General features: G+C 54.7%; 5 protein-coding genes and 1 long non-coding RNA gene across 29 annotated transcripts; 2 read left to right on the forward strand and 4 right to left on the reverse strand.

The window, feature by feature from the left end:
* Positions 1-9,850: 9,850 nt before the first annotated feature.
* CYP4F22 (cytochrome P450 family 4 subfamily F member 22) lies at positions 9,851-39,144 on the reverse strand. 5 transcript variants are annotated; one of them, XM_089774706.1, is made up of 13 exons: positions 38,880-39,143; positions 35,327-35,549; positions 30,825-30,969; positions 29,045-29,098; positions 28,567-28,694; positions 18,252-18,373; positions 14,288-14,555; positions 13,724-13,790; positions 13,194-13,323; positions 12,266-12,399; positions 12,076-12,140; positions 11,565-11,647; positions 9,851-11,219 (listed from the first exon to the last, which is right to left on the reverse strand). In XM_089774706.1, exons 1-13 carry the CDS (start codon positions 39,110-39,112, stop codon positions 10,991-10,993), a joined length of 1,881 nt encoding a protein of 626 aa, XP_089630832.1. In that variant the 5' UTR covers positions 39,113-39,143; the 3' UTR covers positions 9,851-10,990. The 5 variants fall into 5 exon arrangements, with proteins under 5 accessions (XP_089630832.1, XP_089630833.1, XP_089630834.1 ...); XM_089774707.1 differs by having other exon boundaries at positions 38,875-39,009; XM_089774708.1 differs by lacking the exon at positions 38,880-39,143 and adding an exon at positions 38,239-38,717.
* LOC149520920 (uncharacterized) lies at positions 39,132-119,031 on the forward strand. The gene is made up of 2 exons (XR_016348163.1): positions 39,132-39,271; positions 118,309-119,031. It is a non-coding gene; the product is annotated as an uncharacterized LOC149520920 (long non-coding RNA).
* On the reverse strand, positions 50,595-90,646 carry RASAL3 (RAS protein activator like 3). Of its 3 annotated transcripts, none has more exons than XM_075902126.2 (19): positions 90,122-90,646; positions 87,294-87,732; positions 78,483-78,601; positions 77,433-77,517; positions 72,163-72,260; positions 71,663-71,751; positions 70,756-70,888; positions 70,145-70,243; positions 69,271-69,816; positions 68,621-68,765; positions 67,543-67,687; positions 64,423-64,659; positions 62,333-62,534; positions 57,201-57,304; positions 55,532-55,856; positions 54,736-54,858; positions 54,171-54,370; positions 53,647-53,722; positions 50,595-52,993 (listed from the first exon to the last, which is right to left on the reverse strand). In XM_075902126.2, exons 2-19 carry the CDS (start codon positions 87,730-87,732, stop codon positions 52,856-52,858), a joined length of 3,303 nt encoding a protein of 1,100 aa, XP_075758241.1. In that variant the 5' UTR covers positions 90,122-90,646; the 3' UTR covers positions 50,595-52,855. The 3 variants fall into 3 exon arrangements, with proteins under 3 accessions (XP_075758241.1, XP_075758240.1, XP_075758242.1); XM_075902125.2 differs by having other exon boundaries at positions 50,596-52,993; positions 90,013-90,646; XM_075902127.2 differs by lacking the exons at positions 77,433-77,517; positions 78,483-78,601; positions 87,294-87,732; positions 90,122-90,646 and adding an exon at positions 76,953-77,414 and having other exon boundaries at positions 50,596-52,993.
* PGLYRP2 (peptidoglycan recognition protein 2) lies at positions 111,126-127,534 on the reverse strand. The gene is made up of 6 exons (XM_006112784.5): positions 127,299-127,534; positions 123,473-123,600; positions 115,762-116,676; positions 113,883-114,093; positions 111,867-112,161; positions 111,126-111,343 (listed from the first exon to the last, which is right to left on the reverse strand). The coding sequence occupies exons 1-6, from the start codon at positions 127,412-127,414 to the stop codon at positions 111,341-111,343; spliced, it is 1,668 nt and encodes a 555-aa protein (XP_006112846.4). The 5' UTR covers positions 127,415-127,534; the 3' UTR covers positions 111,126-111,340.
* Positions 127,535-137,248: 9,714 nt separating this feature from the next.
* Positions 137,249-163,279, forward strand: LOC102462791 (uncharacterized). 5 transcript variants are annotated; one of them, XM_089774703.1, is made up of 5 exons: positions 137,302-137,335; positions 144,823-145,265; positions 146,941-147,153; positions 160,775-160,927; positions 161,442-163,279. In XM_089774703.1, exons 4-5 carry the CDS (start codon positions 160,819-160,821, stop codon positions 162,839-162,841), a joined length of 1,509 nt encoding a protein of 502 aa, XP_089630829.1. In that variant the 5' UTR covers positions 137,302-137,335; positions 144,823-145,265; positions 146,941-147,153; positions 160,775-160,818; the 3' UTR covers positions 162,842-163,279. The 5 variants fall into 5 exon arrangements, with proteins under 5 accessions (XP_006112841.3, XP_089630829.1, XP_006112844.3 ...); XM_006112782.5 differs by lacking the exon at positions 144,823-145,265 and adding an exon at positions 142,460-142,992 and having other exon boundaries at positions 137,317-137,335; XM_006112779.5 differs by lacking the exon at positions 144,823-145,265 and having other exon boundaries at positions 137,249-137,335.
* Positions 163,280-166,446: 3,167 nt separating this feature from the next.
* On the reverse strand, positions 166,447-228,995 carry PNPLA6 (patatin like domain 6, lysophospholipase). Of its 14 annotated transcripts, none has more exons than XM_075902098.2 (37): positions 228,515-228,982; positions 217,177-217,258; positions 216,343-216,411; positions 211,164-211,251; positions 210,582-210,664; positions 209,861-209,958; positions 209,367-209,507; positions 207,511-207,670; positions 206,828-206,908; positions 206,200-206,328; positions 206,035-206,115; positions 205,033-205,183; positions 204,634-204,717; positions 203,650-203,756; positions 203,003-203,194; positions 202,514-202,591; positions 199,581-199,786; positions 199,066-199,197; positions 198,364-198,487; positions 197,444-197,557; positions 191,955-192,030; positions 191,414-191,554; positions 191,266-191,329; positions 189,912-190,080; positions 181,421-181,603; positions 180,922-181,040; positions 180,462-180,618; positions 179,630-179,746; positions 179,363-179,432; positions 174,845-174,964; positions 174,206-174,322; positions 170,571-170,719; positions 169,700-169,852; positions 169,140-169,256; positions 168,637-168,733; positions 168,395-168,495; positions 166,447-167,663 (listed from the first exon to the last, which is right to left on the reverse strand). In XM_075902098.2, exons 2-37 carry the CDS (start codon positions 217,213-217,215, stop codon positions 167,601-167,603), a joined length of 4,170 nt encoding a protein of 1,389 aa, XP_075758213.2. In that variant the 5' UTR covers positions 217,216-217,258; positions 228,515-228,982; the 3' UTR covers positions 166,447-167,600. The 14 variants fall into 14 exon arrangements, with proteins under 14 accessions (XP_075758213.2, XP_075758214.2, XP_075758212.2 ...); XM_075902099.2 differs by having other exon boundaries at positions 174,845-174,961; positions 228,502-228,982; XM_075902097.2 differs by having other exon boundaries at positions 228,502-228,982.
* Positions 228,996-233,976: the final 4,981 nt, after the last annotated feature.

The following is a 233,976-nucleotide window of genomic DNA, read 5'->3' on the forward strand; positions in this document are numbered from 1 at the left end:
TTTTTCCAGCGGTAAATTACCCTTACTGTTAAAAATTTACACTTTATTTTCAATTTGAATTTCAACTTCCAGCCATTGGATCATGTTATCTCTTTCTCTGTGGCTGTGTCTAGACTGGCAAGTTTTTCTGCAAAATCATTTGATTTTGCGGAAAAACTTGCCAGCTGTCTACACTGGCCGCTTGAATTCCCGGAAAAGCACTGACAATCTCCTGTAAAATCATCAGTGCTTTTCTGGAAATACTATGCTGCTCCCGTTCAGGCAAAAGTCTTTTTCCGAAAGACTTTTGTGCAAAAGGGCCAGTGTAGACAGCAAAGTAGTGTTTTCCGCAAAAAAGCCCCGATCATGAAAATGGCGATTGGGGCTTTTTTGCGGAAAACCGTGTCTAGATTGGTCACGGACGCTTTTCTGCAAAAAGTGCTTTTGTGGAAAAGCATCCTGCCAATCTAGACGTGATTTTTCGGAAAATGCTTTTCACGGAAAACTTTTCCGTGAAAAGCATTTTCGGAAAATCATGCCAGTGTAGACGTAGCCTGCTAGTTTAAAAAGTTCTTACCCATTTAGGTACTTAAATCCTCCCTTTACCTCTTCTTTGTTAAACTAAATAAATTGAGGTCTATTACCCTAAGGCATGTTTTCTAATCCTTTACTTCATTCTTGTGGCTCCTCTCCAATCTGTCTCCAATTTATCAACATCCTTGAATCTTAGACACCAGAACTGGAGACAGGATTCCAGCAATGGTCACACCAGTACCAACTGTCTAGTCCTACTTGAGATTCTTCTGTTTGTGCATCACAGGATTGTATAAGCTCATTTAGCCACTGGGTCACATTGGGAGCTCATGTTCACCGGATTATCCACCACAACACCCAAACTTCTCTCAGGGTCCCTTCTTCCCAAGACAGAACCCCCCCCCCCCCCCGCCCATCTTGTAAGAATAGCTTATGTTCTTTATTCTTAATTTACATTTAAGTTTAGCCATATTAAAACTCATAGTTTGCTTATGCCCAGTTTATCAAGTGATCTGTATCATATTGAATCAGTGACCTGTCCTCTTCCTTATTTGCTACTCCCTAAATTTTTATGTCATCTGCAAATTTTATCAGTGATGATTATATGTTTTCTTCTAGGTAATTGATAAAAAATTTAAATACCATAAGACAAAGAACCAATCCCCATATGACCCTACCAGTAATGCACCCAATTGATAATTTCTAATTTACAATTACATGTTGAGACCAATCCATTAATCAATTTTAATCAATTTAATGTGTGCCATGTTAATTTTATATTCTTGTATTTTAATCCAAATGTGTGACACCAAATCTTCTGTAAGGCATTTGACTAAGTATAATTTATCAACACTATTACTTTTATCAACCAAACTTGTAATCTCATCAAAAAGTTATAAAATCAGGTTGGCAGGATCTATTTTTCATAAATCCATACTAAGTTGTATCAGTTACTATGGATGTCAACGTGTAGTCGACTATATGATTAACTGATTAGCCTAGACTTATCAGTTAATCTTCTCAACTACACGCATTTCCCCCCCCTTGCTGCCACTATCAGGGGGGGCGGGGGGGAGCAGGAGCTGGTGCTGGGGTGGAGCCAGCTTAAAAGGCAGCAGTGAGGGTTGGGTGGGGGAATCACAGCAAAGTAGCCTCTGTCCATGGCAGGCCAAGCACCCTGAAGACAAAGGCTGCTCTACAACAGTAGCCTCTGTTCACGGGGGATCCTAGATCCCAAGCATTTTTAAAAACTGATACAGCATTAGCTTTTTTCCTGTTTTCTGGAATTTCTCCAACATTGTAAAACATTCAAAATTAATGTTAATGGGCCAGTGAGCTTATTAGACAAATCTTTTAAAACTCTTGGATGCCAGTTCTCTGGACCTGCTGATTTTAAAAATGTCTGATATGAGATTCTGTTTAACATCCTCTGGCAATAGTAGTGGAATGGAAAGAATGTGATTTTCACCACAGGATGAAATTATGTCATCTGTTTTTCCCCAACTACTGAACAGAAATATTTATTGAATACTATTTTCTTTTTTCCATTATTACTGAGAGTACTAACATTTTCACCTAGTAATGCACAAATAGCATTGTTAGATATTTTCTCTCTATAGGAAAGCTGGCTGTGTTTTCAAGAAGCCTTATTGAAGGCACAGGAACAAACAATCCCAATGTGCAGTAAGAAAAGCAAATATGGTAGGCAACCAAGGTGGCTTACCAGAGAAATCCATGGTAAGCTTAAAACACACAAAGGAAGTTTACAAGAAGTGGAAACTTGGACAGGTGACTAGGGAGGAGTATAAATATATTGCTCCAGAATGCAGGGGAGCAAGGAAGGCAAAAGTGCAATTGAAATTGCAGCTAGCAAAGGGAGGTGAAGGTAACAAGAAAGGTTTCTACAGGCATGTTAGCAAAAAGAGGGTTATCAGTGAAGGTGTGGGACCCTTACTGGATGAGGGCGGTAACCCTCTGACAGATGATGTGGGAAAAGTTGATGTACTCAATGCTTTTCTTGCCTGTCTTCACAGACAAGGTCATCTCCCAGACTACTGCACTAGGCAGCACAGTATGGGAAGGATAATATCTAGGTTGGATATTAGGAAAAACTATTTCACTAAAAGGGTGGTGAAGTACTGAAATGGGTTACCTAGGGAAGTGGTGGAATCTCCATCCCTAGAGGTTTTTAAGTCCTGGCTTGACAAAGCCCTGCCTGGGTTGATTTAGTTAGGGTTACTCCTGCTTTGGGCAGGGGGCTGGACTTGACCTCCTGAGGTCTCTTCCAGACCTAGGATTCTATGATACTAAGGAGGTGGGCAGCCCTCAGTGGAGAAAGAACAGGTTAAGAACCATTTAGAAAAGCTAGATATACATAAAACCATGGTTCCAGATTTAATACATCCAAGGGTCCTGAGGGAGTTGGCAAATATCATTGTAGAGCTTTTGGCCATTATCTTTGAAAAATCGTGGAGATCAGGAGAGATCCCAGATGATTGGGAAAAGATAAATGCAGTGCCCATCTTTAAAAAGGGAAGAAGGGCAATCCAAGAAACTATAGACCAGTGAGCCTCACCTCAGTCCCCAGAAAAATCATAGAGGGTATCCTCAAGGAATCCATTATGAGGCTCTTGGAACTGGGGAAAGTGATCAGGAATAGTCAACATAGATTCTCTAAGGGCAAGTCATGCCTGACCACCTTGATTAGCTTCTATGACAAGGTAACTGGCTCTAGTCAGTGGATATATATTAGGGATGTGAACGGGTAACTGGCTAACTGGTTATCCAGTAAGCATCACCTTTACTGCTCAGCACTAGCCAGTTGGGGCAGAAGTAGCCAGTGCAAGGACCTTTGGCACTTTGGACATTCAGTGTATATCTGCACACACTGTTATTTCAGAATAACTGATGTTATCCCAAAATAACATAGTCTACATCTATACTACAAGCAGTTATTCTGACAATGTCAAAATAATGTCAAGCTGGAGGACTTCTAACTCTGACTTCTGTAATTCTCATTTTACAAGGAGTAAGGGAAGTCAGAGGAAGAGTGCTCTTCCTTGGATTTCCTGCTGTGTAGACAGCACCAAACACCAAAATAAGCTATTTCAACTTAAGCTACATAATTAATGTAGCTGAAGTTGCATAACTTATTTCAGCTTTAGCCCTGCTGTGTAGACTTACCCTCAGAGAGCATCCTACAGTTGTGACTAGACTTTCTCTGCCTCGCTCAGACTGGCTGTTTGTTCCTACTCCCCTTGTCTCTCCATCTCAAGCATTACTCCATACCTACATCTACTCCCCTGTCCTGTCCATCTCACCCCCCCCCTTACCTTTCCATTTAGCTGATTCACTTCTAACAGACTCTAAATAAGACCCTGCTGCCCTCAATCAATCAATCATGGAAGTACCAGGACACCTGCTGCCATCCTGTTAGTAATCCTGCAGGTAGGGGGTGTTCTGCCTCTTCCCCACCCTGCAGCTGCCAGTGTCTGTTTAGTTTGGCATGGCCCATCTGCCAGTCTGGGTTTGTACAGGATGTAATCAGCCTGTTTAATAAATACAGATTTAGATCTGATTTCTGATTCTTTATCCTTCAGGAAGCAGCCTACCCCACAATCACTGAAGGGTGAACATTCAATCTGAAATGCATGCACAAAGCCTGTGGCTGCTCCCATTATATATTCACTAGCCCTTGGGGCTGGAATCTCTCCAGTCCTGACCTACCTCAATATTCCAATTTATCCCATCCTCTTGGTCTCATAATCATCTCATTCCTCCCACTTCATTTTTCTTATCCCCACAGCTGCCTTGTCTGCTCCCAGGTTCTTTTCTTTGGCACCATTTTCTGATAGCCCCAGTCTGATGCTCTGCCCCACCCTCACAATCCTTTCTCCCCACATATCAGATCAAGCCCTTATCCTGACCCTAGAATCACCTGCTCTCATCACCGCTGATGGCAGTCTGGCTTCCATCCCACTGGTAATGTCCGTGTTCACTAGGAGTGTCCTCTTCACTTCCTGCAAAGGATGTAGGGAAATGGTGGCTATCTTAGATGAGGACAGTCTCACTACAGTGGGAGGTGGTGGCCATTTTGAAAAGAAACAGAGCAAAGTTTTGGAAGCTAGCCCCAGATCCTCCTTGGGGAACCCCACATTGCTCCCCAGGGTTCAGCCTACAGCAGGGACCCATCGGCCCCAGACTATCTATGATCATCTGGGGTTCAAAATGCACTCCAGAAACACAGCTGGTTCCTCAGAGGAGACTCCTTGAGTCCCAGGGTGGGAGAGACCCCTGAGCACTACTTGCCTCCCTGCACACCCACCCTGCCCTGTTCACACTCCACTTATTTCCCTCTTCTGAGTCCACCCTTCATCCCCTCTGTACCCTTGTACAGGCCCCTGCCCTCCTAGCACTCAACCCCATCTGTCTCTCTTCCCACCTGCACTCTGAGAGGGGTCCGGAGAAGCTAGGAGAGGGAGGCAGCTCCCTAGCAGAAGTTCTCCCCAGTCCGGCTGCAAGGATGCCCAGAGCTGGGGAGCAGACAGTTCGCTGGCACTAGGAGAGCAACATGGCTACTCAGAGTGGGCGGGAAAAGCATAACAGCCCCTGCTGGCTGAAGGAGCTGGATTTGGGTACGAGCAAGTTTGCAGATGACACTAAGCTAGGGGGAGAAGTAGGTACACTGGAGGGTAGAGATAGGGTCCAGAGTGACCTAGACAAATTGGAGGATGTAGTAAGATGAGGGCCTGTAACCAAAGTCCATGTAGCACAGGCCTGGTTTGAGGCCTAGCTAACAATGAACAAAACTTGGCTAATATAAAGCAAAGCAAAACTGTGAGCAAGAGGTGGCCCCTGCTCACAGAACTTGGCAGGAACAGGGCTGAGAGTGTAAAACAGTAAGTGGTAATAGGCCTGGGGTAGAAGAGTAATTGGTACTGGTTATAAGTTGAAAGGTACATTCCAAAAGGATGGTACCACCAGCTAATTAAGAAATACTTTGGTACCCACACGCTCCACAGCTACCAACCCAGGTTCAGGAAAGGGTCTACAATGACAGCATTATGGATAGAAATGTTCTGATCGAACCACAAGGTACAGGGGGATGGGTAGCGTCTAAGTAGCATCAGAGAGTAGTAACCTGACACGTCAGGAGTGATGTGTAACTTGTTTGTACCTGCATATAAAGTAGTGTCTTGGGGGACAGTCTTTGTCCAGCTGAGGGGGTAGTGGGACCTCCCACTGACTGAGCTGAGTCCATTGCTACAGGCAGGGCGGCCTGTGAGCCTTGGCGAGCTACGCAGCTGCCTAGGGCACCGCTGGCCTGGGCACCCTGGTTACAGGTATATATGCGTAGTGGTTCAGTAGAGTCTGACAACTATTACTGTACTTTGCTTAATAATAAACCGGGCCAGGCACCTTTGATTCTTATCTGGTTTGTAGTCTTTGGGGGCTCTCCTGGAGTCTGCTGTGTTGACTAATTGCACAAGTTAACATGGCACATGGCTCATATCACTGAGCACACACGCACACAGCCTTCTGGTTATCATCATCAATGGAGCAGGAGACCTGTCAGGACACCACAACAGTAAATCCTGACCTACTACATTGGTGACCCTACTACAATTTTCAGTTTGAGTAAACATCCTGCATGAAGAGGGACACTGTTGAATGTTGTATATACCAAGAAACTGCCAGGAGAAGGAGCCATGGAGCTTGCTCTGTTTGGTTCCACAAAGAAAAATGCACCCAAATCTGAAAATAACCTCGCCCCGTTGGGTTGGAGGCCACCTCAAAGGGTAAAGGTGGCAATGACATAGTGTTGGATGCATCATCTCCCTCATTACCCTAATTCAAAGGGAAATCTGTGATGTTGGCAATGGCTTGAGACAGGGGAGGGGTATGTCTTGGTCATTCAGGGGGCTGCAAAGAACATTCCCTTGGCGACGATTGAGAAATACTGAAGTGCTTTTACAGAACTGCAGTAATAGGCAGTCTCCCAGTTACTGCACTAGAGAAAGGTAGCTGTTTCCCACTAGAGTTAATTGCAATTGAAATAAATGCCACCCCCTACCACCACTGATAGACAGTAAGTGACTATTCAACATTTGGCTGGAATGGGGGGTGGTGCACCGTATGCCATACAGAGAAGGAGAACAGAAAGAAAACTACAGAGCTGTCTGCAGTTCAGAGATGGAATTGGTCAAAGGCACAGGAACAAGGCTGGTTGCGTCTGACACAGACGTGCCCACAATCCTATAGGTGAGACTATGACAAAGTAGGAATTTTCTGTAATATTTGTTATGGCACCTCAATTTCCCCTATGAGCTGCAGGGTTATCCTAGGGGGTAAAAAGTGTGGTTTGCTCTTTGCAGAGGCTCAGAGACTCCTGTGTGAATGACTCCTAGCTGTCTGGGGCTTAGCTTGTGCCAATGGAGTTCTTGAGAAGACAATGACAAACCCAGTCCCTGAACTTTGGTACCAGTGATCATGGATGGCCCACTCTTAGCAGAAAGCCAAGCAGCGTTTGCCCAGCTGGAGCACCAAGGACTGGGGAGGTGCCAAGGGGCCATTTAGAGTTGGCTGCTGAGGGATTCTGGGCACACATCTGAACAGGGACAGACGAGTGACAGGGCTTTGGGTTCTGTGCTGACCAGGCTGGACATTGCTGTCACTTCCTTTTCTCTGTGCTAGCCAAGGGTTTCCTGTGCTGTGTTCTAGCCAACAAATAAGCACCCATGTGTGATGGCGCTGGCTGGCTGTCCCTGCGGATGCTGGCAGAGGAGATGCATTGCTCACTGAGGTGGGACAAGTCTCCCTCAGGGCTCTGCCTCTGTTGGAGTTGCTGAGTGGGTGTGAAGCAGGGGGCTGAAGGCCCGGCGGTCCAGCCTGAAGAAGAAGTGAAGCCTTGTGCTTTCTTTGAAGGAAGAGTAAGGCCCGTAGGGGGCTTTCCCAGAGACTTTTCCAAAGCTGGAGCCATCATGCTTTCCTGTGGATTGTGACACAGACCTGTGCCATATGTTCTGAGAGAGAAAGTAGAAAATCAAACAGAGGAACTGCAAAACTGGAAGTTCAAGTTCATTGAATGGGCTGCCACAGTTGTGTGTACCCTAAAGAGTGATGGCAGCCGAGGAATTTGTGGGACTGTAGTATTACCATAAGTCCCAGGCTGAAAATGGACCAACATCCCATTGCTAAACTATAAGATGTAGTTGCAGAACTGACAGCAAGTGGTTTCCCAAAGTAGACGTATCTCAAACCTACCAGCAGGGGGTGCCAGAACCAAATTTTAAAAATCTGGCATTGAAGCCACATAAGCTTCTATTGGGTATGAAAGATGATCTTATCATCCCCCTACAGAGGCAGCTACTGCACCTGCTGTGTGAGTAGTGGTCAGATGGTTTTCCACAAGAACCTGCTGAGCTGCACCTACAAGGACAAGTTCACGGGTTTCCAGATAGGAGGGGAGCATCTGCTTACCTGTAAACATTATGGCTACGTCTACACTGGCATGATTTTCCGAAAATGCTTTTAATGGAAAACTTTTCCATTAAAAGCATTTTCGGAAAAGCGCGTCTAGATTGGCAGGATGCTTTTCCGCAAAAGCACTTTTTGCGGAAAAGCGTCCGTGGCCAATCTAGACGCAGTTTTCCACAAAAAAGCCCCGATCGCCATTTTCGCGATAGGGGCTTTTTTGTGCAAAACAGTACTGTGCTGTTTACACTGGCCCTCTTGCACAAATGATTTGCGCAAGAGGGCTTTTGTCTGAACGGGAGCAGCACAGTATTTCCGCAAGAACACTGATGATCTTACATGAGATCGTCAGTGTTCTTGTGGAAATTCAAGTGGCCAGTGTAGACAGCTGGCAAGTTTTTCCGCAAAATCAAATGATTTCGCGGAAAAACTTGCCAGTGTAGACACAGCCTATATGGCTGAAGGGCAGCGGAGTTCACGGTGATGTCCAGAGTGGCTAAATGGGGCATTGTGGGATACATGCTGGAGTCCAATAACTTGACAAAATCCTACCTAGTGCTCCCTGCATCACTGTTGGCAGCGCATAGACTAAAGTCCCTCACGGAGCTAGAAGTTTTCTGTTGCCAAAAAAAGCCATATGTTGCAACATTTATCGCACTGTAATGTGAATGCACAGAGGTTTTTGTTGCCAAAGGGCATTTTTTGGTAACAAAACAAGCCAGTGTAGACAAGACCTTAATGTTCACAAGTAAATTCCTTGTGAAAAGCAACATTAACAAACATGCAAATACCACCTTTCACAGCACACTCAACCTTGGCAAGCCTGGAGACAAATTAAGACTTGGATGGGGAGTTGGGTAAAGAGACAGTGGGGGCCAGGGTTGATGAGGGTGAACTGGAGGCCTGTACTCATAGCTGCATGACCAGGCACCAGAGCCCGAGAGTCCATGTTCCATCCACATGCAGAATAATTTTTATGTGTACTGAGACATGTGCACGTGCACTAGAAACAAAAACCTGTGGGCACACTGCTAATCAGCTGGGCAGTACTGGAATCTCTCTTGAGCAGCTGCACAAGCACCCTGCTTCTAGGGAGCACTGCTGAGAGCCCAAAGCCTTGCACTTGGGTCCCAGGAGCCAAGCCTGAAGCCCCATGGCTGGTGGATTGAGCATGCTGCCAAAACCCATGGCAGAGGAAGCAGAGCAGCCTGGGACATGAGCCTCTCTCCTCTCACCTGGTGGCCCCAGCCTGAAGCCCATGGCTGGATCCTGGGGTTTGAAGCCCTGCAACCAGGGGATGCAGTGCCCAGCTGATGCTAGGGCCAGAGGAGACAGCAGAGGCTGGAATAGTGGTGGGCCCAGGGCTAGAGCCTGTCACTGCACAGCTGGGGTCAGAGCCTGAAATCCTATGGTTGGATTGTGTGGACAGATCCCAAATGCCTGAGACTGGATCCCAGGGCCAAATCAAGACACCTACAGCAGGGGCCTTGGGCCTGACACAGTCATAGCCTGCCTTGCTCAAACTTAGAAATAGCACGAAACCAACGGTCTCTGTTTCCAGTCCTTCCAGTTCAGGTCCATGCCCAAAGAAGTTGTCTCTTTGAGCCCCAGAGCACCCTGGGGCAGGGAGTGGGTCCTGCAGGGTCTGCACCCAGATCCTCCTAGGCCCAGTCTGGTAGTGGCTCTACCTCCCCAGCACTGGGCCAAGTTCATGCTGCAGGGCAAGAGTTGGCCATGCCCGGGGTCAGGAGGGAGCCAGCCAAGTGCATTATGGGTGTTTCTTGCCTTCTGCTAAAGGCTCAGTCACTGCTGGGCTGTGTGCATATCAGTGCATAAGGGGAATGGCTGTGCTCAGCAAGGCAGATACAACACTACACAAAACTTTTATTGCTCGGTCTCCCTGGGCCACATGCTGCAAACATCTGACTACAAGGAAACAAAGGCTCTTATAGCTTCCCTGCCCCAACTTGTCTAGGTATCTGGAGGTAGCAGGTTGTGATTGCTAAGCAGCTGCCCCACCCCAAAGCCACCCGTACTGGGCCAAAGCAGAGTGAGAAATGGCCTTTGCTAGCTCTCACCCAGGCCATTGGAGGCTCCCCTGGAAGACTGGCTGGAGTACTAAGCCACCTGCCTGCAGGCCTCTTGGCTGGTCATGCCCCAGGCCTGGGGCAAGGTAGGTGGATTGCTGAGTGCAGGAGTGAGGAGGAGGTGCCGGGAAGGGAGATGCCTACCCTTTGGGGATGGTGTTAGAAACAGACCAGACCAGACCCTCAGCTCCAGGCAGCCTCAAAGCAGCAACATCAGGGCATGGGGCAGGGAGGCACTGATTCACTTCAGAGCCCTCAGCATGTGTTCTTGGTTCCTCCACCACTTCACCTCCCGAGTGCATTTACCTTCACTCTTGGGCGCAGAGGGCCGCAAGGGGAGCTGAGGCCCAGAGGCTGAGTGACTTGCCCATTTGTCTGGAAATGAGTAACAGGGGAGGGATCACGTGGGGATTACCTGCTGTGTTCCCTCCCTCTGGGGCATCTGGCACTGACCCCTGTTGGCAGACAGGATACTGGGCTAGATGGACCTTTCGTCTGCCCCAGTATGGCCGTTCTTATGCCCAAGGCCATGCAAGGTCCTGTGGCAGAGCAGGGAATTGAACATGGGTCTCCTAACTCCTAGGATAGTGTCTGAGCTGCTGGGCACCTGGCCAGGGGGCTGCCTGGGCTGTGCATGGGCAGATTTGGGAGCCGGGATGCCAGGGTTCCATTTCTACTGTGATGTGGCTGAGAAAAGGCACTTTTGGCCCTTGCTCTCAGAGGCAGGGGAAAGGCTCTGCAGCTGGTGTCTGAAAGGAGCCTGCAGCACCTTGGGAGCCCCATGCCCAGACCCACAGGGCCCCTGTCGTAAGAGAGAGAAGAAGGCTGATTACCAGGTGTCTGCTAACCCCTGAGGCCACCAGGACCCCCACCTGGTCCTCAGCTTGGCAGGCCCGAGAAGGCTGTATTCCCCACCCCTATGAACTGGGAGCTGCGTGGGCCTTAGGAGCATGGTGCGGGGGACTGGCTCTCATGGCTGGGCCTAGCGGCTCCAGATGCAGCCACAGCCCGTTCTCGCTGCGCAGGATCAGCTCGGGTTTGCGTTGCACGGGCCTGCTCTCATCCAGCCGCACGGCGAAGCGCAGCAGCGTCAGCGCCAGCACCACCTTCATCTCTGCCATAGCAAAGTTCTGCCCGATGCAGTTCCTGCAGGAGAGTAAGGGGTGTCTGTCAGCTGGTGCCCTCACCCAGCCAGGGCCCTGCAGGGGACGAGGCTGGAAACCACGTATCAGGAGAGGCTGGGATGCGGGAGCAGGGACAGACAGCCCAGAACCCACTGCATGTGTGGACAGATGGACACTGTGGAGAGCCTAACCCCCTCTGGAAGATCCTCAGCAATTACAGCTGATGGCACCATTGACCAGAGGCCATCTCCTGGGTATCCCACAATGCTTCACTGCAGCAGCCAGGGTGCCAGCAGGGAGCCACTAAGTGGTAGGCAAAATGGGGCAGTTTGTGCAACCTGGGGATCTGAGCCTGCAGGCAGGTTACCTGGGTCCAGCAGAGAAGGGCATGAAGGCCAGAGGGGGCCGGTTCTGGGAGTTCTCTGGGTCGAAGCGGAGTGGGTTATAAACCTGGAGCAGCAAGCACAGGGCATGGTAAGGGGAGGGTGGGGGCAGGGCTGGGGTCCCTGAGACAAAGTGGGAGCAAAGGTGCCCTCCCTGGGCTGCCCATTGGGGCCATGCACTGGGGATGGTCCTGCTTCCCTCCAGTACTCAGAGCCGGCTGCCCCAGTGTGAGTGGGGGTGCAACCCTCACTCCCCACTAGGTGTCTTCCTCTCTGGGAAGGTCACTGGGAAGAGGAAGCTGCTACACTTATGGCACTTCACCCTCAGTGCCACGCTGGGGCACACTGGATTGGCAGTGACTCCCAGGGGACAGCGCCCCCTACTGAGCCTCCCAGCCCTGCTCCCTGCAGCACAGCGCCCCCTACTGCAATGCTGGAGGTGGTGGTGGGGTGCAGCAAGAGCCAAAGGGGTAGAATAAGTGACCAGAGAGATACCTGGGGCTCCGGCCAGACAGCAGGGTTGTGATGTGTCCCATAGATACTGATGAGACAGATGTTCCCTACCAAAGAGGAAACGGCCTCATTACAGAGAGCAGAGGGGAAGGGAGGGGTTGAGTGCATCGGGAGTTATGGGCCCAGCTGTCGTGCCGTGCCCCTGACTGGGGGCAGGGAAGGAGGCTGGTACCTTTGGGGAGGATGCGTCCGTCGTGCATTTTGATGTCCTCGGTGCAGCGCCGGGACACGGCAGTGACGGGTGGGTGCAGGCGCAGACTCTCCTTGATGCACATGGTGCAGAAGGGCATTTGGGACAGGTCCTCCCTACAGAGAGCAGAGCTCAATGCTGTCCCCAGGGGCCCAGTGCGAGCCCATGAGCCAGCTGCTGCGGCTGGGACAGACTTGTATCTGCATGGAGGTGGCCCTGAGGGGATGTGTGACCCTCCAAGGGCTGGACAGTGGCATGCACACCTGAATGGCAAGGCCCTTGGGCACTAGGGAGCAGCCTAGGCCCATCTTGCAGGGGTATCACTCCAGTTCGTAGGGCTGGCTGACATGGAGGGACCCAGTGCTGGGCGAAGATGGGGGGAATGGAGAGGACAGCAGCTGTGCTAACCCTCATAAGGAGGGTGGGGGTTGTGCTGGGACTAAGGCTACGTCTAGACTGCAGGCTTCTTGCACAAGAAGCTTTTATCGGAAGAGATCTTTCACAAAAACTTCTTGCACAACAGCACGTCCACACTGCAAAAGTGCATCGAAAAAGCGATGGGCTTTTGCGCAAAGAGCGTCCAGACTGCACGGACGCTCTCTCGAAAGTAAGCTCTGATTGCTATGCACAGAATGGCCATTAGGACACCTGTGTTTTTTCCTCTTCCCATCCACACATGCCTTTTTGAGAAAGAGCTCTTGCGCAAAAAGGCTTCTTCCTTGTAGAACGAGGAATACCTCTGCCAGAAAAACCCCTCTGTTCTTTTGATTTTTTTGCACAAAAATGCACTTGAGATGTGGATGCTCTGCAAATTTTTCTGAGAAAACTCTGTAGCATAGACATAGCCTAAAGGGTGCGGGAGGCCACCCTGGAGCTTGTGGTCCTGGGTTAGCCAGAGCAGCCATCTCACCATTCAATCTCCTCCAACTCCTTGTACTGCAGTAAGTCCTTGATCTCCTCTCGGCAGCGCTCCTGGTAACTGGGGTGACGCGCCAGGTTATACAGTACCCAGGAGAGGCCACTGGCTGTGGTGTCATGGCCTGTGGGGACAGGTGAGCGCCAGGTGAGAGCCACTGGGGGCAGAGAGGGACTCCATGCCCAGTTCAGCTCCCCCTGCCAGCACCTCCTCTGGAGCCTTGCTCCACGGGACCCTCTGGAAGCACCAGCTGGGAACTCCAAGCTCCTGGTGCATGGGGGGGGCGAGTGGGGTGACACTGAGCATCTGCCCTCCTCCATTTCTGGGACTGTCTGGCGGTGCTCAGGGGCAAGGGGTTACACCTGTCTCAGCTCCATTTCTTGGAGAGACACGCCCAGGTCACTCAGAGCCAGGAACTGAGCCTGGCTTCTGCCTCACCTTCAGTATCCGTGGAGACCCTTCCCCCAAAAGGCAGCAAGGTCAGCAGGAGAGCCCCCCACCCCCTCCCCAGAGCGATGCCTCACCCTCAAACATGAAGGTGTCTGTCTCGGCTGCAATGTCCTCGTCAGACAGCTCCTGGCCGTCCTCATCCTGAACAGAGCACACGCTGCTGGATGAGTCACCTGGCTCCCCATGGGCACAATCCCCTCCTGCCCCCCAGGGAAGAGCCTGGAGGGACAGGATGTCTCACCCCCAGCTTGGGGGAAAGAGGTAGACCCTGCCCTGCCCACAGCCCCAGGCTGGGCTCACCCCTCCCCTGGCCTGGCTCCACAGAGGTGCCAGCCCCATGTCACCAAGTGCAATTCTTACTACTCCTGAGCTGCTGGGAAGGCAGCTCTGGCTGGGCCACCCCAGAGAGCTGGGCTGGGGGGATGTGTCCTGGTGTGACAGTCAGAACACAACACCTTCCACCTGGTGAGTCCTGAGCCCGCCCCATGGGGCAGGCCACTCCCCTTGACCTGGAACAGGATGTCACTGATGCCCCCCAACGTACTTACAGGCAAGACCCCCCCACTACATTTCCTTGGCCAACAGCAGGACATCAGTGATGGCCCCTATCCCCATGGGGCGGGCCTCCCCTGTGTTACCTTGGCCAGCAGCAGGACGTCAATGAAGTCCACTGTCTTGCCCTGCTTGGATTTGAGCCAGGCCTCCCTGCCCAGGTGGCTCAGGGCCTGGCGGCGCTGCTGCACCACAGCAGCCGTGAAGCGGTGCACGGTATCGCAGGCGCGCCGGAAGCGCCACCCGTCAGGCACCAGGTGGTACAGGAGGTCGCAGTGCAGAAGCAGGCGGTGCTGGCGCCGTACCACCAGGGAGCTGAGCTCCAAGATGGCCGCGATGTAGTCACTGGACGTCCTGCAACACAATAGGCCAGCATATGACCGACAGGCTGGAGTTGGTGGTGGTGGCGGGGGGAACCAGCGGGCTGTTCCTCCTGACAGAGGGATCATGTGCTCTCCCAGTTTGTGGGGAGGGGACTGAGCTCTGCCTGCCGCTGGCTCAGCCAGCATGGGTCCATAAACACCCAGGGCTCCATAAACACAGAGGGGAGGGGCAAAGCATGGTCCAAGTAGCCCCCAGGCATTTTGGCTCTCACCATGGACCCACAGCCAGCCCATGTGCTAGCACACCCCACAGCCAGCCCAGGGCCGTCTGCACCAGCACGCCCCACAGCCAGCCCGGGGCCCGTCTGCACCAGCACGCCCCACAGCCAGCCCGGGGCCCGTCTGCACCAGCACGCCCCACAGCCAGCCCGGGGCCCGTCTGCACCAGCACGCCCCACAGCCAGCCCGGGGCCCGTCTGAACCAGCACGCCCCACAGCCAGCCCGGGGCCCGTCTGCACCAGCACGCCCCACAGCCAGCCCGGGGCCCGTCTGCACCAGCACGCCCCACAGCCAGCCCGGGGCCCGTCTGCACCAGCACGCCCCACAGCCAGCCCGGGGCCCGTCTGCACCAGCACGCCCCACAGCCAGCCCGGGGCCCGTCTGCACCAGCACGCCCCACAGCCAGCCCGGGGCCCGTCTGCACCAGCACGCCCCACAGCCAGCCCGGGGCCCGTCTGCACCAGCACGCCCCACAGCCAGCCCGGGGCCCGTCTGCACCAGCACGCCCCACAGCCAGCCCGGGGCCCGTCTGCACCAGCACGCCCCACAGCCAGCCCGGGGCCCGTCTGCACCAGCACGCCCCACAGCCAGCCCGGGGCCCGTCTGCACCAGCACGCCCCACAGCCAGCCCGGGGCCCGTCTGCACCAGCACGCCCCACAGCCAGCCCGGGGCCCGTCTGCACCAGCACGCCCCACAGCCAGCCCGGGGCCCGTCTGCACCAGCACGCCCCACAGCCAGCCCGGGGCCCGTCTGAACCAGCACGCCCCACAGCCAGCCCGGGGCCCGTCTGAACCAGCACGCCCCACAGCCAGCCCGGGGCCCGTCTGAACCAGCACGCCCCACAGCCAGCCCGGGGCCCGTCTGAACCAGCACGCCCCACAGCCAGCCCGGGGCCCGTCTGCACCAGCACGCCCCACAGCCAGCCCGGGGCCCGTCTGCACCAGCACGCCCCACAGCCAGCCCGGGGCCCGTCTGCACCAGCACGCCCCACAGCCAGCCCGGGGCCCGTCTGCACCAGCACGCCCCACAGCCAGCCCGGGGCCCGTCTGAACCAGCACGCCCCACAGCCAGCCCGGGGCCCGTCTGAACCAGCACGCCCCACAGCCAGCCCGGGGCCCGTCTGCACCAGCACGCCCCACAGCCAGCCCGGGGCCCGTCTGCACCAGCACGCCCCACAGCCAGCCCGGGGCCCGTCTGCACCAGCACGCCCCACAGCCAGCCCGGGGCCCGTCTGAACCAGCACGCCCCACAGCCAGCCCGGGGCCCGTCTGCACCAGCACGCCCCACAGCCAGCGCGGGGCCCGTCTGCACCAGCACGCCCCACAGCCAGCCCGGGGCCCGTCTGCACCAGCACGCCCCACAGCCAGCCCGGGGCCCGTCTGCACCAGCACGCCCCACAGCCAGCCCGGGGCCCGTCTGCACCAGCACGCCCCACAGCCAGCCCGGGGCCCGTCTGCACCAGCACGCCCCACAGCCAGCCCGGGGCCCGTCTGAACCAGCACGCCCCACAGCCAGCCCGGGGCCCGTCTGCACCAGCACGCCCCACAGCCAGCCCGGGGCCCGTCTGCACCAGCACGCCCCACAGCCAGCCCGGGGCCCGTCTGCAGCAGCACGCCCCACAGCCAGCCCGGGGTCCGTCTGAACCAGCACGCCCCACAGCCAGCCCGGGGCCCGTCTGAACCAGCACGCCCCACAGCCAGCCCGGGGCCCGTCTGCACCAGCACGCCCCACAGCCAGCGCGGGGCCCGTCTGCACCAGCACGCCCCACAGCCAGCCCGGGGCCCGTCTGAACCAGCACGCCCCACAGCCAGCCCGGGGCCCGTCTGCACCAGCACGCCCCACAGCCAGCCCGGGGCCCGTCTGCACCAGCACGCCCCACAGCCAGCCCGGGGCCCGTCTGCACCAGCACGCCCCACAGCCAGCCCGGGGCCCGTCTGCACCAGCACGCCCCACAGCCAGCCCGGGGCCCGTCTGCACCAGCACGCCCCACAGCCAGCCCGGGGCCCGTCTGAACCAGCACGCCCCACAGCCAGCCCGGGGCCCGTCTGAACCAGCACGCCCCACAGCCAGCCCGGGGCCCGTCTGAACCAGCACGCCCCACAGCCAGCCCGGGGCCCGTCTGCACCAGCACGCCCCACAGCCAGCCCGGGGCCCGTCTGCACCAGCACGCCCCACAGCCAGCCCGGGGCCCGTCTGCACCAGCACGCCCCACAGCCAGCCCGGGGCCCGTCTGCACCAGCACGCCCCACAGCCAGCCCGGGGCCCGTCTGAACCAGCACGCCCCACAGCCAGCCCGGGGCCCGTCTGAACCAGCACGCCCCACAGCCAGCCCGGGGCCCGTCTGCACCAGCACGCCCCACAGCCAGCCCGGGGCCCGTCTGCACCAGCACGCCCCACAGCCAGCCCGGGGCCCGTCTGCACCAGCACGCCCCACAGCCAGCCCGGGGCCCGTCTGAACCAGCACGCCCCACAGCCAGCCCGGGGCCCGTCTGCACCAGCACGCCCCACAGCCAGCGCGGGGCCCGTCTGCACCAGCACGCCCCACAGCCAGCCCGGGGCCCGTCTGAACCAGCACGCCCCACAGCCAGCCCGGGGCCCGTCTGCACCAGCACGCCCCACAGCCAGCCCGGGGCCCGTCTGCACCAGCACGCCCCACAGCCAGCCCGGGGCCCGTCTGCACCAGCACGCCCCACAGCCAGCCCGGGGCCCGTCTGAACCAGCACGCCCCACAGCCAGCCCGGGGCCCGTCTGCACCAGCACGCCCCACAGCCAGCCCGGGGCCCGTCTGAACCAGCACGCCCCACAGCCAGCCTGGGGCCCGTCTGAACCAGCACGCCCCACAGCCAGCCCGGGGCCCGTCTGAACCAGCACGCCCCACAGCCAGCCAGCAGGGTCCATGGTGGGAACCTAAGTGCAGGGCTAATGTGAACTGGTGCAGTACAACAGGTCCAAGCTGTAGACGAGGGCCCTGCAACACACGTGGTCATTTGGGACAGGAGATTGTGAGGTGACGGGACTGCAGTGAGGAGCTTCCTGCAGTGAGATGCCTGCGGATGCAGGATCATGTAGCAACGGAACCCAGCAGAGTCGTTAGCAGAGATAGAACCAGCAATCGCAAGCACCAGCCTCTGCCATTGAGCCAAAGGGTCTGCCCAGGGCCTGGTGCAGCCGCTGAGGGGATAAGCACTCGGGGGCACTGAACCACCCAAATGCCTCCAGCTCCAGCCTACCTGGCCAGCCCCTCCCCACTTGGTGACCCATGGCTGGGATCTCCAGTTTGGGGACCACCTGTTCTGTGAATCTGGTGAGTGACCTGGGGCAAGCTAGGCAGGGAGGGAACTTGCAGCCTTCTCTGACCTCCCTACATCTATGTGACTCAAATGGGGGGGTTCCCCGTCCTAGGGGGACTGCGGGGCCCCGGCAGGAGCTGCCCCCAGGTCACTCACTCTTGGCAGTTGCTGTTGTAGCTGAAGACACATTTCTGCAAACTGTCCAGGGTCATGAGGCTGACTTGCTCAAACATTTCCAGGGAGGCGAAGCCCAACGCCGCCAGCCGATACCACTTGGTCTGTGGGAGAACAGCATCCATGAGAGCATGCCCAGGCAGTGCTGACGGGACAGCGTCAGAGACAGGCGTGCGATGCAGACTGGAGTAGTGACAGCGTGGCCAGGTGGGTCCTGGTGCAGCATATGTCCTGGTTATGGGCAGATGTATGGCCACGGAGACAGAATGATAGGCAGGCGGGTGTGTGGCAGGGTGCTAGAGCAGCGCGTGCCATTGGGGAGGGCAACGGGGGGGGGGGGGGGGAGGCAGGGTGCTAGAGCAGTGTGTGCCATTGGGGAGGGTAACGGGGGGGAGGCAGGGTGCTAGAGCAGCGCGTGCCATTGGGGAGGGTAACGGGCAGGTGGCAGGGTGCTAGAGAGGCGCGTAGTGCAGCGGAGGGTAACAGGTGGGTGGGAGGCAGGGTGCTAGAGCAGCGCATGCCATTGGGGAGGGTAACAGGCAGGTGGCAGGGTGCTAGAGAGGCGCGTACTGCAGCGGAGGGTAACAGGTGGGTGGGAGGCAGGGTGCTAGAGCAGCGCGTGCCGCAGTGGAAGGTAACGGGTGGGGGGCAGGGTGCTAGAGCAGCACATGCCACAGTGGAAGGTAAGGGGCGGGGAGGCAAGGTGCTAGAGCAGCACATGCCGCAGCGGAGGGTAACGGGCGGATGGGTGCTGGAGCAGCGCGTGCTGTAGGGGAGAGTAAGGGGAGGGAAGCAGGGTGCTAATTAAGCGCGTGCCACGGGGGAGAGTAAAAGGGGTGGCAGGGTGCTAGAGCAGTGTGTGCCGCATTGGAGGGTAACGGGGGGGGGAGGCAGGGTGCTAGAGCAGTGTGTGCCGCATTGGAGGGTAACGGGGGGATGGCAGGGTGCTAGAGCAGCGCGTGCCGCATTGGAGGGTAACGGGGGGGGGAGGCAGGGTGCTAGAGCAGTGTGTGCCGCATTGGAGGGTAACGGGGGGATGGCAGGGTGCTAGAGCAGCGCGTGCCGCATTGGAGGGTAACGGGGGGGGGAGGCAGGGTGCTAGAGCAGTGTGTGCCGCATTGGAGGGTAACGGGGGGGAGGCAGGGTGCTAGAGCAGTGTGTGCCGCGGGGAGGATAAAAGGGGTGGCAGGGTGCTAGAGCAGTGTGTGCCGCATTGGAGGGTAATGGGGGGGGGAGGCAGGGTGCTAGAGCAGCGCGTGCCGCATTGGAGGGTAACGGTGGGGGGGAGGCAGGGTGCTAGAGCAGTGTGTGCCGCATTGGAGGGTAATGGGGGGGGGGGGGAGGCAGGGTGCTAGAGCAGTGCGTGCCGCATTGGAGGGTAACGGTGGGGGGGAGGCAGGGTGCTAGAGCAGTGTGTGCCGCACTGGAGGGTAACGGGGGGGGTGGCAGGGTGCTAGAGCAGTGTGTGCCGCATTGGAGGGTAACGGGGGGGGGAGGCAGGGTGCTAGAGCAGTGTGTGCCGCATTGGAGGGTAACGGGGGGGGAGGCAGGGTGCTAGGGCACTGTGTGCCGCATTGGAGGGTAACGGGGGGGAGGCAGGGTGCTAGAGCAGTGTGTGCCGCATTGGAGGGTAACGGGGGGGGGGAGGCAGGGTGCTAGAGCAGTGCGTGCCGCATTGGAGGGTAACGGTGGGGGGGAGGCAGGGTGCTAGAGCAGTGCGTGCCGCATTGGAGGGTAACGGTGGGGGGGAGGCAGGGTGCTAGAGCAGTGTGTGCCGCATTGGAGGGTAACGGTGGGGGGGAGGCAGGGTGCTAGAGCAGTGTGTGCCGCATTGGAGGGTAACGGTGGGGGGGAGGCAGGGTGCTAGAGCAGTGTGTGCCGCATTGGAGGGTAACGGTGGGGGGGAGGCAGGGTGCTAGAGCAGTGTGTGCCGCATTGGAGGGTAACGGGGGGGGGGAGGCAGGGTGCTAGAGCAGTGCGTGCCGCATTGGAGGGTAACGGTGGGGGGGAGGCAGGGTGCTAGAGCAGTGTGTGCCGCATTGGAGGGTAACGGGGGGGGGAGGCAGGGTGCTAGAGCAGTGTGTGCCGCATTGGAGGGTAACGGTGGGGGGGAGGCAGGGTGCTAGAGCAGTGTGTGCCGCACTGGAGGGTAACGGGGGGGGGGAGGCAGGGTGCTAGAGCAGTGTGTGCCGCATTGGAGGGTAACGGTGGGGGGGAGGCAGGGTGCTAGAGCAGTGTGTGCCGCATTGGAGGGTAACGGGGGGGGGAGGCAGGGTGCTAGAGCAGTGTGTGCCGCATTGGAGGGTAACGGTGGGGGGGAGGCAGGGTGCTAGAGCAGTGTGTGCCGCATTGGAGGGTAACGGGGAGGGGAGGCAGGGTGCTAGAGCAGTGTGTGCCGCATTGGAGGGTAACGGGGGGGGAGGCAGGGTGCTAGAGCAGTGTGTGCCGCATTGGAGGGTAACGGGGGGGGGGGGAGGCAGGGTGCTAGAGCAGTGCGTGCCGCATTGGAGGGTAACGGTGGGGGGGAGGCAGGGTGCTAGAGTAGTGCGTGCCGCATTGGAGGGTAACGGTGGGGGGGAGGCAGGGTGCTAGAGCAGTGCGTGCCGCATTGGAGGGTAACGGTGGGGGGGAGGCAGGGTGCTAGAGTAGTGCGTGCCGCATTGGAGGGTAACGGTGGGGGGGAGGCAGGGTGCTAGAGCAGTGCGTGCCGCATTGGAGGGTAACGGTGGGGGGGAGGCAGGGTGCTAGAGCAGTGTGTGCCGCATTGGAGGGTAACGGGGGGGGGGGGAGGCAGGGTGCTAGAGCAGTGTGTGTCGCATTGGAGGGTAACGGTGGGGGGGAGGCAGGGTGCTAGAGCAGTGTGTGCCGCATTGGAGGGTAACGGTGGGGGGGAGGCAGGGTGCTAGAGCAGTGTGTGCCGCATTGGAGGGTAACGGGGGGGGGGCAGGGTGCTAGAGCAGTGTGTGCCGCATTGGAGGGTAACGGTGGGGGGGAGGCAGGGTGCTAGAGCAGTGTGTGCCGCATTGGAGGGTAACGGTGGGGGGGAGGCAGGGTGCTAGAGCAGTGCGTGCCGCATTGGAGGGTAACGGTGGGGGGGAGGCAGGGTGCTAGAGCAGTGTGTGCCGCATTGGAGGGTAACGGGGGGGAGGCAGGGTGCTAGAGCAGTGTGTGCCGCATTGGAGGGTAACGGTGGGGGGGAGGCAGGGTGCTAGAGCAGTGTGTGCCGCATTGGAGGGTAACGGGGAGGGGAGGCAGGGTGCTAGAGCAGTGTGTGCCGCATTGGAGGGTAACGGTGGGGGGGAGGCAGGGTGCTAGAGCAGTGTGTGCCGCATTGGAGGGTAACGGTGGGGGGGAGGCAGGGTGCTAGAGCAGTGTGTGCCGCATTGGAGGGTAACGGGGGGGGGGAGGCAGGGTGCTAGAGCAGTGTGTGCCGCATTGGAGGGTAACGGTGGGGGGGAGGCAGGGTGCTAGAGCAGTGCGTGCCGCATTGGAGGGTAACGGTGGGGGGGAGGCAGGGTGCTAGAGCAGTGCGTGTCGCATTGGAGGGTAACGGTGGGGGGGGAGGCAGGGTGCTAGAGCAGTGCGTGCCGCATTGGAGGGTAACGGTGGGGGGGAGGCAGGGTGCTAGAGCAGTGCGTGCCGCATTGGAGGGTAACGGTGGGGGGGAGGCAGGGTGCTAGAGCAGTGTGTGCCGCATTGGAGGGTAACGGTGGGGGGGAGGCAGGGTGCTAGAGCAGTGCGTGCCGCATTGGAGGGTAACGGTGGGGGGGAGGCAGGGTGCTAGAGCAGTGTGTGCCGCATTGGAGAGTAACGGTGGGGGGGAGGCAGGGTGCTAGAGCAGTGCGTGCCGCATTGGAGGGTAACGGTGGGGGGGAGGCAGGGTGCTAGAGCAGTGTGTGCCGCATTGGAGGGTAACGGGGGGGGGAGGCAGGGTGCTAGAGCAGTGTGTGTCGCATTGGAGGGTAACGGTGGGGGGGAGGCAGGGTGCTAGAGCAGTGCGTGCCGCATTGGAGAGTAACGGTGGGGGGGAGGCAGGGTGCTAGAGCAGTGTGTGCCGCATTGGAGAGTAACGGTGGGGGGGAGGCAGGGTGCTAGAGCAGTGTGTGCCGCATTGGAGGGTAACGGTGGGGGGGAGGCAGGGTGCTAGAGCAGTGTGTGCCGCATTGGAGGGTAACGGTGGGGGGGAGGCAGGGTGCTAGAGCAGTGCGTGCCGCATTGGAGGGTAACGGTGGGGGGAGGCAGGGTGCTAGAGCAGTGTGTGTCGCATTGGAGGGTAACGGTGGGGGGGAGGCAGGGTGCTAGAGCAGTGTGTGCCGCATTGGAGGGTAACGGGGGGGGAGGCAGGGTGCTAGAGCAGTGTGTGTCGCATTGGAGGGTAACGGTGGGGGGGAGGCAGGGTGCTGGAGCAGTGTGTGCCGCATTGGAGGGTAACGGGGGGGGGGGGGGGGGAGGCAGGGTGCTAGAGCAGTGCGTGCCGCATTGGAGGGTAACGGGGGGGGAGGCAGGGTGCTAGAGCACTGTGTGCCGCATTGGAGGGTAACGGTGGGGGGGAGGTAGGGTGCTAGAGCAGTGTGTGCCGCATTGGAGGGTAACGGGGGGGGGAGGCAGGGTGCTAGAGCAGTGTGTGCCGCATTGGAGGGTAACGGTGGGGGGGAGGCAGGGTGCTAGAGCAGTGTGTGTCGCATTGGAGGGTAACGGGGGGGGGAGGCAGGGTGCTAGAGCAGTGTGTGCCGCATTGGAGGGTAACGGGGGGGGGAGGCAGGGTGCTAGAGCAGTGTGTGTCGCATTGGAGGGTAACGGTGGGGGGGAGGCAGGGTGCTAGAGCAGTGTGTGTCGCATTGGAGGGTAACGGTGGGGGGGAGGCAGGGTGCTAGAGCAGTGCGTGCCGCATTGGAGGGTAACGGTGGGGGGGAGGCAGGGTGCTAGAGCAGTGTGTGCCGCATTGGAGGGTAACGGGGGGGGGAGGCAGGGTGCTAGAGCAGTGTGTGTCGCATTGGAGGGTAACGGGGGGGGGAGGCAGGGTGCTAGAGCAGTGTGTGTCGCATTGGAGGGTAACGGTGGGGGGGAGGCAGGGTGCTAGAGCAGTGCGTGCCGCATTGGAGGGAAACGGGGGGGGGAGGCAGGGTGCTAGAGCAGTGTGTGTCGCATTGGAGGGTAATGGTGGGGGGGGGGAGGCAGGGTGCTAGAGCAGTGTGTGCCGCATTGGAGGGTAACGGGGGGGGGGAGGCAGGGTGCTAGAGCAGTGTGTGCCGCATTGGAGGGTAACGGTGGGGGGGAGGCAGGGTGCTAGAGCAGTGCGTGCCGCATTGGAGGGTAACGGTGGGGGGGAGGCAGGGTGCTAGAGCAGTGTGTGCCGCATTGGAGGGTAACGGTGGGGGGGAGGCAGGGTGCTAGAGCAGTGCGTGCCGCATTGGAGGGTAACGGTGGGGGGGAGGCAGGGTGCTAGAGCAGTGTGTGCCGCATTGGAGGGTAACGGGGGGGGAGGCAGGGTGCTAGAGCAGTGCGTGCCGCGGGGGAGGGTAACGGTGGGGGGGAGGCAGGGTGCTAGAGCAGTGCGTGCCGCATTGGAGGGTAACGGGGGGGAGGCAGGGTGCTAGAGCAGTGTGTGTCGCATTGGAGGGTAACGGTGGGGGGGAGGCAGGGTGCTAGAGCAGTGTGTGCCGCATTGGAGGGTAACGGTGGGGGGGAGGCAGGGTGCTAGAGCAGTGCGTGCCGCATTGGAGGGTAACGGTGGGGGGGGCAGGGTGCTAGAGCAGTGCGTGCCGCATTGGAGGGTAACGGGGGGGGAGGCAGGGTGCTAGAGCACTGTGTGCCGCATTGGAGGGTAACGGTGGGGGGGAGGTAGGGTGCTAGAGCAGTGTGTGCCACATTGGAGGGTAACGGTGGGGGGGAGGCAGGGTGCTAGAGCAGTGTGTGCCGCATTGGAGGGTAACGGGGGGGGGAGGCAGGGTGCTAGAGCAGTGTGTGTCGCATTGGAGGGTAACGGGGGGGGAGGCAGGGTGCTAGAGCAGTGTGTGTCGCATTGGAGGGTAACGGTGGGGGGGAGGCAGGGTGCTAGAGCAGTGTGTGCCGCATTGGAGGGTAACGGGGGGGAGGCAGGGTGCTAGAGCAGCGCGTGCCGCATTGAAGGGTAACGGTGGGGGGGAGGCAGGGTGCTAGAGCAGTGTGTGCCGCATTGGAGGGTAACGGTGGGGGGGAGGCAGGGTGCTAGAGCAGTGCGTGCCGCATTGGAGGGTAACGGGGGGGGAGGCAGGGTGCTAGAGCAGTGTGTGCCGCATTGGAGGGTAACGGTGGGGGGGGAGGCAGGGTGCTAGAGCAGTGCGTGCCGCATTGAAGGGTAACGGTGGGGGGGAGGCAGGGTGCTAGAGCAGTGCGTGCCGCATTGGAGGGTAACGGGGGGGGGAGGCAGGGTGCTAGAGCAGCGCGTGCCGCAGCGGAGGGTAACGGGGGGGGGGGGCAGGGTGCTAGAGCAGCGCGTGCCGCAGCGGAGGGTAACGGGGGGGCAGAGCGCTAGAGCAGCGCGTGCCGCAGCGGAGGGTAACGGGGGGGGCAGAGCGCTAGAGCAGCGCGTGCCGCAGCGGAGGGTAACGGGGGGGGGGGGGTAGGGCGCTAGAGCAGCGCGTGCCGCAGCGGAGGGTAACGGGGGGGCAGGGCGCTAGAGCAGCGCGTGCCGCAGCGGAGGGTAACGGGGGGGCAGAGCGCTAGAGCAGCACGTGCCGCAGCGGAGGGTAACGGGGGGGCAGAGCGCTAGAGCAGCGCGTGCCGCAGCGGAGGGTAACGGGGGGGGCAGAGCGCTAGAGCAGCGCGTGCCGCAGCGGAGAGTAACGGGGGGGGCAGAGCGCTAGAGCAGCGCGTGCCGCAGCGGAGGGTAACGGGGGGGGCAGAGCGCTAGAGCAGCGCGTGCCGCAGCGGAGGGTAACGGGGGGGGCAGAGCGCTAGAGCAGCGCGTGCCGCAGCGGAGGGTAACGGGGGGGGTAGAGCGCTAGAGCAGCGCGTGCCGCAGCGGAGGGTAACGGGGGGCAGAGCGCTAGAGCAGCGCGTGCCGCAGCGGAGGGTAACGGGGGGGCAGAGCGCTAGAGCAGCGCGTGCCGCAGCGGAGGGTAACGGGGGGCAGGGCGCTAGAGCAGCGCGTGCCGCAGCGGAGGGTAACGGGGGGGTAGAGCGCTAGAGCAGCGCGTGCCGCAGCGGAGGGTAACGGGGGGGCAGAGCGCTAGAGCAGCGCGAGCCGCAGCGGAGGGTAACGGGGGCGCAGAGCGCTAGAGCAGCGCGTGCCGCAGCGGAGGGTAACGGGGGGGCAGAGCGCTAGAGCAGCGCGTGCCGCAGCGGAGGGTAACGGGGGGGCAGGGTGCTAGAGCAGTGCGTGCCGCATTGAAGGGTAACGGTGGGGGGGAGGCAGGGTGCTAGAGCAGTGCGTGCCTCATTGAAGGGTAACGGTGGGGGGGAGGCAGGGTGCTAGAGCAGTGCGTGCCTCATTGAAGGGTAACGGTGGGGGGGAGGCAGGGTGCTAGAGCAGTGTGTGCCGCATTGAAGGGTAACGGTGGGGGGGAGGCAGGGTGCTAGAGCAGTGCGTGCCTCATTGAAGGGTAACGGTGGGGGGGAGGCAGGGTGCTAGAGCAGTGCGTGCCTCATTGAAGGGTAACGGTGGGGGGGAGGCAGGGTGCTAGAGCAGTGTGTGCCGCATTGGAGGGTAACGGTGGGGGGGAGGCAGGGTGCTAGAGCAGTGTGTGCCGCATTGGAGGGTAACGGTGGGGGGGAGGCAGGGTGCTAGAGCAGTGTGTGTCGCATTGGAGGGTAACGGTGGGGGGGAGGCAGGGTGCTAGAGCAGTGCGTGCCGCGGGGGAGGGTAACAGGGGTGTGGAAGCAGGGAAAGGAAAAAGGGGATTTGTATGCAGCCATCTTAGGGTTGTTAGCAATAGAGCAAGAGGCAGGCTAACCCTGAGGCCTAACAATGCGAGAGCGAGAATTGTAAGAGATGCTTCGCTCTAAAAGATTAGGCTGGAATGCTGACTCCAGAAGGAATCTTGGGATAAGGGAGCATCTAAGGGAATTGTGTAGGCAGAGAGATAACGGGAAGGTATATACTTGTCTTCTACAGCTTGTACTTTGAAGAACACGGCTACATTTCTATTGCTCAGGAAGAGGGCAGCCTTCCCTTGAAATTGCTCAAAAATAAACTGCCTCTGACTTGTTGCTTACCAAAAGCAGAGTGAGGACCTTGTTTTCTTCCACAGGGGGGAAGCAGGGTGCTAGAGCAGCATGTCTCACAGGGGAGGGTGCTAGAGCAGCACATGCTGCAGGGGAACATAACGGGGGGCAGGGTACCAGAGCAGCGCGTGCCGCAGTGGAGGATAACGGGGGGGCAGGGTGCTAGAGCAGCGCGGGCCACAGCGGAGGGTGATGGGGGGCAGGGTGCTAGAGAAGCGCGTGCTGCAGCGGAGGGTAACGGGGGGGCAGGGTGCTAGAGCAGCGCGTGCCGCAGCGGAGGGTAACGGGGGGCAGAGCGCTAGAGCAGCGCGTGCCGCAGCGGAGGGTAACGGGGGGGCAGAGCGCTAGAGCAGCGCGTGCCGCAGCGGAGGGTAACGGGGGGGCAGAGCGCTAGAGCAGCGCGTGCCGCAGCGGAGGGTAACGGGGGGGGCAGAGCGCTAGAGCAGCGCGTGCCGCAGCGGAGGGTAACGGGGGGGGGGGGTAGAGCGCTAGAGCAGCGCGTGCCGCAGCGGAGGGTAACGGGGGGGCAGGGCGCTAGAGCAGCGCGTGCCGCAGCGGAGGGTAACGGGGGGGCAGAGCGCTAGAGCAGCACGTGCCGCAGCGGAGGGTAACGGGGGGGCAGAGCGCTAGAGCAGCGCGTGCCGCAGCGGAGGGTAACGGGGGGCAGAGCGCTAGAGCAGCGCGTGCCGCAGCGGAGAGTAACGGGGGGGGCAGAGCGCTAGAGCAGCGCGTGCCGCAGCGGAGGATAACGGGGGGGCAGAGCGCTAGAGCAGCGCGTGCCGCAGCGGAGGGTAACGGGGGGGGGCAGAGCGCTAGAGCAGCGCGTGCCGCAGCGGAGGGTAACGGGGGGGTAGAGCGCTAGAGCAGCGCGTGCCGCAGCGGAGGGTAACGGGGGGGCAGAGCGCTAGAGCAGCGCGTGCCGCAGCGGAGGGTAACGGGGGGGCAGAGCGCTAGAGCAGCGCGTGCCGCAGCGGAGGGTAACGGGGGGGCAGAGCGCTAGAGCAGCGCGTGCCGCAGCGGAGGGTAACGGGGGGCAGGGCGCTAGAGCAGCGCGTGCCGCAGCGGAGGGTAACGGGGGGGTAGAGCGCTAGAGCAGCGCGTGCCGCAGCGGAGGGTAACGGGGGGGCAGAGCGCTAGAGCAGCGCGAGCCGCAGCGGAGGGTAACGGGGGCGCAGAGCGCTAGAGCAGCGCGTGCCGCAGCGGAGGGTAACGGGGGGGCAGAGCTCTAGAGCAGCGCGTGCCGCAGCGGAGGGTAACGGGGGGGCAGAGCGCTAGAGCAGCGCGTGCCGCAGCGGAGGGTAACGGGGGGGCAGAGCGCTAGAGCAGCGCGTGCCGCAGCGGAGGGTAACGGGGGGGCAGAGCGCTAGAGCAGCGCGTGCCGCAGCGGAGGGTAACGGGGGGGCAGAGCGCTAGAGCAGCGCGTGCCGCAGCGGAGGGTAACGGGGGGGCAGAGCGCTAGAGCAGCGCGTGCCGCAGCGGAGGGTAACGGGGGGGCAGAGCGCTAGAGCAGCGCGTGCCGCAGCGGAGGGTAACGGGGGGGGGCAGAGCGCTAGAGCAGCGCGTGCCGCAGCGGAGGGTAACGGGGGGGGCAGAGCGCTAGAGCAGCGCGTGCCGCAGCGGAGGGTAACGGGGGGGGGCAGAGCGCTAGAGCAGCGCGTGCCGCAGCGGAGGGTACCGGGGGGGCAGAGCGCTAGAGCAGCGCGTGCCGCAGCGGAGGGTACCGGGGGGGCAGAGCGCTAGAGCAGCGCGTGCCGCAGCGGAGGGTACCGGGGGGGCAGAGCGCTAGAGCAGCGCGTGCCGCAGCGGAGGGTAACGGGGGGGCAGAGCGCTAGAGCAGCGCGTGCCGCAGCGGAGGGTAACGGGGGGGCAGAGCGCTAGAGCAGCGCGTGCCGCAGCGGAGGGTAACGGGGGGGCAGAGCGCTAGAGCAGCGCGTGCCGCAGCGGAGGGTAACGGGGGGGCAGAGCGCTAGAGCAGCGCGTGCCGCAGCGGAGGGTAACGGGGGGGCAGAGCGCTAGAGCAGCGCGTGCCGCAGCGGAGGGTAACGGGGGGGCAGGGCCCCAGGGATGGCTTTGGCACGGCGGGCGCACTCACGTGCATGATGTCAGTGCTCTGGTTGAAGATCTTCACATAGGGCTTGAGGATTTCGAAGTGAAAGGCGGGCGTCAGCATGCGCCGGTGCCGGGCCCATTTCCGACCATTGCTCAGCAGCAAGCCATCCCCTGAGACGACAGGCACTCAGCGCAGAGCCCTGGCTCGGCCCCCGGCACCCAGCCCCCGGCACAGCCCGCTGGGTGTTCAGTGAGAGCCAGCCTCCATGGGGCAGCCATGAGTGTGCACGTGGGCTGGAGTTCAAGTGTGAGTGTGAACACGGAGGGGTGTGCATGTGCTGATTCATGTGTGTTTGTGGGGGCACGTGGGCCTGCGTGTGCATGTGTTTGGTGGGATGTACATGGAGGTACATGTGAAGGTGTGATGCCGTGAACACCCGTGTGCAGATGCCCATGGCTATGTCATGAGTAGCCATGCCCAGAACACAGCCCAGCAGAACAGAGCTCAGAAGGTCACTCACCCAGCCAGGGCTTTAGGAAGCCATAGAACATGTAGTCCTTGGGCGCAACGTCAGCTGTTGGGGAGAGCAGAGAGGGTGTGATCCCAGCGCCAGGCTCAGACACACACGGCGGTGGGGGGCAGAGAGGGTGTGATTCCGGCGCCAGGCTCAGACACACACGGCAGAGGGGGGCAGAGAGGGTGTGATCCCGGTGCCAGGCTCAGACACACACGGCGGAGGGGGGCAGAGAGGGTGTGATCCCGGCGCCGGGCAGAGACACACGGCAGAGGGGGGCAGAGAGGGGGTGACCCCGGCACCGGGCTCAGACACACACGGCAGAGGGGGGCACAGAGGGTGTCATCCCGGTGCCAGGCTCAGACACACACGGCGGAGGGGGGCAGAGAGGGGGTGGCCCCGGCGCCGGGCTCAGACACACAGGGCGGAGGGGGGCAGAGAGGGGGTGATCCCGGCGCCGGGCTCAGACACACACGGTGGAGGGGGGGGGGGCAGAGCGGGGTGACCCCGGCGCCGGGCTCAGACACACACGGCAGAGGGGGGCAGAGAGGGTGTCATCCCGGTGCCAGGCTCAGACACACACGGTGGAGGGGGGCAGAGAGGGGGTGACCCCGGCGCTGGGCTCAGACACACACAGCGGAGGGGGGCAGAGAGGGGGTGACCCTGGCGCTGGGCTCAGACACACACGGCGGAGGGGGGCAGAGAGGGGGTGACCCCGGCGCCGGGCTCAGACACACACGGCGGAGGGGGGCAGAGCGGGGTGACCCCGGCACTAGGCTCAGACACACACGGCGGAGGGGGGCAGAGAGGGGGTGACCCCGGCACTAGGCTCAGACACACACGGTGGACGGGGACAGAGGGGGGTGACCCCGGCGCCGGGCTCAGACACACATGGTGGAGGGGGACCCCGGCGCCGGGCTCAGACACACACGGTGGAGGGGGGCAGAGAGGGGGTGACCCCGGCACTGGGCTCAGACACACGGGGGGGGGGATGCTCAGCCACTGGGCCCCTTGTGGTGTGGGAAAGGGTACAGGAGTCTGTCCAGCAGCTGCCTGCTCCATGGGCTCTTTGCACCCCCCCGTCAAAGGAGGCCCTGGCAGACATGCCAAGCCCTGCTGGGAACCCTGCTCCTCTCCTGTGCAGCGGGCCAAGGCAGAGCCTGCCAGGGCAGCAGGACAGGCCCTGGGAGAAGGGAGAGCCACACAAGTGGGACCAAGCGCTGAGCCATCGGGCCTCTCATTCACAGCCACGGTCACCAACCCTCACTAGTGCCTCCCCCTTGCTCCCAGCACCACGCAGCCTCGCCCGCTCCTTTGGGACCCCTGTGCTCCCAATGGACAGCTGGTGGGCGCGATCAGACCCACTTGTCTATTACCCGGGACCTCAGCAGGGCTGCAATGACCCTCTGTCCCCATGGGCCACTGGCCCAGATGCTGAGGGCCGCTCCTGCTGGGCTTCAGCCAGCAGCCAGGGAGACATGGTGCTGGCTACAGCCTCTACCCTAATGTCTCTGGGACCAGAGGAACTTCCTAGAGACCCTGGGATGGCAGCCCCCTGCCAGGCTAGCACCACAATTAGCAGCTACATACCAGGCCAAGTTCTGCCGGACCTGAGCCCTTCCGGCCAGAAGCCTCCTCCTCTAGGGAGCAGCCCTCTCATGGCAGGGCCTTGTCCCAGGGCCACACCGGAGGCACAAAGGTTCAAGCACCTGGCAATCCAACCCCCCGCTGAGCTCCTGGGCAGACAGACGCACACACATTCCTGGCACTGGGCCACCCTCGCTACCTGACTCCAGCAGCACGGGCTTAATGGCCTCCGGGTGGAAGAGCCGCAGAATGGGACACCAGGGGCCAAACCACCAGAGGCAGGAGTGGCTGTAGTGCCCAACCAGCTCGTCTACGCGCTGCAGCCCCTCCTCCGTGTTCTGAGCCTACGACAAGGAACAGGGGTTAGCCATGGGCCAGCTGCAACTCGCAAGGCCTCTGGTCAGGGCTTCGTGCTGGGCCAACGCAGGAGCAGCACCCCAGGCAGATGCCCTGCTGGCTCTTCTCAAGGTGCTTCCAGCGTCATTCCGCATGGCAGGGGAGAGACAGCCCGCACCTGGCCGTGGGCTGCATGGGGCCACTCGGGGCCCCCAGCTAGAGCGTACTCATGCAGGGCAGAACGGGGGCTTGGTGGGAAGTGTGTGCGCACTAGACATAAGCAGTCACACAGGCCTCCCTGCACAGCTCTCCGGCCCAGGCCTCTCCGCGACCCAGCAGAGCCGAGCAGGACACCACATGCTGCAATGGACACAGTGGACACATCGCTGCCCTGGCCCAGCACAGACAGGTCTGCTTCAAGGAGCAACCCCCCTGCACAGGCCCAGCCGCTGGCTGAGAGCTAAGGCCAGACCTCCCCTGGCGTTCTGCCAAGCCAACCTGGCATGGGGCAGGGAGCTGGACTCTGATCCCATTGCCACATCAGCAACAGGACTACTTACGGAGTTCCACGTTACTGAGCCCAGGCCTAGCCACTGGACAGTGGGCTGCTCAAAGGCCTGGACTGGCGGCAGCGGCTGTGGGCCGTGTAAAGGGCTGGCGGGGGCGGTGGTGCAAGGGGCTGGTGGCGGAAGTGGATGCACAAAGGGCTGGCAGGGGCGGTGGTGCAAGGGGCTGGTGGCGGAGGTGGATGCACAAAGGGCTGGCGGGGGCGGTGGTGCAAGGGGCTGGCGGCGGAGGTGGATGCACAAAGGGCTGGCGGGGGCGGTGGTGCAAGGGGCTGGCGAAGGAGGTGGATGCACAAAGCGCTGGCAGGAGCGGTGGTGCAAGGGGCTAGCGAAGGAGGTGGACGCACAAAGGGCTGGTGGGGGCGGTGGTGCAAGGGGCTGGCGAAGGAGGTGGATGCACAAAGCGCTGGCAGGAGCGGTGGTGCAAGGGGCTAGCGAAGGAGGTGGACGCACAAAGGGCTGGCGGGGGCGGTGGTGCAAGGGGCTGGTGGCGGAGGTGGATGCACAAAGGGCTGGCGGGGGCGGTGGTGCGAGGGGCTGGTGGCGGAGGTGGATGCACAAAGGGCTGGCGGGGGCGGTGGTGCAAGGGGCTGGCGGCGGAGGTGGATGCACAAAGGGCTGGCAGGAGCGGTGGTGCAAGGGGCTGGTGGCGGAGGTGGATGCACAAAGGGCTGGCGGGGGCGGTGGTGCAAGGGGCTGGCGAAGGAGGTGGGTGCACAAAGGGCTGGCGGGGGCGGTGGTGCAAGGGGCTGGCGGCGGAGGTGGATGCACAAAGCGCTGGCAGGAGCGGTGGTGCGAGGGGCTGGTGGCGGAGGTGGATGCACAAAGGGCTGGCGGGGGCGGTGGTGCGAGGGGCTGGCGGCGGAGGTGGATGCACAAAGGCTGGCGGGGGCGGTGGTGCAAGGGGCTGGCGAAGGAGGTGGATGCACAAAGGGCTGGCGGGGGCGGTGGTGCAAGGGGCTGGTGGCGGAGGTGGGTGCACAAAGGGCTGGCGGGGGAGGTGGTGCAAGGGGCTGGCGGCGGAGGTGGATGCACAAAGGGCTGGTGGGGGCGGTGGTGCAAGGGGCTGGCGGCGGAGGTGGTGGTCGCGGAAAGGGCTGATGGTGGCAGGGCCCTTTCCTGTGTTGGTTGCTTTGGCTCTGTACTCTGGGCTCTGGTGAAGCTTCCAGAGTCATTTCTCGAGCACCTTGCAAAGGCTGCATTCAGGGAACGAGCAAACAGGCCCAGCTCAGCTCTGTGCGCCCTTGGCCCTGCGGGGTCAGGCAGCAGCCCCCACGGGCCCCAGAGTAAGGTGTGGGAGGAGCTCAGTGCCAGGCCTCAGAAGGGGCAGGGCCTCAGGAAGTCAGCCCTTCGCACTGCCCAGACGCTTTGAATCTCTGGGCCTTGGGGCAATTGCCCCCTTTGCTCGCTTCCCCGCTCAGGCCTTCCTGGAGCAGGTCTAATGGGTGGCTGAAGCACATTAAAGGGAGCAGAGACGTTGCCTCCGAAAGGGGGCAGGAGAAGTTGGAGCAGGCACCTCAGGCCAGGGCGGAGTCTGGCTTCAGCTCACTGCATGTCTTCTGCTGGCTTGTGTGCGCCCAGGCCCCTGCAGACACAGCCCCAGCAGTGTGCACACCGGGAAGGAGCCTGTGCTGATGGTGCTGGGAGGCAGCTGCGCAGAACCTCCCCCCTCTCCTGCCCCCACTGACTCCTCTCACCCCCCGGGGGGCATGGCACTGAGGGCGCTGGGAAACTTGCCCAGGCAGGAGCTGTGCTCCCTGAGCAGCAGGGAGGGGGCACGGGCAGCCAGGGATACCTGCATTGCTGGTTATCACACCCTGCCACTGGAACGTGTGCGTCTGCCCTCCCAGCTGCTCTTGCAAGGCCACTAATGACCATGCAGTGGGGAGGCAGCTCTGCTTGCTGCCCCCAAGGCATTGAGCCAGGCAGTGCCTTTGGCCCTGTCCCCAGCCCTCCCACTGCCTGGGGAGTTCCTTTGGCCCGGAACCCCGAGCACAGCACTGCTGGAGCTAGGGCCACAGTCCCAGCTACGCACCACTGGCTCTCCAGGTAGGAGACAGGCCCTGTGCCTGGGAGAGGAGCTGCTAAGCTCTGCAGGCTGGATGCGATGGCTCTGGTGGAGTGAGGGCTTACCCAAGGCTCCTTGGCAGCTCAGGGGCATCATCTTCCCACTTCTCAAGGTGGAGCAGTAGCTGTGGGGAGCTTGCAGTCTGCAGCCCCTGGAGGTGCTCTGCTTGCACCTGCCCTCCTCACTCCCCAGGGAGGATTCTGGCTAGGGTAGGGTCAGACTCTGCCCTATGCCCTTATGGCAGCAGACAGCTTCTGGGTGTCCCTGGACCCAGAGAGCAGCAGGGGCTGGCAGGGCTGGACTCCTCCAAAGATTGTCAGCTGCAGCTTTGTGTAGCCCAGGCTCAAGGAAGAGCCCCATGAACTCGCCTCTCTCATGCAACGGCTGCCAGGCAGCCCCAGGGAGCTCTGCAGAGTCTCTGGCTTGTGTAACATGGGCAGTCAAATCAGAGGAGCACTTCAGCCTCTCCTGGTTTGGCTCACTCTGCATACAGCGGAGACCCACTCCAGTAACCAAACCTCAGCCAGCAAGGCCAGAAGAGAGAGCTGGGCATGGGCGGTGCCCATCCCAGCAGAGCACAGCCAAGCTGGCCAGGAAGGATTGGTTTGCTCAGGCAGAGAGCTTGTCACTGGTGTCACAGGGCCTGCACTGAACATATCAAGAGAGGAGTGAAGCAGCAACCAGGAGCAGAGGGAAATCCAGGCTGGGCAGTGCAGCCTCCCAGGAGTAACTGCTGGGAGAGAGCCAGCTCCCCAGGTCTCTGCCAAGCCCCTGGGTGCCAGTCCTACACTGGGGAAGGGCAGGAAATCCTTCATATGCTTGATGTTGCACTGAGGGGAAGGGACGGGCTGGGATCTGTCCCTCAGGATGTTCACAGGGAATTGTGTGTCACTCAGTGGCCTGCCAAGCCGCCAGGGCGGAGTTCCTGCAATGCCCAATCTCACACTATTGGCTAGGCACTTCCTGTAGCCACAGCAAAGGCGACCCAATAGGCTCAGGGGACACTCAGCACCGATGCAGGTAGAGGCACTAGGGGGCAGCTGGCTAGCTGGGCAGACATGGGGCTGGGCCAGGGAGTATGAAAAGGGCCAGTGGGGAGCAGAAACAGCTTCTAGGGATGGTTCCCTTAGCTCCCTGCCACTGGGCAAGTGTCCTGGGTCACCCACCATGGCATATCCCACACTCAGCCTGAGGCCCCGCCTGGAGAATGCAGCAGCTGAGTGCAGGGCCCTGGATGGGGAAGGGGGCCATTCATCCCCCCACTCTGCAGGGGGCCGGAGTCCCAGCTGCCCCCCCCCATTCCTGCCCCACTGGTGCCAGGGTTGGAGCCAGGAGCTGTAGCAAGGGCCCCATCCACAGCAGAGTGGGGAGCAGCAGGGTGGCCAATGCCTCTGCCTCCAGCTCAGGCCCTCCTCGTTGGGCCACCACTGCTGTGAAGCAGGAACTCTGGGGTCAGACCGGGCATGTGCTGAGAACCAGGTGGAGCTGTCCCAGGAATCAGGTCTCCTAACCCTGCTGGGTCCCAGCCCCATTCCCACATGGCTGATGGACGCCATGCAGCATGGCTCCCTCAGTGACCCACCATGCACAAGCTGGAAGCAGGGCACAGGAGATGCTAGCCCCTCCCTCAGGGTAGGCAAGGGTGACTCTTCCCAGCAGGGATCTAGCCATGTCTCAATGACAAGGAGAAGTAAGGGGAAGAGAAGACACCCCAGGTGACAGGGCACCTACCATCCCCAGGTGTCCCAGCAGCCAGTTGCGACGTGGGGGCTCCGGGAAGCAGCGCAGCCGCTGGCAGTTCACATAGTAGCAGTGCCAGGAGCTCCAGAGCCAAAGGAGGGTGCGGAAGAGCAGGGCCACCAGGGTGAGGAGCAGGGCGGAGATGGCGGAGACACGGAAGGGGGTCCCCTGCAAGCTCAGCAGCTCCTGCACCCAGTCTGTGAGCAGCAGCATCCTGTGGGGAGACAGGGCTCCATTATAGGGGGTGGGGGGAAACAGCACCAGGAAACAGAGCAGCTCCATGCCACAGAGGACTTAAGGCAAAGCCTCCCAGTGAGAAGGGGTCTCTCGGTTCACAAACAGCAGCCACCCCCAGCTCTGCTGAGACCAGAGCTCAGCGTGCAGCTGGAAGCAGAGTGCAAGTCAGGGGGTGATGGAGAAGCCAATGAAGAGAAGAGGGGGCAGGGCCACCACGGGGCAGTTTGACCCAGTGTCCCCATTTGAGAAACCCCCAAAGTGAGAGGCCCAGCAACCTGCCAGCAGCAGGGCGAATACGGGTGGGCCTGCTTTTCATGCTTCTGCCTTCCCTCAGTGGAATGACTTTTGGGAAGACAAGGGCCTTAGCTTCAGATTCTGCCCTTGTCTCCCTAAAACCTCTGTGCAGTCCTGAAGGTGGTTATACAATCCAGCAAGTGCAGCTACCGCACTGGGATCCCAGCAGGCTCTGAGCACTGACTGCTCCATGTGCATCTCCCTAAGTTCTCATGGGGGCCAGCGGGTTGGTTAACTAGGCCAGCTGCTGAGCCACAAAGCCATGGCCAGAACTGCTGTGTCAGGTCCTGCTCTCCTCACAAGGAGGCCCCTTGCTCTGCTGCAACTGGCCCCTAGGAGCCACAGGGACTCCATGCCGAGGACATGGAGCCAGAGGTGAGGCAACCTGGCTCACTTTACAGTTACATTATTCCAGCAAAGTTTGCTTAGACTTCTTCTCTGGCCTTTTCAAATGACCACAATTAACAAAGGTCCCCTACTTTTCTGAGATTTTTCCACATCTTGCTGCAACTTAGCCACAATTGTCTAACAATCCTCCCCAAATTGGAGCAGGGCTTTAGCTACGATGGCTCCTCTCCTGTCAGCACTGCCTTCCCCTCCCATGGCCAGCAGCCTCCCCCCAGCTCCTGTCCCCAGCCAATAGCCTTTCCTGCTCTCCCCTCCCATGGCCAGCAGCCCCCCCCCCAGCTCCTGCACACAGCCAACAGCCCTTTCTGCTCTCCCCTCCCATGACCAGCAGCCTCCCCCCCCAGCTCCTGCACACAGCCAACAGCCCTTTCTGCTCTCCCCTCCCATGGCCAGCAGCCTCCCCCCCCAGCTCCTGCACACAGCCAACAGCCCTTTCTGCTCTCCCCTCCCATGACCAGCAGCCCCCCCTCAGCTCCTGCACACAGCCAACAGCCCTTTCTGCTCTCCCCTCCCATGACCAGCAGCCCCCCCTCAGCTCCTGCACACAGCCAACAGCCCTTTCTGCTCTCCCCTCCCATGGCCAGCAGCCCCCCCTCAGCTCCTGCACACAGCCAACAGCCCTTTCTGCTCTCCCCTCCCATGACCAGCAGCCCCCCCTCAGCTCCTGCACACAGCCAATAGCCCTTTCTGCTCTCCCCTCCCATGGCCAGCAGCCCCCCCCCCCCAGCTCCTGCACACAGCCAACAGCCCTTTCTGCTCTCCCCTCCCATGACCAGCAGCCCCCCCTCAGCTCCTGCACACAGCCAACAGCCCTTTCTGCTCTCCCCTCCCATGACCAGCAGCCCCCCCCCTCAGCTCCTGCACACAGCCAACAGCCCTTTCTGCTCTCCCCTCCCATGGCCAGCAGCCCCCCTCAGCTCCTGCACACAGCCAACAGCCCTTTCTGCTCTCCCCTCCCATGGCCAGCAGCCCCCCCTCAGCTCCTGCACACAGCCAACAGCCCTTTCTGCTCTCCCTTCCCATGGCCAGCAGCCCCCCCTCAGCTCCTGCACACAGCCAATAGCCCTTTCTGCTCTCCCCTCCCATGGCCAGCAGCCCCCCCTCAGCTCCTGCACACAGCCAATAGCCCTTTCTGCTCTCCCCTCCCATGGCCAGCAGCCCCCCCTCAGCTCCTGCACACAGCCAACAGCCCTTTCTGCTCTCCCCTCCCATGACCAGCAGCCCCCCCCCCTCAGCTCCTGCACACAGCCAACAGCCCTTTCTGCTCTCCCCTCCCATGGCCAGCAGCCCCCCCCCCCAGCTCCTGTCCCCAGCCAATAGCCTTTCCTGCCCTCCCCTCCCATGGCCAGCAGCCCCCCCCCCCAGCTCCTGCACACAGCCAACAGACCTTTCTGCTCTCCCCTCCCATGGCCAGCAGCCCCCCCCCAGCTCCTGCACACAGCCAACAGACCTTTCTGCTCTCCCCTCCCATGGCCAGCAGCCCCCCCCCCAGCTCCTGCACACAGCCAACAGCCCTTTCTGCTCTCCCCTCCCATGGCCAGCAGCCCCCCCCCCCCAGCTCCTGCACACAGCCAACAGCCCTTTCTGCTCTCCCCTCCCATGGCCAGCAGCCCCCCCCCAGCTCCTGCACACAGCCAACAGCCCTTTCTGCTCTCCCCTCCCATGGCCAGCAGCCCCCCCCCCCAGCTCCTGCACACAGCCAACAGCCCTTTCTGCTCCCCAGAGGCCATGTGTAGGGATGGTCACAGGGGGTCGCATGTCCCATTCCCCCCAGATTTCTCTCAGGGTTTATATCAGCTGGAGACATCAACCCCTCCCAAGCCACAAAGGCTGGGTGGGGCTGGCTGCCCACTTCTGCCCTCCTCACACAGGCCCGGGCTATGCAGTTATGGAGCTTCCCCTGGGTGGGCAGAACTCTTGGAAGCTGAACAAGCTAAGGCCAGTATGCTGCCGAATGCTGGTACCTTCTCCAGCAGTGGCCTCAGCACCTCTTCCTGGCCCACGGCCCCGGCACAGCAGGCTCCTGCCCCCGCCCACCTGTCTCAGGGCCACCACAGGGAGCTAGACTTTGACCCTGCAGACTACATGAAGTTTCCCCACAGTTAGAGCTTCTCCTGGACCCCAAGTCCGGCATGTAGCTGGCTCTAAACTTTTAGTCTCAGCACCCACAGCTCCTGCTTCCACTGCACCCCCACAGCCGGTGCATTTGCTGGGCTCTGGGTGTGACAGCCACTCCCCACCTGCAGCTTATCTCCCCAGTCCAGGCACTGGCTTCCTTCTCTGCTTACAGCCCCCCTGGCCCTCAGCCGCTGCAGCCTTTCCCGGGGTCCTAAAGATGGACAAGCCTCCAGCTGCTGCCCGTGACTGAATAGCATTAGCCATAGGAACACCTGCCCCGAGCCCCTCTTCCTGCCCCCATCGTCAGCTATGGGTCACCTCTACTGCCCTGACCCACCGCTCCCCCACCCAGCTAGCCACCCGCTTTACTCCCCCGCCCCCGATCTAACAGCTCTGCCTGCTGCCCCCAGCCCACCCCCCACGGACACTAGGGCGGGCTCATGCCGCGCAGCGCCAGGGACCGAACCAGCGGCCGCGTTCACCCAACTCGGAGAGAGGCGCTGGCTGCCCGGGCTCGGAGCGGCCTTTCCAGCGGCGGCAGGCGGGACTCCGCTTGGAGAGAGGCCGCAGCTTCCCCTGGGGCCCCCTGTGCCTCTCCGCCGGGCCGCGAGAGCCCGGGGCCTCTGCTATGGCGGGGAGGGGCAGGCTCAGCCTCCGGCGCAGCCAGGGAGCCTGCGCGCAGGGGCGCGGCACAGACCCAGCTGCCCTCCGGGAGCCCATCCAGAGCAGGGTCCAGTTCAGCCAAGCCCTCCCTTTGCAGCGCTGCACGCACAACCTGCCTTCCCGCTGCCGCAGTGTGTCCCACGTGGAGTTAGGGGGTGTAAGCAGACACTCAGCCAGCTCGCTCTCCGTCCAAACAGGCAGGACGTTAACACGCAGGTAACTTTCACCAAATTGATCCCAGTCGCGGTACAGAATACAAAAGCTAGCATGGAAGGCCGTTTTAACTGTGTATCAATAGCGGTGCTTGCTGTGAGTGACCCTGGGACCTCAGTACATAAAAGTGAGAGTCTTTTCAGGGGCCGAAAGGACAATCTTGGAGTTGCTTTTTTGGGGCAGCATCGGGCACAGCCAACTATGGCTTTGCTGCAAAACCAGGCATATTTTTGAGCTCAACCTCAGTTGTGTCTGTGTTTGTTTTGGGAGTGGGTCTAGCACTGACCTTAGGCTATTTCTACAGAATAGCGTTATTTTGGAATAACTGATGTGATTCGGAAATAACAGTCTGCGCCTACACACAAGGGCTGTGTCTAGACTGGCAAGTTTTTCTACAAAATCATCTGATTTTGCGGGAAAACTTGCCAGCTGTCTACACTGGCCGCTTGAATTTCCGGAAAAGCACTGACGATCTCATGTAAGATTGTCAGTGCTTTTCCGGAAAAACTGTGCTGCTCCCGTTCGGGCAAAAGACTTTTGCGCAAAAGGGCCAGTGTAGACAGCACAGTACTGTTTTGGGCAAAATGGCGATCGGGGTTTTTTTGCGGAAAACCACATCTAGCTTGGCCACGGACGCTTTTCCGCAAAAAGTGCTTTTGTGGAAAAGCGTCCGTGCCAATGTAGACGTGCTTTTCCGCAAATGCTTTTAACGGAAAAGTTTTCCATTAAAAGCATTTGCGGAAAATCATGCCAGTCTAGACGTGGCCACAGCGGGGCTGCAGCTTTAACCTATCCATGGGATATAAACACCTGTGAGCTATCATTGGATTTTTTTCTGAGAAATTCAAGCATAATAACTGTTGGGGTAAGATTGGCATTTGGGGTCTATGCAGATGCCTCCCTGGATCGTATTCTTGCACAAGAGGGCTTATCCCTGAGCGGGAACATGAAAGTATTTGCGCAAGAAGCACTGATTTTGTACAGTACAAAGTCAGTGCTCTTGCATAAATTCAAGCAGCCAGTGTAGACAGCTGGCAAGTTTTTGCCAGTCTAGATGCACCCCAGGAGTCTGGCAAATTTCCTGAATACTTAGGTACAGGGATACAGCCAACACTACAACAGATCCCACAGTGGGAGGCTGTGGAGTCCAGTGACCAAGGGAGACAAGGCAACAGAAGAATATGGAAATGTGTTATTTCCAGAGGCAGGAGAACCCAACGGATCAAATTGTTGCCAGGCACTGAGTAAGACAGGTGAAGAGATCAACCTCCAAGAACCAACCAGAGGGAAGGACCTACAGACAGCAGAGAACTGCTGCCAGCTCAAGGGAGGCAGAGCCAGAGACACCCAGGAGAACTGGACGTATAAGACAGACTCTATACTAAGGCATTCTGCAACAGGCAGGAGGATTCCAGCACAGCCTGCTGCCTTTTGTGAGCAAAGACGAAGGACATCACCAGAATAAACATGATTCTGCAGCTGACATCAGTACCAAAGACACTGCCCCAGACACGTTTCCACAGATCTGGGAACTCTCCTGCACAGGGGCAGATGACTGTTTTGCGGGGCCCCGGGCAGCGTAACTCCGCGGGCCCCCCCTCCTTGCCACGGCGCATGCGCAGGGCTTTTTTAAGCGCGGGGCCTGGGGCGGCCGCCCTGTTCGCCCTGCCCTATATCCGTCCCTGCTCCTGCACAGGCTGGAGGCAGTGCTTAAAAGGGGAAGTCTGAGAAAGGGGCAGGAAATGGAAGGGAACATCCATTTGCTGTGAACTCTCGGGAAGGGGCAAGCTTGCAGATACTGACCTAACCAAAGATGGACTGGGGACCTTCGAGGCTCAGAGACTTTTATTTACTCCGCAGAAAGAGGAGATGATAGTAGGAAGCGATCCAGGGAGGCATCTGCATAGACCCCAAATGCCAATCTCATCTGCCTACCACTGAGCCCTGGATCAGAGCCAGGTGGAGAGGATGGGCAATGGCAGAAGTCTATCCCTTGGTGGAGAACCAAGCCAAATGAGAAGCCTGGGATGAAGACAAACCTACACACCCTGTCCTGACCACTAGGTGGCACTGCCAGTGCATGCTCCCCTTCCCATGGTACAAAACGAAGGTTACTCACCTTGTGCAGTAACTGGAGTTCTTTGAGATGGTGTCCCCGTGGGTGCTCCATGTTTGGTCTTGGTGCTGTCCCAGCACCTGGATTGGAGATTTTGCAGCAGTCCCTACTGGGCCGTGCATGCAGAACACGAACCAGTGTGTGCCATGCCAGTCGGAAGCCCCAGGTCTGAAGTAGAGGGGAGGAGGGTGGGTTGTGGAGCATCCACGGGGACACCATCTCGAAGAACTCCAGTTATTGCACAAGGTGAGTAACCTTCATTTCTTCTTCGAGAGGTCCCTGTGGATGCTCCACGCTTGGTGATTAACAAGCAGTTTTGCTCCTTGGTGGATGGGGCTTTGGAATGTTACAGTAGGCAGATGATAGTACTGCTGAGCCCACTGCAGTGTCGCCTGCGTACGAAAGTGCCTAGTGCTTAGCAGAGGTAAGTTGCAATGCCCAAGTGGCTGTCTTGCAAATGTCTGTTAGTGACACATTATGTAGGTACACTGTGGACGCAGATACGGCTCTAGTGGAATGAGCTGTCAAGTGTAACGGTAGCTGTAGACCCATGAGCATGTAAGCAATTTTTATGCAATCTGTTATTCATTTCAACAACCTCTGTTCCAATATGGGGTGTCCCTTCACTTGATTGGCGAAGGCGAGGAATAGGCAAGGTGATTGTCTGAAGGGTCTAGTTCTTTCTAGATAAAAGGACAATGCTTGTCGAACATTGAGGGTGTGCATGGCAGACTCTAAGGAGTTTGCGTGTGGCTTTAGGAAGAACACAGGTAGGTTTACCGTTTCATTGATATGGAAAGATGACGGAACCTTTGGTAGGTATTTTGGATGTGTACGAAGGGTAACCCTATCACCGTGAAATACTGTGAAGGGTGGGTTGGCCATGAAGGGTGGGTTGGCCACGAATGCAGCTATGTCCCAGCCCGGTGGGCCGACGTTACAGCAGTCAGGAATGCAATCTTCAAAGAAAGGTGCGAAAGGGAGCAAGAGGTGAGGGGCTCAAAAGGCAACCTGGTCAAGGCTCGCAGTACTTGCCTGAGATCCCAGGCAGGCACCAGGATATGTAAGATTCCTTTTGCAAGGCTGTAATGGCCGCTAGGTGTACCTTGATGGAACTGAAGGAGAGCGATGATTGTTTTAAGGGGAGTAGATAATCAAGGATGAAGGACAAAGGTGTTGAGGTTGGGTCCTGCCCCTTCGATGTACACCATGTTGAGAATCGCTTCCACTTGTAAGTGTAGGAGGTGTGGGTGGAGTCCTTACAACTGTGGAAGAGGATTACTCGGATCTGTTCTGGGAGGGCTAGTTCTACATGGGAGAGGCATGAAGGAGCCATGCTGTTAGATGTAGCTTGTGTAGATCCAGGTAGGTTTGCTTTGTCTGTCCCAGAGTGATTAGACTGTGTTGGAAAGGGAGATTGATGGGTTTGCGGACCAATATCCTCAGCAGGAAGGGATACCATGGTTGTCTGGGGTAGGTGGGGGCTATCAGGATGACTGTGGAGCCGTCCGTCCTGATCTTCTGAACGACCCTGGCCAGAAATGGTAAGGGGAAGGCATAAGCGAGGTCATGATCCCATTGAATGAGGAAGGCATCCTCGAGAGATCCTGTCCCTATGCCTGCTCTTGAGCAAAACTGAGTGCATTTGGTATTGTGTGGCATTGCAAACAGATCGGCCCCATCTGTGAAAAAGGGAGCGTGCTATCGAGTGGTTGAGTACCCATTTGTGATGTTGGGGGAAGTGCCTGCTGAGAGCATCACCCGTCATGGTAGAAACATCTGGTATGTGGATTGAGGAGAGGTGGATATGGCTCATACAAAAATTCCACAGCTTAATGGCTTCGGTGCAAAGGGGTGGAGAACTGGCCCCTCCCTGTCTGTTGATATAGAAGACACGAGCAATGTTGTCTGAGAGGACACAGATATGCTTGTTGGTGATAGAAGGCAGAAGAAGGTCTGCAAGCATTGTGTACAGCATGCAATTCTAGCAGATTTATGTGTAAAAACATCCCTGGGGTTGACGAGAGGCCTTGGGCAGTCTGATCTCGGAAATGAACACCTCGTCCGGAGAGGGAGGCGTCGGTTGTAATCATGCACGAGGGGGAAAGGCTGAAGGAAGGGGACACCCGTGCAAAGATTGGTTGATTTGGTCCACCAAAGGAGAGATGTTTTGACCTTGTGCGGTATTGTGAGCGAAAATGACATGGGGTGTTTCTGAGGCTTGTATGCTCTGGAAAACCAAACTTGTAGGCAGCGCATGTAAAGTTGATCATGTGGAACTATGAATGTTGTGTTCGCCATGTAGCCAAGAAGTTGCAGGCAATCCTTGGCTGTGGTGCAAGAGGCAAGGTACATCCTTGTGGCTAGAGTCTGAATGGTGAGGAATCTTTCGTGAGGTAGATGGGCCTGAGCAGCTGTATGGTCCTTGCTGATTTCATCTGCGACGATGCCTTGAGAAGGTAGTCGTCGAGATAAGGGGTAGATCTTGGCTTGTTCTTGTCGAGATTCCCATGGAGTGAAGATGTGCTGTGATTACGGCGAGTACCTTGGAGAAAACCGGAGGGGCCGTGGAGAGACGGAAGGCAGTACTCGGTATTGGTAGTGGTCCTGGCCTACCATGAATCTCAGGAATTTTCTATGAGCGGGATGGATCAGAATATCCTGGAGGTTGAGGGCTGAAAACCAATCGCTTCATTGCAATGCTGGGATAATGGTGGATAGAGTGACCATGCGAAAATGTTGCATTTTGATTAATCTGTTCAGTTTGATTAATCTGTTCAGCCTCCAGCCTCCTGATTTCTTTTGAGTTAGAAAATAGCGGGAATAGAAGCCCCTGCCTCTGTGCTCCTGTGGAACCCACTCTATGGCTCCTAGATCTAATAGATCAGTGGTCTCCAACCTTTTTACACCCAAGATCACTTTTTAAATGTCAGAACAAGCTAAGATCTACCGCCTCATCCTTCCCCCAAGATCCCACCCCTTCCTTGAAGCACCTCCCTCTCTATTCTCCTCCTCTCCATCACTTGCTATCCCCAGCCTTTATGCACTCTACACTGCTGCTTTTTTTCCTATTCTTCTGTAGGAAAAGGTTTTTCCAATATCTGGCCTGTCTAGACTGGACCAAATGTCAGAAAAAACCCTTCTTTCGCAAGTCCCCTTATTCCTCGTGGAATGAGGAATGCAAGGGTTACCGAAAGAACATGTTTGCTCTTCCACTAAAAAAAGCGGAAGAACAAACGAAGATGCGGAAGAGTTTTCTGGGATCTCTCTGGAATCCTGGAAAAACTCCTGCAGTCTCTCTGTCCCCTCACTGGGTTGAGACAGGATATGTGGGCTCTGGGGTGGGAATGATGGATTTGGGTGTGGGAAGGGGTGAGTGATGTAAGCTCTGGGAGGACATTTGGATGCAGGAGGAGGTGGAGAAGGGGACACTGGCTCAGGGAGGGGGCTCCAAGCTGGGGAGTGTTGGGGTCATATGGAGGCTTGGAGTACTAAGTAAGCCACAGGCTTGCGGATGTGAGGGAGCAGGAATTTGGGTTGGGATATGTCAGGGACTCAGGGCAGGGGGTTCCAGTGTATGATAGACTCAGATCTAGGGTCTGGAGGAGGGTGCAGGAGTGTTATGATGCTTCAGATAGATGGGGGCTTGGCTCCAATTGGGGGCTTGTTGGCCAGGCTTCATTTTTAAATAAAATACTATATCAAACACAAAACATTTCTGCATTGTCTTTATTTAGAAGGGCAGGGAACCTGTTTTGAATCAGAGTCACTGACCCACAGAAAAGTCGGTTGGAGCCACGCAAGTGAGATGCAATAACTCCTCCAAAACCCCCCAAGACTCACTAATGTGGCCCCAACTGTGCTGGTGGGAACAGGGGACATGGTACTGGGGAAGGGTGCTAGTGGGTGCTGGGGCAGGGGACAGGGTGCTGGAGTGAGGGCAGGGTGCCGGTGGGGGCGGGGGACAGGGTTTTGCAGCAGGTGACAGGGTGCCAGTGTGGACTGGGTTCTGCATCGGGGGATAGGGTGTTGCAGGGGGCAGGGAGTCCCCCGCACCCACCTTCTGCCGGGACTCCTCTGGGGACAATTCCCCCTCCACCCTGCAGAGGAGGGAAAGCCCCAGCGCATGCCTCCTCCGGGGACGACTCCCCCCACAGAGGAGGAAAAGCCCCGGTGTGCACCTCCTCCAGGGACGACTTCCCCCCTCCCCCCGCAGAGGAGGGAAGCCCCTGCGCATGCCTCCTCCAGGGACAACTCCCCCCCGCAGAGGAGGGAAAGCCCCAGCGCGCACCTCCTCTGGGGACTCCTCCTCCCCCGCTCTGCAAGTTCCCAGCACACCACAGACCTTGGGGAGGGGAGCAGCCAGCGCACTTCCAGAACCCCAGAAGTGGTGCGCAGCTGCTGGATTTCTGTCCACCCCGCAGGAAATTGGCGCTACCTCCATTGTCACTGGAGGTAGGTAGTGGTGCTTCTTGGGGGTAGCGGGAAATCAGAGGGGGGGCCCCCGAACGTCTCACGATCAACGGGTTGGTGACCACGGTAATAGATGAAGCATCTCTTGTCATAGCTGGGTGTTGTGAGGGTGGTCCCTGAAGAGGGATGGGGTAGGTGGGCAGATAGGAGGCTTGGAGAGGAATGGGATTTTGTAATTAGACAGGATATGGTCGAGCACCTATCTGTCTGAGGTGATGTAAGCCCGTTGGTGGTAGAATGGGTGAAACCGATTCTGGAAAGTTTGTATCGTCATTCTCGGCATTGAAATTTGTAGGGGGTTTTCTAGGCCCTCGACCAAGTGTTCAAATTTGCTTGTTGGGCGGTGGTGGCTAAGAGGTTGAGCCCAAAAACTGTCTCAGTCTCTGAGGCCGGGTTCTGTTTCTATTAGGATTGTTATCCTGCTGCTGGTTAAGATAGGATGGGTAGTGTGGCCACTGGCATGGTTGAATCCGTATTGTCTCTGCCTGTTGGCCCAATGTGCGGAGAGTGGCATGGGAGTCCTTCATTGTGTTTAGGACCTCATTGGTCTTGGCTGCAAACAGCTTTTCTCGATCAAACAGCAGGTCTTCCACCGTGGATTGGTTCTCACGCAGGAATGTAGCTGAAGAAAACCAGGAAGCTCTATGCATCACAATGGCAGTGGCTGTGGTTCTAGTGGCAGTATCGGCAGTATCTAGTGCCGCCTGGAGGGCAGCTCTAGAAATGGCATGTCCCTCCTAAAGTATTGCAGTGAATCGAGGTCTCTTTGCCTCAGGGATCATCAGCAAACTCCATAAGTTTGTAGTAATTGCGAAAGTTGTATTTTGCTAACAAGGCTAAGTAGTTTGAGATTCTGAACTGTAAAGTTGCAGAAGTATACGTCTTGCGCCTCTTTGTATCCTTGTCTGGTGGAGTGGTGTGAAAGTGATGTTGTTTCGCCCACTGGTGTGCAGCTTCCACCACTAGCGAGTTTGGTGTGGGGTGAGTAAAGAGGAATTGAGAGGTATTGGTGGGTACCTAGTATTTTTTGTCTGCACACATGCACGTAGGTGGGATCGATTCAGGCATTTGCCAAATTGTGTTATCCAGATCCAAAATGGTGGGATTTGTCCAATAACAAAACTTCTTTGGGTTATCTACAAATAATAGACAATCATTTTCTAATACAGGGTTCTGCACCCAGCACTTAGTGTCAAACCTCATTCTGATGGACAAAGAGCAGTTAATCACTGGTCTGAACATTAGCAGTTGCATGATCATGTTCTAGTTGCATTTACTTTGTGCAAAGTTTATTAATAAAAGGAAAGAAACAAAAGATTGAGCGTAAAATTGTTAAAGGAATCAAATCATATACACCAATGGCAAAGTTCTTGGTGCAGGCTAGTAGCAGAGATGAAACGATCTGCTGTTTTATAGGTCTCTGGAATACATCCTTTGCTAGGATGGGTCATCAGTCCTTTCAGCCTCAGTTTGTAGCAAAGATGTTTCAGAAGTGATGAGCTGGAATGAAAACTGGATTGAAGATGGGAATGAAAACAAATGGAAGAACTTTAGGGACTTTTTATACCCTGGCTCATGCAGAGGGGTTCATGCTGCATGAAAGTCTGCCCCAAGATGGAGTTTGTCACATGAGCAAGTCACCTGTCCAGGCATGACTCAGTCCTTTTTAGGCAGCAGCCATGGCTCATGTGCTGGTCTGAACATTTGCAGCAAACTTCCTCGAATGTGGATTGGCACCACCTGAGGTGCACTGGCAGTGAAGTGTTACTATTCACTTGACTAGCATCCATTTCACAGTAGAGTGGCCAAGCCTCCTGGTTATATCTCCCAAAGTGCACATTTGAAATAACGTACATAGCCAATGCTCATAACATCAATTACAAAAATCATACCTACGTATGAATAGTATAAAACGATTCATAAACTTTTCATAGACATCTTACTTGGACCACTTTTAACCAGATTTGATGCAAACATATATACTTGCTCACTTAGGGCCCATGACATCCAGCCCCACTTTAAGGCTCCAGCCAAGAGTCTGGCTTATGGCCAGAGTCCAAGAGCAGCTAATTAGCACCCAGACCCTCCCTAAGCTAGCATCAGGAACAGAGAGCTGCCTGAACACCCCAGCTCCTCCCTCTGCTGAGCCATGGGCTCCCTGTTCCTGCTTCTGCTCCCCTGGGCTTGATTTCCTGCCATCCCAACTTGCTGTCTTGTGGCATCCAATTGGTGGTTCTGATCCCAATTGTGTCTTTTGCTTCTGAGTCACATCTGACTGTGGAAGGGAGTGTAGGACCCTGTTCTTCCCCACACACTGCAATGACAATGGTCTTAACAGAATTTTATCCTTTTCTATTCACACCATTTCTCCAGTTTGTCAAGATCCTTTTGAATTCAAACCTTGTCCTCTACAGCACTTGCAACCCCTTCCCTCTTAGAATCACCCATAAGCATTATGCATGTAGTCTCTGTGCCACTATCTAAATAATTTATGAAGATATTGATTAGAATCTGCCCCAGGACAGGTCCCTTCAGGATTCCACTCAATACACTCTTTCTGCTCATTTGTGAACCATAATGTATATCTGAGTGCGGTTTTCCAATCACTTGTGTTGTTATGCTTGTAAGAAACACAAAGGATTTTTTTCAGGGGAAAAGGCGAAGTGCCACATTTATTGAAAATACAAAATGAAAAGAGCAATATGCACATGGGTCATGGCTGTATCGCTGCACCATGTTTGGCAAAGGCTGTGCATACACGCTGAGGAGTGGCCCTACTACTATGACAAATGCAGCAAGACCTATAGTGGGGACAGTACATATAGAATCTATCAACGCATGGACACTGGGGAGCAGCTGCAAGAGCTTCAGCAACACCAGTGCATTGACCAACACACACCAGAGAGCGGACGTACAGTTGTGCTGACCATGTAAGTGCTTTGCTAGATTGAGCAACCTCACCTGGCACCGGGTCCTGCACTCATATGTCCTCATGCCACCACAAGAACCAGAGGGGCTTTTGGCAGCTGGTGGGACTGATGCAGCACCATCAGGTGCAAACTGTGGAGTGCTCCTGTCCCAGAGAGACTTGCACAGATACAGACAGACATCATCTTTCTATCCAAGTGCAAGAAGATGGACATCGTACCCAAAGGACTGAAAGTGAACAATCCATTAAGATCAACATACTGCACTGACTACAGTGAAAGACTCTGCCTCACACTATCCAAGAAATTAAGAAACCACCTGATAAGTATTTTATACAAGAAACAGAAAACCATCAAGAATGACATTTCTAACTTAGATCATCTCATCTCAAGACAAACATCCACACCGACTGACACCTTGCAAGACTTTTGTTCCACCAGACAAGAAATCTACTATACACACTTCTATTCCCTACAACAAAGAAAAGACAATAAATTTTCTAACCTGCTCCATATCACTGGCTACAACAGCAACTGCCTCAACCCACCGGATAATATTGTTAACCTCTCCAGCTACAAACTCAATCCAGCAGAAAAGTCTGTCTTGTCCCGGGGTCTCTCTTTCTGCCCCACGTCCCCCACAAACTGGATACAATTTTGTGGTGACCTTGAGGCTTTTTTTCGCCGCCTCCGTCTCTGAGAATATTTCCAAACCACCACTGAACATCAATCTGACCTACCAGATCCCCCCTATCAACACCAAAGGAAAAATAATTCTATATGGACTCCCCCTGATGGTCGGAATTACAATCTGGATTTCTATATACACAGCTTCCGCAACAACGCACAGACTGACCTTATTCGCAAACGACAACAAGCGACACACAATCTTAGCCGCGCTGAACACCATGCCATCCAGAGTCTCAAAAACAACCTGGACATTGTAATCAAACCAGCTGACAAAGGGGGTGCTGTGGTCATTATGAATAAGGCCGACTATAACCAGGAGGCAACCAGACAACTCTCGAACACCACATTTTACAAACCTCTCCCCTCTGATCCCACCTTGGAATACCAAAAGAAACTACACTGTCTCCTTAAAAGCCTCCCCACAGCTACTCGGGAACAAATCCACACAGAATCACCTTCTGACCCCCAACCAGGATTGTTCTATCTACTTTCCAAGATCCATAAACCTGGGCACCCCGGACGTCCCATCATCTCTGGTATTGGCACGCTCACTACTGGTCTATCCAGCTATGTAGACACTCTTCTCAAACCCTTCGTAACCAATACCCCCAGCTATCTCCGAGACACTACTGACTTCCTAAGGAAACTACAAAACATCGATAACCTCCCCAATAATACCATCCTTGCCACCATGGCTCTTCCCCTCCCATCAGTACTGGTGGGTCCTACTGCTGGATGGATCCTTGCTCGCCAGCTGCCCACCCACGAGTGGTGAGTGAGCGTGTAGGAGGTCCAATAGCTAATGATGGAGGTGGGAGCTCAAGGCTGGTGATTGGGCAAAGCTGCAGTGTGCAGGGCTGGCCGCTGCCCATGCTGGTTGGTCCGTGCAGTCCTTGCTGTGGGCCAGATCCTGGCCAGCAGGATCCCCCTCCCCCCATTTCCCACCAGCACTGGCTGTTTGCAGTGGTGGCTGGTGAGAGCAGGCAGGCAGTGGCTGGTTATGTCTCACCTCTGCCGCGCACCCATTTACCCTTTACATGCTTCCCTCTCACTGCCCCCTCCCTGCTGTGCCCATTCACCCTCCCAGCTCCACTGCACCACCATATCCCCTCCCTCCCCAGGGGGTGTGTCCCACTCCCAGTGCTGTGCGAAGAACCAGCCGTTGGTCAGATCATTCAGCTCACTAGCATCCATGCTGGCAGGCTCCTTCCTTCCCCCACTGACTCTGGGTGGGCTGGCGCCTAGGGAAAGCTCAAGACCCTATGGCCCAAGGTGCTGATCAGGAGGAGCCAAGCCCTGCATGTGCCAAAGCCCTGCCCAGGGGTGGCCGGGGGAAGCTTCTCCGTCCCTCAGCTAAGCTGTGCAGTGGCAAGGAGAAAGCTATTTCCAGCCTGTTTGTACTCTAACCTTGCAGACTCTTCAGAAGCCCCCCAGGCAAGAGCATAGCATCCTCTTCACACACTGCCCCTGTCCTAGGGGCCTGCCCCAAGGGCGTACAGGGCTGCTCTGTCCCCTAGTCACCCTCTACTACTAAGCCACCTCTCTGGTTGAGTTCGCTGATATTCTAGTAGACAGATTCTCTTAGCCGTAGTGCTTAATGTATCCTTAGGACTTAACCCCTTTCTGCCTGCATTGTAGCCAATGCAGGTGGCTGGGTTACATCAGTGGTCAGCAGCAGCTTAGAGGTTTGATTGTAGAGGTTTTAGCTGCCTTTCAATACTGTGCAGGCAGGAAGAGAGAGGCTGCTTCCAGCCCCAGAGAGGTGGAGGTGGGAGAACAAGGGAAGAGAGAACTTCTCAAATACATGTCAGGTCATCCCTACCCTGCACCCTTCTCTCACCTCCTGTGGCTTGAAGCAGCTCACATCCCTTCTCTCCCACACAGTGCTGAAAGGCTGCTGCTGGCCATGCTGTAGTGTAAACCCTGACAGAAATCTGACCCTGCATGCCCCTCGCACATTGCCTTGAGAAGATGCAGTGCCAGGTACCAAGAGAAATGGGTTCATCCTGGGGGTCCGGTCAGATATAGAGGGTGGAGGGCACTGGGCAGGGTTGGGTTAGTCTGCTCAGTTACACCTCTCTCCCATGGGGATGGGAGTACGGGAGTATATGTGTGTGTGAGACTTCTCCCCATGCAAACATTAAAGATAAGGAGGCAAATAAAAAGACTCCAGCTACACAATATTTTTTTAATAAGGGCTCAGTCAACTTGATATTAATTTGAACATTTGTACTGCACAGTTCTGATTGATTGCCATTGAACACGCTTGAATATGAGTAATTTTACCAGGTGTCTTGTATTCAGCATAGGGAAATATGGTCAGCCTATGGGCAGCGACCCTGGGTGGCTGATGCTATTGAGCAGCCAGAGCCCGAGGGAAGTCTAGGAATATCGGGGCTTCCCTGCTGCATATAGGAGCAGCATGGTATCAGGAGCCTGGGGCGTGGGTTCAGGAGGAAGCACCTTTGGACACAAGGATAAGGAGGGGAACGCCAGATGGGCTGGCAAAGGGGCTGAATGGACCTCTCATAAATCTGAGCCCTCTCTACTACCCAAGAGGAGTGGAGAGCTGCAAGGGATTCATACTAGTGGCCTGCAGATCCCTGTAAGGTGAGAGATCAACATCCCAGGCAGGCTCGGGACCCTCCCAGGCTGGAAAAGGCTCAGGTGTGTGACAAATTTCTAGAGACAAGGTTGAGCTGCAGGGCCCAGGGGCTGGCAGGGGTGGGGTGTTCCATCCTACGCAGGGCCCAGGGGCTGGCAGGGGTGGGGTGTTCCATCCTTCGCAGGGCCCAGGGGCTGGCAGGGGTGGGGTGTTCCATCCTACGCAGGACCCAGGGGCTGGCAGGGGTGGGGTGTTCCATCCTTCGCAGGGCCCAGGGGCTGGCAGGGGTGGGGTGTTCCATCCTTCGCAGGGCCCAGGGGCTGGCAGGGGTGGGGTGTTCCATCCTTCGCAGGGCCCAGGGGCTGGCAGGGGTGGGGTGTTCCATCCTTCGCAGGACCCAGGGGCTGGCAGGGGTGGGGTGTTCCATCCTTCGCAGGGCCCAGGGGCTGGCAGGGGTGGGGTGTTCCATCCTACGCAGGACCCAGGGGCTGGCAGGGGTGGGGTGTTCCATCCTTCGCAGGGCCCAGGGGCTGGCAGGGGTGGGGTGTTCCATCCTACGCAGGACCCAGGGGCTGGCAGGGGTGGGGTGTTCCATCCCATGCAGAGGTGAGGGGCTGGCAAGGGTGGGCTGCTCCATCTCATGCCGGGCCCAGGGGCTGGCAGGGGTTTGGTGTTCTATCCCATGCAGGGCTGAGGAGTGCAGGGGTGGGCTGTTCCATCCCATGCAGGGGCCGGTAGAGTGGAATGTTCCATCCCATGCATGGCCCAAGTGCTGGCTAAACCTCCTGCCAGTCCTCAGCCTGTGGCCCTGGCCTCAGCAGCGAGTTGGGTGGTTTATCCTGGAGTCCCCGGTACTGGCTCATTGCACAGAGTAGCTCAGCGTGTTCCCGTTCCAGGGCTGACAGGCGGCGCTCCTACAGGGACAAAGGGCTCAGTTACCCCAGCCAGCTGACCCTGCTCCCTTAGCCAGGAGCCCAAAGCTGGCAGCACACACCTCACTGCAAGGAGATCTCATGCCAAAGGCAACTAGCACTATCACCCCTCAGAGGAGGTGTAGTGGAGTGTCAGGTGGGTCAGAACAGGGGATCTGGGAGTCAGGGCTCCTGGGTTCTATTCCCAGTACTGAGAAGGGCTGATGTGCAGTGCAAGGACTACTTTACCCCTCTAATTTCTGCCATCCCTGCTCAGGGCTCTAGATATTTTCCCATTCTCTGAGCGTAAGTAGGGATCAGCCCTGAGGGTGGAGGACACTGTCTGGCTCATGGTGGCTATAGAAGGAGCTCAGATCCCAGAGATCCTGCTCCTTCCACGTAGGGCCCCCAGATGTCCCCAGTTTTGTTGGTGGCAGGTGCTGGGGGGTACTCACAGGCAGCCTTGGGCCTTGACTCATTGAGGGGAGGAATATGGACATCACACTCCTGGGGATAGCCCCCACCCACCCACAATGAAAGCAGTAGGGCCGCACAGGCTGGAGCTGGGCCCAGTGAGCCCCAGCATCCTCTCTGTTACTCCCTTATGGATCAATGGGGCTGGAACTGCTGGGCTAGGGCAAGGGACCGGATCTTACCAGATGCTTTGCCCTCTCCTCGCTGGCCTTCAGCTTCTCCTGGTCCTTCCTTCGGCCACCCTCCGCTGCCGCCACCCTGTAGGAGGGAGGGTGTCAATGGAGCCTGCAGTTTGCTCTGTCCCACCGAGAGCCCTGCCCTGTGGCACCTCCCACTGCCTCCTTGCACCTCCCTCTGGGCACTTCCCCCTGCTCCTAGAAAACCTCATCCCACCTCACTCCGCATGCCACGGCCCCTGGTTTGGCCAGATCTCCCTGGGCAGTTGGTTCCAGAGCCCGATGTCAGCACATGCCCAGCCCATACTGGCTGTCATTAGAATCAGCCACGACTCAAGCCTGAGCTGCCCCTGGGGACTCACTTGAAGTCCATGCAGAGAGTGCATTGTGCTCTCCTCGCAGCCTGGCTGCCCCACACAGCACATGCCCTGGGCGCCCCTCCATTGGCTCTCTGCTGAGCCAGCACCCAGCATCACCCTGAGGCTCAGCAGTGCCATGGTGCTGCCTTTCTCCCCTATGGGCTCCCTTACCTGGTGCTGAGGTTTGCCAAATGGGCTTCCAGCTCCTCCAGTTGTCTCCGGAATCTCTCCTCCTGCCCCTGGCTCTTGGCCTGCTCCTCCAGCAGGGCCTGGTTCTGAGTGAGCAGCACTTCTAGCTGGCTCTCAAAGAACCTGTGTTTCTCCTTGGCGTCTGCCAGCTCCTTCTTCAGCTCCTCAATTTGCTTCCCGTGCTAGGGGAGCCCAACACAGGTCAGTTTGTCATGGGACATGCAGCACTCCACAGGCACAGAGAGGGCATGACCCCATCACCCGGATTCCTTACCCAGCTGCACAAATGCTGAGAGCCTAGCACAGGCTGGCAGCAGGAAAGAAGCCTCATGGTTAGAGTAGTGGGGGGTTGAAAGTCAGGACTCCTGGGTTCTGTTTGAGGAGCTCTAGGATCCTGGTTTGGGGGCTGTAGGGCTGGAGAAAGGACTCTCTTGCTGTTCCCTTCCAGGCTAATGTGGTGAGGCTGGGGGAGGGAGACCCTGGCACAGCCCTGTAAGGCCTGCTCCGGAGCCTGTATTGCTTGGGGTTTGTTGATTCAGAATGTTACCTTCTCCAGTGGCCGCATGGCGTACAGCTCAGTATGCACCTTGGCTCCTTCCTCAGCATGGCGCTGCCAGGGCACTGTGGATTTCCGTGGCAGCGAAGCAGATTGGCGGAGATTGTATCGGCCCTAGAACACACAGCACACAGTCCTTCAAGGTGCTGCAGGCTCGCAGAGGCCACAGCTCAGGCTGTCAGAGACATCGGGCCAGATGCCTCCTGGTTCCTATTGGGACAGGCTGGAACAGCTGATCATTCATGCTGGAACCCACCACCACACCACCCAAGGAAAGGTCTCATGGCGTGTGGGGACAATGACAGCTACTGGCCCTGGTGGGGCCTGGCACTGATAGTGCCCCAGGAAGAGCAGCCATTGTGCTCCAGAGAGCAGACTGTTGCTGGTTGGCCACGGTGACAGGGAGCACAAGGGGTGAGTGTGTCCAGCTCCATTCCCCCGCCCTCAATCCCCAGTGCGGCCTCTGTGGGAGTTGCACTGGAAAAGGTCACTTTGGGGGGGTCCCATCTCAGCTGGTGTGAGCAGTCTGCATCGGCTGGAGAAGGAGAGAGCAGACGAGGGACAGGATCCCCTTACCTGGTGGGCTGAATTGTATCTTGGGCTGTGCACTCCCAGGGCTGGGGGCTGCTGGGACCCCCTTACCAGATGTTCTCAGCTGTTCCCAGGGTGGGGGCAGCCTGGATCTTCTTACCAGGTGGGTTCAACCATACCTTGGGCCAGGTGTCAGGACCCCCTTACCAGGTAAGCTTGGCCATCCCTGGGGTGGGGGCAGCCTGGACCTTCTTACCGGTTGGGCTCGGCCATCCCGTGAGCGAGAGGCAGAGTTGGAAGAGCTCCCAGTGTGACTCTCCTCTCCCAGGGACTCAGCCACATGCTCCATGCTGCTCTGTTTCTGAAGCCTACGTCCTGCTTTGCTCTGGGCTGGCACGCTCTGGGTGCGCTGCACCTTCCTGCTCTCCCAGGCCTGGCGAGGGGAGGCAGGCAGCTGCTGAAGGTGCCGCTCATCGTCCTTCCCCCGGCCCTTCTGTATGTTGGTCATAGAGTGGCTCTTGATCAGGGGGCTGTGCTTGCTCAGCTCCCTTGGGGGCAGGAATCCTGGCTTCTCACAGTGGCTGAAACACAATGGTCAGGGCTGAGTGTTGCTGGGGAGAGCTAGGAGCACCAGGGGCCACAGTTTCCTCTGGAACCCACAACTATCCCTTCATTCGGAACCTAGAACCAGAACTAGCCTCTGAATCTTAATCCAAACCAGAACCTTCCAGTGAATCAGAACCTAGAGCTAGAACCATCCCTGACCCAGAACTGGAACTATTCCCAAAAGCCCAAACTGAACCAGAATTGCAATAATCACCTGAACTAAAACCATTAATCGCACCCAACCTGGAGTCATCACCAAGACCATTACCCCAAATCATCCAGAACGATCCTAAGCTAGAGCCATCCACTCTACCTACTCAGAACCATTCGTAGCAAGATGAGGGCCTGAAACATAAGCCCACATATCACAGGCCTGGATATGAGGCCTGAGGCCCAAGACTTTCCTAATATAAATCAAAGAGAAGCTGTGAGCAAGAGGCAGGCCCTGCTCACAGAAACGGGCAAGAACAAGGCTGATATTCCAAAAACACGCATACCTAAGAGGTACTAAGCACAGGCCCTAAGCACATTCTAGCGGGGTCGTAACAGAACACTTAATTAAGAAACACTTTAGTACCAACCTCCTTCTCATAAATAACAAGCATTCCAACCCAAGTTCAGGACTGTGTCTAAACTGACAGCATGATAGATAGTAATTGAACCCCCTTTGTACAAGGTAAGGGGTGGTAACTATGCAACAGGAGGTGGCAACCTGATACGCCAGGAGTGATATGTAACTTGTTTGTACCTGTGTGTAAAAGTGTACCTCAAAGAGGTTTCTTTGTCGAGCTGAGGGGACAATAGTGGAATCCATACTATTGACTGAGCTGAGTCCATTGTCAGGGAAAACACATGCATAGTGGAGCAGTGCCCAGTCTGTCCACTGACACCTATTATATTTTGTTTGTCAATAAACCTGCTGGGCACCTTTGATCCTTTTCTGATTTTGTGGTCTTTGGGGGCTTTCTTGGAGTCTGCTGTGTTGACCAATTGCACATGGTCAAGACAGTGAGCAGAGGGACAAACACAGGAACACACACAGCCAAACAGTTATCAATGAAGAAGCACGAGACTTGTCAGGACACCACACCAGTGAACCCGGACTGCTACTCCATTCCCTGAAACCAAACCATCACGTAAACCCAAACCTCAAACTGAACAGAACTATCCCCTGACTCCACCCTGAACCAGAACCACTCTGCAAGTCACAGGTACACCAAATTCAAACCCAGCCTGTCACTAGCCCTTTGAGCAAATCTTTGGACTGGGGCCATCACCTGAATCTTCAATCCACCCCTGGACCACGGTGCACGGAGTACCTGTCCTCCATGCCAGGCCCAAGTCTGATGGAAACGGGCACTGGTGTCCCCTCTTTGATGGCATTGAGGATAGTTGGCAAGGGTTCTAGCTGCTCCCTTGTTCGCTGCAGGGAAACACAAATGGAAAAGATTAATTGCTGAGGGTTTCTCAACAGCTGTGTCCCCAAGTTTCATGTGAGACAAACTCAGCTTGGTTCCGACAGCTCTGCTAGGGGAGCTTTGCTCAATGCAGCTCTGACCAGCATGGCCAGAAAGTGACACCAAGCTGGGATCAGCCAGGGAGCAATGCCCAGCTGGGACTGGCTCAGCACTACTCTGACTGGCAGAGCCGGGGGTAATGCCCAGCTAGGTTTAGCTTCACTTAGCTTCTATTGCTATAGTTTGGGATTGGAGGCTCTACATGCCCCAGAGAGAGGGAATACAACAGGTAATCAAAACATGACCCCTCTCCTGTCACTCATTTCCAGGCAAAGAGAAGCTAGGGACATGATTCCTACTCATCTTGGCTAATAGCCATTAATGGACCTAACCTCCATGAATTTATCTAGCTCTTTTTTGAACCCTGTTAAAGTCCTAGTCCTCACAACATCCTGTGGCAAGGAGTGCCACAGATTGACTGCGCACTATGTGAAGAAAAACTTCCTTTTGTTTGCTTTAAACCTGCTGCCTATTAATTTTGTGTAGGTCTTATATTATGGGAAAAAGTAAATAACTTTTCCTTATTCACGTTTTCCACACCTTTTCATGATTTTATAGACCTCTATCATATCCCCCCTTAGTTGCCTCTTTTCTAAGCTGAAAAGTCCAAGTCTTTTTAATCTCTCTTCATATGGGACCCGTTCCAACCCCCTAATCATTTTTGTTGCCCTTTTTCTGAACCTTTTCCAATGCCAATATATCTTTTTTGAGATGAGGCAACCACATCTGTAGGCAGTGTTCAAGATGTGGGAATACCATGGTTTTATATAGAGGCAATAAGATATTCTTTGTCTTATTCTCTATCCCTTTTTAAATTATTCCTAACATTCAGTTTGCTTTTTTGACTGCTGCTGCACACACTTGATGCCTATGGAAATGAAAATGATGGTCATGAAGTCTGGGAATGAAAGCCGATCACCAGAAGATGACAGACTTTGGACAGGCTTTTCTCCAGCAGAGGTAACTGATGCTTATCTCCCTGACCGGTCACACATGTGTTGCATCTGTTTGCACACTGAACCAAATGCTAACCAAGAGATTGCAAACTTGAGGCAAGAGGAAAGCCAGAGAAGATGCAATCAGCAGAGGTGCTCTGTTTAGGAATAAGGATAAAGGTACTGTGGCAAGGGCCCCTCTGCCCCAAGCCACCACTGGGTAGGCCTCCTCCCCTTAGCCCCCCCAAGTTAGGGGTTTTGCAGCAGGTCTCAATGGTCCACGGGCTCTCTCCTTAGCTGCCTTTACCTAATGCTGGTCAAAATTGTTCTCTCCAGTTTCTTCCTCTCTGCCTCTCCACCACCTTCCTTTCATCCTTTCCCTCCCCTCCCCAGCCTCCAACTGCTGAGGCTTTTAAAGGCCTTTAGACAGACAGCAAAGTCAGCTGGCCCCAATTAGCCCGTGTCAAAGTCAGACAGGACTCACAGATTTGTCAGACTGCTCTGTTTATTAGCAAAGCTGCTCTGCTAAATGCACCCAGAAAATGTGAGTACCATGCAAGGCTCAAACCCCTTAGATTTATACAGTCAAAAGAAAGCCAACTTAACAAGATTAAAAGGTGGCAAAACTTCACATGTTTAGTATGAGACTAGTCAAGTATCTTCATTTCCACATCAAGCACACAGCAATCTCCTGTCCATATCTCCCTGGTTATCTCAATTACTTTCTGCATAACATGGTTACGTCTAGACTACATCCCTTTTTCGTAAAAGGGATGTAAATTAGACATATCACAATTGCTAATGAAGCGGGGATTTAAATCGCCCCTGCTTCATTAGCATAAAAATGGCTGCCGCTTTTTCTCAGCGCGGAGCTTTGCTGGAAAAAAACGCCAGTCTAAACGCTGATCTTGCGGAAAAATAAAGCCTCTGGGATAAGGAATCTTTCGGAAAAGGCTTTATTTTCCGCAAGTTCAGCGTCTAGACTTGCACTTTTTTCTGGCAAAGCTCCGTGCCGAAAAAAGCGGCAGCCATTTTTATGCTAATGAAGCGGGGGCAATTTAAATCCCCGCTTCGTTAGCAATTGCGATACGTCTAATTTACATCCCTTTTACGAAAAAGGGATGTAGCCAAACGTAGCCCTAATGTTTCCTTTTCCTGTTACCCCAGGTATACCTGGCTAGCACTCTGATCTGCATACCTACAAACAACATTAACATACTTTTCTCCTTTCTGTTCAGAGACAAACAGGATTCCTTCAACTTATTCAATTAGAGCATAATTCATCTTTCTCTTACAATATAATTCTTTCTACTTTCACACCTGAGCCAGCTCCCTCCCAGCTGCATCTAATTGGGCTGCAGTTCTCTGCTTCTCTCACAGGTTTTTCTCTTTTAGGCTGCACTTTTCCCCTCACCTTTTTATTTACGCACACCCAATCCGTGGCCCCACAAAGTCGCGAGACCTCCTCGTCAACCTCCTCCTGGCCTTAGTGAAAGCTGCCATCTATAATAGCAGGAGGAGGAAGTTAGACGAGGGGTTCTCTGTGACTGTGGGGCCTATTTTCGCTCTTCCCTCGTGTCACGAATCCGGGCAGAGTTCCTCTGGGCGGCGTCCACTGGCTCCATCGACAGCTTTGAGGAGCGGTGGGCGCTGTCCAGGGTTCTCTGCTCGGTGTTCCCATCCGGCTCCCTTATTTTAAACCTGTGACCCGCACTCCTTGACCCTGTTGTCATTTTTTGTCCCCCGGATTCAGTTGAACATGGGTTCAGTGTCCCTCCCATAAGGTTGGGGAGGGGCTTTTAGAATGTGGGCGGGCTTTGCCCGCCCACCTTCCCATGATTTCAAATAGGCCCTCTCTGCAGCAGCTCCCTGGCCTGACTCTGTCACAGTACCAAGAAATGTCCTTGATCCTTCACTGAGGTAGCACCATGGTTTGTTTCTTGAAAAAAGGTTGCTGCTAGCCTGGCTGTCAAGCTCTAGTGAGCAATACTTGATTAGCCAGGAAAGCACCTTGCTAGCTACAGGTAGGCTCTAGAATACTAATATTCTGCTAATAAAGTTTGCGGATGACACGAAGTTGGGAGCTATTGCCAATACAGTAAAGGATCGGGATATCCTACAGGAAGATCTGGATGATCTTGTAAATTGGAGTAATAGTAACAGGATGAAATTTAATAGTGAGAAGTGTAAGGTTATACACTTAGGGATTAATAACAAGAATTTTAGTTATAAGCTGGGGACACATCAGTTGGAAGTGATGCAAGAGGAGAAGGATCTCGGAGTCCTGGTTGATCACAGGATGACTATGAGCCGCCAATGTGACATGGCCATGAAAAGGCTAATACGGTCTTGGGATGCATTAGGCGAGGTATTTCCAGTAGAGATAAGGAGGTGTTAGTGCCGTTATACAGGGCATTGGTGAGACCTCATTTGGAATACTGTGTGCAGTTCTGGTCTCCCATGTTTAAGAAGGATGCATTCAAACTGGAACAGGTACAAAGAAGGGCCACTAGGATGATCTGAGGAATGGAAAACCTGTCTTATGAAAGGAGACTCAAGGAGCTTGGCTTGTTCACCTTAACCAAAAGAAGGCGGAGGGGAGACATGATTGTTCTCTTTAAATATATTAGAGGCATAAATACCAGAGAGGGAGAGGAATTATTTAAGCTTAATACCAATGTGGACACAAGAACAAATGGATATAAACTGGCTATCAGGAAGTTTAAACTCGAAATTAGACAAAGGTTTCTAACCATTAGAGGACTGAAGTTTTGGAGCAGCCTTCCAAGGGAAGTAGTGGGGGCAAAAGACCTATCTGGCTTCAAGATTAAGCTAAATGGCTTTATGAAGGGGATGGTTTGATGGGATAACATGATCTTGGCAACTAAGTGACCTTCCACTATCGGTGGTAAATAGGCCAATGGTGGGATGATAGGAGTTACTATAGAGAATTTTTTCCTGGGTGTCTGGCTGGTGAGTCTTTCCCACATGCTCAGGGTTCAGCTGATCGCCATATTTGGGGTCGGGAAGGAATTTTCCTCCAGGGTAGATTGGCTGAGGCCCTGGAGGTTTTTTGCCTTCCTCTGTAGCATGGGGCATGGGTCACTTGCTGGAGGATTCTCTGCATCTTGGGGTCTTCAAACCATCATTTGAGGACTTCAATATCTGAGATAGGTGAGAGGATTATTCCAGGAGTGGGTGGGTGAGATTCTGTGGCCTGTATTGTGCAGAGGATCAGACTAGATGATCATAATAGTCCCTTCTGACCTCAAAGTTTGAGTCTATAATACATGTTATGATTTTATTTGATATGAAGCTATTAGTTTCCTTGCTATTACTCAAATCTCTGCTTTGCTAAGCGCTCCTGTTGTGGATTTCACTCTAGACATATCTGTGTGTTGTGTGGTAAGCAGAGCATGCATCTGAGGTGGAACTAGCAAGCAGGGGTGGACTGTTCTTTTGGAAACAGAAAATCTGCAAATACTGAGGAGTCTATTGGACCAGGGGTTGGACACCTTCAGTGGACTTGGGGGGCTGAGGTGTGCCAATCGCTAACCTGCAGAGACAGCAGGATCTGCAGAGGCCTAGAGGGTAGTGTTTGTGTTAAACAGAGTTGAGAAGCTGAGCCAGGCAGGTACAGATAAAGCTTCCTTATGCTGAGTGCATGGTAGCAAGATGCCACCCAACCCTGGGTACCACTGAAAAGGGTCCAGCTCAGCACAGCTCCCACCAGCACATGCTGGTTCTGGCTCAGTGTGGTTCCAACTGGAACAGCCATGGGGAGATAGTTCCCAACTCAGATCGACCCAGCATGCACATGAGATCCTGCCATCTCAGCTGATGGAGCTGCTGGCTCTTGAGGGTACTAACCAGTTTCAGACATAGACAGTAACATTTGCTGCTAGCTGTGGACTCTGACCTGGATAAGCCCATACTAACTCTGGTCACTAGGGGGCAGATGTGCTCTGTCAATACATTCCCATTCCATGCAGTGAGTACCTGGTCCACGCTGGTGAAAATGTCACAGAGCAGTGAGTGCAGGGTAGAGAGCTCTAGCGCCAGGTCCACATAGCCATCATAGGCCACCAGATGGGCACTGCTGTCAGGATTAGCCACGCTCTGCAGGAATGACTTCATATGACTCCAGTTGTGCTCCAGGAATTCGTTCATGAACCCCATGTATGCCTCCTTCTCACCAAATCTGCAGAAGCCAAAGTGCCATATGAATGTCACGCACATGGGGCAGGCGCCATACACATGGCACAGGCATTACATATACAGCGTAGGCATCATGCACTCGCTGGGACCAGGCAAGTGTCATGTACGTGGCACTGGAGTCACACACACGGCATGGGTGTCACACACAATGTGGGCTGATGGATACAGTGGTGCTGATGGGTATCACACACACACAACATGGGTGTCACACACAGCGCTGGTGTCACACATGACATGGGCATCATGTACATGGTGGGACAAAGCAGGTGTCATGTACATTGCATAGGCAATAAGCACACGAAGTGGGTGTCACACATATACTGGAATCAGGCAGGTGTCATGTACATAGCACTGGGATCAAACATATGGCACAGTAGTGCTGCCGGGAATCACACACATGGCACAAGCTTTACACACACACAGCACAAGCATCACAGACACAGTGGTGCTGTGCAGGTATCACACATGGGCTACGTCTAGACTGGCATGATTTTCCGCAAATGCTTTTAACGGAAAAGTTTTTCCATTAAAAGCATTTGCTGAAAAGAGCGTCTAGATTGGCACGGACGCTTTTCCGCAAAAGCACTTTTTGCAGAAAAGCGTCCATGCCAATCTAGATGCGGTTTTGCGCAAAAAAGCCCCGATCACCATTTTCGCGATCGGGGCTTTTTTGTGCAAAACAATACTGCATTGTCTACACTGGCCCTCTTGCGCAAAAGCATTTGCACAAGAGGGCTTTTGCCCGAATGGGAGCAGCATAGCATTTCCGCAAGAACACTGACAATCTTACATGAGACCATCAGTGTTCTTGCAGAAATTCAAGTGGCCAGTGTAGACAGCTGGCAAGTTGCTTTTGCGGAAAAACTTGCCAGTCTAGACTCAGCCATGCAGTGTGTCCACATGGGCACATGGGGGGGGGCAAGCAAATTCTACACCTCCAGGCATTTGAGCTCTAGGCGTCAGGATCAGGTGAGCAGTCCATCGGTAGGGGAAGGCATGCAGAAGGCGGGGGATTGTCCAGCATTACTGGACATGTCAATGCTGCAGCCTTGGTGCTGCTCTGCCTGATGGAGGAGCCCCAGATTCAGATAATCACATTGCCAGAGTGCTATTGCACATGGCATCAGAGCCACATCTCCCTGTCCTCTGCTCAGGGTCTCTGTCTGGCTGCTGGGTGAATGGTCCACACAAACCACAGAGGAAAGTGACAAGCTGACTCTGCATGGAAAACTGAGCCCACCCCACATGCTGCCAAGCTGACAGGCACTGTTGTGTCTAGCAGCACTTGGGCTCATAGGCTATGAGGTTCCATAGCCAAGGAGCTGCTAGTAGCTGAAGAATGGTCCTGATATTAGGACATTACCCTGGGAGTTGGGAATCTTGGGATCAAGGCCCTGGGCTGACATAGAGTTGTTGTGTATCCAAGTCACTCTGTGTCTGCCCAGTGGGGGTGTGGGAGGAGAAGGCACTGGTGCTCAGGTACCACAATAATGGGAGGAAAAGCATGGGAGGAGTTACACAGAACTGGCCTTCTGGAGTGCACAGGCATTGTGGTGACCTGCTCAGGAAACCAAGGATCCCTACATGGCCTGGGCTAGGTTAGGACACTGGAAAGGTGTTTAATGGCCTTTGGCAGATGGCTGGATGCTGGTACCATGGACCGCAGGGCCAGAGCTCAGCAGCACAACTCCAAAGCCTAAGGAATGGAGATGGGGGCTGGAGGTTCAATGAAGCCTAGGAAGGCACCCCGTGATACAGAAGGGAGCCCCCCTGCGCAGGGGCAGGGCAATGGGCAGAGCCGAGCTGTGATACAGACAGGATCTCCTCCCCAGGGGGACAGGCCTTGGGCAGAGCCGAGCCATGGTACATACGTGGCAAAATTGGCCAGGTTCTGAATGACCTTTGCCACCAGGGTGAGGCTGCGGGAGGTGGCTTCATCTGGGTACTCCTGGGTGAGGCCAAACAGGCTAGGAGACATGACGGCTGGGCACAGGAAACGCAGGAAGAGTGAAGCTGAGATGAGCCGCTGCCCGATGTCCTCCTTGTCCCGCTCCATGCACTCCCCCTGCCACGCGGCAAAGATCTCGCTGAGCTCTGCTGGGAATGCACTGAAGGGACAGATACAGGCAGTGATGGGGAGGGGGAAGGTGCCAGCTAGACACCAGCATCTCTCAGACAATCCCTGGCAGCCAGTGGAACCAGAGCCCCTTGTGGTGCCTCCCTGAGAAGCAGCCTGGGAATGAGGGGTTAACTCAGGGGTGGGCACAGGGGCCTCCGCAGGCCGGATCCCACGCACCAAGTGGGTTGATCAAGCTTGTGGCCACCCTGCTGCTCCCTCGCCCCCAGGCCAGTCGAGACCTGGGGATGGGGGAGAATGTGAAGTTCTGTGTGCCCCTGGCAGGGTGGGGAGGGGGGGGGGAGCCAAAGATTATGTTCGCTCTTCTGCCCCCAGACCCTTCACCAGCAGCTTGGAGGTGTGGCACCGTAAGGGGAGGGAAGGGGAGGTACCTTCCAAACTACGGGGAAAGTCTCCCTGCCCTCCCCCCCCCGTGATGCTGCTGCCCCTTCCTTCCTTCCTTCCCCCCCCTCTCCCCTCCCTTCCCCTCCCTTCCCTTCCCTTCCCTCCTTTCCTTCCTTCCTTCCCCCTCTCCCCTCCCTTCCCTTCCCTTCCCTCCTTTCCTTCCTTCCTTCCTTCCCCCTCTCCCCTCCCTTCCCTTCCCTCCTTTCCTTCCTTCCTTCCTTCCTTCCTTCCCCCTCTCCCCTCCCTTCCCTTCCCTCCTTTCCTTCCTTCCTTCCTTCCCCCTCTCCCCTCCCTTCCCTTCCCTTCCCTTCCCTTCCCTTCCCTTCCCTTCCCTTCCCTCCTTTCCTTCCTTCCTTCCTGGAAGTTTCCTCACATTGCCAGGGGCTCGCAGCACCTAGAGGGAACCATCAGCTGTTCAAAACAGCTGGCAGTTCTCTCTAGGCGCTGGGCTCCCCTAGAAGGGCAGGGGCAAAGACTTCACGTGCTCCCGCACCCAGACCAATCAGGGTCTGTGGGTGGGGGAGCATTCCAAGCCATGCCCCTTCCACTTGAGGCCCCGCAACCACTTCCAAAATTCGTGAAGTGGCCCCCCTTTAAAAATTATTGCCCCTGCACTGCCCCTGGGAAACCAGAGCCAGGCCTTTCTTCAGTGTTCTCCCTTCTCCCATGTTCTTCCTGAGGTCAGGCTGAGCTGCCCATGACTGTTGGCCAAGCTCCCACCCAGATTCAGGGTGATGGGAGCTTAGTGGGTGATACTCTAGACCCTCTCCAGTGCTGTGGCTCCCACACAGCCTGTCCAGCCTTGGAGTGGCCTCAGGATTACAGGCTCCCTGTGAATGGTCAGCTCTGGGAAGCTGATTGGGTTCTTTTGTCTCATCGCCAGCCCAGAGAGCCCACAGGAGCTAAGGAGGGGAAAATCCTTCCCATGGCCCAGCCCAGCCCAGCCACTGGGGTCGGGGAAGGAGAGGTGTTAGTTTAGAGGGAGTTGCAGGGAACCCGGGGTGGAGGCTTGGAACTCCTAAGAACCCTTCAGTGCTAATAAGCAAAGGATTCCTGCAATACATTGCAGAGGAGACAAACAAGGTTTCTTTCTGACACCGTGGCTGTGTCTAGACTGGCCAGTTTTTCTGGAAAATCAGCCGCTTTTCTGGAAAAACTTGCCAGCTGTCTACACTGGCCGCTTGAATTTCCGCAAAAGCACTGACTTCCTACTGTAAGAAATCAGTGCTTTTTGCGGAAATACTATGCTGCTCCCATTTGGGCAAAAGTCCCTTTTGCGCAAAACTTTTGCACAAAAGGGCCAGTGTAGACAACTCAGATTTGTTTTCCGCAAAAAAGCCCCGATCGTGAAAATGGCCATTGGGGCTTTTTTGCGGAAAAGCACGTCTAGATTGGCATGGACGCTGTTCCGCAAAAGGTGCTTTTGCGGAAAAGCGTCCGTGCCAATCTAGACATGCTTTTCCGAAAATGCTTTTAACGGAAAACTTTTCCGTTAAAAGCATTTCTGGAAAATCATGCCAGTCTAGACGTAGCCCGTATGTTTTATTCTACCCTGTCTCTGGTCTGGATGATGCACTGCGCAGCCAACACAACGAAAACCCCATTTACATTTGAAAGTCAACATGAAAAACAGGTTGATGGGGCTATGCAAGAAACAGGAATGTGGGAGCGTCAGCACCTCAGGATCAGCCTAGCTCCGGAGGACAGTGGGGAAAGCTGAGGAGAAGCAACAAGTTAGTTAAGCTGAGCAAATCCCGTGAAGGGGGTGGGGAGTCATGAAACCCTGGATCCTTGTTGTGACTGAAAACCAGTAGCTCTGTCAACGGCTATATTCTTGGGAGAGAATATACTTTATTAAACAGGAAAGGGCACTGTGCATGAGTATGGGTCTGGCATTGTGGTCCATGTTTTGTTTTTTCTGCATACCCCATTCCAATATTCTTACTCACAACTCAGCCGAGTCTTTGAATCTTTGTAAATAAAATCTTGTTTCATCACGAACACATCTCAGTGCTGTGATATCAGGCAGCTGAGCTCAGCCACTGGGTGTGTGCACAGTTCCCCTAGGAAGTCAGCACCTAGTAATGTCTGTGTGCGCCCTGACTGGCTGGTTACTACAGGGCTATGCCCTTCACAGGGAGCAAAGGGGTGGGAGACACTGAATGTTAACCTGCAAATCCAGTAAGACTGGCAAAGTCCTAAGGAGAGGCTTGAGCAGAAGGCTGGTGGTGCAAGAGAGCTGATCCCCACCTACCAGAAGAAACACTCCTTCACACTGGAGGCAAGAATGTATCACAGGGCTGATGAAACACCCTGTGAGAGGACACCGAGCCTCTGCTTACCCCATTTCTTGCCCTCCCCCCAGGCAAGCCCCCCAGGCAAGCATGGCCCCGTCCACACCCCAAGCCAGGACACATGCCGTCTCCCCCACACAAGCCTGCCTCCGCATCGCCCAAGGGCCCATTCTCACTCGCAGGAGTTGGTGATTCTCTGGAAGATCTCCTCGCACGCCTGCCGCAGGTTGTTCTGGTTGTCAGACAGATCATTGGCAGCACACTTGCTGGGATCGACCTCACAGCTGTCCTCTGACTCATACAGCTGGGCAATGGCCTCCCCTACAACACACATGGCAGAGCCCAGACTGACCCAATTTCTGGAGGAGCCAGAGGTGAGGTACCAAGGCTGCGGCCAGGCAGCCCACAACAGACGTAGTACAATTCAGTCAGCCATTTGAAGAAGCCTGAAGAAAGTGCCCCCTTGTGTGTGAGTATATCAGAGTGTGCAGGCATGTGTGTGTGTGCGTGAGTGTACCTGTGTGTGCAAGTGTGTGTGTACATGCATAGCATGTGTGCACATACAGGAATGCGTGTGTGTGAGCATGCTTGTGCACAGGTGTTACGCACATATACATGTGTAAACGTGTGTGAAGAGCTGTGCTGAACTGTACTGCTGCCCTCTGCTGGGCAGCCTCTAAGCCTGGCTAAGAATGGCATTGGCTGTCCCGGCCCTGTCTTGGGTATTATGTGGCCAGACCAGGACTCTCTGGGCCAAAGCTCAGCCTGATGCAAATGCAGATGGGGCCATAGGGGCTGGGGGACCAGGATGGGGACTCTCAGGTGGAAGGGAGAAAACAGTGTTACAAGGAGCTGGCCTTGGGGGCCCAACTCACCCCAAAGCCAGCACCCTTTCTCTGCACCCTTGTGATGTGCATGGCTCGCCTGGGGCAGTCGCCTGCCACGTCAAACTCCCCAGTGCGTAAGCTGGCCTATTATCCCTCCCTGTGTTAGCCGACTGATCTATTGCACCGAGCCCCTTCCCACAGTGTGGTAGATCCCCTCCCAACACAGCCCACTGACCCATTACATGTGCACACACAGGCAGTGCACTGGCTCCCAACCCATTTCCCCCTCAGCCCAGAGGACAAATGACCCATTCTCTTTATCTCACACACACAGATGAGCATTAGCCTATCAGCCCTTAGGTCACCTCCCAGGGACCTTAGCCAACTGTTACCATCCCCCCCAGGGTGTTTGCTAGCTGGCCCATACCCAGTGTGTCCAGCAGGTACTGTCCCCCAACTAGCTTCATGTACTCGTCAATGGCCTTGGTTGCCAGGGTGTTCTCGCGAAAGATCAGTGCCTCTCTGTCGTCAAAGCGGTCCAGCTCCGCCACTCCTAGATCAATGAGAAATGCCTGTGGGGACAGAGGGGGTGGGGTCACGGGGATCCAGACTTTTGGGCCCACCAGGTCCCATCCCAGCAGCACATGCTCAGCCCGGAGGTGCTGCAGCATGGCAGGGCCAGGTTTGGCTGTGGACTGAGGAAGGAGGCACTGCTTATGGCCCTTGGCCTCTCCAGGCACCCAGGGCAGCTGTGGCCAAATACACAGCCAGGGAAGGATTTGAAGGCCCTTCCCCTCCTCAAGCAACTGACTGCCCAACACTTGCCCCATCACAGTGCCACTCTCAGCCCCAGGCAGGGCAGTTATACCCATGGGGTTATACCCAGGTGATGCTGGCAGCAGGGGAGTTCCCCCCAGAGCCCTGCAGAACAGCTCCCTGTCCCCCTGCAGCAGGTCATGCCTGGGCTCCTGCCCCCATGAGCACAGCAAGGTTCTCTGGTCCGGCTCAACCTCCCTGCTTTCCAAGTTCAAGTGTCCTGGGGCCAAGCGTGACCGACCCCTGGTGGCCCAGCCATACCTTGGCTTTGCCAGTGCTCTGCAACACATGCACCAGGGCGCCGGCGAGTTCCTCCTTGTGGCGCACAGCGATGACAGGCTCCAGCCTGGCGCACAGCTCCCGGTAGCGGAAGGTGATGTACTCAGCAAACTCCTTGTAGCTCACGATGGGCAGCACCCGGATCTCCTGGTAGCGCCCACGCAACCGCACAGACGGCATCCGGCTGGTGGCAGCTCCACACAGTGGATACCATTTCTCCAAGGGCTGGCGCGAGGCAGCCAGTTCTCCCAATGGGATGGTCACAGTGCCCAGGGGGCTGCTATCCCGCCGCCGCCCCTCCTCCTCCCGCAGCAGGCTGATGCGCAGCTCCCGCACTGCAGGCAGTGTGGCCAGCTCAAAGAGCTCGCCCCAAAAGAGTGCCCCGCTTACGTTCGCTGGCTTGGCTGTAGTGCGAGCATACAGGGCACCATCCAGGTGCAACTGACAGAAGAAGCGCTTCTTGGGGGGCAGGTCCCGGGCCTCGTATACCCAGAGACTCAGGGTGTTCTCCACACGCTCACAGTTATCCTGGGGGGACAGCAGAACATAAGGAGTGTGAACACACAGGCAAAGGGAGAGCTCCCCTGCTCATACAGAAGGGGAGCATTCGGGGGAAGGGAAGAAGCTGGGGTGCAGTGGGCCAAGCTATGGGGAGGCTTCAGAGGCCATGATATGAAGGATGACTGGCAGAGGGTGAATTCCCTGTGCCAGGTGAGATAGGATACACTCCATCTCCCCAGTGGTGCAACAGTCCATCCCCAGCAGGTGTTTTGAGAAGTGACAGCCTTTCCCTAGCTGGTGGGTCAGGGGAGAGGGGTGTAAGCATTTCCAGCTGGCATTCTGGGGAGCATCTCACCTTGTTGGGCTGCACAGTTCTGCGCAAGTTCTCAATCCACCGGTCCCGCTCAGCCACTGATGTGCAGCCAAAACAGCGGCTCCCCTCAGCATTGATTATCTGTCAGACAGAGGGAGGTCATGAGTGGGGAGAGCATAGCAGGGGGAGACTGGGTGCTGGGTAAATGCCCAAAGCTGCCATGGGGGGGCGGCTGTGCTCCCAACACAGCTATGGGGGGTTCTGTGCTCCCAGCATGGCAGTGGGAGGTGGGCCTGTGCTCCCAGCATGGCCATGGTGGGGCCTGCATTCCCAGCACTATTGGGGAGGCTGTACGCTTTCAGCACAGCCCGAAGGGGGGAAGCTGCATTCCCAGCACTATCATGGGAGGGCTCTGTGCTCCCAGAATGGCACGTGGGGCCCCTGTGATCCCAGCACAGGGCTGGTGCTCGTGGGTTGGGGCTGGTGCGTTGGGGCCTAGTCCTGTGTTGTCCCATGGTCACTTGCATTCAGCCCTCAGTGCCCCAGGCCAGCAATGAGTTCTGGCCCCTAGGGTTCCTGGCACTAGAAGGCAGTATGGGAGCATGGGGTGTGGGCAGAGACCTGCCCCAAGACTTTGCCAGAAGCTCAGTTACCTGGAAACAGAACTTCTCGCCCAGGAGACTGCCGTGCAGCGGGCGGATCACTACATCTTCACCACTCAGATCCAGCTCAGCTGCGCTTGGTGCAGGCAACAGGGAATCGTGGGAGCCATACCGGATCTGCAGCCTAGGGGAGGAAGGAGGCAGTCACGTCCCTCCCAGCCCTCCTATGGGACACCCTACCCCACCTACGCCTGCAGCAAGGAAGATGAGTCCCAAGCCTATCCTGGAGTTGTGATCAGCCCATACCCACACTTGTCCCCTCCCTGCTGGAGACCCAGCTCACTGGTGCCCAGAGCACTGGGGTAGGCTAGGAGCAGGGGGGCGCTGCTGCCATGGATAAATGCTGCACAGGATTCTCTGATGGGGATGGCCTGCCCTAGGTCTGGGAAAAGAAGACACTACAGGATGGGGGCAACTCAGCCCTTGCTCACCAGGAGTTGTTATTCTGCCTTACAGCCATGGCATCTGAGTGCCCCTACTGCCCTCCTTGTGTGAGAGGCAGTAGGAGAGAGGCTGTTCACATGGCAGAATGAGGAGTAATGGTCTCAAGTTGCAATGGGGGATATTAGGAAAAACTATTTCCCTAGGTGGGTGGAGAAGCGCTGGGCTGGGTTCCCTAGGGAGGGGGTGGAATCTCCGTCCCTAGAGGTGTTTAAGTCCCTGCTTGACAAAGCCCTGGCTGGGTTGATTTAGTTGGGGTTGGTCCTGCCTAGAGCAGAGGGTTGGACTCGATGACTCTTGAAGTCTCTTCCAGGCCTAGGATTCTATGATTCTGTGTTTCAATGTTCTCGGACTTTGCTCAAAGGGGGCATGTTCTCCAAACTGCTCAGATCCTAGGGCTCGTCCCACAACGAGCTAAGGCTTCTTGCTCCCATGCCAGAGGCATCAGGGGCTGTACCTGTCTCCATCCATAGGGGGCGCTGTTAGGCAGTCGGATTTGGATGCTGTCCGACCCTTTCGTTCTTTTAGCCTCTTCCATATTAGCCCCTATGATGAGGAATAAACAACAATAACAGGGCTCTTATGTCACTTAGCCAGTGCTGAAACGTAGCCAGCTCGGGGAGGAGAGGCAGGGAGGGAGCAGAGTTACACCAACAGCTCGGGGGAGACTGGAGAAGGACTGTGAGCTCAAGACAGTACTGGGGGGCCAGAGAGGCAGGAGGGAGTGAACCAAGCCAGGTAGGCACCGGAGAGGAGCCTTGGGGGTCTGCATGGCTTCTAGGCTGGAGGTGCCAGTCTCTGTGTGTACACCTACACAGCCCTATGGGTGTGTGTGTATGTGTCCCAGGGAGGAGTGAAAGTGTCTCTAGTATCTGTGTGCCTCTCTTGAGGCATGTCCCTAAGGTGTGACATCTGGGCCCTGTCCCCTCTTATTCCCAGCTGCTGGAATGCTCTTACCTTCACATTACTGAACTGGGAGCCAGTTGACACGTCACTCTCAGTGCCTTTTCCTGGGGTCCGGAGGCTGGGCGAGCTCTTTCCCTCAGAGGAGAGATCTACAAGAATCAGCCAGACTCAGCCCTTTGGGGGGGGGCTCAGCTTAGGGAGGGGACCAGAGAAGGGCTGTGTGTCCAGGACAGTGCAAGGGGCCTGAGAGGTAGGAGGGAGATAATGAAAACAGCTGGGTACCTGGGAAAGGGGACCTGTGCTTGGGCATAGCACTGCATAGGATTCCCCCCAGCTCTGCTGGTGCCCCTCAGTCCCATCCTGCAGCCTATGCTATCCCCACTGTGGACTCTCACATACAGCTTTGCTGGTGCCCCTACTTCTCCATTGTGGCCACTACTGAAATAACCCATCCACAGGTGCCATTTACCCCAACCCTGACCCTTAGGGGGCAACTCAGGGACCAAAACAGCAAGATCAGCTCCCACACTATGGCACTAAGCAGCACAGTATGGGAAGAAGGTGGGCAGCCCTTGGTGGAGAAAGAACAAGTTAAGAACTATTTAGAAAAGCTAGACACACAAATCCATGGGAGCTGGATCTAATGCATCCGAGGGTACTGAGGGAGTTGGCAAATATCATTACAGAGACTTTAGCCATTATCGTTGCAAACTTGTGAAGATTGGGAGAGATCCCAGATGATTGGAAAAAGGCAAATGTAGTGTTCATCTTTAAAAAAGGGAAGAAGAACAATCCAGAGAACTACAGACCTGTCAGCCTCACCTCAGTCCCTGGAATAATCATGGAGGAGAACCTCAAGGAATTCATTTTGAAGCACTCGGAAGAGGGGAATGTGATCAGGAATAGCCAACATGAATTCACCAAGGGCACCTCATGTCTGACCTATCTGATTAGCTTCTATGATGAAGTAACTGGCTCTGTGGACATGGGGAAGTCAGTGGATGTGATATACCTTGACTTTAATAAAGCTTTTGATATGGTCTCCCACAGTATTCTTGCCAGCAAGTTAAGGAAGTATGGATTGCATAAATGGTCTGTAAGGTGGATAGAAAGCTGGCTAGATTGTCATCAACAGCTTGATTTCTGGTTGGCGGTTGGTTTCTAGCAGAGTGTCCCAAGGATTGGTTCTAGGGCCAGTTTTGTTCAATATCTTTATTAATGACCTGGATGAGGGGATGGATTGCACCCTCAGCAAGTTTGCAGATGACACTAAGCTACAGGGAGAGGTAGATACGTTGGAGGGCAGAGATAGGGTCCAGAGTGACCTAGCTAAATGAGAGGATTGGACCTAAAGAAATCTGATTAGATTCAACAAAGACAAATGCAGAGTCCTGCACTTGGGATGGAAGAATCCCAACCACTGTTGCAGGCTGGGGACCACCTGGCTAAGCAGTTCAGCAGAAAAGGACCTGGGGATTACAGTGGTTGAGAAGCGGGAAGAAGGCTAATGGCATATTAAGTTGCATTAGGAGGAGCATTTCCAGCAGATCTAGGTAAGTTACTATTCCCCTTTATTCAATACTGGTGAAGCCACACCTGGGCTACGTCTACACTGGCATGATTTTCCGGAAATGCTTTTAACGGAAAAGTTTTCCGTTAAAAGCATTTTCGGAAAAGTGCGTCTAGATTGGCAGGATGCTTTTCCGCAAAAGCACTTTTTGCAGAAAAGCGTCTGTGTCCAATCTAGACGCGCTTTTCTGCAAAAAAGCCCCAATCGCCATTTTCGCAATCGGGGCTTTTTTGTGGAAAACAAATATCTGCTGTCTACACTGGCCCATTTGCGCAAAAGTTTTTCGGAAAAAGACTTTTGCCTGAACGGAAGCAGCATAGTATTTCTGCAAAAGCACCGACAATCTTACATGTGATCGTCAGTGTTCTTGCGGAAATTCAAGCGGTCAGTGTAGACAGCTGGCAAGTTTTTCCGCAAAAGCAGGTGCTTTTGCGGAATAACTTGCCAGTCTAGACACAGCCCTGGAGTATAGCATCCAATTCTGCCCTCCCCCACCTCCCCACTACAGAAAGGATGTGGACGCATTGGAGAGAGTCCAGCGGAGGGCAACCAAAATGTTTAGGGGGCTGGAGCACATGACCTACAAGGAGAGGCTTATTTAGTCTGCAGAAGAGAAGAGTGAGGGGGGATTTGGTAGCAGCCTTCAACTTCCTGAAGGGAGGTTCCGAAGAGGCTGGAGAAAGGCTGTTCTCAGTGGTGACGGGTGGCAGAACCAGGAGCAATGGTCTCAAGTTACTATGGGAGAGGTCTAGGTTAGATATGAGGAAAAATTATTTCACTAGGATAGTGATGAAGCACTGGAATGGGTTACTTTGGAAGGTGGTGGACTCTTCATCCCTAGAGGTTTTTAAGTCTCGGCTTGACAAAGTCCTGGCTGGGTTGATTTAGTTGGGATTGGTCCTGCCTTGGGCAGGGGCTGGACTTGACCTCCTGAGGTCTCTTCCAGCCCTAGGATTCTATTATTTGATCCCTTGTGTCTTTTTCGGTGAGTGTTCTGGCTCTGAGGAAGCCTCTAGCTCCTGGTCTGCTGGGCACCCTCCCCAGAGTGATCTCTACATCCATCCCCTCTCACGCAGAATTGATTCCCAGGACCCCTGATATACAGGGCAACCCATGTATCCCTGGCGAAGCTGCTCCATTTCCCAGCCATCTGCCCCTTGTTTCCAGCTTGAGATTATCAAGGCCTCACTCCCAGCTCCAGACCTTATCCTGCCTTGGTGTGGTTGGAGAGCCGGGAGCTAGGCTCTACCACCACCACGCAGGGGCTTGTCTCCTATTGGCCGAGATGAGTCGCGCATAGTCAGCACCCTGGGTCTCACTCCAAGACAGATTCCCCAGAACTCCAATTGTTCTTTGCTGAGCCTTCCCATTTATCACCTTCCATTTAGCCAGGAATCAGACCCAGTGTCCAGTGACAGGCTTCTCAGTGCCAGCTCCAAAGCTCAGACCCCTCCCTGCCACTCCTCGATAGCTCTGTCTATACACTGACACTAGCCTGCTCAGCTCCAGGGTGGCACTGGCAACTCCTGATTAGTTGTCACTCCCTAAGTCCCTTCCAGTTGCTGCTTTTCAGCGTGCGGCCCACCTCATCCCAGCAATGGGCCCTGTGTCCCCAGGGGCCATCCAGTTCCTACCATGGGGACATGGTGAGGCTGCTGCCATGAAGCAGACTGGGGAATTCCCTGCTTGTCTGTGTGTTGGGGGGAGTCTCCTAGGCAGAGGAGTCTGGGGGGCATTTTGCCCTTGGGGGGCAGTGATGGGGTTACTGCTCTCCTGTGAGATATAGCCCCCACCAGTCCCAGTTCCTGCCCCACCCGTCACTCGAGCATCTGGGGAGGAAGTGGCAGGAGGGGAGGGGGAGGAGCGCAGAGCCAGCCACAGGGACAGGAAGAGGCTCATCTCAGAGCACCAGCCTCTGAGTGCTCAGAGAGTTTCATCTAGGGCTCAGCCACAAGCTACCCTCTGTAGATGGCCCCACACTCCCACTCTGGGCACCACTGAGCGAGAGCAGGGGCCTTAGGGCAGGGCCGAAGAGGGGATCAAACCCTTGGAATGAGCAGGGTATGTCAGGTGAAGAGGAGCCCAGGAAGGGGGGAAGGCAGGATGTGGGGAAATTAACCATGAGGGACTGGGCAGAGCAAGGAATGGGGGTGCTGACTCTTGGGGGTGGCAGGGTGGGGGCAGAGGCAGGGAGTTAGGTAGGGCAGGGTATGGGGGAGTTAGCCCCCTTGGAAGGGAGGGCAGGGTTTGGGCGAGCTGACCCATTGGTCTGGTAGGTTGGGTAGGGTGTGGGGGGAGCTGATCCTCCTGAGGACTGGTCCGGGCAGGGAGTAGGGGAGCTGCTGGCACCCAGTAGGCATATAGATCCGTGGAGGGAGAAGATGGTACCCAGCCCCTGTCCCTCCTTCTCTGAGCAAGGTGTAGGGATTCTTAAAGGTTCAGTCATCTGAATTCCCAGAACTTGGCAGGACCATAGGGAGAGAAGCCATGTGTCCCATTCTGTCACACAACCCCTTTGGGCAGCTGGGCCATCAGCTGATGGGCGGTGTCACTTTCAGGTGCTAGCCCAGTGCTGTGTGCACTCCCGGGAAGAGGTTCATATAGGCACCAATTTCTGTATTTGGGCTTTGTACCCAGAGTACAGAGGTAGGGAGAGGAGTCTGATGAGACCCAGACATGTCTGGCAAATGCCCAAAGCTCAGCGCCATCACAGACAATGGGGAAACAGGGGGGTCAAGTGACTTTCCAAGGATCCCTCAAAAAGTCTGATCAAGCCAGGGATAAAACCCAGGAGTCCTGTTCCCACTCTCAGACCCTAGCCCCTGGATCATGCTGCCTTCTGGTTATAGTCCAGTCATCACAGCTACAAAACCAATCAAACCAGCCTGCGCTCCCATTCGTAATAACTCCCCCCCGCCCCAGTCCCTCACCTACCAAGTGCCCAGGCACTGCATCCTATTCTGGTCCCTGGAACGCAGCCACATCTGGGGTGAAGCCCAACAGCTGTCCAATTGCTTGCTCCCATGCCAACTCTCCAACAAGCTGCTCTGAGCTCAGGGGAGGGACAAAGGTTCCAATTCCCAAACTGAACTACTGGTGCAGATCCTTTCCCTGCCCCTGCTAAGCTGGCATGCTTCCCTTCAAGCCGAACTCTGACCCAGCAGGAGCAGCTGTGGCTGGCAGGAGATGGCTCCTAAGGGGCAGTTGCCTGGGGGTGGGGGCATCTGGGGTGCCCATAGAGGGCAAGCTGGGTAGGGCTGCTCTGACTCACCTCTCCATGTGGCACAGAGCAGCCAGCGACGCAGCCCCATTGCTCTAGTTGGGAGTCCTGGGCTAGCCCGTCTCCCCCATCAGAACTTAGGCAGCTGGAAGCCAGGCAGAGGTGGGGGAGAAAGAGGAAGGAAGCAGCTTGGCTCTATCTCTAAAGATCAGCAAACACAGCAGCACAGAGGAAGCCTTGAGAGACCTGAGATACCCCTGCTCAGAGCGCTTCCTCCCTAGAGCTGCATCGGTACAGCCCACAGTGGCATGGTTCACACACAGCATGGGCAGGTGGCTACAAGTGGCGCATATGAGTGTGTATATCTGAGAGTGCATGTGCAAGCATATATGTGTGAGCCTACATGTGAGAGACTGTAAATGTGGATATGGCTGTACCCATGTGTGAGTGTGCAAGTGTGCATATGAATGCATGGATATACTCATGTGTACATTGGGGAAAGTGCAGGGCGCTGAGTCAGGGCTCACTTACCGGTATCCCTCCTGCTGCCCAGGAATGGCTGGGCATTGCCCTCCGAAATGGAGCTTCCAGTTCTGTTCCGACTCCGGTATGAAACCTGAGAGTAAGGAGCACAGACTAGAGCTGAGAGGCAGAAAAGGACCTGGGGATTATAATGGATGACAAGCTGGATATGAGTCAACAGTGCGCCCTTGTAGCCAAGAAGGCTAATGGCGTATTAGGGTGCATTAGGAGGAGCATTGGCAGTAGATCTAGAGAAGTGATTATTCCCCTTCATTGAGAACTAGCGAGGCCACATCTGGAGCATTACGTTCAATTTTGGGGCCCCCCACTACAGAAAGGATGTGGACACATTGGAGAGTCCAGAGGAAGGCAACAAACATGATTAGGGGCTGGAGTACATGATTTATGAGGCGATGCTGAGGGATTTGAGCTTATTTAGTCTGTAGAAGAGAAGAGTGAGGGGGAATTTGGTAGCAGCCTTCAACTTCCTGAAGGGAGGTTCCAAAGAGGATGGAGAGAAGCTGTTCTTGGTAGTGACAGATGGCAGAATAAGGAGCAATGGGCTCACGTTGCTGTGGAGGAGGTCTAAGTTGGGTATTAGAAAAAATCTATTTTTCACACATGCACACTTTTGTATGCTCACTCACCTCCTTATCCCCTTCCCCCCAGACTCCTCACCTCCTCGTCCCCTACCCCCAAAGGCCCCTTACCTCCTTGTCACCTCCTTCTCCCACACAAGCCCCCTAACTCCTCATCCCCTATCCCCACCAGCCCCTTATCTTCTCATCCCCTTCTCCCCCAGGCCCCTCACCTCCTCATCCCCTTCCCCTGCAGGCCCCTCACCTCCTCATCCCTTCACCCCCAGGCACCTCAGCTCTTTGTCTCCTTCTCCCAAAGGCCTCTTAGCTGCTCATCCCCATTTCCCCCCACAAACTCCTCATCTCATCTCCACCCCTCTACACCTCACCTCCCAGCCCCCTCAGCTCCTTGCCCCTTTCCCCCACCCAGACCCTTCACCTCCTTTCCTGATCCCTGCTCTACTCTCCCCAGGCTCCTTACTTCCTCATCTCTGGACATAAGCACCAGCTGTCCATCCACCAGGGAAAAGTTGGAGACATCCCAGACAGGGACCTCAGGGGATGGGGCCAATGGGATCCGCTGCGCAGGGCGCACACCATCTGTGGGAAGGGAGAAGCAGATCATCAGAAAGGTGACACCTGCCCTTGGGGCTCAGATCCCCCAACTCCCCTTCACACCTGCCTCTGTCCATCTCTCCTTCCTTTCCATCCCCTCTCTCTGTTCTTATCCTGCCCCACTCTTCCACCTTCTTTCTCCTATTCAGGTTCTTATTAGGGATGTAACAGTGTAATTGATTAATCAATTAGCCAATAAGCAAACACTTATAGGTTAATGCTATAGACTACATGCACCCCGCCCCTCCACCCCGCCAGTAAATTGACCAGCCGGCTCAGCCCCAGTTTGTGCTGAGTCCAGGACCTACCCCTGCTATGGCTCTGCATTTAAAGTGTATTAGGAGCCGGATGTGCAGGCAGCCCCGTTCAATCCTGGCTCACACCAGGTCTGGGAGCTCAGGGCCCCCTGGACAGGGGAGGCAGGCAACCGGTCCATGAGGGGAGCTGGTTTTTAAACTTAATCAACTATTCAATTAATCCATATTTAACACCCTTGGTTCTTATACCATGCCCAACACCATGGGATCTGGGTAATGCTGGAGTCTGGCTCTGGCCTTGACTCCCTGCTGTGCTGGTAACTGCCCTGATGGAAGAGGCTGGCCTGGCTGCGGGTCTATCTACCCCCTTTACACCATGCCACACTCTGGGTCTGCCCTTCTGCCCCGGTGAGTTGTGGGTCTGTGTCCACCCCCTTTGGGCTGCATGTAGGCACTGCCAGTGGTTCTCTCTCTACATACATTAGCCTCACAGATCAGTGCCACAGGACTTGTGGCTAAAGGCAAGCCAGGTAAGGCAGGACAGGTGCTCACTAGTGTGACACTGGGGCAGGTGTTTCCTAGATCCAGGGAGCTGGTGCTTTTCTGGGCACCTCTCCCTGCATTCATGCTCCCAGATGACTGGTCTCCCCTTCTCCCAGCAGCAGCGTCAGGAGCAAGTAGTCTGGGCTGGGCTGGGATGGAATGAAGAGGGCGGGGGCTGGAGGGGCTCCTGCCTGCACTTGTGCATTGCATGCGTGGGCTGCCAGGACATGGAGCCGGTTACACTGAATCAGTGACAGGCGGCTGCTGGTTGTTCAGCACCTGCTGAGCCCAGGAGCTCAGTGCCTGGAATACTCCTGTTTCTACATACATGGTGTGGTGTGCGGCAGAACGAGCCATGCTGCACATTTAAAATACCACTACTGCATGCTCAAATAGAGCCCCTAATGCTGAGTGTGGACCCTCGAGCAGAGTCCAAATCCACTGGGTTGGTACTAGGCCCCCAGCTATGAGCGAGTTTCTTGAAGGAATTCCATCCCTGTGCCAACCCCAAGGGTCCCCAGCCTTCTTCCAGGCTGCCTCCTGAGACGGAATAGCTGGGCTTCAGCCCTCCTCTTTCACCCCAGGAGCTCTGCTCAGCGAATCTAGCTGAGAGAGAAAACTTAAAAAACAACAAATAATTCTGCAGCACCTTAGAGACTAACAAAAAATGTAGATGGTATCATGAGCTTTTGCAGGAACAACCCACTGAGAGAGACTTGTACTCTTCAGGGATTAATGCTCCATAGTTACAGTGTCGCACAGCTTGTCAGAAGAGTCAGCTGTATTAGTCACCTGGAACCCAGCATGGGAAGTCCTTAGGTCAGCACAGAGCATTGATGGGTAAAGCACAGACCATTCTGGTTCGCTCAGATCCCAGCCAAGCCTGTGTCTCTCTCAGTCTGTGTTTACATGGCATTTTTGTCAGTGAAACTTTCATCAGTTGGGGTGAGAAAAAAACACAAATGTTTTCCTGATGAAAGCATCAGTATCTACTGCTGACTAAGCTACCATTGCTTACTGGGGGATGAGGTATTTTGCCAGCTCTCCTGCCAGTAGAAAGCAGCCACATGGGAGACCTCTCAGCAGCACGGTATGCAGTGCAGACATAGCTTTAGACTGACCTCCTAGGTCAGTTCCCAGGTGAAAGCCCCGCTTCTCCCAGATGCCAACATTATCCCCTACTTCACACTTTTCTAGTCCTTTGTTCTCAAGGGGGGCAGTATGGTATGTGCGCCCCTTCCCTGAGAGTCCCTCCAGGAGCCTTTGGAGCAGGCATTGGACACCATGTTGATCTTGCTCAGATTCAACTGGCTCCTCACAACTCTACTTATTTTACCCAGACAGGGAAGTAACAACCCTGTGCTTCGTAGCCTTCCCAGACTGCCATAGATACATGACAAAGTTTTGTGAACAATTATAATTGTAATTATAAATAGGGGGAGGGATAGCTCAGTGGTTTGAGCATTGGCCTGCTAAACCCAGCGTTGTGAGTTTAAGCCTTAAGGGGGCCATTTAGGGACCTGGGATCTGTCAGCAATGGTGCTTGGTCCTGCTGTGAGGGCAGGGGACTGGACTCAAGGTCCCTTCCAGCTCCATGAGATAGGTATATCTCCATATATTAATTAAATCACTGTTGCATGGTCACATGATGCTTCTTGTGCCTGCAGAGCATAGCCCATGAACACACAGGCTGCATCTAGACTGGCATGATTTTCCAGAAATGCTTTTAATGGAAAAGTTTTCCATTAAAAGCATTTTCGGAACAGAGCATCTAGATTGGCACAGACGCTTTTCCACAAAAGCACTTTTTGCAGAAAAGCATCCGTGCCAATCTAGATGCGCTTTTCCACAAAAAAGCCCCAATTGCCATTTTCATGATCGGGGCTTTTTTGCGGAAAACAAATCTGAGCTGTCTACACTGGCCCTTTTGCACAAAAGCTTTACGCAAAAGGGACTTTTGCCCGAACGGGAGCAGAATAGTATTTCCGCAAGGAGCACCGATTTCTTACAGTAGGAAGTCAGTGCTTTTGCGGAAATTCAAGCGGCCAGTGTAGACAGCTGGCAAGTTTTTCCAGAAAAGCAGTTGATTTTCCAGAAAAGCTGGCCAGTCTAGACACAGCCACAGCAAAGCACTGTGAGTAACTATCACACTGCATAAGTGGCAGCACAGTGCTTTGGAAAAACTGCGATGCCTCATGAGGCAGGGCCAGGTTCTCAATCCACAAGCATCTTACTGCATGCTAGCCACTTTTCAACAGCAGTGCACATGCAGGTGTGGAGGAGAGAGAATGTTACAGGGAGGAGGGAGACAGAAAAAGAAAAAGAAAAGCATGTGTGTTTTGGGAAGAGCTCCCTTATCATCAAGGGAATGGGAAGAAAAGCAAGCTGCATCCTGGAACGCATGGCTGCTGACCCCCACTGCCTGATCCCCCTGCTTTCCTGAAATGGTGCCCTTGCATGTGGGGTAGCTCTCTGCACATGAACGCCAGCCTGCCCAAATGGAGCACCAGTGTTGAGCAAGACGGCTTCACCAACAAAGCCACAAGGGCTGTGAGCCCAACATGTTGCGTGCCTTCCTTCACATCAGCATCTCTAGCCCAGCAAGGGGTAGAATTTCCAAACAATCCTGCCTCCAGCAGCCTCCGTGGGGGGGATGGGATGAGGAGATGTGTGTCTTGCTGGAGCAGGCCTCACCCTTGCCTGGCCACAAAGAGGAACAAGGCTTGAGAAATTGCAGTGCAATGCTCAGAGGAGATGCACCTTCCCCATCACACTGACCAGGCCACACCCCTTCTTGGGCTTCTGCCTCAGGCCTTAGGCAGATGGAGTCTCACAACATGCAAAACTGGATGTTGGCCCCAGGACCCCGCCCCCCCCAACAAAGGGCAGTCACCAAGGCCACCCTCCCTGTGAGCTCACAGCTGGCCTCCCCCAGCTGCAGTGAGATGCTGCGGATGCGGGAGGCAGAGAGAACACAACTCTGAGAGGAAGCAGGATCTAACTTCTTGGGCACAGAGCTTACTAGAGGAGCAGACCTGGAGATTTTTGAGCAAGTGCCAACTGCTGTTGTTCTTGCTGTGGTCAGGGAAACCAAACAGTCTATGTGTTAATAAAAAGATCCCACCAAGAATATGCTGACTAGGAGCAACGACTGCTCCCACTAACAGAAACAGCCCTGCAAAGCTATTGGCAAATTGTTCAGGCCACAGGGGAATAGAATGGGTTCATGCCTATCACGATCTACTATACAATGGAGCTATACAGAATGGCCCCGACACAACATGGAACCTGACACCTTGTGCTACAGCCCTGACCTCAGCCCAGCCTATCAGTGAAACCTGACATTGGTGCAGCTGGCTAAGGCGGTAGATCTCCCACCCCTCACTCTATGCCATAGAATCCTAGAACACTAGCACTGGAAGGGTCCTCAAGAGTCATCGAATCCAGTCCCCGGCCCTCACGGCAGGACCAAATACTGTCTAGACCATCCCTGACAGGTGTCTGTCCAACCCACTCTTGAATATCTCCAGGGATGGAGATTCCACAACCCCCTAGGCAATTTATTCTAATGTTTAACCACCGAGACAGGCAGGAAGGTTTTCCTAATGTCCAACCCAAAGGTTTTTTCCTAGTGGCCAAGGTCTGGCCTTCCCATGATGGGGACATGCTAATATCCAGCTCCAGAGCAACAGTTCCTCTCTCCAAAGACCCTGCCCCTCATTTCTGCCCTCCTGAGTCCACATGGGCCCACATGGACCTCATGAGGGCAGATCCCAGGGGCCTAGCTCTGGTGTCCTTGCCAAATCCCCTCTTCAATTGCTGTGGTGTTCCAAAACCAGGATTCACCCCCATGCCTTGTCCGAAGTTGTTGTGAAGTGTGGCGATGTGGTGTTAAACAGCTGCTGCATTTAACCCGAGGAAGCTGCATGCCAGTGGTGAGGGCAGTGAGCTCTCTTAGGGTATGTCTACACTACCCCGCTAGTTCGAACTAGCGGGGTAATGTATGCATACCGAACGTGCAAATGAAGCCCGAGATTTGAATTTCCCGGGCTTTATTTGCATAAGCCGGCCGGCGCCATTTTTAAATGCCGGCTTGTTCGAACCCCGTGCCGCGCGGCTACACGCGGCACGGGGTTCGAACAAGCCGGCATTTAAAAATGGCGCCGGCCGGCTTATGCAAATAAAGCCCGGGAAATTCAAATCTCGGGCTTCATTTGCACGTTCGGTATGCATACATTACTCCGCTAGTTCGAACTAGCGGGGTAGTGTAGACATACCCTAAGTGTGTTTAGCACCTGGGGACATGCTTCGGTGGATGGTGCACTAGAAACACTTGCTAGATGTATCCCGTCTGAGGATGGAGCTGTCTGATACTATGAGGCTCCCCAGAAACTTGCTTCTGATTAAACAGAATTGCATGCCTGCCGTTTTTAGCTGTCTCAGAATTAGTCAGTCGCCAGTGTCTCTTGGTTGTGAAATGACTCACACAAGACACAGATGGCTCCTCGTGGCACCAACCTGTAGATCTGCCATTGCTAGAGTACCAGCAGAGTCCTGAAGTGAAATGCAAGTAGGTCACAGCCCTGTCTGAACTCCCATGAACCCCAGGAGAGCAGTTTTCAAGTCCCTGTCTGAGCCCTGGGCCCCAGCAGAGCATATCCCCAGCCCTGTCTGGTCTTGGGGGCTGGGCATGGGCAGTCTACAGAGGGGGCATGTCCCCTGCCAGGCATGCCAGGAAGGGCAAGAGCTCTCAGGAGTGCTGAGGAGACTTGGGTTGAGGCAGCAGTGAAACAGGCCTTGGAGGGGAACTGCTGCACAGATCACATAGTTATTGTGTTTTGCAAATCTGTTTCATTGGAAACCAGGCCCACCTGCCTCTATGTAGTCCATAGGGACCAGACCTGACTGTCTGTATATAACGCACAGGGACAAGGACCAGGCCTACACACCAGGACTCCACAGGGGCTGTCCGTATACACACTAGAGGGACCAGGACCAGGCTTGCATGCCGATGTGGACTCCATGAGTGCTTGACCTGACTGCCGTATGGACTCCACAGGGACAGGGACCAAGCCTACATGCTGTGATGTTATTGGGTTCTAATAAGAAAATGCAGAGCAGTGTTAAACTCAATGGCTATGTCTACACTACGGGCTTTTTGCACAAGAACACCTGTTCTTGTGCAAAAACTTGCAGAGCGTCTACACTGCACGTGCATTCTTGCACAAGTAAATTTACAGTGCAAGCATCAGAAAACAGGGTTACTTCCGGAAGAGTTATTCCTCTCCCCACAAGGAATAAGCCCTCTTGTGCAAGAGCTCTTCCACAAGAAGGCAGTGTAGACAGGCAACATGAATTTTTTGCGCAAGAAACCCCTATGGCTAAAATGGCCATCAGAGTTTTCTTGCACAAGAGAGCATCCACACTGCCATGGACACTCTTGCGCAAAAGCACATGGCAGTATGGAAGTGCTCTTGTGGAAGATCTTTTGCACAAGAACTCTTGCACAAAACCATTCTGGTTCGCTCAGATCCCCGCCAAGCCTGTGTCTCTCTCAATCTGTGTTTACATGGCATTTTTGTCAGTGAAACTTTCATCAATTGGGTTGAGAAAAAAACCACAAATGTTTTCCTGATGAAAAGCATCAGTATCTACTGCTGACTAAGCTACCATTGCTTACTGGGGGATGAAGAATTTTGCCAGCTCTCCTGCCAGTAGAAGCAGCCACATGGGAGACCTCTCAGCAGCACAGTATGCAGTGTAGACATAGCTTTAGTCTGACCTCCTAGGTCAGTTCCCAGGTGAAAGCCCCGCTTCTCGTAGCCAATGTGTGAGTTTGCCCCAATTCTATATAAGGTGAGCTATGGGAGGTGTCTAATGAAAGCTTATGCTATGCTGACTTGTATAATTTTTGTATGTAAAGATGTGAATATGTGCTCTGGACTTATATTTTATGTTTTCTGTCTGGGCGACCGTGGCAGGCGTTGCCCACCTATTGTGAGGGGTAGTGGCCCAGTGAATGCTGCATGGGCAATGGCTCTTAGGGGTTGCCAATTCATACCTCAGGAGCACACACTGGCCCCTTGCCAGAAAGGACATATCTGGATATTCCATGGCTCCTTGCCCAAAAAGGACATGGTAATAATCTGATCAGATCTATTTGGGGAGACCCATCCTGCCCATCTAGTCTCAAATCCAGCATTGGGTTACCTCTCCTGGGACTTGTACCCAGCTCCAATGCGCACTGCAGCTCCATAGAAGAACTCAAGGCACTTAGTTGTCCCAAGGAAGCTGCCTGTGCATGCCTATGCCCTCTGCTGGGTACTGTCAGAGCTTCAACTCTGTCCCAGCCCTGCTCTCACTAACAGAATCCTCTTTTGCTTAACCCAGAGGGCCCACAGCCTCTCTAGCAAGAGCATCTCCCTGATGCCACCATGCTCTCAGGCCTGCAAGATTAGAGCTCCGCTTGTGGGATCAGGTTTGGGACATAGCTGCTAGTAACAGGGAAGAGGCTTCAGCACAGCTAGAACCAGAATCCTTGCAAAGTGGTAATGGACTGAACACAGACAACAAGATCCCCTGTGTGGAGAGCTGCTAGTCGCTCCCTGGAGCTCATTGGCATGAGTTAAACAAGAGGGGACATGGAACAGTGAAGGAATTATACACCTGGGAGTGATCAACTCATCTCACATGGCCCAGCTGTGCCATGTCTGAGATCCCCAACCCTCATACACCTCACATGGCCCGGCTGTGCCATGTCTGAGATCCCCAACCCTCATACACCTCACATGGCCCGGCTGTGCCATGTCTGAGATCCCCAACCCCCATACACCTCACATGGCCTGGCTGTGCCATGTCTGAGATCCCCAACCCTCATACACCTCACATGGCCTGGCTGTGCCATGTCTGAGATCCCCAACCCTCATACACCTCACATGGCCCGGCTGTGCCATGTCTGAGATCCCCAACCCTCATACACCTCACATGGCCCGGCTGTGCCATGTCTGAGATCCCCAACCCTCATACACCTCACATGGCCCGGCTGTGACACACCTGCGATCCCCTAACTACATGTACCTCACTTAATCCATCTGTGACACACCTTGGATCCCCAACCCTCATACACCTCACACAGCCCAGCTGTGATACACCTTAGATCCCTGACCCACACACCTAAAATGGCACACCTGTGCCCCAGCTGGGCCACGTGAGGTGCATGAGGGTTGGGGATCCCAGCTGTGGAATGTGGGAATTTCACCCTTGCACCTGACTCACATGCATCTCACGTGGCCCAGCTATGCCAGTGATCCCCGACCCACCTGTGTCTTCCATCAACACAATGCACGCAGCCCACCCGTGCTGCAGCCTGGATGACAGATCAACCCAATGCATGCTTCCCAACTGGGCCAAACCAGACAGGATCTCCCCAGGTCGTATGCTGTGTACAGCGTCTGCCAATGGGGATCAGCACAGCCAGTCAAGCCATCATGTTACTAGGCCCTGAGCTAGCATCTTCCTGCCCAAAGCAGGGTCCAGAATGGATCTCAGAGATACACCTTCCCTTCACCCAACAATCTCAATGCTATGAAAACCTGCCCAAGCTGTGAGTGCAGCTACCCATGGACACTACAGTTCTTGGGGGCATTGCAGATGCTGTCAGGCTATGGCAGCACTGAAATCTGGGGGCATTAGTTTCAATGAGCTGTCCCAACTGGATGTTCCAGGTATGGGACCAAGCTGGGTACGGTGCCTGGGGCAGCACTCCAGCCCTGGGGCCAGTCCCTGGGTCCTCAGCCAATCTGGTTCCAATTGTCCCATTGCCTTGCTGGATGCAGCCCAGTGCCAAAGCATTCAGTCCCATGCTAAACCCTCCTTACCTTTGGCTGCCTCCTGAGGGGCCTGCTGTGCCTTGGACCCACTCTCCTGGTTCCTGCGGTGGGACTTGGAGCGCAGATATTTTCGCAGGTTCAGCTTACTGCCTTCTTGGCCCTTGGGCTCCTTGGGCATCTTGGTAGGGGCAGAGAATGCCCTCTGGAACATAGACCTCCGGGCAGTTGCTTTGCTGCCCACGGGGCCTGGGGACTCAGTGCCTGGGCTGGTCCTGGCCATGCGCACCTCAGGGGCATCAGTCTCAGGGTGGCTATGAGCACGCTTCCAGTTGTGCAGTCTGGCCCAGCGGCTGCTGGCAGGAGGCATAGGATGCCGCTCTGTCTCCAGCTCCATCTCCCTCTCTCCGCCTTGAGGGCCTGTCCGCCATTTGTAGGACTTCAGCAGAGATGGAGCCTCAGCTGTGGGGTGTCGTGTCTCCTCCTCCATCTGCAGAGCAAGCATGAATGTGGCATCGGATGTGCTGGTGCCATGATGCAGGACCTGGTCCAGAAACAGTACCTGGGCTCTAGAGCCATCACTTCCCATGGGAAGGAGATGGGGCAGCAGAGAGAGGTCTGATGGGGCAGAAGGTATAGGGCTGCAGGGAAGTGGTGCTGGTATTTGGAGCCTCTGAGATTCTGATATGCCCATGGTGCCTGTGACTGTGCCCACCAGCCTTTGGTGCACAGACAGGGGGCATGGGCCAGGTACTCAGTGGGTTCCCAGGGCTAGCCGGACACTGGGGGAGTGGAGGGGCTGCCAGGGGTCATTCTGCACTTCTAAGCCCTTGGGGGAACACATGTGCCTCACACACTCACCATGCAGCTCAGGCGGGCTAGGCACAGTGTCAGGGCATGGTAGCAGTCAGAAACAAAAGAGACAGATGGGTGGCTGTCGTTTCACTGGGCTATGCACTGCCACACTGGCACCCAGGGTTGTGCATGCTTTTGAGTCACATGCTCTGGTTCCTGGTGAGAGGATCCCTTCCTCTCCTGGTGTTCTCAGCCTAGAGTGGCAGGAAGGGTGAACCCACTAATGTCCACAGGCAGGCTGGTTTTGAATTATTTAAGGACCCTACAGTTAGTGGAAGTGAGGGGAGCTCTCCTGTAGCCCAGCTAAGATGACCCTGATGTTATGGGCTTTATCTGATATACACAGCAATAACCCTCCCCAAACCAAACGTGTCCCAGTTTTTCCTGCTTAGTCACCTACACCCAAGCAGCTGAGATGTGGGTGCTGGAGAAGAGGGTGCTGGCTCTAGTCCTAGGTGGTGGTGGGCTGTTTGTGGTATGTGGATTTGCCCCAAAGGGCAGCAGGAGCCTGTGAGGAATGAGCTGGTATTGCAGCCTGTGGGAAAACCTGAGATCTGTGGCTCTGGATGGAGGGCATCTGGCACTGGGTTTAGGCTTGCTGCAGCCTGTGAGCACCACAGTGGGGGAGGGGACTGGAGGGGACAGCAGTGGATACAGGGAGGCTGGTCTGAGCTTTCTCTGACCACGGGGGGCATGGTAGCCAGACTAAGTAATCCGATGCTGGTACATTGGGTCTCTCTGTGGCACCAGTGCTGATGGGCAAAAGGGACCTGGTGCTCCAGGTCTTCCTGTGGCACCAGTGCCGGGGGTGGGGGAGTGGTGTTCAGTGTTCTGGGTCTCCTTGGGGTCAGAGTCCAGTGCTCAGGGCCTCCCCGTGGACAGGCTGGGGGGAGGGGCTTGGTGCTCCTGTCTTCCCATGGCACCCAGGCTAAGTACACACTGTAGGAGGGAGCACAGCCCCTCCCTGCTCTGCACAAACCAGTCCTGCCTCTTCCCAGGCTGGGAGAGGTGCAACGCCCCAGTCTGGGCTAACAGCCCTTGCCATGGGGTGCAGGGAGCAGCGCTTCCGCTCCTTCTGGTTGTCGTACTGCTGCCCCTCCCCCAAAGCCATTTCCTCCCCAGCACCTGGCCCTGCACATTCTGTTTCTGATGCAAATACAAGGCCCCCAAGTTCCTGTGGCTGCAGGGGGAAGGGCCAGTCCTTGGGGCCTTTGCTGTGGGATGCAAGGGATGAGTAAGGCTGGCAACAGCTCCGAGAGGCTCCCCTGAGCACAAGGGGACGGCAGCCCCCTGTCGCCGTACATAAGCCGTACCAAGCAGTGGGGGAAGGGACAAGGCACCACTACTTGGGTCCCCGGCCAGTGCCAGGGTTCTGGAGCCCAGACTGCAGATGGTTCTGCCCCTCTGCCCACAGGGCCCCGGTGTCAGATCCAGGGGATCCCCTTGCCTCGAGCTCCAGGGATAGGCAGGGAGCAGTGCCCCTGAGTGCTGCTGACAGATGTTGGGGCAAGGGATGTTACAGGCATGTGGAAGGATAGGATAGGACTGGGGGCCGGCCACTTTCCCCTTTTCCTCAGAAGCACTGAGGGCCAGGGGCTTGCCTCTCTGACCCCCACTCCACAACTCGCCACTGAGCCCCTACAGCCCGTACTCCTCCTTCTCTCCCCTGCAGGGCCGTGCCCTCTGGCACTCCCCCAGCCTCCCATGCCCCCTGCTGCCCCATCGCACTGCTCTGTCCTATGTCCCCTCCTCCCTCCAGTCCCATCCGCTCCCCACCGACTCCTGCCCCAGTCACTCCCCCAGCTTCACCATCTGCCCGTCTCCGCGTCCCCCAGCCCCCTCCATTCTCCCCCAACTCCCCTCCTTCCCCTTCTGGCCCCCCCAGCAGCAGTCGCTGGCGCTGCCGGAGCGGTACCTCGGTTCCCTGCTGCCTTGGCTCGCTCGCTCTCCGGCGGGTCCGTCCCGGCAGCGCTGTGCTCTGGCGGCCCATGTGATCAGGCAGCAGTTACTCATCTCGCCCTCACCTCTGCCGGTGGCTGAGCGGCTCCACCGCAAGTCGACTCCCAGCCGCGCAGCTCTGACGGGGTCTGAGCCTGGGCCCATCGCCATGTGAACCGGGCTGGTGCTATGCCACGCTGCACCCACGCCGTCGTCGTTAGGCTCCAGAGTCAATACGGCCAAGTCTCTGTGAGCGCCTGGGAGCACTCCGGAGCAGCGCAGGACCGGCCGCTCCACCCACACGGCGCACCGCACGGGATCCCTCAGCCAGAAAAGCACCAAGGCGGATGAGATCCTGCAGAACCAGAGACATGGGCGGGAGTTGGAAACCAGAAGGAATTTGCAAACCATCAGCTCTCCAGTGTCCCAGGGCTGTTGGTGCTGCCACAACCCGTCTACGGGCATTTCCACGGACACGGCCACGGCTGGCGCCTCCACCTTCTGTCCATGGGCATTTCCACTGACACGGCTGGCACGGCCACGGCTGGCACTGCCACCTTCTGTCCATGGGCATTTCCACTGGCACGGCTGGCACTGCCACCTTCTGTCCATGGGCATTTCCACTGGCACGGCTGGCACTGCCACCTTCTGTCCATGGGTATTTCCACGGGCATGGCTAGCGCCGCCACCTTCTGTCCATGGGCATTTCTGCTAGCACGATTGATGCTGGCATATCCAGACTTCCCACAGCACCCACTGGAATGGCTGTTGAGTTGAAGGCCTGGAAACTTGGATATGGGCGACACCAGTGGGACTCAGTTGTACAGCAGATGTTTCAAGGTGCATTTGGGAGCCACAGCTTTTCTTTGCAGGAGCTGCTACATGCTGACAGCGGTATCACAGTGCCCCCTGGTGAGTTCCCAGGCAACTTACTTCCTGGAATGGCAGCAACACCTGGAACCAGGATTCTGCTTAGAATCATAGAATCATAGGTTTGGAAGAGACCTCAGGAGGTCCAACCCTCCAGAAACCTTCCAGTCACTTCGTGGGTAGGGCAAGAGGGGAAGATGGTTCCAGGCCAGGGTCTGTGCCTGGAGTGGGTGGAGAGGGCTAGTGACTGAGTCTTGGCTTTGCTAGGAGCCCCAGCTCCTGCTCCCTAGACCTGAACAGGCAGCAGCTGGAAAGCCACATGCCTGGTCACTGGCAGCAGTCACAGAGCAGCTATGAACCCTTGAAGCATGACAGGTCTAGATTTAGCGTAAGCAGCTCTCAGCTGCCCACCTGCGGGGTTCCTGCTGCTGGGGGCGGGGGCAGGCTGGTGTCTGGGTAATGTGGCTCTTGGGGTGCAGAAACAGGGTTGGGCCTCCGGGTAGGTCTGAGCTTTGCTATAGAGTGGAATCTGTGGGCAGCTCATGGACTCCTGATGGAAGTGAGACTGGGCTGCATCAGTTGTATGTCTACAAATCAAAGTTATTTTGGGATACCAGAGGTAACCCAAAATAGCTACACCACTTCTTTTGAACGCATCTGCTATTCTGAAATATAGCGGACGTGCTATTTCACCATCCCCATAAACCTCATTGTACGAGTAAAGGATGGCTCAAAATAGCACTTTATTTCAAAATTTGGTGCTGTGTAGATACTATTTCAAAATAGACTTAAAATAAGCTGCGCAATTTGCGTATCTTATTTCAAGTTTATGGTGCTGTGTATATGCACCCTGGGTGTGCTCAGTCATGTGGAGCAACCCCAGAGAGAGCTCAAAATGAGCCACACTCAAAGCCTCGGCCCCTTGGCTTCTGGAGGGCGAGGGTCTGATCGAAGGCAGAAGAAATCTCATGAGAAAAGAGCTTTTCACAGATGGCACCCCACAACCTCCCTGTCTATCTAATTCCAATCTAGCCACTGACCCCATTCCTGTGCCCCACACCCTCTTTGGCATTCCATGCCCAAACCTGATAGGAGCTCTAACCTTTGCCTGCCTGGAAAGTGCTCAGAGTGATAGCTTTTTCCAGTAAAACTCAGCTGCTGAGAACTTGTCTGAGCTGGCACTCCAGGCTAGTCAGAGTCCCAGGCCTACCCAAACCCCTTGATCCCACTTAGGACTCTGCACTAAATGAATGTGGTATGAAGGTGCGGTGCCATTGCATCCAATTCTGGGGCTGCCATTACAGAAAGGATGTGGATGCATTGGAGTTCAGCTGAGGGCAGGTTTTAAACCTGTTGCCTATTAATTTCATTTGGTGACCCCCTAGTTCTTATATTGTGGAAATAAGTAAATAACTTTTCCTTATTCACTTTTTCCACACCAGTCATGATTTTATAGACTTTTATAATATCCCCCCTTCATCTTCTCTTTTTTAAGTTGAAAAGTCCCAGTCTCTTTAATCCTCATATGGGACCCATTTCAGACCCCTAAAAATTTTTTGTTGCCCTTTTCTGAACCTTTTCCAATGCCAATATATCTTTTTTGAGATGACACGACCACATCTGTATACAGTATTCAAGATGTGGGTGTACCATGGTTTTATATAGAGGTAATAAGATATTCTCTGTCTTATTTTCTATCCCTTTTTAAATTCGTTATCCCATTCTATTTGCTTTTTTGACTGCCGCTGCACATGCAGGCTCCGTCTACACTGGCATGATTTTGCGCAAAAGCAAATGCTTTTGCGCAAAATCTTGCCACCTGTCTACACTGGCTGCAAGTATTTGGCCAAGAACACTGACTTTGTAATGTACAAAATCAGTGGTTCTTGCGCAAATACTCTGACACTCCCGCTCAGGGATAAGCCCTCTTGCACAAATATTCTTGCGCAAGAGGGCCAGTGTAGACAGCAACGTTAATTTCTTGCGCAAGAAAGCCCAATGGCTAAAATGGCCATCGGAGCTTTCTTGCGCAAGAGAGTGTCTACGCTGGCATGGATACTTTTGCGCAAAAGCAAATCTTTTCTGCAAAGGCACATGCCAGTATAGACGCTCTCTTGCACAAATACTTTTAACAGAAAATCTTTTCCGCAAAATCGTGCCAGTGTAGACACATCCTGAGTGTATGTTTTCAGAGAACTATCCACAATGACTCCAAGATCTCTTGAATAGTTGTAGCTAAATTAGTCCCCATCATATTGTGTGCATAGTTGGGATTATTTTTTCAAATGTGCATCACCTTACATGTATCAGCATTTAATTTCATTTGTCATGTTGTTGCCCAATCACTTGGTTTGGTGAGATCTTTTTGAAGTTCTTCACAGTCTGGTTTGGTCTTAACTATCTTGAGCAGTTTAGTATCATCTGCAAATTTTGCCACCTCACTGTTTACCCCTTTCTCTAGATCATTGATAAAGAAGTTGAACAAAATTAGTCCCGGGACAGATCTTTGGGGGAACCCACTAGTTACCACTTTCCTCTCTGAAAACTGACCATTTATTCCTACAATATGTTTCCTGTCTTTTAACCAGTTATCAATCCATGAAAGGACCTTCCCTTTTATCCCATGACAACTTACTTTATTTAAGAGCCTTTGATGAGGGACCTGTCTTATGAAAACCTGTCTTATGAAAGGAGACTCAAGGAGCTTGGCTTGTTTACCTTAACCAAAAGAAGGCTTAAAGGGGCACGGGCTGGCTACGGTGCCCATGCCAGGTGCAAGCCTGCCAGCACCCAGCCAGCAGACCCTGCACCTGGCACGGCACGAACCAGCCACCCACTGCCACCCAGCCCTCCGCCTCTTCCCGGGAACAGGCTGGCGGCTCCCAGGAGCCTGCCCGGGTCCACAAGAGGCGGGCGCCCACCTGGTCTAGTGCGGACATCGTGGACCTCATCCATGACGTCTGCACTAGGCAAGGAAAGTGGCCGTCTAGGGCAGAATAGCTGCCAGTCTGGCCACCCAGGAGCAGGTGTGCATGAAAATCAAGGTGGTCCACTGAGACCCCCGACCCTGAGCCCTGGGCTTAGAATGGCCGTCCTGGGTCAGACCAAAAGTCCATCTAGCCCAGTAGCCTGTCTGCCGACAGTGGCCAACACTAGGGACCCTGGAGGGGATGGACCGAAACAATGACCAAGCCATTTGTCTCGTGCCATCCATCTCCAGCCTTCCACAAACAGAGGCTAGGGACACCATTTCTACCCCCTGGCTAATACCACTCCATGGACCCAACCTCCATGACTTTATCTAACTTCTCTTTAAACTCTGTTCTAGTTCTAGCCTTCACAGCCTCCTGCAGCAAGGAGTTCCACAGGCTGACTATTTGCTTTGTGAAGAACAACTTTCTGTTATTAGTTTGAAGCCTGTTACCCATTCATTTCATTTGGTGTCCTCTAGTCCTTCTATTATGGGAACTAATGAAGAACTTTTCTTTATGCACCCTCGCCACACCACTCATGCTTTTATAGACCTCTATCATATCCCCCCTCAGTCTCCTCTTTTCTAAGCTGAGAAGTCCCAGTCTCTTTAGCCTCTCTTCATATGGGACCTGTTCCAAACCCCATATCATTTTAGTTGCCCTCTCCTCTCCCTCTCTCTTCCCCTCTCCCACTTCCTTTTCCCAGTCTCCCCAAGTTTTGTTCAATAAAGAGAGTTTCTATTTTTGAACACAATTGTCCTTTATTTTGTACATCAGGAAGGGGGGCTAGGAAGGGGTAAGTGGAAGGAGGTGAGGGAGGAATGGGGTACGAGCCCCCGATGGGGAAGGACTGGGGTGGCTCTGCGGGCTCCTCGGGGTGGAAGCTCTCCTGCAGCCCCCAGATTGACCCCTCCGGATGGCAGCCTGAGGCAAGTGCAGCCGGACTGATGACCGAGTGCTGTGATGTGCCCAGTGTGGGTACTCAGGGCATTCCAAGCCAGGACTGCTTTGCAGGCGGGGAACCCCTGAGAACTGTCTGTACGGGGTGGGGGTTGGGATCCTTTAAGCACAGCCCTCGGCTAGCCTGAGACAGCAGCTCCACGCTCTAAGTCCTAATCTGATGCCCTGCCGGCACTGTTTCCGGCCAGCCTTAATCTCGGTTCAGGGTCCACTCAATGTGGACATGCTAGTTCGAATTAGCAAAATGCTAATTCGAACTAGTTTTTAGGTCTAGATACACTAATTCGAATTAAGTTAGTTCGAATTAACTAATTCAAATTAAGTTAGTTCGAATTAGTGCTGTAGTGTAGACATACCCTTAGAGGGATAAATACCAGGGAGGGAGAGGAATTATTTAAGCTTAATTCCAATGTGGACACAAGAACAAATGGATATAAGCTGGTTAGTAGGAAGTTTAGACTTGAGATTAGACGAAGGTTTCTAACCATTAGAGGAGTGAGGTTCTGGAACGGCCTTCCAAGGGAAGTAGAGGGGGCAAAAGATCCATCTGGCTTCAAGATTAAACTAGATGGGTTTATGAAAGGGATGGTTTGATGAGATAACATGATCTTGATTGACTATTCATTATCAGTGGTAAATAGGTCAATGGAGGGATGATTGGAGTTACTATAGAGAACTTTCTGGGTGTCTGGCTGGTGAGTCTTGTCCACATGCTCAGGGTTTAGCTGATCACCATATTTGGGGTCGGGAAGGAATTTTCCTCCAGGGTAGATTGGCAGAGGCCCTGGAGGTTTTTCACCTTCCTCTGTAGCATGGGATACGGATCACAGGTGGAGGATTCTCTGCATCTTGGGGTCTTCAAAGTATTTGAAGGCTTCAATATCTGAGACATAGGTAAGAGGATTATTCTAGGAGGGGGTGGATGAGATTCTGTGGCCTGCACTGTGCAGGGGGTCAGACTAGCTGATCATAATGGTCCCTTCTGACCTTAAAGTCTATGAGTCTATGAGACCTTGTCAAAGGCTTTCTGGAAATCAAAGCATACTATATCCACTGGATCCCCCTTGTCCACATGTTTGTTGACCCCTCAAAGAACTCTAGTACATTAGTAAAGCATGATTTCCCTTTACAGAAATCATGTGGACTTTCCCACAACAAATTATGTTCATCTATGTGTCTGACAATTTTATTCTTTACTATAGTTTCAACTAATTTGCCCAGTACGGACGTTAGACTTACCGATCTGTAATTGTCAGGGTCACCTCTGGAGCCTTTTTAAAATATTGGTGTCACATTAGCTGTCTTCCAGTCATTAGGGTACAGAAGCTGATTTAAAGGATAGGGTACAAACCACAGTTAATAGATCTTCAATTTCCCATTTGAGTTCTTTCAGAACTCTTGGATGAATGCCATCTGGTCCTGATTACTTTTTACTGTTAAGTTTATCAATTTGTTCCAAAACGTCCTCTAATGACACCTCAGTCTGGAACAATTCCTCAGATTTGTCACCTAAAAAGAATGGCTCAGGTTTAGGAATCTCCCCAATACCCTCAGTTGTGAAGACTGAAGCAACAAATTCATTTAGCTTCTCCGCAATGACTTTATCATCTTTGAGTGCTCCTTTAGCATCTTGATTGTCCAAGGGCTGCACTGGTTGCTTAGCAGGCTTCCTGCTTCTGTTGTACTTAAGAACATTTTGCTATTACTTTGTGAGTTTTTGGCTTTTCTTATTATAACTAGCCAATTATCCCGTCATAAGACAGGATTTTCAGGTCTCTCCTCCACGTCGGTCTTCTCTCCTGAGCCTACGGTCTCTCGTTCCGTCTCTCTCTCTCCTTCTACTTCCTCCCCCTCCCATTTCTCTCTCAGCTCTCCTCCATCTCCTGCCTCTCTCTGTCTCTCTCTTTCACTTCTCCTCCCCCTCCTGCCTCTCACTCGGGGGACCGTGGAGCCCAAATGGCCATTTGGGCTCCTCACTCCCCGTGCTGCATGGGGGGCGCGGAGCCCAAATGGTCGCTTGTGCCTCTTGCTCCCACGCGGCGGCCTGGCTGAGCAGTGCAGAAGTCAGCCAAGCATCATGGCGGGAGGGGCGGGGTGATGATATTCACGGCCGGGGGCGGGGCCTGGAGTTGCTGTCACGCCACATGTCACCACCTCACCCCCCTTCCCCTCCTGCCATGGCGCTCGGCTGACTTCTGCGCCACTCAGCCAGGCCGCCAAGGGGGAGCAAGCAGCCGTTTGGGCCCCGCACTTCCCATGCAGCAGGGGCCGCCCAGAGGGAACAGCCAGCATTTCAGGCAACAGCGCCCCCCAGAGGGACCAGCCAGCATTTTGGCGTTACAGACTCTCAGACACTGGGGGTATGTCTACACTAGAAAGTTAGTTCGAACTAACGGACGTTAGTTCGAACTAACTTTCCTAGGCGCTACACTAGCGCTCCGTTAGTTCGAACTTAATTCGAACTAATGGAGCGCTTAGTTCGAACTAGGTAAACCTCATTTTACGAGGACTAACGCCTAGTTCGAACTAGCTAGTTCGAACTAAGGGCTGTGTAGCCCTTTAGTTCGAACTAGTGGGAGGCTAAGGCTTCCCAGGTTTCCCTGGTGGCCACTCTGGCCAACACCAGGGAAACTCTATTGCCCCCCTCCCGGCCCCGGACCCCTTAAAGGGCCACGGGCTGGCTACTCACTTTGTGCCAGTTGCAAGGCTGCAGGCACCCGTGCCTGCACAGCCTGCACCTGCCACAGGATGAGCCAGCCATCCGAGGGCTCCCAGCCCTCCACTGCTCCCCAGGACCAGCCTGGCGGCTCCCAGGAGCCTGCCCGGGGGCGCAAAAGGCGGGCGCCCGCCTGGTCAAGTGCGGAGATCGTGGACCTCATCGAGGTTTGGGGGGAAGCCTCCAATGTCCACGATCTCCGCACTAGCCACCGGAACGCGGCCGTCTACGGACGCATGGCTGCCAGCCTGGCCGCCAGGGGCCACCAGCGCAGCCGGGACCAGGTGCGCTGCAAGATTAAAGACTTGCGGCAGTCCTACTCCCGGGCTTGCCTGCCAGGGGCCGACCCGGAGGCCTGCCCCCACTTCCATGCCCTGGACCGCATCCTGGGGCCTCATGCCGTCCCTGCCCCCCGGGACGTGATTGACCCTGGGGCAGAGGGACTGCTCCTGGAGACGGAGGAGGAGGAAGAGGGCTCTGAGAGCCAGGAGCCTGCCGCCAGCCTGCCCAGGACCCGGGACCCCCGAGGCACGCCACAGACCCGCTCGCCTGCATCGTCAGAGGCCGGGGAGGCGTCCACCTGTGAGTATCCTCGTGTTCCCCTTATGTGTACGGGGGGCTGGGGTGAGAGGGAGCCCCGGGACCGTGCGCCTGGGCCTTGCCCACCACGGAGCAGGGGCCCTGGCCTTGCAGAGGGGAGCTGGGTTTCACACACCTGGGCCCCTGGGAAATTGACCGCTGGTCTTCTTGCACCACAGCTGCAGCACCGGGGCCTGCAGGGCGCACCACACCGCCTGCAGCAGCCGCCCGCGCCTGGGCAAGCAGGAGAGCCAGGAACCAGGAGGAGTACCAGAGGCGGCATCTCCGGTTCCTGGACCGACAGCTCCGTCTCCAGGACCACTGGGTCCAGGAGGACCTCAGGCTGCGCCGGAGGAGTCTGGAGGCCCTGGAGGAGCAGGGCCGTGCCCTGCGAGGCCACCTCCAGAGCCTGCTGGACCGCTTTCCATTTCCTCCTCCCCCTGCTCCCCCTCTTGCTCCCCCTGCTCCCCCTGCTCCTCCTGCTTCCTCCACACCCCCTGTCCCCTCTGCCCCCCCCCCTCCACAACCATTCCCCACCGACGCCCCCGGACCCGCAGTGTGGCGAGACGGGAGAGGCAGCCGGACTCCCACCCCTGAGCTTTCCTTTCCCTTCCTCCCTTCCCTCCCCTCCCCTTCTAGCTCCCTCGTCCCAGGTTTCCCCCTCCCTTCTCCCACCTTCATTCCTCCCTCCCCCACCCCAGTTCTGTGAAATAAACAGATGTTTTTGTTTGAAAAACAGGTGTCTTTATTTGACAGTAGGTAGGGAGGGGAAACGGGAAGGGGGGAGGGTAGGGTGGAAGAAGGCCCCGGTGGGGCATGCAGGGAGAGGTCAGTCCTCCTCCTCCTCCACCTGGAAGCTCTCCCGCAGGGCTTCCCGGATCCGGATGGCCCCCCGCTGGGCTTCCCGGACGGCGGCGGTGCGGGGCTGACCGTAGTGTCCAGCCATGCGGTCAGCCTCAGCCATCCAGGCTGGCAGTAAAGCCTCCCCCTTCCGCTCACACAAATTGTGGAGCACACAACATGCCGCCACCATGGGAGGGATGTTGTGCTCGGCCAGGTCCAGACGGGTGAGGAGGCATCGAAAGCGGGCTTTCAGTCGCCCGAAGGCCCCCTCCACCACGATGCGGGCCCTGGTCAGCCTGGCATTGAAGGCCTGGTGGGAGGGATTGAGGTGCCCCGTGTAGGGCTTCATGAGCCAGGGCTGCAGTGGGTAGGCGGCATCCCCCACCAGGCAGACGGGCATGTCCACGTCCCCGACCCTGATGTGGCGGTCGGGGAAGAAGGTCCCGTCCTGCAGCCGCTGGCACACGGAGGAGTTCCGGTACACCCGTGTGTCGTGTGCTTTGCCGGACCAGCCCACATTTATGTCCGTGAACTGTCCCCGGTGGTCACACACGGCCTGCAGGATGACGGAGAAGTACCCCTTGCGGTTCACGTAATGGGACGCCTGGTGTTCTGGGGCACGGATGGGGATGTGCGTCCCATCGATGGCCCCCCCGCAGTTGGGGAAGCCGAGGGCGCCGAATCCCCGGATGACGGCGTCCGGGTCGGCGAGGCGGACCACCCTGCAGAGCAGCACCTGGTTGATGGCCTTGACCACCTGCGGAGAGAGACACAGCAAAGCGCCAATCAGTGGGGCGCCCGGGTGGCTGGGAGCGTGCGTGCCCTGGCAGTGCCCCGGGCCCCACTCCCGGAAGCAACCCCCCTGGCGGAGTGTAGTACAGCCGGGACAGCCCGACCCCTCCGGTGCGGGGCGCTTTTGCCTCCTCCCGCCCCCCCCTTTGTCCCTGGGGCGGCCCATCCCCTCCTCGCAGCCCCCTCCCCCCGGCTCGGTGGCCGACGAGTGCCGTACCTGCATGAGCACCGCTCCGACGGTGGATCTCCCCACGCCGAACTGGTTCCCGACGGATCGGTAGCTGTCCGGCGTGGAGAGCTTCCAGAGGGCGATGGCCACCCGCTTCTGGAGGGGGATGGCGGGTCTCATGCGAGTGTCCCTTCTGCGCAGGGCAGGGGCGAGCCACTCACAGAGCTCCAGGAAGGTGTCCCTCCTCATCCTAAAGTTCTGGGTCCACTGTCGGTCCTCCCAGCGCTCCAGGACGATGCAGTCCCACCAGTCGCTGCTGGTGTCCAGACGCCAGATGCGGCGGGGCACGCCGGTGCCGGGGCACCGCCGCGGCTCCTCCACGGCCCCCAGGGTGGCCAGGCGGAGAGGCAGGGGGCTGACGTTCCCCAGGTGGTGCCAGGCAGCCTCGAGCCATTGCTGGCAGGCTTGCAGCAGCAAGTCCAGAACGTGCACCAGAAGGTGCAGGGCGAGCCGTGGCTCCATGTTGTCACCTGCGGCGGTCCCCCCCGAAGGGAAGCACCGACACAGACGGGCACAGAGACCGACGCTTTGCTGTCCCTCTGCGAGGTTGGCAAGCAAGCAGGAAAAGCTGAGAACCGGCTGTCCAGGGGGGTCCCTTTAAGCACGAGCCTCAGATAGCCTCAGACAGCAGCCACACAAAGCAACTGCTGACCTGATGCCCTGCCAGAACCAGTTTTAGCTGCCCTTAAATGCCCCCCTGCGTCCAATCAGTGTGGACGCGCTAGTTCGAACTAGCAAAACGCTAGATCGAACTAGTTTTTAGTTCTAGATGCGTTAGTTCGAACTAGCTTAGTTCGAATTAACTAATTCGAACTAAGTTAGTTCGAACTAGCGCTGTAGTGTAGACGTACCCTGGGCTACTATATATATGATTTTACACTTAATTTGACAAAGTTTATGCTCCTTTCTATTTTCCTCACTAGGATTTGACTTTCACGTTTTAAAAGATGCCTTTTTATCTTTCACTGCTTCTTTTACATGGTTGTTAAAGTGTGGTGGCTCTTTTTTAGTTCTCTTACTTTGTTTTTTAATTTGAGACATACATTTAAGTTTGGCCTTTATTATGATGACTTTGAACATTTTCCATGCAGCTTGCAGAGATTTTCTTTTATCACTGTACCTTTTAATTTCTAACTAACCTCCTCTTTTTTGTGACCTAGGGATCACCAAATGAAATTAAAAGGCAGCAGGTTTAAAACAAAGAAAAGGAAGTTTTTCTTCACTTAGTGCACAGTCAACCTGTGGAACTCCTTGCCAGAGGATGTGGTGAAGGCTAGAACTTTGACAGGGTTAAAAAAAGAGCTAGATAGAGGTTAGGTCCATCAATGTCTATTAGCCAGGATGGGTAGGAATGATATCTTTAGCCTCTGTTTCTCTGGAAGTGGGAGACAGGGGAGGGATCATGTGAGTATTACTTGTTGTGATCCCTCCCTCTGGGGCATCTGGTATTGGCCACTGTGGCAGACGGGATACTGGGCTAGATGGACCTTTGGTCTGACGCAGTATGGTCATTCTATGTTCTTATGTTTTCCTTTCTGAAATTAAAAGCTACATTGATGGGTTGCTGAGATGTTTTTCCCACCACAAGGTTGTTAAATTTTATTACATTATAGACACTAGTTTCAAGCAGTTCAATTATATTTACCTCTTGGACCAGATCCTGCGCTCCACTTAGGACTAAATCAAGACTTGCCTCTCCTCTTGTGGGTTCCAGAACCAGCTGCTCCCAAGAAGCAATCATTTAAGGCAGGGGTTTCCAAACTTTTCAGCCCGAGGGCCGCATTAACTATCAAACAGCAGTTCGGGGGCCGACTACACACTTGAGGTCCAAATAAAAAACAATCAAAACATGGATGTTGTTTTTAATTATGTATTTAATATTATTTTATTCAGTTATTATTTAATAACACATTCATACACTACACATGAACACCTGTATTAGTGTGAATGGTGAAATTGTTTCCTGGATGCCAAAATAGCAGACATTTCTGGCTTTAGATTTGTTGTCCCTAACATCAACAGTGACCTGAGATTATCATCGGACAAGTTTGTTCTCAAATTGTTCTTCACGTATTTCATTCTTGAAAATGTTTGTTCACACAGGTATGTTGTTCCAAAGATTGAAAGGTACCTTGATGCAAAAGTTTTGACATTAGGAAAGTCTTCCTTGAGCAAAAACTGGTAAAAACCCACCAGTCCTATTTTGAACTTGTCCCTAAGGAGGTCATTTGCTTGCAACTCAATGACTTCCAGCTGCAGTTCATCTGGGCAACTGGCCACATCTGCTTCAAATGGGTTTTGAAACAATCTCACTTCTTCTGCCTTTGAATCCAAAAAGGTCTCCACGGGCCGGATGAGAGGGCCTCGCGGGCCGCATCCGGCCCCCGGGCCGTAGTTTGGAGACCCCTGATTTAAGGTATGAAGAAATTTTATCTCTGCATCCCATCCTGAAGTGACATGTACCCAAGTCAATATGGGGATGGTTGAAATCCCCCATTATTATTGAAGGTTTTTTTTTATTTGTAATAGCCTCTCTAAACTCCCTTAGCATTTCACAGCCACTATCACTGTCCTGATCAGGTAGTCGATAAAATATCCTGACTGCTATATTCTTATTATTGGAGCATGGAATTACTATCCATAGAGATTCTATGGAACATTTAGTGTCATTTAAGATTTTTACTTCATTTGATTCTACATTTTATTTCACGTATAGTGCCACTCTCCCACCAGCATGACCCGTTCTGTCCTTCTGATATATTTTGTACCCTGGTAGGACTGTGTCCTATTGATTGTCCTATTTCCACCAAGTTTCTGTGATGCCTATTATATCAATAGCCTCCTTTAAAATGAGGCACTCTAGTTCACCCGTCTTATTATTGAGATTTCTGGCATTTTGTATAAGCACTTTAAAAAATTGTCACTATTTATCTATCTGCCATTTCCTGATGTGTTAGACTCTTTTTCATTTGATTGTCTCTCATCTGATATGACCCATACTTCCATCCTGTCCTCCTGATTAGAACACAGAGAATCTCTATTAATAGAACCTTCCCTAAGAAATGTCTCTGTCCAATCCATGTGCTCCTCTGCACCTGTCGGCTTTCCCCCAGCCCTTAGTTTAAAAACTGGTCTACAACCTTTTTAATGTTTAGTGCCAGCAGTCTGGTTCCATTTTGGTTTATGTGGAGCCCATCCTTCCTGTATAGGCTCCGCCTTTCTCTAAAGTTTCCCTGTTCCTAATAAATCTAACCTCCTCCTCTCTACACCATCATCTCATCCACGCATAGAGACTCTGAAGTGCTGCCTGCCTAGTTGGCTCTGTGCGTGGAACTGGAAGCATTTCAGAGAACGCTACCACAGAGGTGCTGGATTTCAATCTCTTTCCTAGCAGCCTAAATTTGGCCTCCAGAACCACTCTTCCACCAGCACTACCTGGATTGTCCTTCCGATATATTTTGTACAGGACGGCCCCGCTATTCGTCGCCCAAGTATATGTCGGCTCCACACTATTGTCATTGACGCTTGTAGGAACTGTTGTGTTATAAGTACTCCCATTCCAAACTCCTATGTTGTGCCAAAAAAAAGACCAATTTGCACAAACGGCAATCATCTGCTGGAAAAAAAAATCCCTGCTTTACGTCAGTTTGCTATACATCCAGGGTTCTTGAAACGTATCTTGGACGTATAGTGAGGACTCCCTCTACTCTGGTATTACTGTGTTCCATTGATCGTCCTCATTAGGGATGTAATATTATAGTCGACTAACCAATTAACTAATAAGCAAAAGCTTATAGGTTAATAATATAGACTACACACATTTGCCCCCTGCTCCTTGCCAGTAAATTTTTTAGCAGGGTAGCCAGCAGTCCAGATCAGTCCCGGCTTGCACTGGGTCTGGGACCTACCCCTGCTGCAGCTCTGAATTTAAAGGTATTAGGAGATGGGCGGGCAGGCAGCCCAGATCAGTTCTTGCTTGCACCAGGTCTGGGAGCTCAGCAACCCCCCCCCCCCCCCCCCACTGGACAGGTCCTGCTGCCTCTGTATCAGAGGCAGCAGTACAGGGTGTCAGGGTATGTCTACATTACAAAGTTAATTCGAACTAACAGCCGTTAGTTTGAATTAACGTTGATAGGCGCTACACATACAAACCGCTAGTTCAAACTTAATTCAAACTAGCGGAGCACTTAATTCGAACTAGGTAAACCTCATTCTACGAGGACTAACGCCTAGTTCGAATTAAGCAGTTCGAATTAAGGGCTGTGTAGCCCCTTAATTCAAACTAGTGGGAGGCTAGCCCTTCCCAGCTTGCCCTGGTGGCCACTCTGGGCACCACCAGGGAAACTCTTCTGCCCCTGTCCCGGCCCCGGAGCCCTTAAAGGGGCACGGGCTGGCTACGGTGCCTGTGCCAGGTGCAAGCCTGCCAGCACCCAGCCAGCAGACCCTGCACCTGGCACGGCATGAGCCAGCCACCCACTGCCACCCAGCCCTCCCTCTCTTCCCAGGACCAGGCTGGCGGCTCCCAGGAGCCTGCCCGGGGCCACAAGAGGCGGGCGCCTGCCTGGTCTAGTGAGGACATCGTGGACCTCATCCACGACCTCCGCACTAGGCACAGGAAAGTGGCCGTCTAGGGCAGAGTAGCTGCCATCCTGGCCACCCAGGAGCAGGTTTGCATGAAAATCAAGGTGGTCCAGTGAGACCCCCGACCCTGAGCCCTGAGCTTAGAACGGCCGTACTGGGTCAGACCAAAAGTCCATCTAGCCCAGTAGCCTGTCTGCTGACAGCGGCCAACACCAGCTACCCCGGAGGGGATGGACCAAAGACAATGACCAAGCCATTTGTCTCGTGCCATCCATCTCCAGCCTTCCAAAACAGAGGCCAGGGACACCATTTCTATCCCCTGGCTAATACCACTCCATGGACCCAGCCTCCATGAATTTATCTAACTTCTCTTTAAACTCTGTTCTAGTTCTACCCTGCACAGCCTCCTGCAGCAAGGAGTTCCACAGGTTGACTATTTGCTTTGTGAAGAAGAACTTTCTGTTATTAGTTTGAAGCCTGCTACCCATTCATTTCAGTTGGGCTATGTCTAGACTGCAGGCTTCTTTCGAAAGAGGCTCTTTCGGAAGCATCTTTCGAAAGAGCCTCTTTCGAAAGATCGCGTCTAGACTGCAGGCGGATCTTTCAAAAGAGAAATCCGCTTTTTCGAAAGAGAGCACCCAGCGAGTCTGGATGCTCTCTTTCGAAGACGGCCTCTTTACATTGAAGAACGCCTTCTTTCGAAAGAGGAACTTTCGAAAGAAGGCGTTCTTCCTCGTGAAATGAGGTTTACCGCCATCGAAAGAAAAGCCGCGTTCTTTCAAAATAATTTCGAAAGAACGCGGCTTGAGTCTGGACACAGGGGAAGTTTTTTCGGGAAAAGGCTACTTTTCCCGAAAAAACCCCTGAGTCTGGACACGGCCTTGGTGTCCTCTAGTCCTTCTATTATGGGAACTAATGAAGAACTTTTCTGTATGCACCCTCTCCACACCACTCCTGCTTTTATAGACCTCTATCCTATCCCCCCTCAGTCTCCTCTTTTCTAAGCTGAGAAGTCCCAGTCTCTTTAGCCTCTCTTCATATGGGACCTGTTCCAAACCTCTGATCATATTAGTTGCCCTCCCCTCTCCCACCCTCTCTTTTCCCCTCTCCCACCCAGTCTCCCCGAGTTTTGTTCAATAAAGGGAGTTTCTATGTTTGAACACACGTGTCCTTTATTTTGTACATCAGGAAGGGGGGCTAGGGAGGGGTAAGTGGAAGGAGGTGAGGGAGGAATGGGGTACGAGCCCCTGATGGGGAGGACTGGGGTGGCTCTGCGGGCTCCTCAAGGTGGAAGCTCTCCTGCAGCTCCCCAATTGACCCCCCCCGGATGGCAGCCTGCGGCAAGTGCAGCCGGGCTGATGGCTGAGTGCTGTGATGTGCCAAGTGTGGGCATTCAGGGCACTCCAAGCCAGGACTGCTTTGCTGTCCCTCATCGAGTTAGACAAGCGAGCGGGGAACCCCTGAGAACTGTCTGTCCGGGGTGGGGGTCGGGTCCCTTTAAGCACAGCCCTCGGCTAGCCTGAGACAGCAGCTCCACGCTCTAAGTCCTAACCTGATGCCCTGCCGGCACTGCTTCCGGCCATCCTTAACCTTGGTTCAGGGTTCACTCAATGTGGACATGTTAGTTCGAATTAGCAAAACGCTAATTCGAATTAGTTTTTAGGTCTAGATGCACTAGTTTGAATTAGCTTAGTTCGAATTAACTAATTCGAATTAAATTAGTTTGAATTAGTGCTGTAGTGTAGACATACCCTCAGGCAACTTTTTGTAAACTGGCTTCCCTTGCGGACCAGCTCCAGCCTGGCACCCCGTGATACAGAGGCAGCAGCGTGGGGTGGCAAAGGGCTCCCTGGGAGTGGGGCTGGAGCGCACTGGCTGCCAGCCCCACGGCTGGGGACTATGGACTAGTCGACTAACCGATAAGAATTCATGAGGTTAATTGACTATTCAATTGACCAATATTTAACATCCTTAGTCCTCATTCCACCAAGTTTCTGTGATGTCTATTATATTAATACCCTCATTCAATACAAGGCACTCTAGTTCACCCATATTATTTAGACTTCTAATGTTTGTTTACAAGCACTTTAAAAACTTGTCACTGATGAGCTGTCTGCCATTACATGATGTGTTTGAATGGCATTCTTTTTCATTTGACTGTTTCTCTTCAGATCATAACCATATGTTATCATCTTCCATCCTCTCTTCTTTACTAGGACATAGAGCATTTCTATTAATTAGATTCTCCACGGCATCACCCAAGCCAGTTGGGGAGACGAGCCCTTACCAATCATGAGGAGGGCAGAGGCTGCATCCGGGAAGCCTTCCTGGCTTTTGAAACAGAAACAACAGATTTTGCGAAACAAAAGCAGGGGAAAAAAATTGGGCCTCTGGCACCCAGAGGCCAGGAGAGACCAGAGCTCTTGAAATCTGGGATGGGGGATCCTTCAGTCAAGGAGGGTCACTGGGAACTGACTCAAGGTGAGAAAGTTGCTTAGGCAGAGCATAAGCTGCTGCAGTTTTAGGCACTAGACAGCATGTTTGGTTTGTAACCTTTCCCATCACTTTCACTCTGATGTGGGATCTCTGAACCCTCTGTTCTTTGCTAATGAGCTCGCTCGGTCCTGTTGTACAACAAAGCCTCTCTGTGCTGTGTGTTAAAGTGAAGTGTGAGACTCCAGGGAAGGTGACTGGCTGGCCTGAGCTCTCTGGAACCACTGGGAGTGCCACAGTGGGAGACACTGCATCCTTCAGGGGCACGCATGAACTGGGGCTCAGCAACTGGTACCTGCATGGCAAAGCTTGGACTCGCAAAGGCCTGGAGAGTTTGCTGGCAAGGCTAATAGGCTGGAAGGGCCCACAGTTTAGCAGCTGCAGAGCTCACCCTTGCTGAGGCAGAGCAGTAACTCAGCGCCTCACAGCTCTGGGTAACCTGTACATCTGCAGGGCCAGCCCACAAAATTTTGGCACATGAGGCAGGGAGCTCAAATGACTCCCCAATGCCCCTCACTTGGGCCAGCAACAGACACAATTTTCTACACTCTGGGTCCTAGTGGTGCCCCCGCACAGTCTGAGGTGGCCGCCTCAGTTTGCCTCATGGTAAGGCCAGCCCAGCCCCAGGGATATAGGGCAGGGCGAGTGGGACAGCTGCCCTGGGCCCCGGGCTTCAATAGGCCCCACGCCAGCCCCGCTCGCCCTGCTGTATATCTGCCGCTGCTGCCCTTACCTGCTGGAGCCGTCTCCACCGCTGCCTTTCGCTGCGAGTCCACGAGTGGCTCTGTTAGCCCGTGGTATGTGCGCGGCGGCAGCTCATTACCATGGAGGTGAAGGGCGACATCTGGCCATGGCGCCCAGGTATCCCGCTGCTCCGCCCTCCTGCCCCACCCAGAGAGAGGCTGGGGGTGGCATGGTCTCTCCCCTGGGGGGAGCCCAGACCCCTTTCCCGCCGCGCCCGGGGGCAGAGCGACCCGCCTACCAGGGAGACCCCCATCTCCACCCACCAGTCCCCACTTCCCCCCACTCATGGGTGCAGCGCAATCCAGCTCCACAGACAGCGCCCCCCCCCCACATCCCTGGGAGCAGGGGAGTTGCCAGCTGCCCCCGCCCAGCCAGGAGCTGTTCGAGAGGCTGAAATGGTCATTTTGGCCTGTCTGATGAGTCAGACACCTCTGCCCGCTGGTCCTCCCTAAGGCCTATCTGTGCGCCATCCTCCACGTAGCTACACCCTGCCTGCCCCCCAACCCGAGTACCCACACGTTGCCTGCCCCCCCCCAAGTCCCAACACCCTCACGCTGCCTGCCCCCCAAATCCCAGCACCCACACACTGCCTGTCTCCCCGCAAATCCCAACACCTAATGCTGCCTGGTTCCCCAAGTCCCAACAGCCACATGCCTCCCCCAACACCCAACGCTGCCTGCCCCCTCAAGCCCCAACACCCACACGCCCCCTGCCCCCCCCCACGTCTCAACACCCACACTCCACCTGGCCCCCGCAATGCTGCCTGGCTGCAGAACACCCAACGCTGCCTGGCAAATACCAGCCATGGGCAGCCAAAGAGAATCTACTGTGACCCAGGAGAGTTTTGTAGGTCTTTCGATTATATTGAGCGAAAACGACCTGTGTAAAGAAACGGACTTTACTGACATAATTGAAGAATGTGCTGCCAGAAGAGCTAGACAGCTATAGTAGACTTAAATACAAATTAAAATGTTTAATTATGAATGCAGAATTGTGTTTGAGAATGAATTACACTATAATAAAAATAAAAATTATCCAACTAAATTAAGTTTCTATCAAATTTACCCAATTCACATTTAATATGAAAAATAGCTTCAATTTGCACATTTGACACCTTTTTTCTATTTTCTCTCCAAAGGGGGGCCCCGCAAAATTGTGCTGCCCTGGGCCCCTCAAAACTCTCATCCGCCCCTGCGTGCGCACACACACATACAACCCTGAAAACCTGCATACACTGTGCACACTGAAAAACTGTGCTCTGATGAACACATGTTGCATGCCCACAGCTCCTTACCAGGGAAAGGTATCCCTCTTTTTCTATTTGTGCTGTGTCTCCTCCTCAGCCTCGCTGTTCTGGGGCCACAGCACCACCAACACTGGAAATGCATTTACACAGAAGTCGAGGAAATGAGCACTGAACGATCCCAACAGGAGATGTCGGCCCAGCCAATGACTTGGCTTCAGATTGTCAGTTTCCTGGTTCCTGCTGAGCCTTCACATCAGTGACCCAGTGGCCATCTGTCTGAGGGATTGCAATCTGGAAGGGCTAGAGACACGTCTGAGCCAGGACCCCTGAGTTCAGTTCTTGCTTTACTCCACCCCTGCCTGCTGGGTGAGCAGAGGCAAGTCACAGCCCTGCTCTGTTCCTCAGTTTCCTTACCTCAGTCACAAGTAGGGATGGTGGGAAGGGGGTGTGATATTATCAGATTAAACTGTGACCATGCAACAACTGTTAAATGTTTGCACCAAATCTTGTACAAAGTGGGACAAGTGAGAGGTCTATGAAAAGCTTTGATTTGCTGATTCTGTTGATAGGCATGAGTAGTACATATGTCACCTTTGTATCTGAAGTTATGAGTGTTGGCTGTGTACTTTTATATCAAATGTGCACTTTTGGGAGACATCAGCAGGAGGCTGGGCCAGTCTATTGTGAAAGGGCTACTACTCAAGTGAATAATAGTATTGATTGACAATGGGCCTTGCCAATCCACATCTGATGAGCTTTGCTGTGAACGTTCAGACCAGCATAGGGGCAATGACATCCACCTGTAAAGAGCTGAGTCATGCATGGACAGGTGACCTGCTCATGTGACAAACTACCTGCACCAAGAGCTTTTGCAACTGGTGTATGTATTTGATTCCTTTAACAATTTTAATTTTCTTTCTTTCTTTCTTTCTTTCTTTCTTTCTTTCTTTCTTTCTTTCTTTCTTTCTTTCTTTCTTTCTTTCTTTCTTTCTTTCTTTCTTTCTTTCTTTCTTTCTTTCTTTGATTAAGAATGGGCACTGTGTGCTTTTTGGGTAAGATCTGAGTAATAAATTGAGCTGGAATTTCAGAGAGATAACTGTGTTAGTCTGTTTTAGAAAAAAACTTGAAAAACAACTAATAGTCCTGCAGCACCTTAGAGACTAACAAAAAGTAAATGGTATCATGAGCTTTTGTGGGTACAACCCACTTCGTCAGATGAATGGAGTTTAAGGGGTCCAAGTTCCAAATAAATAGCAGAAAAAACCCGGCTGTTTTTCTGAAAAACTACACTTCCGTCCACACTGCACTTGAGTTCTTTCGAAAGAATGTCGAAAGAACACAGCGGTTTTTCCGACAGCGGTAAACCTCCTTCTATGAGGAAGGAGCCTTTTCCCAAAAGAGCTCTTTTGGAAAAAGGCATGTGTGGATGGGAAAGAGGGTTGGGGTTTTTTTCGAAAGAAGAGACCTCCAAAAGCACAGGTGCCCTGATGGCCACTCCGTCCACAACAATCAGAACTTACACGCGAGATAGCGTCCCATGAATCTTTCGAAAAAGCACATCATTTTTCGTTGTGCTTGTGCTGTGTAGAGGCTCTCTTTTGAAAGATTTTTTTCCGGAAGATCTCTTCCGGAAAAGCTTCTTCCAAAAGAAGCCTGCAATCTAGACATAGCCAGAGAGAAGGAGTGGGCAGGAGAGGGAAAGGAAATTGGGAAAAGAGTAGTCACTTAGAATTTCCATGATAAATGAAGCTGATAGAGAGGGTTCTAAGTGCTCTTAAGTACCTGGTGTTTAGCCTTTTATGTAATTAGGTTGAGGAATGTAGTGGGTAATCCAGTTACCGTCTTTGTCCAAAACTCTACTGTAGGTATCAAACTTGTAAATGAAATTAAGCTTCCCTTTCAAGCTGGTTTTTTAAATTGGCTTGTAATAGTATGGAAACTTTGAGAGTTAAAGTTAAACTCTGGGCAAGTTAAAATGTTCCCTGACAGGTTTCTCTGTGTTACCTTTTCGGGTATCTGATGTGTTGGGTGTCTCAAAGGGGAGCCAGACTGAGTGACACTGAAGCACATTTCTTTGCCCAGCTTTATAGAAGGGGGATTTTCGGTACAGAAGCGGAATAGCACACTGCAACTAGGGGAGCCCGTGAGGCCCCCAGACAGGTCCTGAGCCAGGTTGCTGCGGCCTATTCCCTGGGCAGCCTGAGGGTCTGGTCCTGGGGCCTGGTGAGATGAGTCTTGAACTGGGTTGTTACCTGGATCACAGCCCATGGCTGGGAGTTCTCACTGCGAAAGCCAAGAGAGAAAACAGGGGGATTGATCCTAGAATGTCCAGGAAGCACCCATTTCCCTCTAGTCTTCCCCACCCCGGCACAGTGAGCTCCAGAGAGCCTACCCAGGGCACAACCATGGCCAAGAAAGCCAACTCCCCCGGAACTGCCCAACCATTGTCCCCAGCCTCAGGCAGCATTGGATGAATCTCGGCTGCCAATTAGAAAGAAAAAGAAGCTCCTGGTCTGGGGTCTGGGAAGGAAGGCTGGAAACCGTGGCCCCGAACAGCTCAGGGGAAGAGCCAGAACCAGCTGATCAGCAGGAGACATCTCGTACTGTTTAAGCCAATCTCGTGACTTTGGGGCCTGGACTTCCCTGGCATTTGGGGGAAATCCCTGATGGAAGGTCTAACATCTAGGGTGGAGGGAGCACAAGCACATTGGCTTGGTGGCCCACACTTTTCCCGTTCCAACAGTCCCATTGGCAGAGTGCCCCTAGGGGAGGGGGAGTGGCGCAGAGCCTGCGGGAAGGGTCTCACCTTGAAGCCATGCCATGTTTGGATTTCCCAGAAGAGTCTGTTCCCTGGGCATGCAGTGTGCCCCATCTGCCGGTGCCCGTGGACTGTGTAGTTTGCTTGGATCTTGGAACCCTTCACCGCACACTGCAGGAAGTTATTACGCACCAGCGAGAGGGCAAAGGCTTCTGGGAGAGTGTCCATATAGTCCCCAATGAAACTCACGCCATAGCCTTTACTGTTGTAGCCCCGGGTGTGAGCGCCAACCCAGTGCCAACCCCGGCCCTGGTACATGTAGCCGTCTGATCCGACCACGAAGCTGCAGCAGAGCAAAAGCAGAGAGGAATCTAAGGAGAGACAGATCCTGTTTCCCTTGCAGTTTGGATCTGGGCTTTCAGCCCAGTTGAGAGTCATGGGTTGCCAAATGGGGGTGCCAGCCCAACCCCGGGAAGATGGATGGGGTTCCTTATGTCCTCATGGGTGTCCACAGTGTGGGAGGAAAGCAGCTTTAATTTGCGGCCAGGCCTCTACAGGTTTGCACTGATTCATTTTACCACTGTGCCCACTCCTGGCCCTTTTGGGGTGGCACTGGCCTTCTGCCCTGTGTGTCACCTACTTCACTCCCTTCAGCAGGGCTCTCTCAGCACCTGCGCCAGCCTGGCTCTTTGGGGTGGTGCCCATGAGACCCAAGCAGGCCTGGCTGTCCTCATGAGCTTGACATAACCTCTGTCATGAATTGACCTGGGAATGTAGCTGGGCCTTTGGGATCAGAAGAATCTCCTTTGCTTTGATGAGATTGATTTGCATAACCTCTCACCTGTATAGGGAGTGGTACTGGTTGTGGCCCGGAGACGCTGGAGTGTCTGAGGGGATTGCTTGTATGACTTCTTGCTTGCAAGTGTGAACAATAGTGCTCTTTGTCACTGGTTTGGTGCCTTATAATGGAGGCCCTCCAGACTTGGGCTATAAGTAGCCCTGTCTCTAAGCAATTCACCTGATTTGACCCTCTCAGCAAGTGCCCCCAGAAACCTGCTGGATTACACCTTACACCTTAGTGTGTGGTTGTATTAAAATGAATTTTCTGTGAATGGAACCAAGAAAACTAGCTTGCCCTCTCTGGGTGCTCTGGCCTCAGTATTCTTTCCCACCCTGCTAATCATGTAGCATCCTGGGTCTTTCCAAACACAACACAGAAATACTTATTTAATGCTTCTGCCTCATCTGCATCACTATTTATTTCTGGCATCTATTTCTGTTTTTGTTTGTTATATGTTGCTTTTTTTATTTTTAAGTGTTGCTAGGTGGGGCTTTTAGCCACAGTTGTCCTCTGTCATGGTGTTTTGGCCACCTAATCAATACTTCTTAAAGAATTCCCAATTTTCATTCACATTTTTTTCTGTCCAAATATTCCCTCCCCATCAATTTGGTTCCTCTTCTTCTTCAGCTTGGGTAAGCTAGTCCTGTGGAAGCATGAAGACTGTATATCACAGTAGGGGTCAGAGTCCTGCCTCAGGGTGTGTTCTGAACTCTCAGGTGGGGGCTGTGTTTGTGCCATAGGAGGCTAGTGGCCTTTATGAAGCAGCGGGTGGCTCCTAGGTGGGGCTAGGCATCCAGACTAGAGGAAAGAATTCTCAGAACCAGGGGTGGGATAGGAAGGGAGCAGTGAGATGGGGAGGTTTGGCACCTACTGGCCTTGTGAGGGTGGAATGAAAATGGCTCATCTATGTGTCATAGCCTTTATTCCTGTAGCAGGCAAAGGAGAGTTGCCTTTATATCAAGGAGTCAGAGCCTGCTCTTCTCTGGCTGAGACCCCAAGATCACAGTGTGCATTGTAGCCCAGACTCTGAGCTAGCCCAGGATCTGCTGCAGTACTGGGCGGGAGCCTGCAGAAGAGCCAGGACACAGCAGACAGTGTACACTGGGCATCAGGGACACAAGGTCCCTCCCCCCAGGCTTTCTCATGGAATGTCCAGTCCCAAATCATTTGATGGGCACTAGCTGAGACCAGTGCATTCTGGGAAGGCCAGGCCTCCTGCTCACCTGTAGCCAATGTCATCCCATCTGCGGTCTTCCTGGTGGAAGCGCTGCATGGCCCTCATGTCAGCAGCACACTCAGGGAAGGTTCGGCAGGGCTGGCTGGGGGAGCTGGTGTGGTGGATGTACACGAAGCTTAGGGGCAGCTTGAGCTGTGTGGGGGTCCCTCTGTAGGGCCTGGCCCCCCACATGCAGCGAGGGATGATGGCCGGGCATTCTGGAGGCAAATGCACACAGCAGGGTGAGACACAGACCCCCCACATCTAGTGCCTCATGCTGCCAGCACATGGCCTGACAATGCAGTCTGTGCCAGAGTGAGGGGAATGGCTGAGTCTTCCTCAGGTTGGGCTGGGAGCTCTGGATCTGACCACAGTTCCCTACAAGTGCCTCAGTTTCCCCATAATGCAGTTGTGTAATGTTGCCCCTGCCTTCCTCAGGATCTTGTGGGGAACATGCTGCTGGGAGGGCAGGCCTAGCAGGGCTGCATGGAACATATGCCAACCTAAATGAGAAACCTTCAGTCCCTTCCAGCCCTTTGGGGTTTTTTCCTCCACAAGTTTTCAACAAAATGCTTTGACACAACTATTTATTGGAAGGTTTCCCTTCCCGCTCTGGAGAAGCACACAAGGGGGAAAGTCACCCCCAAAGGGCTCTGGTTCTAACCATTTGATTGGAAAATTGCATACAAGCGGAATTTCCCTTTGAAGATTTACAGAATTAAAGAAATAATCTCTCCCCCTCAGGATGAAATCCATTGAAAAAGTTCACCAGAAATTCCTGCCCCAGCATGCCAGTCGCCTTGCACAGGGAGGAGTGCTAAAGTGCCACAGCCAGCCCCACACTGCTGTCAGCACGTGTGCCCCACCTGGCAACGGCAGCACCATGGTGCCCAGCCAGACTCAGGTGAGCCCACCTGAGGCTTGCTGAGGACCTGGGAGCCACGGGCCCTGTGGGGGATGATCCAAGCCAAGAACACAGTTGTTAACTGCTTGGGCTTGTTTATACGGATGCTGGTTCAATACCCCTCCGCCGCGTGCATATGTGGGAAGCCTTAGAGCAGAACCATCTCCTTGCAATGGACAGAACTGGAGCTGAATTATCTCCCCACAACGGACAGAACTGGAGCCGAGCCCCAGAGCTGAACCATCTCTCTGCAATGGACAGAACCGGAGCCGAGCCCCAGAGCTGAACCATCTCTCTGCAATGGACAGAACCGGAGCCGAGCCCCAGAGCTGAACCATCTCTCTGCAACGGACGGAACCGGAGCCGAGCCCCAGAGCTGAACCATCTCTCTGCAACGGACGGAACCGGAGCCGAGCCCCAGAGCTGAACCATCTCTCTGCAACGGACGGAACCGGAGCCGAGCCCCAGAGCTGAACCATCTCTCTGCAACGGACGGAACCGGAGCCGAGCCCCAGAGCTGAACCATCTCTCTGCAACGGACAGAACCGGAGCCGAGCCCCAGAGCTAACCATCTCTCTGCAACGGACAGAACCGGAGCCGAGCCCCAGAGCTGAACCATCTCCCTGCAACGGACAGAACCTGAGCTGAGCCCTAGAGCTGAACCATCTCCCTGCAACGGACAGAACCTGAGCTGAGCCCTAGAGCTGAACCGTCTCCCCACAATGGACAGAACCGGAGCCGAGCCCCAGAGCTGAACCATCTCTCTGCAATGGACAGAACCAGAGGTGAGCCCCAACCCGGCCCCAGAATCTGGATCTGATGGGGAACTCCCCACATCCTGGGTGCTGGGATTCAGCAGGTGGGACTCAAAGTGCCACGTGGGCCAGGGGTTGGTATTTGCTTCAGGCTCATCTCTGCCACCATTTAGCCCCGTTAGCATAGCAAAGCCCTGGCTAATGAGGGGAGAAGAATAAGCACCTACCCAGGTAGGCCTCTGTGAACTTCTGCACTGCCCAGCTCGCAGTGGCTTGCAGCTCTTCGTCCCCAGCCCAGCTGAGCAGGGGCTCGGTCTGGGCCAGCGCCCGGAGCAGCTGAAGGGAGTGCAACACCTGTTCCTCCAGTTGCCCAGCCTCAGTGAGCTGCACAAAGTTCTGGCGCCTGAAGTTGCTCCTGACCTGACGCTCCCCGGCCAGGCCACCCCCGGAGTAGTACTCTCTCAGCAGGGGGCCCAGGGGGACCCTGGCCATGCCTTGCCCCACCAGGTGTGTCCCCAGGATCACACCGTCCAGCGCCCCATTGATGAAGGCGTCAGTGAGGGGTGAGGGGTGGCCCAGCAGGGTGAAGTTTTGAGGCTCGTACACACTGTCCCAGCAGCCATTTGGCCCCATGGGCACCTGGCTCTCATTGGCCTGGGCCAGCAGAAAGGCCATGCCCAGGGCCTTGGTGATGGTCACTGCATAGAGGGCATCTATAGTCAGGGGCAGGCCTGGACGGGTCTGGTTTGAGGGCTCAGTCGTAACTAGTGACGGCTCCACAGCCTCAAGGGGCAGTGGCATCTCCCGCCTGCCCTTCAGCCCTGCTTCGATCCCAGCCAGCAAGGGGCTCACCGCCACCGTGGTGCCATCAGGGAGCAGCACCACCCCCTGCTCCACCAAGGAGGCCTGGACTTCGTGCTTCAGGAGGTGCTTGAAGAAGGACCTCTGCTCCTGGCTCAGGAAGGGCAGGTCTGGAGGCTCGGTGGGCGCCTCCCCCAGCAGGAGCCGGTCGAATTCGCTGTTACAGCAGCCCAAGCCCCGGGCCAGCTCTGTCACGCTCAGGTTGAGGTGCCCGTCCAGATGCTGAGATTCCAGCACTTCCACCACTTGGATCACAGAGTCCATGTGAAACAGGAGGGAGCCTGGAGGGGAGGAGCAGGGAAGCCCGTCAGATCCCTGCCTGGCAGCGGAACCCTGCACAGCTCATGGGAAGGTCTCTTGGGGGACACGGGGACACATGCTCTTGGGGAATTTGGGCTAGTCTGACAGGCACCTGGAGCGAGGGACAGGATCACCCAGACTAGCTGGTGCTGCCGGTGAGGAGGCTATGGCAGCTTCACTGAGGGCTTGTCCACATGGCGCTATGATCTGGACTGTGCGGTGTGAACGGTTCCACCATGTGCTCCAGCTGCCCCCTGGGCCTCTTTTGCCATGCCCCAGGAACCCAGCTCAGAGTCAGAGAGCTGCATTAAAGTGCACTCTTGGTCATGCCAGCAGCATTTGCATGGGGCAATCAGAACTCCCTCTCCCCAGAGTCTGGCCTGCAGCACCATGTAAACAAGCCCTGGGCAGCCTAAGGTGCCTCCAAACCTGCAGAGACTGTGGGGATCCCACCATCCAACTCTCCCCCAGGCAGCTGCTGGCTGCAGCCAGAGCATCTCTGAGTTTATAGACGGCCTCCAAAAGCAAATGAAACCATCCCTGAGGCTATGGCTAGATTACAGGCTTCTTGCGCAAGAGGCTTTTTTCGGAAGAGATCTTCCACAAAAGCTTCTTGTGCAAGAGAGCGTCCACACTGCAGAAGCGCATCGGAAAAGCCACGTGCTTTTGCATAAGAGAGCATCCAGACTCCTAGGACGCTCTCTCGCATAAAAGGCCGCCCGGAACCACTTCAGGCAGGGCTTTAGGTCACCAGTTGCATCCGAGGGCTGGTGCTGGAGCTTAGCAGAGACATGCGCTTAAAGGGACCACCCTGGACAGATGTTTATCTGCTGCTGCTGCTGCCTTTGAGGGACAACGAAGCTTCAGCAGTGCCTGCTGTGGCTGCCCTGTGCTTTTTGGGGATGCCACAGCTTTGTTCTGAGTGTGCCATGGAGCCAGTGCTGCCCCAGGGTAGGCGATGGCCCTAAACAGTCATGCTGCAGTTTTTGCAACATTTGCTGCCTTCCTGTTCCTGGGGGACCTGGACTTGGACCCCAAGCTCCTTCTGGGGACCCTCTCAGTGGCTGCGGCTGTTCCACTCTGGCAACCACACCCCCACTATACAAAGAAGGTTCTGGAGGCTGGAGACCAGCTCAGACTGGTGGAACCAGCTGGTCCTGGAGCAGTGGGATGACCGGCAGTGGGTGCAGGACTTTAGTGTGCGCAAGGCCACCTTCATAGAGCTCTGTGCTTGGCTGGCACCCGCCCTCCGGAGATGCGACACCCGCCTGTGGCCCGCCATGCCCCTGCAGAAGCGGGTTGCTATCGCCCTGTGGCAGTCACCACCCCAGACAGCTACTGCTCAGTGGGCAATCAGTTTGGGGTAGGGAAGTCCACCATCAGGGCCCTCCTTATGGAGGTAAGGAGCTCTCGGGCTGCAGTCCCTGCAGGGGAGGAGGGGAAAGTGTTGGATAAAGGGGACCCTCGGGAGAGTGGGGTTGGGGACTGTAGGAGGTGGCTCCGGGAGGATTTTGGGTGGGTGCCATAGGAGGGAAGGCGAACGGGCACCTCCCATAGGCTCAGTCACCCCGTCTCATTCTCTGTTTTGTGTGTTTGTGTGTCTCCTTCTGCAGGTGGTGAGGGCCATCAACTCCCTGCTGCTGTGGAGAATCGTCTGTCTCAAGGACCTGGCGCAACTGAGGCTGGATTTGGTGCCCTGGGGTTTCCCAACTGCAGAGGAGCCATCGACGGGACGCACATCCCGATCAGAGCACCAGACCATGAAGCGACCCAGTTTATAAATAGGAAGGGTGACTTTTCTGTTGTCCTGCAGGCCCTGGTGGACCACTGGGGCCAATTCATGGACATTTTTGTGGGGTGGTTGGACAGGGCACATGATGCCTGAGTCTTTAGGAACTCCAGCCTATGCCCCAAGCTGCAGGCGGGCACCTTTTTCCCATGCCGGGAATTTGTGGTGGGCGACGTGAACATTCCACTGTGCATAGAGGGGACGTGGCATACCCATTAATGCCCTGGCTGATGAAGCCGTATACCAGCCACCCCGACCCCCAGGAGGATACAATGCCCACCTCAGCTGAGCCTGGATGCAGGTGAGGGCCATGCGTTTGAGCATTTGAGCAGCCCCAGACAGCTGCCACCTGCCAGGCCTATCACTTGGGGGTGCACATCTGGGAGGCCCTGAGGGAGAGGTTCTCTCAAGCACCCCAGTAACTCTCCCCATGGCCTCCCCAACAGGGGCCTCTGCCTTGTTGCTCTCTCCCTTCCCCCTCTCAAGCCCTCCCCTTGCCCCTTCCCTGACCTCCCAATAAACACACCTGTTTGCTTTCAGAACAAAAGGAGTCTTTTTTATTGACTCTGAACTAGGAGGGGGGTCAGGATTGGGAGGAGGAGAAGGGGGGCGGCTTGAGGCACCCCCTCAGGTGCGGGGGCCTCGTCAAGGGTGTGTTGGTCTGGGGGCCACAAAGGGCTGGACAGGAGGGGGGGCTAGATCAGAGTCTGGGGGGGCAGGAGGAGGGGCATAGGCATCACTTGGAGCGGGGGCATGGCCATTTCTAAGGGAGGGAACAGAGGCATGGCATGGGGAGGGGTCAAAGACATAGCAGGGTGGGCTGGCGGAAGGGCAATGGCCATAGGAGGGGGGACAAGAGGCTGGTGTGCTGCCATGTGGGACATGATGCCATACATGGTGTCACAACGTGCCAGCATTTGGCCCCAGGCATGCTCCTGCCACTCCAGGTCAGCATCGGCTCTGTGCACCAGGGTGTGCTTAATGTCTCAGAGGATGCTGACGTGTTGGCACATCAGGTCCTCCTGCACCCTGGCTCATCTGTGGGTTCCCCAGACTCTGGCAGGTGGCTACAGTGGTGTGGCTCTGTCCCAGCTGGTCCAGCTGTGGAGAACACACAAGAGGGAGAGGCGGTCAGTCATCCCTGCAGACACTGTCCCTGAGGCTGTGCCCTCCTCTGTGAGCGGTGACCACAACAGTCAGCAGCCCACAGGAGGGGGAATGTCCTGGGTGCAAGGCCATGTGTGGCCCTGTCTCACAGGGGCCCTGATGTGTCCAGAGGACCATGCTGCCCGCTTCCTGCCCGCCCCCCACAGGCAAGGGAAGTGGCCTGCCACAGTGGCATCCCCTCATGGGCGGCAGAGGAGCTGGGAGCAGCCTAGCCCTCCCTGGGGTCTGCACACACAGCTGCGGCTTGCTGTGCTGTCTGTGAGAGCGGCTGCTGCCTTGCATGTGCAGGCATGGCTGTGTGCTGTGTGCGGCACTCCTCGGTCTGTGTGACTACCCTGCTTCCAGATGGGTGCACCCCCCTGAGGACAGGACGTGTGTGGCCTCCCCCGAGCCTGGCAGCAGGATCCCAAGCGTGTTCAGGGGCTGCCTGCTGTGTCCGCATGCCACACACTCATGCTGCATGTTGTTGCATGTGCATGGCCCACAGCACCATGTGGAGCCCGAGCGACACTCACCCCCAGCCCCTTGTGTGCCTGCCTCCCCTGCCGTGTGTGACAACTCACCTGAAGTTCCCGTCCAGGCATCCGAAGAGGCCTGGGAGACATCCTGGCTGGCGGTGACCGGCTCGAGGGACAGGGTCACAGTTCCTGGCTCCTGTTCCTTCTCCTCCAGATGGAGCTGGCCCTGGACATCCAGCTTGTCCTCGGGATGATTTCCGGGTGGACAGCCCAGAGTCCACCATGATGCATGGGGAAGACGTTCCCCCCCCCCCCCCCGGCCAGGTGTGGTGGAGATCCGCATAGTAGGGGCAGGTGTGGGGTCCTGCCCCTGAGTGTGTGCTGAGCTCAGTGGCCCTCACATACCCCTGACAGAGGTCCTTCACCTTGCTCCGGACCTGCTCCATGGTCTGGGCAGGGTGACTTAACTCTGGCAGGGATACAGCCATCCTTGAAAATATGTCGGCATTGTGCCGCTTGGCCCGGGGATCTTGGAGGGACTCCTTCTCACCCCACAGTTCCAGGAGGGTCACAATCTCCGGGCCAGACCATGATAGGGTGCCCCTTTTTTTCCCCCTGGGCGTCCTGGGACACCTGGGGCTGCTCCCTGGAAGGCGGGGGGGGGGGAGGGGAGAGTCTCAGGAGGCTTGTGGCTCTGCCATAGGTGGCAATGGCAGTGCAAGAGAGAGCCACACACTGAGGGAACTGCTCTCAGGCTGGCTTCCTGCCACAAAACTTGCCCAGGGTACCTGCAGCTTTAAGAGGGGCCAGCAGACAGGAACTATAGAGTTCTGATGACCTTGGACGGAGTGGCCACCTGTTTTTTTTCCTGGAGGCCATTTCTTGTGCAAAACCCCCTGTTCCCCGTCCACACACACCTTTTGTGCAAGAGGAATACAATTGTACAAACCCCCTTCTGTTCTTTCGATTCTCTTGCGCAAAAACGCGCTTGAGGTGTGGACGCTCTGCAAGTTTTTGCGCAAAAACTCTGTAGCGTAGACATAGCCTGCCAGCTTGGAGAGAGCTGACCTGAGGCAGCATGGGGATGGATCAGCGTGGGGTCCACAAAGTGAGGCAGTCCAAGCCCCGATGCTGACAGGCTGCTTTGGCTGAGCACAGGAAATTGCTGTGTCAGTGGAAGTGCCTACAGAGTGCCAATGGCGTCACATGCCCTCTGCTGCAGATCCACAGGGGCCAAGTAGAGGGCACAGCTCAGAGTCAACTGGAAAGCTGTTCGCTTCACAATACGAGTGATTGGCTCAGGCCAGACGCTGCTGGAGCTGCAAAAAAAGTGGGGCACGCGGAGAAGATGGGCTGGTCAGGGAACCACACGCTGCCCCCAGCTGGCCAGGGCAACACCGGACAATTGCAGACTCAGTTTGCTGACACAATACGGAGGGCATTGAGAATGCTGGCAGAATTGCCATCTCTGACTGAAGCTATTCTGGGAGATTGTTTTTCAACTTGACATAATGTCATGTTCTCAAAATAGTCCAAGGCTGACTATTAAACAATAGTCATGGGGGGATGGATGCCGATTCTGAGGGGCTCCAGGCCAAGCTGAGATGCTGGAGTGCCTCTACTAGGGACTAGGTTAGAGGACATATGGGAGGTGTTGTTTACGCGTAGAAGTAATTTGCGGGCCAAAGGAGGAAGACTATGCAGCGTACAGGCACTGGGGAATGTCCCTTCAAGAGTTTGGAGCTCTCTAGTGGCCTCCCTGTTTGATGTAGAAGCCATCCAGACTGCTACCCAAGCAGCCCTGCACAGCAGGGCTCTGGGCACATCTTGCCCTGCCAGGTGTGCCCCAGGCACTGGGCGGTGTGATCCTGGGGGTACACCTGGCAGGCAAGGTGTGCCCAGGGCCCCACTGCTTGAGTCATTAGCACACTGAGCTGTCTGGGAGCCGCTCTGCAGCATGGGTCCCTGCACTGTGAATGCTGTGCAGAGCCCTGGCATTGTGGCTGCCTGACTCTGTGAGGCTGAAGGGTTGTTTTGTAAAACAGTGAGAAGAAACACAATGCTCAAAGGGGCAATGAGAACAGCCCTCTCCTGTGTGACCAGCCTCCCCTGCCAGGCTCCCAGGTGACCCTTGAGATCCGACTCACTGAAAGAGACTGGGGGGAATAAACCACGCCCGGCCACCCCCACCATGCTTCCTCCTTTTCCCAGCCAGCTTCTCTGATTCTTAGGCAGCAGGCTGCAGCAAGTCACTTTCACTCTGTGCCTCTTGCGGGATGGTTGGGTATGGGGTGGGGGTGGGAACCAGGGAGGAAAAAGGAGATTGACTCTGTGTGCTTTAGGGCAAGTCCTGCAGGCCATGTTGACAATGAGGTGAGGGGTGTAACCAAGCCCACCAATGGGAGGCAAAGGGGGTTTGCCCCAGGACCCGGTGATTCTAAAGGGGCAGGGACTCCCAGCTGCTGCTTCTGCTTCTTCCAAGAGCGCGGATCTGCACCCACACACCTTGCCCAGGGACCCAGCGTGGCTGTCAGTTTTCCTGGGTGTAACTCCCAGCTCAGTAGGTACCCCAGGCTTAATGGGCCTAGCTGCCCAGAGGGCAATCCCAGTACGGACCTGAGCCCGCTGCCCGTGTCACTGTGGTTATGCTGCTCTTTGTCACACACCAAACTGGGCAGAGCCAACATGAGGCGATCTGCTTCTGCAGCCCCAGTGTATGCGTACCCTTTAGCCTCAGTTCCCATCTGTCAAACTGAGCTGGGAGTCTCAGCTGTCAGGAAAACGGGGAGTTTCTCACTCGCCTAGCAATGGAAAAAGGCCTGGAAAAGTGACCCTAGCATGCCCTCAATGGCTCCAAAACCGGCACACAAAGACTCAGCCCCCAAACCATATTCTTCTTCTAAATCGCAAGCTTGCGGGGAGTCGGCCTCATGCTTTCAGACCTGTGCGGATCTGCCACTTCCCCTCCCACACACTGTCTGCGGCAATGAGTGCCTTGGGGAGCAAGGGACTGGAGAAGCAAAATGAACCTGGCAGAAGCCTGGCTCAGGCCCAGGTATCTTGGCCCAGGCCCCAAGTCCCCTCAGTGACTCTGTTCCCAGAGGGACAAACATGCTTTCACTCCCCAGTCACATGAACTCTCTGCTCTGAGCTAGAAGGAGGCCCTGACTCTGCCTCCAGTGCTGGAGCTGAATGAAATACCCTAAGGGGAGATCCGCCTTCTCCCCTGGGGCCTAGACTGGTATCAGAAGGGAGGGCCCCTTCAGCCTCTCGCCTCACCTGAGCTGCGGCTGCTCAGGGCTGGCCCCCACCACGCAGCCTCACACAGGTCTCCCTAGAGAGCAGCTCCGGCTACACTCCTACCTTTGCTAGGCTCCAGCCAGGTGCTGAGACCCAGCAGCACAGCGAAGAACCACAGCCTTGGGCAGCACATCGTCTCCAAGGGCAGCGTGAGTCTCCCAGTGTCCGGCCAGAGCGAGCTGCACGTCTCCCTGCCGTGCAGAGCAAACACCTATGGCCGGGTGTCAAAGTCTCCGTCCCCGGGGCTGCTGCACCCAGGGACAGGCGAAGGACAGTGTTGTGCACTCCCGGACTCTGCCCCTTCGCCGGGGAGCTGAACCTGCCCCTCAGTGCTTAGGGCAGGGTAGGAGACATGGAGCAGGATGGCCAGGCGCGACTGCAGCTCGTGGCACTCCCCAAACCCTCCGAGGGATGGCACGGGCTGCAGAGCACAGCCAGCCCAGCACCCCGCTGGCTGGCCAGGCCATGGCCATCCACCCAAATGGCATGGCCCCTGCCTCCCTAGCAACTACCTCCTGCCCCTCCTGTCCTGCCACTCCCGGTCCCCTATCCCACCATCCTATCACTCTGAGCCCACACCTCTTCCTCCTCCCTGTCACCCCCTCCCCTCCTCTCTCTCCGCCCTGTCACCCATGGCCCCTCCCTCCTGTCCTGCCGCCCTGTCACCCCCTCCCTCTTATCCCACCGCCCTGTCACCCATGGCCCCTCTTCTCCCTCCTCCATGTCACTCCCTCCCTCCTATCCCACCGCCCTGTCACCCCCTCCCTCTTATCCCACCGCCCTGTCACCCATGGCCCCTCCTCTCCCTGCACCCTGTTACCTCCTCCCTCCTATCCCACCATCCTGTCATCCCTGGCCCCTCCTGTCCCGCCTCCATGTCACTTCTTACCCCCACCTCATCCCATCCCACCATCCTGTTATGCCAGTCCCCTCGTCTCCCTCTGCCCTGTCACCCCCTCCCTCCTGTCGCACTGCCCTGTCACCCCCTCCCCTCCCATCTCACCACCCTGTCACCCACAGCCCTTCCTATTCCACTGACCTGTCACCCCCTACCCCTCCTGTCTTGCTGCCATGTCACCTCTTGTCCCCACCCTGTCCCACCATCCTGTTATTCCAGGCCCCTCCTCTCCCTCTGCCCTGTCACCCCTTCCCTCTTATCCTGCCACCCTGTCACCCCGTCCCCTCCTGCCCTACTGCCCTTTCACCTCCTCTCCTGTCCCAACACCCTGTCACCCTTTCCCCCTCCTGTCCCTGTGCCCTGTCATCCCCTGCCCTCTCCTGTCCTGCTACCATGTCACCTCTTCCCCCTCCTGTCCCACCACCCTGTCACCTCCTGCCTCCTCTTGTCCCTCTGCCCCTCCTGTCAGCCCCACCTGCTCCTATGTCTCCCTGCACTGTCACCCCTGACCCTGTCCTGTCCCTACACTCTGTCACTCCTTGCCCCTCCTGTCCCTCTGCCCTGCCACCCCAACCCCCTCCTGTCATGCCAACTTGTCACACCTGGCCTCTCCTATCTCTCTGCCCTTTAACTCCCTCCCCGCCTCTCTCCCTGTGCCCTGTTACACCCCCCTCCCCAGTTCCCTCCTGTCCCTCCACCCTGTCACCCCTGGCCAGCCCTGTCTCACCATGTTGTCACACTTGGCCCCTCCTGTCCCTCTGCCCTGCCACCCCAACCCCCTCCTGTCATGCCAACTTGTCACACCTGGCCTCTCCTATCTCTCTGCCCTTTAACTCCCTCCCCGCCTCTCTCCCTGTGCCCTGTTACACCCCCCTCCCCAGTTCCCTCCTGTCCCTCCACCCTGTCACCCCTGGCCAGCCCTGTCTCACCATGTTGTCACACTTGGCCCCTCCTGTCCCTCTCCCATCACCTCCTGCCCCTCCTATCCCTCTGCCCTGTCACCCTCTCCCTCCACCCTATCAATCCTGTCCCTCCTGCCTCTCTGCTCTGTCACCCCATGTCCCTCCTGTCCTTCTGCCCTGTCACCTCCAACCCCCACCTGTCATGCCATCCTGTCCCACCAGGCCCCTCCTGTATCTCCATCCGATCACCCCATCCCCGATCCTCCCCCCCTGCCCTGTCACCGCCAGCCCCTCCTCTCCTGCCGCCCTGTCACTCCCAGGCCCTCCTGTCCTTCCGCCCTATCACCCCCTCCCAGCTCCTTTCCCTCTGCTGTGTCACCCCTGGACCCCTTCTGTCCCACCGCTCTGTCACCCCCTTCCTCCTCCTGTGCCTCCACCTTGTAACCTTGTGCCCCCTCCTATTCCTTCCTTCAGTCACCCTCTCCCCCTCCTGTCCCTCTGTTATGTCCCCTATTCCCTCCTGTCCCTTTGCCCTATCACCCCCTGCCCCATTCCATCCCTCTGCCCTATCACCCACTGACCTTCCTGTCCCCCGCCCTGTCACCTCTTGACCCCTCCTGTTGCTCTGCCCTGTTACCACCTGACCCTCCTGTCCCTCAGCCCTGTCACTTCTTACCCACTCCTGGCCCTCTGCTTTTTAAGCTCCTGTCCCTCTGCCTTGTAACCCCTACCAATCCTGTCCCACTGCCCTGTCTCTCCCCTGCCTTCCCTTGTCCCTCCGGTAGTCCTTGGGCTGTCAGGGGCTGTTGATTGGGAGTGAGGGGCAGCAGCAGGGCTGTGGGAGTAGGACTAGTCTGGCAGGATGTTTGGGTCAGGAGTGAGGGGCAACGGCAGGCCTGGGGAAGCCCAGAGCAGGGCTGGGAGGAGTTTCGGGTTAAGGCAGGCATTTGTGCACAGTGTTCAGGGCTGCCCTGTATCTGCCCTTTCTCAGTTGTACTGTCCCTGCTTCCAGAATGCCTCAGGCCATGGCCTGACCTCTCTTCCCCTGCTGTCTGTGCTGGTGTTTGCTTTGTGATCCTGTTGGATGGCTAGAGGGGAAAAGACAGCCCCACCCTAGAGCCACTGCCCACCTCTGTCACACAGCGCCCTTAGCCCAGATCAACCCAGCCTGGTCAGACAGGTTTATCCTCCCTTGTGGGGAAGAGAAACCAGAGACTTGCAAGGAGCTGCGGGGTGTGGTGGAGGAGGGAGCCAGGGAGCTGGGCCTTGTCATGCATTCAGGGCATGCTGCAGCTGGGGGCTGCTTCCCCCTCCCTCCATTCTGTTGGAGCTCATGCTGTAACAGGGCAGCAGCTGCATGCTGGTTCTGGGTTGGGCTAGTGCCCCGGGTCCATACTCAGAGGTCAGCTGGGTACCGGCTCAAGCAGCTAGCCAAGGCCACCAGCTGTGGCCATGCTGCTGCTGTTAGCAGCTAGCTGGGGGGAAGCTGCTGTGCACATGGAGTGTGACAGTGGAGCAAGCACTAGGGAAAATTGCCAGCCTAGGGGTTCTTTGCTGAGGTTCCTGGGAGCTGCCCCTCCCTGTGGCTCTGGCTCTGCCCAGGCCCAGCAATGGCTCTGGGGAGTGACTCTCCTGGGGGAAGAGGTGACTTAGGCAGCCTAGGTCAGGACTGACTCCTCCCGGTTACAGGCTCCACCCAGGCCGCCCAAGGTGCTGGTGGCAAAGCCAGGAGGGGCTCAGTCTCCGAGGCAGAGATGGATCTTAGCATCCATGTAGTTCCTGCAATGGCCCATCCCCCTGGACCCTAGAGGCAGAGTGTAGCTGAAAGCTTACAGCTGTTAGCTTACAGCTGCACCATGGGGAGGGAAGGGAGCACTCTAGCCAGTGGTTCATGAGGGCGGTAGGGGCAGGGGAAGGTACTGACATTGTACCAAGCCATGGGGACTGCCTGTGTGTGACACTGTGCCCAGGCCTGGGTCCCCACCCTCAGGAGGTATCACTGCTCCAGCTCTGCCTAGTGCCCTGAAGAGTCAGAAATGGGCAAGAGAAGAAAGGAGACTTTGTTGTTCCTTTCTAAGGAACAGCTTACCTGGTGCTGGGCTCCCGTGGGCTGCCTGGCTCTCTCCACTCAGCTGTCCTCCGTGTCCGGGGGCAATAGCAGGCTCTGGTGGCTCTTATATATCCTGTGATTAGCTGGGATTGCATGAGAATGTGGCAATGACGTCACTGCAGTGGCACGTCTCCCGTTCACTGCACAGCTACCGTCACCTCAGCACAGGAGGAACTAGAGTTCAGCCAGCTCCCCACCCAGCTGGGACTTCCCCCCGGGATTCCTGAACGGCTTCCCTCTCTCACCTGGCAGGGTGCTGCCCTGCACCTGCCAGTTTCACTTCCTGCCCTAGGAATTCCCCTGGGCCCTACAGTCGCTCTCTGTGGCAGGAACCTCTTGGCCATTCTCCCATGGAAAGAGGATGACATCAGCCCTGGAGTCAGGGCTGGCACTTTTCCCTGTGGCTGTGAAAGGCCCAGGGCCTGGCAGGGAGCATCAGACACACACAGAGCTCTGGAGAGAGCTGGCTTTGCTTGATGGGTGCGTGTCAGCAAAGCAAGTTAAAATGAGAACCATGCATGCGCCTGTGCATACATGGTCATCCACAGGCAGCTGTGTGTGAGAGCGTGTGTGTCTGAGTATGAATGTGTGTGGGTGTGTGCTCACATGCAGGTGTGTGCTTGTGTGCAGGTGTGGGTGTGTGCTCCCATGGGGGGAGGGTGCACCTGTAGGCATCTGCACTCGTGTGTATGCATTCAGGCTTGTATAGGTGTGCGTTCGCCCACAGGCATTTGTGCTCACATGCAGATGTGTTTGGGTGTGCACTCACATGTGAGCATGTACTGATGTCTATCTTCCTGGGGGGAAGAGAGGTGTTTGGAGCCTGAGGGGTAATTCCTAGTACCGTGCAGCTGGCTACAGCTTCCACACCAGTACACAAGCTGAATTGTGCCTAGGCTCCCCTGGAGTCATCACCTTGACATGGAAGTGACAGCAGCTTCAAGTTGTATCAGGTGTCAGTTCTTCCAGTTCTTTCATGAGCAGGTCTCTATCAATGGATTGGAAGCAGTGGGAGTTGGAGCTAAAAGTGAAGGAGCTAGCAGATCATGACAGAGGATGAGCTGTCTGTGAGAAGCACTAACAACATGAAAGCTGTGGAACATTGAAGAAGATCCAGCAAAGAGCAACAAAAACGATACAAAATCTAGAAAACGTGAGCTATGAGGGAAAACTGAAAGAATTGGAACGCACAGCCCACCAAAGCTCATGATACCATCTACATGTTTTGTTAGTCTTTAAAGTGCTACCAGACGTAAGTGTTGTTTTTTAAGTTTATCCTGTCATCTAACTCGGCTACTCCCTGAAGCTTTTGAAAGAATTGGGTGTCTTTAGTTTGGAAAGAAGAAGACTAAGAGGGAACATGATAGCAGCTTTAAGAACATAAGAACGTCCATACTGGGTCAGACCAAAGATCCGTCTACACAGTATCCTGTCTTCCAACAATGGCCAATGTCAGATTCCCTAGAACTACTTAAAAGGATGTTACAAGAAGGAAGCGGAAAAAATATTCTCTTTAACCTCTGAGGATAGGACAAGAAGCAATGGGTTTAAATGGCAGCAAGGGAGATTGGACATTAGGAAAACTTCCTAACTGTCAGGATGGTTAAACACTAGAATAAATTGCCTAGGGGGGTTGTGGAATCTCCATCTCTGGAGATAGCTAAGAGCAAGTTAGACAGACACCTGTCAGGGAAGATCTAGACAGTGCTTTGGTCCTGTAAAGGGACAGAGTAAAGAGATACTTTATTTTAAAAAAGGTTGAGAAACAGTGCTCCTTTTGGCTTCCTGTTTCCCTTCTCCTTTGACAAATTGGGCAGGTAGCAGGTTTGGTAAAAATGTATCAGACATGTGCATGCAGTGCACGCTCTGCCTCAGCTGGTGCTGGATAATCAGAGCCTCAATTCCAGAGGAGTTGGCATTACCGGGGTGATCGATCCCCCCACGTTTTGTTGTGGATTTTCCAAAGAAAATGCTGGTGTTTTCTATAGGCCACCCACATCTCCCTGTCCTAGCAGAGACTTGGGTTTAAACATGGCTTTCTCAGCTAAAAGTCTTATAGATGTTCGGACGTTGTGATTGTGAACACCTGGTGGGGCAGTCTGCCAAAGGCAAGGCTGGCCTTGAATCTTGACATCTACGGCTTCAGTTGAATGGCTTGTGTGAAATTTGGAAGAGCAGCTCAGAGAGACGTCTCTCCTTTACTTACTGATAGAATCTCACAGCAGCCTGAAGAAAAAAGTCTTCACGGCAGACTGAAAGCCTCACTTGCAGTGTATCCTCAGCCTTAGGCTACTTATTGCTTCAAGAAACCGAGGGCGAGTCTCGTGTTGTGTGCTAGTTTTATTTGAAAGTTTTTTTCTGAGTGTTCTTTTATACACTTTTATACACTCTTTATGTCTTTCTACACACTATGGACAGAGGCTTAAGGTGCAATATGAAGTTTCCCTATGTTTGGTTCAGGAACCTGTATTGTCTGCTATGATTTTTAGGTACCTTAGGGATGTTCTTGTGGCCCTTGAAAACTCACAAATTTATCTGGGCATGAGTTTTCATGCGTTGGAGCCCACTTCCTCAGATGCATGACAAAGTGAGCTCCAGCCCACAAAACCTTATGCTAAAATACATTTGTTAGTCTTTCATGTGGCACAGGACTCCTCATTGTTTTTGCGGCAAGAGACTAACACGACTATCCCTCTGGGTATGTCTACACTACAAAGTTAATTTGAACTAACGGACGTTAGTTCGAATTAACTTTGATAGGCGCTACACTAGCACTCCGCTAGTTCGAACTTAATTCGAACTAGCGGAGCGCTTAGTTCGAACTAGGTAAACCTCATTATACGAGGACTAAGTCTAGTTCGAACTTACTAGTTCAAATTAAGGGGTGTGTAGCCCCTTAATTCGAACTAGTGGGAGGCTAGCCCTCCCCAGCTTTCCCTGGTGGCCACTCTGACCAACACCAGGGAAACTCTATTGCCCCCCTCCCGGCCCCGGACCCCTTAAAGGGGCACGGGCTGGCTATGGTGCCTGTGCCAGGTGCAAGCCTGCCAGCACCCAGCCAGCAGACCCTGCACCTGGCACGGCTCGAGCCAGCCACCCGCTGCCACCCAGCCCTCCGCCTCTTCCCAGGACCAGGCTGGTGGCTCCCGGGAGCTTGCCCAGGACCGCAAGAGGCGGGCACCCGCCTGGTCCAGTGCAGACATCGTGGACATCGTCCATGACCTCCGCACTAGGCACGGGAAAGCGGCTGTCTAGAGCAGGAGAGCTGCCAGCCTGGCCACCCAGGAGCAGGTTTGCATGAAAATCAAGGTGGTCCACTGAGACCCCCGACCCTGAGCCCTGAGCTTAGAATGGCCATATTGGGTCAGACCAAAGGTCCATCTACCCCAGTAGCCTGTCTGCCGACAGCAGCCAACCCTAGGGACCCTGGAGGGGATGGACCAAGACAGTGACCAAGTCATTTGTCTCGTGCCATCCCTCTCCAGCCTTCCACAAACTACGGGCAGGGACACCACTCCTACCCCCTGGCTAATATCACTCCATGGACCCAACCTCCATGAATTGATCTCACTTCTCTTTAAACTCAGTTCTAGTTCTAGCCTTCACAGCCTCCTGCAGCAAGGAGTTCCACAGGTTGACTCTTTGCTTTGTAAAGAAGAACTTTCTGTTATTAGTTTGAAGCCTGCTACCCATTCCTTTCCTTTGGTGTCCTCTAGTCCTTCTATTATGGGAACTAATGAAGAACTTTTCTGTATGCACCCTCTCCACCCCACTCATGCTTTTATAGACCTCTATCATATCCCCCCTCCATCTCCTCTTTTCTAAGCTGAAAAGTCCCAGTCTCTTTAGCCTCTCTTCATAAGGGACCTGTTCCAAACTCCTGATCATTTTAGTTGCCCTCCCCTCTCCCACCCTCTCTCTTCCCCTCTCCCACCTCCTTTTCCCAGTCTCCCCCAGTTTTGTTCAATAAAGAGAGATTCAATTTTTGAACACAATTGTCCTTTATTTTGTACATCAGGAAGGGGGGCTAGGGAGGGGTAAGTGGAAGGAGGTGAGGGAGGAATGGGGTTCGAGCCCCCGACGGGGAGGACTGGGCTGGCTCTGCGGGCTTCTGGGGGTGGAACCTCTCCTGCAGCCCCCCAATTGCCCCCTCTCCCCAGATGGCAGCCTGCAGCAAGTGCAGCCAGTCTGATGGCCGAGTGCTGTGATGTGCCCAGTGTGGGTACTCCAGGCAATCCAAGCCAGGACTGCTTTGCAAGCGGGGTACCCCTGAGAACTGTCTGTCCGGGGTGGGGGTCGGGTCCCTTTAAACACAGCCCTCGGCTAGCCTGAGACAGCAGCTCCACGCTCTAAGTCCTAATCTGATGCCCTGCTGGCACTGCTTCCGGCCATCCTTAACCTCGGTTCAGGGTCCACTCTGTGTGGACATGCTAGTTCGAATTAGCAAAACGCTAATTCGAACTAGTTTTTTAGTCTGGATGTGTTAGTTCAAATTAGCTTAGTTCGAATTAACTAATTCGAACTAAGTTAGTTTGAATTAGCGCTGTAGTGTAGACATACCCTCTGAAACTTGTTGCCAGAGAAGTTTTGTTACTGGCCGCAGGAGATGTCCAGCAGACAGCACCCATGTTGAAGTTCTCCCGTGGTAACACAGGTTTGCTTCCTACAAATTACAAACACATGCTCAAGGTGCAATTTGCTCTGCTCTCTAGTGAGCTCAGCTGGTCTGTAACAGATGTTGACCAACACCCATTGATGTTCTACTCAGTATCCTGGGACTTTGAGCCCTTCTGCCTCAGCAAGGGAGAACTTTTCTTCAGATTAACATAGGTCAGCCGACACCACATCAGCCACCTCACCAGCACACTCCTCAGTTAAGCTACCAGGCTTAACCTTGCCTTTTAGATGACAATCAGTGAGCCCCCAGTTCCTGAGTTCCTCAGGGTATGTCTACACTACAGCACTAATTCAAACTAACTTATTTAACACATCTAGACCCAAAAACTAATTCCAATTAGCGTTTTGCTAGTTCGAACTAGCGTGTCCACACTGATTGGACACTGGGTCGCATTTAAAGGCTGCTGAAACCAGTTCCAGCAGGGCATCAGGTCAGTCGTTGCTTTGCGTGGCTGCTGTCTGAGGCTCGTGCTTAAAGGGACCCCCCTGGACAGCCAGTTCTTAGCTTTTCCTGCTTGCTTGCTTACTTCGCCGAGGGACAGCAAAGCATTTTCCTTTCTGCCTGTCTGTGTCGGTGCTTCCCATTGGGGACACCACCGCAGTTGGCACCATGGAGTCAGAGCTCGCCCTGGGCATTCTGCTCCAGTTTTTGGACTTGCTGCTGCAAGCCTGCCAGCAATGGCTGGAGGCTGCCTGGCACCATCTGGTGCACGTCAGCCCCCTGCCTCTCCACCTGGCCTCCCTGGGGGCCGTGGAGGAGTCGCAGCAGCGCCCGGACACCAGCATGCCCTGCCGCATCTGGACACCAGCAGTGACTGGTGGGACCACATCGTCCTGGAGCACTCGGGAGACCAACCGTGGACCCAGAACTTCAGGATGAAGGAGGACACCTTCCTGGAGCTCTGCGAGTGGCTCGCCCCTGCTCTGTGGCGATGGGATACTCGCATGAGGCCCACCATCCCCCTCCAGAAGCGTGTGGCCATAGCCCTGTGGAAGCTCTCCACGCCGGACAGCTACTGATCCGTCGGGAACCAGTTCAGTGTGGGGAAAACCACCGTCGGAGCGGTGCTCATGGAGGTAGGGCACTCTCCGACCACTGGGCCGGGGGGCAAGTGGGGCTGCAAGGACGGGATGGGCCGCCCCAGGGAAAATGGGGGGGGGAGGAGGCAAAAGTGCCCCACACGGGAGGGTTTGGTCTGTCCCAGCTGTACTACATGCTGCCCGTGGCGGCCAGGATTGCAGTGGGGGTTGCTTCTGGGAGTGAGGCGCAGGGTAGTGCCAGGGAACACTCCCAGCCACCCGGGCGCCCCAGTGATTTGTGGTTTGGTGTGTCTCTCTGCAGGTGGTCAAGGCCATCAACCGGGTGCTGCTCCGCAGGGTGGTCCACCTCACCGATCCAGATGCGTAAATCCAGGGGTTCAGCGCTCTGGGCTTCCCCAACTGCAGGGCAGCCATTGACGGGACGCACATCCCCATCCATGCCCCAGAACACCAGGCCTCCTAGTACATCAACTGCAAGGGGTACTTCTCTGTGCTCCTGCAGGCCATGTCTGACCACTGGGGCCAGTTCACGGACATTAATGTGGGCTGGTCCGGCAAGGCACATGATGCCAGGGTGTTCCACAACTCTTCCATGTGCCAGAGGCTGCAGGCCAGCACCTTTTTCCCTGACTGCCACATCAGGGTCGGGGACGTGGACATGTCCATCTGCTTGGTGGGGGATGTGGCCTACTTCCTATAGCCTTGGCTGATGAAGCCTTCCGTAGGGCACCTCAACCCCTCCTGGTGGGCCTACAATGCCAGGCTCACCATTGTGGTCGAGGGGGCTTTCAGACGCCTGAAAGCCCGATTTAGATGCCTCCTCACCCACCCATGGTGGCAGCATGTTGGGTGCTGCACAATGTATGTGAGCGGAAGGGGGAGGCTTTCCTGCCAGCCTGGATGGCTGAGGCTGACCGCATGGCTGGCCAGTACACGCAGCCCTGCACCGCCGCCATCCGGGAGGCCCAGCAGGGGGCCGTTCAGATCCAGAAAGCCCTGCGGGAGAGGTTCCAGGTGGAGGAGGACTGAACTCTCCCTGCATGCCCCACTGGGGCCTTCTTCCACCCTCACTTCCTTCCCCTTTCCCCTCCCTAACCCTCCTTCCTAACGTAAAATAAAAACACCTGTTTTGCCAAAAATAATTCTCTTTATTGTACATAACTGGGGTGTGGGGAGGGAGGAATGAGGGTGGGAGAGAGGAAGGGGGTAACCTGGGAGGAGGGAGCTGGAAGGGGGAGGAAGGGAAGGGAAAGCTCAGGGTTCAGGGTGTCAAAGTCAGACAGGACTCACAGATTTGTCAGATCGCTCTGTTTATTAGCAAAGCCGCTCTGCTAAATGCACCCAGAAAATGTGAGTGCCATACAAGGTTCAAACCCCTTGATTTATACAGTCAAAAGAAAGCCAAAATTAATAGGATTAAAAGAGGGGCAAAACTTCACATAATTAGTGTGAGGCTAGTCAAGTATCTTCATTTCCACATCAAGCACACAGCAATCTCCTGTCCATATCTCCCTGGTTATCTCAATTGCTTTCTCCCTAACACCTAATAGGAAAAGGAACATTAACTGAGGCCCACTTGGCTAGCACTCTGATCTGCATACCTACAAACAACATTAACATACTTTTCTTCTTCCTGTTCAGAGACAAACAGTATTCCTTCAACTTATTCAATTATTACAGTATAATTCTACTTTCACAAGGGTCCTGCTGGCGCTTCCGTCTCACAGCACTGTGGGTGCGGGGGCATCGGGGGGGGGGGGGGGAGTGGGTGTGGAGGATGGGCCAGGAGGGACAGAGGGTGCGGGGGGAGCAGGGGTGGGAGGAGGAGCGAGAGCTGGGGTGGCCTCAGGGGCTGGAGCAGGAGGAGGCAGGAACCTGTCCACCAAAGTCTGGAAGTGGCTGAGGAGGGCACAGCCCTGCTCCTCCAGCGCCTCCAAGCTCCGATGCCGCAGCCACAAGTCCTCCCGGAGCCATTGGTCCTGGGTGCGGAGCTGGTGCTCCAGTAGGTGCCGCCGCTGATAGTCCTCCAGGTTGAGGGTGCACCTGCTGGCCCGGGTGCGGGTGGCTGTTGCAGACGGGTTGGAGCGCCCTGCAGTCTCAGGTGCTGCAGCTGTGGTGAAACAAGAGCAGTGGTCAGTTCTCCCTGGGGACACAGTGGGTGAAACCCAGCCCCCCTCTGCAAGGCAAGGTCGGCATGTGGGGAACGGGCCAGGGCCCCTGCATGACACCCAGCTGCTGCTCCATGGTGGGCAAGGCCCAGGTGCACAGTCCCTGGGCTCCCTCTCCACCCCCGCCCGTACACATAAGAGCATGATGGCACTCACAGGTGGAGCCCTCCCTGGCTTCAGACGACATAGCTGACATGTTCTGTGGGATGCCTCGGGGGTCCTGGGCAGGCTCCCTGCAGGCTCCTGGCTCTCGGCATCCTTCTTTTCCTCCTCCGTGTCAGGGATGGGGCCCTCTGCCCCAGGGTCGATCACCACCCTGGGGGCATGGACTGTGAGAGCCCCCAGGATGTGGTCCAGGGCCTCATGAGGGCATGCCTCCAGTTCGGCCCCTGGCTACCACAGGTCCTTTATTTTGCAGTGGACCTGCTCCTGGGTCCGCATGTGGCCTTTGGTGGCCGGGCTGGCAGCCATGCGGCTGTAGACGGCCGCGTTCCTGTGCCTAGTGTGGAGATCGTGGACGTTGGAGGCCTCCCCCCAAACCTTGATGAAGTCCACAATCTCCACACTAGACCAGGCGGGCGCCCGCCTCTTGTGGCCCCGGGCAGGCTCCTGGGAGCTGCCAGCCTGGTCTTGGGAAGGGATGGAGGGTTGGGTGGCAGCAGGTGGCTGGCTCATCTTGTGCCAGGTGCAGGGTCTGCTGGCTGGGTGCTGGCAGGCTTGAAGCTGGAACATGCACTGTAGCCAGACTGTGGCCTTTTAAGGGCTCCGGGGCCGGGAGGGAGGCACAAGAGTTTTCCTGGTTTGGCCCAGAGTGGCCACCAGGGCAACCTGGGAAGGGGTAGCCTCCAGCTAGGTCGAATTAAGTGGCTACACAGCCCTTAATTCGAACTACTTAATTCGAACTAGGTGTTACTCCTCGTAGAATGAGGTTTACCTAGTTCGAATTAAGCGCTCTGCTATTTCGAATTAAATTTGAAATAGCGGTTTGCATGTGTAGCCCCTATTAAAGTTAATTTGAACTAATGGCTGTTAGTAAGAAATCAGTGCTACTATTCTGCTCCCATTCAGGCAAAAGTCCCTTTTGCGCAAAGCTTTTGTGCAAAAGGGCCAGTGTAAACAGCTCAGATTTGTTTTCCGCAAAAAAGCCCCGATCGCGAAAATGGCCATCAGGGCTTTCTTGCGGAAAAGCACGTCTAGATTGGCATGGACGCTGTTCTGCAAAAAGTGCTTTTGTGGAAAAACATCCGTGCGAATCTAGATGCTCTTTTCCACAAATGCTTTTAACGGAAAACTTTTCCGTTAAAAGCATTTGTGGAAAATCATGTCAGTCTAGACGTAGCCCTTGAGTATTCTTGGATGCATTTCATCAGGCCCTGGTGACTTGTAGACATCTAACTTTTGTAAGTGATTTTTAACTTGAAGCAAAATGCAGGACAATGTAGCAATGTCCTGCATTTTGCTTCAACTACCCCAGACTAACATGGCTACAGTTCTATCATTTTTAACTTGGTCTTTTTTAAATTTAACTTCTACACCTACCCCCTTCCCACTAGCATTCACTGTGTTAGGCATCCTGTCACCATCAGTTTTCTTAGTGAAAACCAAAACAAAGTCATTAAGCACCTCTGCCATTTCCAAGGCTGTATCTAGACTGGTAAGATTTTGCACAAAATCTTGCTGCCTGTCTACACTGGCCGCGAGTATTTGCGCAAGAACACTGACCTTGTACTGTACAAAATCAGTGCTTCTTGTGCAAATACTCTGATGCTCCTGCTCAGGGAACAAAATACAGGACTATGTAGCACTTTAAAGACTAACAAGATGGTTTATTAGATGAGCTTTCGTGGGCCAGACCCACTTCCTCAGATCAAATAGTGGAAGAAAATTGTCACAACCACATATACCAAAGGATACAATTTAAAAAAATGAACACCTATGAAAAGGACCTTTAAAAGGAGCCCCTGGTCGCGTTTGGTAAAAAGAAAGAAAAAGCTCTAAAAAAGGCTCTGCCCCTTTAAGAAACCACATTTAAACGCGTTTTGAGGCTTTTTGGGCACAGCAGGCTCCCGCTGCCTGCAGCCATCTTTATTTCTACAGCTTTCATGGCCGGCGGAGGGTTCCCCTGCCCAGGTCAGCACAGGGAGCCGGGAGGGGAGGGCCGCTTGGGGGGCGCGGGGGCGGCTTTCGAGCCACAGGGGGGCTGGAGCCGCATGCGGCTCGCGCCTCGGGTTGGCCACGGCTGCAAAAGGCTCTCCAGGCACGTGGCTGCACGGGGGGTGCTCTGGAGCGCAGTAGGGATGGAGCCAGGGCCAGGGCAGTCCCGTCTCTTCTTCCTAGAGACACGTGGTTCAGTTCAGCGCTAGCCCTGCACACATCGCTCAAAGCTCACACCCAGAGGTTCTCGTGAGGGGTCTGTAAGTCTGGCCCGGCAATTTGCCATCAGAACATGAAACCTTTGGTCCCAGGTTTGCTTTTAAGCGATTTTTTCCCCAAAGGCATTTTATTTTCCCACCCCTTTGTCCTCCCGCCATTCAATACAAATTACGATTAAAAAACCCTGCCATAATGTCCCAGAAGTAAAAACCACAAGCCTTTAAGCAGGGTGAGTTTATAAAGCTGTAAAGCCTCAACCTGTGAATTATTGAGCATCATATGAAATTTCTAGGCTTGCTTTGAAACACATGCAAAGAAGTTACTTCAATGCCAGCTTTGCATGAATATATCCTGAATGCAATATATTTTCATTAGCAAGAAATGTGCACACGTTCTACAACTGATGCACAAAAGTGAAGCTACGCTAAACTATGAATTATAATTAGCATGAAACACTGAATAAAATTAAATAAAAAAAGACTAGAAAAGAAGGCTTCTAGAAAACAAAAGGCTGATAGAGGATATAAATCAAGTCTAGAAACTGAAAACCAAATTAAAGTGATTTGGGGGCATTTTTCCATTCCTATTAATTCATGGAGATTCGAAAGAAATGTTCATGATTGATTTCAGTAATTTGGCTCCCAAATTTCACAGATAAATTCAGTCTCACGCTGAACAGGTAAGCACTTAGGCTGTGTCTAGACTGGCATGATTTTCCTGAAATGCTTTTAACGGAAAAGTTTTACGTTAAAAGCATTTGCGGAAAAGAGTGTCTAGATTGGCATGGACGCTTTTCCGCAAAAGCACTTTTTGCGGAAAGGCGTCCGTGCCAATCTAAACATGGTTTTGCACAACAAAGCCCGGATCGCCATTTTTGCGATCAGGGCTTTTTTGCACAAAACAAATCTGAGCTGTCACTGGCCCTTTTGCACAAAAGGACTTTTGCCCGAACGGGAGCAGCATAGTATTGCCGCAAGAAGCACTGATTTCAGACAGTAGGAAGTCAGTGTTCTTGTGGAAATTCGAGCGGCCAGTGTAGACAGCTGGCAAGTTTTTCTGCAAAAGCACATGCTTTTGCAGAAAAACTTGCCAGTCTAGACGCAGCCAAAATGTTATAAATGTCAGGAAAACGCAGTTTGAAACAAATTCAAATTATGCTAAAGGCTAATTCGTGCCTAAAAACATGTTTCTTTGTTAAAAAAGCACCAACTATATATATGTTAAAAATTAGGGCAAAGTAAACATCTCGCTTCTTGACCATGAAGAGGCTTATTGCTTCCAACTAGAATTGCCAACACATTTAACAGTTTGAAAGATAAAGAAATCCAAATTTAAAAAAAGCACATCTGTAGTGTGCATCATTTCTTTGTACTTGTTTTAACAAAACACTACATATTTCATGGAACCATTGTCAAAATTGGAATAGAAAGTGATATAATCCTTAGAAAACTTAATTTAGCTTTCAATTTATTGTTTTAAAAAATGTGAGTGCATTTTCATATACGTAGTAACTTTTGCCTTATGTAAAAAAACTTCACAGTGCTTGCTAAACACTGCCTTATCTTATCTTCCCAGGTATACATGACAAACATATACATCGGTCTCACTTTCTAAAGAAAAAAAACATTTACCTCTGGTTAATAACAAAGCAGTTATTGTCTCTGTTAAAAACTGCAGTAAAACAACTTCAAGTCATGGTAAAAGGTGTTTAGCTATGTGGGGGGTTTCACTTATCACTGTAGCGGGGGGTCTGCCATCTGCTTCCGGGACCAGCTCCTTTTGCTGGCAGAGTACCTTCCCTCTGGCAGGGCTTCCCCTCTTTCTTCCAGGCCGCGTCGTCCTCTTCGCCACACTGCCCTCCGGCAGTGCCCAAGTCCATCTGAGCCCCCCTTCCGGGGGTTGTTGTTTCTCCACCGGGCCGTTATGCAGGCCCTGCAGCCTGGGGGTTTGTTTGGCCCGGCCCTAGCTCCAGGGAACCTCCTGCTTCCCCAGCAGCCAGGCCCTCACTGACCTTCCTCCTGGGAGCCACCACCCAGGTTTTTATATAGCCCCCAGCTGGGCCCTCATCCCCTAATACAGCCCCAGCTGGGGCTAAACTCCCCAGCCCTGCTTCAGGCTGGGGTTTGCCCTTAAAGGGCCAGTGCAGGGCTAACGCCCTGTCACACACCCTCCCCCTTAAGTATCTCTCACTAAAGGGGCCCCCGCCTTTAGTCACCAGTTGCACCTGCACTTTCAGTCTTTATAGGAGTTCTCCGAGGCGGAGGGGGACCTGGGCCCACCCTCTCCCCAGGTCCCAGCCCAGGACCCTAAGGGTAGGCGTCTGCGATGCGATGCCCGACCGGGGGGGGGCCATAGCCGCAACTCACCAGTCCCCGGGTCTCCCCGACCCTGTCCTGGGCTCCTTCCTCCATCTTGGTCCGTCTATGTCCGCCGCTTCCCTGCCAGGGGGGCTCACCTCCTCCCGCCGCTCTGGTCTGCCGCGGGGGCCTGCGTGGCTCTACCGGTGTGGGTCCGAGTCCGGGTTCGGGTCTGGGGCCCTCCCTCCTCTTTCCAGGCAGGGAATCCTCTTTTAAAGCCGGTGCCCTTTCCAGGGACGCCGGCGCCTGCGCCTTGGGCCACTCGCGGCCCCGCCCTCGGGCGGCTGACTCTGGGGCCGGCGGCGTTTGCGCGGGCAGCCGCCACTGAACAGGCACAGCAGAGCCGTCCCGATCCTCCGGCGGCTACGCCACCTGGAGCTTGAGTGCGGGGCGCGGGGTTAGTGTCCACTGCCCCGGCCGCCCCGTCACAAGCTAATTTGTGCCTAACAAACAAAGTGCTTATGAATGGTAAAAAGCACCCGTTGTATCCTGTCTAAAACTTCTCTCTGTTCCACCTAGAGGAGGGCTATTAGCTTACTCCTTTCAATTTGAATTGCCACTAAAAGTTAACAGGTTGAAAGATGAAGAAATCCAAAAATAAAAAATAGCTAAGTTGTGGTATAGCGGTGTTTAGCTTTACAACATTCACATTTAAAACTTTTATAAACTGACCCAGAGTAAGGTTTGTGCTCTTAATGCTGGAAAATTACATCAGTTTTTTTTTTTAATGCACCATGAATTGAACTATTCAATGAAGGACAAAGGTTTGTCAAAATTGGAATAGAAAATGGCTTATTCCTTAGAAAAAAATAACATTGCTTTCACTTTGTGCTTGTTAAAATGTATGTGCGTCAAGCCTGTAAGTAATAATGACGCCATCCCTTGCCCTATTTACAAGGGTGCTTGCCAAACATGTCTTTATCTTTTCTTCCTAGATATATATGCTAAAGATGTGTATCGCTCTTGTGCCAAAAAAACCCAAACCCGAAATGTTTACTTCTGGTAAAGAAACAATTACTCTAAAATCGCAGTAAAAACAAACTGTAAAACAACTTCAAATCACGCTTAAGAATGTTTAGCTAATTTGTGCCTAAAGAACAAAGTGCTTAGATCTGTTAAAAAGCACTTAAATTATCTTTTTTAGGAAGTGGGGCAAAGTAATCTTCTCTCTGCTCTACCTTGCGAAGATTATTAGCTTACTCCTTCTAACTTTTATTGCAAGCATTTAACCTTTGGCAATTAAGAAAACCAAAAATAAAAAAGAGCTCACCTATAGTCTCCATAATTTTTGCACGTGTTCTAAAGCAAAGCTAGAACCTCCATATTATGATCGCTAATTTATGGGCTCTAGCTTTAGCGTATCCACATTAAAAACTTTTATAAACTGACCCTAGGAAGTTAGTTCAGAGTTGTTGTTTTTCAGTTGCATGATGTATTAAATTCTTCAATGGAGAACAAATAGTGGAAAAGTTTTCAAAAGTGGAAAAATAAAATTGATTAAAAAAACTATAGTTATCAGTTTGTATTTGTTAAAATTTTTTGCTCATTATACAAAAATTTCAGGAGTGAATGCTAAAAACTTCCATATCTTTTCTTCCCATGCTAAAGATGTTTAGCCAACTCCTGCGTAAAAAGCAAAGGGCATGTCTGTGTTAAAAGTGCAAAGTAAACTTCTTTCTGCTCCATTGAGAGAAGGCTATTAGCTTACTCCTTCTAACTTGTATGGAAACTGACATTTGACTCATTTAAATTTTAAAAAAAGAGTTCACCTGTGGTGTGTATAATTTCTTTGCATGTGTTTTAAAGCCAAGAAGTTTCATTTTATGATAGCTAATTCATGGAGTGAAGCTTTACAGTATCCTCATTTAAAACGCTTAAAGGCTTGTGGTTTTAATCCTGGGAAGTTATTGCAGTGTTTTTTTTTAATGGCAAGATGTATTCAAGCATTAATATCTTTGGAAAACAATCTTAAAAGCAAATCTGGGACTTTCATATGGTCTCTAATTTCCTGGCTTCAAACTTTACAGACTCATTATTATCGGTGTATGGTTTTAGACATTTGTGCTGGCTCTCGTATTGTAATGGAACAGGTTTCTTAAGAAAGAAAGCATTGCAGAAGAAGCGGGTTGAGTGGGTTTCTGATGGCTCAGATCGAGCGGCAAGGCTAGTTCAGCAGACGCGCAGCCTCTCGGAGTCTTATAATTTCCCTAGAGCCATCTTATGGATAACGCTGCTCCTCTCTCCTCTTTCATGTAGCCCATTTCATTTCATTTATTTCATTTTATTTAGTTTTTTATTTATTTCATTTTATTGTTTTTCTTGTCCCCTCTCCTTTTTCCTGCTCATATCTCTAGTTGCCATCATTTAATTTATTTAATTTTATTTTGCTTTATAATGTTTTCATTCGCTTCTCATTTTATTCTTTTATTGCTTATTTCTCTAGACATCTTCCTTTCCATTCTCTTTTTAATTTATTTAATTTTATTCAGTTTTTCAATCTCCTTTCTCCACCTTTTACCTTCAGACCTTTGTGCCCTTACACGTTTTATCTTCAGACAAAGGTTTGTCCCTTAACACCTGGACCTGACTCTAGGCCTGGAAAGCAGACATCCTGGAAACATGGCGCCAGACTGGAAACAGAGGGAGGGGCACTTGTCTTAAGACTCCGGTGATGAGGGCTATCGAGCCATTTACTACTCTCAGCCTCAGGATGCAGACTCAGACAACACTAGCAATGATGTACTATCGGAAGGCCTTGGAACCAGATAATACAGTAATCAAGGCAATTCAAGCATTAGACCTTGAGGGACTGGATAAAGATGATCTTTTCCCACATATTCTTCTAGTGGAAAAATGTCCAAGTGGAAGAAAAGTACACTGATTTGTATCTTCAAGCTTTCGGGGGCTGTGTTACCAATCCATTAAGTTCATTAGTCTCAAAATAATATTGTTGGAAAGAGTTTCTGAGAAAAGACTGAGAAACATACTTTTCACCAGTGACATTATGCTTTGTTGTGAAGATGAATATGCACTGGAAAGGGATGTCAAGGGATCAAGGTTTGTGGTACTTGAATGTGATACAATTCAGGCAACTAATGACAGACTATATGTTTTATTAACAGGGAGGTACTGAAAAGCCAGTAAAAATATCTGGGCTAGAGATAATATTTGTACAAGGAGTCAGATATGTTGGTTCAGCATTGAGCTGTCTTCTTCTTTCGAACATCGTGTTCAAAGCTATAGTTCTTCATCAAAGTTGGATGTCCAAGCTCTCCAGCCAATGAACAGCATCACTAGTTAGATTGTGGCTGTCCTCCGATGAGCCAGTGAATTTTCGTGTTGGGCATTCCACAACAATATGGTGCATAGTTTGCGGACTGCCACATTCACAAAGTGGAGATGGCAACAGATTCCACTTCTGCACCTGCCTGGACCAGTCCTAAGACGGTTTAGGACATACCACAGTCTCTGAGGAAGATCAAAGCCATTCTGCTCAGTGGTGGGATCTGACACAAGGGATATGTCTAGACTACATGGAGCTGGCAGCAACAAGGGCTGGGTCAAATTTCTAGGGATGGCTCTTCCACAATACAATACACAACCCTCCCTCCCCACCCCATGACACACTACCCCTTGGTGACTCTGAATAGCAACACCAAACAGCAATGACAAGCACAGATCCTGAGGGTAGAACTGAAACTTTTATTAAAAGGGGGGAAGTGACCAAGCACTACTTTGGGAAAACATCCAACCATACACCATGGCTACGTCTAGACTACATCCCTTTTTCGTAAAAGGGATGTAAATTAGACATATCGCAATTGCTAATGAAGAGGGGATTTAAATCCCCTGCACTTCATTAGCATAAAAATGGCTGCCGCTTTTCTTCGGCACGGAGCTTTGCCAGAGAAAAGTGCCAGTCTAGACTCTGATCTTTCAGAAAATAAAGCCTTTTCTGAAAGAGCCCTTATCCTTTATTTCAACAGGGATAAGGGATCTTTAGAAAAAGGCTTTATTTTCTGAAAGATCAGCGTCTAGACTGGCACTTTCCTCCAGCAAAGCTCCGTGTGGGAAAAAAAGCGGCAGCCATTTTTATGCTAATGAAGTGCGGGAGATTTAAATCCCCACTTCATTAGCAATTGCAATACGTCTAATTTACATCCCTTTTACGAAAAAGGGATGTAGTCCAGACGTAGCCCATGAGCAAAGAACCACACCACAGGTAGGTTGAGCAGTGTTCTCTTCCGTCAGGATCTTAAGTGCAGCAACAATAGTCCCTTTAAAAATGCCTCCCCCTTCCCTGCACCTGCCCACTGTTGTCTTTTGGCCAAGCAAGCCCAGAATCCAGCGGTGCAGCTGCAGTTTACTTTGTGCCCTAGGTGCTTGTTAGCGTGTAAGAAGGTTCTTTACTTGTTTTGCTGATCCCTTCTCGTCATGGACAGCTCTTCAGCTCCCCTGCCAACTAATCATCGCTCTACAGGCATGCAGCGCTCAGTGATTCCAGTGTTAGCCTTACTGATGGTACATACTGGGAAGGCTCTTGTCCTAAATGTTCCAAAACAGAGCTAACACTGAGGCCTAGGTATCAGTGAATTCAGCTCCATGGTGCATAACAAGACTTCCAATGGAAGGGGGGGGGGGTGTCTAAATTAACTAAATTACTCATAAGGGAGTGGAAAAAGGTCCAAGGATTGTCTAGACCCACACAACCAGATACACATACGTATCCCACCTGCCTCTTTTCCTACTGAGTTCTGGAATCCATGTGTCCTAGCTAGCAAGTTGAGGATGAGTCCCTCAATTGGGCTATGCCAAGTATACTATAGTTCTTCTGCCCTGCATTATTCACACAAGGATAACAACACATTTTTATTTTTGCCCCAGTAGGAAGGAAACGGGGAGTCCAACAACCAGAAAAAAGATCATCAGCAATCTCCCCATGGGTGTGTGTGTAGATTGCTTTTCCACAGCTCATAGCTAGATGTCAGGGGAGCGCTCATTCAGCACTTCCTTGCAATGAGATACGTTCAATGAACTGAATGGGAAAGTGCATAACATATTCAACCCTGACATATGGGCTGGAATTCTGGCCGAGCAGAAAGAGAGGAACTATACTACTGCTGAAATGAGAATGCTAACGTAAATACGCTGGATGAACTCAACCCTGTATGAGGATCTGATTTAACATCTGATCATGGCAGACGGCATGGAACAATTTGTTTGGGATGTGTGCGTGCTGAAACCCATTTCAGCTATATGAAAACGGTATATAATGGAAACCTCTTCAAGCCAATGGGTGCGGCAGACCCTGTTGCCCCCATAGTTCCAGGGTGAGGATGCTGTCAATCAGAGCCAGCCCATGCATAGGACAGTTTGAGGGCCCCACACTTGGGGGGGGGGGGGGGCTTCAGCAGCCACCTCAACCATCCTAAGGACAGGGCACAGGGCAGCCTAGGGGAATTACTGGAGGGGTGTGGTGGCAGGGTAGCAGCAAAAGTTTCCCCTCCCCCCCACATGCTCCACTTCTCACCATTGCATAGAAGCGGAGTACAGCAGGCTAGGACAGGGGCAGAGCAGTCTGCCAGGATGCTCCAGCTCCCACCACTGAAGTGGGGGAGGGGGGATGTTAGCTGCTGCGTCCAGTCCATTCCAGAGCCCCCTGGTAATCTAGCTCATGCTGCTTGGGTTTCAGGTCTGGGCATGGATCTGGGGAGGAAGAGATGGGGCAGGGCAGAGAAGAGGCAGGACTTCGGGGACGGGGTGGAGTGGGAGGGCAGGGCAGGGTGGGGATGGTAGTCTGTGGCACACCTATGGTGCTGGGGGAGGTTGTTCCAGGCCCTGCAGTGCCTGAGATGGCCCTGGCAGTCGTCTTATGGAGAGGGGGTAGTCCCTCTCCTCAAGAGGAGGAGCAGCTGAGAGAGAGAGACAGACAGCCTGAGAACGAGGTGGAGAGAAAAAGAAAGTCTGGGGGTAAATGGAGAGAAACAATAATGGAGATGGGAAGAGGAATGGACAGAAATGAAGACTAGAGCAACTGGAAGTGAATGGAAATGCTGAGAATGAAGAGGACAGGTGGACATGAGAGAGAGTCCCTTCAATTTAAAGCTGGATGGTCAAGTCAGTGCATGTTGGATGGCACATCCCTGATACGTTCCTGTAGCTGTCTGAGCACTGGATCCAAGTGTCTCCTATCGAGTGATCCCAGAGAACAGGAGAACCAAAGGTCCTTCAGATCCCCACTGGAGTCAAGTCCCTCCTCTTCAGGAAGTCATGAGAGATGCTTAAGAGACAAACGTCTTGGTGTGGGACACCGTACAGCGAGATGGCCAGACCAGTCAGGGTCCCCTGTCAGAGGCTCTAGGATCTACCGGTAGATCCTGATCTACTGGTTGGTGATCACTGGGCTAGGGCCTCTCTGATGGGGGGGGGGGGGGCACAGCCCCCTAGTAAGGTTAAAAAGTATGTACAGACAGACACAGGTTTTTATACAGTGGCTAAGCACACTTAATAGCATGTTCTAGTAGATGTGTGGGTATGTGAAATACTGTTATTTTCATTGTATATATTCTCTGGCCCAAGGCACTCAGCTTTCCACCACACAGTAAAGGAGAGTGGAGTGGGCAGGGAGGAGCAGAGCAGAACACGTTGCTTTGTCATGCTTTCCACCATGGTGGTGAGTGTGCGGGAGGGATGGGGGGGACACTCTGCCCCCAGGCCAGGAGGCTTCCAGCAAGTGGTTCAATCGGAGTGGGAGGAGGTAGAGCAAGGGCAGGGGTTGGGGGAAGGTATACAGTGGGGGGAGGCAGACTAAAGGCAAGGCTTCAGGAAATGGAGTGCAGCTGGGGCAGGGTTGGAGCGGGGGGGGCAGGGCCTGTGATGGTGAGGGTTGCTCCAGGCCCCATACTTGGGACGCTTGAGGGGTGGGGGGTTTGTCCCAGCCCCCCCGGCTGAGGGAAACAATGTCTCTGGCTATGAAGGTGATCAATCGCTTATTAATGTGTATAGGGACACGGTCCTCCTGGAACTCGCTTGTGGGAGATTTCGGAGAGAATGCGGGAAGAGGGTGAAACAGGAATTTTGCCTACAAGCTACAGGGCACACTCACCGCGGAGCCAGGTGTCAGCCGGAAAGAGCAGCTAGTGGTAGGACGGAGGAAAGAGCGTTTGAGACATGAAGAAAGGAGGAGATTCAAGGAGCAGCCCGTCACATTATGCCTCAGTGAGTGTCAGCCAGGGTTTGCAACTCTGACTCAAGCCGGGCTTTTTTCCTCAACATGATGCGATGTCATTTTCTTAAAATAGCCTATTAACATTTCCCTGAATGCTGTCAGTGGGCACTGGGAAATCGGAGCCAATTACAAGCAATACGGTTCTGGGGGGTTGGCAACTCTCACTGCAGCTCAGGGTTCCAGTCAGGACAGATGGCTGTGAAACAGGCAGTCTCACCCCAGAGCGGGGTTATTCTATCATTAGGTTATACCAAGCCAGTGCCAAAGTGAATTTCTGTCTCACCACACTGTTAACCAAGCCAGAGATGCAGTCTCCTCAGTCATCCCAGCCATTGACTCACCACCCAGACACTAGATTTTATAACGAGTCCTCCTTCCAACCACCTTCCCAGGTCAGTGTACAACTCAGCTCTTACCCAGCAACCATGCTGATGCCACTGTTGCAGAGGGAAAAGAGCCTGCGACTTAAGCCCTTGCATGAGAGGCCTGGGCTAAAGTAGTGGCCAATATAAAGCAAAGCTAGGTTGAGCACAAGAGAGGACTTGCCCACTGAATCTGGCCAAGAACGTGCCAATATTGCAGAAACACATTCTTGAGAGGTGCTAGGCACAGGACATGCACACGAACACAATGCAGATAGGTGGTACCGGAACACCTCTGCACCAGCACATTCCCCAGTGCGATCAGGAAGACGCTGACCTCTCTTAAAGTAAGGTCAGGATGGCAGAAAAAGGGTAAAGATGTTTTGACTGAACCAACATGCACCATGTGGTAGGTGGTGAATAGTCCATTAGAGGGTGGTACCTGCCCCAGCAGTGAGGCAATATGTAACTTGTTTAAAGAGGGATGTGCTAGGGAGTGTCTTTGCCTGATCTGGGGGAAAGAGAAAGGTGGCCATACATGAGCATACATGTATTGATGGTCCAGTGGCCTGCGGGAGATGGATAATCTGCCCCACCCTGTGGCCAGTCTGAACTGCTCTCATTTCAGTGCTAGCCATTGGCTCTCCCTCTCCCTGCTAGATCAGCGTTTCTCAGACTGGGGTACTCTTCAGCGCTGGGAGCTGTTGTGTCACTGTTCTTATTACAGCCCTAAGGGCCCAACAGTGCTCCTGCCCCTGGGGCTCTGCCTGCGGGGAGAGAGGGACTCAGCCTGCAGCCAACTGGGATAGGTGTACGTCATGATCCTCTCTGGCAGCACTTATCACAGACACACACTTGGAATCCCCACTCCCCCATAGCCCACCCTGCCTCAGTGACCCACTGATAGTCATGTAGCCCCTGTCTCAGGGGCAAACTGCAGCCTGACATTGGAGGGTGGTGTGGACCTTCTGCCTTTGCCTACTCTGGCTGTTTCCCTGCAGCCTCAGGTCTTCCTAGGCCCTGCAGCCTGGGAGTGAGGTCAGGTAAGAACTCCCCAACTTTGCCTGCTTTTTCCCACACAGCTCTATCTCAGTGAGTCACTCAGTGAGCAAGAGTGTATCTGTGTTCTCCTTCCCTCTAGGAACTCTAATTTATACAGCCCCAGCTGGGCCCTCAGCTACAGGCATCACTCTCCCAGCTGTCTCCCAGGGCTGATTTTAGCCCTTAAAGGGTCAGTGCGGGGCAGATGCCCTGTCACACAGTCCCAACTGACCAACGTCTCCCCTTGCTCTCAGCACCCCAGATGTTTTGTGGCATGCGGGAGGCTCCAGGAGGGAGGGGGTGGAGTGGTGCTGTGGTGTGCTCGGGGAGGGAGATAGTGAAAAGGTGACACAGGCTGTGTCTACATTGGCGCGATCTTGTGCAAAAGCGGTTGCTTTTGCGCCAAAACTTGCTGGCTGTCTACACTGGCTGTGAGTTCTTGCGCAAGAACAGTGACATTCTAATGTATGAAATCTTGCGCAAGAACTATGATGCTCCCCCTCAGGAATAAGCCCTCTTGCGCAACTGTTCTTGCGCAAGAGGCCAGTGTAAACAGGCAACATGAATTTCTTGCGCAAGAAAGCCCTACGGTTAAAATGGCATGGATGCTCTTGCGCAAAGGCACATGCCATTGTAGACACTCTCTTCTGGAAGAGTTTTTGCACAAGAATTCTTCCGCAAAAGAATTCTTGCGCAAAATCATGCCAGTGTAGACGTAGCCACAGAGTTTGCAGCGGAGTGGGGCAGGAAGAGGTGCGGCACAGGCTTTTGAAGGAAGGAGTGCCATGGAGGTGAGGCTGGGGCAGCGAGAGAGGTTGAGCATAACTCAAGGGAAGTTGGTGCCTTGACTAATACGGCCTGTTTTCTCAGCTAAAGAAACAAAATGCAGTTTACCACATTCAGTGGAGTTAGCACACACTAACTCAAACACAGTTTTGTTGGCATAGCTCAAAAGTAACAAAAGCTTAGTAAGAAATGAAGACAGGAGTTCATGTGAGTTCAGTATACTACGTGGTTAAAAACAGATACAGTGACTCAAAACTTAAATGAACCAGGAAGATGGATGGCCTTCCCACCCTTGGTCAGGATTTCCTTTAAAAACCAAAGTGATGGTCAAGCTGAGCTGAGTGGAGAAGAACACATCATGGGCCTGGTAATGGCAGGGCAGGGTCTTGGGAATGTGGCAAGGGTTTTGGGCTCAGGGTAAGGTAAGGGGTGCAGGACTCAGGATTGGGAATGAGTAGGAGCTCAGGGCAGGGCCTGTAGGGTGTAGGGCTCAGAACAGGGGGGCGGGGGCGTGAAAGAGGTTGGCTGATCTCCAGGGGTGGCCACGGTGGCGGGGGTCTACACTGCTGGGCCACTGGCTCCCCAGAGCTTGCTGGGGACAGCAGGGCTGTGCTGCCCAGTCGGTGGTTTCCTGAGACTGGCCCAGCCAGTAGCTTCCTGTTGAGGCAGAAGCTGCGGTGCCCTGGTGCTGGTTCTCTGGAGCAGGCAGAGGCAAGGTGGGCTGTGCTGTCTGGCTGGTGGCTCAATAGCACAGGAACCTTACCCATGTACGGAGGCCTGCAACATCCCAACAGCCACACTCTGACCACTGCACCTGTTCTCTTGTGGGCAGTCTGAAGTATAACAGTGCCTACTAGCAGATCCCATTCTTTGTGTTTTATGGGAAACAACTGTATTCCAGGCAGCTCCTATTGCCTTGGCACAACCAAGCCCTGGCTTTAATTTATCATGAGAGGAAGCTACATACCAAATTTGGTGGCTCTCTTATTATTTAGGAGGAGTTCTTGAACAAACAGACTCACAGATGAATGGACAGAAAGACAGACACGCAAACTCTCTCAAATATATAGTAGATAAAAGTAATATTATAGTGTGGCTGTGACACTGCTACGTTTTTATGGCTGATTGTGTTAGCAAGTAGTTTTTAAGTGAGGTGAATCTTAGATGTATGCAAGTAAAATCAGAGTGCTGAGGGTTGAGAATTATTAACTCAGGGATGGTGCTACTATTACACCAGAGCTTGAGGTATGAATCTCTGTTAAAATAGCAAGCAGTGTGTAAATCTTGCACGACTCCACCACAAAAATCCTTCTGCCCTGTTTTCCGTGTGGCCTCACAGAAGATGAGGATTGGAAGCAGGACCAACTCCAAATAACTAATCCCAGGCAGGGCTTTGTCAAGATGGGCCTTAAAACCTCTAGAGATGGAGATTCCACCTCTAGGTAAACCATTTCAGAGCTTTACCACGCTCCTAGTGAAACAGTTTTTCCTAATATCCAACTTAGACCTCCCCCACTGCAACTTGAGACCATTGCGTCTCGTTCTGTCATCTGCAACTTGAGTGTAACATTCAGATTTCAAATGTTTCCATTATTGATTAGTGCACTAGAAATCATCAACGTTATTTGCGTTAACACTAGCAAAAGGCATCATGATAACTTCAAAGCTATTAGCATACCATACAACAGCTGGAACAATTTTGTGCATTTCCACAAACATAATCACACTGAAAGCTGCAAATGTCTATGATGGTTTTTGGGGAATTTTAAAGGAAAGCAGGTAGAATTGTTCTAGCTATAAGATAGAGGTTACCAAATTCTATGACCATATATTAAGTCAGTGGTTCTCAAACTTTTTGGCCCATGGCCCACCTGACTCAATGCTACTGGCCGTTAGTTATGTAATTATGCCCAACCCATTTTGCTAGTGCTGCAGGTAGGGAGAATGGTTTAATATAACCAGTAAGAAAGGAAAGGAGTTAATTTAAGTTATTAAACAGATTAAGCGCTTTAATTTTCCTCATCTTAGTTTATGAAATTTCCCTAGCCAGCAGGGAGGAGGCAGTAGCAGTAGCAGGCTAGAGGTAGGTGTCTGTCCTAGGAATGTTAAATATCAATTAACCTCATGAATTCTTATCGACTATTCCAGGAGATGGTGCAGGAGTGGGCTGGGTGTAGGGTCTCAAGAGGGGTGTTTGTATAAGCAAGCTGGAGGGGTGCTGGGTTTGCAACCAACTGATAGACTATTGCTTGTGCATACTATGTGTGAAAGAACAACAGAATAACAGCTAGAAATGCAGGTTTGGCTCTGAGATTGGCATAGCCTCTTCTCTCCAGAATACAATCGGTCATCTCAGGTGGCACTTTCCCACACAGCTAATGAAAAAACAGCAAATAGTCTTGCAGCACCTTAAAGACTAACAAAACATGTGCTCCAAGACTATTTGTTGTTTCTTAAGTTTCTCCAGTTACAGACTAACTTGGCTCCCCCTCTGACGCTTTTACCCAGCTGATGAGTCCTTTGGCTTTGCAGCACAGATCGGCTTGCAGGGTGGGGACCTTGCTGAACAGGGGCTCTTGCCCTGAGAGTGGCTTTATAAGGAGCTATAACCTGCTGATGCTAGACTGGACACTGGGATTGGGGCAGGGAGAAGGAGGGAGAAGGAAAGTCAGGAGTGAGGCAGGCAGGGCCTACCTGAGCAAAGCCATCCTGCAGTTAATGGCAGGGAGCCTTTCACTTGCAGTGTTTCATTGCAGCCGCTAGGTGTCCCCTTCCCTCTCCCCTCCCAGCAGAATCCCGGATGGCGAGGCCCCTGGTAAACAGCCGAGGCCAGGTTGGAGGCGAGCGTGGTGGAGGGGGCGGGCTTCAGCCGGAGCTCGGTAAAGCCGGGTGCTTCAGCAGTAAGGCAGGCATTGGGCATACGTGTGCTCAGGAGGGAAGGGTGCGGCGAAGGTGGGAGTGGGCGAGATTTGCCAGTGAGGGGGAGTGACTGGTGTCTGTGACTGGTGTCTGCCTATAGCAGAGGTGGGCAAAAGGGCATGATCCACCCAGCTGCTGCCCCGCCCCCAGGCCAGGCAGGGCTTAGGGGCGGGAGGAAGCATGTGATGTTTCCTCCGCCCTACCCCTGCTCTGCAAGGAGTGCGCGGTGGTGGCAGGGTGGAGGAAACATTGTGCGCTTCCCCCTTATTGGCCATGGGGCAGGGGAGCAGCCAGGCCTCTGCAGGCCAGATCAACCCACTTGGTGGGCCACATCTATCCTGCAGAGGCCCTTTTGCCCACCCCTGCTTTAGAGTCAGCCCTAAGTGCCACATGCTAGAGGGCAGGGAGTGAGAGATTTCACACTCTACCACCCGGCCTTGGCCAATCAGGGCCTGGGGCCGGGGGGAAGTGTGCGAGTCTCCTCCTGCCCTGTCCTGCAAGGAGTGCATGGCACTTAGAAGCGCTCCTTGCAGGATGGGGGCAGGGTGGGAGGAGACTTTGCATGCTCCCCTCAACCCCGAGCCCTGATTGGCCTGGGGCGCACACAGAGTCTCCTCCCACCCTGCAAGGGGCTTGGCACTTAGAGTCAACTGCCAGCTGCTGACCACCTGTCAGGGATAATACCTAGTGCTGTCATGAGTGCAGGGGATTGAACTAAATGACTTCTTGAGATACTAGGAGTCTATGACAGGGAGGGTACGTCTACACTACAGCGCTAGTTCGAACTAACTTAGTTCGAATTAGTTAATTCGAACTAAGCTAGTTCGAACTAACGCATCTAGAACTAAAAACTAGTTCGAACTAGCGTTTTGCTAGTTCGAACTAGCGCGTCCACACTGATTGGACGCAGGGGGGCATTTAAGGGCAGCTGAAACCGGTTCTGGCAGGGCATCAGGTCAGTAGTTGCTTTGTGTGGCTGCTGTCTGAGGCTATCTGAGGCTCGTGCTTAAAGGGACCCCCCTGGACAGCCGGTTCTCAGCTTTTCCTGCTTGCTTGCCAACCTCGCCGAGGGACAGCAAAGCGTCGGTCTCTGTGCCCGTCTATGTCGGTGCTTCCCTTCGGGGGGGGGGCCGCCGCAGGTGGCAACATGGAGCCACGGCTCGCCCTGCACCTTCTGGTGCACGTTCTGGACTTGCTGCTGCAAGCCTGCCAGCAATGGCTCGAGGCTGCCTGGCACCACCTGGGGAACGTCAGCCCCCTGCCTCTCCGCCTGGCCGCCCTGGGGGCTGTGGAGGAGCCGCGGCGGCGCCCCGGCACCGGCGTGCCCCGCCGCGTCTGGCGTCTGGACACCAGCAGCGACTGGTGGGACCGCATCGTCCTGGAGCGCTGGGAGGACCGACAGTGGACCCAGAACTTTAGGATGAGGAGGGACACCTTCCTGGAGCTCTGCGAGTGGCTCGCCCCTGCCCTGCACAGAAGGGACACTCGCATGAGGCCCGCCATCCCCCTCCAGAAGCGGGTGGCCATCGCCCTCTGGAAGCTCTCCACGCCGGACAGCTACCGATCCGTCGGGAACCAGTTCGGCGTGGGGAGATCCACTGTCGGAGCGGTGCTCATGCAGGTACGGCACTTGTCGGCCACCGAGCCGGGGGGAGGGGGGCTGCGAGGAGGGGATGGGCCGCCCCAGGGACAAGGGGGGGGGCGGGAGGAGGCGAAAGCGCCCCGCACCGGAGGGGTCGGGCTGTCCCGGCCGTACTACACGCCGCCAGGGGGGGTTGCTTCTGGGAGTGGGGCGCGGGGCACTGCCAGGGCACGCACGCTCCCAGCCACCCGGGCGCCCCACTGATTGGCGCTTTGCCGTGTCTCTCTCCGCAGGTGGTCAAGGCCATCAACCGGGTGCTGCTCCGCAGGGTGGTCCGCCTCGCCGACCCGGACGCCGTCATCCGGGGATTCGGCGCCCTCGGCTTCCCCAACTGCGGGGGGGCCATCGACGGGACGCACATCCCCGTCCGTGCCCCGGAACACCAGGCGTCCCGTTACATGAACCGCAAGGGGTACTTCTCCGTCATCCTGCAGGCCGTGTGTGACCACCGGGGACAGTTCACGGACATAAATGTGGGCTGGTCCGGCAAAGCACACGACGCACGGGTGTACCGGAACTCCTCCGTGTGCCAGCGGCTGCAGGACGGGACCTTCTTCCCCGACCGCCACATCAGGGTCGGGGACGTGGACATGCCCGTCTGCCTGGTGGGGGATGCCGCCTACCCACTGCAGCCGTGGCTCATGAAGCCCTACACGGGGCACCTCAATCCCTCCTGCCAGGCCTTCAATAACAGGCTGACCAGGGCCCGCATCGTGGTGGAGGGGGCCTTCGGGCGACTGAAAGCCCGCTTTCGATGCCTCCTCACCCGTCTGGACCTGGCCGAGCACAACATCCCTCCCGTGGTGGCGGCATGTTGTGTGCTCCACAATTTGTGTGAGCGGAAGGGGGAGGCTTTCCTGCCAGCCTGGATGGCTGAGGCTGACCGCATGGCTGGACACTACGGTCAGCCCCGCACCGCCGCCATCCGGGAAGCCCAGCGGGGGGCCATCCGGATCCGGGAAGCCCTGCGGGAGAGCTTCCAGGTGGAGGAGGAGGAGGACTGACCTCTCCCTGCATGCCCCTTCCACCCTACCCCCCCTTCCCCTTTCCCCTCCCTACCTACTGTCAAATAAAGACACCTGTTTTTCAAACAAAAACGTCTGTTTATTTCACAGAACTGGGGTGGGGGGAGGGAGGAATGAAGGTGGGAGAAGGGAGGGGGAAACCTGGGACGAGGGAGCTGGAAGGGGAGGGGAGGGAAGGGAGGAAGGGAAAGGAAAGCTCAGGGGTGGGAGTCCGGCTGCCTCTCCCGTCTCGCCACACTGCGGGTCCGGGGGCGTCGGTGGGGAATGGTTGTGGAGGGGGGGGCAGAGGGGACAGGGGGTGTGGAGGAAGCAGGAGCGGAAGCAGGAGCGGAAGCAGGAGGAGCAGGGGGAGCAAGAGGGGGAGCAGGGGGAGGAGGAAATGGAAAGCGGTCCAGCAGGCTCTGGAGGTGGCCTCGCAGGGCATGGCCCTGCTCCTCCAGGGCCTCCAGACTCCTCCGGCGCAGCCTGAGGTCCTCCTGGACCCAGTGGTCCTGGAGACGGAGCTGTCGGTCCAGGAACCGGAGGTGCCGCCTCTGGTAGTCCTCCTGGTTCCTGGCTGTCCTGCTTGCCCGGGCGCGGGCGGCTGCTGCAGGCGGTGTGGTGCACCCTGCAGGCCCAGGTGCTGCAGCTGTGGTGCAAGAAGACCAGCGGTCAATTACCCCAGGGGCCCAGGTGTGTGAAACCCAGCTCCCCTCTGCAAGGCCAGGGCCCCTGCAGGATCCCCAGCTGCTGCTCCGTGGTGGGCAAGGCCCAGGCGCACGGTCCCGGGGCTCCCTCTCGCCCCAGCCCCCCGTACACATAAGGGGAACACGAGGATACTCACAGGTGGACACCTCCCCGGCCTCTGACGATGCAGGCGAGCGGGTCTGTGGCGTGCCTCGGGGGTCCCGGGTCCTGGGCAGGCTGGCGGCAGGCTCCTGGCTCTCAGAGCCCTCTTCCTCCTCCTCCGTCTCCAGGAGCGGTCCCTCTGCCCCGGGGTCAATCACGTCCCGGGGGGCAGGGACGGCATGAGGCCCCAGGATGCGGTCCAGGGCATGGAAGTGGGGGCAGGCCTCCGGGTCGGCCCCTGGCAGGCAGGCCCGGGAGTAGGACTGCCGCAAGTCCTTTATCTTGCAGCGCACCTGCTCCCGGCTGCGCTGGTGGCCCCTGGCGGCCAGGCTGGCAGCCATGCGTCCGTAGACGGCCGCGTTCCGGTGGCTAGTGCAGAGATCGTGGACATTGGAGGCTTCCCCCCAAACCTCGATGAGGTCCACGATCTCCGCACTTGACCAGGCGGGCGCCCGCCTTTTGCGCCCCCGGGCAGGCTCCCGGGAGCCGCCAGGCTGGTCCTGGGGAGCAGTGGAGGGCTGGGAGCCCTCGGATGGCTGGCTCATCCTGTGGCAGGTGCAGGCTGTGCAGGCACGGGTGCTTGCAGCCTTGCAACTGGCACAAAGTGAGTAGCCAGCCCGTGGCCCTTTAAGGGCTCCGGGGCCGGGAGGGGGGCAATAGAGTTTCCCTGGTGTTGGCCAGAGTGGCCACCAGGGAAACCTGGGAAGCCTTAGCCTCCCACTAGTTCGAACTAAAGGGCTACACAGCCCTTAGTTCGAACTAGCTAGTTCGAACTAGGCGTTAGTCCTCGTAAAATGAGGTTTACCTAGTTCGAACTAAGCGCTCCGTTAGTTCGAACTAACGTCCGTTAGTTCGAACTAACTTTCTAGTGTAGACATACCCGGAGAGAGTACTGTTTGCAGTAGCAGCACTCAGCCCCTCTCCCCCATGCTTTATGAAAATCGGCTTATAAATATGCATAACTTGAAGATGCTTTAGACAAAATACCTCAATGTAACATCAATGTTCATGTTACAATCTGCAAATCCTATTTCTGTGCATGTATCATTCTTGTTTGTGAAATCAGAGTGATGAATTCTGAAGTGTGGATCTGTTTACAGTTCCAACGTGCTGCAGAGCCCTGACGCTCTGGATCTTAATGACTCGGTACTCAAACCAACAATCTGTGGTTGGTCATAGAAAGAACATATAACCATGTCTTCTGCTGTCGGAATCTGTTGGAGATCGGGCCTTAAGGCGTTGGGCCCTGCACACACTCAGAACGGAGAGGCTTCCACACCACCTTAAACCTGGTATTTCTCCATGGGGATGAGGTACCGAACGAAAGGGTTCACGCCCTGGGGGAAAGTCTGTTTAAGCCAGGGGTGGGCAATAATTTTTGGGACCCCTTTGCCCCCTCTTCCCACTAGGCACCCATGCCTCTGGCAGGGCGTGAAGAGGCTTCACATGCTTCCCCCCCCCAGGCCAATCAGGGCTTGGGGGCGGGGGAGCACGCAAAGCCTCCTCCTGCCCTCTCTCCTCCCCCTCCCGCCAGGAACATGCAGCCCAGTCAGGGTCTGGGGGCGGGGGAGCTGTGCAAAGCGTCCTCCCTGCCCCCGCCATGTGCAAGCATATTGCACTTTGAAGTGATGCACACTCCTCGCAGGGCGGGGGGAGGGCAGAGGAAACATCGCACAGCTCCCCAACTCCCGGGCCAGTCAGGGCTTGGGGGCGGGGGAGCATGTGATGTCTCCTCCCGGCCCACGAGCAGCACATAACGCTTCAAAGCAGCAGAGCCTCTGCGGGCCGGATCAACCCTTTTGCCCACCCCTGGTTTAAGCAATGGGAAACCATCAGTCCTTTGTCTTCAGCTGGCCTTTAAAACTCGTTGGCTCACCCTTAGAGGATACTTCACAACAAAGGACTCTAAAAAGCTGTAGACTCAGGCCAGAATAAAGATCAACTCTGATTTGAAACTTTTTACCTGAGCTGTTCAGGATAAGAATTTGCGTATAATAAGTTTCTTAATAGATTTAAAAGTAGTTGAACATTTTTTTTGTTTAGCAACTTACTTTGATCTGACTGGTTTCACTTGCATCCACTTAAATCCTACTTTTTGTGCTTAATAAAAACACTTTTGTTTATTAACAAGCCCTGTGTAAATAATTGTCACCGGGGGGAGGGTGCAACACCGTGCATATCTCTCTTTCATTGATAAAGGAAGCGAGCCTTATGAACTTTCTCTGCGCAAAACTTTTAACCCAGGGTAAGCTGGATTTATTTTGGATTTAGTCCCATTTGGGGTTTGGTTTCCTCAGTGCTGAGCCCTCTCAGAGCTGAACGTGTTTAGTGTCTGTGTTGGTCTGCAAGGTGGGTGGTAACCCCAACTTGGTGGTTTGGGTGGGGGAGGCCAGAGAATCTGGCCTAGTAGGACAGAGTGGTGGGGAACCCCAGAGAGCAGGAAGGCAGGCATCAGTGGCATGAGCAGTACACCAGGGAACAACCTTAAGAGGACTTCTGTGATTCAACCCATGACACTGGCAATTGCTCTTTGGCCAGCAGTAGCACTCAAGAGTCCATTGGGGTATGTCTACACTACAATGTTAGTTCGAACTAACATTCATAGCCGCTACACTAGCGCTCCGCTAGTTCAAATTTGAATCGAACTAGCGGAGTGCTTAGTTCGAACTAGGAAAACCTCATTTTACGAGGATTAAGTCTAGTTCGAACTTACTAGTTCGAATTAAGGGGTGTGTAGCCCCTTAATTCGAACTAGTGGGAGGCTAGCCCTCCCCAGGTTTCCCTGGTGGCCACTCTGGCCAACACCAGGGAAACTCTATGCCCCCCTCCCGGCCCTGGACCCCTTAAAGGGGCACGGGCTGGCTACGGTGCCCGTGCCAGGTGCAAGCCTGCCAGCACCCAGCCAGAAGACCCTGCACCTGGCACGGCACAGAGCCACCCACCCGATGTCCCCCAGCCCACCCCCTCTTCCCGGGACCAGGCTGGCGCCTCCCGGGAGCTTGCCCTGGACTGCAAGAGGCGGGCACCTTCCTGGGCTAGTGCGGACATCGTGGACCTCGTCCACGATCTCCGCACTAGGCACAGGAAAGTGGCCGTTTAGGGCATCAGAGCTGCCAGCCTGGCCACCCAGGAGCAGGTGTGCATGAAAATCAAGGGGGTCCACTGAGACCCTCGACCCTGAGCCCTGAGCTTACAATGGCCGTCCTGGGTCAGACCAAAGGCCCATCTAGCCCAGTAGCCTGTCTGCCGACAGCGGCCAACCCTAGGGACCCTGGAGGGGATGGACCGAAGACAGTGACCAAGCCATTTGTCTCATGCCATCCCTCTCCAGCCTTCCACAAACTTTGGGCAGGGACACCACTCCTACCCCCTGGCTAAGACTACTCCATGACTTGATCTCACTTCCCTTTCAACTCTGTTGTAGTTCTAGCCTTCACAGCCTCCTGCAGCAAGGAGTTCCACAGGTTAACTATTTGCTTTGTGAACAACAACTTTCTCTTACTAGTTTGAAACCTGCTACCCATTCCTTTCCTTTGGTGTCCTCTAGTCCTTCTTTATGGGAACTCATGAAGAACTTTTCTGTATGCACCCTCTCCACCCAACCCCTGCTTTTAGAGACCTCTATCCTGTCCCCGCTCCATCTCCTCTTTTCTAAGCTGAACAGTCCCAGTCTCTGTAGCCTCTCTTCATCTGGGACCTGTTCCCAACCCCTGATCATGTTAGTTGCCCTCCCCTCTCCCAGCCTTTCTCTTCCCCTCTCCCACCTCCTTTTCCCAGTCTCCCCCAGTTTTGTTCAATAAAGACAGAGTCAATGTTGGAAGAAACGTTATCTTTATTTTGTACATCAATAAGAAGGGGGACTAGGGAAGGGTAAGTGGAAGGAGGTGAGGGAGGAATGGGGTACGAGCCCCCGATGGGGAGGACTGGGCTGGCTTTGCGGGCTTCTGGGGGTGGAAGCTCTCCTGCAGCCCCCCAATTACCCCCTCTCCCCAGATGGCAGCCTGCGGCAAGTGCAGCTGGGCTGATGGCCGAGTGGTGTGATGTGCCCAGTGTGGGTAGTCCGGGCAATCCAAGCCAGGACTGCTTTGCAAGCGGGGCACCCCTTAGAACTGTCTGTCCGGGGTGGAGGTCGGGTCCCTTTAAGCGCAGCCCTCGGCTAGCCTGAGACAGCAGCTCCACGCTCTAAGTCCTCCTCTGATGCTCTGCCGGCACTGCTTCCGGCCATCCTTAACCTCGGTTCAGGGTCCACTCAATGTGGACATGCTAGTTCGAATTAGAAAAACGCTAATTCGAACTAGTTTTTAGTTCTAGACGCGTTAGTTCGAATTAGCTTAGTTCGAATTAACTAATTCGAACTAAGTTAGTTCGAATTAACGTTGTAGTGTAGACGTACCCTTGGAGACCAGGCCTTAGGGTGCTGGGCCCTGCACAAGCACAGAACAGAGACTCTCCTTATTCCAAGGAGTTGGGGGGGCTGTCGCAGCCGCAGGGGCGTCAGTCCAGGTGTGTCTGGGTTTGATGTGAGAGGGGTTTCCTTGTCAGTTTGAGGCACTTCCTCCCTAGCTTGAGTTGAATGGGCTGTTGCTGCCAGATGTTTCCAGTGGGTGCCTACTCAGAGCTTTGTGGCTCTGAAGCACCACAGAGCTTTTCCCTGTAGAGCTGGTTTGGGACATTTTGGGAAGGTCGTGGTCTATTTCTCCTGCAGAGCCTGGGCATGCTGGAAAGTGCAGGAGTCCCTGCCAACCCCTTGTGACTGAGGGAAGCACTGGCTCTCTGCCCCATGGGTGAGTCTTACTCTCTGGTAGGATTGGGCTAGCCAGTAATCGGCACTTCCCTGGCTTGCACTGTTGCACAAAGCTGATTCTCATGGCACAAGATGAGCTGTTTCCCACTAGTCCTGATGTTGCACGGAGCTGGTTTGGTTCATCTCTGGAACTGGCAGGGAATTTTTCTACCTATGTTAGTGGGCTGATCATTTGTATCTGAATTGACCCTCCTGTGTTTCCAGGGGTGTGTCCTGGCTGTCCTGTCCAGACCAGCCAAGAGTGGGAGATGAACGCTATGCTGGGCAGGTATTTACCTGGATCCTGTCCACTCCATTCTCAATCCCAACAGCAGATGGAGCGAGGGGAAGAGCTGCAAGTCCCAGGTCTCAGCAAAGGTGAGGATGATGAAAGCCAAACAGGCTTCCAAATAGGTGAGGGATAAATAAGTCCAGTTGAGAGGGCTTGGCACAGCTGAAACCATCTAAAGCCACCTGTGAGCCCTCCTGGCCTTGCGCTTCTCAGGGATTGTCAGCACCTTTTCCCTGGTGTGTGTACACCACTGTATCTATTGCACCACCAGTTCCCTTTGCTTTAGCACTCACGCAGCGCTGGGAGAAGGCAGCAGCAGTTCTGACCCAGATCTTGGCTCTCACTGAGAAAGCAAATGTTTTCTAGCCCACTCACAGGCAAAGAAAGCTCATGAATGTGAGCTGGGTGGTGCCGACGCCTTCCTGAGTCTGCAGCAGCCTGAAAAAGCTGCAAGCGATGTGACTGCCTCCTACAATCCCAGCTCCAGGAAGGGGTGGAGCCACATGGGTGGTGCTTCAGGCTGTCTGCCGTGGGGGGGCGCTAGTCTTAGACAGCCTCCTGTGGAACAGCGCATCCCTCATTGCCCATTTGTTCCTGCAGGTGAGAGGCTGGCAAGCATGGCTGGGCCAGAGGATGCTGCACCAATAAGAGGTGGCACTAAAACTGGTGTGGAGCTGGCCGGGGGAGCATGGCACAAAGACCCTACCATGGGCGCAGAGGAGGCTGCACCAGGAGGCAGTGCCAGAGAGGAGGAGGCTGTGCCAGGGTGCAGCACTGATGCAGAGCTGGCACAGTGCACAGACCCCACAGTCAGGTGGCCCTTTAAATGCAGTGAGTGTGGGAAGAGCTTCCGGCAGAGTGCCACGCTGACAAGGCACCAGCTCCTGCACGCGGGTGAGCGGCCCTATGTCTGCACCACTTGCAGCAAAGGCTTTTGTGACCATGCGGCGCTGGTCACGCATCAACGGGCACACACGGGTGAGCGCCCCTTCCCCTGCCTGGCATGTGGCAAAGCCTTTGCTGGCAGCTCAGCACTGCTGGTGCATCAGCGAGTGCACAGTGGTGAGCGTCCCTACCGCTGCGGGGAGTGCGGGCAGAGCTTCCGGCAGAGCGCCCACCTAGTGCAGCACCAGCAGGGGGCCCATGCCAATCGGCGCCCCCATGCCTGTGTTCACTGTGGCAAGAGTTTTGGGCTGCGCTCCACGCTGGCACGGCACCTGCAGACCCACAGTGCTGAACGCCCCCACTCCTGCCCCGACTGCCCCCGTTGCTTCCGCCAGCGAGCACACCTACTCCGGCACCAGCTAGTGCACACAGGTGAACGTCCCTTCCCCTGCCCGGTGTGCGGCAAAGCCTTTGCCCTGAGTGCCACACTGCTGCGGCACCAGCTAGTGCATACTGGCGAGCGCCCCCACCGCTGTGGTGAGTGCGGGCGCAGCTACACACAGAGCTCCTACCTGCGCCAACACCAGCGCAGTGCCCATGCTGGCCAGCGCCCCCACACCTGCCCTGACTGTGGCCGTGCATTTGCTGACCGTGCCAATCTGCTGCGGCACCAGCGGGGCCACACAGGCACCCGACCGCATGCCTGTGCTGAGTGTGGGCGGCGCTTTTCTCAGTTGGCACACCTGCGGGAGCACGGGCGCACACACAGCAGAGAGCAGCCGTTCTGCTGCAGCCAGTGTGGCCAGGCCTTTGGGCACCGCTCAGCACTGGCTGCGCACCAGCGCACACATAGTGGGGAGCGTCCCTATGCTTGCGCCCAGTGTGGGTGCCACTTTGCCCAGCTGGCCAGCCTGGTGGAGCATCGCCGGCGGCACACAGGCGAGAAACCTCATGAGTGCCCCCAGTGCAGATGCTGCTTCCGACACCGCTCGGCCCTGCTCCGCCACCAGCGTTCCCATGCTGGGGAGCAACCCTTCCGCTGTGGGGAGTGTGGGCGTGGCTACACCCGCAGCTCCAACCTCCTCCTGCATCAGCGGGTGCATGCTGCTGAGTGACATTCCCTCCCTGAGGACAGTCACAGGCATCCGATGACTCCCACACCCCTATGCTGGGCTGATCCAGTCCTGCCCAGAGGCCACTGCCCAGGAGTGTGGAAGCTGGGCCAGGTGACTCAGTTTGCTGAGTGTGAGTAAAATTGTTGCCAGTAGCCATAGCTTCTCCAGGCCCAAGTGGCAGACATGGAGCAGCGCTTCCTGCAGGATGAGGCTTAGGGAATGGGAACTGTATCAAGGCAGTGCCTGAGCCCCATGTTTCTCCCTTTTTACTGGCTGGTGTTGCCTGGGCTGTGACTGCAGCCAAGCCAAACCCCACTCTACAGCTGTGCAGGGGAGGGGCTGGGTGGAGGCACAGGTGGGGTGGGCTGCGGGTTGGTGGCATCTAATGAACTTTCTAAAATGTTTTGTCATGAAGTAAAAATAAACGTATGAAATGTCCGGTGTGCTGCAGTGGGTGGCGTGAGCTGCACCAAGTGCCCCAGTGGGGAATGCCTGCTGGGCACAAGCACCTGGGCCATGGTACCCAGGCTATCAGTGTGGGAGCTTTTGTTGCCACTACCGTGTATGCGAACGTGTGCAGTGTCGGCACCCTGGTCTGCGCCAGTCTATGTGAGAAGGGCCAGCTGTCCCCTAGAATCATAGAACTGGAAGAGACCTCAGGAGGTCATCAAGTCCAGCCCCCTGCTCTAGGCAGGACCAATCCCAACTAAATCAACCCAGCCAGGGCTTTGTCAAGCCGAGACTTAAACACCTCTAGGGATGGAGACTCCACTACTTCCCTAGGTAACCCATCCCAGTGCTTCACCACCCTCCTAGGGAAATAATTTTTCCTAATATCCAACCTGGACCTCTCCTACCACAACTTGAGACCATTGCTCCTTGTTCTGCCATCTGTCACTACTGAGAACAGCCTCTCTCCATCCTCTTTGGAACCTCCCTTCAGGAAGTTGAAAGCTGCTCTCAAATCCCCCCTCACTCTTCGCTTCTGCAGACTAAACAGACCCAAGTCCCTCAGCCTCTCCTCATAAGTCATATGCTCCAGCCCCCTAATCATTTTGGTTGCCCTCCTCTGGACCCTCTCCAATGCGTCCACATCCTTTTTGTAATGGGGGGGCCCAGCACTGGACACAATAGTCCAGATGTGGCCTCACCAAAGCCGAATAAAGGGGAATGATGGCATCTCTGGATCTGCTCGCAATGCTCCTCTTAATGCAACCTAATATGCCATTAGCCTTCTTGGCTACAAGGGCACACTGTTGACTCATATCTAGCTTCTCATCCACTGTAACCCCCAGGTCCTTTTCTGCAGAACTGCTACTTAGCTGGTAGGTCCCCAGCCTGTAACAATGCCTGGGATTCTTCCGTCCCAAGTGCAGGACTCTGCACTTGTCCTTGTTGAACCTCATCAGATTTCTTGTGGCCCAATCCTCCAATTTGTCTAAGTCACTCTGGACCCTATCTCTGCCCTTAAGCGTATCTACCTCTCCCCCCAGCTTAGTGTCATCCGCAAACTTGCTAAGGGTGCAATCCATCCCCTCATCCAGATCATTAATAAAGATGTTGAACAAAACCGGTCCTAGAACCGAACCTTGGGGCACTCCACTAGAAACCGACCGCCATCCTGACATCGAACCGTTGATCACTACCCGCTGGGCCCGGCCTTCTAGCCATCTTCCTCATCTCAGCAGGTGCAGTTGTTTGCTGTGTACTGCCCCAGAGGGCAGTTTGCTGTCCCAAAGCATCACCCCTTTGATCCCAGCTCTGGTCCCAATCTCACTCCCGCTGTGCTGACACACCAGCCACTGCGATGGAAATTGCTAGCAGGCTCTGTTTCTTCTGCCTGGAAATGTAAAGCTGCTCCAAACAGCCTCCAGCAGGCCTGGGTACTTGGGGGCTGTGGACCCATACCCCCAGCTCAGCTTTAAGCCTTGTTGGCCTCTGGCACCTGTGGGGTGGTCCAGGGCTGCAGCAGCATGGCCAGGCATCCAATGCTAAGGGGCCAGATACTGCCCGGTGTCAGCAACGTGGGCCAGCAACTAGCAGAGGGGAAGATGGTTCCAGGCCAGGGTCTGTGCCTGGAGTGGGTGGAGAGGGCTAGTGACTGAGTCTTGGCTTTGCTAGGAGCCCCAGCTCCTGCTCCCTAGGCCTGAACAGGCAGCAGGTGGAAAGCCACATGCCTGGTCACTGGCAGCAGTCACAGAGCAGCTATGAACCCTTGAAGCATGACAGGCCTAGATTTAGCGTAAGCAGCTCTCAGCTGCCCACCTGCGGGGTTCCTGCTGCTGGGGGCGGGGGCAGGCTGGTGTCTGGGTAATGTGGCTCTTGGGGTGCAGAAACAGGGCTGGACCTCCGGGTAGGTCTGAGCTTTGCCATAAAGTGCAGCCTATGGGCAGCTCGTGGATTCCTGCTGGAAGTGAGACTGGGCTGCATCAGTTGGAGCAGTGGGCCTAAGGTATTGCTGCCAAGTGAGCCAGAGGCAGGGACTGTGGAGCAGCTGAGAAGCTCCAGCAGATGGGGGGGGGGGGGGGGGGGGGGGGCTTCTGAGTTAGCCATGGTCAGCCATCTACAAGGACCCTGCCCTTTCTCCTTGCTGCTACTAGACCAAGAGTAACTGCAGAAGCTGGAGGCTACATGCCAGCAACACTTCAGCCTGTAGCTCCCCGGGAAGAGCTTGTGCTGACATGCACCTCTGAGCTGCAGCTGGTCCCAGGCCAGGGCTTTCTGCAATTAGAGCCACCCCAGGAGCAGCTCCCAGGACTTTGCTGGGCAGTCAGCCGTAGGGCTCCCCCTGCCTGGGGGAAGCAGAGACACTTGCGCAGCTGCTGGACCCAGGCATCAGGGCCCATTGGCACTGCAGCCAGGTGGGCAGAAGGAAAGGGATGTCCCACACACCATGGCTGTGTCTAGACTGGTAAAACTTGCCAGCTGTCTACACTGGCCGCTTGAATTTCCGCAAGAACCCTGACTTCCCACTGTCTGAAATCAGTGCTTCTTGCGGAAATACTATGCTGCTCCCAGTCGGGCAAAAGTCCCTTTTGCGCAAAAGGGCCAGTGTAGACAGCTCAGATTTGTTTTGCGCAAAAAAGCCCCAATCGCGAAAATGGCGATCGGGGCTTTTTTGCGTAAAAGTACGACTAGATTGGCACGGATGCTTTTCCGCAAAAAGTGCTTTTGCAGAAAAGTGTCCTGCCAATCTAGACGCTCTTTTCCGCAAATGCTTTTAATGAAAAACTTTTCCGTTAAAAGCGTTTGTGGAAAATCATGCCAGTCTAGACGTAGCCCATGGATCTCTAGGGAGCTGACCCTGCACAGGGCAGGAGGCCATGAACGTGGCCTAGCGAGCACAGGCGCTAGGCCCCAGCACAGCGCAGCACAGGGTGGAGCCGGGAACACCTTTGACCTCTCCTGCACTGAACTGAAGGGCCAGCCCCAGCTTCCTCCCCTCTGGGGAAAGGAACAGCGCCTAGGACTGGTGGCACTGAGGGAACAAGCCAATCCCACAAGCTACCCAGAGCAGGGCAGCTGTGCTTCTCAGTTGGCCTGGCTGGAGGGCAGCCCCCCCACTCTCACACCTCCCTGGGAGCTGGCTGAGTGACAGTCAATCAGCCAGGGGAAGTTTTATTCTGGCAGCCACAAGCAGGTTTCTTTTAAATGAAAAATAAACAAAATCCCAGCGTCTAGCCCTTGCTAGGCCAGCTCCTACCCAACAGCAATAATTTAATAAACATAAGTAGCATCTTGCATTAATTTGCCCCCAGCCTGGCTGCAGTTGGGACGAGCAGGGGGATGGCGCTCCATGGCAGAGGGTTCCTGGAGGAGGTGCAGCAGCTCAGGTTGGGGGAACGGGGACGGCCCAGGATCTGGGGGGTCCCTGCCTGGTGAACTCAGGCTTTGCTGCCTGGGAATAGCAGTCTGGTTTACACATCAAGGGAACAAGGCTGTGGCCTAGAACACTCACCACTCCCTGATCGGCCCAGCCTTGGCCATGGATCCCCTGGCTCTCAGTAGAGACCAGGCAAGGGAAGAGGGCTGGGTGCCATCCCTGCCCCCACTAGCCTCTGTTGCGGGGGCAGGGTAGGTCTGGGACGAGGAAGCAGCTGCAGGAGAGAGGGTGAGGGACAGTCACAGGGAGGAGGGAAATGACACTGCTGCTTCACAGTGCACAGGGTGGGAGGGAGAGGCAGTAGCCCTCAGGCTGCGGGGCTCAGTGCAGTGTTCAGGCTGTCAGATAATCTAGGGGAAGAGAAACGGGTAGAAGGGCTTGGCGCCAGCTACCTCCCCCTCAGGCATCTCCTCTTGGGGGAGCTGAGCCAAGGCAGCCTGCAGGGAGCGCTGAGCTGCAGGGCCCTGGCTGCCAGCCTCATCCTCTGAGGCAGGCAGGAGGCAGGTGAAGGGAGCATAGGACTCCAGGGAGCAGCAAGTGTGGGTGTGTGTGGGGGGGGACCCCCACCTCCTACCAGCAGAGGCTGCTGCACTGGGCCCTGCAGTCAGTGAGGTAACACAGAGCCCTGGGGTGAGCAGCACAGCCTGTTGCAAGTAACTGTGGTCCCCAGAACTGCAGCAGGGTTGGCTTGGCTCGGCTCCAGTACTGGCTGTGCCCAGTGGCCCCCACTCCACGCTGAGGCAAGCCTGAGCCGGGTCCCACTGCATACTGGAAGATCTGGTCCCAGCAGAGCCGTTAGCCATTAACTGAGTAGCGCAGGATGGGCCCTGGGCCTGCAGGATCATTCTCTTCCAGGCCAGGAGAAGGTGGCTGGGCTCACTCCTTGGGTGGGGAGGGCTCCTGGGAGAGGCAGTTGCGATGCCGCAGACTCTTCTCATCCTGGAGGGAGAAGATACCGTGTGAGGGCCCAGACCCAGCCTTGAGGGAGGCGGGGGGCCAGCCAAGGGGGCCCCTCACCCCTAGTCTAATGCCCTCAAGGCCAGGAAGGACCCGTAGGCACACAACCCCTCAGCCCCGGAGTGAGACCCCGCTGGGGTCCAGGAGCACGGCCCTGAGGGCAGCCGCCCTCTCCCTTGCGAACCATGGCAGGACGTCAGCTTGTGTAGAGAGAGCTGGGTAAAGGACAATGCACATGCCCAGGGGAACCCACCTGCTCTCAAGCAACATCTCCTAGGCCACATCTGGGTCCAGACAAGTGGTGAGTGGGGCTGATCCCCCTACTCAAGAGGAGAAGGTTCATTTCCCACTCCCTCCCCATGGATCTGAGCAATGCCACTCTGAGTATGAGAAGCCCAGGAACTGGCATAGGGCGTGAGAGCTGAAACCCCTCCCCCAGTGTGGAGAGCAACCCTGGGAGGTCCCATGCCTGCGCAGAATAGGGGATCATGGTGCCAGCAGGGGCAGGGGAATCCTGATCCACCCTTACTCTCTGGGGCACGAGCCACAGCATGAGACGAGTGCCCCTCATAGCTGCTAGATCAGGGGCACAGATGGAGCTCCACCTGGGCCAGCCCCCCCATCTGGAGAAGGCAAGGGGCAGTGAGAGCCTCAGGAGAGACAGCTGGACCCAGCACCCCCCAGGCTCAGGAGCCAGAGCTTAGTCTCAATACCTCAGTGTGGGTCCACTCAGCTGGCACTAGCAGCTCCTCTTCTCCCCGTGCGGGATCCAGCCCTTCCTCCTCATACTCCGTCAGGTAGTCAGACTCCTCACCTGGGACGGGAGCAAACACGGGGCTGGCAGCTGCTTCTGGCCTGGCCCCTCTCAAACCCAGCCCACAGCTCCCAAGCTATATCCAAGCCCTAGTCCTCCCACCCCCAGCCTCGCACACCTCTCCCCCTTGCTCCCACTCACCGTCAGCGTAGCCATCAGACAGGTAGTTCTTGGTTGGCTCGATGCGAGACACAATCTCAGCCAGATCAGTGAACCCTGCACTGGGGCAAGTCAGTACCTGGGGACAAGAACCAGGCTTGCGATTCCCTGGCCAGGCAGCCCTTGGCTCTGGGACACAAGGAGGAAGTGCTATGTGTGCTGAGCTGGAGAGTGGGTGGCTGGGATGCCTCTGGGAGGTGAGCACACGGAGTGGGGGGCAGAGGCAAGTCAATTCCTGGGTCAGGCTCCCACCCCATGGAGCAGAGCCCTGCTGGAACTGGGGTCTGCACTGACAAGGGAGGGCACTTCCCTGCCAAGCCCCCGGCGCCCCCTTGGAGTCCCCAGCCCTACCTCTTGGGGCACCAGGGCTGAGATGGCTGCTGTGCCAGGCACTGTAAAAACATCAGCCTGGCACAAAAGTGGCTGGAGCATGACAAAGCTACACACTGCAACTGCCCATCCCCCAGCCCGTGCCCGTAGCTCACATCCATGCGCTTGCTCTCGTAGAAGTCAGCTGAGCGCCGGTCCTTCACCATCTTCTCAATGATGTCGCCGCGGCTCCAGCCACTGAACACCACTTTGCCATGCTGGTAGCCCACATCCTGCAGGAGAGGATGGGCAGGGTGAAGGGCCACTCGGGGGACCCAGCCAGCTATGGAGAGGGCTGGCCAGGCCAGACTGCGCCCGCTGCAGAGCAACGTGAGACAGTCATTTGTCCTGGACACTCCGATGCAGCAGGGGGGCTGCAGCCCCACAAGGGTGGCCATCAGATTTCCAATCCAACCCCCCCCAAGCACAGCGTCTCCCTCCCCCTCCCAGGCAGAGCCCTCAGCCCACATTAGAGCCTCGCATCCTCTCCACTCCGGCCTAGCACAGCCCCCAGCCCACACTGCAGCTTCCCATCCTCCGCATTGCCAGCTGAGCAGACACCCCCCCAGACTGGGGCCTCCCACCTTTCCTGCCCTCGGCTATGCACCAGCCCCACCCAGATGGGGTCCTGCACCCTTCCCCATCCTACCCCACAGCCCAGGCTGACTGGACTCACATAGATCTCATCGAACTTGCCGAAGTCCATGGTTTTGAAGCGGTCAATGGGCGGACGAATGTACTCACAGTAGGAGCTCGACTTTACCACCTCCAGCTGGCGCACACATGACACATAGGCCAAGCGCGACTGGATCTCTGCCATGTCAGGCACCTGTAGTTAAAGAATGGAAGGGGGGACATAGCAGCCTGGGCAGGCGGCTGCAGGAGTAAGTCCCTCCTGTTCCCTGCAGGTCTGAATTCACCTCATCCCCTCCACCCCCTTCCCACCAGCTGAGGCAAGCTGGAGTCCAGCAGCTGCTACTGGGGCATCAGAAGTGGCTGTGCTCAGCTGACAGCCTGAAGGAAGGCACCTGGCTGCCAAGGCAGGCCCACATGTTTACCTGGGGCTTGTGCTCCTGGCACAACAGGGTCTGTGACAGAAGGGATCCTGCCAGCACCTGCAGTTGTTGCTCCCCTCCTCCCCCCAAGCACAGCGTCTCCCTCCCCCACCCGGGCAGAGCCCTCAGCCCACATTAGAGCCTCGCATCCTCTCCACCCCTGGCCTAGCACAGCCCCCAGCCCACACTGCAGCTTCCCATCCTCCGCATTGCCAGCTGAGCACAGACTCCCCCCTGCAGATTGGGGCCTCCCACCCTTCCTGCCCTTGGCCTCCCAGATGGGAAGGGTTTGTGCATGGGAGGGGGAAAGGAGGTGAACAGGCCCAGCCCTAGGGGGGAGGCAACTTGCTACCCTCCATGTGTCCCTCAGCCTATAACACAGGACGGGTGGCCCAGGTGCCCGGGATGGGGTGTCTGGAGGCATCAGGAAATGGGGCAGGTCCCCCCTTGGAGGGGGTTCTTGAGCAGGGAGGCCCCCAGGGTAGGGCTCACCTTGACCTTCTGGGCCCAGGGATTGAGGCGTTTCCAAAGTAGCCACCAGCCAGAAAGGCTGTCACCATAGTTGCAGAGGTCAGTCTCGTCTTGGCTGCCCACATCAATGGCGACCACCGTCTTGGCACCCATGTTCCGGGCAATATCCGCTGGTGTCAGAGAGCACGTGTCAGGGGTGGCAGCCTGGCAGCCCCATGCAGACAGTGGCATTGCCTGTTGCCATTAGGGCAGTCCCAAGGCTGAGGGCAGCAGGGAAGCAGGGCAAAACCTGTCACAAGCAGGAGGTGGGGAGCAAAGCTAGGTTTGCAGCAACAGTTTTTCTGCCCTCATTCCCAATTGCACACGAGGCGTGCACAGGACGAGTGGGCGGGACAAATGGGGGTGGCTCTGCAGCACCAGGGACACCTTCCCACTAATACTGCCCAGCTTGCCAGGTGGGTCGCTTCCCAGTGCACAGTCCATCATGGTCAAATCTTTCTCATCCCCCTTCTGACAGCGTGAAAGGCTGGTCCAGCTCATCCAGCCTCCCCTTGCTGGCTCGGCCTCACCTGGGAGCTCCCCACCATGGCACATTCAGAGGGTGCTAGGAATCAGCAACTCATCCCATGCAAGGATCCCTGGCCAGACAGGCTGTAGCAAGATTGCCCCCTGCTGAGCTCTGGCAGGGACGTCTCATGGCAGCGCTGGGGAGGGCTCCGTACAGCTCAAGAGACAGAGCACAGCTGCTGGAGCCGTGTTCACAGCCGTCTGTCAGAGAGAGGCCTTACCCAAAGCTGTGACTGCCAATGGTGTCCCAAGCACCGTGCAGTCAGGCTCCACGGAATTGGCAAGGTAACTGGAAACAGAAGCCTTTGCCCAAGGCTGGGAGGGTCACCTGGAAGGCTGACCAGTAGCTGCACTGCATGGGCTGAAGGCTTCCCTGGGAGTTTTTGTAATATTTTTGGAAAGTGTGTGAAGGGGCGAACAAGGAGCTGAGAGAGGAGGTGTGGGTGTTATGCAAGCCTGGGGTGGTTTGAATGAACCATCCCCTCTTGGATCAAGTTGCCTCAGAGACACAATGGCAGATCACGACTGTTACAGACTGGGAGCTGAGGGGCGCACAGCAGGACAGCAGGTGAGACCAAGGGAGAAGGTCTAGGTATGCGAATGGTGCTAAGAGAGCTGCTGCCCAGCCAGACGACTGGGAACAGAGGGGTGTGGAGTAGAAGCTGCTACTAACACAGGCTCTGAGCTCAGACCATCCTGACTCCCTCAGTCCGGGAGCTCAGGTGACTAATGGAGAGGGTGCACTCTGAACAGGCTGTGTTGTGTCATTGTCAATCTAAGGAGGTAAGGTCACTCACAGGGGTCTACTCTCCACCCTCTCTGGGGAGCTCTAGGGAGAAGCAAGGGCACTGAAGCCTGACGTCTTGGAGTTGTGGAGCTCACACTTGAAAAAAGAGGAGGCTTGGGGCCTGGTACAGCACTGGGGGTATCCCGGGATTCCCAGATAGCGGGGGCTGGTGGTGAGGACCTGAATGTGAGTGGCTGGCAGCAATAGTAGGGGTGGCCCTGAAGGGAGCAGACACAAAGCCCTGGGGGCACAGGACAGGCAGTTGGGAAATGAGGACAGGGGAATATGCCTGCTGCACCGAGGGGAAGAAGTCTGGGACCATTGCCTGGCCACAAACAGAACCTGGGAGCAACCATTTCCCTGTAGGAGATGGGAAAGACCCCTCCTTGCAGGGGCTGCAGGGAGACAGGGACATTCCAGGCCCTGACAGGGCCACACTCAGCCCAGCTACTGCTGTAGCAATGGGAACCACTCATGGAGCCTGCCTACTCACGAGTTCCCTGCTGCTGAGCATCAGCAACAAAAATGGACCTGCAGAACTACACCGGTGCCATGTGGCTACAAACAAGGATTGCAGGTGCTGATGCATGAAACTGAGCCCAGCACAGCTTCACACTGCTGCAAGGGGAGCCTGATCATAGAATCCTAGGGTTGGAAGAGACTTGGGGGTCATCAAGTCCAAACCCCTGTTCAGAGCAGGACCAACCCCAACTAAATCCTCTCAGCCCGGGCTTCCAGTGCTTCCCCACCCTCCTAGGGAAATAGTTTTTCTTAATATCCAACCTAGACCTCCCCCACTGTAACTTGAGACCATTGCTCCTCGTTCTGCCATCTGTCACCACTGAGAACAGCCTCTCGCCATCCTCTTTGGATCCTCCCTTCAGGTAGTTAAAGGCTGCTGTCAAATCCCCCCTCACTCTTCTGTAGATTAAACAAGCCCAAATCCTTCAGCCTCTTCCCATAAGTCACGTGCTCCAGCCCCCTAATCATTTTTGTTGCCCTCCGCTGGATTTTCTCCAATGCGTCCACATCCTTTCGAATATGGGGGACTCAGCTTTGGACACAATGCTCCAGATGTGGCCTCACCAGTGCTGAATAAAGGGGCATAATTACTTTGCTAGATCTGCTGGCAATGTTTCTACTAATGCACCCTAATATGCCATTATCCTTCTTGGCTACAAGAGCATGCTGATTCCATAGGACCGGAGGTCCCATCCTCCAGAGTCTCTGAAATGAGCCTCCCGCAGTTCCTGCTCAGGAAGTTGGGGGCCAGGGCTAAAGGCTTGGGCCCTGGAAAAGCTCAGTATCTCCACAGGCACAGACCTGACTGTGGTTCCAGGTAGGGGCTGCCTAGGATTCCCCCAGGGTCTCTGCTCCAGGTTAAGAAGTCCTCACCCAGGCTGGGCCCAGCTCTCAGGCTAGCTCCAAGGGAGAGACAAAGCAAGGTGACACCCCACCCCCAAGCCTATTCCCCAGTTGTGTTGCTACAGGGAGCAGGCAGCAAGAATGCAAAGCAGCCAGTGGAGAAGGAACATAACATGAACCTGCCCAGCTGGCCATGGACCAAGGTGATGCACCAGCCCTGCAGAGCATGGCTGTGTCTAGACTGGCAAGATTTCCGGAAAATCATCTGCTTTTCCAGAAAAGCTTGCCAGCTGTTTACACTGGCCGCTTGAATTTCCGGAAAAGCACTGACGATCTCATCTAAAATCACCAGTGCTTTTCCGGAAAAACTATGCTGCTCCCATTTGGGCAAAAGTCTTTTTCCGAAAGACTTTTGCACAAAAGGGCCAGTGTAGACAGCACAGTAGTGTTTTCCACAAAAAAGCCCCGATCACAAAAAAGGCGATCGGGGCTTTTTTGCGGAAAACCGCGTCTAGATTGGCCACGGACGCTTTTCCGCAAAAAGTGCTTTTGCGGAAAAGCATTCTGCCAATCTAGACGCACTTTTCCGAAAATGCTTAACGGAAAACTTTCCCGTTAAAAGCATTTTCGGAAATTCATGCCAGTGTAGACGTAGCCTATGGGTGGGAGGGAAGCTCCCTCCCTGAGCAGGATCCTCACTTTGGGTGAGTTGCTGGCTTTAGCAATAACATTCCTCCACCCCCACATGGGGCAGGAGGCCTGGGCCCTAGCTCAGTGATGGAGAGGACTCTAGTGCTGCAGAGAAACCAGCGGGGGCAGCAATGGAGATATGTGCCAGGGCAGAGCCAGGCAACAGGGAAAGGAAAGCAGAGGTGCCTCCCCCAGCGGCCTGCTTCGTGGTCTGTGAGCAGCGTCTCCATTGGCGGCAGGTACTTGCCTGGCAGGTTGTTGATGTAGCCACCGTCCATCAGTAAGTTGCCATCCTTGGGGTCGCAGAGTGGCGGCAGGTACCCGGAAAGGGTCATGCTCGCTCGCACATACCGCCACAGCGAGCCTAGCCGGCAGGAACAGACGCAGTCAGGAGACGGCCGCTTGCAGGCTCTGAGCCCCGGGGCAGGGAGGGCACCCCTGCCCAGACTGGGGAGTCTGCACAGCGTAGTGACAGGCATGGCTCTTGGAGCCCAGTGGGAGACTAGCCCAGCCAGCCCTACCCCGACTCTGTATCAGGTGATGCCTTGGATTGAATCCCAAAGGCCTCAGGAGAGACCGGGAACCTGGCCTGGTTGCACAGGCTCCCAATGCCTGCCCCTGCGCGGTGCAGATTTCCTAGCTTGAGCAGCACATATCTGGAAGGGGCACTGGGATCCAGCCTGTGCCCTCAGGCCTGTCAGAACCAGCCCTTGCCAGGGAGGGACAAGCTGTGGCATGGAAGGAGGCGGTCGCTGCAGCCCAACTTGGGGCAGTCAAGGCAATGAGTGGTAGGCAAGGGCTGTGGCCTGTTGCTACCCTGGCCCAGCCTTCCAAGCCACACAGGTCATCTCCGTGGCCCAGGGCCCGAGGAGCGCATGATGCTGACCTGGGACATTATTAACATAGCAGCCGTCCACAAGCAGGTGGCTGTCCTTGGGGTCGCAGAGAGGAGGCAGGTAGGGGGGGTAAGATGCACTGGCTCTGACGTAGCGCCACACAGTGCCTGCTGGAGGGAGAGGAGACAGTCACAGGGGACGGGGACAGCACAGATGGAGAGAAGACAGGAAACGACAATGACAGAAGCCTCAGCAATCCAGATGCCCGCTGGAGCAGGAGTGCTGGGAGCTCTCCCCAGGCTGGCAGGGAGAGGGCACTCCGGCTCAGACATGGGGAGTCAGGCTGGATGTAGGAATGTGGTAGAGCCTCAAACAGGTGTCCCCCACCGTAATACACGGATAGGCCATTGTGACATGCCTAGAAACCTATCCGCCTGTTCCCACCAGAGGAGGGACCAATTCCAAATCCCCTTAGTGGCTGCACTGACAACTAGGCTTGGCTATTCAAGCTACCCCAGTGCCCTGCTGGTTCTCTCTGGCAGGGGAAGGGCTGCCGCGTGCTTACTACTTGGCAACAGGCACATGGGCATGTTGGAACCAGTGCTCGAGGGGCTGCTGGACCCTGGAGTTAAGGCAGCTGGGGAGCGGGGCTGGGCAGGGTATGAATCCAGGTGGCTGTCAGGGGCTCTGTGGCTTTTCAATGCCTGTTGGGCTGACATGCCAGTAAGGCAGTGGTCAAGGGTGCCATTTTGGGAGGGCAGGAGAGGCACCAGCTCACCAGCCACGTGTAAGCCACAGATTGCAAGCACTTTCCCCTCACATCCCATATCCCAGAGCTCGTGGCTGCTGCCTCGCCCTACCCTCCCAAAATAGCACCCCTGGCAGTGGTGCAGGGCTGGGTGTGGGCCGTCACTGGGCTACAAACACCCAACCAAGACACTGGCTCACCCCCCCCCCCCCCCCACACACACACACAACTGGTTTGCCAGGGGACTGGTTGCTTGGCAATCCCACCAGGGAGGATTCTGCTCACCTGTGAAGATGACCAGGGAGGTACATGGCAGGTGCAGGAAGCAGTTTTAGTGTCTGGGTGCGTAGGTGGGGGATTTTGCTGCTTTTCAACATCTCAAGAGAGGCTGCCAAGGGAACCAGGTTTGGAGAAGGGGATCCTGCCTCCCTGGTGCCCTGAAGGGCAGCCTGGAACAGGGGAGCAAGTAAGCGGCCCTGTGTTCAGGGAGCAATGTTTTCTATAGCCTCAGGCTTTATTTCTCATGCTTAAGCAAGGAGCCCTAATGTCAGACAGCTGGTAGAGGGCCAGTGCGCTATGTGCTACACCAGGGTTGGGCAAAAGGGCCTCTGTGGGCTGGATCCGGCCCTGCCAAGCGGGCTGATCTGGCCTGTGGCAGCCCTGCTGCTGCTCCTGCCTCCAGGCCAATCAAGACCTGGAAGCGAGGGGGGAAGCACGCAAAGTATCCTCCTGCCCTGCAAGAGGCTCAGCACTTTGAGTCAAATGCCAGCTACTGCTCAGCCGGCAGGTGACTAAGTGAGGTGCCTCCTTGCAGGCACTCTCCCCGCCCCCAGGCTCTGATTGACCTGGGGGCAGGAGAGGGAGCGTGTGAAGTCCTCGCACACCGCCAGGGGCATGGGCACCTAGAGGGAACCACCAGCTGTTCAGAACAAAGGGGGCAAAAACTTTGCACACTCCCCCACCCACAGACCAATCAGGGCCTGCGGGCGGGGAAGCACAGAAGTGTCCTGGCCCCGGCCAGGGGCCACTTCAAAAATGTCTGAAGTAAACCCCCAATCAAAAATTATTGCCCACCCCTATGCTACACCTTGTCTGGAGCCTTCGAAGAGGGGACCCAGCAGCTCACCATTTTGGAGGGGTTTGGGAGAAGGCATTCAGGTTATTCAGGGTATGTCTACACTGCAGAGTTTTTTCAGAAAAATGGCCATTTTTCTGAAGTTACGTCTACACTACAATTGCATTCTTTCAAAAAAAAACCCTGAAAGAACAGAGGGGTTTTTCCGACATTGGTAGGCCTTATACAAGGAAGAAGCCTTTTTTCAAAAGAGTTCTTTCGGAAAAAAGGCGTGTGTGGATGGGGAAGAGGGAGTTCTTTCAGAAGAGGAAAAAGCACAGGTGCCCTGGCGGCCACTCCCTCCATAGTAATCACAGCTGAAATGCAAGATAGCGTCCAACCAATGTGGACACTATCTTTCAAAAAAGCAGATCGCTTTTTCGATGCGCTTTTGCTGTGTGGACGCTCTCTTTCGAAAGAGATCTTCGGGAAAAGCTTCTTCCAAAAGAAGCCTGCAGTCTAGACATAGTCTGAGGGAATCTGAGGGATAGGCAGTGAGCTCAGGAGCTGACGAGGGGCTATGAAGTCACAGGGCCCAGGAAGAGAAGCTAGATAGCGGGGTGCACCCCCAGAATATACCTAAATGACCCCAAGTTGGGGACTAGGACTGGAATCAGCTAAGACCCTGGGAATCCAGCAGCTAAGCTGCCTTCGCAGCAGCCTGGTGGGGTCCTGGCAGGGTGCACCAGACTGGATTGGAAACAGGGTGCAGTGTGATTGAGCTGAGCTCCCCCGGAAATAGGCTGCCAGGGCTCAGAGCTGGAAGCCCAAGTGAGTGCTCTCCTGTAACCCTGAAGAACCCCAGCCAGTGTGACCAGAACATTGAGCAGATGGTGACTGGAGCAAGCCCAGGGCACACACTGGGAGCTGCTGGTCCAGGAGACTGAGATACATACTGAGATGGTGCAGCAGGGAGGTAGAGCCTCCCCTCCATGGGCTTCGGGGGAAGGGTTTTCATTATTGCCTCTGGATGCCAGCTGGGTAGGACAGCAGGGTCCTGGCAGGGAGGAGGCCTCCTCCTGGCATCTCCCCAGAGAGAGCATTCACTCACACACACAAACGCACAGCGGAGTCAGCCCTTCCCCTTCCTGCCTGTGCTCAGCGAGTTAGGGATGAGTGGGGGTTAGTTGGCATTAGGACAGACAAGCAGGCAGAGCGAGAGCCAGGCAGGTACAGCTGCCAGGGTGTCTCATGGATGGATCAATGTCCCAGGTGAGATCAGGCACCCGTAACTGACAAGGCACAAGATGAGGACGAAGGGCAGAGACCTACTTCCCCGGAGAGCCCCCCACCTGCATGCAAGGACAGAGTGTTGTCTCTTGTCTGCCCAGCCTTGCCACACAAATTCCCCCACCTTCCCCTGAAAGCCCCCAACCACCACCTGAGTGCAGGGACAAAACACTGCCCCTTGTCTGCCCAGCTTTCCCTTGCCACACACCTCCCACCTACCTCCCCTGGAAGCTCCCAGCCACCCCCACCTGAGGGCAAAGATAGAATGCTGCCCCAGCTCCTCGAACTGACCCAAAGCAGCCCTGCTACTGCTAATAGGTCATCCAGCTGGCCCCATGGTCAGCCGTGGCAGGCAGGATGCAGAGGGATTAGTGAGATCCAAAGCCCCATCGTGTGTTCTCCCCACACAATCAAGAGTGGTGGGATTATCAGGATTAGTGAGTAGCAGAAGTGTTACAAGCAGGGAAGTGGGGAGGAGCCGCTCAGTGACCAAGGGGCTGAGTGTGGGGATGGGCAGGGGGGGCCCCATGTGCACATTGCTGTGCTGGGGATCCCTGCCTGCAGACTTGCTGTGGCCCCCAGCTCTGACCTGGAGCAGCATCAGCATTTCTTGGGCTTGGGTTCCGCAGGCCCAGGCCAGCCCTTGCTGCTCCGAGGTCCTGCCTCACCCAGAAGGGCAGGAATGGTGTCTGGCTGCTTGCAGATCCTAGGTCCTGATGCCAGGCATTAGGGAAGCCAGCAGCTCCTGCTGCCTGGGGCACGGGCATGGGTGAAGGAAGCCCCCCCGGCCTGGTGTTCAGCCCAGTCAGCTCAGGCTGAGTGCTCCCTGCAGTGGTGCCTCCGCCCCTTGCTGCCCCAAGAAAGCACTGCTGTGGAAGGAGACTGTCTCACAGAGCCTGGTTCTGCCTCTAGCATAGCCCTGGTAGCAGGGCCCTCATGCTCCCCATGCTACCAACAGCATCTTCTACCATGGCCGGGGGGGGGGGGGGCAGATAAGGGAGGCAGTGTCTCTTATTTCAGCTCATCATTCTTAAACCCACAAGGCCAACGAGATGGCCACGCCCAGCCCAGCCCCTCGCTGTGTTAGTGGATGGCTTGGCACAGTTGAGTGGCCCATGCCAGTGGATAGGGGCTCGGGGTTACAAGCACAGCTTTCGGGAGGCCAGGGGCACTCTCTAGTGGGGGTGTCAGCTCCCTTCTTTACAGGCATTGGCTCAGCGCCTGAGTGCCCAAAGGTCAGCACTGCTGAGCTCAGGCCTGGCACAGCCATGCAGACCATGGCCATGCCCATCGGACACACACACACACAACAGGACTCTTTGGAGAGTGCCAGCAGGTACTGAGACAAGCCAACAAGGCCGATTACTTCGGTTCCCACACATGTGCTGCGCTGCTGGCTCAGGGTGGGGAGCAGGCTCATGAGAGTGGGCCTAGAGAGCCAGACACCTGGGGTACGCTCCGGGCATGAGCGCTTACCGTCCTTGTGGACCCGCATGGCTGAGGCCGTGATGTCCGTTGTCACGTTGAAGTAGGGTAGCCACAGATCCTGCAAGGGCACAAGGGGCTGATCAGAGACATGTTCAGGCCCAGGACGCCGCTGTGGGGCTGTGCAAAGCACCATGCCCCCTGGACAAGCCCAGGCTCCAGGCAATACAAAAGTGGCATCACTCCAGGCTGCCCAGCAAGAGGCTACTGTGAGTGTTCTGCACCAGGATCCCTGTCCAGCTTCTTGGACCCACCTACCTCAATCTGTTTGTCTTGGAAGACCTTGTTGATGCTGGTGTTGAAGGCTGAGCCAGAGAACATGGAGGTAATGGGGTAGGTAAGGTCCAGAACTGTCTCAAACACTGAGTTCATGCTCTGCAAAAGGAAGGCGAGGGGTGACCGCATGGGTGGGGCACAGCCCAGCACAGGCCGCACTCAGTCCAGGCTCACAGGGACAAGCAGGGAGGAATGTCGGGGAGCCAGCCGCAAGCCAAACCACATGGCCCTGAAGTGGGATGGTGCCCAGACACAACCCCTCCTCTTGACATACCAGCCCCATGGGCCCCATTTACTGTCACTCCAGTTATGGAACCACTGGTGGGGGTGTGGCATGTCCTCCAGCCAAAGTGAGCCCAGCACCAAATGCCAACTAGCATAACAGGTTGTTACTGGAGATGTTGGGAGGCTGCAATTCCCACTGGACCCCCCACCACCACTGCACGCGCTTAGCAGCACAATGCTGAGGCACATTGGGGGGGTGCTCTGCTCCAAGTCAAGCAGGTCTCCCAGGGCCAAAGGCAGCCTGCAGCTCTGCCTCTGAACCCACAGAGCTGCACAGCATGGGCAGAGATGCCTGCAGCAGAGAGCCTGGAGGGTCAACAGGGCCCCTCAGGCACACTGGAATCTCTGTATTGCAGTTGCTGGTGGTGCAACCCAGTGCAGCCCTGGGATTGACAACCAACAGCTGCGGAGAATGCTAGGTCACTGAGTAGCAGCTCTGGAAAGGGCTGGTTTGGGGAGTCCTCCTGCTCCCACCCTCCCAAGTCTGGCCCTGCCCCACAGCTCACCTCCCAGCAGGCCTTGCCCTCACCTTGGCCCACTCGCGGGCACGCTGCTTGGTGCGCACAGCACTGCGCTCCTCTGCATACAGAGCCCCGATGAAGGAGCCAATGGATGTTCCCCCTATCAGGTCAATGGGGATCCCAGCTTCTTCCATGGCCTTGATCACCCCGATGTGGGAGCAGCCCCTGTGAGGAGAGCCAGGGGTCAGAGCCCAATGGCAGGCAAGGAGCCTGTCCTGGGGCCACTGTATTGGCCTAGAACTCTGCAACCTGCCATGGAGCTGCCAGAACAGGCAGAGGGCAGCAGGTCACTGTCCCAGCTCTTACCGAGAGGCAACATTCCTGGGCCTGCAGGGACGTGGGGCTGGGAGTCAAGATTCCTGGGTTCTATCCCTATGGAATGCTGGGCTGTGAATACCCACTCTCCCCACGGGGAGCTAGATTGCCCCAAGATGCAAAGGAGTGCCACAGGAATGCCTGAGGCCCTACCTGGCCCCTCCTCCTCCCAGCACCAGGGCAATGCTGTTGCCGGTCAGGACCCGCGCCAGACGTGAGAAGTCACTGTGCCGGTCGGCGTCTTTCTCAAAGACCTTTGCGTACATCTCCCTCTGCAAAGCCAGGAGTGAGAGTCAGGCAGGTGCCACCTTCCATACAGCACATGTACCCCCAGAGCCCGCTCTCCCTCATAGCAACCCTTCTTTACACAAAGCCCCCTCAAGCCCCCTTACAACAGGGACTTTGCACCTCCCGCTCTGAGGTCTGATGATGCCAACAAGCCTGAGGCCAGCCTGGCATAGGTCGTATCCCAGGCTAATGCCATGGTAGGCAGCAGAGACACCAAAGGGACCAGACTAGCCTGGGGTCTGTTCTGAGAAAGCAGCTCTGTGACCACCCCAAAGAGCTCATGCCTTCCTTGGCAGAGACAGCTTGGCCAGGTGGTAACATACTGCACCAGCCCAAAGGGCCCTGGGGACATGAGGGAAAGTACCAGCTTATTGGGGCTCCGGCGGGAGAAGACGCGGCGTGGGCACTTGATGTGCAAGTGTCCTGAGCACCAGCTACGCATGTTGAGCCACTCAACGGTGCGAGAGGGGCTGGGCCCATCCTCCCGGTGCAGCAGAATCAGCTGCTTCAGGGCACGCACGGCTGTGTTCTCCAGCATCTGCTCCAGCTGCAGGTACAGAACAGGGCCCCCTGCTGGAATGAGCCATCTCCCTGTAGAATAACCCCCTTCCCAATGCACAGATGCCCTTCCTCTCCCTCCTCCCCCCACAACTTACCTAGCCCCCTGCCCCTGCACAGCCCTCGCAGCAATTTCTCCCACCCTAAGCCCAGCCCATAGCTCTCCCAGGATGAGCTCCCTTCCCCTATGGCACACACAGCCCTCCCCAGCGCAAGTCTGGAGGGAAGCAGTAGAAGGGAGTTAGAAGTTGGTCAGATCCCCAGACCAGAGGGGACCACTGAGACCTCTGCTTGACACAGGTCAGAGACCAGCCTCCAAGGCTTCCTAGAGCAGATCTTGTAGACCTGTGGCTCTAAACCTTTCCAGACTACTGTGCCCCTTTTAGGAGTCTGTCTTGTGTATCCCAACAGTCACCTCACTGAAAATCTACTTGCTTACAAAATCAGACATAAAAATACAAAAAAGTGCCCCAGCGCCACTACTACAGAAAAAGTGCAGACTCTCTTATTTTTACCATATAATTGTAAATCAGTTGGAATAGAAAGAGCGTGCTTACACTGCAGTGTACAGTAGATAGAGCACTTTAAACTAGTATATAATCTGTATGACATTTTAGTTTGGACTGACTTACAATGCTAGTGCTTTTTACGTAGCCAGGTGTAAAACCAGGCACTAGGGATGCCAACATGTAATCAGTTAATCTTGTCAACTACATGCATTCCGCCGCCCCTTGCTGCCTCTGTCTTTCTCTTGTTATTGCTCTCTGGCTTATGCCCCTATCAGAGGCAGCAGCATGGGGCGGGGAGGGGAGGCTGATTCACAGCAGCCTCTGTCCGTGGCAGCCCAGGGACCCTGCGGACAGAGGCTGGTCCGTGGCAGCAGCTCCTGTCCATGGCGATCCAAGCTCTGCCCGGACAGGGGCTGCTGCCATGGACCAGCCTCTGTCTGCTGCGAGCTCGGATTTCCCATGGACAGGGGATGCTGCCACCTTGCGCTACTACCTCTGATACAGAGGCAGCAGCGCAAGGTGGCAGGCAGATGATTTGCACAGGGAGCTGGTTTTTAAACTGGCTCTCCTGGCAGACTGGATCCCACCTGCCACTGATAGAGAGGCTGCAGTGCAGAGTGGCAGGGGGCTCCCCGAGAGTAGGGCTGGGAGCACACTGGCTGCCAGACCCATCCCGGGGACCATCAAATAGTCATGTAACTGTTAAAATTTCATGCAGTTACACAACCATTCAATTACATGATATCTAACATCCCTATTGGTCACATATCTAGGTAAGCTGATGTACCCCCTGGAAGATCTCTGTGTAAACCAGGGGTACACATACCCCTGGCTGAGCACCACAGTTTTAGACAACATCCCATCTTGAATTAAAAATGAGAATCCACCACAACCAGTTGTTCCAATGGTTATTGCTCTCTGGCTTATCTCCACTCTGACTTGGTTTAGCTTTAACTAAAGCCCAGCAAAGCCACAGAAATCTGCTTTATATCTGAGGATGTGGATATCCTGGCCATGGACTGTCGTCTAGCTCAGATGCTCATACAGATGTCTCCACACAGGGCTCTGCAGCACACACTTGCCCAAAAAGAGTGGCTGTCCCCAGCCCTCACGATCCAGCTTGGCTTTCAATCCCACAGCAGCTGGCTGTGGTGAAGTGGCACTGGTACTAGTGTGATGCTATTGGATTCTGGTAGAAACATACAAATCATTGTTGCAACCACTGTTATATGTTTGTACGAAATTTTGTACAAAGTAGGCCAAGTAAGATGTCTATGAAAAGCTTTGATTTGCTAATCCTGTTTATACTATTCATAGGCATGTATCACTTTTATATCTGAAGTTAAGAGCATTGGCTGTGTACTTGTATTTCAAATGTGCACTTCTGGGAGACATCAAAAGGAGGGCTGGGCTAGCCTACTGTGAAAGGGTGGCTAGTCAAGCAAACAGCAGCACTTCGCTGACAATGCACCTCAGGTGGTGGCAATCCACATTGATGAGCTTTGCTGTGAGCGCTCAGACCAGCATGTAAGCAACGGCTGCTACCTAAAAAGGGACGGAGTATGCACAGACAAATTCCATCTTGGGACACAAGGAGAACAATGGAATTCCCTCCGCATGAGCAAGGGTATAAAGAGGGCACTGAGGGCTCCTCCATTTGGTCCTCATTCTGGCTAAATCACCTAGGAAGGATCACTGCAATGAACTGAATCCTGAAAGGACTGATCACCCATAACAAAGGAAGTATTCCAGAGACTGGTTGATTTCATCTCCACTACAAGCCTGCATCAAGATCTCTGCCATTGGTAGATGTACTTTGATTCCTTTAACAATTTCACTCTCAACCTTTTCTCTTTCCTTTATTAATAAACATCTGACTTGACACACTTTGTACAAGAATTGGTGCAAATATATAACAGTGGTTGCAACAATCATATGTATGTTTCTACCAGAGTCCAATAATGTCACAGCTAACCTGACCATAAGATCAGAAAACAGAGAGACTCCTGCCGAACCAACATGGAAGGCAGAGAGAGATGCCACATGGACTTTGATAGAGGAGGTAGAGAGGCCACCGGACCTAAATTCAAAGAGGTAGCACAGAATGGACAGAACAGGTGCACAGGAAGGGTGCACTCCCCTTCTGGACGCCCAAGACGAGAACCGCCGCCACTTGGCTGCGTATGACCGCCTGGTAGACGGTTTCCTACTACTTAGGAGCACCATCTGTACCTCCTGGGAACATTCCCTTTCCGGTTGGGTCAGCCACAGATAAACCAGGCTGTTAGGTGGAAAGAGCTGAGAGTCGGGTGAACTATGAGGCCCCTGTCCCAAGGTTGGATCAGGAGATCCCGAACTGGCAGGAGCGTTATAGGCTCCTCGCTGAGCATATCCACCAGGATAGGGAAGCAGAACAGTCCCTCAGTGGCCCAGGCAATCAGGATGACCAGGGACCTGAAGGTCTTGACCTCGGCCAGAACCCTGGGAATTAGAGGAAACTGAAGGAAAGCATAGAGGGTGCCCGCCGGCCATGGCACGGTCATGGTATCCCCCCTGGAGTGTTCCCCCAGCCCCAACAGGGAGCAGTAACTCTGGCACTTGGTGTTGCATGCCGAGGCAAACAGGTCTACTAAGGGACAAGCCCACCTGTGGAAGACCTGATGAAGGGCTGAATCCTTGAGAGACCATTCGTGGGCTCCAAAGGACCCACTCAGAGCATCGGCCAACAAGTTTTTGCACCCTGGCAGGTACTCTGCCTGCAAAACTATGTCATGCGCTATGCACAGGTCCCAGAGCCACAAAGCCTCACAGCAGAAGGGAGGCGACCGCGCTCCACCCACCTGTTGAGGCAAAACACAGCTGCCTTGTTGTCCAGGCGGACTAGGACAGAGCGGCGAGAGAGCTTCAACAGGAAGGTCTCGCAGGCTCTCCTGACTGCCCTGAGCTCCCGGACATTTATTTGCAGAGCCCGCTCTGCAGGGGACCACAAACCCTGGGTTCTGTGACACCCCAGGGCTGTGTCTAGACTGCTTTTGCGGAAAAACTTGCCAGCTGTCTTCACTGGCAGCTTGAATTTCTGCAAGAACACTGACGATCTCATGTAAGAAATCAGTGCTTCTTGTGGAAATACTATGCTGCTCTCGTTCGGGCAAAAGGGCCAGTGTAGACAGCTCAGATTTGTTTTGCGCAAAAAAGCCCCGATCGCGAAAATGGAGATCGGGGCTTTTTTGCGGAAAAGCACGTCTAGGTTGGCACGGATGCTTTTCCGCAAAAAATGCTTTTGTGGAAAAGCGTCCGTGCCAATCTAGACGTTCTTTTCCGCAAATGCTTTTAACAGAAAACTTTTCCGTTAAAAGCATTTGCGGAAAATCATGCCAATCTAGACGTAGCCCAGGTGCACTCCCCCAACCCAGGTCCGAAGCATCTGTGACCAGTGTAAGCGAGGGAGGAGGTGAAGTGAACAGAACCCTGCTGCACACCACCACCTCCTGGGTCCACCATTGTAAGGAGGCTATCACCTCTGGAGGCACTGTGAGAACCGTGTGCCAGAGACCCCTGGACTGGTTGAATGCCCTTGCCAAACCAGGCTTGTAGAGGCCTGAGTCTCATTCGAGCATGGCGTACCACATACGTACATGCTGCCATGTGTCCCAGCAGCCTCGAGCAGACCCGGGCGGTCGTGATGGGGAACCGGGTTAACTCGGAGACCAGCTCCACTATGGACAAAAACCTGGTTCTTGGGAGGAGTGCTCTCGCCACCCTGGCATCCAGGAGGGCACCTACGAATTCAAGGTGCTGGGAGGGAGTCAACGATGACTTTTCCTCATTTAGCATGAGCACCAGCCTTACGAACAGGGCCCTTGTGAGGGAAACCTGGGCCTCCACTTAGCCGTAGGAACGACCACGAATCTATGTACGGAAAGATGTGTATCCCTTTTTTGCGGAGGAACGCCGCTATGACCGCCATGCATTTTATAAAGATCCTGGGTGCTGTTGAAAGGCCAAATGGGAGCACTGTAAATTGGAAGTGACATCGGGAAACAATAAAAAGGAGAAACCTCCTGTGGCTGGGTCTTATTGCCATATGGAAGTAAGCGTCCTTGAGATCGAGAGCTGTGTACCAGTCTCCTAACGGTAAAACCAGGCTAACAGAGGCCAGGGTTACCATTCTGAACTTAGATTTCACCACCGTCTTGTTGCAGTTCCTAAGATGGGATGAACCCAACCTTTGGGTTTTGGGACAACGAAATACCGGGAGCAAAGCCCCTTGCCCTGCAGATGTGAGGGGACCTTCTTCACGGCTCCCTTTTCGAGGCACGCTAACACCTCCTGACGGAGGATGCCTTCGTGAGAGGTGTCCCTGAAAAGGGACGGGGCGGGCGGGTTGGAAGGGGGCGAGCCCAGGAAGGGGATGGTATAGCCATTTCTGACTATTTTTAGAACCCAGGCATCGGTGGTGATTTCTGCCCAGGCGTGGGCAAATTGGGATAACCTGGCCTCAAATGGGGGGCCAGGGTGGGAGGCTGGTGCGCGACTCTCTAGCAGCCCGTCAAAACTGGTGCTTGGGCTGCTGGGAGGAGCCTTGACCAACCCCACGGGAGTTGTCCCCTCTTGGGCGACATCGACGACCCCTTGCGGATGAGGGGCCCGCAGCCGCCCCCGCACCTCCACTGGGGGCACGAGGACGGCGTCTCCAGTAATCCCCACGGGGGACCTGGGACTGCGTTCTCCCCTGCTGTCTGTAGGGCAGCTGACAACGCTGAGGAGCCAGCGTGTGAATCCTCAAGGACCGGAAAGTAGACCTCGTGTCCTCAAACGTATGGAGCCTGGAGTCCGTGTGCTCCGAAAACAACGCTTGTCATCAAAAGGCAGGTCCTGGATCGTAGTTTGGACATCCGGAGGTATTCCAGACACCTGCAGCCAGGCACCACGACGCAGAACTACACCTGACGAAGCCTGAAGGGAAGCCTGAAGGGCTGTGCGGGCGATGGTTCTGCCCTCCAAAGTCATGGCCGCAAACTCCTGACGGGTCTTGGCAGGGAGCTTATCCTTAAACTTATCCACCGCCTGCCATGTATTATAAGCATAATGACTCAGCATCACTTGCTGGTTAGCAATGTGGAATTGAACCCCACCAGTGGCATACACCTTACAGCCCATCAGGTCAAGGCGTTTGGGCTCCCTACCCTTCGGGGACAGCCCCGGCTGGGGAAGTCTCTCCTTTTGAGCCACAGCGTGAACGACCAAGGACCCCAGAACAGGTTGGGAGTACAAGTGTTCGTGCCCCAACTGGGGAACGTAATAGCGCCTCAACTCCCTTTAAGGTAGGGGTCAGGGATGCCGGGGTCTGCCACAGGGCATTAGTAATCTTGGCCATGGTTTTATGAAGTGGCAAAGCCAAGCGGGTGGGGGCATCGTCAGAGAGGATGTCGATCATGGGGTCCGTGTCCTCCACTACTGGCTCCACTGGGACAGCCAGATTGGAGGCCAGACGCCTAAGCAGATCCTGATGCGCTCGAGCATCCATTGTAGGCAACGCTGGTGCGGGATCTGCCAAGGCTTCATCAGGAGACAAAGATGACGACGACTCCTGGATCGGTACTGGATCCAGTGCAGGGCCCGGTTGAGAAGCCGGCTGGGCAGGCGGCACCGTTTGCAGAAGCGGCTTCGGCACCGAGGCTTGTGGCTCAGCAGCGGCATCTGTAGTAACCGACCTCTGGGGGGAAGGAGGGGGTCGTGATAGCGATGCCGACGATAGTGCTTGGTGCCCCGAGACACCACAGAGGAGGGCACAGGACCCTGCCACTGGTGGTAAGCCCATGGCGTCTGGAAGAGGTCCCAGCACCAAGGGAGGTCGAGCCCAGTCGAACGCGAGTGAAGCCTGGCGGCCTGCATTGAGGCCGGCACCGATGTTGAGGCAAGCGGTACTGGTCCCACAGGGGACAGTCCTGCTGCATAAGCGACCGGTGCCGTCCGGTCATGCCGGTGCTGAGGCAAAGCTGGTGCCAACACGGCCTCCGGCGTAGACGACCTCGACCTCTCCACCTCAACCGACGACAGAGGGGAGGTAGTGAGGCTAATAAGATCATGCGCCGCCTCAAAAGTGTCCGGCGTGGAGAGGCAGTGCGAGGGTAGCTGCCCTGGGCTGGATGGGCATCCCGCTTGCTTATGCTGCACCGTGGTAGATGAGGACGTGCGCACCGAAGACTCGGCACTGCGGTATAGTCCCAACTTGAACTTCCGGCTCGGAGACCTACCATGGGACGTTCTTGATCTCTTCAGTGCCGGGGAGTGAGAACGGTGCCGAGCCCTCGATACCGAGGCCCGCTCTCGAGATGGAGCATTGTGCATGGATGCCGGTGCACTGCACACCGCAGTGTCCAGTCAGTGCTGGCTGTAAAGCCGCCTCCATGAGGAGAAGTTTTAAATGAGAGTCTCTCTCCCTCTTAGGGCACGGCTTAAACAACTTGCAGATCTTACAGGTGTCTGTAAGGTGGCCCTCACCCAGACACTTCAGACAACTATCGTGAGGGTCTCCTATGGACATAAACTTTGCGCAGACAGCACACGCCTTAAAACCTTGTGGCCCTGGCATTCCTCACCCCCGAAGGGAGAGAATTAAAAACAGAGACACTAACTATCTAACTAATTGAACTATTTAGAACTATTTACAACACTAAGAGAAACGGGAACCATTAACTGCTCTAACAGAGAGACACGCTCCAACGACCGTCATGGGTGGTAAGAAGGAACTGTGGTGGGGGAGCACCGGCAGGGGTACTTATGCCCCACCATGGCGGCACCACTCCAGGGGACGCCCTGCCGGCACTACGGGTACCGGTAGGGAAAACGCTCTGGAAGATGCAGTGCACGTGGTGCGCACACTTAATTCGAATGGACACGAGCAACCACTCGAAGAAGGGCCGTTGAGAGCTGAGGACTTCGCAGAGCCCTGCCTCACTGCTGCTTGGTGATGTGTGGAGCTGTTAGTAGAGTCCTGAATATCCGCAGATATCTGCAGCTATCCTCATTCACGGATGCTGATATCCACAGCCATGGATTAGATGTGGGTATACATTTCTGTACCCATGTAGGGCTGTAGCTTTGATTTCCAGTCATTGGATCATGTTAGAACTTCCTCAGCTAGACTGATGAGCCAGAATCAAATTTCTGTTCCCCAAGGAGGAACAGGGATCTAGTCACCCTTTAGCCCTTTCTTTGTTATGTTAACTAGAAAGAGCCCCAAGAGTCTGACTTTAAGGCAGGTTTCTTTAATTATTCTCATGGCTTTTCTCTGATGCCTCTCCAACTTATCAACAACCTTCCTGAACTGCAGGCAGCAGAGCTGGACACAGGGTTCCAGCAGCTGTCGCAGCAGCGTCTGACAGGAGGTTACACCTCCCTCCTACTTGACACTCCCTTGCTTCCAGATCCCAGGGTTGCACTAGCTCTTCTTGACACACTGTCATGCCCAGGACTCATGTTAGCTGAATGTCCACCAGGACTCTCAAGCCTTTTTCAGAGCCCCTGCTTCCCTGCCCCTTGCCAGAACAGCTACAGCTTGTAGATGTAGACATGCACACTAGGCCTATTAAAACACATATTGTTTGCTTATGTCCAGCTATCAAGTGACCGAAATTGCTCGATCATATGAGAGCAGAGATATGGGAATCCTGACTGCACTTCCAAGCTGCACTTCACAGGCCCATGCAGCATCCAAGACCATGTTGGCCACCCCCATGGACTACAGCATCCCCCCAGGCATGGTACACAATGCACCAATCTCACCTTGCCCAGCGCTGGCTCCTGGTCCCCTAGCCCAACAATGAGGATGCAGTCAGCCTGGCGGATGCAGCGCACAGTCCAGGGCGTCAGCGTGCAGTCAGTCTGGTACAGCACAATGCGGTGGATGTCCTCCTGCTGCGCCAGCCAGCCCGACAGTCGGTATTCCTGGATGCTGTCAGGGAAGGGATGTCAGCAGGCATCCCCCAGCTCTGTCCTGCTCCACCCTGTTACTCCAACCCATTTCTGGTCTTCCTCCAAGCTTCCACCATGGAGCGCCCCTTCCCCCTAGCCTAGTCCCTGCTCCCAATGGGGACTCCCTCCCTAAAGCTCCTAGCAGAGCTCCCCAGCTACATGCTGTGACAGTGGGAGGTTTTTGTGAGACCTTTTTTTGAAACCTATGCATTTTGAAACCTCAGTTTCCCCATATGCTTCATTCTTACCTTGTGGGGTGGGAGGAAGGTCTGTTTGCTGACTAGGCTAAAAAAAAAACCTCCCACACAAGTGTGAACAACTCCTTGATGTGGGGTTTGCATCCTACATCAGTTGAGCTCTTAAGATAACAGCAAATCCAACTGCGCACACATGGATCCCTAGCAACCAATGGCCCAGAGAGAAATGGACTTCCCCTCAGGAACAGAGGACTGGGGGAGGGAGGTGTTAAGTGTGGACTGTGGGAAGCAGTGGAGGGTACACCTGAATAGGGACAGTCGAGTGACAGGGACAGAGCTCTGGTCTCTGTGCTGACCAGGCTGGACATTGCTGTCACTTCCTTTTCTCTGTGCTAGCCAAGGGTTTCCTGTGCTGTGTTCCAGCCAACAAATAAGCACCCATGTGTGATGGCGCTGGCTGGCTGCCCCTGCGGATGCTGGCAGAGGAGATGCATTGCTCACTGAGGTGAGACAAGTCTCCCTCAGGGCTCTGCCTCAGCTGAAGTTGCTGAGTGGGTGTGAAGCAGGGGGCTGAAGACCTGGCAGTCCAGCCTGAAGAGGCAGCAAAGCCTTGTGCTTCCCCTGGAGAAAGAGAGGCCTCAAGGGGCTCCACCAGAGACTGTTCCAAAACTGGGCCCTCGCGCTATCCTGTGAATCTGTGACACATCCCTCACAACAAGGATCCCCTGCTGTCCCCCACACCTAAGCCTTAAGCTCCTAATGAGCAACCCCCAAGCTACATCCCCATCCCCATCAACCCCTCCCTATTGCTCCAGCCTATCTCCAACAAGAATTCCCTGCTGCGCTCTCTCCTGAAGGGGGCCCTGCTGTGCCCTAATGGCACAAGTCCCATAGCACAGCCATGCAGACCTCACAGAGAAAGAGAGATCATAGCCTCAGTCCGACCACTGCCTGCACCAGTCCCCTACCTGTCCAACGCTGAGGCACCAAGCCGTGCTCGGATGATGTCACTGGTCAGAAGCAAGGTGGGACCTGGAAGAGTGAATGGGCCCATCACACCGGGCCTGCACCCCAAGCATGGCTAAAAGCCGGGCAAGGCCCTGGCACCTCACTCACCTATGGGATTGAGGGCATGCTCCAGCTCCAGCGTGAAGGCCGCCATGGGCACGTCATCACACACTGGTAGCACCGCCACTGTGGACAGGTTACTGGCCGGGTTGGTCACCTCTGAGCTGGAGGCCACACCAAGACTGGAGCCTGTGGGCCCAAGACAGTGATTGATCAACTGAGAGGCCCAGAGGACAAGACACCCACCAATCACAGGACCCAGTCTGGAGCTCTGCCCTGTGGCACCCAGCATCAGCACTGAGCACCTTAATCTCTGCTGCCCTGGCCTGCACGGAGCTGGCTCCCTCCCAAGCCAGGGAGCTCCTGTTTCTTGCCTTGGAGCCCTGGAAAATCCCCAGGTGGGTCAGTGCCCAGCATGCCTGCCAGTTGCTCCTCAGGGATATGCCAGCACCAAGCCACATTCCCTGGAGCCCTGGCTAGGAGAGTCCCCCCCCCCCCCCCCCATGACATGCTGGTGCCTCTAGAACCTGGGTAGGCTGCACCTGCATTAGGGTAAGCTGCAGTTTAACCCTTCACCCAAAGCCCCTACCTGGGAAAGGCCCGCACAGCTGCTGTAGGTTCCCAAGGATCTTCTGGCTCAACAAGTGGATCAGGCGGGTCACGACCTGCCAGGAACAGCAGCCAACCCAGGTCAAAGGCTTATGGAGAAGGGCAGGGTTCAGTTCAGCCAGCCCCTTGGCCACTCCAGGGACTCTCTTCTCTGCCCACCCTTCAGGGCCCATGTGTGGGGGTAGGGGAAGAATGACTGCCATGGCAGGGCTCAGAGGCCTGTCCGGCTGGGACATGGCATGGGGTAGTCTGCCCTGGAGGGGACAGACGTGAAGAAGTTCCTGCACACCTCCTGGTGGCTGGAACCACTGTGGGACTCAGGAAGGAGGATGACCCAGGACAGAAGGCTGGCATTATCCTGGCAGTGGGACATGGGTGCCAGAGCTCTCCCTTAATCAATGCAGAGGCCAGACACAGCAAGAGGCTGGCAAACCTGGCATAAGCTAGGCCAAGATGTCCTCTGCCCCATCACGATTCCCAGGCACGACTAGAATCACGTCACTACATGAAGGGCAGGGCTGCCAGCTGAGTGGTCAGGCCCCAAGTTCCACCAGAACGGGAGAACTCAGTGCAATTCAGAATCTCCCCTAGGGCCTGCTACAGAGATAGCCACACTCAGGCTTTCCCTGAGCAGAACTGCAATGTGGCCTTGTCCTTGTTTCACTGGAACGCTGGACAGGAACAGGTCTAGCCAGATGAGGAAGCTCACAGACTCAGCCTATAAGACTGAAAGGGACCATGATGATCCCAGTCCAACCTCCTGCACATCACAGGCCACAGAACCGCACCCCCACTCCTATAACAGACCTAGAACCCCTAGCTAAGGTCCTGACGTCCTCAAATCAGGATTTAAAGACTTCAAGTTACAGAGAACCTACCATTTACAGAAGTTTAAACATGCCAGCGACCCAGGCCCCATGCTTCAGAGGAAGGTGAAACCCCCCAGGGTCTCTGCCAGTCTGACTGAGGGTGGAGCGGAAATTCCTGCCCAACCCCAAATCTGTGATCAGTGAGACCCTGAGCACATGGCCATGACCCAGCAGCCAGGCAGCTGGGAAATAATTCTCCGTAGCAACCCAGAGCTCACTCCATCTAGCGTCCTGTCACTGGCCACTGGGGATGCTTGCTGCCAGCAGTTGCAGGTTTAAAACAAACAAAAGGAAGTTCTTCTTCACACAGAGTACAGTCAACCTGTGGAACTCCTTGCCAGAGGATGTTGTGAAGACCAGGACATTAGGGGTACATCTACACAGCAGTGGATTTTTGGAATAACTGATGTTATTCCAAAATAACATAATCTGCACCTACGCTACAAGCAGTTACTTTGACATAATGTCAAAATAATGTTGAGCTGGAGGATTTCTTACTTTGACTCCTGCAATCCTCATTTTACTAGGGGTAAGGGAAGTCAGAGGAAGAGTGCTCTTCCTTGGACTTCCTGCTGTGTACACAGCACCAAAAGCCGAAATAAGCTATTTCAACTTCAGCTACGCAATTGACGTAGCTTAAGTTAGGTAGCTTATTTCAGCTTTAGCCGTGCTGTGTAGATGTGCCCTAACAGGGTTCAAAAAAGAACTAGGTAAATTCATGCAGGTTAGGTCCATCAATACTTATTAGCCAGAATGGGTAGGAATGGTGCCCCTGGCCTCTGTTCGTCAGGAACTGAAATGGAATAAACTTAAAAAACAACAAATAGTCTGGTAGCACTTTAAAGGCTAACAAAACATGTAGATCAGTGGTCCCCAACCTTTAGGGGCTGCCGGGCGTCCGGGAGCGGGGCCACTCACGCGCAGGGCATCCGGGGGCAGGGCCACGCACGTGACCAGGGGCGAGGCCACCCACGCACCCAGGGGCGGCACCATGTATGTGCCGCGCGCCTGGGGCAGGAGCCGCTCACATGCCCTGCGCCTGGGGCAGGGGCCGTGCATGTGCACCCGCGCAGGGCACCGCACCCAGGGCAGGGGTCGCCCATGCACCTGGGGCCGACACTGCACATGTGCTGCGTGCCCGGGGCAGGGGCCTCCCACGTGCCCTGCACCCAGCTCCACGCATGTGCCGTGTGCTGGGGGCGGGGCCGGCCCAGATGATTTGGTGGGCATGCATAAATGCCCTGGCGGGCGCCATGGTACCTGCAGGCACCAAGTTGGGGACCACTGATGTAGATGGTATCATGAGTTTTCACAGGCACAGCCTTCTTCAGATGACAGGAGAGGGATCACTTGATGGTTACCTGTTCGGTTCACTCCCTCTGGGGCATCTGGCTTTGGCCATTGTAGGAAGACAGATACTGGGCTAGATGGATCTTTGGTCTGACCCAGTATGTCTGTTCTTATGTTCTTAGGGTGGCTCAGTGCATTGGAGGCCATCCTATGCTCCCCTTCTGCTCTCCCGAAACTTGTCAAGCTCTGACTTACAGCCAGTTGATTTTTTTCCCCCATGGCTCCAGGAGAGGCTGCTCCAGAACTTCACCCCTCCGATGGTTAGAAAACCTGCTCCTAATTTCAAGCCTCAATGTGCTGAGGGGCAGTAGCATTTAGCCTTTGGATGTATTTATCCTGAGTGAGCAATCGTCTCTCCCCTCCGCCTTTGTGAGGTTGGGCTGAATGGGCCAGTCTCTTCGGTCTTTTCTTGCAAGATGGGTTTCCACTCCTCAGATCCTCCTCTGCACCTTTCTTACCCCGGGAAGCCAGACCTGCATGCAGAATTCCAGGTCTCCCCAGCACCTGGTATAATGGCACCGACATGTCCCTCCCTGTCTCTACTGGAAACACCTCGCCGGACGCATCCTAGGACAGCACATCGGCAGCTCCTAGTTCTGCTGTGATCAGCCAATATGCCCAGGTCTTTCTCCTCTGTTGCTTCCAACTGATACGTCACCAGCTTTTAGTGACTGACAACAAGAATTTTAGTGCAAAGTGCACTAGTAAATTTAATCCCACTTCTATTACTCCTGCTTTCAAGGTTATCTAGATCTTCTTGTGTGACATTCCATTACTCCTCCGTATTGAGAAACATCTCCTAACTTTGCATCATTTGCAAATTTTATTAACACCTTCCCAATTTTTTGTACAAAGGTTAAGCTGGGTCCCAAGACCAATCCCTGTGGAGCTCCACTAGTAATCTCCTGCTAGCCTGACAGGTCACTTTTCACTGTGACCCATTGTAGTTTCTCCTTTCACAAATTCCTTATCCACCTTTTAATTCTCATTTTAACAATTAATTTATGTGCAGAACTTCATACAATGCCTTATCTTCTCAGAGAAGGAGATCAGGTTGGTTTGACAAGATCTATATTTATAAAACCATTTTCTATTTTATCACGATTACTGTTAACCTCTATGTCTTCAGTTTCTCTTTTAAAATTTGTTCCATGACTCTGGTTACAACTTGGATCAAATTAACAAGCCTGGAGTTTGCTGGATTACCTTAAAAGCAGGAACTATATTGGCAATTCTCCAATCACAAACATGACCCATGAGTTTCCAGATTTATTACAGATTCTTGCTATTGGACTTGCAATTTCATGTAGCAGTTCCTTTAACTTTAACATGGATGGAGATGATCTGCCTCCCTGTCCCGCCCTGCCCTTAAAGCTGTTTGAGTTGGATTTCCGCCTTAGATCTGGTAATTTCTGCTTCCATATTTTCATTCCCATTATCCAAATTGTTGCTATCCCTAAGCTCTTCATTACCCTTCTTAAAATCTGAGGCAAATATTTGTTTAGGAATTGGGCCACGTCCAGATAATCTTTAATTTCTCCGCATCCACAGTGCTTAGTGGCTCCAGATTCTCTGCTCTCTCCTAGTCACCTGTTTGAGATGCTACCTCATCCAGACCGATCCACAACCCTCCCTGATGGCATTTCCCTTTTGCTTGGGAGGCAGGCTTCAGAGAGCTTCTGAACTTTGACTTCAAGTAATTCCAAGTCTCCTCTACATTCAGAGCCTTGGGCTCTTTGGCCCAGCCCCCTTCCTTAACTAATTTCCTTCATTTCTTAAAGTTTGCCCTTTTCAAGACCTCTCCGTGCGGATGGATTTTTGTTTATTCTTGCATTAATTAGCTCTTGATCACTTGAAGTAAAGTGGTTTCCTACAATTGGCTCTCCTACAAGGTTCATACTACTCACCCATACCAATTTAAAGTGGCATTGCCTCCTGTAGGTTCGGTGACTGGTGAAGAAATCTGTCAGCCAGCACATGCAGGAAACCTGGGCCCTACTACTATTACTAGCACTTGTCTTCCAGTCTCTCTATGGGATATTAAAGTCTCCCATAGTGACAATTCCCAGTAGTATTTATTTCATTCAAAATAAAAGCATTCTCTCTCCATCTCTGAACTGGATCCTGGATGTCTGATACCCCAAGCACTGTCCTACAGGGTATTTCCACTAGCTTCTTCCCCTGAGTGATTTTGGCCTAAACAGACTCCCTGGCCCATTTTATCCCTTCTAATTTCTTTACAGTCTACCTCATCATTAACACACACTGCTACTTCTCCCCCTCTGCCTTTATTTCTCTCTTTCCTGAGCAGACACACCTTCAATTCCTGTACTCCACTCAGGCCTATTCCACCCGTTTCTGTTATTCTCTACTAGGTCTGGTTTCACTTCCTGCACCAGTAGCCCTAATTCCTCCATTTTGTTACCCAGGTTCCTTACACTGGTGTACAAATCTCTTAATTGCTGCTGCTTGGTTTTGCCACATTTCACACAGGACTGGGTATAATCATTCTACTGCTAGATTCATCTACCCTTCCACTCACCTGCCCAATCCTATTCCTTCCTCATTGCTGTGCCCTCTCTTTCTTGACTTGCTTCCAGGTCAATATTAGAATCAGGAGTGCAGATTTCATGAGCATCTCCCAATTGTCTCCTCCAAGTTCCTAATTTAATGCTCTTTTAATCAGTTCTACCAACTACCATCCGAGCACCCTAATCCCTCCTGCTCATTCCATGAGAACTGTCTGTGACTGCCTCCAATGGTCAAACATCCCCAACCACTCTCTGAGCCATTCTACTCTTGTCTTGCCTTGCGTTCACTCTCATTTAGGGAGGGGCAGAATCCCACCTGGGCCTCGATTTCCTTAAGCATCTTCCTCAGCCTGGCAGTCTCTCTTGACACAATAATCTAGCCGTGTCACTTGTTCGCACGTGAGGGACAAATGGATTCTTCCTACTCTGATTAGGATCTTCTTCAGACTCAGATCCACACCCTGTAGCTAAGCTCCCAGATTTGCTCTGGTAACAGGCCTATGTGCTCTTCTTAGCAGAGGATCACCAATCACGTAGACTTGCATCCTGCTGATGGTGGAGGTGAGATTCTCAAGCCTACCTCCCGAGCAGCTTTCTCCCAGACAGAAGAGTTCCTGCCTCACTCCAGCCCACCCTTGCCTGAGCACAGCACCCACAGCATAGCAAGCTGAGGCACTGGAATGGGCTGTTTCCTCTGATGCACACTCTGCCCCTGGTACCTGGGGGTATCTGCGCTTAATATTGTTCAGGGTGCCCTCAGGCAGCTTAGCCAGCTCTGTGTCTCTCACGGCATGGACGGTGGTGGCTCGAGGCTGCCGGGTCAGGGCTTCCACCTAGAGGAGACCACACAGGCCACATTAGAGTCGGGGAAGGGGAGACCTTCACTGTCCTAGACAAGGTCTGCCTCACATCACAGGGATGTCTCAAAAATCTTCTTGTACAGAGGGGGAAACTGAGGCACCAGGTGAGATACCGAACCCAGGAGCCCCGGCTATCTGTTCTAATCCACTAGCCCTCCCCAAGCTGGGAAGAGAATCCAGGGCTCTGAATGTCAAGTTACAGTGGGGGAGGTCTAGGTTGGATAATAGGAAAAAATATTTCACTAGGAGGATGGGGAAGCACTGGAATGGGTTACCTAGGGAGGGGGTGGAATCTCCATCCCTAGAGGTTTTTAAGTCTCAGCTTGACAAAGCCCTGGCTGGGTTGATTTAGTTGGGGTTGGATCTGCTTTGGACAGGGGCTGGACTTGATGACCTCCTGAGGTCTCTTCCAGCTCCATGATTCTATGTCCAGCCCCATCTTCCTCACTCTACCCAGGAGACTCTCTGCCAGTCTCCAATACTACGCTAAGCTATGTGCCAGGACAGTTGCTGGCAGCAGATGACCTACCTACCACCCAAGCCAGGAGGGTCTGGAGAAGGAGGGAATGGACAATTCACCCTTGGACAGCCTGGCCTGAGCACCCGTGACTTGCAGCTGCTCATCACCACTGCAAGCCTAAGGAGACGCTGCCTGCCCACCCCACCCAACAAGAGAGCCCACCCACCACTCAAGGGACCTGGAAGGGACTGGCCCCATCCCCTTCAATGGTCAGGTGGGGAACACCTCCACCCCAGCGGAGTCATGGGATGAAGCTCACCACTCCAATGAGGTCCCCACGGCCGTACTCCCCAACCAGCTCCTTCTTGCCACTGCCTTTTTGAATGACAGAGCGCAGGCGCCCATTCAGCACAATGTAGGTACAGTCCGACTTGTCGCCCTGCCTGGGAAGCACATGCAGCAAGCAGTGAGTCTGCCAGCTGAGCCAGTGACCATCCAATAGAGAGCGCCCCCTACCACCTGGGCTGGGAGAGCACATGCAGTGAGCTTGCCAGCTGAGCCACCACCTGTGCCAGGGAGAGTGTCCCCATAGGCTGGGCTGGTACAGTGCATGCTATAAGCGGCAAGTCTGACAGCCCCAACTGGCACCTACCCATCCCTAAAGCACCCGGGCTCCTCTCAATGCAACACAGAAAGGGGCTGAAGTCAGATCAGCCTAGGTGAAAGCCTGAGTCCTATGGAGGGGTCACAGGCATCTGGGCAGTTCTCACCTGGCCCCTCTGGAAACAGTCTGGCTCCTGACCGGGCAGCACCCAGCCAGAGCGCTGGAATGCCGGAGTCATTTATACTGCAGGAAGGGCATGGATGAGGCTGAGAATCAGGGGGCTGTCCACTACTCTGGCACATAGGGGGTTAAAACACAGTAGGGAGAGTTGGTCCCAGCTGTGCCCTGAGCCAGGAAGAAAACTTGGGACTCCCCAGGAAGGGCTCTCAGCATCCCCCCAGCACAGGTCTCACTCACCTGTACAAGGCCCGCCCAGCTTCCACAGCCATCCAGTCAATGGCAAAGTCCATCTGGCGCACGAACGGAGACATGCGGGCAGCTACAGTATGGGCAACACTCAGCACCACACTGGGCTGCTCCCGCATGATCCTGGGGAGACAGCAGGTAGCTGGTCAGTGCACCATGTGCTGCAAGTGCAGCTGCCTATCCCCAAGTCACCCCACCTCTTCTGGAACAGCCTGCCGAGAAAACAGGACACCAGAACAGTTCACAGCCTTGGGCAGGAGAATTCAGTCCCAGGCAACAGGGGCATGGTTGGAGGACTGGGACATGGGGCCTTTCAACTCTAGAAAGCAGCAGCTCCAATTCAGCCCCGTGGCATGGGGCTGGCTGGCTGGCTGATGGGGGTGGGGAATGGGACATAGGGCTTTTCCCCGCTATGGGCCCTGATCTCAATCTGGCCCAAACTAGGTGTAAGTGGGGTGGCAGGTAGGAGCTGCCCACGGGATGAGGAAGAGAAGGGGGACACCAACTCATAGAAGTCCGACTTGGAGATCTTGAGGAAGGTGCAGTCGCGGTTGGCCTTTATGGTGAAGATGAGGGGCTCTCCGGTCAGCACAGCCAGCTGGCCCACCATCTCGCCAGGCTGCGTCAAGAAGAGGCACACATCCTCTGCCTTGTCGATCATGCGCTGGTAGACATGCAGACAGCCCCACAGCACAAAGTGAAGGCTTACATCCTATGGTGGGGGGTAGAGGAGAGAGAGGAAAGTCACTCCCAGCAGCAGAATGAGAGGCAGATTGCTCATGGGCAGGCTGCAGGGTGAGTGCCTACTGACAGGCTGCAGCTCCCACAGAGCCTGAACTCTCAGGGGTACCCCAGTAACCTCAGCAGGGCCAGAGCCCAACATACATTCTCCCAGCTCCATGGGAACCAAGCCTCCCCCCCCCCCCACATTTGCTGTACAGAGCTTTAACATTCCTTGGTGTGGGGCTTAGCACCTGGCTCTGGAGAGCTGCCATTGCAACTAGCCAAGAGGAATGCAGCCGAGGGTGGGGGACGGGAGACTAAAGGGGGTCCTTGCTCCTGGTTTTTTTGAGGGAGAGTCACCTTTATCCAAGGAATGCGATCTCTCTCGGTTGATCAGAGGAAGAGTCTCTTAAGGCAGAGCTGGCAGACATGGTCCTTTCAGACATGGCCAAGAGTGACAGATGGCGCAGGGGGAAAGGAGCACTCTGGGTCTGAAGCCGGTCTCACCATTTTCTCCAATGAAAGGAGTTTTAATTGGAGCTCCTGTGCCTTGCGTGTGCGAGCTGTTAGCTGTCTGCAATATTGGCACTGTGCCATAGTGTGTGCAGCACTCACACTGGGAGTGATCGCCTGAGATGGGGATAGAAAGCCTGCTGGAGAGGCAGTGTTTGAATCCCGGGGAACCAGGCATCCCAGGTAGTATAGCTCTGTTAGGCCATAATGATGGCAGTCTGGCAGAGAAGTCTCTTTTTTCTCTTTTTTTTTTTTAAGAAAAGAAAACCTTAACTCTAAACTATTGAAAATTGTGACACTAACTACTAATAGAGAAAACATTCAAACTACAAGATGAAATAGGAGGGCAACTGCAGTTCTGACTGACGCTGGTGGCAGCAGAGAAGGAACTGAGGGGACAGTTGCTGTTCATGCATGGTAGCAGCACTGCGTGTGCTGCCTGCCTCGTGTGCATGGCCCACCGGAGGGCACTGCTACTGTAAATCTCCAACTAGGTGTGCAGTGGCGCCCCAAAGACCTATGGTGGTGCACCCACAGGGACACTCCTCAAAGAAGAGGGTGAATGTCTTTATGTGTTTTCTCTGTGAAAAAATTTTACCCTGGGTAAGATGGATTTATTTGGGGTTTTGGTTCCTATTTGAGGGTTGGTTTCCTGGGTGCTGAGCCCTCCCAGAGACAAGCTACTATCAGTGTCTATGTTGCTCTGCAGGGAGGCAGTAACCACAATTCTGCCTTGCCTGGAAGCGACAAGAGTTTCTAGCCCAGCAGGACAGGGTGGTGGGGAGCTCCAGTGGGCAGGAAGGCGGGCACCAGCAACTTGATCAGCACGCCGAGGGACAACCCAAGGAGATTTCTGTGATCCAACCCGTCACACCCTGGTATGTAGCCTGCCAATTATAGAAACTTCTATTGCCTTTTGGAACCTCACTATACTTCACTTGTGTGTGTCCATTACCTGCTTTCATTTTGCAAATAACTTCCATTTCTTTTTACTAGTTAATCAATCTTTGGTTAGTATGACAGGACTGGCTACATGTGTTGTCAGTGGTTTGAAATCTAAGGTACAGCTGACTGATCCTTTGGCTCAGGGAGTAACTTGAATACTGCTGTGATTCTTGGTGTAAGGACTTGTGATGGGGCATCTGCCCCACACTGGCCCTTTAAGGGTAAAACCCAGCCCTGGGAGAAGACTGAGAGCAAAGGCCACAGCTAAGGGGACACATAAATAAAGGCTCCAGGAGTGGGGAAGGACTCTTGCACTAGCTGGGGAGCAGGAGGGACTTGGCTGCCAGGGAAGCTGGAGACTTCCTGAGACAGAACAATGCTGGGAAAAGACAGGGAAATCTGGGGAGTTCTGGCCTGGCCTTGGTCCCAGGCTGCAGGGCCTGAAGCAAGGCCTCAAGGTTCTAGGGCTGCGGGGAGGTGGTCAGGATAGACCCACCCCCTTGCCCGTGATGAGTAGTCATTCCAGACTGCAGTTTGCCCCTGAGGTAAGGAGCAAAATGAAGACTCACAGTGGGTCACTAAGGCAAGGTGGGGATAGGAAAATTGCAGGTTCCCTGGGAGGGGAGGACCTCAGAGCACAGCCCCTGGATGAGAGACAACAATAGTGGGCACTGTTGGATGGCAGTTTTCTGAATAGGACATTACAGTCTGGGAGCGACATGAGTCTGGAACTGAAACATGGAGTGAGGACACAGGGACACACCAGCCAGAGGGAGGCGCCCTGTGGATGAGCTAATTCCCCATGCTACTGGCAGGAGGCACTGTGGCAGTGAATCTGTCCCGAGACAGGGCCAATCAGTCACAAAGGCTGGCTTGTCTGGATGGTAACCTAGACCCGGGTGCTCCAGGGGCCTGTCAGTGACTCCATGGTCTGGCTGTTATGGGGCTGAAGGATTTATACTTGGTAAAATCCATCCAGAGCACACAGCCAGTCTGGGTGTGTAACAGTTTGCCCTGAAGTTGGCACACATGCTTCTGAGATGCTCGGCAGCCCCACTGCCCTGCTCCTCACAGAGTCATCAGCACCAGTACCCAAACCTCAGGAGGCAGCACATCCTGCCCATCCACACTGGGGCTGCCACAGGGAAGAGGGGACCAGGCCCCAGCTGCCAAGAAACAACAGCAGCACCAACTCCGAGCACCTGCTATGTCAGTGTTGCCCCATGGCTGCTGGGCCCTGGTATTCCCCCACACCTACCTGGTCCCCCTGGCGGGCGATGACTGTCCCGGCCTTGGCGTGGTGCAGCAGCACTCGGTTGTTGAGAAGGGAGGAGTCCTGTGGGGATAGCAACAACAAAGGACTGAAGGGCTGCCAGGCTGGGCCCTGCTGCACTGACCAGGAACTTCAGAGTCTCTCCCCATGCTAGGGCCTCTCCCACAGTCCTTCCCAGCCCCTATACTGGCCTGAAGGATCAGCCAGCCCCTCCCAGCACAGACAGGTCAGCCCAGAGTGGTAGAGCCCAGGGTCCCACTCTGTCTCCCCCCTGCATGGCCCTGACAGAGCCCAGGGATTGGCTTCACCTCCCTCCATACCCCGAGGCAGAGCCTGCAAACTCACCCTTCCCGAGTCTGGCCCTTGGCTCCTCGGGCAGACTCCAGGAAACCACCCCTGCCCTCCCCAGCCACTAAGGATCGTCCCTGCCCGCCCCAGACACTGAAGGTCCTGTGCCCCTCGCTGTCCCTTCACCTCAATCTTCATGAGTTTCACCAGCTCCCGCTTGGCAGCCTCGAAGATGGCACTGGTCTGGCGGCCTTGGTAAGGCCCAAAGGGGCAGGCACCACCTGCTGAGTCATCCTCACAGTAGTTGTAGTGATAGGTACTGGGAGTCTGCTCCTCCACCATCACTGACCTGTGCTCCTTGGGCTCCTGGGAGACTGACTGGAGAGACAGGAGGACAGCTCAGAGCATGACAGGACCTTGCAACAGCCTCCAGCATTGCCCCCTGCCCCTGCCCACACATCGGGGCACCTCCCCATCCCTTGCAGTGACACTGTTCTGCCTGCACCCGCCTTCCGCTCTCACCCTGTGCCCGGCTATCAAACCCCCATACTTCTATGTTCACCTTCCTTGGAACAGCCCCCAGGCTATTTCTGCTGGCCACAGTATTGCCCTCTGTGCTGTCCTGGACAAGGGAGTGACGTGTACACACCAGGCAGAAGCCGGCCCCACCCCTGAGCAGACAGCGTGACCTCACACTTCTTTGTGCGGCGCCTCTGCCCCACACCAGATCCCGCTGGGTGCTTTGCACCTGGACAGTGAGCAGCCCCAACTTGGCAGCTGGTTGGAGGGTGCCCAGTGTGGGCCCAATCAGGGAGGTGTGTGAGGGGACCCACGGGGGAGAAGGAAGCCATGGCACTGGTGCTCTCCTCCTGCAGCGACACCGAGATCCTGCCGCGCTCGTAGGCCATGTCGAAGTCTGAGCGGGGACCCTTCTGGAGGCCTGTGCAGGAGAGAAGCCAGGGCAATGTTTTCTACATGGCCAGGATGCCTACCCCTCCCTGTCAGGCTACTCAGTGCCTTTGCCAATAATGGCGAGGAGTCCTGTGGCACCTTATAGCCTAACCGAAGTGTTGGAGCATAAGCTTTCGTGGGCAAAGACCCACTTCGTCAGATGCATGTAGTGGAATTTCCAGAGGCAGGTATAAATATGCAGGCCAGACTCAGGCTAGAGATGATGAGCTGGATCCAATCAGGGAGGATGAGGCCCACTTCTAGTAGCTGATCTGGAGTATGAATACCAACCTACTAGAAGTGGGCCTCATCCTCCCTGATTGGATCCAGCTCATCATCTCTAGCCTGAGTCTGGCCTGCATATTTATACCTGCCTCTGGAAATTCCACTACATGCATCTGACGAAGTGGGTCTTTGCCCACGAAAGCTTATGCTCCAACACTTCAGTTAGGCTATAAGGTGCCACAGGACTCCTAGCTGCTTTTGCAGATTCAGACTAACACGGCGACCCCTCTGATACTTAGCCAATAATGACCGAGCTTAGCCCAGCATCCCCCATCAAACAGCTCGTTCTCCAGGGTGCCCACTCCTAGTGGCGCATCTCAGACCCGCTGCCTCCCTTGGCACCTGCGGCCACTGGGCTCTCCCAAGTTGGTTCAACCCCCAGAGTGCCCTGAGCCTGCTTCCTGTGTCTAACTCTGTCTCAGCTCAGTTGGGGCAACAACCCCCACCCCAACTGGCCAGGCAGCATCCCCACCCTGCAGCAGGGCAGGGCTTGTGCCAGGAGTTCCCCCGTCATCACCTGCTGCTCCAGACTTCCTGGGTCCAAACCCCCACGACTCCCTCCTTTGAGGGATCCCCCATACCTGAGATATCAACTGGCATGGAGATGCAGCGGCTCAGTAGTGGTGCTGCAGTCAGCTCCAGGGACCCCAGCTTGAGCTGATCAGCTGTGAGGGTGACACACACACATCCCATTACCATGGTGCCCAGAGCATCCCCTGCTCTGGGTCGGTCCCTGCAGTCAGCCTATCTCCAGGGGCAGGACTGATGCTGAAAGCTGCTCCACAGCTGTTCTGATGCAAGGGGAGTCCCTGGGAAGGCTGCACAGCAGACCCCCACCCTGATCCCTGCAGCACAGCATCCCCTACCAAGCTCTTCTGCCCCTTTGTCTTCTTCCACCCTTGTCCAGCCTGTGCACAGCTTAGGCACTGGGAGAGAGCACAGCTGCTGTGTTCCCCTCCCTGAGTTATGGCAATTCTCACCCACGTCTTTGGTGCTGGCATCTGGCTGCCTCCCAGAGCTCTCCTTGTGGTCATCGATGGAGGAGATGCTGACGACGCGCTTGCTGTGTCTGACAGGGCTGGTGCGCGAGGCATGGCTGGGCTGAGGGAAGAGCCGCAGCGGCTGCATCTCCTGCCACAGACACAGTCAGCATCAGCACCAGGCCAGCCTGGGGACCAGCCACATGCATCACTCAAGACCAAGAGGAGCCATTTAGAGCATCGTATCTGCCCTCCCACAGCAAGTCCTGGCCCCACCCTAGAGCAGACCTGAGGGACAAAGGGCAGGACAGCCCCTCACTTGGCTGGTGGTCCAGAAGGGACCAAGCTCCACACCTGCAGCCACATGGCATGGGTGGGGGAGACCCATATCCCCAGAGCCATATAACATGGGAGGAGCCAGATGTGCTGCTGTAGGCAGAGGGGGCTCAGAGCCCAGAGTACTGAGGGCTGCTGCCATCACACGACAAAGCCCCACAAAGCCTGCACTTAGGCTGCTGGGAAACTGACACCTGGGGGCAGAGGGTCACTGAGCCAGCTCACTGACCCGTCTGAACAGTAGTCTGGTTTCTCTGCCATCGGAGAACAGACCTGGCCATTCCTGGAGGCCGCAGCTCCACCCGCCCAGCCGTAAGGCTGAAAGGCAGAGCAGGGCCAAGCCAGGGATGAGCTGCTTGGGTGCAGATTCTTTGTCTCACCAGAGACACCAGGCTGGGTGTTAAGGCTTCTCGCTATGACTCGGTGCCAACAGGGGGCATCCTGCCAGGCCTTGCTCCATCCCTGCTGCACAGGAACTCCCACCCCTTATAGGTTTTGCTCAGGGGGTTCTAGCTCTCTCTCCTCCCCAGCCTCATCCCAGCCTTGGACATCATCCCAAAACTACCATGGGGGGGGGGGGGGTATGGGAAGGGTGGAGGTTCTGGTGCAAGGAGCAGGGACCACCGCTCCATTGGGGATAGCTCCAGGGCAGGACCCGTCGCTCACGTGGCTGAAGAGTTCATTGGTCAGCCCCAGGTAGTTGTGCAGGGCTAGGAAGGTGACCCGCTGCAGACGCACCATGATGATCTGGAAGGGAAGGTGGTGGTGTGAGCATGGGGAGTCCGGGTGAGGCAGGACCAGCATTTGGGATGTGGCCAAGGCTATGCTCACCTGCACCACCCGCACCAGGCTCTCAGGGTATTTCTCGAAGACGGCAGAGAAGGCCTCAACCGGAAGCCGCAGCACCGTGGAGTCCTCGCCTGCCCGTGCAGACACCGTCCGGTAAGGCCGCTGGTGCCCCTGTGTGAGAAGCAGGAGCCCATGGGTCCCTGCCCAAGGCTGGGGTGCTCTCTCCTTCTCCTGTGGATAGAGCAGCCTACCACTGGGGACGTTGCCAAGGATAGCCAGGTGCCCAAAGGGCTGCCCCATGGCTTCAGGCCAAAAAGAGCCAACCAACAGCCTATGGCCACATCCACCCCAGCACAGCAGCCAGTCACAGCCCAGATCCAGGCCTTGTAGACGGAAGATCAGTCTCTTCTAGACTTTGTGTGGGCAAGGTGGCAAGCACATGGCAAGGTAATGGTGGCAACTCAGCACCTGGGACCCAGGCAGCAAATCCATCATGGTGGGTTCAGTGCACACCCCTCACATAGGCCCCCTTCATAGGGTTAGGAGAGCAGGGGCTTGCAGGGTGGGATGGGGGCATGAGTACGACCAGGGGGAGCCCAGGGCTGCATTATTCATGGTGGTTGGGATGGGGCCAGCTGGCCCACAGGAGGTGGAGGGGCAAGGCTTGTACCGTGATGACATCAAGAATGCTGAGCAGGCTGTGCACGCTGTCCCCAGGGAACACCTCTTTCACCAGGGTCTCCTTCCCATCCTGCAACACAGCAACACCCTCCTTAGGGGGTCCCATTGCCCACCCTCATCATTCCTGCCACCAGAACTCACTTGGCACCAGGCTCTGGGGAAGCCTGCTCCATGGCAGAAAAAGAGGCAGCAGTCTCAAGTTGCAGTGGGAGAGGTCTAGGTTGGGTATTAGGAAAATCTATTTTCCTAGGAGGCTGGGGAAAGCACTGGGATGGGTTCCCTAGGGAGGGGGTGGAATCTCCATCCCTAGAGGTGTTTAAGTCCCAGCTTGACAAAGCCCTGGCCGGGTTGATTTAGTTGGGATTGGTCCTGCGTTGGGCAGGGGGTTAGGCTCGATGACTCCTGAGGTCTCTTCCAGCCCTAGGATTCTATGACTATGAGCCTCTCCCTAGGAGGCAGCCCGTGGGGAACTTCCATGCTGACAGCCACAGCGGTCCTGAAAGGCAGGGCTTCTGGCCTCTGCCATTGCATCCCATGTGCCCCCAGGTACAGCAAACACCCAGCCAAGAGGTTCAGAGTACTGGGACCAGGACAGGTTGCTGCTGGCTGCTGGGCAGAGAGGTGCCTCCTGCAGACAACCTGGCAGGATGGACTGGGACGTGTCCCCCTCACCTGCTGGGTCAGGAAGAGTTCCAGCTTGCCATCCTGCACCACATAGATGCTGGTATCGGGCTGGCCGGGCCGGAAGATGTACTCGCCCTGCTGGAACTGCTGGAAGATCATATGCTTGCAGAGCTCCAAGAACAGTGGCTTCTCAAAATGGCCCAGCACCCTGCAAGGAAAGGTAGGTCACAGTGGGCAACATGGGGAGCAAAGCCTCCAGCAACTTATGGCAGGGACTTGGGACTCAGGTTATCAGGAGCCCTTGGGGTCCAGCTGAGCTCCTGCTCAGTCCCACTCACCGGGACTGTCTAAGCAAGAGCCCTGCTCAGAGAGAGATGCCCAGCAGGTGCCTGGCGAGGCTCCTGTACCTCTGAGGCCCTGAGTCTGACACATGGCATCCTGGTCCAAAGGGCTGGGCTTCCCAGCACACCCATCCCTCCCAATGCTCAGAGAAGATGGGCCAAGCCCTGATGCCCACCCTCCTCACCCCCCCGCAAGGGAGAAGCCCAGCAGTTCCCATCAAGGACCCCACAGATCCACCCTGGAGAACTCTTCTCAGGCCACTGGCCACTTGACTGGGAAGGCTTGTCCCCCTCACCTCTCTCTCTGGGTATATCTACACTACCCTCCTAGTTCGAACTAGGAGGGTAATGTAGGCATACCGCACTTGCAAATGAAGCCCGGGATTTGAATTTCCCGGGCTTCATTTGCATAAGCCGGGCGCCGCCATTTTTAAATCCCGGCTCGTTCGAACCACGTGCCACGTGGCTACATGCGGCACGGACTAGGTAGTTCGGACTAGGCTTCCTAGTCCGAACTACCGTTACTCCTCGTGGAATGAGGAGTAATGGTAGTTCAGACTAGGAAGCCTAGTCCGAACTACCTAGTCCGTGCCGCGTGTAGCCGCGCGGCACAGGGTTCAAACGAGCCGGGATTTAAAAATGGCGGCGCCCAGCTTATGCAAATGAAGCCCGGGAAATTCAAATCCCGGGCTTCATTTGCAAGTGCGGTATGCCTACATTACCCTCCTAGTTCGAACTAGGAGGGTAGTGTAGACATACCCAAAGTGTGTATGTGGGAGAGGGAGCCCCCATTGACACTACTCTGCTCCAGGATCCCAGTACCCACAGGCTGTCACCCCACCCCCGGGGCAGAAATCTCTCCCTGACCCCAAACACAGCTGCCTCTGGGGAGAGTATGCCTGATGCAATAACCCCACAGCCACACTGCTAAGACTCAGCCAGTACTAGCACTGCTGGGGGTCACCCTGAGCCTGCAAAGACCAGCACGCAGCATCTGCTCTCACCTGACAGAGGGTGCTTCCACTAACCTTCCAGCACCTTGGGGGTGAGGGGTACTGGCTCCCTATCAGCCAAAAGGGAAGAGAGCCCCCTACTGGAGAACAGAGCCACGATTCCAGAGCATTCTTGACAGCTCTCCTATCGATGGTTGGCCTGGGCTGGAGCCTCACCACTTAGAACAGTGGTTCTCAACCAGTGAACCACAGGCCCACAGACTCTGCCTGAGAGGTCTGCAAAAGACAGGCTAAAAATGGCTCAAGGAGAGTTCAGCTGCGTACACAAATTTCTAAGGGGTCTGCAAATGAAGAAAGGTGGAGGCCCCCTGGACTAGATGGCCTGACAGGCCCACAGCAAAGTTATCATCTGTGGGTTTTCCCAGGACTTTGCTGGGGAATCAGTCAGACAGAGAGCTCCATACACGGCCAGCTGGCCACGTCATGGGCCCAGGATCATTTCGACTCTCCTATTCAGGTGTCCACTCTAGCTCAAGCTTGCTCATAGGGGGAGGGGGAAACATGACTGCAGCTGAATCTAGGCTGAGGCCCTGGTGATGGGAGCACTCACCGTACGTTCTTCAGCATGTACAGCACCTCAGAGGGCAAGTGGGAGTTGGCCACATCAAACTCTGTCAGGTCTGCTTCCAGCACTGAGGGTGGCGGCTCCTTCAGTTGCAGGATGGGCAGTTCCTTCTTGATGCGCAGGATCCTGGGCACAGGGACAGTAAGGGAAGGGATAGATGGGGATAACCACAGGACTTCTCCAACACAACTGGGCAGGAGAGAATATGCGTCATGCATCAAAGAGGCAGAACTCCTTCCTGAGCCTTAGCGCTCGCTCATGCCACCCAGGGAACTGAGCAGTTCCGTACCATAGGCCAGTGTCTGGGTTGGGGTGTAGCTGCTTTGCAGAGCAAATCAGCTAGTGCTAATGGCTGGGAGCAAGCATGCTACTCACTTTTGCAGCAGGGCTGGGAACATGGGAGCTTCCACCACCTTTGGGAGCAGGGCTGGGCCAGCCCCACTTGCCTCACACCATGGAGGGTGAGTGAAGTCACTTACTTTTTGGCAATGTTCAGCATCTTGAGCTTCTTCTTCATGCGAGGACGGGAGGTGCTGCAGATGGTCGTGTCCACAAGGGAGGAGGTGGATTGGGACACCTGCAGAGACAGTCCAGATAAGTCATCAACTGCTCCCCCAGACAACTTATGGCCCAAACCCCTTATCTGGCTGCCTTGAGGATTCAGGGTGGCAGGAAACCAGGCCTGAGAGGTGAAAGGGCTGGCGCTGGGGTGGAGTGACATGCAGGAGAAGGCCAGTTGCATGAAGACTCCCCATTGTGGGCAAATAGACAGGCATATGGCATCCAGGCTATTAGCCAGAATAGGTAGGAATGGTGTCCTTAGCCTCTGTTTCTCTGGAGGTGGGTGACAGGGGAGGGATCACATGAGGATTATCTGTTATGATCCCTCTCTCTGGGGCACCTGGTATTGGCCACTGTCGGCAGACAGGATACCGGGTAGAATGGACCTTCGGTCTGACCTAGTATGGCCGTTCTTATCCTAGCAGGGCCAGCCGCACTGTCTCCTACCTGGCTCGCTAGCAGCACATGGTTGGCTGAGCATGGACTCTTCTCGCCCAGAACCACCCTTCAGCTGGGCCAAGGCCAGGCTTGCAAACAGGCAGGGGATAGGGACTGGAGCATCACAGCAGAGCGGCCAGAGTCATCACCACTCTCCAGCCTGGACTGGAGGACGAGGGCCACTCTGCCCTATCCCCTTACCTTGCGCATGATCTTGCGCCCGTAGAACAGCACTTTGTCCCGCTTGCGGAATCGGTACTTGGGTGTCTCCTGAGTCTGAACCTCTGAGAGAGACAGACACACAAGGTTGCCCATGCAGGGAGCATGGGGCCCCACCCCAGCAAGGGCTGGAGTCTGCCCTCTTCCCCATCAATCAGAATTCCTGCTTGCAACCCAACTCCCAGCCCAGGGAGAGGAGCAGAGGCCCTGAAGTACAGATGGCAGAGTCCTGCCTTGTCCACCCCGTGCCAGCCACAGGAAGCTGGGCTGCCTCTAAAGAACCACAGAAGTTTTATGCCCTTCCCAACCAGTCCCAAAATACCCCTCACAATTTCTTTGTATATGGGGAAACTGAGGCAGGGAACAGGAAGAGGCTTGCCCAGGCAGTGAGTGAGAGGGAGAGAACCCTGGAATCCTGGCTGCCAACCCTGCTCCCGCTATCACAGTCTCAGTGCATGTACAGGTATGTGGACACTGGGCCCAAGGTGGCCTGACAGGCAGCAACGTGCCAGAGCCCTGGTGGGACAGGGCTCAGATCTGCTCCCTGCATTGACAGGCACTTACTCTTGAGGCGCAGCCTGCGGACCAGCACCAGGATCAACGTGGAGATGAGTAGCATGGAAACACCAATGCCAATCATGACACCCACCACCTGTGGGAAGTGGGAAGAGGCATGTTCCAAGCCAGGCTTCCAGGCAGGCTATGGGGGACTGCATGGGGCAGATACGAGGAGACCTTGCCCTGTGGAGCGATGGTGTGAATGTGGAAATGCAGGCAATATTTTTAGAGCAGAATGTGCAGTTTCCCGATGGGCTTGGTCCTGCTACACAACGAGTTGGACATAGAAGGCACAAGATGTTGGACTCAACAAGCCATCTGCCTGGAGACCAGCATCATTCACATGAACTGAGCTGATCTGATTGTCAGGGAGCCACAGGACTGATGCTAGGCCCCCAGCTTTGGATCACTCTCTTGAAGGAACCCCTTCAATGTGCCCACCCCAGGGGAGATATGAGGGGAGGGACACATGTGCAGGTCATGTGCTCCCCTGATTTCTACTGGCGTCACACCAGAACCTGCTACGAGGGAGAGAAAAGCATCACCTCTGCCTGGTAGAAATCCTGGGGGCCTCAAGAGATGCTCTCCAAGGCTGGTTCCAAGGGTAAGTCTCCTCCCAGCAGTAGGCAGCTTGCCCTGCTCCAGCAGCATGGCTGTGAGGGGCTCCAAGCTCTTTGCAAGCCACAGTGCCCAGCTGGGAGCGAGATGGGGATCCTGCCCTCAGAGAAAGAGGGCAGCCTTGGCATTTAGACTCCTGCAACTGCATGGGCACGTGTGCACAGGGACTGCATCAACAGCCCTCAGACCTGGCCCCAGCTACCTTGTCCAACATCACAGAGCCCATCCCAAAGCCAGGAATAGAGTTTGCAAGGCTGGGATCCTGCAGTTAAAAGCTGGACAGGACCAGGAGCCTGTGGTCAAAGGTGGAGCTGATCATGGGGGCCGGCTCTGAGCTGGGAACTTGGTCTGCAATGCACTGAAAAAGGCAAAGAGCAAGGGTGGACAATAATTATTGCTCAGGGGGTCACTTAAAATTTTTTGAAATAGCCCTGGGACAACCCGGAAGGGGCAGGGCTACCCCACCCCCAGACCATGAATGGTCTGGGGGTGGGGCAGACCCTTTGACCCTGGTTCCCACTAGGCACCCATGCCCTGCAAAAGGGTTGGCACGCTCCCCTGCCCCCAGGCCAATCAGGGTGTGGGGGCGGGGGAGCACGTGATGCCTCCTCCGCTCTCCCCCCTGCCTTGAGAGCAGCTTCAAAGCTCCATGTACTCCTGGAGGGAGGAGGCTTCGGGCACTTCCTTGCCCCCAGACCCTAATAGGCCAGGGGGCGGGGGAGCAGCAGGGCCTCTATGGGCCAAATCCAGCCCGCAGAGGCCCTTTTGCCCACCCCTGGCATAGAAAGTGATGGCGAGGCCATTCTGCAGCCCATGAGGCTGCAGGCCATGCCTCTCCCCTACACGTCACCTCAGCTGCCCACACACAACAGAGAGCAGCACTCCAGCTTTACCTCACGAGCTCTGCTTAGTGAGCACTCCCGAGGGAACCCAGGCAGAGCACACCCTTCCCAGGAACCAGTGCACCAGAGACAGTTGCATAGATGGGTTTATCAGGCAGCTGGAACCCAGCAGGGGGAAGTACTCCGGTTCCCATGAAGCACAGGCAGCCCAGAGCAATGCCAATGCCTGCAGCCTCTGACTGCTGTTCTTGGGCCAAGCAGTGAGAGCTCCCAGCCTCTTCCAGCAGAGCGCTCTATTCTTCCCACCTCCTCCTTTGGTCTCATACCCTGGCCTCTGCTGGAGTTCCCTGCCGAGAAGGACCAGCCAAGTGCTGGTTGTCAGGTATCAATGTCTTGGTGACTGGGGTTTTCCACTGATGGGTCGGCATCAGCCAGTCCTTTCTGAGGACCATTTCAGTGCACTTGGACAGCAAGGACACCTCCCCGCTACCCCCACGTCTCAGTCTGCCTTGGGAGCAAACAATCCTTTCCCCCCACTGGGTAGCCATGCGAAATATAGGGGAAAGTGAAACACACTGGACTCAAAAATATTACAAAAAAATCCCCATTTTGTCACACCTGCCACTGTGCTGGAGGATCCCGAAGAAACAACAGGAACCCCAAAGACTGAGTCATTCAGAGTTAAGGCAGGATGGGCACAGGCACACAGCCTGGCTGGAGAACAAGGGAAGGCAGGGGGCGAGATGGCTGCAGGATGCTACTGGGAGCACAGACTCCAAGTGGGGACAATAGAGGTCAAAGGATCAGATTGTGACAGAGCTCTGGCTCTCATCTGCACACTCTGATCCATGTTCACCTGTGTCGTGCTACCCTAAGGGTCCCTGAGTCCAGAGTGAAGGTGACTGGTGACTCCCTCTCTGAAAAGGCTGTGCAGCGTCACTGCAGGTTATGGCCGATGCAGCGATCCCTGACAGGGAAAAGTCCTCACAAATACGAGCTCATTGTGAGCAGCAGGGGGTGCTGGAGCCCAGAGGTCCAGACCCAGAGGTGCTAAGGCTGTGTGACCCCTTGGGATTTGGCACATGACAGGGGTGACCCCTGGAGGCTAGGCAAAGGGCATGGCACAGCACAGATTGGGTGAATCAGTGACAGCCAGTCCATGCATGCAATACAATACCAGCCAAGCACCTGGCTGGGACTGCAACGGCCACTGCAGGGCACCAACTGGACTGCCCCACATCAGGTGCTGAGGCAGCAGGGAGAATCCTTCCCAGCCTGTCCTTTGGCTAGTGATATGCTGACCATTTGTCCCGATTTTTCCAGGACAGTCCCGAATTTAAATACTCTGTCCCGGTGCCCCATCAAGTAGTGAAATGTCCCAGAAAGCCCTGCCAAACATTATTTGATGGAGACACCAGCTTGTAGGAAGAAGCAAGAAATGGCACCATGCCATTGCTCCTAGCATGGCACAGCAGCCTTCTTTCTCCCCATCTCCCTCAGCAGGGCAGGTAGGGCAGCTGGGCCAGTTTCCGGTGCCTTGTGGCCCCTTTCTGTCCCCCTCCCCACCCTCCACCTGCGGGACCGCCTCTGCTGCATGGGGTCTTGGTTTGGCAGCAGCGCCTCCTCCTCCTCCTCCGGGCCACCTTGGAGCCCCAGCAGGAGCCACGTGGAGCTCAGCTGGGCCACTGCAGGGTTGGGCTCAGTAGGTGCTGGGACTACAGCAGAGGCCGCCTATGGTGCTATTTTGAGTACTGTGGTCTGGGTCCCCATGGGCAGCTCAGCTCCAGCCGGAATAGAGTGGCAGCTGCACAAGGCACGTTCCAGCCAGGGCAGCTTCACTGGAATGGGCCTCGTGCGGCTGCTGCTTGACTCCAGCTGGAGCTGGGCAGCCTGCGGAGGATCAGGACTGTGGTACTAAAAATAGCACTGCAGGTGGTCTCTGCTCCAGTCGCGGCACGCGATCCCACCCTGGGAGCAGCTGGGACCAGGGCTGCAGGGGTTTCTGGGGCCAGACCATGGTAATAAAAATTGAGTTGCAGCCCAGATCCAGCCCCACAAACTGCTTTCCATGTTGAAGGCAGAAGGTGAGGGAAGGAGTAGGGGGAGAACTAAAGGGAAGGTGGGGTGAGGAGTGGAAGGTGCTTGTGCTGAGGAGAGTGGGAGGGGGCAGGGCAGAAGAAAGGGGAAGGCACCAAGAGGCAGGGTGGAGGAGAGACAAATGCCAGGGGGTCAAGAGGAGACAATGAGGAAAAGGGCAGGAGGGGGATTGGAGGGAAGGTGTCAGTGGGGGTGGCAGAAGGGAGGGGACAGGGTGATGCTGGGAGAGGGGAGGGACAATGGGGGCAAGAGGAAGGAAGAGGAGTGGGGGGAGTGGATGCCAGGAGAAGAGGGATTGAAAGGAGAGGTGGGCATGAGGAAGGCAGGGGATGGAGCAAGTTATTTGTGAAGGCACTTGAGGGGCAAGAGGGGAACTGGGACAGAGAGTGGTGAGGGGGTAGGCACCAAGGAGAAAGAGGGCCAGGAGGGCAGGGGCAGTGAGGGAAGGTGCAGGGGTAAGGGAAGATGAAGGTGCCAGGGGATTGTGGGGGTGAAGCAGATGGGGAGACAAGTGGAGGGGAGGGACAGGCACTAGAGGACAGAGGAGAAAGGCAGGGCAGGTGGGTAGTGGGAGGTGTTAGGAGAGGGGATGGGGAGGGATAGCTACAAATGATCAGAGAGGAGGAGTGGACATGGGGGGCAGAGAAGGGCTGGTGCACAGGAGGGGGAGCAGGTCCCCAAAGGACTGAGGGGAGTGAGAAAGACAGGAGCCAGGACAGCAGAGGAGGATGAGGGGTGGGGGGCAGAAGGCACCAGGGGAGCAGATGGGGCGAGGAGAGAGAGGGAGACATGGCAGCAGAGGGAAATGAGAGAGATTTACAAGATATTTATTAATAGCTGAGGTGCCACAATGGCACATCCAAACAAGCGCACATGAACTCAATACTGCTGCACAAGACAAAATTCACTCTGCTCGTGGGAGGAAAATCTTAGAGGGAACACTTTCCCCAGCCTTCCCCCCCCCCCCCCAAGTTAATTCAGTGCAAACTGGGTTAATGCAATTGCATGGGAGGTCCTGTGGAGGCCAAACCCATCCCTTTTGGTAGGACAACAATGGAAGGAGTTCTTGGGGGGAGGGGTCATACATCTTTTACTTCTGGTCACATGTCCATCTTGACCCCGGGAGTACTACTTCCAGGGGTGGAACTCCATTAGCCATTTCCCCTGCCACAAGGGAGGTCAGGGGCATGGCCAATGTGTCCCTAATTTTGGTTCAGAAAATACGGTCACCATAACTAGTGACTACCCCCAGCCCTACGTTCAGAGGGACGGGACAGCCGCCACACAGAGTACAAAAGGAATTGGAAGCCAGTGGGCTCCTCCCCGTTCAAACCAGGGGAAATTCTTCCCCAGCCCCAAGACTAGTGTCTGATCCTATCAGCCCCTCCACTAACCAGCCAAGACTTGCCCAGGCATGGCTGAGCCCCAAAGATACCAGCACACTCCAGGACAAGAACCAGAGCCTCCCAGCCTGCTAGGAAATGGGCTGCCTTGGGCTACGGCCTGTGGGCTGTGCCATCTGGCCAGACCACAACACTGCTCCAGCTCCCCCAGAAACACAACCCCTCCTGGAGACACCCTACCTGGTCCCACACCCCAGGCATAAACCCCCCACTGCCCCTCCTCACCATGCTGGTCTGGAGCTGATCCTCCACAAAGACCTTAAGACTGGGCAACATGTCTGTGAGTGCTGCATCCTGCACGAGGAGAGATGCAGACAGAGCTTCAGCACCAGCTGGCAGATTGCCTGGCTCCCTACTGAAATGCAGCCACCTCTGGAGTGAGGCAGATAGATGTTCAAGGGACACATAACAGGGCAGGCCCCAGCAGACAACACCTGCCCCAGCAGACACATCGCAGAGGGGTGCTGGAAAGGCTCCTGCCAGACCCACTAGTCCTCATGGGAGACAGGGGATTCTGGGAGCCGAACATCGCCTGGGTGCTAGATTTAATATTCCCAACTCAGAGGTAGGGGATGCCCTGCTGGGTCCTGTGGAAGACTCTGAGTAGGATGCCAGACAAGTGCTCTGCACTAAGGAAGTGGTCCCAGGAGACGGTGCTGACTGGACAAGGACCTGATGAGACCCACCCTGCCAGCTGACAGCACCACCAGGGAAGCTCTCTGCTGGGGGGAATAATGGGTTGAGAGGCTGGGAACTCCGCACTGCAGTGGATGTTATGAAGACCAGGACTTTAACGGGGGTCAAAAAAAGAGTTAGATAAATTTATTAACCAGGGTGGGTAGGAACGGTGTCAACAGTCTCTGTTTGTCAGAGGCTGGGAATGGATGACAGGGGAGGGATCACTTGATGGTTACCTGTTCCGTTCACTCCCTCTGGGGCACCTAGTATTGGCCACTGTTCAAAGACAGGATACTGGGCTAGACAGACTTTGGTCTAACTCCATACAGCCGTTCTTATGTTCAGTGATCGCTGGGCAGCAGAGAACTAGACAGCACCTACCTCCTGCTCATCCTGAGACTCAGACTCGCTCTGCCCCATGTCTGCTGCCAGCCCTGCTTCCAGACCCGTCCCAGAAAGGTGCCTGAGAACAAACACAGATATTTATGCTGCGCCCTATGCAGGAAGCCAGGGTTGACCACATGCTGCTACAGCACCATAGATATCCTTACTCACCCTCCCATAGCTTCCCTGCCTCAGTGAGGGCCCCATTCTTCCCTACACACACCCTTAAGGCAGCCTGTCCCCTCCTCTTGGTGGGGAGCACAGGTCACAGGGCAGCATGGCACTGGCCCTTCCCTCCCTCATCCTCACTCTACGGCCCTGAACTGAGCTGCAGACACACCTGTGGAGCAGCTGGTCCTGTAGGGCTCCCCCACCTTGGGCAGAAGCATTGCTGCTTGACCATCTGCCAGAGGGGATACCCACACAGCTCTGGCTGGGCAGGGAGCACGTGGGAGAGGCAGTCGAAGGGCTACAGTCAACACCAGTCCTCTACAGAAGGCCATTCCCCTGAAGTTAACTTGACTCCAACACATGCCCAAGCCAGCTACTATTTGGGGGGAAAAAGGAGCTTGGACTCTAGACTCCATCCCAGCCCCTCTCCCAATGCCTCCCCCACATCAAAGGCAGGAAAATGTTTCAGGATAGTGCCCCAGCAATACATCTGGCAGTTGGTGCTGAGAGACAGGGGCCCAACAGTGAAAGAGGGGCACAGATTCAGCCTGGGTCACTGAAACTGTCATAGCCAACTCACCCCTTCCCACTTGCCGGAAATTGTGCAAGAAAGTTCAGCCTCAGCTTATTTCCTCTAGTGCTCAAAGAGGGAACTCAAGGAGAGCCTCAGCATCAGGGGTAGGCAGCCAGACCTAGCAGGGCCCACTCACCCCCAGACTGAGGATCTGGATGGTACTGCAGTGGCACTCTGCAGACCCATAGCCGTGAACAATACCCAGGCTCTGCAAACTGGTATAGTGCTGATGGGTGGCTCAGGCTCCTCCCAGCCCATGCAGCAGAGCTGCGGTCACTGTGCCTCCTTCACCCAGCTCTGTCCCTGCCCAACCCTCTCTGCAGTTTCCTGAAAAGTTTTTGCCTGCCACAACATTGAACTCAAAGCTGCAATACTAAGGCTGTGTCCAGACTCCATGCCTCCGTCGACGGAGGCATGTAGATTAGCCAGCTCGGAAGAGGGAAATGAAGCCGCGATTAAAATAATCGCGGCTTCATTTAAATTTAAATGGCTGCCCCGATCTGCCGATCAGCTGTTTGTCGGCAGATCGGGAGAGTCTGGACGCGATGCCCCGACAAAGAAGCCTTTCTTCATCGACACAGGTAAGCCTCGTGAAACCAGGCTTACCTGTGTCGATGAAGAAAGGCTTCTTTGTCGGGGCATCGCGTCCAGACTCTCCCGATCTGCCGACAAACAGCTGATCGGCAGATCGGGGCAGCCATTTAAATTTAAATGAAGCCGCGATTATTTTAATCGCGGCTTCATTTCCCTCTTCCGAGCTGGCTAATCTACATGCCTCCGTCGACGGAGGCATGGAGTCTGGACACAGCCTAACTGTCACACTTTGTCCTGATCTTCAACAGAGGCTGGAGGGGAGATGGGGTTAGCAAGTCAGCACCCCACTAAGCGCAGCCCCCAGGTCTGCAGAGCCAGGACAGAACAGCAGGTGCCTGCAGAGACCAACCTCTACTGCATTCCCTACCCAGGGGGGCTAAAGTCCATGTACCCCTCTCCACTGAACCACCTCACCCACACCAGCCAGAGTGGCTTCCTTTGCCCAACCCAGCGGTCCCAGGTTTCAGCAAGTTCTACCTCCTCCTTCACACACCCTCCCCATGTCTGGGCTTCCAGTCTCAGAGCACGTTTTCTCAGGGACGGCACTCAGTTACCCTTGTGCCTCTGGGGCTTCCTCCAGCTGGTAGAGTACATCTACACTACATGACTCCGTCAACGGAGCCATGTAAAATAGTTTACTCGGCATAGTCAAAGAAGCGGGGATTTAAATAATCCCCACTTCATTAAAATAAAAATGCCACTGCGCTGTGCTGACGATCAGCTGATCCAGCACAGCGAGGCGGTCTAGACATGGCGCAGTCGATAAGGGAAGCATACCAGAGAGGTCGACAAAGGTGTCTAGATAGCCGCGCTGTGCCGGATCAGCTGATCGTCAGCACAGTGCAGTGGCCATTTTTATTTTAATGAAGTGGGGATTATTTAAATCCCCGCTTCTTTGACTATGCTGAGTAAACTATTTTACATGGCTCCATCGACAGAGCCATGTAGTCCAGACATACCCGTAGAGAGCAGGGAAGGGAGAGGAGGATTGCTGATGTCAGGGTGCCCCTTCTTCCACCCTGTATTCTATCTCCACAGAACAGGAGGAAGGGAGGTCAGGGCCTGGGATGGAAGGAGTTTGCTGGATGCTTTTGAGAGTGGTGCAGGGCCAGGGCCCCACTGCACTACCAACCAGGAGACACCTGTGGTAAGCAGTGTCCAGCTGGAGCCAGCTTTGAACCCCTGTCCCAGTCATGTACCCTCCTGTACACCCCAAGCCCCTGCCCTGAGCCCCCCAGACCCAAACTCCCTTACAGAACCTGCACCCCGAACTCCCTCTTGCACCCCAACTCCCTGCCCCAGGCTCAGCTCAGAGCCTCTTCATACTCCAAATCCCTTAGCCCAAGTCCAGAGCCTGTGCCCCAACCCTCTGCCCCAGCCTGGTGAAAGGGAGGGAGAATGGGAGGATGGAGTGAGCAGGGGCAGGGCCTCGTAGAAGGGGCATGAAGGAGGCGGGGCAACGGTATTTGGGTTTGAGGTAGATCCTGGATTGCACTTAAGTTCAAAAAGTGATCTCGTGCTTAAAAAGGTTGGAGACCCCTGCTATAGGCTCTTAAGCAAAGTCAGCTGTCATGAGGTAAGAGGGAAGTCCTCTCATGGATCAGTAACTTTAAAGACAGGATAGAAAGAATAGGAATAAGTGGCCAATATTCACACTTGAAAGAGGTAAATAGTGGTGTGTCCCAGGAATCTGTACCAGGACTAGTGATGTTCAACATATTCATAAACCATATGAAAAAAGGAGTAAACAGGGAAATGGCAAAAATCTGCAAATGATTTACAGGAAAGCACCTCAGGCTCCAAACATCCAACTAACAAACCTCCGCACATAAAGACAAAGCTCAGCTGCATCCTCAGTCAGTGGCATCCTTAGGATTTATGGGGCCCTATGCAGAATTATTAAATTAGCACCTAATTCCCAATGGCAGCCTCGGAGGAGGTGGCAAGGAATTGCAGTTTTTTAAAGAGATGTGATATTATAATCTTGAGCAACACACAAATGTAATATTTTTAAAGCAAATTTTAAACTAAGGTCCTGTCAACTAACAGTAAATTCAGAAACTGACAGTCTATACTTGGGGTTGGCAAAAACCTGTTAAATGGCTTCATTGCCACTTGAATGACTCTTTCAGAGGTTCAATGCTCTGCTAATAAATCTTTTCACTTTTAAGTTAATTAGATCCTTTCCAGATGATGCAGAGCCATAGAACAGGTATAGGAAGAGGTGAGTGGCCATTAAGGCCTTGTGCTGCTCCAAATTTTCAGATGCCCTATGCAGCTGAATATTCTGCTTAGGGGAAGGAAGCCCCAACCCTCTGGGGAGCAGGGGGTGGTTGTGCAGATGGTGGCTCAAGAGAAGTGTCTTCTTTCCAGTGTCTGGCTGCCTCCTGCTCCTCTGGAGTCCTCCCTGCCACACTTGCCTGGTGAACAATGGCTGGGTGAAGCCAGCAAGGAAGCAAGCGAGGAGGGTGGGGGATTGGGCTAGCTAACGGAGCTGGTGCAGAGCCAATAGAGGGTAGCAGCCAAAGGATGCCCAGAAGTCCCCTTCAGAATCTCTACCTACCTCTCATCTTCTTCTAATTAAACATAGCCTTCCTCAAGCACCAGTATTCAAGATTAAATTAAAAAACTATTTCTATTTTTTTTCTTTGTAAATATATACTATTTCAGCTGCATTATGGGTTAAATAGGCTTTTATGGGCTAGCCTGGGACCCTAACTACCATATATAATTTATAACATTGTTTCTATGGGAAAATGCATTTCAAGTTCCCAACAACCAACTTACAAATGAATGCAACCTGTTTGTCAATCAGGGACTTCCCGTAAATATACTCAAATCAGTTCAGTCCAAAGCAGACTATGAAGAATTGCAAAGGGATCTCACAAAACTAGGTGACTGGAAAAGAAAAAGGCAGATGAAATTCAAAGTTAACTGCAAAGTAATGTAGATTGGAAAACAATCCCAACTGATAGGGTTTAAATTAGCTGTTATCATTGTGAAAGTAGAAAGAATTATTTTGTGAGACAAAAATGAATTATACTAAGTTAAAAGAATACTGTTTGTCTTTCAACAGGAAAGAGATGATTATGTTTGTAAGTATGCAGATCAGAATGAAGCCAGGTGAGCCTAGGATAACAGGAAAAGGAACATTAGGTGTTAGGTAGAAAGTAATTGAGGTAGCCAGAGAGATATGGACAGGAGATTGCTGTGTGCTTGATGTGGAAATGAAGATACTTGACTAGTCTCATACTAATTATATGAAGTTTTGCCACCTTTTAATCTTGTTAAGTTGGCTTTCTTTTGACTGTATAAATCAAAGGGGTTTGAGCCTTGCATGGTACTCACATTTTCTGGGTGTATTAGCAGAGCGGCTTTGCTAATAAACAGAGCAGTCTGACAAATCTGTGAGTCCTGTGTGTCTGACTTCGACATTCAAGAAAGAGTTCTCAGAAGTCACTGAGGATAGTTCTCTGAAAGTATCTACTCAATGTGCAACAGCTGTCATACAAGCTAATAGAATATTAGGAACCAATAAGAAAAGGACAGGTAAGACAGAAGGTATAATAAGGTCTCTAAATAAACCCATGATATGTCCACATTTTGTATACTGCATGCAGATCTAAGTGTCCCATCTCAGAAAAGATATATTAGGGTTGAAAAGAATATAAAGAAGGACAACAAAAATGATTAAGGATATGGAACAGCTTCCATATAAGGGGAGATTAAAAAGACTGGAACTTGAGGTACCCAAACATTTCTAGATAGAAATGGTGTATCTAAACAATCTATGATACATGCCTTACATATCATCTTACACATGAATAACACGTTTGATACCTCTCCTTGTATTTTCCTCCAAAGCATTCCTCTTCACCACTCATTGTAAAGCTTTCACTCCCGTTGTTTCAAACTATTTTATCATGTACTAAGTTGGGGTGTCCTTGTACTGTCCCGGTGGAATGTATTTACATATTTCATGTGCTTTTAGAAGTGCTAGTGCCGAGACACTGCCTTTTGCAGGCAAACATCTGCTTTTGACAAGGCCTGTCTGTTACACATAGTATAATTCTTGCTTTGGTTCAGGCACCAGGCCCATGCTTCGGGCTCTTTCTTTCTCCTACATCTGGGTGTCCATCAACCACTGCATGCCAGAATCTCAGACTGAATGACGGGAAAAGATTACTCAAAATTGCTTTGTCTGGGTTCATTCTCTCTGAAGCACCTGACATCGGCCACTCTTGTAGTGGCATTGACAATTTTTATAGCAGGGGTGCTGAAAAGCCACTCAACAAAATAGTAAACACAGTGTATAATGGAAACCACTTCAGGCCAGGGAGTTCTGCTGCATCCCCAGCACTCCCAGTTCCAGCACCTCTGCATGCTGGAAGACAGGATATGGGCTGGATTGACCTTTGTTCTGACCCTGGATGGCAGCTGTTAGGTCATGCTGGCTGGAGTGGAATGAATGGGTCATTAAGGACTGGCTGAACTGACCCATGTCAGTGGAGGATCCAAAAAGACAAAGAGGAGTCCCAAAATTTGGGGAATTCACACCTAACACAGTCCACCTCCTGCAAGAAAGCATAGCATAGGACCTGCACTTAGCAGGGTCTTAGAACCCTGACTCTATCCTAGCTCAAGTATCAACACTGCAATTTTATAGCCCTTAAGCCCAACTCAGCAGACCCAGGCCAGTTGTAGATTTCACCGCAGTATGGACATACACTCAGAAACACAGGAGCCAACATGGCATTCCCTTCACACCCCAGTGATAGACAGGAACCATTAGGAAAAGGATAGATAAGACAGAGAGTATCCTGAGGGCTCTATATAAATCCATGATATGCCCATATTTTGTACTGCATGTAGATCTAATCGTCCCATCTCAAAAAAGATATATTAGGGTTGGGTCTGCTGCTGTCTAGGACTACAGGAACTACAAGAAAAGATCAAACCAGACCCCACTTGCCCAGCAGCTGGTGCAAGTCCCCATAATGAGATGGCATTCCTTCGATCATAGCATGGCCTAGAGCTGCATCGTCCAAGCCTTTGCTCAAATTAAGGGCTGTGTCCACACGTGGCACATTTGGTGAATTGAGAAATGTGAACCAGAGACTGCAAGTAGGGTGCAGCTACTTGTGAGGAGAACTGCTTATGGAGGGACTTCACCCCGGCACAGGATGGTGATGCCCACTGAGAGGTAGTGAGGCGTGCACAGGAGCAAGGTGACAAGGTCTGTACCTTCAGATACAAGAGCTGACCCTCCTTCTCAGGCTCAGAGAATACAGGGCAGCTAGATAATGTCTGGAGGTCATCAGGGAACTCAACACCCCAGTGAAGCAGCCCCCACGCTAGGTGGATCAGCCACAAGACAACTGTGAGATGAAACCTGAGTGCACCCCCAGAGGTGCTGCCAGCCAGGCATGCAGCTGGAGCAACAGAATGGGGAGCTGGACACAAACAGGCTTCTGAAGGCATGGCATCTGCCACCCTCCATAACTGTAGCAAGGGGAGGCCCAGCCTGGTATTCCCAGCTGCACTGCTGGTAGCCAGCTTGGCACTCATTTTGCTATTTTCTCTTTTCAGTTCTTTGCCAAATCATTGGCACTGCCAGATGCTCTCTGTTAGTAACCAACATCTGACTTACAGCAACAGTTAAAGCAGTACCATCTAGAAGCAGAACTCCTGCTGAGAGATGCTGCAAGGTGGATGGCATGGAAAACACCAGGAACGGCTCTTGTATAGCCGAAAAAGGCAGCATGCCCATCAGGGATGTGAAAGGTTAACTGGTTACCAATTCAGGTTAACCAATAACCAATGGGGGCTGGAGCAGCTCCTCACCTGCCAGGGCCAGTGGGCTGCTCCAGCCCCACAGGGGGCCCACCATAGTTGGGGGCTAATCTCGTCTGGAGCAGCCTCTGTCAGTGGAGGGCCCAGGCACCCCACGGGCAGGGGGTGCTCCAGCAGGACCAGGAGCCAACGGCAGCCCCAGCCCTACTGTGGGGCTGGGAGCCAGCAGCCAGCCCCAGCACGGGGCTGGAGGCAGGAGCCCCACAGACTGGGAGGCTCCTACGAAAGCTTCAGAGGGGTAACAGAGTTAGTCTGTAACAAGAAAAAACTTAAAAAACAACAAATAGTCTAGTAGAACCTTAAAGACTAACAAAACATGTAGATGGTATCATGAGTTTTCATGGGCACAATCCACTTCTTAAGGCGACTATGCTTTTTAAAATTGCTCCTACAAAGACAGGTGAATAGCCAAGCCATCACTGAAACCAGGTAGGTCAAACCAAATGATACAGGCAGCATGATAAACTACGGAAATAGAACCTAAACAGAGATACTACAAGATGGGTGCAAAACTGGTTGGATAACCATTCACAGATAGTAGTGATCAATGATCCACAATCATGCTGAAAAGGCATAACAAGTGGGGTGCCTCAGGGATCAGTTGTAGGTTCAATACTGTTCAATATCTTCATCAATGATTTAGCAAACCTCATTCTGGGATGTATAAAAAGGAGTGTTGTGAGCAAGACACGGGAAGTAATTCTACTCTGCACTGATTAGGCCTCAACTGGAGTATTGCATCCAGTTCTGGGTGCCACATTTCAGAAAAGATTTGGACAAATTCCAAAAAACAAAACAACAAAAAAAACCACCCTACATCAAGAATAACAAAAAGTATTAAAGTTTTAGAAAACATGACCTATGAAGGAAGATTGAAAATACTGGGCTTGTTTAGTCTGGAAAAGAGAAGACAAAAGGGACATAACAGTTTTCTAGTACATAAAAGGTTGTTACAAGATAACTCCGGTCATCTGAAGCTGAAGAAGTGGGCTGTGCCCACAAAAGCGCATGATACTATCTACATGTTTTGTTAGTTTATGAAGTGCTACCAGACCATTTGTTGTTTTTTTCTCTGTTACAAGAGGAGACATAAATTATTCACCTTAACCTCTGATGATAGGACAAGATATAATGGGCTTAAATTGCCACAAGAAAAGTTTAGGCTGGATACTAGGAAAAACTTCCTTCTGTCAGGGTGGCTAAACACTGGAATACATTGTGGAATCTTCATCATTGGAGATTTTTAAGACCGGGTTAGATAAACATCTATCAGGGATGGTCTAGGTGGTGCTTGGTCCTGCAAGGAGTGCAAGGGACTAGACTTGATGACCTCTCAAGATCCCTTCCAGTTCTATGATTCTATGAACAGCGGGTGGGCAGGGGACCAGAACTCCAGGTATCCATGCCTAGCTCTGTCACCAACTTCCTCTGCAACCTTGAGAGCCATTTTGCCTCCATGCCTCAGTTTTACTATCCACTAAACATGCCTAATACAAATTTGAGGGAGCGTGCATAGAGGATCAGCTTCCAGGTGGGAGGGGAACAGCCACACCGTGATGCCAGGGACTCTAGTTTTCTGCAGCAGAAGCACTGCGAAGAAGGGGTTGACACTCTCCTAGACTTGCAGAACTCAGAACAGAGGTCATGCTAGGGATGTTAAATATTAGTTAATTGAATAGACGATTAACTTCATGAATTCTTACCAGTTAGTCGACTATTCTATAGTTCCTGGGGGTGGGGCTGGCAGCTAATGCACTCCAGTCCCACACCTGGGGAGCCCCCTGCCACACCATGCTGCTGCCTCCAATACAGAGGCAGTAGCATGGGGTGGCAGCAGCCCCTGCTTGGGATTGGAGGGGTCTGAGGGAAGACCCAGTGCAAGCCAGAAGTGGCTCCTAATAGTCCCGGACCCATCACATGCCAGGACTCAGCCGGGCTGCTTGCCAGCCTGCTAAAAATTTTACTTGGGTGGGAGGGGAATGCATCTAGTCTATAGCATTAACCTATAAGCTTTTGCTTATCAGTTAATCGATTACATTATTACATCCCTAGGTCATGTGAGCATGTTTGAGAGATGACAGTGGGAGCCACATGGCTCAGAGATATCATGGACCAGTTCCCAACTGGCCAGGCTGCTCCTTCACTTTCAGAGCCACTAGCCAAGCCTGCTGTGTCACCTAGTGCTAGAAGAGCAGCACCAATGCCAGCCACCTGCAAGTTCACAGAGCCAGAGTCCAGCTGCAGGCCCAGGTGGAGAGTAACGGCCCCACTGATCAACCCAGCTTCTCCTTCCCAGGAATGGTGGGATTAAGGAGTCACCCTCATGTCTGCTCTAGGTTGGTTTCATCACCTGATCATGAGTCAGGCTCCTCATGGGATGAGAGAGGCTGTCAATAGTGCTGCCCTCTGACAGCAAGCACTGGCGCAAGGAAGGAGGAACAGAAGCAGCCACCCCAGAAATTAGCACTCTAGTCCAGATCAGCAGGGACTAAAAGGACAATTTGACAGGGGCCTCTCCTGCTGTGAGATCCCAACAGGAGGCAGATGATGAGCTGTTCCACCCTTAGGAGTGGGTCAGGGAGCTTCTAAAGCATTCTTGTTTAGAGTCTGGCATGTTCAACAGTCACACTGAGCTGGGTCTACAGGCCCCAAGGCAGGGCTTGAGTGTTATTCTGCTACAGGGCTAATAGGAGCAGCAGCCCAGGGAGGAGGGGTTATGAGGGAGGGGAGGGAGATGGGGCCATCCTGCATGGCAGCACATGCTCCACAACTGTCAGGTGCTGAGTTAATGATTCTGGGAACCAGCAACCCCTGGACTCCTGCTTCTGCCCCAGTGACAGGCAGGTGCAGTGCCAGCCCCACCTGCTGGCCAAAGTCCTACCCCAGCCTACTTCTGTCCCACCCAGCCCTTCACCCACCTCCTCTCTGACACATCTAGCGCTGCCTCCCACAGGGCCTATTCCACCTACCAGTAGCCTCAGCAACTAAGCAGCACCAATTGGCTACATAGGCACCCCCTAGCACTGCACCCAACAAAACTATTTCTCATTACTGCCTGCCCACAGTCAGCCACTGCCAATGCCCCAGGCTACTGCCCCAACATATAGCAGCTGCCAACCAACCCCACCAATGGGTCCACCACCAGCCAGCCGGTCTCACTCCGCCCCAAACCAACCAGCGCCTTCAGGAACGTAAAACAGCCACTGACTCATTGCACAAGCAGGCATACACTACCCTCAGCCACATACCCTCCCCCATACCCACCCCATCCACTGCTCCCTGCTCACAATGCCAGGCCCCCCCATTCCACCACTTCACTTGCTGTCCTCTCCCCATTTCCAGGCTATTTACTGCCCCTTCTCCCACCCAATGTGCTGCCAGTCCCCTATGACCCCTTCCTGCCCCACACGTTATCTGCCTGCACTGTCAGCCCCCCAACCATTCTTCCCCCCATCCCAATCCCTGCCTACACCATCAGCCCCACCACCCTACATGCTAGCTCCTGCCTGCACTGCCAGTCCCTTACCACCACTTCCCCCACTGCCAGTCCCATAATGCCTTCCCCCACATGCTGCCCCCTACCACTGTTTGCCCCATTCCACATCTTGCTGCCTGTCCCCTACTGCTTTCTCCCAGCCCACATGCTTTGCTTCCTGCCCACATTGCCAGCCCTCTCCTACCCCTTCCCCCACCCCATCACTGGCCACACTACCAGCCCCTAATATCCTTCCCCCACCCTGGCACTGGCCACACTACCAGCCCCCTAATATCCTTCCCCCACCCTGGCACTGGCCACACTACCAGCCCCCTAATATCCTTCCCCCACCCTGGCACTGGCCACACTACCAGCCCCCTAATATCCTTCCCCCACCCTGGCACTGGCCATATTGCCCCCCACTGCCCGGCACTTCCCACTTTGCCAGCTCCCTCCTACTTCTTCCCCCACCCTGGCACTGTCCACACTGCCAGCCCCCTACTACCCTTAACCCCTCCCCACGCGCTTTCCCTCAGTCCCCTACTGCCCCTGCCCACTTACCCTCACCCCCGCCCCACGTTGGGCATACACTCCCGCGCCTTTTCCCGGGCCCCGCCCCCCTTCAATGCCCCCACTTTTAGGATCGCGCACTCACCCCCCGCCCCCACCTCAGCGGCCCTGCTGTAGACTCCTGCCCGACTCCGGCCTCCGCAGCCGCTGGGTCATGGTCCCTTTAAACGCTCCCTCCTTCGCTGCCGCCCCTCCGCTCCCACGGCGCATTTAGTGCGTCACTGAAGACGCGGCCCTGGGGGGGTCGCTGCCACCATATTGGGAGAGTCAAAACAGGAGCCGCCCTTCCCCCTGTATGCGGCCGCCATCTTGGGAGAGGCGCCGGGGGAGGAAACGAGCAGCGCGCTCCCCGCTGCAGTCTGGAGAGCGGCAGGGGAGGCCCTATCCGGAAAGGCTTGACCCGCCTTCTCCCTTGCTGCGGCGGCGGCAGAGTCTGGGGGACGCGGTTGCTGTGAGGGAGCAGGAGCGGGGAGCCTCTCCCCAGCCCTAGGGGGCAGCACCCTCCAGGGGAGGGAGGCAGCCTCGCCTGTCGGTTTGGTCTGCTCATATTGGTACAGCTCCCAGTGGCCGCCCAGGGTCAGTTCTGGTTGTACACAGCCGCACGCTGGGGGGAGTTACCAAAAGCATTTTTCACCTGGGTGGCAAAATAGCTAGGAGGGCTCTTGAGGCTCCCGGGAGATGCCCAGCTGCTATTATCTAGGGGCTCTGCTGGGAGCTGCTCAGTAGGGGTGGGGGAAGGACATGCTGTAGCAAAGATAAACACTTGTCTAGCTACCTGAAGCAGGGCCCTGGGTTCAACAGAGTCGAAGGTTTCTAAAGTTTTTGATTATTCGCATGGCTCTTCTCTATCTATCTCTAAATTGCCAGCATCCTTCTTAAATTGTAGACACCAGAACTGGACTCCTTGTTCCAGCCGCAATCACACCAGTGCCAAATCCAGCTGTAAAATAACCTGTCTACTCTTACATAAAAAGCCCATTTATGAATCTCAGGATTATATTAACCCTTTTGGCCAGAGTTGTACACTGCGAATTCACGTTCAGCTGATTATCCAGGGACTTGCAACTCTTGAGTCACTATCCCTGAAAGCAGATTCCATCACTTCATTGCCAAGGAGGTGGCTTATCCTGAGTGTCTTTGTGCCCGTGGTTTCCACCATGCAAGGTTCATGACCTGCCGCACACCCAGACAACCCCAACAATCCTCCAAGTCTCCAGCGCCCTAACCTGGTGAGCTCAGGGATAAGGACCTTTATCAGACAAGCGTAGTAGGATCTAGAAGCTGATCCTTTTAAAGTAGGTTCTTAGTGAGGGATACAAATGATTTTGGACAAGGGCTACGTCTAGACTGGCATGATTTTCCACAAATGCTTTTAACTGAAAACTTTTTCCATTAAAAGCATTTGCAGAAAAGAGCGTCTAGATTGGCAAGGACGCTTTTCCGCAAAAGCACTTTTGCGGAAAAGCATCCAAGCCAATCTAGATGCGGTTTTGCTCAAGAAAGCCCTGATTGCCATTTTCGCGATCAGGGCTTTTTTGCACAAAACAATACTGTCTACACTGGCCCTCTTGCACAAAAGCATTTGCACAAGAGGGCTTTTGCCTGAACAGGAGCAGCATAGTATTTCTGCAAGAACACTGACAATTTTACATGAGATTGTCAGTGTTCTTGCGGAAATTCAAGCGGCCAATGTAGACAGCTGGCAAGTTTTTCTGCAAAAGCAGCTGCTTTTGTGGAAAAACTTGCCAGTCTAGACGCAGCTAGAGGTGTTTTCTTTGCCTCATACACAGCCTGCACTGCCTGCATGGTTAAGGTGAATGCTGGGTTACACATGGCAGTTTATTGTTGTTAGTGATGCAGGGTGGCTGCCAACATCTTCTGGACAGCAGATAACTCTTTGTTACTACCACGGGAATTGTGGGCTGGTGCACTGTCCCCTGCACTGTGATTCAGGGAAGCCCTGAACATACCCATCATTTTATATGTAATGGGAATTGAGGGAGAAGAGAAGGGGAAAGTGCATTAGGTTAAACAAAACAAATCCACTTCTTCCTGAAACAAAAGTTGGAACAGTTTGCGCTAGAGAAGCAAGATACCTTCATGCCCTCACCCAAGAAGACAGCCATTTCTCCAAGATTGCCTTTATTTATCAATTGCCAGTGACAATCCCTCAGCACTATCTACACCAATACCATGGCCTTAGTGCGGCTCATCACATGAGCAGAAGCGCAAAGGCTGCTTTAGTGTTCACAACCCAATCCAAACAGAAGCATCTTGCCCAAAAGTGAGAGAGGTCCATGGGCAGGCGCAGTCTTGCACATCTGAAGCCTTGCACATCTGAAGCACATCTGAAGGTTTCCACCACTTGGCACAGCTTGTATACTAAGTTACATCACAATAGCAGCCAACCAGCCCTAGCTGGCTCTAGGCCTAGGGCATAGTAGTCAGGCAGCTCTATAGCCCCCACAGCAGCTTGATGGGCCTCTGCGGGCCGGATATGATTTGGTCCACCGAGGCCCTGCTGCTCTCCTCCAAACCCAGGCCAATCAGGGCTTGGGGGCGGGTGGAAGCATGCAAAGTCCCCTCCCACACTCCCCCTGCCCTGCAAGGAGTGTGTGGTGCTTAGAAGTATCACACGCTTCTGGCAGGGCAGGAGAAGACTGTGTGCTGCCCCCAACCAAAGCTCTGACTGGCCTGGGCGCAGAGAGGGAGCGGGCAAAATCTCCCACCGTGCAAGGTGTGCGGCACTTCTAAGCACTGTACAGTCCTTGCAGGACAGAGCCAGGGTGAGAGGAGACTTCATGTGCTCCCCCAGACCTATCAGGACTTGCGTGCGGGGAACGCGCACAAAGTCTCCTCCTGCCCCGCAAGGGACTTAGCACTTAAAGTCAACTGCCAGCTGCTGCTCAGTTTTTTTAATAGGACCAGTCCCAGTATGAACCCTTGAGGGACACCTCTGGTTACCTCTCCCCATTCTGAAAACTGACCACTTATTCCTACCCTTTGTTTCCTGTCTTAACCACAGGTACCTAGAGGGAACCACCAGCTGTTCCCTCTTTGCATGCTCCCTGACCCCCAAACCAAGGCGTTCCACAGGTTCATTGTGTGAAGAAATACTTCCTTTTGTTTGAAACCTGCTACCTATTAATGCCATTGGGTGATTCCTAGTTCTTATGTTATGGGAACAAGAAAATAACTGTTCCTTATTTTCTTTTTCCATACCAGTATGATTTTAAAGACCTCTAGCATATCTGCCCTTAGTTTTCTCTTTTCTAAGATGAAGTCTTATTAATCTCTCTTCATATGGCAGCTGTTCCAAAACCCTAATCATTTTTTGCCCTTTTTTGAACTTTTTCCAATGACATCTTTTTGAGATGAGGTGACCACATCTGAATGCAGTATTCAAGATGTGGGTGTACTATGAATTTATATAAAGGCAGTATTCTGTCTTATTCTCTATCCTTTTAGTGATTCCTAACATTGTTTGCTTTTTTGACAGCTGCTGAATATTGAGTGGATGATTTCAGAGACTATCTACAACATTAAAATTCATCTGCCATTTTGTTGCCCAGTCACCTAGTTTGGTGACATACTTTAGAAGTTCCTTTGGATTTAACTGTCTTGAGCTGCTTAGTATCCTCTGCAAGTGGTGCCACCTCACTGTTTACCTCTTTTCTCCAGATCATTTATGAATATGTTGAATAGGACTGGTCCCAGTATGAAGCCTTGCGGGACACCACTAGTTACCTTTCCCCATTCTGAAAACTGATCATTTATTCCTACCCTTTGTTTCCTGTCTTAACCAATTACCAAACCATGAAAGGACTTTCCCTTTTATACCATGAGAACCAGGAAAGCTAGAAACTTTCTTTAAAAAAGCTGATTCACATGAAGCTGCGATCTGGGAGTTAAAAGGAGGAGGGGAGTCATACCAAATATTGCAGGGCTCACTAAAGTCACAGAGCAGCAGCAGTGCCATCTCTAGAGAAAAGGGTTGCATGAGCAGCCAAAGGCAGACAGCAGCAAGTAGCCAGAATCATTTTCTGTCACTGGAAAAAAGATGTCTTCCCCCAGAACAAACTCCTCAGTGCTAAGATCCCAGTAATAAGTTCATCACCCCATCAGCAATAAAGAGTGTGATAGCCCCAGTGGTTGGGGGGAGTAGGGAAGATATTTGCGGTAACAGTTTGTTCCCAGCACTGCAGTCCCAGCCCTACATCAGGGCTGGGATGGTTACTTTCTGTATAGGTTGGAACACAGACCAAGGGCTCAGCTGCTGGCACTATTAGCTGGCCCATGTGCTAGCTGCACAGAGGAGGGTGAAAGGCTCTGGCACAAGCTCATTACACAGAGGGGGCGAAATCACAGCATGTGGCACTACTGAGAGACTCATAGACTTTAAGGTCAGAAGGGACCATTCTGATCATCTAGTCTGACCCCCTGCACAGTGCAGGCCACAGAATCTCACCCACCCCTCCTAGAATAATCCTCTCACCTATATCTCAGATATTGAAGCCTTCAAATACTTTGAAGACCCCAAGATGCAGAGAATCCTCCAGCTGTGATCTGTACCCAATGCTACAGAGGAAGGCGAAAAACCTCCAGGGCCTCTGCCAATCTACCCTGGAGGAAAATTCCTTCCCGACCCCAAATATGGCGATCAGCTAAACCCTGAGCATGTGGACAAGACTCATCAGCCAGACACCCAGAAAGTTCTCTATAGTAACTCCTATCATCCCTCCATTGACCTATTTACCACTGATAATGAATGGTCAATTAGTTACCAAGATCATGTTATCTCATCAAACCATCCCCTTCATAAACCCATCTAGTTTAATCTTGAAACCAGATAGATCTTTTGCCCTCACTACTTCCCTTGGAAGGCCGTTCCAGAACTTCACTCCTCTAATGGTTAGAAACCTTCGTCTAATCTCAAGTCTAAACTTCCTACTAGCCAGCTTATATCCATTTGTTCTTGTGTCCACATTGGTATTAAACTTAAATAATTCATCTCCCTCCCTGGGAGAGGGCTGAATGCCAGAGGATTCTTAGAAGAGACAGGGCCCATTTCCTCCCCTGCCAGCAGTGGCCCATGCAGACAGCAGGATAGCTCAGGCTTTACAAGGCAGGTATTCGGTGGAGCTTTCCAACATGGAAAGGGACACCACATAATCTTGCTGTGATGTCTCCATGCCAACTTCCAGAGGGAAACAGCTGCTTGTGTTATTACAAAATATGCCTTTGACCTGTCCCGTCCAACAGTCCATGAGGTATCCAGAGCAACATTAACAGGCCCTTCGGTCAGCTCCAGCAGTGCAGGTCTCTGCCAGCCATAGAGGAGACAGATTGTGGGTAGCAGGAGGAAGTAGACACTGCAGTGGAAGGGCCAGCAGAGCTGTTCAAAAGTGCTCCTTTCAGCCTACCTCTGCTCCCAAAATGGCAACAGCAATCAACGTCCACATAGGGAAAGAAGCCCCAGCTCTGAGAACACTTTTAACTTCCCTTCCATGCAGCTCAGGCCCAGCTCCCATGATCTGGGAAGTTTTCACAGAGTTTGGTC

Source organism: Pelodiscus sinensis, chromosome 31 (assembly GCF_052426305.1).
Source record: "Pelodiscus sinensis isolate ZL-2025 chromosome 31, ASM5242630v1, whole genome shotgun sequence".
Lineage (NCBI taxonomy): Eukaryota > Metazoa > Chordata > Testudines > Trionychidae > Pelodiscus > Pelodiscus sinensis.

What these genes read in the sequence shown, in the direction of transcription:
- CYP4F22 (XM_089774706.1), bottom strand. Translation starts at nt 39,112, where the DNA reads ATGGGCTCCCGGAGGGCAGCTGGGTCTGTGCCGCGCCCCTGCGCGCAG. An exon ending in TGCTGGGACACCTGGGGATG is followed by an intron (nt 30,970 to 35,326) that starts GTAGGTGCCCTG and finishes TCCTTGTCGTAG; the next exon opens with GCTCAGAACACGGAGGAGGG. An exon ending in AGACACCTTCATGTTTGAGG is followed by an intron (nt 13,324 to 13,723) that starts GTGAGGCATCGC and finishes CTGTCCCCACAG; the next exon opens with GCCATGACACCACAGCCAGT.
- RASAL3 (XM_075902125.2), bottom strand. Translation starts at nt 90,087, where the DNA reads ATGGGCCGCCAGAGCACAGCGCTGCCGGGACGGACCCGCCGGAGAGCG. An exon ending in AGAGCACTGGCAAAGCCAAG is followed by an intron (nt 68,766 to 69,270) that starts GTATGGCTGGGC and finishes CTGTCCCCACAG; the next exon opens with GCATTTCTCATTGATCTAGG. An exon ending in GTACCTGCTGGACACACTGG is followed by an intron (nt 67,688 to 68,620) that starts GTATGGGCCAGC and finishes TGTGTGTTGTAG; the next exon opens with GGGAGGCCATTGCCCAGCTG.
- PGLYRP2 (XM_006112784.5), bottom strand. Translation starts at nt 127,414, where the DNA reads ATGCAATCCCAGCTAATCACAGGATATATAAGAGCCACCAGAGCCTGC. An exon ending in CCACGGGAGCCCAGCACCAG is followed by an intron (nt 123,601 to 127,298) that starts GTAAGCTGTTCC and finishes TCTGCACGGCAG; the next exon opens with GGAGACGTGCAGCTCGCTCT. An exon ending in GTTCACAGAGGCCTACCTGG is followed by an intron (nt 114,094 to 115,761) that starts GTAGGTGCTTAT and finishes ATTTGCCTCCAG; the next exon opens with AATGCCCGGCCATCATCCCT.
- LOC102462791 (XM_006112779.5), top strand. Translation starts at nt 160,819, where the DNA reads ATGAACGCTATGCTGGGCAGGTATTTACCTGGATCCTGTCCACTCCAT. An exon ending in AGTCCCAGGTCTCAGCAAAG is followed by an intron (nt 160,928 to 161,441) that starts GTGAGGATGATG and finishes TTGTTCCTGCAG; the next exon opens with GTGAGAGGCTGGCAAGCATG.
- PNPLA6 (XM_075902098.2), bottom strand. Translation starts at nt 217,215, where the DNA reads ATGGGGCAGAGCGAGTCTGAGTCTCAGGATGAGCAGGAG. An exon ending in ATGCTGAACATTGCCAAAAA is followed by an intron (nt 209,508 to 209,860) that starts GTAAGTGACTTC and finishes CCCTGTGCCCAG; the next exon opens with GATCCTGCGCATCAAGAAGG. An exon ending in TCCAAGACAAACAGATTGAG is followed by an intron (nt 179,433 to 179,629) that starts GTAGGTGGGTCC and finishes GTGCCCTTGCAG; the next exon opens with GATCTGTGGCTACCCTACTT.